Here is a 286094-nt window from a genome sequence, read left to right on the forward strand (position 1 = left end):
AGATCCGACATGCCGCAAAGCGCCCAGAGCCTGTGCTCTGCAACGGAAGAGGCCACAACAATGAGAAGCCCACGTACTGGAAAAAAAAAAAAAACTTGGGTGGACCAAAGACAAAATGAATAAAAATTTAGCAAATAAATAAAAACTCACGTACTTCCTGTTTTCCTTTTTTAAGTTCATATTGATTGTTGCAATTTTACATGCATCTATTAAATAGAGTTATCCTTTCTTTTAGTCAAATTATCTTGGTTTTGGTGAAGGATTTGAATACATCAGTACGTATCAGAGCCTAGCACAGTGCAGACACTCAGTAAATGTTTGTTGAATGTCTGATTATGGGATGAATACATCATGGTCTTCCAGGAAAGCACCATGGGATTCTGCAAAGAGTATCCTGTCTCCTGAAGAAGTTGGTGAAATCACCCACCAACCAAAGGCAAGACACTGTTCTAGGCCCCTGGAGAGACAAAGAAGAGCTAGATAGTTTCCACCCTTTGGAGAATTGTTAATCTTTGGCAAAGTTTGATTGGTAAAATATGGCAAGAATACAGATTACTGTACTACCATATAAAGAAAGATGGATGTCTTGGATGGACCTAGCGATTATCATACTAAATGAAGTAAGTCGGAAAGAGAAAGACAAATACCATATGATATCACTTATATGTGGAATCTAAAATATGGCACAGATGAATTTATCTATGAAACAGAAACAAACTCAGGGACATAGAGAACAGATTTGTAGTTGTCAAGGGGGGAGGGGCCGGGTAGGGAACCATTGGGAGTTTGGGATTAGCAGATGCAAACTACTGTATACAGGTAGGATAAACAACAAGGTCCTACTGTATAGCATGGAGAACCATGTTCAATATCCTGTGATAAAACATAATGGAAAAGAATATGAAAAAAGAAGATTTGTTTATACACCATAAAATTGAATCTAAAAGAGATATTTAAATGTTCCTATGCACTTGTCCGGACTATGAAAATTCCTTAACTGTGGAAAATTATTATAATAGTTCTCCTTCAAAAGGAAAAAAAAAAAGAAAGATGGGTGTCAGAAGAGAGGTATTTTTCAATGGCAGAGTGAATAATTATATCTGATTGGAGATGATCAGAATAGATTTCACGGTGGTTCTAGTACTTAAACTGCACCCTGAAGGACAAACTGGATGTTGCTGAGTGAACTTAAGATGTGTAGAATGAAATGCAGGGGCAAAAGCAAAAAGTGAAGAAGCATGAAGGGCAGATCCAGCAAACCTTGAGTTCTATTTGGTGCGTGTGAATTACAGTGAATTGGGACCCTTCTGTGTGGAAAGTCCTACAGGCCTGGGTTGGGGTTATGGTTAATTAGGAAAGCAATGGAAACCCAGGAAGGTTTTGAATGGGGAAGGTGATGTTACCAGAGCTGTTCTTTAGGAAGGTCAGTATGTATGGAATGGATTTGTTCCCCCCAGGAAGCAGGTATGATCGCACAACCATCCAGCGAAGAAATGATGATTAATAGCAATGCTATGTTCTTTTGAGTTCTTTTTTTTTTTTGCGGTACGCGGGCCTCTCACCGTTGCGGCCTCTCCCGTTGCGGAGCACAGGCTCCGGACGCGCAGGCTCAGCGGCCATGGCTCACGGGCCCAGCCACTCCGTGGCATGTGGGATCTTTCCGGACCAGGGCACGAACCTGTGTGCCCTGCATCGGCAGGCGGACTCTCAACCACTGCGCCACCAGGGAAGCCCTCTTTTGAATTCTTATCACACAGCCATACCAAGGTCAATAGGCAGTAAGTATTAATTCTTGACAATGATCTGTACTGTTACCCGCAAGGAGATAATAGCTAACAGACCTGTCTAACATCCCCACGACTTTGGATCCTTAGAAATGGCCTTTGTTTAAAAGTCTGGGTAAGTTGTGCTGGCCCAACTGCAAGGAGCGCCACGCACTTCAGGACACCACAAATTTATACGGTGATGACGACAAGAAGCTGTAAAATGTCCTTAAGCAGGGGACCCCTTTTCTAAATTGCAGTCTCCTGTATGCAAAAAGTGGGGTGGCGGGTACATGATCCTTCAGAGGAAAAGACGCTTACATTTCTTGGTATTTTTAGAGGGGCTGCTCCACGTTTGCTGAAAGCTAACTAGTGCCTTTCATTTCTAGTTTGCGAATATCCTATCATCCCAGAAACTCTTTACTAACCCTGGTAACTCAAACACCGGCTGAATCACTCCATTCTTAGTGAGCGTGTCCTGTCCTCTTCCTACCACCTTGAGACCAAGAATCTTTCTCAGTCAGTCCAAGAAAATCTTAATTTAGGCAATGGCTCTTCCAATCTCCCATGCTTTTTGTCCTCTTGCCAAAACTTATGTAGGTTATCTGCTTCTAGCAGTTAAATGCCAGTTACCCTAGAGAAGCAAAAGAAACAGATTCTGGCTCTACACTTCCCTACACTGTTGACATGCACAGTAATAGGACTGTATAAAACCCAAATGCTATTATTAGCTCTGACCCCCTGCCTCCCCTTCCCCCCAAAAATAAATAAATAAAACTCAAGTCAAGAGGCATTCCAGGGTAGACATAAAAAAGGAAGTGGATGTCTTCATTTTATTACTCCAACCATGATCCAGTCAGTTGGCTTGGCCATGTTGTTGGTCTTACTTGGGTATTTTCAGGTCAGGCCCCTAAAGGATCTCTCCTCTTAGGGATAAGATAATGTTGCAGCCCAGTCTGAGAGACAGGCTGGGCAGACAGCACTTGCCTGTTATGATTCAAAGGGTGAAGTCCTCCACCCTCAAAAAATATGTCTATTTATATAATAATATTGCTTTCTCCCTGTAAGTACAGTTACCCTTGAACAACACAAACAGTGAGGGGTGCCCACCCTCTGCTACAGTCGAAAAACCCACGTATAATTTATAGTTGGTCCTCCTATAGGCAGTTCCTCCATGTCTGTGGTTCCTCTGTATCCCTGGTTCTGAATCCTTGGATTCAACCAAGCATGGGTCTGGACCATGTAGTACTTTAGTATTTACTACTGAAAAAAATCCATGTATAAGTGACCCACGCAGTTCAAACACATGTTGTGCAAAGATTAACTGTATTCACCTTCTGAAACGTAGGCATTCCTGCTACAACCTGTTAAGGCTTTTCTGCCTGGGGCAATGAGGAAGGCCCAGCCCATCTGGTGAACAGAGGAGAGGAAGGAGCAAAAGAAGGGGGAGGATAAGACTGGACCTCACCTTGCCCTAATTTTGCCAAGGGCTTGCCCACTTATGCACGTGGATTAGCAGACTGGCAAAATGCCTGTAACTAGAAGAACAATTTTTCAATAAGCCTGTTTCTTGGGGTGGAGAAGCAGCTGAAAAGTTCTTAGTGGTTTTTTAAGATGCCTTTTCCAAATGACATTTGTTCATTACCCAAAGTTTATTTGTAAAACCAAAACTATGAACAGGACCGGCTACGTAATGTATGGGGCCCAATGCAAAATGAAAATGCAAGGCCTCTTGTTTGAAAATTTAAAATTTCCAGTGGTTGGTGAGAGCAGAGCATTAAACCAAGCATGAGAGCTTCTGAGGGGAGGCGGGGAGCCTGGGGTGCTGCCGAGGTTGTGTGCCCATGAAGAGGCTTTATTCACCAACTCTCCTTGGACCAGTTTTCTCCACTGCCGAAATCTAGTGTTCTCAGGGGTGAGGTCCCTAGAAAGTGGCATCAGTGACATCCAGGAACTTGTTGGACATGCCCATCTTGGGCTCCTGTCTGTGATTTTATCAACTTTCCAGGTGATTCTGTCTCATGTTCAAGTTTGAGAACCACTGCCACGTGATGGAATTCAATGTCTAAAATGATGGATCTCGGTAAGTCAGACGGAGAAGGACAAATACTGTATGATATCACTACTATGTGGAATCCAAAATATAAAACAAATTAATGAATATAACAGAAAAGAAACAGACTCACAGATACACAGAACAAACTAGTGGTTACCAGTGAGGAGAGGGAAGGGGGAAGGGTCAAGGTAGGGGGAAGGGATTGAAAGGTACGAACTATTATGTATAAAATAAATAAGCTATGAGGGTATATTGTACAACACAGGGAATATAGCCAATATTTTATAATAACTATAAGTGGAGCATAACCTTTAAAAATCATAAATCACTATGTTGTACACCTGTATAATATTGTACATCAACTATATTTCTATAAAAAAATTAAAATAATAAAATGAAATAAAATACAATACCATGTGAAAATAAAATAAAATGATGGATTTCGGAATGGAAGCAATCTTAGGGATCATGTGGCCTAACTATCTTGTATTGAGGAAATGAAGCAGAGCGAGGCCTAGAGTTCGTGGTTAACTCTTTTTTTTTTTTTTTTTGCGGTATGCGGGCCTCTCACTGTGTGGCCTCTCCCGTCGCGGAACACAGGCTCTGGACACGCAGGCTCTGCGGCCATGGCTCACGGGCCCAGCCGCTCTGCGGCATGTGGGATCTTCCCGGACCGGGGCACGAACCTGTGTCCCCTGCATCGGCAGGCGGACTCTCAACCACTGCGCCACCAGGGAAGCCCCCCGTGGTTAACTCTTTACTCATCCACTGAATAATTTTTAGAGCACCAAATGGTCTACGGTTCATCACTCATGGTCACCTTCCCGGTCAAGCCAGCTCATATCCCAATTTTAAAGATGAGGAAATCAAAATGCCAAAAGTGTTCAATGAGCCGACAAGTGGAGCTGGGATTAAAACCCTGAGTTCTTAAATCTCCTGCCCACTGTCCTCTGCTCGGCCTACAGGTAACATGATACAGGTGAGCTAAGCGGCTAGCCACTCTCCACCAGCATCAAAACCCAACACCAACCAACAGAGACCCATGGGCCCAGCAAATGTGCAGCTCAGAGTGGCTCTGTTCAGTGTCATGACAAGGACTGATGGGGGGCCTTGGCTGTTTTAAAGAAGCTGGTATTTGTGCTTCACGCTGTGTGTACTCGTGGATCTCAGCACTGGCACAGAAGTGAGTCTTGGAGTTTTCTACCCTAGTCTAAGCAGCCAGCAGGAGAGGGATGCAGCCTAAGTCCTCTGCACTCAAAGGTTCTTCAGGAGGCCTGTAATACCCTCCTCTGTATCCTCAGGTCTGCCCCTTGCATTCCTGGCATTCAGTCACTTTGAAAGCTTTGGCCCCAGCTTATCATTTGTTCCATTCTTAGGCCAAGGCTATTTGTAGTTTCTCCACCTGTCACCATGTGTGTTCGGCTGCAAAGGGCGAGTGCAGCTTCATGCAGCACACGATCCCAGCTCGAGCTCATTTAGAACACCATGCTTTCTTTGAATGTTCCATTTGAGGGACACTTTATGAACCTTCACAGCTTTTCAGCTGTGCCGTTTCACTTGGGTTGTGTGATACATATTGAGTTAGGTATATATGAAGTTAGTTTCATTTAGAGTCTGAATTATTTCCCATTTTTAAATGAGAAATCTTTGACTTACTAACTGCAAAATATGCTCATGATTAAAGAAGCTACTGTACAAGTCCAAACCATATAGACATTATAAAAGGATTATTGCAGAAGAAATACCAATGGAAAGAAAGCAGAAAAGCATAGTGGAATACAAAGTAAGAACACAATTTTCAAAGCGCAATTTATAGCGTGAATGGAAAATAGCCACCAATGCGATAATTAAAATAGGAAATTATGGAGAGTATTAATCAAAAAAGAAAATAGAATGTATCACAGATCTAAATGAAAAACTCCTGGAAGATAACACAGAAAAAATCAAGGTGACCTTGGTTTGGTGACGAATTTTAAGTACAACACCAAAAGTGCTATCTATGAAAGGAAGAAATGAGTTAACATAGAAAACAAACATGGTTACCAAAGGGGAAGGGGGAAAGGGATAAATTAGGAGTTTGGGATTAACATATACACATAACTATATATAAAACAGATAACCAGCAGGACCTACTGTAGAGCACAGGGAACTATACTCAATACTTTGTAATAACCTATAAGGGAAAAGAATCTGAAAAAGAATATATATATATATATATATATATATATATATATATATATATATATGAATCACTGTGCTGTACACCTGAAACTAACACAATATTGTAAATTAACTCTAGTTCAATAAAAAAATTTTTTTAAAGAAATAAGTTGGACTTCATTAACATTAAAAAAAAACCTTCTGGGGCTTCCCTGGTGGCGCAGTGGTTGAGAATCTGCCTGCCAATGCAGGGGACCCGGGTTTGAGCCCTGGTCCAGGAAGATCCCACATGCCACGGAGCAACTAACCTGTGCGCCACAACTACTGAAGCCCGCGTGCCTAGAGCCCGTGCTCTACAACAGAAGAAGCCACTGCAACGAGAAGCCCGCACACCGCAATGAAGAGTAGCCCCCGCTCGCCGTCAACTAGACGTCAAAGCCCGCGCATAGCAATGAAGACTCAACGCAGCCAAAAATAAAATAAATAAATAAAATAATTTAAAAAAAACCTTCTGTTTAAGTTACTATTAAAAGAATGAAAAGGCAAGCCACACACTGGGAGAAAATATTTGCAAAAGAGATCTCTCATAAAAGACCGTTATCCAAAATATACAAAGAACTCTTAAAACTTAACAATAAGATCTGAACAGATACCTTAAGAAACAAGATATACAGATGGCAAATAAGTGTATGAAAATATGTTTTATATCATATGGTCATTAGGGAATTGCAAATTAAAACAATAATGAGATACCACTACATACCTGTTAAAATGGCTAACATCTAAAGCACTGACAACACAAATGCTGGTGAGAACGTGGAGCAACAGGAACTCTCGTCTTTGCTGGTGGAAACGCAACATGGTGCAGCCACTTTGGAAGACAGAGTTTCTTACAAAACTAAACATACTCTTACCATATGATCCAGCAGTAGTGTTTACTATTTACCCAATAATTAAAAAACTTATGTCCATATGAAAACCTGCATATGAGTGTTTGTAGCAGTTTTATTCATAATTGCCAAAAGTTGGAAGCAACCAAGACATCCTTCAGAAGGTGAATGAATAAACAAATTATGGTACATTCAGATAGTGGAATATTATTCAGTGATAAAAAAGCAATGAGCTATCAAGGCATAAAAAGACATGGAGAAAGTATAAAAGCATGTTACTAAGTGAAAGAAGGCAGTCTGAAAAGGCTACATCCTACATGACTATTTATGACATTCTGGAAAAGGCAGAAGTATTGAGATAGTAAAAAGATCAGTGGTTGACAGGGATTTGGGGGGAGAAGGCAATAAATAGGTGGAGCACAGGGTATTTTTAGGTCAGTGAAACTATTCAGTATTATTCTGTAATGATGGACACAAGTCATTATACCATCTGTCAAGAGCCAAAGACCGCAGTACCAAGTATGAACCCTAATGTAAGTGATGTACTTTAGTTACTAATAGCATATTAATGTTGGTGCATCAATTGTAACAAATGTACCACGCCAATTGCAAGATGTTTGTATTAGGGGAAACTAGTATTAATAGGGGAAATAGGTGAGGGAGTAGATGGGAACACTCTGTACTTTCAGCTCAATTTTTCTGTAAACTTAAAACTGCTCAAAAAGTGTCTATTAATTAAAAGATTATATAAACTTACAATAGAATAAAGGATTAACCAAGCCTGAATTGCCTACCTCTGGATTTCTTGTTACGTGGGGCTATACATTTTCCTTGTTTAAGTGACTTCTAGTCAAATTTCTATTACTGGTAGCCAAAAGTGCCCCAACATAAAGTTTTTGTTTGTTTTCGGTGGTGTTTTAGAATTATGCCTTTTACACCACTCTGTATTGCTTTAACACATTCATTCTCAATGAAGGGGTGAAAAAATCTTACTCTTTTTATGTGTAAAGCACAGATATACATACAGTGTCTAAACATATTTACAGATTTTCTCTCATATTTTAATTTCACGGAGAAGGGACAGGTTTAGGGGGAAAAAGACCAAAGAAGACTCCTGGGGATATAATAATGAAAAAAGTGGTTGAGAAGCTCTGCTTTCACAGAAAAGATTGGAAATTTAGATAGCAGCATGATGTACTAAAAAGAACATTTAATTTGGTGTCAGAACACCAGCTATATGACCTCCATAAAGACACCTAAATCCTCTGGCCACATTTTCTCTGTCTAAAATATGGGATTGCACTGATGATCTCTAAAGGTGTATTCAAGTTCCAACAGTCTATAAGTTTTTTTAAATTTTTACAAATGTGACATTTTCTACCATTAGAATACAGTGTTATCGAAAGCAATCTCAGTGCTAACAGCACCATGTAACCTTAGAGTGAAGGAAACAATAGAAAAATAAAATCATGTTGTCTACACTGGAATTGATAACTCTTTTTAGTTTTCTGTCTACAGGAGCCTCTTCAAGATGAGCACTGACTAGAAAACTTAACTTTATCTCGCGGATGGAGATAGGGCTCTGAGAGCCAACTGCAATTGGTCCAAGGGTGATTGATGTGCGACAGGGCTGTTGCCAAGGTATGTGACAGCTCGCCTCTCTTCCCACTTCCACCCTCCCCCCACCCCCAAACACACAGACATAGACACAGTCACGCGCACATCCTTTTGCCTCAACCGATATGCAGCTGGAGACTGTGCTTTCTGATGAAGGTAGAAAAAAAGAGGGAGCAGAAATCAAAAAGAGAAGGGAAAGGATGGACCAGCTTCTGTTTATAAACTCAGGTGTGTGCAGGGGACTGGAAGTACTCTAGGTGGGAGAATGAATCCTGGAAGTTGAAAGAACTCTTCAAGAACAGAGCCTCTGCGTGCAAGCAGAGCTATGTGGTATTCCAGATGAGAAGGTTGGAAAGGAAGCCCATCCCCTGGCCTCTGCGCAGAACTCGACAATGCTCTGACATCCCAAGTCCTGGAAGCACTGGGGCTCGGAGGTTGGTGGTCAACGGATGGGCAATCAGTGAAAGTGTCTTTCAGGGCCATTCCACCAGCCAAGAGGCCAAGGAAAGGCAGGCCTGGCACTGGGAGGAAGTGAAGGTAACAAATTGCTTTATGAGCACTTGACAATTACTCTTTAAATTCTCCAAAAACAGCTGGGAGATGTTTTGAGGGGGGCTGAGACCCTGCTGTTATGCATATGAATGCTGTTGAGTCAGTCAGTACGTGGGTTAAGAATGATACCCTGAAATGGTACAGATGAACCTATTTGCAAAGCAGAAATAGAGACACAGATGTAGAGAACAAACGTATGGACACCAAGGGGATAAATGGGGGGGGGGTTGGAATGAATTGGGAGATTGGAATTGACATATATACACTACTATGTATAAAACAGTTAACTAATAAGTACCTGCTGTATAGCACAGGGAACTCTACTCAGTGTTCTGTGGTGACTAAATGGGAAGAAAATCCAAAAAAGAGGGGATATATGTACACATATAGCTGATTCACTTCACTGTACTGCAGAAACTAACACAACATTGTAAAGCAACTATACCCCAATTAAAAATAAATAAATAAAGGCAATGTAAGGAGAAAAAAAAAAAGAATGAAAGAATGATAACCTGTTTAATGGGTCCAGAGCTTTAATTTGGGAAGATGAAAACCTTCTAGAGGCGGATAGTAGCGATGGGTACGCAACAAAGTGAATGTAATTTGTGCCATTGAAATGTATACTTAAAAATAGTTAAAATAGTAAATTTTAAGTTTTAAAACAATAAAAAAAGACCTGCAGAAATGCTGTCAATCATCTTGTATTGCCAGAGTCTTCTTTTTAAATAAAATTAATAAAACAGATGTATGACAATCACTTTGCTGTAGACCTGAAACACTGTAAATCACCTATACGTCAATTAAATAATTAATAAAACAGAGGTCTGGGAAAGGAAAATTTGATTAATATTTCTGGGACTTTCTCCTCTGTAAAAATGATCTCCAATTTCCTCCAAGCTCGAAGATACCAAGCTTCATAGTTCTGTGACTTAATTTGACAGGGATGTTTGCAAAAGAGGAAGGTTGGATGGATAATGAAGCAAACATGAAATGGAAGCAAAAATGAAATGGATAAAGCATTTTCTGCTTTATCATTTCAAGGTGGGCTCAGCTCAGCTGTAGTTCTAAATGTCTCCACAGTCTATTGATAGAAGCAGACTTCCAAGAAACGAGACACAATTGTGAGGGGGCGAGTTTTTCTCTCTTGCCGTTTGTGGTACTTTCTGCCCTTTTTGGGCAGCACTGCTGAACTCTCTCATACCCCTCGACCCCCTCCCTCTCCCTCTCAGCAGATGTCCTTGCTTCCTCCACTTCATTGGTGACTCTAAAAAGCCATCAGACAGAAGCGCCTCATCTTCCGGGGACCATGCCCACAGCCACCCAGTATCTGTGCACGTCTTCACCATCCCCCCACCCTGGGAGCCCCTGCCTCATCCTCATGTGCTCCAATCCCATTCCCTTCCTTTTCACACACACCTTCCTCCCTATTTCTCATTTCTTCCTCGAATGCTTCCTCTCCTGCTCTCTTCTGGATTGTTTCCGTCCACATTCAAATTTGCTCTAATATGTTCTACTTTTCTGTTTTCCTTTCTTTTTTCTTGCCTTATAATGGATAAAATGTTTTCTTTTTTCCTCAATCCAATTTTTCCCCTTTACTACTTTGAAAGTTATAAACCATATTTCTATTCTGTTAGCAGTTAGATGGGAATTACAACATGATAAATGCTAACTTCTAAAGTTATACAACATCTTTAACTTCCTCCTGGACCATGCAAGGACTGTAGACCACTGTAATGTGGAGCACCTGTTCCTGATTTATATGCTATTGTCCTCGTGCCTTTAAATATACATGACAGGGATTTCCCTGGTTGCCCAGTGGTTAAGAATCCTCCTGCCAGTGCAGGGGACACGGGTTCGAGTCCTGGTCCGGGAAGATCCCACATGCCGTGGAGCAACTAAGCCTGTGCACCACAACTACTGAGCCTGCTCTCTAGAGCCTGCGAGCCACAACTACTGAGCCCACATGCCTAGAGCCTGTGCTCCGCAACAAGAGAAGCCACCGCAATGAGAATCCACCACAATGAGAAGACTGCGCACAGCAACGAAGAGTAGCCCCTGCTCACAGCAACTAGAGAAAGCCCACGCACAGAAACAAAGACCTAATGCAGCCAAAAATAAATAAATACATACATACATACATAAATACATAAATAAATAAAACAAAACAAAACAGAAACAGACTCACATAGAAAACAAAGTTTTGGTTACCAAAGGGGGAGGGAGGGAGGGATAAATTAGTAGTATGGGATTAACAGACACACACTACCATATATAAAACAGATAAGCAACAAAGATTTTCTGTATAACACAGCGAACAATATTCAATATCTTGTAATAACCTAGGGTGGAAAAAAATCTAAAAAAAATATATGTATATAACTGCATCACTTTGCTATAAACCTGACACTGAATTGTAAATCAATTACACTTCAATTAAAAAATTAATTAAGTTGAATTAAAGGCTTGTTACTGAACCGGGTTCATTTACCTGACGCACAGCAAGCTGAACGCCGAGATGCCAAGGTCTGCAGCAGAGAAAAGGTTTATTCACGAGGCAACCAAGCGAGGAGAAGAGAGAACAAATATCAAATTGTCCTCCGCCAAGGCACAGAGCTCAGGATATTGATGGGCTGAGGCGGCGGGGGCCCGTGGCAAGGTGAATGTAAATAAGAAAAAGGTGAGGTAATCATGGTTTTGCGCATGTGCAATTAAGCTACAGGCATCTTCACAGAACACGTATTCAGAAATTTGGGCATTAGCATGATCTGAGTGTGGAGCTTCCAGCCCTCTGTTGTCAAAAGGTCAAAAGGTCATGGAGCGGGGCTTCCCTGGTGGCGCAGTGGTTGAGAGTCCGCCTCCCAATGCAGGCGACGCGGGTTTGTGCCCCGGTCCAGGAAGATCCCACGTGCAGCGGAGCGGCTGGGCCCGTGAGCCATGGCCGCTGGGCCTGCGCGTTCGGAGCCTGTGCTCCGCAACGGGAGAGGCTGCGACACAGTGAGAGGCCCGCGTACCAAAAAAAAAAGGGTCATGGAGCGGACACTCGCGCATGCCCGGTTGGGAGGGGGGGGGGTCGGTGGTCCTAACCAGTTTTAACCGGCTCAAGCTCCAACTGGACACAGCTGACTCCAGGTTCCTAAAAATCAGCTCAGGCAAACATAGTTTCTGCCACGTGACGCTTGGAGGACAGGAAAGTCTTTTGTAGCAACAATTAAAGCGAGCTTGATCTGTGAAGGCAGGTCACAGGTGGAAGAGATCTCACTGATGATTGATGGCCGTCAGTTTCAAGCTCCCAGGATCCATAACCTTAATTACATCTGCAAATCCCTTTTGCCATGTAACATAACATTGTCACAGGTTCTAAGGACTGAGGTATAGACATTTGAGGGGAAGGATATTATTTGATTTACCAAAGTATATTTTCATCTGTGTTTAATCTGTTGTTAAATTCCTTTGGGTTTTGTTTTTTTGTGGGGGGGAGGGAGGTGTTTGGCATGTGGGATCTTATTTCCCCAACCAGGGATCAAACCTGCACCCCTTGCAGTGGAGGCAGGGAGTTTTTACCACTGGACCGCCAGGGAAGTTCCTCCTTTGGGTTTTAATTTTCCATTATTGTAGGCTTATTTTTTTTAACTTTTAATTTATTTCATTATTTTGCAGTATTTAAAATTATTTTACAGTCCTTTATATCTTCATGTTTTTAATTATCTTTTATTTCTTTAAACATAGGAAGCATATTTTATTTTATATTCTGATTTTGTTCATTCCAATATCTGAAATGTTAGTCTGATTTTGATACCTAATTTTTTTCCTGCAGATTTTTTTTTTTCTGCCTTCCTTCCTTTGGTGTTTGGGGAGTTTCGAACATGAGCTCAGAATCCTTTGAAGCTGATTGATGGGAATTTTTCAACCCCAGTGTTTAAGGTGTCTGGTCTTCCAGACAGCATTTGGATTTACTTCTACCAGGAGACTGTGGGCACTAGCGATTGATAGCCCTTTATATTTTGTTTTGTTTTGTTTTGCTTTGTTTAAAATAGATTAAGGCATCATTAACATATAATAATGTATACACATTTAAAATGTATAATTCAATGAAGCTGACATATGTATACACCTGTAAAACCATTACCACAGTCACGATAATGAACCCCTCCAAAAGTTTTCTCGTGCCCTTTGTAATGTCTCATTTCTGCCCCTCCTCACCCCCAGGCAAACACTGATCTGCTTTCTGTCTCCATAGTTTGCATTTTGTAGAATTTCACAGAATTTCATTGAAGTGGAATCATGCAACATGTACTCTTTTTTTTGGTCTGGCTTCTTTCACTTGGCATAATTACTTTGAAATTTAGCCATATTGTTATGTGGACGAAGTGTTCATTTCCTTTTATTACTGAATAGTATTCTCTTGTATGTATACTAGTTTCCTGGGGCTTCTGCAACAAATTACCACAAACCGGATGGCTTAAAACAACGGAAATGTATTCTTCCCATAGTTCTGGAGGCTAAAAGTCTGAAATCCAGGAAGACCACTCTATTTCCACGGGCTTTAGGAGAGAAACTATTCCTTGCCTTTTCCAGCTCCTGGGGAAAGTCTCCAGTCCTTTACTTGTGACTGCATCACAATCTCTGCCTCTGTGGTCACAGTGCCTTCGCCTCTTCTGTTTGTCTTCTCTTCCTCGTGTCACTCTTATCATGTCACTTACGGTGGTATTTAAGGCTCATCTGGATAATCCAGCATTATCTTTTCTTCACAAAATTCTTAACTGAATCATAAAAACAAAGACCCTTTTCCCAAATAAGGAAGCATTCAGAGGTTTCAGGCATTAGACTTGGGTGTCTTTGGGGGGCAATTTTTCAGCCTACTGCAGAATGGATAGACCACAATTCTTTTATCTGCTCACCTGTTGATGGATATTTAGTTTATTTTCAACTTTTTGGCTACTACAAATACTGTAAGGACATTCATGTATAAGTCTTTGTATGTACATATTCATATTTCTTGGGTAGATATCGAGGAGTGGATTGATTGGAAGATATGGTAGGCATATATTTAACTTTTAAAGAAACGTCCCAACCATTTTTCATCAGCAATGTCTGAGAGTTCTGTTTCTTCCACATCCTGGCCAACACTTGGTATAGTAAGTCTTTTTAATTCCAGCCATTCTAACACGCATGTGATGTTATCTCATTATGCTTCTGATGTGCATTTCCATAGTAACAACTGATGTCGTGCATATTTTATGGTGCTTAGTTGCCACCCCTATATTTTTATTGGTGAAGTGTCTGTTTAAATATTTTGCCCTTTTTTTTATGGGATTGCTGGTATACCTAAATATAGGTATTTTACCGATAGGATTTGTAAATATTTTCTCTCCTGTGTAATTTGTCTTTTCATTCTCTTACCAGTATCTTCTGAAAAACAGACTTTCGTAATTTTGAGGAAGCCCAATTTGTCAATTTTTTCCTTTCATGGATAATGCTTTTGGTGTCATATCTAATATAATAATGCCAGCTCATTAATGCATTTACAAAGATGTTTTAAAATAGTACGTCCAGTCTCTTAATTGATTTATTGTATTGAACTTCTTTCAATCCCAGGCTCCCATTAGAAAAATTCTGACATTTCCTGGATGAGAGAATGAAGAGGATGGAAGAAGCCTTCCCATCATTTCATAAACCTCACTGTGCAGGTAATTACCTCTCTCTATAAACAAAACCCAACCTATCAACTTCTCAAAGGTACTTTGTTCTACTATCAATAGAGTCAGGATTATCCCCTTTTTTTTTTTTTTTTTCCTGTACGCAGGCCTCTCACTGTTGTGGGCTCTCCCATTGCGGAGCACAGGCTCCGGACACGCAGGCTCAGCGGCCATGGCTCACGGGCCCAGCCACTCCGTGGCATGTGGGATCTTCCAGGACCAGGGCACGAACCCGTGTCCCCTGCATCGGCAGGCGGACTCTCAACCACTGCGCCACCAGGGAAGCCCTATCCCCTTTCTTAAAAGTTGCTTCTCTGTAATAAACGTTTACAAAGTTCTTTTGCATATATTATTTCATTTGCTCTTCATAATACCCCTGATGAAGTATGCAAGGCAGGAATTATTCACATTTTACAGCTGGGGAAGCTGGAGCTTGGGGGATAATTTGTCCAGCATCACACAAATAATAAGTAATAATTCTGGGCCTTGAATCTAAATTCTTAAGTCCTGATAATGTGATATGTGAATTTGATCCGAACAGTAAGTAATTTGTTTATATATGCTTCTAATTTATGTTTTTTAAGTGTAAACACATTAAATGTAATGTTAATATAAATATAATACATAAATAATATAACTATAAATAAATAAAAATAAATAATATACATATACATATAATGTTAATATAATTAGAGTGTTTGTGATCAACACTACAGCACAGAGTGTTTAAACACAGTGCTTCTCAAACTCTAAGCCAGTAGTGGATCTTGTTAAAATGCAGAGTCTGATTCACAAGGTCTAGTCTAGGGTTTGACCCACAAGCTCTGCTGTATAATAAGCCCCCAGGTGTAGCTGAAGGTCTGCAGACAGACCACTCTTTGAGTAGCAAGCGTTTCACAATTTTTGCAAACAAGAACTTATGGTGTGAGGGGCAGTAAAGTGTGGTTAAAATGTCCTGGACGAGCGACCAGGTAATTTTGGCTCTGATCTTAAAAAAGCCACTTGGGGACTTCCTTGGTGGTTCAGTTGTTAAGACTCTGCACTACCAATGCAGTGGGCACGGGTTCAATCCCTGGTCGGGACGACAAAAAAAAAAAAAAAGGCACTTGACTGCTCCCCATACCCTTCCCCAGTGTGCGCCTCCCCAGCCCCGAGACCTTGGTGGCCATTTGACTGAGGCAGTGGCTCGCACCCCCCCCCAAGTTCACATGGTGGCGCAGCACTGTGCATGCAGGCACAATTAAAATAAATAAAAAACAATGAAAAGCCCAACCAACCAACAACAACGAAAAGCCATTTTCAGGATGCTATCACTTGAAGTGATAGTAGAGATTTTATAACCCAGGTTTTTCTTTTTTACATGGATGGAAATCTAGCTCAGAGAGGTAACTAAAGCTGCCTGAGGTCTCAGAGCAGGACCAGAAAAGCTGGGTCAAACTGGCTCTAGTACCAGTTCTTTTTCTGCCACCACACATGGCCTCTCCAGACACCAGTGATGATTAGCCCTGGGGCAGGCCCCTAAATCCATCAGCCTCAGTAAGTATATCCTCACCTGTAAAATGAGACGGTTAGACATGATCACTATGACCCCACTACCTCTAATACTCTGAAAGTTGTATCTCCTTTACGTCTCATGTTGGAAAAGAATAGAAGGACAAGAGATGGGTCCCCCCTCCTACTGTAGCAATTTAGACCTAAGGCAATTAACTCAAGCACAAAGTGTTGTTTAAAATAAAATTTCAAGTGGGAATGTACTCTTTCCACTGTTAGGAGAAAGTCCCCTGATTCTCAGTCTCTGTCAAGTGAGAAAATTGTTTTGCCTTTTGCCTTGAAGCACTTGTGTTATTTTCAGCTCAGTTGCCTTAAGGACTAAATTATAGGGTGGGCTTGGAACTTGGCTTCTTTTTTGTGTCAAAGAGATAACAAAAACTCATCACCTATTCCTTTGTCATTGCCAGACCTCCCAGGAGGGAGCTTTACTAGCCCTTCAGTTGTGGTCTTCCTACATTTCCTGCACTGCTTGACTTTTTATTTTGTTTAAACTGTCAGGGTCCATTACTAGGGATTGGGAAAGACAGTGGAATTGGTCTTTAGAAGATGTATTTGAAGATTTCTTTTAGATGAAGGAAATAAAAATTCCTAATGATTTTATAACTTTCTAGAAAAAAAGCATATTTGTACGAACATTCAGAAAAAAGAAACTGTATTACTCAATCCCACATACAAAATAAAGAAAAAGGAGACTAAAATAGAATAGAAAGTTTTCTGGTTTTTTGCCAAAGAAAACCAGCTAGCCTTTTGGTATATTCGGTAGATCCATGCATCCTGATTAAATTCAAACCAACAATAGCTATTTTGAATCTCTACTAATGAAAGTAGGATGCCATTAAAAAAATGATTGTCAAATCAATGAGCAAATCTGCCCACAACTAGTTAATGCTGCAGTCAGGATTCAAACATAGATCTTTCTGATTTCAAACTCCTTAGCTATTGTGGCATACTGCTTTTCTCAAGGCAGTAATCTCAGTCTATCTCATTTTAACTGGTAGATTCTGATCCAAGCTAGGCAAATATCCTCTGATGCAATTTTTTTTAATTTTACTGTTTTTTAAAAAAGTATAGTTGATTTAAAAGTTGTGGCAATCTTTGCTGTGCAGCAAAGTGACTCAGTTACACGCATAGAGACATTCTTTTTTTTTGTACTCTTTTGCATTATGGTTTATCACAGGGTATTGAATATAGTTCCCTGTGCTATTCAGTAGGACCTTGTTGTTTATCCACCCTATATATAATAGTTTACACCTGCTCATCCCAATCTCCCAGCCCTTCCCTCCCGCTTCCCCTTGGCAAGCACAAGTCTGTTCTCTATGTCTGTGAGTGTGTTTCTGTTTTGCAGATAGGTTCATTTGTGCCATATTTTAGATTCCACATATAAATGATATATTACGGTATTTGTCTTTCTTTCTGACTTACTTCACTTAGTATGATAATCTCTAGTTGCAGTCTGATGCAATTTTGAATTTAGTGATTCTCCCCAAGAGAGCATAAGGAAACCCAAGGCAAAAGAATTTGCCAGACCTGTGCTTGGGGAAAAGTAGGTTCAACTCTTGTTCTTGAATGACCCACTTCCCTGGACCACTCCAATTTAGGAATACTCCCATACAAGTGAGAAACTTCCAGAAGTTCCTCTGTTCTCTGAATCAGCTCTGTTGTAGCCGAACAATCAGGACAAGGAAGGTCAAGAAGGTCACTCCTTTCCTCAGCAAATATTTTTTGAGCAGGTTCTAAGTACCAAGGACCTGGGTAGGTGCTGGGGATACGAAGAAGAAAGCAAATTGCTCTTACCTTCAAGGAGCTCACAGACTAAAGGGGAGAGCATCACAAATGAAGGGCTACACAGTAGAATCATTTAGTAGCTGTGATGGGAGTTTGTACAAATGCATGGGTGTAGAGGAAGATGGGACTCAGGTCTGATCAGATGAGACAAGGCAGACCTTACAGAGGAGGTGGGGTTTGAGCTGAGATGTGAAAGTTGAGCAGGAGTTTTCCAGGTACCTACGCTGGAGTCGGTATTTAGGAAGAAGGAAAAACACATGCAAAGGCATGGATGCCTGTTAGAGCCCTGAGGGTGAGAATCTAACGTGAGGTGGTGGGGTGGGGCAGAGCAGGAAGTAAGAGCAGACACATCACAGGAGGGCTGGGGCAGCCCTGAGGAGGGGCCTCGTGTACTGCACTGGACAGTGTAGACCTGGTCTATAAGACAGGGGGGAGCTACTGGAGAATTTACTAAGGGCTCATAATTGGATTATCATGTTAGAAAGATCCAAAATTCAGGCCCTGGCACCCTGTAGAACCATAAATCTGCCAATGGCATTAGAGAGCTTTTAAGGAATTATTCCAGCCATTACCCAAGTTCTATCAAAATTACAAAGTACGTAAAAGTCTTCGCCCACCTTTCTCACTTCCTTCTTCTCTTCCAGCACTGTGTTCTGTCCTTTACCATCTAACATCCTACATCCCACCCACCCAGGCATTCCCATTTTCCAAAAGTCCAAATTAAACCTTGCTACCTAGTACCTAAACTCAAATTCACAAGACCATCTCAGACATTGCCTCAATAAAACAGTTGGCACAAATGGATGTTTATGAACAGGTAGACTTAACACTGTGTCCTCCGGCCTTCTACCATCCCCCCACCAGGTGTGGGAGAATGCTGTCCTGGGGTGAACTTGGCTTGACTGAATCCAGAAGGGCAATTCTGGCAGGGAGAGGGTCTCTTCTCTGGAGATTACCTATCAAAAATTGTAAATGTGCTCTTTGACACAGAAATTCCATTTTTGTGAACCTACCCTACAGATACAGACAAATGTCCATGTGTAGGGGGTTGATTAAGGAAATTATGGAACATCTCTAAATGTTGATGTCTGTGATTTAGAAATGAAAAGCAAGTTGCAAAAGTGATTTCTTTTCTGGAAGAAAATTACATATGTCTATAAAATGTTTGTATTTAGAAGAAAATACTCCAAGCTCTTCATATCAGCAAACCATGGCAAATGGGCAGGGGGTGGAAAGATGCGGGGACTTCGACTATTTATTTCATGCCATTTTGTACTATTTGTATTTTTATAGGGAGTACGTCACATTTATAATAAATGATAGCCTTTATTACTCCAGCTGTGTTCTCGCCAGCTCAGAGAACAATGCATCATCTAGAACTGAATATCACATCTATTAATCCAGTTTAACTTTGCATTTGATTTTTTTGGTCCGCCTACAGTTGGCTTCTATTGAACTTGCTGTCAGTTAAGACACCTAGGTCTTTTTCACAGAAGTAGAAAGCAGTGTGGGTAAAAAAACAAGAGATAAAATTCAGTCCAATTATTATTACTTATTGTTAAGAACAGACTTAAAACAACATGAAATCCTTGGCATTTCCAACATTTATTCATGCATCAACCCACATTCTCTTTCCTATTGATGATGTTTACGGTTTCCTTGAGTTACCATGAGGTTCAGAGTCTCTTAAGAGAGTGAAAAAGGGCAGGTGGGTGGTGTGTGCAGGTAGAGCTATTTGACTGTGCTGGGGGTATTTCAATTTGTTTGTTTTTTTAATAAATGTACATTTTAAAATGTGATGCTTTTCCATAATTTTTTTTAATTTAAATAAGATTAAACTATATGAATGATTGTACAGCTTCCTTTTTTTAATGTAATACTATCTTGGATATGTTTCTATATCACTGCATGTAGATCATTCTTCCTAAAGGCAGCATTGTCTCAATAATGTTGATTTAACTTCTTGACAATCAATCTTTTTTTAACTGAAGTGTCGTTGGTTTACAATGTTTTGTTAGTTTCTGGTGTACAGCAAAGTGATTCAGTTATATATGTGTGTGTGTGTGTGTGTGTGTGTGTGTGTGTGTGTGTATTCTTTTTCAAATTCTTTGAAATACTGAACTATTGAATATACTTCCCTGTGCTATACAGTAGGTCCTTGTTATTTATTTTATATATATGGTGTGTGTTTGTGAATCCCAAGCTCCTAATTTGTCCCTCCCCACCTTTCCCCTTTGGTAACCATAAGTTTGTTTTCTATAACTATGAGTCTGTTGTATAAATAAGTTCATTTGTATCATATTTTAGATTCCACATATAAGTGATATCATATGATATTTGTCTTTCTCTTTCTGACTCACTTCACTTAGTATGATAATCTCTAGGTCCATCCATGTTGCTGCAAATGACATTATTTCATTCTTTTTTATGGCTGAGTAATATTCCATTATATATATATATATATATATATATATATATATATATACCACATCTTCTTTATCCATTCATCTGTCCTTGACCAATCTTTACATGTAGGTGGGAGGAGTTGGGGAGAAGGGGCCAAAGGAAGGGTAGAGATTTTATAAATTTTATTGTTTAAAAATGCTAACCATCATCTGAGCCTTCAGCAAGTTGTAATCTTTTTGCTGGTGGAGGGTCTTGCCTTGATGTTGATGGGTGGTGGTGGCCGAGCCTGGGGTGGCCGTGGCAATCTCTTACAATAAGACAACAAGGAAGTTTGCCATCAATTGACTCTTCCTTCCATGAACAATTTCTCTGCAATGCTGTTTGATAGCATTTTACCCACAGTAGAACTTCTTCCAAAATTGGAGACAGTTCTTTCAAACCCGCTGCTCTACCAACTAAATTTGTGTAATATTTAAATCCTTTGTTGTCATTTCAACCATTTTCATAGCATCTTCACCAGGAGTAGATTCCATCTCAAGAAACCACTTTCTTTGCTCATCCGTAAGAAGCAACTCCTCATCTGTTAAAGTTTTATTGTGAGATTGCAGCAATTCGGTCACATCTTCAGGCTTCGCTTCAAATTCTAGTTCTCTTCAATTACTTCCTCCACTGAAATCTTGAACCCCTCAGAGTCATCTATGAAGGTTGGAATCAACTTCTTCCAAAGTCCTGTTGTTGATATTTTGACCTCTTCCCATGAATCATGAATGATCTTAATGGCATCTAGAATGGTGAATCCTTCTCAGGTTTTCAATTGACTTTGTCCAGATCCATCAGAGGAATCACTATCTATGGCAGCTATAGCCTTAAAAAATATATTTCTTAAATAATAAGACTTGAAAGTTGAAATTACTCTTCGATCAATGGGATGCAGAATGGATGTTGTGTTAGCAGGCACTAAAACAACATTAATCTCATTGTACTTCTCCAGCAGAGCTCTTGCATGACCAGGTGCATTATCATTGAGCAGTAACGTTTTGAAAGGAATGTTTTTTTCCTGTGCAGTGCCTCAACAATGGGCTTAAAATATTCAGTAAACCATGTTGTCAACAGATGTGCTGTCATCCTGGCTTTACTGTTCCATTTATAGAGTCAGAGAAGATTTAGCATAATTCTTAAGGCCCCAGGATTTTTGGAATGGTAAATGAGCACTGGCTTCAGCTTAAAGTCATCAGCTGCATTAGCCTCTAACAAGAGAGTCAGACTCTCCTTTGAAAATTTGAAGTGAGGCATCGACTTCTCTCTTGCTATGAAAGTCCTAGGTGCTGTCTTCTTCCAATAGAAGGCTGTTTAATCTACATGGAAAACCTGTTGTTTAGTGTAGCCACCTTCTTTAATTCTCTTAGCTAGATATTCTGGATAACTTGCAGCAGCTTCTAGATCAGCCCTTGCTGCTTCACCCTTTACTTTCATGTTATGGAGATGGCATCTGAGAAGAAGCTTCCTCACTTCTCTCAGCCATAGAATTGAAGAGTTAGGGCTTTGCTCTGGATTAGGCTTTGGCTTAAGGGAATGTTGTGGCTGGTTTGTTCTTTTATCCAGACCACTACAACTTTCTCTGTCAATAAGGCTGTTTCACTTTCTCATCATTCGTGTGTTCACTGGGGCAGCACTTTTAATTTCCTCCGAGAACTTTTCCTTTGCGTTCACAACCTTTGCTCACTGCTTGGCACAAGATGCCTCGCTTTTAGCCTGTCTTGGCTTTTGACATGCCTCCCTCCCTAAGCTTAATCATTTCTAGCTTTTGATTTAAAAGAAGAGATGTGTAGCTCTTCCTTCCACTTGAACACACTTAGAGGCCACTGTTGGGTTTAAGTGGCCTGATTTCAATATTGTTGTGTCTCAGAGAATAGGAAGGCCCCAGGAGAGGGAGAGAGATGGGGAAATGGCCAGTCGGCAGAGTAGTCAGGAAACACACACAGCATTTACTGATTAAATTTGCCATCCTGGGCACAGTTCATGGCACCTCAACACAATGACAACACAATGACAACATCAAAGATCACTGATCACAGATCAGCATAACAAATATAATAATAATGAAAAAGTCTGAAATATTGAATTACCAAAATGTGACACAAAGACACGAAGTGAGCAAATGCTGTCAGAAAAAAATGGCACCAATAGACTTACTCAGTGCAGGGTTGCCACAAACCTTCAATTTGTTAAAAAAAAAAAATGCAGTCTCTGCAAAGAGCAACAAAGTGAAGCACAAGAAAACAAGGTAAGCTGGTAGTATATCCTCTCAGGTGAATTATCTGTTCAAGCCACTTGACCATCTTTTTACTGGGTTGATTGTTTTCTTAGTGTTGCATGAAGAGAGTTTTAAAAATATATTTTGGATATAAGCTCTTTGTTGGATATGTGATTTGCAAATGTCTTTATTCTTTTTATACATAACCAGTTCAGTTTGCTAATAATTCATTGAGGACTTTTGTACCTAAGTTCATGAGGGAAACTGGTCTAGTTGGAAGAGACCAATTGGAATAGACTAATTAGAATAGTTTTCTCTCTCTCCCTTTTTTTTTGCACTGTCTTTGTCTGGTTTGGGTACCAAGATAATGCTGGCTTCATAAAACGAGTTGGGAAGTGTTCCTGCCTCTTCTATTATCTGGAAGAGAATGTGTAGGATTAGAGGTATTTCTGTTTTAAATTCTGTTAAAATTTGCCAGTGAAGCCATTTGGATCAGGATATGTCTTAATACAGTTGATTTTTTGTATATTGATCTTGTATCCTGCAACTTTGATAAATTAACTTATTAGTTCTAGTAACTTTTTGATGATCCCATTGGATTTTTTACATAGATGATCATTGTCTGTGAATAAATACAGTTTTACGGGACTTCCCTGGTGGTGCAATGGTTAAGAATCTGCCTGCCAATGCAGGGGACATGGGTTTGATCCCTGGTCCAGGAAGATCCCACATGCTGCGGAGCAACTAAGCCCGTGCGCCACAACTACCGAGCCTGTGCTCTAGAGCCCGTGAGACACAATTACTGAGCCCTCGTGCCACAACTACTGAAGCCTGTGTGCCTAGAGCCCGCGTTCCGCAACAAGAGAAGCCCCTGCAATGAGAAGCCCGTGCACTGCAACTAGAGAGAGGCCGGGCACAGCAATGAAGACCCAACGCAGCCAAAAATAAATAAATAAATAAATTTTACTTCTTTTCCAATCTTGATGACTATTTCTTTTTTTTGCCTGATTGCCCTGGGTTAGAATCACCAGTACAATGTTGAATAGAAGTTGTGAGAGCAGACATTAACAGTTTTGTTCCTGATTAGTTCCTGATTTTAGGGAGAAAGCATTCAGTTTTTCAAAATTAAGTATGGTGTTAGCTATAGTGTTTTTTTTTTAAATAAATGCCCCTTTTCAGGTTCAGAAAGTTCCCTTCCATTCCAATTTGCTGAGGGTTTTATCAGTAATGAATGTTGGATTTTGTCAAATTTCTTTGTATCTATTGAGATGATCATATGGTTTTTCTTTTTAGTCTGCTTATATGATAAATTAAATTAATTGATTTTTGAATATTTAAATCAACCCTGAATTCCTGGAATAAATCCCACTTGATCATCAGGGATTGAATTGGTAAAATTTTGTTGAGGATTTTTTTTTTTTTTTTTTTTTTTGCGGTACGCAGGCCTCTCACTGTTGTGGCCTCTCCCATTGCGGAGCACAGGCTCCGGACGCGCAGGCTCAGCGGCCATGGCTCACGGGCCCAGCCGCTCCGCGGCATGTGGGATCTTCCAGGACCAGGGCACGAACACGTGTTCCCTGCATCAGCAGGCAGACTCTCAACCACTGCACCACCAGGGAAGCCCCTGTTGAGGATTTCTGCATCAATTTTCATGAGAGATATTGATCTGTAGTTTTCCTTTTTTTGTAACATCTTTACCTACCTTTGGTATCAGACCAATAGTGGTCTTATAGAATGAGTTGGGAAGTAGTCCCTTCTCTTCAGTTTCCTGGTTATGTATAACCAGGTCTTCCCTGGTGTTGCAGTGGTTAACAATACATCTGCCAACGCAGGGGACACGGGTCCGAGTCATGGTCTGGGAAGATCCCACATGCCGTGGAGCAACTAAGCCCGTGCACCACAACTACTGAGCCTGTGCTCTAGAGCCCACGAGCCACAAATACGGAAGCTTGTGTGACACAACTACTGAATCCCACGCGCCTAGAGCCTGTGCCCCACAACAAGAGAAGCCACTGCAATGAGAAGCCCGCGCACCGCAATGAAGAGTAGCCCCAGCTCGCCGTAACTAGAGAAAGCGCGTGCGTAGCAATGAAGACCCAACACAGCCAAAATAAACAAATAAATAAATAAAATTAAAAAAAATGTTTGATTGAATTCACTACAGAAGCCATCTGGGCCTTAAGAGTTTTTGTGTGCCTGTGATGGAGGAGAGGGGTGTTTTAAACTACAAATTGAGTTTCTTTAACAGATACAGGGCTATTCCAATTTTTTACTTCTTCTTGAGTGAGTTTAGTAGCTTGTGTCATTAAAGGAATTTGTCTATTTCATCTAAACTGTTGACTTTATTGGAATATAGTTGTTAATAGTATTAATAATAGTTGTTATTATATTTTAATGTATATAGAATTGGTAATGATGCGACCTCTTTCATTCCTGATACAGATAATTTGTGGTTTTTCCCTTTTTTTTTCCCTGATCAACAGTGTGGCCTGAAGTGGATCAATTTTATTGATCTTCTCAGAGGACCAGCTTTAAGTTTACTGGGTTTCTGTTTTATTTATTTTATTGATTTCTATATTGATCTTTATTATTTCCTTTCTTTTGCCTACTCTGCTCTTTTTTCTAGTTTTTAAGGTGGAAGTTGAGGTTACTAATGTAAGATCCTTCTTCTTTTTTAATATAGGCATTTAGTGCTATAAATTTCCCCCTAAGCACTGCTTTAATGGCACCCCACAACTTCTGATATAAAGTGTTTTCATTTTCATTCAGTTAAAAAATGCTTTCTAATATCCCTTTTGATTTTTCCTTTCATCCTTGGATTACCTAGAAATGTGTTATTGAATTTCCAAATATCTGGGGATCTTCTAGAGGTCTCTGTTTCTAATTTAATCCTATTGTGGTCTGAGACCATACTCTGTAAGACTTATATCCTTTTAAATTTATTGAGAGTTGTTTTATGGCCCTGAATATGGTCTATCTTGCTGCTCATGCTGGTTTTCCATAATTCCTAAGTCCTATTGGGGTGATTCAAAGACCCATAATGGAAGCCTGCACACACTGTGGGTTTCATTAGAGGAAGACTGAGCTTGGGGACTCATGACTTTCATTGCAAGCAGAAGCAAGAGTGTTCTTTGTTCAAAGGGGTGAACATTACCTCATCTGTCAAGATTGCTCATTGCAAATACAACCTGGTGAAATTGCCTGGATAAAGTGGCCAGGGTTCTGCAATTCTGGCATACCTGCAAGAATGTGCAGGCATACTCAGGACCCATGGTGGATTACCCCCCAACAAGGTCACTGAAGTTCTTTTGATTCTTCTGGATTATTTTTTTCTTTCTGTATTTCATTTTGGATAGCTTCTATTTTTTTTTAACTTATTTATTTTTGGCTGTGTTGGGTCTTTGTTGCTGCTGGCGGGCTTTCTCTAGTTGCGGCGAGTGGGGGCTACCTTTCGTTGACGGTGCGCGGGCTTCTCATTGTGGTGCCTTCTCTTGTTGTGGCACACGGGCTCAGTAGTTGTGGCTCACGAGCTCTAGAGTGCAGGCTCAGTAGTTGTCGCACACGGGCTTAGTTGCTCCGCGGCATGTGGGATCTTCCTGGACCAGGGCTCGAACCCATGTCCCCTGCATTGGCAGGCGGATTCTTAACCACTGCGCCACCAGGGAAGCCCCTTGGATAGCTTCTATTTCTATGCTTTCAAATTCACTGATCTTTTCTTCTGCAATCTCTAACCTGCCCTTAATCCCATTTGGTGTATTTTTCATCTCAGATATTATAGTTTTATTACTGAAGTTTCATTTGGATCTTTAAAAAAAAGAATCTTCCATATTTCTCTTTAACTTTTTGAACATATGGAATACAGCCGTAATAACTGTTTTAGCGTCCTCGTCTGTTATCTCTAACATCTATGTCAGCCCTTGATCAGTTTTGATTGATTTGCTATTTTCATTTTGGGTTGTGTTTTCCTGCTTCTTTGTATAGGTGGGAATCTTCGGTTGGGTGCCAGATATTTGTAATTTTTACCTTGTGGAGTGCTGGATATTTTTGTGTTCTTATAAATCTTGAGCTTTGTTCTGTGATGTAGTTCAGTTGCTTGGAAACCGTTAACTTAACTTGCAAACAAGTTACTTGGAAAACAGTTTTATCCTTTTGGGTCTTGCTTTTATGATTTCATGATTGTTTTATGATTTTTTAGGCCAGTTTAGAGCAGTGGTCATTCTAGGACTAGTCTACGAATAATTAATTCCATACCACTACCAATCTAGGAATAATTCATTCTACACTATTGAAGCAAGACCTTAAGTCCTCTACTCAATGCTCTGGGAATTAAACGTTTCTGCAGTCCTGTGGTTGAAGCAGGCACCCACCTGGCCCTGTGTGAATGCCATGCACTGCTCCCTCTAATCCTCTCAGATGGCTCTTTCCTCGGACTTGGGTGGCTTCTTCACAAGCATGCTCTGATCAGTACACGCTCAGGTGGGACACTCCGAAGATCTCCAGAGCTCTCTCTGTGTGTGGCCCTCTCCTCTCTGATACTTTATCCTATGAATACTAGCTGCCTTCTTCCCATACTCTCAGCTTCATGTCCTCAACTCAGGGAGTCCTCCGGACTCTACCTCAATGGTCTTGTCTACAAGCCAAGGCTGTAAACTGAGGCAGTTATAGGACTCTCCCCATTTGTTTCCCATCTCTCAGCACTCCTGTCCTTCATTACATGATTTCTGGTGTATTGGAAAACCATTGCGTCATATGCTTTGTCTTTTTTTTGCCCCCACAATTGTTTCAAGAGGAAAGGTGATTCCAGTCATTACTCCATCTTGGCCAGAAGTAGAAGTTGCTTTATTAATTTGACTTTAGCTGTTATGTCTTCAAGTTTGTTTGTTTGTTTGTTTCCTGTCCTCCCACTTCAGGGACTCCAATTACACAAATATTAGGCTGCTTAAAGTTTTCCCATCTCACTCATCCTCTGCTTATATTTTTAAGTCTTTTTTTTCCTCTCCATGTTTCATATTGCATTGTTTCTATTGCTAAGTCTTCGAGTTCATTCATCTTTTCTTGTCTACCCTGTAGTTAATCCCATTCAGGGTATTTTTAATCTCAGATGTTGTACTTTTCATCTCTAGATATTCAATTTGGGTCTTTTTTAAATCTTCCATGTCTCTACATAGCATGTTCAATCTTTCTTTTAGCTTCTTAAATACATGGAATACAGTAATAGCTGCTTTTAGTGTTCTTTTCTACTAACTCTATCAATCATGTGCCAATTTTGGATCAGTTTTTTTTTTTTTCTTGTTGTTTTTTGCCATGCCACGGGGCATGTGGGATCTTAGTTCCCTGACCAGGGATTGAACCTGTACCCCCTGCATTGGACGCATGGAGTCTTAACCACTGGACTGCCAGGGAAGTCCCTGGATCAGTTTTGATTGATTGTTCTCCTCATTAGAGATCATACTTTCCTGTTTCTTTGCACACTTGGTAATATTTGATAGATGCCAGAAACCGCAAAATTTACCTTAAGTGTTGAATGTTCATGTATTACTACGTGTTCAGCTTTGTTCTGGGACACAGTTACGTGACTCGGAAACAGTTTGACCCTTTCAGGTCTTGCTTTCGCGCTTTTTCAGGTAGCACCAGTACATCGTTTAGTTTAAGCCTAATGCCCCTTCCCCCACTCCCCCACTTCTGAACACTCTATCTAATTAATGCCCTGTGAATTGTGAATGGAAACAGGAACTATTCCCAGCCCTTTGGAAATTCTAAGAATCATTCCTTCTAATCTTTTTGGGTGCTTCCTTCCTTGGCCTCAGGTGTTTTTCTCCCACACATTCACTGATAAGACTCAAGGGAGACCCTCTGCAAATCTCCAGGGTTCTCTCTCTCTTTGCAGCTCTCTCCTCTTCTGCAACTGGCCTTGCAAACTCTACCTGCCTCTGTCTCTCTGAACTCACAGTTGAGGGAGACCATTGAGCTATGCCTGGATTCCCCTTATTCTGGTACATCTTGGAAACCTTCTCCAGGCAATAACCTGGGGCAGAGTGGTCAGGTCATTTGTTTTCTGCCTCTCAGGGATCATCATCTTTCATTGCCTGATGGTCAATGTCTTAAAAAGCTTTGCTTAATATATTTTCCTCCAGATTTTAGTTGTTTCAGGCAGCATTGTAAATCTGGTGTCTTTTAATACATCTCATCTGGAACCTGAAGTCCCCACAATTTTTGAAGCCTAACATTAACAGTTTTTGTAGTTGCTGGTCCAGTTTCTAATAATTAAATTTACTCATAAACTTGTTTAGAGATTATAATTTTAATCCTAATTTAAACTTTAAATTTTAATTTTAAATCCAAGCAAATAAGCTCAGTCACTGTTTCGAAGGATACTTATTTTGTCAACAAATACTTGAGCACCTAGTGGTTTCTGGGGATTACAGCTGTGAACAGGACAAGAGCCCTGGCCTCATGGAGTTCATATTCTAGTGGGCATGTTTTAAAAGAATGTTAGCATGATGTATTTGCTAATTTGTCAAAGTTTTTTTGCAGAAAGCTCAAAAAAATAAAACTAAGTGATGTAAAAATTCTAAGGAACAATGATGAATCCAGACATACTTTTGGCTTGAAATCTGTCAACAAAGTAGTAGACCTGAACCACAGTTGTGTAGCAGCGGTGGGCAACTTTTATTCAATTTGGACATAAGTTGCACGAGGCAAGTGCCCTGCCTGTCAGCTGGCCTCTGGATTCCCGGTGTCTAACACATATGTGATAAAAAAATTTCAACCTCCTCTTCAAGGGACCTCATCTTGGTTCCTATAGGGGCATAAGGCACAGGAAACAGCCAGCCAGGACGTTAGGGAGGAAAAGCCTTAAGTGCAACACATCAGGGGAGATGGAAATGTAACATGAAGCTGGCTGCTTGTCCTCAGTTGTCAGTTGTTTTAAGACTGGCAAGTGAGAGCAGACACTTCCTGCCTTTGGTTTGGTTCCTGACTTTTTAACATGGCTGGGCCAACTCCCTTGCCTCGGTTTCCGCAGGTGAGGGCAGGGAGGAGAGGAGGAAGAAAGGGGATGCCGTAGCTTCTAAACTTTACTTTTTAGGGGTGTATGTGTGTGGTATCTATGAATATGTGGGAATATATGGAAAACGTGAATACACTGGACAACTTGGATGTGCTGGGGGTGGTCAGGAGCCCAGGCCGTGTGTCCCTCCTCTGATCCGCGAACATCCACTCACCCGGGTAACCCACCTGGGCGCCCGCATCCACTCACCCGGGTAACCCACCTGGGCGCCCGCAAGTCCAGCCGCGCAGCGAGGCAGAGGGTGGGTGGGAGGCGTGGGCTGGTGCCGGCGGCCTCAGCTCGCAGCGCCGGAGGTTTGGGGCAGCACCGGGAACGCTGACGCGAACCCCTGGCCCCGCTGCCCGCCAGCAAGTGCTCGGAGGGGCGGGGGCGGGGGCGGGGGCGGGGGCGGGGGCGGGCGGAGACCCGGGCGGGGCGGGGCGGGGCGGGGCGGGGCGGGGCGGGGGGTGGGGGCGCGGCCGGGCGGCCACGTGACGGGCGGCGCGGGTATTAAGCGGGGCGGCCGCTGCTCCGCAGCCCGAGCTGGTGCTTCGCCCGCGACCCAGCGCCCAGGCGTGCCGCCCCGAGAGGACCGCGCGAAGGTCACACCGCGCCCGCCAGCCCGTCCGCCGCCCGCGCCTCTGCCGAGCCCCGCGCGCCTCGCCGGCCCCGCCGCGTCTCCGCCCGCCCGTCCGACCGCCCGAGCCCCGCGCGCCCCGCCGCAGCCCCGGCCACCCGAGCGCCATGAACCAGATCGAGCCCGGCGTGCAGTACAACTACGTCTACGAAGATGACGAGTACATGATCCAGGAGGAGGAGTGGGACCGCGACCTGCTTCTCGACCCGGCCTGGGAGAAGCAGCAGAGGAAGGTCAGCCAGGGCCGCCTGCCCGCCGTCTGCGGGCTGGACCCGCGTGTCTGTGTGTCGCCTTCCCCGGGGGGCGACCGCCCGGGGGCGCCGCCGACCGTGTGGACTAGCGGGAGGGAGCTTGATGGAGGGTCGTGTTGTCCCATGTCCTCGTAGCCGGGAAAAGTCCAGGGACAGGCACGGACCTGGGCGTCGTGAGTGCGCGCGCGCACGATTGTGCGTGGGTGCGCGCGTGTGTCACATAAGAGTCACAAAACGAACAATGTTAGGGGAAGAACAGTGCAGCCGTTTCTGTTTTAACCTGCATTAGACCAGAATGTGAAAGTCTCAGGTCTGCTCCTGACCCCTTGAGTCTGTGACCTTGGCCACAGAGTTGTGTCTTCTGGTCCCGTTGTGTCCCATTTCCCCCTAACCCGTCTTTCTCCAAGTAAAAGAGGTCAAAAGAACATCGGCTTCGTTCCGATTTTCACAGAGCTGCCCCAGAGAGTAATTGAAAATCATTTATTACATGTTTTGGGGATCCCTGGAGAGAGATGCTGTAAGAACACTAGACATTCACCGATAAATTAATAGTTATTTCACACTCTGTTTACGGTTCATTGAGGTGAGCGCACAGGGACGTGGGAGTCAGCCAGCTCTAAAAGTTCCCTTCCCATCTTGGTTGGCGCTCTCTGGGGGCCCAGTGGAACATTCCACTATCTCAAGGTTTCTTCTTGATCCCCTTGGCTAGAATTCTAGGGACTGCTCACCAGGAGGCTAAATCTTGCCTCCTGTTTGGGCACAGAGCCTGGCCGGGTCAGGGATGCCAACCCAGACCTGCTCACCCAACCTTATGATGACAGTGTCCTGGCAAAAGCAAAGTGCCCTCTGCTTTTCCCCCCTATTTTTCTCGGGGTGGGGCAAAGTGGGTTTCCCTTCTAAGGGCCTGCCATTAAGTGGATAACGTCTGTTGACCATCTGTGTGCCTGGGATTGCTCTGTGTAGTTGCCACTGTGGGGGATTATCTGATAGTGCCTGGTGAATGTGTCTGACTATAGGAAACACATACTCCCAACAAACAGTGTTAGCTGAAGGAGAGAGGTCCCACATTTGGATAATTATCAGATAACCATTTTAGGGTTGGTTTTTTTTTTTGTTAAATAACCATGATATTTTCAAATCAAGATTTTTCTTTTGTTGTCTATTCTCTTTTAAAACCACTTACTATTATTGTTTTAAAGCTCTAATTTAGCTACATTTCATTCTCCCCCTTAGTTCCATCATCCCTGCCTTCTTGGAAACAGTAGAATGGGAGTGATAAGTAGAAGTTGAGTCTATAAAGGAGAATAAAATTTCAAACCTTCTACAATTTTTTAAACACCTGGCTTGAAGATTATTAATGTGTTGTTATTATTAGTTCGTCATCTGAGCTAATTGCTGCATCATCAATGAGAAAGAAGTTAAATAGTTGCTTTAATTTTTAACAGTGAGTGTTTCTTTTTAAAAATTTTCCCCACAATTTTGATTACTACATTTTTTCATGGATTTTTAAAAAAGTCTTAAGTCTTTGTTGCAGAGATTGCTTTTTTTTTTTTCCTCATGAGGAAGAGCAAAATAGCTAAGGAATTGGACAGGTAGTCTGCCCATCATTTTTGAAAGTAATAGTCTAATCACAGTGGTTTCTGTTGATTTTTTAAAATTACAGTACAGGATAGAGTTAATTTTAGTTTCCAAAGACAACATTGATATATGTCTTCTGTCATATACATATAATTTTAAAATTATTTTTAATATATGATATATAATTATATATATTTTTAAATTCACAGTATTTTTGGATATAATTTCATTGTGATTTTTTTAAAGTTTGGGGTTCCTGCGTGAATATATTATTATAATTGTATAGCACTTGTATATTATATATTAAAAAACAGACATATGTCATCTTTTTCTCAGGTAGGTTGAGTGCTGTGTTGTGACTTTAGTGACAAACAAAACAGAGCCAAACATTACGTTAGGACACAGACCTGAACAGATCCAGAAGATCCTCTGTTTCTACTTTTGGTAGAGAACCCACTCAAGTCAGTAAAGTAATACTGAACTGTGAGGTCCGGGCAGGCAGAGCAGTAGCCTCTATTTATGTCCTATGAGCCAAACTGCTGGAACAGGACAGGGATAAAATGCCATTGTTTCTATTGTGGGCTACCTTTTCCACACTTGCCATTTCAATGATATGCTGGGTATGAGATCTGTCAACAGATGCTGGTAACACATGATGACGTCTGTAGCGTTATAATGGATGAGGGACCTAATTATATCCACAGTTCACAGAGTCTCATGGGCTGTGGTAAACCTTGCTTTGGTATGGAATGCCTTGCTACAGAAGGACTTAGTAAAACTGTAGTGCTGTGTGTGTATGTGATGGGAGATCTTTTTTTTTTTTTTTACATAAAATTTACCATCTTAACCATTTTAAATTTTTTTTTTTTTTTTTTGCGTTACGCGGGCCTCTCACTGTTTTGGCCTCTCCCGTTGCGGAGCACGGGCTCCGGATGCGCAGGCTCAGCGGCCATGGCTCACGGGCCCAGCCACTCCGCGGCATGTGGGATCTTCCCGGACCGGGGCACGAACCCGTGTCCCCTGCATCGGCAGGCGGACTCTCAACCACTGTGCCACCAGGGAAGCCCAATCTTAACCATTTTAAAGCCTCCAGTTCAGGCGTGCTATGTACATTCACATTGTTGTGCAATCAATCTCCAAGACTCTTCATCTTGCAGAATTAAACTCTGTATAAAACAATAACTTTCTATCCTCCCCACCCCCCAGCCCCTGGCAACCACCCTTCTACCTTCTGTCTCCATGGATTTGACCCCTGGGGACCTCATATGGGTGGAATCACACACTATTTGTCCTTTTGCATCTGGCTTACTTCACTTAGCATAATGTCCTCAGGGTTCATCCACGTTGTGTCATGTGTCAGAATTTCCTTCCTTTTTAAGGCTGAGTAATATTTCACTGACTGTATGGACCACACTTTGTTTATCCATTCATTGATTGCTGCACACGTGGATTGCTTCTACCTTTTGGTTATTGTAAATAATGCTGCTGTGAACATGGGTGTACCAATCTCTTCATGTCCCCGCTTTCGGGTTTTTTTGGTTAGATACCTAGAAGTGGAATTTCTGGATCTTGTGGCAATGATTGGTTTTCAATTTTTTGAGCACATGCAGTGCTTTTTCCAAAAGAAAGGCAATTTAGAAGATGTTGAATTTAGCCTGAGTATGTACAGGCATTTCGAAGCGCTCTCCTCTTGCAGGGGTGTTTAAGAATATTCGTAGGCACTTAAGTGAAGCTCTCTTTAGTGGACTTCTGAAACTTCTAGAGCTTTGGTGTTTAGAAGTAAGCTTCTCCTGGAAGCGAAGAGCACATTCAGCCTTTAATTCAACTGCGGCCTAATCGGGAGGTGACTTGTCAGAACAGCAATGCTGAATATGTGTGCTATCTCCGTGGGCACAGGGCGCTGTCCTTCACCACTCTGGGAGGCTAGAACAGACCTTTTAAGGAAATGACTGTGTGTTTCGATACATAAAGGGCCCTTACATCCTTCATCTGTATAGGGCTAGGTGATCGATACTCTTTTTCACCAGCTGTGGAGAGCATAAGAGAGTCGTTCATTTATTCCACATTCAGAATTCTGATTAGTTTTCATTGTTCCTAAAGAAATCCAAGTTCTTCCGCAGAGTCACAGTTTAGATGGAGCAGCTCACTGTTCTCCTCAGCACACCTGCTGCCTGTCCTGTCATCAGGCTGAAATGTTGCCACGTGGGGTCAGGCAGTGGGGAAGGACGCTTGTGTGGGAGCAGCTGCGCACAGGTTGGATTAAATAGAGGATCCAGAACCTGCCAGTTGCCCCTTTCCGTGTCTCAAGGAGCAACTGCTGGTTAAGGGTGCAGGTCAAGGCTCTTCTCCCCTGCACAGTGGAGTACGCTCTTGCGGGAATTTTCCCTGGGGAAAGAAAGGCACGAATTGTTCCAACCAGGTGAACGATTAACGAGGGGCCTGGGAAGTGTCTCAGATTCATGAGACCCAGATAAATCTCAGCTCTGCCTGGTACCCTCTGTTTGGCCGTAATCAAGTCACTAAGCCTTCCGAGTTCCATCTAGAAAATAAAGATAAGGGATTCCTGTCTTTCTTGCCTCACAGAGTTTTTCAGAATCAAATGGTCAAACTAGTTTACGTCGAAGGGGCTTTGTACGCTGTACAGGGATCTGTAAATGTTCAAATATTATTACTGTCCTAGTGCAGCCTAATAATTAATTTCATCAGGTGGTGTCGTAGTAATTAGCGCTGTGATTGAATTTGTGAGGTTGAAGAAGCACGTGATTTGTTCTTTAGTGACTTGGATGTACTTTTCAAAAAAATTGTGGTAAAATCGACATAACATAAAATTTACCATTTTAACCATTTTTAGGTGTACAATTCAGTGACATTAATACATTCACATTGTTGTGCAAGCATCACCACCATCCATCTCCAGAACTTTTCCATCTCACCCCCAAGTTAAACTCTGTGTCTATTAAACAGTAACTTCCTAGTACCTCCTCCCCCCATGTACCTTTAAAGGTAGGGTTTACACGCTTCCACACTTAGAACAAGAAATTGTTTAATAACAAGTGCCAGGTGCTTGTTGTATAAACAGCAAAAAATTTAGGAGATCAAGTAAGGAAAACCATTGTGGGTGAGGATAATGGGGAAACAGCTTTACAAGGGAGTAGAACTTGGGGTGGGCCTTAATTTGAGGAGTAACTAAATACTAGCTGGGTGGCGAGGAGAGAGAAACAGAACATTGCTGGCTAGAGAAATAGAGTGAACAGTCTAGGCTTAACTGAAGCTAAAGATACAGATTCAGATTTAGAGAGAAAATTGCATAGGTAATCCGGGGCCAGTTTACAGAGGACCTAGGATGCCAGGGTGAACGTGGACTTCGTTCTTCAAGCAATGCAGAGCTCTGGGAATATTTGAGCCAGGAAGAGCCATGCTTCAAGTAGAATATTGTTTGCAGAATAAATTGCAGTGGGTGAAGGGCTGAGGTGGGGGACCCAGGTAGAAGCCCATTACGGGAATGATACGTTTAAAGTGGTGAGGATTAGAAGCAGTGGTGAGGAAGCCATCAATTTGAGAGTGATCAGGAGGGATTATAAAAAGTATTAAATAACCCCATGTTGTTGCATGGCAGGCTGTTGTATAAATCCAATTAAGCAGACATGATCTCATCATTAGAGCTCCTGGGCTTAAAACTCAAGATAGTGATATTGACAAGTAACAAACAAACTAATGAGGAGTGTCTGCTTATCTAACCAGGAGAGGTGTCTGGGTGGAAGGCTGACCATTTACAGGATGTATCATTCAGTGCAGGGGCTGAGTGCTGAGGGGCAAGTTGTGTGTCCAGGTGGCCATTGCCTAAATGCAGGGCTGGAGTTTCAGGCAGCCTTTGATGTCCAGAGAGAGTTGCTGATGGGCAGGCTTGCAAAGGCAGAATCTTGTATGAGCCCTAAAAAATCTCTGCCCCCAGAAGGGCTGTTGTTCTCAAGATGCCCTTGGTTTGCTATGGAGAACCACAGGTGCAGGAGTTGTAAGGTGGGGAAATCACTCTTTGTGATTTCTGCATCTTCTCTTAGGCACTGCGGTGTGTCCTGGGGTCTGCCCTACCCCTTCAGCCACATTCACCAAGGAAGAAACTTGAGCCCAAGATACAATTTTCCGGGAGCGTGGGAGGAGGAATAGAACTCTTAGCTGGGAAGCCTAAAGAACAGCAGCTTCAGAAAACTGTCAGAAAGCCCTACAGTCGGTTGCTGCAGCTGGGCTACAGAAAAGGTGCAGCTCTGGGGTGGGTGGAGGCACTCCCGTGACGAGCAGAGGAGTTGGTACGGAATACGTTGGAGGACAGTCAGAACTGTACCGCTGTTTCCGTGGGAACGGTACTAGTTCTTCCAGAAAGAACAGAAAGCAGAGATGAGGGGGAAAACGCTTGCTAACTACTGTGCTAGACTTGGTTCAAAGGAAGGAAAACCTTGAGTGCCAGAAATGTGTTTTTCTAAAGAAGCTGAGGAACATGTTTTACACAAGCACGTATCCGTCTGAGCACTTGCGCACTGGCCTCTGAGCCCACACCACACCTGTACCCCTCCCCACGATTTTCTTGATCAGAAACTGGATGTTTTCTCCTGTAGCCGTACTGAAGGGCAGAATAGAAGTGGAGCACAAGCATGGCTGTTTATCCTTTTCATTCCTTTGGCAGACGTTTATTACGGTCCTGCTAGAGGCCGGGGTTAGGGAATGGAGTTGACACCACCCCAGGCTTTAAGGAGCTTGCAGCTAAGTTCAAGAGACAGAAAGGGCAGTGAGAAGTACAGAGGAGGGACACCCAGTTCACCCTGGCTGGTGGAAGGGAGTGGAGAGCATTTCCAAAGCCCCTCCTGCATGGTCCCCTTTCCCGGTGCCTGGAAGCATCTTCCTCCCTGGCGCCCATGCAGGGAAGCTGGGAGTTACCCTTGAGGCTTCCCTCTCTCTCAACTCCTGTGAGCCCACCTCCTAAAGTCCTCCGGACCCTGCCCCTTCCTACCATCATGTGCTTTAAGGCCTTCAGGGCCTCTGCACTTCCTGCCTGGATGGGGGTGGTGGCCCCTGCTTTTGTCACCCTTCCACATACCGTACTTGCCTTCAGGCTTTTTTCTGCCTGACACTGCAGGAGGGATCTGTATAAAACACAAGCCTGGTCATGGTATTTCTGCTTAAAGCCCCTGTGTGGTTCTTTATTGCCTTCAGGAGGGTGTTGGGAGCCAGGCCTGAGCCAGCCTCTGTCTGCTGCGCCTCTCCCCCTAGGGCTCCTGGAGCCCACGTGTTTGATTCTCCTCTTGGCTTATACCCGAGACTACCTCCTCTACCCGCCCTGGGAGTTCTTCTTCCTCGGGCCCCTCCTCTAGAACATGGGTCCCTGGGTGCTGTCCTGGTCTCCCCTATGAGCAGACACTGTCCTGTGGCCCCCTGGCCCTGCAATGGTCCTGCTTAGAGTCTGCACTCACATTTGTGAAATGCAGGAATTATAAGTCATATTTCTGAAAAGAATTTAGTACAATTAAATTTTTTTTTTGCAATCTTTGCAACTCCTTGAGCTACAAATGTATTAACTCCAGCTCATACTTGTTTAATGCTCCTTAAAGAGCAAGTTCCCCAAACGATGGACTTCTTCGACTTAGCTCTTATTCTCAGACTGAGCCTACGAAGATAAGATGTTTAATTAAAAAAATAACAATAATTTGTAATTTAGAGATTTGGGGAATAAAATAAAATCATACATGTAGATTTATTTAAATGATACTAAAATGTGTCACCATATTAATGAACAAAGCTCTGGGAGCCCAAATTGGATTGGAAATGACTGTTTTGTCCAGATTGAAAACCTTTACCCACATCATAGAGAAAATTCCAAATTCATTTAGATTCAGAGAAGTATACATTTAAATTTGTTCTTCTCAATGTAAAACCTGGTAAGACAAAAAACTTTTGGAAGACATGGTAGGCTTCACAGTAGCGGAAATGGAAAACAGAGAAGAGATGCAGATGATTCTGCAGAGTATGTGGACCCTGGAAAAGAATTGGCCTGGGTGGCATTGATACAAGCCGAACCCAAGACTACAGAGTTAGCATGGCTTTGAGTTGTCTTGCTGTGTTTGTTCGTTTTTGCTAGGGGATAAATGTATTAGTCATCATTCCTAGAAATTACTGTATAATGAAAATAGATTCTCATTAGCCTCTGTTACAACCTTTTCATTAAAAGGCATGCTATCACGGGAAAAACTCTTATTTTTTAGTGATTGTGAGGCTCCAGTGGGCAAGTAAGTGAATATGAGGTTGAGGGGAAATGAGAACAGTATTTGATATTGAAAGTATGACTGAGTCTTATACAGACAATTATAATTGAGATTGGCAACTCAAGAAATGCTCGGGAATTCCCTGGCTGTCCAGTGGTTAGGGCTCCACGCTGCCACTGCAGGAGACACGGGTTGGATCCCTGGTCAAGGAACTAAGATGCTGCATGCCACGCAGCACGGCCAAAAAAAAAAAAAAAAAAAAAAAAAATCCTGTCTTTTAGAGTCATGAGGAGTCTTTAAGTTTCTTCATTATAGTCCAACAGGATGGGAAGATAATAATTATTTAGAAGGTAGGTAATCTAATCTCATTGTTTTTTATTAGGATTTTAAGATATTTTGTATGCATTAGGTTGAACCGTAGGAAATTTTTGACACTGACCATTTTGACCTCCAAAAATTGCAGTTTCTTATGGCTCAACCCAATAAAACCACTTTACCACTATTGTCCCACTATATTCAAGTTACTTGACCAAGACCACATCACAGCCAAGCCATAAAACTGAGTTCAGCTTGTTTCTAGTCTTACCTCTAATGCCTTTGGTATTCATTTGGGAAAATAAGGGGTGGTTAGGTTTTGTAGAAGTTAAAAATGTGAGGTTTGGATTGAGGGCTTGACAGCCCATGGAAATATCGACAAGGAAGGTCAAGCCTAGAGATTTAGGTGTGGGAGTTATCTGCTCAGAGGCCATGGTTGAAACTGTAAGGAGGGGATAGTGGAAGATCTACCTGCCAGGTGCTGAGGTGAGCTTAATATCGAGGGCTCCCAGAGGAAGCAGTGATTACTGGAACGTGGAAGCATTGCTTCTCTGGATGAAAACATGCATTTACTGGATGACTTAAAACTAGATGAACTGTCAAAATGTCTGATTTTCTTCCGGGAGAAATCTCACCTTGGTATTTCTCTGGAACTTCGCCAGTCCGTCTGAATCTGACATTTGAATCCGTTTAGTTGCTGGAACAGAAACCCAGGGCTTTGGCACCGTGGAATGGGAGATCTTTTAGCTCATGAGATAAGTTATGCTTGCAAAGGAAGTGAAAAGCTGTAAGAAACTATTTATGGCGGTGTGCTCAAGTCTGTGACATAAAATCCTTCTGCAGCTGGAATGGCCAAGGCTGGGCTTTATTGAGGAAGACTTTATTGAAAATTTGTAAGGATTACTGAAGAAAGTAGTTTCATTACTGAAAAGAATTGGTTTCATCTTAACATACCAAGTGTAGCATTCAACCACAAGGTGGGTTTCCCTTTTCTGTTTTATCATTTATAAAATTAAGAAAATAGGATGAGTGGTGGTCCTCATTTAGGGGTTTTGTTTTAAGGTTTAAAAAATATTATTGATATTTTGCGTGTATCAGTCATGAAAATAGTAAAAGACATAACAGAATTGCAATCAGTTTCGAGATTACCCATAGAGGGTAATATTTTCCTATTTTAAAACAAATCCATGTTGGAGGGGCGGCAAGGGTAAAGATCAGGTTGGGCTGGGACGTGAGGAGGGGATATTCGTTGGAAAAATGCAAACCATGTGTTTTACATTTTGTAAACCGTACAATTTCTATTCTGTTACTGCAGTTTATGAAATAGGAAGTATCTGAATATTTCATTGCATACCTTTCCTGTTAAATTTTGGGACAAAATGATGTTTATTTTCATTTTTTCAGTATAACAGCAAAACAAAAATACTCCAGTAAGACAGTAAAAGTGATATTTTAAGATATGGATTTTTTTCCAGTGGATTAAAAAAAGAATGGGAGGGGATTTGGCATATGGTTCCCAGTATCCCCAACTATTCAGTATATAGGGCAGAGCAGCTATTTATTGAGAATTTGCAGGCACTGTTTAGACCATACATATTATTTTATTCGAACGTCACAACAGTCTTAGGAGATGAGTATTGTGATTCTCATTTTTCAACCAGGGAGGTTAAGTAACTTACCTAAGGGTGGTTGAGGGTGGGGAAGTGGTAGCTGGAACATGCACACAGAATTTTGTCTAAATTACAAAGACATTCTCTCTCACGATCGAAATTTTATAACACATGGAGATGCTAATTATTTTATTGCACATTTTGGTCTGCAAGTGCCAGAGCTGAAGTTTGGATCCAGGATGCTTAACTCCAGAGGCAGTGCTTTTATTTTTATATTTTTAAAATTTATTTTGTTGAATTTTAGTTGATTTATAATGTTGTGTTAATTTCTGCTATACAGCAAAGTGATTCAGTTAGACATATATATCCTTTTCCATATTCTTTTCCACTATGGTTTATCACAGGATATTGAATATAGTTCCCTATGCTTATACAGTAAGACCTTGTGGTTTATCCATTATATATATATAATAGTTTGCTTCTGCTAACCCCAGACTCTCAATCTGTCTCCTTCCCCCTTGGCAGCCACGGGTCTGTTCTCTATGTCTGTGAGTCTGTTTCTGTTTTACAGATAAGTTCATTTGTGTCTTGTTTTACACTTCACATACAAGTGATACAATATGGTATTTGTCTTTCTCCATCTGACTTATTTCACTTAGTATGATAATCTCTAGGCACATCCATGTTGCTGCAAATGGCATTATTTCATTCTTTTTAATGGCTGAGTAGTATTCCATTGTATATATGTACCACATCTTCTTTATCCATTCCTCTGTTGATGGACATCTAGGCTGTTTATTGGCTATTGTGAGTAGTCAAAGGTGGTGCTTTTTAACCACTAAATTTTTCTGTTTTCGTTGCTTTTTTGCTCAGAGTTTTAACCAACAACCCAGAGAAAACACCTGGAATTCAGTATTCCTAAGTTTTCACTTATCCAAAACCTACTGCCCATGCATAAGGGTGTGTGTGTCTGAATTTTTAATTTCTAAATGGGTCCAGGGGGAGCATCTGATGAGAATGAGAAGACTAAATTTTGAGTTATGGAAAATACTGTCCTTCCAAGGTAACCCCAAGTGAGGGCCTAGCAATCACTCTGTCCCACAAAAGTGCCAGAGGAGGAGGAAACGGACCACAGGAAAAGCCAACTACACCTCTCAAATGGAGGCTTACAGGACATGCCATTAAGGGCACATCTTTGGAATTACCTGCTGGTCTGTCTGACACAGTTCCAAAAAGAAGCCGGAGTTCAGGATGCCTAAGCATTTGAGTCAGTTCCCGTTTGGAACTAGAAAAGGAGACTTCCAGTGGCAAGAGCATAGATTAGAGCCGTCTTCCTGCAGACGTGATGTCTTAGTGGACAGGGATGTTCTCCAAGATTTGGGCTCCACAGAGATTCGGCCAAAGGCAGTGCCAAGGACTCCCTTCACTTTACATTGAAAAAAATCCTGCCTTTCTTTTATTTATTTTTAACTTCTTATTATGGAAAATTTCAAACATATATAAAAACAGGACATATAGCGAATCCCTCTGAATCCCACTGGACAAGGAAAACCAAAGTTTCATGAATAGGGGATGCCTGGTTCTTTTTTCCCCCAGCTTTATTGAGCTGTCATTGACAAATAAAACATTTTATATATTTAAAGTGTGCCACATGTTTTGATAAATGTATACATTGTGAAATAATTACCAGGGATGTCAAATACTAAAAGGAAAAAAAAAGTTTTTATGTTCAATAGATGCTTTATTCTCTAAACGAAATTTTGAATCAAAACTGCCAATTAAGCCTACAGTTGCCTTCCCTGTTTTGAAACATCAGTCTCCTCCCCCCCAGATCCCACGCTTCCTGCTACCCCTTTTGGCTGTCCAGGCCTCCTCCCTGCTCTGCTGGGATACCTCTCCTAACCCCCAGTTCTCCTAGTAATTTCTCATGCTGTTAATGTTACAACTGGCTATTTCTAAAAACCAAATATTGCCAAGACCTGCTTTTCCAGAGATCATCAATATTTTAAAGGTGACCTTTCTAAGACAATAACACTGTTATCTAATTCCAATGGTGAATTTCAGGCTCTGTAGGAGAAAAGGACAGAATTGTGCAAAGAAAGCACTGTTGGCAGAGGTAAAGCCTTTTAACATCCTGTAAACGGGGATGGTTAACTGCTGTTTGTGGCCCCTTGTAAAGTCAGTACTGATAGGGTATTTCTCTTCTCCTGCTGCAGACTGATCTGATAAACTGACCCCATAACCTCCTTCGGGTTTATTGGTCTAGCGCCCGCGACCACTGCTTTTACTTCTTTGAGTGGGGAGCCTGAATTTGAGACAGGAGGTGGGCACCGTGTCTGAAGAGGCTGAATTTGATACCTCTGCATCTTTGTTTCCTCCACCACCCCAGAGTGCAGGGAGGAAGGAGCAGAACACACGTGTTAAGTGTTCTTGGGGAAAGGTTATTTTTAGGGGCAGTTTTGCCAAGACTGCTTCTGCAGCTTTTCTTTAGGTACAGATCACATCCTCACCTGCTTAGGTGTGTGAATTTCTAGGGGAGCCCTGGGAGGGATGGGGGCTGCTGCCTGCACGTAGCAGTTCCAGGCCACCTCCTTCCTTACAAAGATTCATTTTAGTTTGTTTCCCAGCTTTATTGAGATGTAATTGACATGTAATATTGTGTAAGTTGAAGGGTTACAACATCTTGCCCATCTCTCAGGTTCTCTATTTTTTTTTTTAAGAAGATGTTGGGGGTAGGAGTTTATTAATTAACTTATTTATTTTTGCTGTGTTGCGTCTTCGTTTCTGTACGAGGGCTTTCTCTAGTTGTGGCAGGCGGGGGCCACTCGTCGTCGCGACGTGCGGGCCTCTCACTATCGTGAGTCTCTTGTTGCGGAGCACAGGCTCCAGACGCGTAGGCTCAGTAGTTGTGGCTCACGGGCCTAGTTGCTCCGCCGCATGTGGGATCCTCCCAGACCAGCGCTCGAACCCGTGTCCCCTGCATTAGCGGGCAGATTCTCAACCGCTGCGCCACCAGGGAAGCCCGGGTTCTCTATTCTTTATGAAAGGAAATGAGGAAGGAGGGTGGACTGATTCCAGAGGTAGGGTGACCCCTCATCCAGGTTTGCCCAGGACAATCCCAGTTGTGGCTCTTGTCCCAGAGTAACTATAAATAGCATCACCTTTGACTCTCAGAAGTGGTCCAGTTTAGACTTCGAATTCTGTGGTCACTGTTCAGAGGAGATACACAAGGCCACCTCAGAGAAGGTTACCATAATATTGAGACCCAAATAATTTGTATATTGGACAGTAATGCCTTTTCTCAAAGTACTGGCCTATTTCTGAACTTGAAAAAATGCAAATATTGGTGAAATGAGAGTTCTAAAACTTCGACAGTTTTAAATATCACTGTCTAGTAATTTCTGAATCTTCTAACTCACGAATCCTTTAGAAGACCAAGCCTTGTAGCCAGCGGTGGGAGTGAGCCCTGCGTCTGGAGGGTGTGGGACCACGGACCCCGCTGGATGCCTACTGTGGGCCAGGTTTCCCTCTGAAATGCACATTGTCGTCGTCCTTATGGTAGTTTGTATGCTGTCCGTGTGGTTTTATAAATAGTATATATACTCATACTGCAGATAGCTTGCTATTAATATGTGCTAGGCTTTAAGGATGCTTATTTTGCACATCTAAAAAACTAAGGGTTAAACTTTATTGAGCTATCTGGACCAATTTCCAAGGTTGGATCTCTAGGTTTGTCCTTATGACAGCTTAAGTCTTTTTCTAATAAAATTGTATATATCTTTAGACACTTGAAAGTCTGGAAGTGAAGTGGTGATAAATATATTTACTGTGGGACAAAATCGTGTTTCATGTAAAATTGTCCCTTCTGTCATGAGACACAGGTGGGGCTGTCACCATTCGAGTCCATTAAGGACTTGGTCGGGAAGCAGGGTGAATGTTGTCAGAAATACTTGGGGAGTGACAGTGGGTTCTATTGCTGTCTGTCACTGGTGTCTGGGTAACTGGATACTGAGGATTTCTCTGCTGCGGTCCTTGGACTTGGACAGTGTGTACCTTCTCCATGGGCATTTTAAAACTTCACATTGAAATAGGGATTTTAGTGTCAAACTTAAAAAAAGTCCTGAAGTAGCACCTCACCGACTGATTAACTTAAGAAATGTAAGCTTGCTGGAATGTATCCAATTTAAGTAGTTTTTCTTTTACAGGTAAAAAGATGGAGGCTGAGTGAAAGAAAGCTAGCTAACATAATTACAGATAACCAGGGAAGGGAGAAGAATCTAGCCTAACAAATTATATAGACTTTCCCAAACTACCTTTTTAAGATACATTTTCAAATAATCACATCACCCAAGTCATGTCTTCACTACAGAAAATATGGAGAAGAAATTTAAAAAGTCATACTGTAGGGAAAACTAGTGTTAACATTTTGCCATATTGCCTGCTAGATGACTTGACGCTGTACTAGAAAAGCATATATTTCTGTCTTTTATACTATAATATATAACTGTCTGAAATGGCTCAGGATACGAAGACTTTATTATCTATTTTTATGAACACTTTTTAGTCAGCATGAGCCCTAGGGAAGAACCTCTCGATGGAGGAAATCCCAGCCTGGTTCCCCCAGGGCGGAGTGGGCAGGAACTTTGGAAGTGACCGGCTTTCCTGGTTTTTAGCCCTTCTGTTTTCCAGAGCTTTCCGCGTATGTAGAGCAAAGCTGTAGACGGACCTAATTGGAGGCTGTTCCTCACTTAGAACTGTGCTCTGTCCAAACTGCCAACGCAGAGACTGGCGTATTATAGAGAGCTGTTCCCTTTGAAATGAACACTTGAATTTCTCTGTGCAGACAGCCATTTGTTTGGGTCCCTGAAAATAGTAACAGTATGGTGAACCTGAATTAAAGAATATTTATTTTGGTGTCTGGGTAGTACAAGCTGCTTCCCCGGTTGCTGGGATGGACCGGGGTTGGGGAGGGGGCCATCAGTGTGCTTTTCTTTAAACTTGAATTCATCCTCAAGAAGAGAATCGTGAAAGTACAATTAATGTTGCTTTTGCCTATAACCGAGCAACAGTTGGGTCTGCCCTGTCCCAGAGCCATGTCTTACACGTAATTACCCAGGCTCCAAGGGAACAAGTTATTTTGGAAAGCATAACTTAGGATCAATCGTATGTGAGGCTGTTGGGAGCCTTAAATGCTTGCTTACCAGAAAGTCGTCAAAGGAATTCTCCACGGAGGTCATGCCAGCTTGGGGGAGGCAGGTGTGACCCCACAAAACTCCCAGCCAGCGGCTAAGTCAGGCTCTTGACCTCAGGAAATCTTTAAGCTCAGGTGACCAGGCACCAATAGCTTTCATGTGGTTCTTTGAGCTTACCGCTTTTTGTTTTTAATACTTTAGAGCAAAAATGACCAAAACTTTGATTCTGTAGAGATTTGATTTGGTTAGCGTATGCCTCCAATTGTTTAGGAAGTATCTGCATATTTCTAATCTTAACTTTTTTTTTTCCAATTTAACAGTTAAAATGGGGGAGTTTCATCAAGATCATTTAACTGTCCTTTAGAAGACAGAAGGCTGTAACTTTTTTTTTATAATTAAGATTTTGTTTCAAGCATTGCAAAACATGCCTTGGAATTAAAGGAGAGGTAGTTTGGATTGCAAACTAGTATTGGGAGTCAGTGGCTCACAGAAGTGTTTGATGTCCTTGCTTAGGTTGCTTCCCTCTACCTTGAGGACTACAGAGATGCAGAGATGAGTAATTGCCCCCGAAAAATAAGAATTAGGAGAATGAGTAATAAGGACTCCTGTAAGTGGTAATAAAATGTTTGTAGGAAATTTCATGAGCTGGGAGGAAATTAACAGATGGAGGTACTTCAGCTTCCAGAGAAATGTAAGATTTTTTTATGAAACAGAGAAAAGTGCTAAATAATTCAACCCAAATCCAATATTATTTCTGGTGATCTGTATAAGAGGGAACACGGGGACGCACATTGGGTTTTAAATGAAAAAGGAATGCAGTAAGCTGAGACTTCAGACAGTTGTCATTTTCACAGGACAAGCAAAGCGTACTGTTATTAACATCAGCAAGTGATAGACCTCAGTTATTTTAGTGTATCATTCTTTTTGTAAAATTTTTGCTCATGTCCTTTTTTATTTTTTATTGAAGTATAGTTGATTTACAATGTTGTGTTGATTTCTGGTGTACAGCAAAGTGATTCAGTTATATGTATATAACTTATAACTATATACTTCCCTTATAGTTTATTACAAGATATTGAATATAGTTCCCTGTGCTATATAGTAGGACCTTGTCGTTTATCTATTTTATATATATTAGTTTGTATCTGCTAATCCCAAACTCTTAATTTATCTCTCCCCCACCCTCTTTCCCCTTTGGTAACCATAAATTTGTTTTCTGTGTATCATTCTTGTGCATTAATTACTATTTGTCTTCATCAAAATCAGTAAAATTTAGACCAGAATAGTGAATATTTTAGCACATGTGAATGTTGATCTCTTTTTAGAAGAAAGACTAAAACTATTAAAAGATAGTTCTTAAATAAAGGTAAAACCACGACTCTCATACAAGAAGAAAAATAAACACGTTAAAGATGTTATTTAACTTACTAATGAGAAAACTGGAGAGGTGTTCCAGCCAGTTCAAAAGAGACTCTGAAGAACAGTAACATTTATAGATCGGTAATATTGAAATTAGTGTCCAAATGGTGGCAGATACTTTTCTGTGGGTGGAAGGAGGGTTGTCCCTGAACTGGACAGAATGCATTCCTTGTCTGTAGACAAGAATGACTTTGCATTGCTCTTGATCATCTTTGGCTTAGATAGATGAGCTGTAGAAGAGCATAGAAGTGATGCCGTAGACAATGCACAACTTTCCCTTTGGAGCTCAGATGCTTCCCAACATAAAGTACCTCATTTAGCTATTTCCTCTTTCCAAATTTCATAACTTTCTGTTACATCCTTTCTGGAAGTTACAGAAGAGACTCCACATAGTAGGCAGGTCATTCCTTTTTTATTTATTTACTTATTTATTTTTAATTTGGTTGAGACTGGGTCTTAGTTGCGGCAGGCAGACTCCTTAGTTGCAGCACATGGGATCCTTAGTTGTGGCATGCGGGATCTTTAGTTGCGGCATGTGAACTCTTAGTTGCACCATGTGGGATCTAGTTCCCTGACCAGGGATTGGACCCAGGCCCTCTGCATTGAGAGTGTGGAGTCTTATCCACTGCTCCATCAGGGAAGTCCCAGACAGGTCATTCCTTAAACCGGAATTAGTCCGGGCTAGACTTGGCTTTGTTAAAAAAACTGAAAAGCATTTTTGTCCTGTTAGGCAGCCTCAAGGGTTTTTATCACATTTCTTCATCTATTCTGAACATCCAGGGACTAAATGGAAGTCAGTCTTATGAGCCTGGTGATTGAAGCCTAAAATTCACGATGAAAACCAGACCTGGTTAAGACTGTCTTTTCAGAGGCTGGGAGAGCCATCTTTAACCTCCCCACTTCAGTCATCCATTAGCCTGATTCTATTTTTAGGTCCCCTCAGCAGTAAGGTTGCCTTTTACTTTTTATGAGGTGTTTTTTGGGAAACAAGATTACAGACTCCTTTTTTTTTTAACGTTTAAGGATTCTCTAGTTAAGTTTGACACGATAATAATAATTTTCAAAAGCCTGGAACTTGAGCAAATAGAGATTTTTAGCTCCGCGCTGTTTTTTATTTTTTCAGTTTAAAAAATCTGATTGCTATCTCCTTTGATCTATTCCAGAAGGTCAAATAAGATGTTATTCAGCAAATAGTTACTGAGTGCCACTAGGTCCCGGGCACTGTCTAGAACACAAAACAAAAATCCCAGCTTCTCTGTGTGGCACTTTCACAGATATTTTTAGAATGTTCCAGGTGGTGGTGTCACCCACCAGGTATTTCTGAGAGGATTATTCCTGCTTCCCTACCAAGTCCTTAAAGAATTCTAAATGGTGACAGCCCTACTTGAGTTGTTTGTAGGCTTTGATATTCCTTAATTAGAAATTGTTAGATATTCTCACATTGCCTACAAAGAGATCCTGAATCCTGCTTGAAGGCAGTATTTGTTGGGGATGAATAAGTGGGAAAAGGCTGCCTCTGTTTTTTTCTCTTTCTTTGTCTTTGAGTAATCAAATTTGTATTGATGAGTATTCCTGTTACTCAAGTTAAAAGCAGTATGTTGTTACTGTTGAGGCTCCAATTCATTTATGACTGAAATTGTCAAGTTTAAGCTTGAGGTATTAAAAATTTGAATGAGTGCTAGCTCTGTGTGCGTGAATACAGGTGTCCCTGCTTGGTGCTGATACAAAGGTGAATAAGGGAAGACGAGGGGCTTCTGTGTTCATTTTGTGGTTCTCTGATTCATAATATGTATGCCTGCGGGCATATAAAAGCCTGGGAAACCAGTTGTGGGCCTTCCATTTGCAATGGAATGCAGTGATATTTGTCTTTTAAAATTTTTTTAATTTATTTTATTATTTTACTTTATTTAAAAATATTTTTTGGCTGAGTTGGGTCTTCGTTGCGGTGCGCGGGCTGCTTCTTGTGGTGGCTTCTCTTGTTGTGGAGCACGGGCTTCAGTAGTTGTGGCATGCAGGCTGAGTAGTTGTGGCTCACGGGCTCTAGAGCGCAGGTTTAGTAGTTGTGGTGCACGGCCCTAGTTGCTCCATGGCATGTGGGATCTCCCCGGACCAGGGCTCAAGCCCGTGTTCCCTGCATTGGCAGGCAGATTCTTAACCACTGTGCCACCAGGGAAGCCTGGAATTTGTCTTTTTACACGAGTTAATTTTAAAGTTCATGGGAAAAATATTTTTACCCTCTATGAGCAAAAACTAGTGTTCTAAGCACCTTGTACCTTCAGGAAATTAAGATATGCCAGTGGGTGTCCTTGTTTCTTTTAATGGTGGGGTGAGTACTTGTGATAAACCAGCAAAGATGGAGACCTGGCATGGTTCTGGGTTCTTGGATCACAGACCTCCTTGTATCCTTCTCTGTGTACAGCAGTAGGCTATGAAATGTGCTGAGTGACAGCATGTTTATGTTCAGTTATCAGAGGTGGAATATCTCCTCTGTTCAAGTAGACATAAATTGTGACCATGGGCTGTCTTCATTTTTCTATGCGATGACTTACTTCCATTTCCATTGTAAGCACTTCAGGTTTCTTTGCATTGCCATCACCGACTGCTGGTATTTCTGTGTGTGTTCCTGTAGCATTTATATTTGCAAAATATTTTCCAGTCGCTTACAATTCATCACACTTCCCAGCCAACTCATCGAATTAGGTCCATGGTGCATTGCTTAGGGGAAGAAATAAGCCACATGATTAGCAGAGGCAAACTATTATATATAGGATGGATAAACAACAAGGTCCTACTGTATAGAACAGGGAACTATATTTAATATCCTGTAATAAACCATAATGGAAAAGAATATGAAAAAACATATATGTATAACTGAGTCACTTTGCTGTACAGCAGAAATTAACACAACATTGTAAATCAACTGTACTTCAATAAAATGAAAAGAATACAGGATAAATCCAAGGAGAAACACGCTAAGACACATATTAATCACACTATCAAAAATTAAATACACAGAAAAAATACTAAAAGCAGCAAGGGAAAAGCAACAAATAACATACAAGGCAATCTCCATAAGGTTAACAGCTGATCTTTCAGCAGAAACTCTGCAAGCCAGAAGGGAATGGCAGGACAGATTTAAAGTGATGAAAGGGAAAAACCTACAACAAAGATTACTCTACTCAGCAAAGATCTCATTCAGATTCGATGGAGAAATTAAAACCTTTACAGACAAGCAGAAGCTAAGAGAATTCAGCACCACCAAACCAACTTTACAACAAATGCTAAAGGAACTTCCCTAGGCAGGAAACACAAGAGAAGGAAAAGACCTACAATAACAAACCCAAAACAATTAACAAAATGGGAATAGGAACATACATATTGATAATTACTTTAAATGTAAATGGATTAAATGTTCCCACCAAAAGACACGGACTGGCTGAATGGATACAAAAACAAGACCCGTATATATGCTGTCTATAAGAGACCCACTTCAGACCTAGGGACACATACAGACTGAAAGAAAGGGGATTGGAAAAAGATAGTCCATGCAAATGGAAATCAGAAGAAAGCTGGAGTAGCAATTCTCATATCAGACAAAATAGACTTTAAAATAAAGACTATTACAAGAGACAAAGAAGGACACTACATAATGATCAAGGAATCAATCCAAGAAGAAGATATAAGAATTGTAAATATTTATGCACCCAATATAGGAGCACCTCAATACATAAGGCAAATGCTAACAGCCACAAAAGGGGAAATTGACAGTAACACAATGATAGTAGGAGATTTAGCACCCCACTTTCACCAATGGACGATCATCCAAACTGAAAATAAATAAGGAAACACAAGCTTTAACTGATACATTAAACAACATGGACTTAATTGATATTTATAGGACATTCCATCCGAAAACAACAGAATCCACTTTCTTCTGAAGTGCTCATGGAACATTCTCCAAGATGGATCATATCTTGGGTCACAAATCAAGCCTTGGTAAATTTAAGAAAATTGAAATCATATCAAGGGATTTCCCTGGTGGCGCAGAGGTTAAGAATCTGCCTGCCAATGTAGGGGATACGGGTTCGAGCCCTGGTCTGGGAAGATCTCACATGCTACAGAGGAACTAAGCCCATGCGCCACAACTACTGAGCCTGTGCTCTATCTAGAGCCTATGAGCCACAACTACTGAGCCCGCTTGCCTAGAGCCCATGCTCTGCAACAAGAGAAGCCCATATACCGCAACGAAGAGTAGCCCCTGCTCACTGCAACTAAATAAAGCCCGCATGCAGCAACAGAGAGCCAAGACAGCCAAAAATAAATAATAAATAAATTAAAAAAATATAAGACATCATATCAAGTATCTTTTCCGACCACAATGCTATGAGACTAGATATCAGTTACAGGAAGAAAACTGTAAAAAATACAAACACATGGAGGCTAAACAATACTAAATAACCAAGAGATCACTGAAGAAATCAAAGAGGAAATAAAAAAGTACCTAGAAACAAATGACAATGAAAGCACAACAACGCAAAACCTATGGGATGCAGCAAAAGCAGTTCTAAGAGAGGAGTTTATAGCAATACAATCATACCTCAAAAAACAAGAAAAATCTCAACAACCTAACCTTACACCTAAAGCAATTAGAGAAAGAAGAACAAAAACCCCCCAAAGTTAGCAGAAGGAAAGTAATCATAAATATCAGATCAGAAATAAATGAAAAAGAAATGAAGGACACAATAGCAAAGATCAATAAAACTAAAAGCTGGTTTTTTGAGAAGATGAAATTGATAAACCATTAGCCAGACTCAGAGAAGAAGAAAAGGGAAAAGACTCAAATCAACAGAATTAGAAATGAAAAAGGAGAAGTAACAACTGACACTGAAGAAATACAAAGGATCATGAGAGATTACTACAAGCAACTCTATGCCAATAAAATGGACAACCTGGAAGAAATGGACAAATTCTTAGAAAAGCACAACCTTCTGAGAGTGAACCAGGAAGAAATAGGAAATATAAACAGACCAGTCACAAGCACGGAAATTGAAACTGTGATTAAAAATCTTCTAACAAACAAAAGTCCAGGATCAGATGGCTTCACAGGTAAATTCTCTCAACATTTAGAGGGGAGCTAACACCTATCCTTCTCAAACTCTTTCAAAATATAGCAGAGGGAGGAACACTCCCAAACTCATTCTACGAGGCCACCATCACCGTGATACCAAAACCAGACAGGGCTTCCCTGGTGGCACAGTGGTTGAGGGTCGGCCTGCCAATGCAGAGGACACGGGTTCGTGCCTCAGTCTGGGAAGATCCCACATGCCGCGGAGTGGCTGGGCCCGTGAGCCATGGCTGCTGGGCCTGTGTGTCCGGAGCCTGTGCTCTGCAACGGGAGAGGCCACAACAGTGAGAGGCCCGCGTACGGCTAAAAAAAAACCAGACAAGAATGTCACAAAAAAAGAAAACTACAGGCTAATATCACTGATGAACATAGATGCAAAAATCCTTAACAAAATACTAGCAAACAGAATCCGACAGCACATTAAAGGATCATACACCATGATCAACTGGGGTTTATCCCAGGAATGCAAGGATTCTTCAATATACGCAAATCAATCAATGTGATACACCATATTAACAAATTGAAGGATAAAAACCATATGATCCTCTCAGTAGATGCAGAAAAAGCTTTTGAAAAAATTCAACACCCATTTATGATAAAAACCCTTCAGAAAGTAGGCATAGAGGGAAGTTACCTCAACATAATAAAGGCCACATATGACAAACCCACAGCCAATATCATTCCCAGTGGTGAAAAACTGAGAACATTTCCACTAAGATCAGGAACAAGACAAGGTTGCCCACTCGCACCACTGTTATTCAACGTAGTTTCAGAAGTTTTAGCCGCAGCAATCAGAGAAGAAAAAGAAATCAAAGGAATCCAAATTGGAAAAGAAGAAATAAAACTGTCACTGTTTGCAGATGACATGATACTATACATAGAGAATCCTAAAGATGCTACCAGAAGACTACTAGAGCTAATCAATGAATTTGGTAAAGTAGCAGGGTACAAAATTAAGGCACAGAAACCTCTTGCATTCCTATACACAAATGATGAAAAATCTGAAAGAGAAATTAAGGAAACACTCCCATTTACCACTGCAACAAAAAGAATAAAATACCTAGGAATAAACCTACCTAAGGAGACAAAAGACCTGTATGCAGAAATCTATAAGACACTGATGAAAGAAATTAAAAATGATACAAACAGATGGAGAGATATACCGTGTTCTTGGGTTGGAAGAATCAGCATTGTGAAAATGACTATACTACCCAAAGCAATCTGCAGATTCAACGCAATCCCTATCAAACTACCACTGGCATTTTTCACAGAACTAGAACAAAAAATTTCACAATTTGTATGGAAACACCAGAGACCCTGAATAACCCAAGCAATGTTGAGAAAGAAAAATGGAGCTGGAGGAATCAGGCTCCCTGACTTCAGACTATACTACAAAGCTACAGTAATCAAGACAGTATGGTACTGGCACAAAAATAGACATATAGATCAATGGAACAGGATAGAAAGCCCAGAAATAAACCCACGCACATATGGTCGCCTTATCTTTGATAAAGGAGGCAAGAGTATACAATGGAGAAATCACAGCCTCTTCAATAAGTGGTGCTGGGAAAACTGGACAGCTACATGTAAAAGAATGAACTCCCTAACACCATACACAAAAATAAACTCAGAATGGATTAAAGACTTAAATGTAAGGCAGACATTATCAAACTCTTAGAGGAAAACACAGGCAGAACACTCTATGACATAAATCACAGCAAGATCCTTTTTGACCCACCTCCTAGAGAAATGGAAATAAAAACAAAAATAAATAAATGGGACCTAATGAAACTTCAAAGCTTTTGCACAGCAAAGGAAACCATAAACAAGACCAAAATACAGCCCTCAGAATGGGAGAAAATATTTGCAAATGAAGCAACTGACAAAGGATTAATCTCCAAAATATACAAGCAACTCATGCAGCTCATTATCAAAAAAACAAACAGCCCAATCCGAAAATGGGCAGAAGACCTAAATAGACATTTCTCCAAAGAAGACATACAGATTGCCAACAAACACATGAAAGGATGCTCAACATCACTAATCATTAGAGAAATGCAAATCAAAACTACAATGAGATATCACCTCACACCGGTCAGAATGGCCATCATCAACAAATCTACAAACAATAAATGCTGGAGAGGGTGTGGAGGAAAGGGAACCCTCTGCACTGTTTGTGGGAATGTAAATTGATACAGCCTCTATGGAGAACAGTATGGAGGTTCCTTAAAAAACTAAAAATGGAACTACCATATGACCCAGCAATCCCACTACTGGGTATATATCCTGAGTAAACTGTAATTCAAAAAGAGTCATGTACCCCAGTGTTCATTGCAGCACTATTTACGATAGCTAGGACATGGAAGCAACCTAAGTGTCCATCGACAGATGAATGGATAAAGAAGAAGTGGCACATACATAGAATGGAACATTACTCAGCCATAAAAAGAAACGAAATTGAGTTATTTGTAGTGAGGTGGATGGACCTAGAGTCTGTCATACAGAGTGAAGTAAGTCAGAAAGAGAAAAACAAATACCATATGCTAACACATATATATAGAATCAAAAAAAAATAGGTTATGAAGAACCTAGGGGCAGGACAGGAATAAAGACACAGACGTAGAGAATGGACTTGAGGACACAGGGAGGGTAAGGTTAAGCTGTGACAAAGTGAGAGAGTGGCATGGACATATATACACTACCAAATGTAAAATAGATAGCTAGTGGGAAGCAGCCGCATAGCACAGGGAGATCAGCTCCGTGCTTTGTGACCACCTAGAGGGGTGGGATAGGGAGGGTGGGAGGGAGACAGAAGAAGGAGGAGATATGGGGATATGTGTATACGTATAGCTGATTCACTTTGTTATACGGCAGAAACTAACACAACATTGTAAAGCAATTATACTGCAATAAAGATGTTAAAAAAATTAAAAATAAAATGAAAAGAAAAGAAAAGGAAAGTTATAAGCCACAGGAGAGATGAGCTGACTTACCCACACCAGATGCTGAGCTGGTCACAGAGCCAGGCTTTGGATTTTAGGGTCGCTGTTTTTTAGGGACTGCTAAACTGAGCTGTTGCATGCCATGTTATGCAGCAGGATCTTGGAGACTAAGCAGAGATTTGTGGGTGGAGAAGAAAGGGCTGCCCACCGTGTCGTTAGCTGCCTGGTTATGCCAGTTATGAGAACAGGAGGGCCCCAAATGGGCTTCCGAGATATCTGGTAATTGCTTGTAGCACATGCAGCATCCTTAGAAGGAACACTCTTCTACTTACGTATTTCTTGCTTTGATTCAATTTTTTAAATGTCTGTAGTTGAGAAGTGTACTTGGGTGCTTGGTAACCTTGAAGGTTTGGAATGTTTTCAACATCAGATGATTATTCAGCGTTCACTGTGCTGAACAGTCGGTGACAACTGTTGAGTGACTGCTGGGTCCAGAGAACTATCCTAATGTTAGTATAAACTCCAGCAGAAACACCATTTTTTTTTTTTGGCAATTTACATTAAAAAAATTTTTTGGGTGTTTTTTTGTTTTGTTTTGTTTTGGCGGTACGTGGGCCTCTCACTGTTGTGGCCTCTCCTGTTGCGGAGCACAGGCTCTGGACGCGCAGGCTCAGCGGCCATGGCTCACGGGCCCAGCCGCTCCGCGGCATGTGGGATCCCCCCGGACTGGGGCACGAACCCGCGTCCCCTGAATCGGCAGGTGGACTCCCAACCACTGCGCCACCAGGGAAGCCCCTGGTGTTTTTTTTTTTTTAATTGAAGTATAGTTGATTTACAGTGTTGTGCTAATTACTGCTGAACAGCAAAGTGGTTCAGTTATACATATATATTCTTTTCCATTATGGTTTCTCATAGAATGTTGAATATAATTCCCTGTGCTCTACAGTAGGACCTTGTTGTTTATCCATTCTATGTATAATAGCTTACGTCTGCTAATCCCAACCTCCCACTCCATCCCTCCTCCAACCCCCTCTCCCTTGGCAACCACCGGTCTGTTCTCTATGTCTGTGATCCTGAGAAACACCTTGTATTTAAAGATGGTTGAGTGTCTGAATCTTTCAATTTAAGGTCATTCTGCTGATTTTTCTGATGTGATGCTGGAGTGGCCCATTTTTCTGGGCGTTGTGGCATTGTTCAGGCTCACCCAGTGCTATTCCCCCTGTGATTTGTGGGTCAGGGTCTTTCTGGCTGAGGGGTGGTGAAGCTTTGTGGTGAACCAGCACATCTGCTTCTGCCAGCCACATGGTTTGCAGGAATTTCTGCCCTCTCAAAGGAGCGGCTCCCTGCCCTTCAGGAGGGCAGTGTGTCCTTTCTTAAACGCTGGAGCTGCCCCCCTTCTCCCTTACAAAATGTGTGCATCTTTCTAGATACCTGCACCCCTACCTTACTTTTTGAATATTTAAAAAGAACAAGGAAAGCGATTAGGAGGGATCCTGGCAAATTGAGAATTTGTGAAGTGGAAAAGAAGACACTGTTCTAATGATTATTGTAAATAGAAAAACAAATGGAGCATTTTTAGAAAATCAACTTAACAGAGCTGTGGTTTTCAACAGTTTTTCATGGGAGGCTGTTCAGAACCACTGTGATAATAGGTCGTGTGGCCCGGCTGGCCTTTGTATTTCTTCTCCTCCTGATAACCTTTTGAATTGTTTCATTAAGTTGATCATGGCAATTTTTTGGTAGCTGGGAAGGTGTCAGGACGTGAAGGACAAATAATTGCATGGTGTCAGAGTCAGAAATAGAATCCGAGTTTGAGCCACGACTGTGGGCGGGACTGGGCTCCACCTGCCCTCCCTGCTCCCTCTCAGGGACCACTGCCCCTGCTCACCTGGGGCTCAGTTGTCCCACCCCTAGGATGCAGGCCAGGAATTCCCATGCTAGCCACTCGATGTCTTTACTCTCTGAGAACAGTAAGTGATAAGCAAACTCAAAATTGTAGAACACTCTGATGGTGCCCCAAACCTGTTTAGACCTGGTAGACAATGCTGTTTTTCTTTTTTTTTGGATGTATAGTTGATTTACAGTGTTGTGTTTCAGGTGTACAGCAAAGTGATTCAGTTATACGTATACATGTATCCATTCTTTTTCAGATTCTTTCTCATATAGGTTATTACAGAATACTGAGTAGAGTTCCCTGTGCAATACAGTAGGTCCTTGTTGATCATCTATTTTATATATAGTAGTGTGTCTATGTTAATCCCAAACTCCTAATTTACCCCTCCCCCCAATCTTTCCTCTTTGGTAACCAGAAGTCTGTTCTCTATGTCTGTGAGTCTGTTTCTGTTTTGTAGATAAGTTCATTTGTATCATATTTTAGATTCCAGATGTAAGTGATACGATATTTGTCTTTCTCTTTCTGACTTACTTCACTTATTATGATCATCTCTAGGTCCACCCATGTTGCTACAGATGGCATTATTTCATTCTCTTTTATGGCTGAGTAATATTCCATTGTATATATGTACCACATCTTCTTTATCCTTTATTCTGTTGATGGACATTTAGGCTGCTTCCGTGTGTTGGTTATTCCAACTGACATTTTTCTCAACCACCATGTTTCAGGGGTTGAAGAGCATTTTCTGGATCTCTTAGATTATGTTCAGGAAGATAACGGGGCAGCGACCGCTGATTGTTTGAGTATCCTTCAGACTTATCCCAGGAAAACAGAATACTATAAGTCACAGGCACATGGCCTTAACCCCCAGGCCCTCTTCTTCTGCTCCCTGTGTTTGGAGAGTTTCAGTACCATGACCAGAGAGGGTCCTGTATGAGCAGGGAGACCAGTCTGCACCCACAGGACTGTCCATCCTGGCCAGTGACTCATGGGTTATGATTCTGTATGTTTCAGGAAGAAATGCTACTATTTGCTCCCATTGCCTAAGGAATATACAAAGTGAGACAGTGACTCCCATGCCCTTCCGTCTTTTCCTCTGTGACTTGAACACTTGTTCCCTTAGCTTTTTTTTTAATATATACATATATATTTATTTATTTTTATTGAAGTATAATTGATTTACAATGTTGTGTTAATTTCAGGTGTACAGCAGAGTGATTCAGTGATACATATATATCTATTTTTCAGATTCTTTTCCCTTAGAGGTTATTACAAAATATTGAGTATAGTTCCCTGTGCTATATAATAGGTCCTTGTCGGTTACCTATTTTATATATAGTAGTGTGTATTTGTTAATCCCAAACTCCTAATTTATCCCTCCCCCCACCGTTTCCCCTTTGGTAACTGTAAGTTTGTTTTCTATGTCTGTTAGTCTACTTCTGTTTGGGATATAAATTCATTTGTATCACTTTTTATTTTTAGATTTTACATGTAAGCAATATCATGATATTTGTCTTTCTCTGTCTGGCTTACTTCACTTAGTATGATCATCTCTAGGTCCATCATTCCCTTTGTCGTGCACGTCTTTGAAGGGTGAGAAGGACTGGAAGCATCAGTCTTTCCTGTCTGCGGGTAGGCGGTTCATGCTTTCCCATCCTGGTTCTCTTTGTGTGGCTCTGAGAGGTTTTTTTCTTTTTTTTGTTTGTTTTTTTGCGGTACGCGGGCCTCTCACTGTTGTGGCCTCTCCTGTTGCGGAGCACAGGCTCCGGACGTGCAGGCTCAGCGGCCATGCTCATGGGCTCAGCCGCTCCGTGGCATGTGGGATCTTCCCGGACCGGGGCACGAACCCGCATCCCCTGCATCGGCAGGCGGACTCTCAACCACTGCGCCACCAGGGAAGCCCCTGAGAGGTTTTTTTATGTGCTTGTTTTCAAGATGCAAAAAGTGTATGTATTTATCACTAGGTGAACAGGGGCAGGAAAGAAACTCTTCTCTAGGAGAGAGGTAGAGGAAGATTTGAGTTGGAAGCAAGGGAGGAGGTTGGAGGACCTCAGATGTGATGAGGCAGCTTCTGAGGTGAGCTTTGGGCTGGGGAGACGTTGGCCTCTTTCCTTGAGGGTCTCTGTCTGGTTTGTAACACCATGTCTTTTTTTTTTTTTTTTTTTTTTCCGGTACGCGGGCCTCTCACTGCTGCGGCCTCTCCCGTTGTGGAGCACAGGCTCTGGACGCGCAGGCTCAGCGGCCATGGCTCATAGGCCCAGCTGCTCCACGGCATGTGGGATCTTCCCGGACCGGGGCATGAACCCGTGTCCCCTGCATCGGCAGGCGGACTCTCAACCACTGCACCACCAGGGAAGCCCAACACCATATCTTTTAAGAAAGGACACCTGCCTTCCTAATCTGGTTTGAACCAAGGAGCCTCCCTCCAAAACCACGTGGACCTACATTGGTTCCATTTGATTTCTCCCAGATTTAGTTCACAGGGAACTTGAAGGTGCATGTTGCCATCAAAGAGCAAGAAAATCCACAAAGAAATCTTTTTTTAAAAAAAATTAATTTATTTTATTTTTGTCTGCACTGGGTCTTCTTTGCTGTGTGCGGGCTTTCTCTAGTTGTGGCGAGCAGGGCCTACTTTTTGTTGTGGTGCGAGGGCTTCTCATTGCAGTAGCTTCTCTTGTTGTGGAGCATGGGCTCTAGGCGCGTGGGCTTCAGTAGTTGTGGCACACGGGCTCTAGAGCACAGGCTCAGTAGTTGTGGAGCACGGGCTTAGTTGCTCCGTGGCATGTGGGATCTTCCTGAACCAGGGCTCGAACCCATGTCCCCTGCATTGGCAGGCGGATTCCCAACCACTGCGCCACCAGGGAAGTCCCCACAAAGAAGTCTTTTAGGTACAATATGTGGGATTTTGTTGCTGCTGTGATGGCTTTTGTTTTTATCTCCTCCACGATTAGCGGGATTTTCACAGAAGCTGAGGACAATGGGGAAGGCATAGGAACAGTCTCTGTAGGCCGTGGTAATAGAAACTGTAAATAGAATGAAAATTAAAGTCTAATAAAGCTTAAAATTCCTTTTCAGAGTGCACTGGCTTCTTTGCAAGCTATTATCACAGAGCCTTGGGGTCCTTTTTCGCATTTGAGTTGGTTAGTCAACCACCTTTATTGGCTCTTTGGAATACTCATTAAAGAAAGCGAAACTTCATTAGGCTTAACTGACAAAATTGAACTGGTAGATTCAGTTCATTCTCTGGATTTGCACAGCTAAATAATTACCTGTGGTAAGTTACCTTCATCACATGCATACCTATAAAAAGGTGGTATCCAGGGGCTTCCCTGGTGGCGCTGTGGTTGAGAGTCTGCCTGCCGATGCAGGGGACACGGGTTCGTGCTCCTGTCCGGGAAGATCCCACATGCCGTGGAGCGGCTGGGCCCGTGAGCCATGGCCGCTGAGCCTGTGCATCTGGAGCCTGTGCTCCGCAACGGGAGAGGCCACAACAGTGAGAGGCCCGCGTACGGCAAAAAAAAAAAAAGGTGGTATCCAGCAGATATTCACAGTGTTCTATAGTGGGGGTCAGGAAACCTGCATTGATTTCATGAAAAGCTTTGGGGTTCTATCCAGAAGTGCTTCTGATACTTATATTATGAAGGGGCTTAAATAACATGGTAATAAGGTAATTTATACCAGCAATATTTGCCTTTTTTTTTTTTTTTTTTTTTTTTGCGGTACGCGGGCCTCTCACTGTTGTGGCCTCTCCCGCTGTGGAGCACAGGCTCTGGACGCGCAGGCTCAGCGGCCATGGCTCACGGGCCCAGCCGCTCTGCGGCATGCGGGATCCTCCCGGACCGGGGCACAAACCCTCGTCCCCTTCATCGGCAGGCGGGCTCCCAACCACTGAGGCACCAGGGAAGCCCTGCCCATTTTTAATTAGAGTATAGATAAAGATAATTCAATAAATATTTTATATCATTATATTTTTTTCTCTGTCAGTTCCATAACCCACTGTTCTCTTGTGCCTTCCCCAAAAGGTTATGTATATGGTTAGTCTCGGTATTGTGAAAAAAAAAGAAAAACAAACAGAAAACCTTTAAAGTAGTTTTGCTTGCTGAAAATGGGGCCTGGGAAGTTTTTCACTGTATGAACTTAGTTATCTGGAAGCAACCTAAATGTCCATCCAAGGAGCTAGTTAGAAAATAAATGTGGTATAGTCACGAGAGTGGAATACTATGCAGCCACAAAGAGGAATGCTCTTTGCTGATATTGAATGACCCTAGGTTATAGTTTTCTTAGAAAATATAAAAAAGCCAGGTGCAGAACAATGTGTATATTATGATTTGTGTTAAAGGGATAGAAAAAAGATGTGTGTGCCTTTGTGTTTACGTATGTATACAATATTGTTGAAGAGATGCACAAGACACTGAATCTCTTTGTTGTTCCCTCTGGGGAAGGGAACTCAGTGGCTGGAAACAGGAGTGAGAGGGAGGCTTTCCACTTTATACCTTTTTGTACCACTTGAATTTTGAACCCAGGTAATAATAGACTCTTGTTAATAATCTTAGCTTCAAAAAACAAAATTTGATTATGTATAGTAGCACTGTCCAATAGAACTCTCTGTGATGCTGGAAGTGTTCCGTACACATCTGCACCATCCAGTACAGATGTGCTTGTACACATGTGGCTTTTGAACACTCGAAAGATGGCTTGTACAGCTGGAAAACTAAAATTTTAATTTCCTTTCATTTTAATTAATTACATTTAAATAGCCAAGTATGGTTACTGGCTACCATATTGATTGGGTGCAGACCTAGAGTATATGACTTAGAGTATCTCTTCTGTTTAGACCTGACTAAAGTTTAGATGTGTTTTAGGAGAAATAACTATTAGTTTTGGCTCTCACAATAACATTTATTATTGGAAATCCAAGAAAATACCTATATTTTCTTTTTGTCCTAGAATTTAATGCCATCACATATTTCTTTTTCTTAAATTTATTTTATTGAAGTACAGTTGATTTACAGTGTTGTGTTTATTTCTGCTGTACAGCAAAGTGATTCAGTTATACATCTATATTCATTCTTTTTCATGTTCTTTTCCATTATGGTGTATCACAGGATATTGAATATAGTTCCCTGTGCTATACAGTAGGACCTTTTTTTTTTAACATCTTTATTGGAGTATAATCGCTTTACAATGGTGTATTAGTTTCTGCTTTATAACAAATTGAATCAGCTATACGTACACATATATCCCCATATCCCCTCCCTTTTGCATCTCCCTCCCACCCTCCCTATCCCACCCCTCTAGGTGGTCACAAAGCACTGAGCTGATCTCCCTGTGCTATGCGGCTGCTTCCCACTAGCTATTTTACATTTGGTAGTGTATATATGTCCATGCTACTCTCTCACTTCATCCCAGAGTAGGACCTTGCTCTTTATCCATTCTCTATATAATAGTTTGCAACTGCTAACCCCAAACTCCCAATCCATCCCTCCCCCAGCTCCCTTCCCCCTTGACAACCAGAAGTCTGTTATCTGTATCTGTGAGTCTCTTTCTGTTTTGTAGATCAGTTCATTTGTGTCCTATTTTAGATTCCACATATAAGTGATATCATATGGTATTTGTCTTTCTCTTTCTGACTTACTTCACTTAGTATGATCATCTCCAGGTCCATCCATGTTGCTGCAAATAACATCACATATTTCTTGAAATAAGTGCCCATCAGTCAGATTTGAAAATCCTTTTTATTACCCAGAAAAATCATTTTTATGGAAAACTGTGTCTTTTTGTAGTCTTACTTGCAAAAACTCTATTTTTGAGAGGTTCATCTTCTCATCTATAACACAAACCCTGTTTGTCTGTCTCGCTGCAGCGTAATGTGCGGGCACTTTGTTCCGGAGCCCAGCAGCTGTTGTGTGACAAGGGCACAGTTTGCATTCTTAGCCAGCAGCTGCCAGAAGCATTTCTAATCTGGTTTTGGCAGGAAATAGTGCACAAGTGGAAACCAAGTTAAAAGAAGTTTGAAAAATAAACAGAATGACTTTGGATGCCACTTAGTATAGAGTTCATCTTTCTGCTTAATATTGCCCTAGTTATTTGTTAACATGACTAGCCTCTGAGCCCTTCCAGGGCAGGGCTGTATCTAATTGTCTTTGAAATCCGGGGTCTAGCCCGGGACCTGGAATATGCCAGTAGGAGTTCATTATTATTGCTACTACTACTATTATTATTATTAAGGATTGACTATACTGCAAATTTGTTTAATTGATTCAGTTACTAGCTTAAAACTGTTGTTCATCCAGGATAAACTAGTTGTAGATAATTAGTGGTTACGGGTCCCTCTTCTCTTCCCCTTTCTACTGCACAATGCCGCCCACCCTCTGCTCTAAAGTACGACATTTTGAACATTCTTTAAGCATAATTTATTCATCCATTCTGCAAGCACGCTGATTTCTGTTGTATGCAGGGACTAAGCACATCCTAATTTCCTACAGAATAAGAGGTTTTCAGAAGGCAAAGGCATAGGTGTAAACATGGTATCTTTTAAAAAAATTTTTATTAGTTTTTTAATTGAAGTATAGTTGATTTACAATGTTGTGTTAGTTTCAGGTATACAGCACAGTGATTCAGTTATATATATATATAATATATATAGTTATATATATAATATATATATATAATATATATATATATATTCTTTTCCCTTATAGGTTATTATAAAATATTGAGTGTAGTTCCCTGTGCTATATAGTAGGTCCTTGTTGGTTATCTATTTTATATATAATAGTGTGTATATGTTAATCCCAAATGTGTTACCTTTCTAAACTGAAGGCAAAAATTCCTCAGGTGGTTAGACCCAAAAAATGATTTTTTTTTGTCTCTAAAGAAGAAAGTTTATTAAAATCTTACCTTCAGGGCTCAAATCATGCTTTCCATCCAATTCGGTCTGCTCTCTCTCAAAGGTCCAGGATGCCCCAGCCTCCTGTTCTCCCCACGATGTGTAAGATGTCAGGCATGGTCCATGTGGAGGGGCTCTGAGTGCTGATGGGGCTGTGCTCAGCACTGTTTGCTTCTTGTTGCAGACCTTCACTGCCTGGTGTAACTCCCACCTCAGGAAAGCTGGCACTCAGATCGAGAACATCGAGGAAGACTTCCGGAATGGCCTTAAGCTCATGCTGCTTTTGGAAGTCATCTCAGGTGAGTCTTAAACATTTTTCATACATGTTATACCCAATCTTACATGTACTTCTGTGTCTGAGCAGTAGATACGCATCTGTTTTTTTTTTTTGTTTGTTTGTTTGTTTTAAAAAAATCTCCCTTTGAACCTGGCTGGGGGAGATGGTATTATTGGCAAAGCAAACCTTTCCAAAGAGTGGTCTGCCTGGAGTTATTTTTCTGTCCTAAAAAAGGAGTGAATTCTGTTTAAAATTGACTTATTAAAATCATGTTTCTACCACCCACTTCAAAACAGAATAAGAGAAGAGAAAATGACATTTATATGACTGCCCACCAGGCTGCCCTCTCCACTAAGTCCAGCTAGTGTGTTTTCCAGAAATTGTCTTTCATGCCGAAGGCCAGTGTACATGTTGGCTTAACTCTGAACACAGGAGTTCAAGTCTCAGAGGGGTTATCCTTTGCCCTAAATGTCAGCTGGCTGGTTTAGACTGTGGACTGGAGAGTGGATCGGGCTTAATTAAAGAGGTGTGAGTGGGAAGGATGAGGGCAGGGTGGCCCTGATCCAGGTATCTCCGTAACTCCACATCTGAGATGAACCCTGTGATTTGAACGAAGCTCCCTGACTCTCTCCCACAGCTGGTCAGCACCTCTGAATGCTGCAGGGGCACCAGCCAGCTTCTTTCTTACTCATTCGTACTTTGGCTCAAAGACCAAACCGGGCTCTCCCAGCAAATCTGAAAAGCATATGGCCTTAATAGCACAGCTCCCCTCTGGTCCATTTGACCTTGAAAGTACTGTGATTTACAGAAACCGAGAACACATAAGGAACAGTCAAATAATGATTCCCATTTAAGGAGGGCACGGACTCTGAATTTTGGCATCTTGATTCTGCATCAAGGGTCTCCTTTCTCTGTGTCTACATGATTCTTTCTTCATCCAACAGGGGAAAGGCTGCCCAAACCTGACCGAGGAAAAATGCGATTCCACAAAATCGCTAACGTCAACAAAGCCTTGGATTACATAGCCAGCAAAGGCGTGAAGCTGGTGTCCATCGGGGCGGAAGGTAAATGGGGTGTGATGCGAATGACCTGACCGCGCACAGACCTCCCCGTGGGGCAGTGGGCCTGCAGCTGGATGCCTGCTTCCCTCCCCCCCTTCCTTCCCCCCATCTCCTGTGTCAGCCTCTCTTGACAGGCTCTCCGCAGGCACCATGAACGGGAGACAAGGCTCTAGGATCATTTGTACATAATAGAGTCAAGGGAGTTCCCTGGTGGTCCAGCGGTTAAGACTCTGAGCTTCCACTGCAGGGGCCGCAGGTTCGATCCCTGGTTGGGGAACTAAGATCACACATGCTGCATGGTGTGGCCAAAAAAAAGGAGTCAAATATGATGCTGTCTTTTTCAAACTGATCATCCAAATGAGAAAGAACTTGTACATCCCAGTGACTCTTAATAAGAACTAGTAGGAAGGATCTCCATTCTCTGTGGGAGATTGGGAGTCCGGGTGAGTCTGGCAGGAGCTGAGACTGCCCTGCCTCTCAATCTTTACAACTGAGCTCGGGAAGAGGGATCAGGGTAAAGATGACCCAGTGTTCTCTCTGTTTGATTATTTAGAACCTTGGCTCATCTAGTCTGTAAACCTTGGAAACCCCTGGGTTGTTTTCAGTGACTTTGCATATGCAAGCTTTGTGTTCATCATTAACTCATAACTCATTTAAACTGTAGACATTTGGTTATGAATACCACATTTATAACTAGACACGCTGCGACACTTACACAAACAGAAACTGGTCTTTGCATATGTATATCTTCCAGTAGCTCTGAAGTCAAAACTTTACAGGAGACTCATAACTTATAGGAAAACTTTATGTGCTGATTATGTTATCTTTACCCTCATTTGTTGCTGTTTCTTCTTACCTAAAGAAATTGTCGATGGCAACGTGAAGATGACGCTGGGTATGATCTGGACCATCATCCTGCGCTTTGCTATTCAGGATATTTCCGTTGAAGGTAAAGGACAGGGTTAAAAACCTGATCGTATTAAGATACTTAGCGTAATTTGTAAATTGAGCTGATGAAGTTGAGTTTGGATAGGCTTTTGTAGAATTGAACAATCACTGACAGGATTGAATGAAAGATACGCGACTTGGGTTTTCACAAATTTTCTATTTGTATGAAAAAAAGACCCCAGCAATGCTGTTTCATTCATGGGGTTGGAATCATTTTGGAAAAGATGAGTACATGTTCAGAACAGAAGTCGCTTTTTAAAATGAGCATTTTTTGAGCTTCTTTATTGCTTATTATACTAGTAGGTTCACGACTATAACAGTTCTTTAGACTTAGACCTTGAAACACTTGAAACGCTTTCCTTCAAGTGCTGAAAGATAATCGATTGAAATCTGAGTTTGTTCATTTGTTCTTTCTTTTTTTCTCTCTCTCCCCTCCCTCTCTTCCCCCCTTTTTTTAAACAAAATATCTATTGTCATTGTGTCATTGGCCCAATAACTGTTCCATCATTGTAACATAACCCTAATCCTCAGCACTGCCACTGAAGATGCAGCTCTTTAGTCTTTTACGCCCACTGCACTCCAAAATATTTTGATGAATTCAGCACTGTCAAAAGTGTCAAATTGACATTCTTAAAATTAGAACTTGACCTATTTAGCACTCAAATCACAAAAGGTATAGCTGCAGAACATAGTTAGGACTTCCCTGGTGGCACAGTGGTTAAGACTCTGTGCTCCCAATGCAGGGGGCCTGGGTTCGTTCCCTGGTCAGGGAACTAGATCCTACATGCATGCTGCAACTAAGAGTTCGCATGCCACAACTAAGACCCAGCACAGCCAAATAAATAAATAAATATGAAAAAAAGAAAAAAAGAATGTACTTAAGGGTGGTCTGACTTATCCAACCAGGCAGTCTCCTCTAACTTCGTCACCTAGAAGGCAACCACGCACCCGAATGGTCAGGGCTGGGAGCGTGGTTCATAATTCTGTCCAGGAATTTACTTATGCCCTCTAAAAATCAAACTAAGATATAATGATATTGAAACCTCAAGAATTCAGGCTCAGAAATAACAGCCAGCTCGAATTTATGAAGAGTCTGAATTTGAAAACTTTCATACAATGTACTCTTATTAAAGTACATTTCTTTCATGCTAGTGAAAATAATAATCTGCTTTTTAAAAGTTCCTGCTTTATTAAAAAAGAATAGTTTGTAATCATTTAATCAGTTTTATATACTTCGGCATTTAAATATTTAAGCAGTTGAGCCCACTTGATAGAACAAATATTTTTTAAAAATCTTGTTCATACCACTGCATTTGCTACACTAGCAAATCCTTTTCCCACAAATATTACAGAGGTGAGCTTGACCTCAGGTTTTCTTCTGATTGGTTACAGATTTCAAATTGTGATAATACTAATTGAAAACTTAATTCTATTTCAAATGTAACTATGAATGGTGTGATCCATTAGAGGTTCCCCAATTTATTATTTATGTGCCCAAGATAAGATAATTAAAGCATAGTATTTCATAAAACATTATGATAGAAAGATATACTAATCTGCTTTTCAAAAGACTAAGAAATAAACATTCAAAAGTGTGATATCACTGACAAGGTGCTTAAATCTCTTCAAGCAGAAGTCTTCCAGTGTCCCACACAGCAGATGAAGTTAGTTTGCTAACTTATATTTTTATTTGTTTTATTTCTGTGGGGTCATTTCTTAACAACCTCACTTAATTTCTGTAAATCTACAGAAAAATTGTCTAATTTATTTTGATGATGTATATTATGTAGGAAAATGACATTGTTATTAAACTGAATTCTTTGAGGAGCCAGTCTCCGTCAACAGAACGATGGACCTCTTCGAAGAAGGGAAATGAGAGATTGACATACCTGTTGGTGAGGGCAGTGCAGAGATGCCCAAGTAGATGGGGCTTCTTGGTGCATCCTATGGTTTTTCATGATGGAATAACCAATGACATTACCTATTTATGACATGCTTTTTATACCCACCATCAGGGTTCTGTGTGTGGACTTCTCAGGTTTAACCTACACCTGCGGGGGCAGGGCGGAGGTACCACAGTCATGTACTATTTGGCACAGGCTTGTAACCTTTTGCTGAATGCCTCAGAATGGACTTGGGGTGGGAGAGAGTCAGCTTTGTTAGAGTAGCCAATTCAATAAGGAAAAAACTTTGTTCAACATTCATAGCATAAGAGCGTTCAGACGTATTCAGAAAGAAATTAAGTGAAACTCAATGACTTATAAATCTAAGCTTAAGTGGCAGTTGTAAGCTTGTATTGATCTACTTTACCTCTGTTTACTTTTCTAATCTAAGTGCCATTTAAACTTTATAAAAAAGTTTGGATTATTTCCTCCTGTTATACTTTTTCTTACTAATTCCATTCGTCAGGACCCCAAAGGCAGGCAGTTGTGTGTATAGCAGAACAGCTGGGTATGGAGTTCCATATTTCGATATCTATACCAGTTAATATTTTAATAAAGTCTTAGAACTTTCAGTCATTTTCCTTAACAGGAATTTGGTAGATAAGAGACATGATCAGGAATCATTCAAATTATTCTTAGAGCATGTGGAAGTTTGCGAGGGGCAGGGGGGGTATTTCATATGGGTTATGGGTCAAAGAAAAATCTGAACTAGAAATGGAGAATTTAGATAAATAATTACAGAATACTTACTTTGATTTGAAAAAATCAACTTAAGCTCTTACTGAAATGGAAGGCCAGGTCCCAATGTTGGTTAGGAGTCCACATGTTCATAGGAGCTTTCTAAATTGTTAAGATGTAAATACAAGCAGAGTCCCAGTTATGTAAGTGGCTTTGAGGAGCTGTTTGGCTGTATAAAACTTTGGGTCCTCTAACAAGCAAGTGCCAAGATGATGTTAGAAGTTGTCTTAGTCTGTTCAGGCTGCCATACAAAATACCATAGACTGGGTAGCTTAAACAACAGAAATTAATTTTCTCACAGTTCTGGAGCCTGGAAGATCAAGATCAGGGTGCCAGCATAGTTAGTCTCTGGTGAGGGCTCTCTTCTTGGCTTGTAGATGGCTGCCTTTTCTCTGTGTCCTCACACGGCAGAGAAAGAAAGGGAAGGGAGAAGGAGAGTGGAGGGAAGAGAGAGAGAGAGGGAGAGGGAGAGGGAGAGAGAGAGAGATTGAGCAAGCACTCTGCTGTCTCTTCTTAAAAAGGGCACTAATTCCATCATGAGGGCCCCACCCTCACAACCTCATCTAACCCTAATTACCTCCCAAAGGCTCCATATCTAAATATCATCACATTGGGGGTTAGGGCTTCAGTCTATGAATTTTCGGGGGACACAGACATTCCATCCATAGCAGAAATGCAAGAGATTTGTTGGGGGAAATGCCTGTGGAGGATAAGGGTGGGGAGAAGCAGGAGATGGCAGAGCCCCTTCAGGCATAGCGCCTGGCTGACACCCGTGCTGGGGAAGGAAGAGCTTGAGAAAGAAGAATCTCATTCTGCAAAGTGGTCCTCAGGCAGGGTCAGCGGGCCAATGGGGAGCCTCAGTTGCTCTCAGAGGAGTCCCATGTGTGGCAGGAATGGCCCAGCTCTGGTGCCCCTCCCTCACTCAGTCTGTGGCTGGAGTAGCCCTGAAGAAGTGTGGCCTCTGGGGAATGCAGGGGAGGATTCAGAGTGTGGTAGCTGGGACATCAGTTCTGTCCTGTGTTCCCTGCAGCAGGACATCTGAGCAGCACGTCTTCATGGCTGCCACAGGGGTGGTTGCTTTCTTAACTTGGTCAGAACCCAAGTGGCCAAACTTGGAATTTGCCAATAAAAGCCTTCAAGTATTTTAAAATCAGTGGGTAAGGAAATACATTTCAGACACAGTGGCCTCTGTGAATTCCAGTTACCTAAGAATATAAATTATAATTGAGATAAATGCCAGGATAGTTAGGTCATAAATTATGCACATTAAAACAAATTTTCATCCAAAAGGTACGTTAGCAGTAACCCTGAAGTCCAGTTTTGTATTCATCGTGTCATAACTTGCTGTAGCTCCTGCACTGTCCTTTTCAAGTCCCTTCAAGTGGCCTCAGAAGTCAGTCCCTGGGAGCAGGGTTCCAGCTCCATCCTCTTGCAGAGACTGGAGAAGAGAGGTTGCCTTTGGTGTTGGCCCCCTGGGAGGTCTCTTTAGCAAGTGACTAGAAGTTGGGTGAGTGAGCAGTGAGGGTGAGTGTTTCCCTGTGGACACTTTTTCTTGGCTGTCATTACAGAAACCTCTGCCAAAGAAGGTCTGCTGCTTTGGTGTCAAAGGAAGACTGCTCCTTATAGAAATGTGAACATTCAGAACTTCCACACCAGGTGCGCAACCAGGGCCCTGGGGTCCTGGTATTCTCTTTGGAATCCGGGTTGGCAGGGAGAACAATGTTTATTTACTCCTGTGTCTCCTCCTGTCTGACACGCGTTTTCTGTATGTAGTAGAGCTCAGGCTCTAGAATGATTGATGTTTAGGGTCTCTCAGAGGAAAACGTTGGATTAAGGTTTGGGAGGCTGGCACTGTTTATAAGTGAGTATCATGCAGGGATGCGGCAGGGATGGATTCTCAGTGACAAGGAGACACCGTAGCAGGGTCTGCGTATCCTACATACGAGCTCCACCCCGTCCCTCCTCTCTGTCGTGCCCAAAAGATGCTTCATCAGTCAGCTTTGTAGGCTGGGATTGGAGAGAAGTAGGCAAATCATGTTTGAAAAACTGTAGGGAACTGGATGAAGGAAATCCAGATATAACCTCAGAGCATGATATTGTCCCTTGCTTCAGTCTTTTTCTCGCGCAGATCTTTTGTCAGGTGTTTATATTTTCTCCCTCTGTGTGGTGGGTTACCAGTGAATATAAATGGGTCCCTGGCCCCCATAGATCAGAGAAAAGAAATGAAGGATATGGGGCTTCCCTGGTGGCGCAGTGGTTGAGAGTCCGCCTGCCGATGCAGGGGACGCGGGTTCGTGCCCCGGTCCGGGAGGATCCCACATGCCGCGGAGCGGCTGGGCCCGTGAGCCATGGCCGCTTCGCCTGCGCGTCCGGAGCCTGTGCTCCTCAACGGGAGAGGCCACGACAGCGAGAGGCCCGCGTACTGCAAAAAAAAAAAAAAGAAATGAAGGATATGGACGAGCTACCAGGACAGACTGGGGAGGTAATCTAGGTAGATAAGTATTATTAGGCCCTGAGCCACTCCCTGAGTGCACACAGGTGAGGAGGAGGCTTCCTGTTCGTACATCACATGCCATCGGGGTGTGGGACCTGCTGGGTAGAATGTCTCAGGGCCCAGCCTGGCCTCCCACTCACCTTCTTGCTTTTCTTCTTCTGGCCCAAGATGGGCCCGAGCCCTTCGACAGTGTGGCCCCAGGGACCTCCTTCTTCCCTGACCCTTGGAGGCACAGGCTCCTGGCCTTCAGTGAACCCGCCGCTCATCACTTGGGAGCTCGTAGCCTGGGGGTGTCTGGGAACAGTGAGTGCTGGTGTCTCTGGGCAGACAGACTGGAAATCCAAACCCTCCCTGCTAAGTCCCTCAGCTGCTTACACATCTTTGCCTTTAAAAGAAGAAATCCAAAACAAAAAGGAACCTTATGAAGAAAGATAGAGGAGAACCGAGGAGTACTGAGTATACTAAGGAGTGTGCTCTTGGAGGAAAGTGTGTCCTGGGCATTTCTGGGTGGATGTCCTTGTGTCTGTCTGTTGGGCAGACTCTGGGGGTCAGGTCTAGAATGGAGACTTGGAGAAGAGAGGAGAAAGCCGGGCCTGCTGGGCACTGAGGGAGGTGGGGGACAGTAGGGGGCATCTTCCCTCCAGTCCCTGCCAGTTCTCCCAGCACAGCAGGGACCGGGGCAGGACACGGCGGGGGTGCGGGGAGGTTAGGGGGAGTCCCCAGCAAGGCTGGGCCTGAAGCTGTAGAAGGAAAGGAGACTGGTAGGGGGGTGGCAGACCCTGGGAGGGAGGCGAGGGTCCAGGGAAGGGGCCAGGGTGTCACTGGGTGGGGGAGGGAGGGAGGTACCTGGGGCCCCAGGTCCAAGATTTCAGGTCAACGTCTGACCAAGGTCAGCCCCTTGCTGCTGCCTGTCCATTAACCCGTGTTCCTGTTCCTCCCGACCGTGACCGTCGTGCAGCTGGAAAGACGGCCTTGGACTCTGTGCACTCATCCACAGACACCGGCCCGACCTCATTGACTACTCAAAGCTGAACAAGGTCATTTGCGGGGCCCGGCATGCTGTGTCTGCCCTGCCCCCAGCATGTCGTCCTGGAAGTGAGCCCATTGGCATTGAACTCACACCAACACCTAGGCTGCTGCCAGCATGCCCTCCCAGCTAGCCTGGCACGGGATGAAAACAGGAAGGGTGGCGGGAAAGTCCTCACCTGTTATAATTAGGGCGGGACAAGACCCAGAGCCAAGTCACCTTTCTGCCCACATTACCATACGTTTGTTGATTCGGCCTGATTTCCTACGACAGCTTTTACACATGTTTCTCAGAGACTTTACCTTCCCAGGTTGTAAATATGAGAAGTGAAGTGTCTGTTTTGCTGCAGGGCGGGCTGGCTGGGGGGAGAAAGGTTCAAATACCCCAAAGCTTCTTTTTAAATTCCTTTTTCTGAAGGATTTAGTTGCTGACATATTTACTCAGAGTTGATTAACTTGTTTCTCACACAAGGGATGCTTATCTTGCTATTGATACAAGGTGTGAGTTGCACCCTTAGAAAAGAAGTTTGGGGGATTTTTTTTTTTCTCTCTCTTTTCAGAAAATTCAACTTAGGGAACTTATGTTTTCAGCTGAGGAAACTTTCATTCTCCCTTTAAGCTTAAGCTGTATTGTGCTTAAGTTTCAAATAGTCTGCACATTCTTTCTTTAAAAGTAGTTTGCACATGGGATCTGTGATGGAGAAAAGAAATCCTGGCCCCTTCTAAATCTTGTGGTGGACAGTCCATCTGTCCTAGAAATAATGCCGTGTAAAGACTTAAGATGGAAAGTGTTGCCCGCCCCATGACCATTCCTGCCAGGAGTAGTGGGGCACATTTCCTCTGGTTGCTGGTGTGCTTCCTTGGCCGTGCACCTCGTGTCGCTGTGTTTGGTGTGGAATCCGGTCCTGCTGCATGCTGCCCTCCCCGTGTGGCACAGGGGGTAGTAGGAAGAGTGTCCTGGCTTTTGCCACCTTTGCAGTTGTCACGTGCTCACCACCCTTCCCCTGGCCTCTCTCCACTGATGACAGGATAGCACATGAAAAATGTACTTGTATCCTGAAGATGAGAGCTGCCGTACACGAATGGAAGGTTGCCTAAGGGAATGGGGCAGCCAGAGTTGCTCGACTTCCCCAAGCATATATTCTCATCCCTGAGTTATTTTGAAACGTTTCAAACATAGAGACGGTGTATATTTTTTTCAGTTACTCTTTATCTCATTTGCAGAATGAAGGGATTATACTAGATAGACCTCATATTATTAGCAGTTTATAACGGTCAGTTTCTATTACAAAAGGTCAACAGATGGGGTAATTGGCTACCTATGATGGGTGGAAAAATGATAATAATTAACCATAGCAGTGAATACTTCTGTAGCTCTAGATTAGACACTGTTAATAAATAAGTATATATGTTTATTATATATATGTATTAATATGTGTTACATATGTGGATATTACATATATTAACGTTTTATATACATATATATGTTAATATTAATATATATATTTTATGTATGTTATACATACACAGTCATTCAATCTTCAGAATGTACAGTAAACTATATAATATCATGCATCTAGAAAGGAGGTACTAATTATCCCAGTTTTACAGATGAAGAAGGGAGGAATTCTTTAATCTTCCCAGGGTCACATACCAGTAGCTGAGCCAAGAAAACACTTAATTGCTACATTTTATCTAAGTTACAGTGTAAGTGAGATAGCTTTCACAAAGACTCAGAATCATTACTCTGTTTTTAATGCTGAAAATTTTCTTATATATTAAGAACAAAAAGAAACTTGTACTCAGCTATTTGGTTTTCTAAACATTTGCTAAAATATGCAGGTAAGACTCACCTTATTATATGGCTGCTTTTAGTGAAATGATTATATGCTTTGTTAAAATAACATGGAGTTGAAGAAACATTTTGCCTGAAATGATAGTAAACTCTGAGAGGCCAGGAAGCTTGCTTTGGTTTCTTCCTTGAGCACCGAATGTTTTTGAAGCCTCTATGTTTTAGATGTTTCACTGTATTAAAATGATTGTGCTTATTGCAAATCATTGCAGTTTCTGAAATGTTTAAATGGCTTTGATGTTAAAATTCATTACAGTCATCCCTGTACTAACACTACTTTTCATTTTGATTTTTCTGTCTTACATACCCCCATCCCATTTCAGATTCACAATACTTAATCTCTTTAGAAGATTAAAACAGGAAATGTTAAATACCTCTTTTAATTTTTCAGTATTTCATTTACACACCTCTGGTTCAATGTATTTTGTTACGTTACGTATATATTTAACCAGCTTTACCGTGGAAGACAAACGCAATCGGACGAACAAAAATTTCTTCACAATTTTCTTTTATAATGTTAAGTTTCTTTCATTTCTTGTGGTCTTTAACATCCTAGAAACCTAACTTTTGCTCTTTGTAGCCATCTTGTAATATTCTTTAGTGACCTAAAAGTTTCACCTAAACATGCTGAAAGCAGCATGTTTTCTTATATTTAAAACAAAAATAAACAAAGTTAGTGTGGTACTAAATATTCTCCATGATCACCTTCCAGATGTGGAAAATGTATGTTTCATGCTTCCTTTTGGAATCATCTAGATTTTTGTTACCCAGAGTTGAAGCTCAGCGCTGAGGTATCCAGGTGTTTTTCCATCCATGAGAAAATACCTCACAACTTTCCTTCTAGCTGCACAGTATCTGTTCTCTTCAACCTTTTGCTCACGTTTTATGAAGTTGGAGTGTGCATGGATTGGGTGATTCTCATGTCATTTTTGATATTTCTCTAAATGTTTGAAATGTTTGGGAAAATATAAGAAGGAAGATCTTATCCTATTATGGTTATGTGTGGATGGGAAAGTTTCCTCCCCAGAATGAGGTATATAAAAAAAACAGTCATAAGTCCTGTTCAAAAAAATATGCTAAAAAGCTGGTTGTGCTGTTTTCCATGCAGGATGACCCAATAGGAAATATCAACTTGGCCATGGAAATTGCAGAGAAGCACCTGGATATTCCCAAAATGTTGGATGCTGAAGGTGAGATGAAAATTGTGTTTTTTGGCTTACAGAAAATCTGTTGCCTCCCTATGTGACGACCACACATAAAGACCTGTAAACGTTATAGCCAGGTTACATCTGAAGGACTTAGGATTCCTAAGAAGTTTCTGTCATTGGCCTCGTGAATATTAGAGAATTTCGTATGTAGCTTTTGCTCAAAATTATTTTCTAGAATCCTGCTCAAAACCAAGCCAGCAAAACTACAATGAAAGGGTTGGGTAAAAGGTTCAGCTTTGGCAAAGAAACAGAATGCTTTGGTTTGTGATTTTCAATGGAAAGCTTCCTGTTTTTATTTTAACAACATTTTTTCTTTTTAAACCACACAGAAATTTAACAAATAAATCTCCTTGTTCTTTAAGACTCCACAAGGAAAAACATGCTTCCTTCCAACTGGAAGTCATAGAATCTCAATCTAGACTGTGGAGCGGTCATTCATCACGTGCCTCTCAAACTGTCACGTTTCATTTTTAATTTGTCCAAATTAAATTTAGTTTTGTTAGAGCTAGAACCTCTCAATATTTTGCAGCTTTAGCGGCCCTCATGCTGGAGACTAGTTTCAGTACCTCTTGTGCCCTTTATCTGAGATGAGTTCATGGGAGTTTCGCCCTGGCACAGCATTTCAAGCACAGATACGTGGAGACCATTCCTTCGTTTCACTTATGCATGAGTCACCTCTCACTCAGCAGACGCTTACCGAGCACCTACCATGTATAAGACCCTGGAGATGCTGCAGGAGATAATGTGATGTATAAGGCAGGGCCCGGCCCTCAAGGACTTACATTACTGTGCTCGTTGTTAATCTTATTATTCTTTATCGGCTCCTTGCTTCTGCTAATTAGCATTGTTGGGGAAAAGCAAAGATCTTGATTCTAGTCAGTTGTCAGTCTTCTGTTCCTCCTTATTTTTGGTGACTGCATCATGGCTGCTGTACCAAGTCACCACAAAGTAGGTGGCTTTTGAAACAACAGAAGTTTATTCTCTTGTAGTTCTGTAAGCTGTAACTCTGAAATCAGGGTGTTGGCAGGGCCATGCTCCCTCCGAAGTCTGTAGAGAAGGACCTTTCCTTGCTTCTTCCAGCTTCTAGAAGCCCCAGGTGTTCTTTGGCTCGTGGTAGCATCACTCCAGTCTCTGACTCTGTCTTTACATGGTCATCTTCCCTCTGCGTCTGTCTCTGTGTCTTTTTCCCGCTACTTATGAGGACACCAGTCATCATGGATTAAGGCCACACCTCATTCCAGCACAACCTCATCTTAACTTGATCACGTCTGCAAAGACCTACTTCCGAATAAGGTCCCATTCACAGGTACCAGGAGGCAGGACTCCACCTATCATTTTGAGGGACACAGTGCACCTGAGACAGTAGTCTGTCAATTAGGATTCTAATTTTGCCCGTTTGTTAATTTAGCCATTTTATCAAACACCTGTATTATTGGGTGTTGACCACACTTGAATATGCTCTTCAGAATCTACTTTTTTCAGAAACTCTTTAGAGGGAGAAAGACAATAAAACAGTGAAGTTGCCACATAGGAAAATACCTTTTCCTTCTTGTCTGTCCTCTCTACGCTAAGTTTGCATTTGGGTGCTCTGCTCTGTCCTTTGACCTTTCCACTCGATAAATAACTACCCAGAGTTTACCACTTGAGTCAACAGCTAGGCTACTGAAGACAGGAGAAAACAGGCGACATTTAGTAAATTCATCTCTCCGTCCATTGATGCCTCCCTGATTTCCTACAGTTGAGGGTGAGCTCAGGATTACTGTCGTTATTACCCTGGGAGGCTCACCATCCTCTTGTTCCTGGGTTTCCCTTAGTCTCTGAGTCCTGGTCTGGGCGTGTGTTCTGCTTATCCTCTGAGTGGACGGGATGCGTTAGCACTCTATTCATTTCTTGCTCCCTTGTGACACATCCTAGTCTCTTATTACTTTTCTTTTTCTTTCCTTTTTAATGGCTCAGAAAAATGCTTGCATACAATATTATTTTCTTTGCAGAGCAATTTCTGTAAGAGTCTTCTGGTGAAAGAGTTATGAACTTGACTGACTTGGGTGAGGGGCGAGCTGTGGTATAACCAACTCCCCAGTAGATCAGCCCCCCATTTGTTAATTACCCTTTGCATCTTTGCCACCTGCACCCGGACTTACCTTCCCCACAGCTTCCTATGAATGTGTTCTTACTTCTCCTGCTCTTTTAATGTAACGTCTTATACTGATCTCCTCCCCTCAGATCACTTAATCCCTTTGGCGAATCCTTGCCTCTCCACCGCCTGCTGCGGTTGACCTTACTTCTTGGCATTTGTGATAGTCTCTGAATCCTAAATGGGGATTTTGAAGTGGCTAATTGGGCTGCTCACCCATAAACCTGTAGTGAAAACTGGTGAAACTCTTCCTCATCTTAACTACCTTGCATGCTTTTTTTTTTCTTTTTCTTTTTTTTTTTGTGGTATGCGGGGCCTCTCACTGCTGTGGCCTCTCCCGTTGCGGAGCACAGGCTCCGGACACGCAGGCTCAGCAGCCATGGCTCACGGGCCCAGCCACTCCGCGGCATGTGGGATCTTCCCGGACCGGGGCACGAACCCGTGTCCCCTGCATCGGCAGGCGGACTCTCAACCACTGCGCCACCAGGGAAGCCCCCTTGCATGCTTTTTAAAAGGTTATGAAAACTGTTTCTCTATTTTCCTCCCTCCGCTGAGTACTGGTTGTAGATTTGTGGGTGCCCGTGTTCTGTGTGGACTTGCAGGAAGGACCTTTGCTGACCCCTGGGCCCTCCATCTGTCCAGAGAGCGAAAGTGCTGTTGTGTGCACTCTGCGGAATTCTGGAGGTCCAGCTCGGCCATGGATGTGACTTCCTTGCTAGTTTAGGGCTCTTCTGAGCTGGCTGTGCCCTTCTCTTTGGTGGTTCTTAGAAGTGCACACAGAGTAATGACTTTGCAAATGTGACTTCTTTGATTTGAGCCAAAGTTTGAGCAACACAAGTGTGTGGGGCTGCCGGGGGAAGATTCATGACCTTGGCCTCTCTGAGGCAGCCCTTAGCAGGAGCCTGCTGCTCTCGGAACATACGAGCAGTTAACCTTTTTTCCACACAGATTTAGTATACACTGCCAGACCCGAAGAGTCGTAATGACTTATGTCTCCTGTTACTATCATGCTTTTGCTGGTGCACAGAAGGTGAGGAGGTAAAACGCAAGTCATCACTCATCCTTTACCTCTGTGTCTTGATTTCTCTTCAATTGTTTTTCTCTTTTCCCCCCACCGAGTCCTCTGAGTAAGGAGACCCCATCTGGTTCTGAGGAGGCAGTCGTTTGTCTTTTTCAGTCCAGTTTTCTTTGAAACTTACTTCCTGTCCATGCAGTAGTATGCCATTCATCTTTGGTTTCCAGAAGATTCCATGCTGTTCCACATCCCCACATCCTTTCTATCAATATCCTCTGGAAACCCAACGACTGGGTGTCACCTTAGGGAATTACGAGGCACCTTTTTAACTGCATTCTGTCCAGTGACTGAACTGAATCTGAAGTTAGAACGTAATTCAGCCAAAACTGGGGTGAGGCCAAGGTAAGGAAGGAAGGGTATGTGTTCCCGTGGTTCTGTTTTCTCTCTTCCTGGTAGCTGTCTCAGCAGCTCATACAAATAGTGGCAAGAGTCATAGTTAAAAAGTACAAGCCGTGTAGACCCTCCTCTTTAGGTGCTTTGTTCCTCTGGGTAGCTTCTAGCAATGGCATGGCAAGTACGTATAGAAGAATTAGGAAACATGCCATCTTCAATGAACTTCATCCCCACACAAGCCAGGGCCGTGCACAGAGCAGAAAGCCAAGGATTATGAGGGTGGGGGCGGGGAGTGGCATCCGAGATGGGGCCAGAGAGGTCTGCGTGTGTCCCCGCATCTTGCAGAGGGACACGCCTTGCTCACAGCCAGAGTGGCAGATGACCTGATCCAGTCAAAAGACAGGAAGACGGGGCCGCCCAGTCCTTAGGAAGTGGTCACCAGCTCTGATAGGCAGCCCACGGGTTCCCATAGGAATGCCTCGCCTACACTTTAAAAAAAAAGCCATCCAGGGTAGGGGAGGAGGGAAGCCCTTGGTTTGATGATGTGAAAACAAAAAAACGTGCTGGTTGAAAGCATTCTGTTCACGAGTGTGTCAGTTCTGTACAGGCTTCCTGCGGGTCAGGGTTGTGGGCCCAAGGAACATAGAAAGTCAAGTGTAAACCAGTTCGTTCTTCCCTTTGTTCACCCTGGTTTCTGCTCTTCATCTGTGCGTGTGTCTGTTTTCTGTGTTATTTTTCCCTCCCTCAGACATTGTGAACACTCCCAAACCCGATGAAAGAGCTATCATGACATACGTTTCCTGCTTCTACCATGCTTTCGCGGGCGCGGAGCAGGTATTTAACCCTCGTCCGTCCGGTTGCCGTGCTGCCCTTGTGCATCGGTTTTAGTTGTGTGGGCGTGCGTGTGCGTACCTGGGTGTGTGTGCGTGCACTTCATGTCTTACCTTGGACTCTTTCTAAGTGGCTTGTGATGACCTAATATGGCAAGTTCCAAACTGCGAATGCTTTTTTAGTTAACAGCTTTACCCTTAGACGGTTCTGAAGTGTTCTTAGCTGTCTTTCTAAGATATTGCTCTTATCTCATTAATCAATGGTGGGAAACATTTGTGCTTCAGGAAAAAACAAGGGCCATGAAAATTGAGCCACACTGATTGAGCGGTGAAGGGGGACTTGGACGAGGAGAAGTGAACGCCTTTCCAGGGCCCCTGTCCCGTTCTCCGCCTGGAGATTGCCTTCACTGTTCAGTGACGTGTTCAAGCATCTTGCGAGATGAATCTTAATTTAACTGAAATAGTGAAAGTCTAACAGTGTTAAAACCTCAAAAAAATTTATACTCCTTAAGATAAACAGCCTGAGGGACATCATGGGTGGATGTCCCTCTGCTTTCCCGCGTTCCCCTGTTTCTGCTTCCTGTCCCTCCCCCTATCTCTACTTGCAGAGTCCTGAGAGATGGGGTTGGACAGAGTATGTGTCATTTCTGTGATCTCTTTAAGACCATCACTGGGGGACTTCCCTGGAGGTCCAGTGGTTAGGACTCCACGCTTCCTCTGCAGGGGTTGCGGGTTCGACCCCTGGTCGGGGAACTAAGATTCCACAAGCCGCCTGGCGGGGCCAAAAAAAAAAAAAGAAAAGACCATCACCAGCAAACAATGAAAACTGGAAATCGGCCCCTACTAGGGCTTCAGAGGCAAGGCTGGGGGCCAGGCTGCAGGCCCGGAAGCCGGACGAATCTCATGGTCACGGTTTAAGGCACTTGGCCCTTCCCGGCCTCAAGCTCCCCACAAAACAATGATCGGGAATTATTGATATACCTCAACAGCTACTCACATGGGTTAAACAAAGTATTAAAGCAGGTTCTGCCCCGTGGAAGGATCCCATCTAGCACATTCGATGTATTCATTTCAGGAATGAATACGTAGAGGCCCTCGTGAACTCAGTGCCATGACAGATATACATTCAGGATCCAGTCCTGTCTGCTTTGATTTCCAAAGGCTAATGTAACTCAGAGAGTTCTCTCCCTGTAGTTGTGAGGTTGGCAGGGGGCTCAGGTGGACGCCCAGGGACCATTGTTTCCTCAGCCCATCAGTTTCTGTTACTAACTTGCTTGATGTTTCACAAAGCTCGTGTTTGCGACTAATGCTATTTCCCTGTTACTCCCTACAGTATATTCAGCCTGCCATGTAAGTCTGTGTGAAAACGGTCCCAAAGGTGTGAAATGACCCATAGTGTGAACGAGCTGTGCCCTCAGGCTGACCCCACCCGAACCCAGAACCCGCACCACTTACAGCACATGCTGCCTCCCTGGTCACCCCCTGCCCTGCCACCTTCCACCTCGTGTATGCACGTCCCTGTCGACAGAGCCGTCCTGTTTACCTATTGTGTTTTACAGGCCGAGACAGCGGCTAACAGGATATGTAAGGTTCTTGCTGTGAATCAAGAGAATGAGAGGCTGATGGAAGAATATGAGAGGCTAGCAAGTGAGGTAAAGGAAACGGGTCCCCGCAGTCCTGTCCATCCCCACCCTGAGGGTGAGGCACAGAGGGTGAACACGCATTGTCAGTGTTGGGGTGTTTTTTTTTTTGCATTTTTCATCTCAGACAGAATAAAAGTAGGAAAGTACACTCGCTTTCAGGGGTTGTTCATCTTGCTTAATTACGGGCACAAAGGTAGTGCTGCTGGTCTTTCCAGGCATTGCAAGGCACAGAGGTAGTTTGCATGTTACAAAACGTAGAATGTGATTCCATCCTCAGCTCTGCACCTCCGGGGTCGGGCTCCCCTAGATGACATTGTGTTCCTTGTTTTTTTCCTGCTCCATGGGCTACTGACATCACGTAGGGTGAGCTCTGTATTCAGAATCCCAGCTCCACGCGGTGACTCAGCATCTAAGGAACATGCCAGTGAGACGAGGCTCAGCCTTGTGTGTGTATTTAAATACCTAGAGGGAACCTCGGGAGAGGCAGAGCCCTCCGTCCAAGACATTTGAGCATGAGTTTCCAGGATGCCTTTCTACAGCTCTTCAGCTAGATTTCTCAGTTAGAATAGCACTTTCCATGTTGCTTTTCTTTTTGTTCTTATTATAGTATAAATCTTAACTAAGCAGGATCTGAGTGAGGTCCATAGCCACCTTCTCTCTGGATTGAACTCAATCACAGTGACAATGTCAGAGACCAAATAATGTTTGCTCTGACTTACTTTGGCTGATACTTGGTCTGTACTGTGCAAAGCATCAGGACACTGGGAATCAGTCTTCCCCAGTAGTGGTGTATATTAGTCCAAGCTAATGATACTGTTTATGTTTCCTGCTGCTATGGGAGAATTCCATTTGGCAACATTGTTTAATGCCAGCGATCGACATCAGGGTTGAAGTATGACCAGGACCGAAGGACAGATGCTCCTCAGTGATGATAGCCTTTCTTTTCTTACTTGGTCCTTCATTTATACCCCTCAAACAGACTATGCAGGGCCTTTGTAAGGCCTTGGTAGTAATTCAAAAGAAGGGGGCGTACTTCATCCTTGGAGTCACTGCCATTTTCACTTTCATCCTGTGGATTTCCTTGAAAGCTAGCTATTAAAATAAAATATACTTTGGCATTGAGTCAGTCTCAGATTTACGATACTTTCATCTCGTAAGTAGACCCGTTAGATTTGAGCTGATTTAAACTAGAAATGCATTTTGAGTTAAACCCAGTTCTTTCCTGATTTTATTCCACCATGTGAGGTTTTTGTTTTCTCATTTGAAAGCTCCATCCAGCATTTGTCTGCTAATGTCTGGTCCCGGAGTTTCCTGTAAATGTCCCATTTTTGTAAAACATGACTCGTGCTGACTCTGAATTTTCGACCTGTGCGTGGTGTCATTGGGGCGATGGTGAGTGGCCCTGGGAGGGCACAGAAGTTTGTATTTATGCCCTCCTTCCAGTCAGACTTCTGTAATCTCAGGAGCATTCAGTCAATCCATTCCCAATCGTTCGGTGCCTCTGTTTTTTAACCGGGGGCGGGGGGCAGTTTGCTGGTGTTGTCAGCAGTTTTTTTGTGTGCGTGTGTTTTGGGAACAGCTTTTGGAATGGATTCAGCGCACGATCCCCTGGCTAGAGAACCGGACCCCTGAGAAGACCATGCAGGCCATGCAGAAGAAGCTGGAGGACTTTCGGGATTACCGCCGGAAGCACAAGCCTCCCAAGGTTCAGGAGAAGTGCCAGCTGGAGATCAACTTCAACACCCTGCAGACCAAGCTGCGCATCAGCAACCGGCCGGCCTTCATGCCCTCCGAGGGCAAGATGGTGTCGGTGAGTAGCCCCCTGGCCCCGGGGGCAGCCCCCCCTTTTCTTTTTTCTTTTCCCAAAGTCCTTCCTCTGATGGGCCACTGAGAAGAGGCACTGACTGTAATTCTGGCCCTGTGACCACTTCCTTCTGGATACTTTTCCCCCTGCCGTCATGCAGTTCTTGACCCTCACTGCTCTTGGTGCCTCACGCAGAACAGGCCTCTGACAAACACCTAATGATGACGGTCCCCTTCCTCTCCTCCCCGCCTCTAGGTGGACCAGCATCTAGATCACAGGCCCTCTGTTCCCTCCTGTTACCATCTCCCCGATTCACCTTCTCCAGGCCTCAGTCCCATATTTACATCCCTCTTTGCATCATCAGTTTCTCCCGCTCTGCTGAAGCTTTCACATCCGCATAGGAAGCGCTCTAGCATCTGCCAGACGAAAATGAAAACCTCCTGTGACTCCACACCTCCCTGCAGCACCTGTCCTGTTTCTCGTCTCCCCTTTGTAGCAGGACATCTAGAGAGAGTTCTTTATGGTACTGGTTTTTGGTCACTTCCCGTTCCTTTATGTCTTTTACTCTTCAACCTGCAGTAAGTAATCCGGCTTCCGTCCACCCTAAGACAGACTGTTCTGTTCAAAGTCAACGGCGTTCGTGTTGACAACCTAGTGGTCACTTTTTTTTTTTTTTGCGGTACGCGGGCCTCTCACTGTTGGGGCCTCTCCCGTTGCGGAGCACAGGCTCCGGACGCGCAGGCTCAGTGGCCATGGCTCACGGGCCCAGCCGCTCTTTCAGCATGTGGAATATTCCCGGACCGGGGCACGAACCCGTGTCCCCTGTATTGGCAGGCGGACTCTCAACCACTGCGCCACCAGGGAAGCCCCCTATTTTCATATTCGCCGTAGCTGTAACCATGGCCTTATTCATAACCATGGCCTTATTCATATTCGCCGTAGCTGTAACCATGGCCTTCTTGAAACTCCTTCCACCCTTGAACTTAGCTGAGTTCCTGCCACCTGACCACCGAGTCCTTCCCGTCGCTGTTCACAGCTTTGCCTCCTCCTCTCCCTGGACTGTATGTAGGTGGATGGTTTGTGGGTTCAGGGATGCTGACCTTCTTCTCTGTCTTGATACCTGCAGGTGACCTCATCCAGGCCCGTGGCTTTAACTACCAGCTGTAATGGCAACACCTCCCAAATTTTACATCTTCAGCTCTGATTTCTCCCCCAGTTCCAGGTTCATAGAGCCGCTTGGATGTCTCAAAACCTAACATCCAAGAGTCCTCCCGCAGTGATCTCTGTCTTAGTAAATAGCATCACCATCCCCTAAGTTACTAAAGCCCCAACCCCAGGTGTCATCACTGATCCTCCTAGTCTGTCCCTTTCTTGTACCTGGTTCCTCAGCCAGTGCCACTGGCTCTGCGTCCAGATTATATCTTAAGTCTGAGCAGCCCTTCAGCTGCTGTCGCCTATGCTAAGCCACCAGTGTCTCTCCTTCAACCTTGCAGTAACCCTCTCACTTGCTTTTCTTGTTCTTTTTCCCCTAAAATGCATTCTCTACGTAGCAGCTGCCGTCATCTTTTTAAAATATAAATCAAAGCGTGTCTCCTTTCTTCTCAGAACCCTCCAGTGACTTCCCGAAATACTTAGAATAAGATCCAGATTCCTTATCTGGGATCCGATGTGGTCTGACCCCACGGCCACCCTGCTGACCATGTCTCTGGCTGCTCTACCCCTCACCCACTGTGCGGCCGCCGTGCCTGCTGTGGTCCTTCCCCTGCGTGGAGTGCACCCCGTCCTCGGGCCTTTAGCTTGTCCCCCACTTCATCACATACCTGGCTTTTCATGAGTGAGGTCTGGGCTCCAATGCCACCGCCTCAGAAGGGTCTCCTCTCAGTAACCCGCCTAAAGGAACTGCCCCGACCGTGCTCTCACCAGCATCACTTGACCGTGATTTGTTTTTCCTTCAGAGTGTATCGCTATCGGAAATAGGAATTACACTTGTTGTTGAACGCTTTATTTAATGTCTTTCTCCCCCAACAATCATGAAAGCTGCACAGGGGCCCAGGGAACTTTACAGGTGCTGTTGTTCACTCTTATATCCAAGGCTCTCACTGTGCCTGGCACGTGCGTGATGCCGGGGAGACAGTTAATGGCTGACTGAACCCAGTCGCTGAGTCAGAGTCGTTTTGGGCTGAGTCACTGTGAGGCTTCGTCTTCTCGTAGCCAGAAAATTAAAGCCCCGTTAGCCTTTGTCCACATCCGGAGAAGCATCAGGTTAAATGTTCGCCGATGAGAACCGTGATCTTAGTCCTAAAAGGGTGCAGTGGTAATGAAGATGTTTAGAAGCCAAAACATTTGAATGGCTATTTGGGGTGGGTGTGGAGGCACAGGGGTGAGGGAAAGACAAGAAGACATAAAGGAAAACACTGTTGGACGTGGTGGAGGGGATTCGTAGAGAGGCCCAGGAGGCCAGGGCGTAACGGACGCGCCTTCGCCGGTCCCCACCCATCCCAGGACATCGCGGGCGCCTGGCAGCGGCTGGAGCAGGCGGAGAAGGGCTACGAGGAATGGCTGCTGAATGAGATCCGGAGGCTGGAGCGCGTGGAGCACCTGGCAGAGAAGTTCCGGCAGAAGGCGTCCACGCACGAAACCTGGGCCTACGGTGAGTCCACAGGATGCGGTGGGGCTCCTGGAGAATCGGGCCTGAGCTATGGACAGAGCCCCATGTGCAGTGACCACTGTCCCTGGCGCCTGTGACCCTGTGGGCAGCTGCCCTCGCCCCTCTCTCGTCTGCTGTCCCAGGTACTGCGGTTCTTCAGGAGGTGGGTGTGGGGAATTCCCTGGTGGTCCAGTGGTTAGCACTCGGTGCTTTCACTGCCGTGGCCCGGGTTCAATCCCTGGTTGGGGAACTAAGATCCCGCAAGCAGCGTGGCATGGCCAAAAAAAAAAAAAAAAAGAAAGAAAAAAAATGGAGGTGAGTATGAAGATGGATGTTTTTATAAAACAGGACTCACAATGCGTTCTTCCCACACTTACCTGCATAGGTATCCGCCTCCTCCTGACTCCCCCACTTTCTTCTATCTGATTCCACAAGCATCTGTTTATTCCCTAACTGCGGGTCAGACAGCCCTGGCCCAGACACTAGCTTCTGCTGATAGAAGGTTTATTAAGTGCCGCAAAGCAACATAATTGCCCACTTAGAAAATCTGCTTGGAAAGGAAGAACACGAGGTGTGATTTTCTATAGTCTTAACTCCTTTGTTTCACTGAGATTCATCTACTCCTTTCAGGCCTTGCAGACATACCTGTTTCCATGGCCGTGATACTATGGTCATGATTTTTTTGGCTCTGCTGTTTGCTGAGGTTAAAGAACAAAACATTCACCTCACTGCATGGTAATCTATTTCGAGAGAGGGCAGGGAGGTTCCTCTCATCCCTTGGGTCCCTTTTGCTTTCTTGCTGCTTGATTGTTGGCGTTGCTCAGCGAGACGGTCACAGGCACAGACATGCAGTTGATACTTCCCAGCTGTGGGCCTTGGATGCATTCTCACCTCTCAGGGCCTCAGCGTCCTCTCCAAAGTGGAATAACAATCATACCTCCCTCACAGGGTTGTGATGAAGACTTAATGAGTTTGTATTTATAAAGTAGTAAAATTGGTATCTGGCAGATGGTAAGTGCTGTGTTGTCATTAAACATGTGAACATTTGCTTTCCATGTCTAGCTTTGTGGAATTAAATTCTTAAAGGTCATCACCCAGGGAATAAAAATGGGTCCAGTTATATAACCACAGCAGTTGCTTAACTTAGGAAGTATTTGTGGGGAAATAGGTGGAGTTTCGGAGAGAAATTTTTCTAATGTTATTACATAAAAAATCACAAGCTGGGGGCTTCCGTGGTGGCACACTGGTTGAGAGTCCGCCTGCCGATGCAGGGGACACGGGTTCGTGCCCCGGTCCGGGAAGATCCCGCATGCCGTGGAGCGGCTGGGCCCGTGAGCCATGGCTGCTGAGCCTGCGCGTCCGGGGCCTGTGCTCCGCAACGGGAGAGGCCACAGCAGTGAGAGGCCCGCGTACCGCAAAAAGAGAAAAAAAAAAAATCACAAGCTGCACTTAACCACATTAAAAGAATAAAGCTTTCAAACAAAAAGAATTGGAGTAAAGGTTGAGCCCATGGGCAGGCAAATAGAGTACAAGTGTTTTACCTAATAATTCCAGGTAATTTCTGTGAGCTAATAATTACTAACTTAACTGAGCATCTCACAGGAAAGTCAGATACTTGTTTCTTAGGTTTATCACAGACTTGTTATTTAGAAAGTGCTCAGCCTGCTTTCCGCCCTGTATTTGTAGACACGAGCTTTCAGAACACAGAGGGACTCGGGGCCTTAGCAGAGTGACAGCCTGAATTCCAGTTGAAATGTGGCCTCTGCCTCTCGGGGCTGTCCTTTCCTCCTTTTGGTTCTATGGAATCACCCAGTACTTTGCATAGAGGCTGAAGTGTGACAGCACTCACATTCCCTTGCTACAACCATTGCAGGCAAAGAGCAGATCTTGCTGCAGAAGGATTACGAGTCGGCGTCTCTGACCGAAGTCCGGGCTCTGCTGCGGAAGCACGAGGCATTCGAGAGCGACCTGGCGGCACACCAGGACCGCGTGGAGCAGATCGCGGCCATCGCGCAGGAGCTCAAGTACGTGCTCTGTGTGGGTAACAGTGCTGACATTGAGCCCTGGGTCCAAGCGAGGACTCGGTGGAGAGCTTCCCCAGGCATTCCCAGAGAGGGGCAGGGGAGCTTGCCTTTCCTGTCCTGTCTTAGATGTATCCGTAGAACCAAGCCAGAGGATCCTGTGATGGGATTGGTCCTGTTTTTTGTTTTAATTGAAATATAGTTGATTTACAGTGTTGTGTTTGATAGTTTCAGATGTACAGCAAAGTGATTCAGTTATACATATATATATCTATTCTTTTTCAGATTCTTTTCCCTTCTAGGTCATTACAAAATACTGAGTATAGTTCTCTGTGCTATACAGTAGGTCCTTGTTGACAACCCAATCAAAAAATGGGCAGAAGATCTAAATAGACATTTCTCCAAAGAAGACATACAGATGGCCAACAGGCACATGAAAAGATGCTCAACATTGCTAATTATTAAAGAATGCAAATCAAAACTACAATGAGGTACTAACTCATACTAGTCAAAATGGCCATCATCAAAACGTCTACAAATAATAAATGCTGGAGAGGGTGTGGAGAAAAGGGAACCCTCCTACACTGTTGGTGGGAATGTAAATTGGTGCAGCCACTATGGAAAACAGTACGGAGGTTCCTTAAAAAACTAAAAATAGAGTTGCCATATGATCCTGCAATCCCTGGGCATATTTCTGGAGAAAACTAAAATTCAAAAAGATACATGTACCCCTGTGTTCATAGCAGCACTATTTACAGTAGCCAAGACATGGAAGCAACCTAAATGTCCATTGACAGATGTCCATTGACAGACGAATGGATAAAGAAGATGTGGTACATATATACAATGGAATACTACAGCCATAAAAAAGAGTGAAATAATGCCATTTGCAGGAACATGGGTGGACCTAGATATTATCATACTAAGTGAAGAAGTGAAGTAAGCCAGACAGAGAAAGACAGATATCATATGATATCACTTATATGTGGAGTCTAAAAAAAAAAAGGTCCTTTTTTTAAAATAAATTTATTTATTTTATTTATTTTTGGCTGCGTTGGGCCTTTGTTCTGCGCGCGGGCGTGGGTTTTCTCTAGTTGCAGCAAGTGGGGGCTACTCTTGGTTGCAGTGTGTAGGCTTCTCATTGCAGTGGTTTCTCTTGTTGCAGAGCATGGGCTGTAGGCATGTGGACTTCAGTAGTTATGGCGCATGGGCTCAGTAGTTGTGGCTCACGGGCTCTAGAGCGTGGGCTCAGTAGTTGTGGCGCACGGGCTTAGGTGCTCTGCAGCATGTGGGATCTTCCCTGACCAGGGCTCGAACCCATGTCCCCTGCATTGGCAGGCAGGTTCTTAACCACTGCGCCACCAGGGAAGCCCTTTTTTTTTATATATAAAGAGATGCACTGACTTCCTCTCTGGTGCTTTGATTGTGGTAGCATCCCTGTGTCCTCCCATTGGGCAGCACCCCCAGCCCCAGCACAGGCAGCTTCGTATCCAAGAGAATGAGAAACAAGTAACAGGACAGAGCACGGCTCGCAAAGGTGGCCTCACCCAGGCCTGGGTGCAGGAGACGGGACCACATTGCCCGCCCAGAAACCAAAAACAAGACACCTCTGAAAGAAGAAACATTAAGGCCCCACTTTTCTTTGTTGTCAAATAAGTGCCATTTCTTTTTCATGCTTTTTATTTTATGGGAGGAGCTAGCATGAGGTTGAGCCCAGGCTGGTTTACCCAGTGGGAGTTGTAGGTCCTGCTGGTCCAGGTGGTGCTGCCTCTGGCTGTGGCCACCCTCTGGGAGAGGGGCCTCCCTGCAGTGTTCCTAAGCTTTTTTTTTTCTTTTTTTTTTTTTTAAGACCCTTGCTTCTTTTTGATAAATACAGAATTTCATTCCCTACTTCTCTCTCATTATAACCACGGATATATTTGCACAATTTTTAGAGCCTGTCACATAATGATAACTTTAAACAACCAATAATAAATGTTTATTATGATATATTACATTTTAAGACCCCCATGTTGCTCATTCTTAACCAGAGCAAATGCCTTAATTAACAGAGATGGCCTCTTTTAAGAGTATCTTCCTATTTGTCCTTGCCTAAATATATTCTTAATTATTTGTGGTCTTCGTATCTAATTTGTTCGCTGTGTTTGTGGCCTTACTCTTATTTCTCATGCTTCTTGCATGTTGGCTGTTTGGCTGCTTGTTAACAATTACAATAAAATAAGGGGGAGAAACTCAAGCAATTGAATGCTCTATCATAGCTCCCGTAAGTAATTTGGAATGGTTTTAAGTGTTGCCCTTAAAATTTAAGTAATAATTTTATATTATTATTATTCTCGGTTATCTTCAATGCGTATTTCTTTACACAGTCGAGAGAGGAACCACAGAATTTAAAGATGTGCTCATCTTACTGTTATTAGTCTCCCTTTCCTTTTTACCTTTTCTAAAATAACGAACATGTTTGTGCAGTTCTTAAAGTACAAAAAATAAAAATAGGGCTTCCCTGGTAGCGCAGTGGTTAAAAATCCGCCTCCCAATGCAGGGGACACGGGTTTGAGCCCTGGTCAGGGAAGATCCCACATGCCGCAGAGCAACTAAGCCTGTGCACCACAGCTACTGAGCCTGCACTCTAGAGCCCGTGAGCCACAACTACTGAGCCTGCGTGCCGCAACTACTGAAGCCTGCGCGCCTAGGGCCCGTGCTTTGCAATAAGAGGAACCACCGTAATGAGAAGCCTGCTCACCACAACGAAGAGGAGCCTCCGCTCACTGCAACTATAGAAAGCCCACGTGCAGCAACGAAGACCCAACACAGCAAAAAATAAATAAATAAAATAAATAAATTTATTTAAAAAAAATAAAAAAAATAAAAATAGTATGCACAGTTATGCAAACCCTAAGTTCTTGAAAGCAAGTAGGTATAGAGCTAGTACGTATGAATTAGAGAAGAGGGAAAAATGTACACCCTAAAGATAACCACGGAGAGATTAGTGTTGATGTCTCCATTGTGGATCAGTAGACGGTTCCTAGGTTTTTGTTTTTGAAATCCTTCTGTTCTTTAATAGTTGCATTTTGAAGGGCCATGGCCTCTTCACTTTGTATTCAAGGCTGTGCACATTGCTGGTGTATTTTGGTTGGTTTTGGTTACCTGGTTATAATAATAAGCACAGAATCTCAATCCATCTCAATTAGTGAAGTGTGTGTATGTAGAAAGCTGCTCTTAAGAGCTGGATAGGCTTTCATTAGGTGATAGGGAGCTTCTTACCCACTGAAATGACACTCATCACAACTGTATGCGTCTTCTTTATTCAGTAAAAGAAACAGTAACATTCAATAAGGACAAGCTAATATCACTTAAGAGAAAAAAACAAGTAATAAACAACCATTGCCTTCATTTAGAGTTGGAAGAAGAAATAAACTTAAGCTTCAGGGAAATGGATTTGGATGGATAGGAGGGAGTTTCCTAAAAGCCTCACCTTGGACCATTTTTGAAGGAGAAGTCTCCTGAAGATGTCTTTAAACCTCCCTGAGTCTTGCTTTCATCTTAACTAAAAGGGTGATTACATTTTGTCCAGGATTCAAACTTTTACCCCCAGAGATAATAGGTTAACCATCTAGTCGAGAATCTGCTTGAATGGTAAGTTCAAGTTACTTCACGTCACCAAGATCCCGTTAGGATGTACAGACGGGGCTGGAGAGGAAGAGGGACTACGGAGTGAGAAATCATTTTGTTCTGCTGTCACACGATAGGCATAAGACGAGTTGGAATCTTTGTCAGAAGAGGAAGGACTCTGTCCTGCCAGGCTCAGCGGCCCAGTGCCCCTCCTGGACGTGGTGCCCCATCCAGCCCCGTGCCCTTTGAGGGCAGCCAAGGACACGAAGGGGTGCAAGCTGATCCCTCCCTCCCTCCCTCCCTCCCGCATGACTCATTTGATGTTCCCATCCCTGTGGCTTCAGCACAGCGCCTGGGACTGTCCTCCAGGTCAGATACTTGGCTTCATTTACAGGTACATCACCACTTAAAAATAATGCACTCCGGAGGCCTGGCCAAGAAAACAAAGGGAGAATAGAGTTAGCCTACTCTGTCGAAAAGACAACGTTTCTCTCTGTTTAGAAATCTGCTGACCACCAAGAGTTTTACTAATTCTTCTCATGATGTAAGGGAATAGTGATCATGTTTGCGATGGTGATGATGAACAAAACCCTGAAATAGCCTGCCAGTTCCCCATCAGATCTTTTTTTTTTTTTTTTAAATTATCATCTGTTTATTTTGAGCCCATGTCCACTTTTCTTCACGTCATCTGGGAAAGTCAATCTTTATTTTCCCTTCTGATAGTGAACTGGACTATCACGATGCTGTGAACATCAATGATCGGTGCCAGAAAATCTGTGACCAGTGGGACAGGCTGGGAACGCTCACTCAGAAGAGGAGAGAGGCCCTGGAGGTGAGTCTCCAAGCCACCTGTTGGCACGAAATCTTTCAATAGGGGCTCTTTCAGTAAGTCACTGTTACTTTGTTTTTCTGTGGTATGGTGTGTATAAATCGAAACAGATTATCTAGGGAAGGGAGCTTCTACAGAGAACATGAAAAGTAGGAGAAAGAGGGAAATGGAAAGTTGGTAGTTTTGTACTGTAATTTATCCATACGGCAGTGACGCATCCTTTTGAATTAAAGAAACAAAAGTCCAGTAGTAGTAATGAGATAACGGTATAAACTCATTTTGTGTGAAGTAGTAATGGCAGATAATTCCCCCAGAGTCCTTATCTGAGAGTAAATTGAGCCATGAATGAGTCAGGAAATCAGGAGGAACGGAAGTTGAGATGTGCAAAGGGAAAATGGCAACACATGTTGAAGTAAGGAAAAATGGATATGAAACAGAATCAGGATGAATTTGGCCTTGTTCAAGTATAAGGCTTGGAGAAACAGCTGTTTTTTAGCTGAACCTCATCGTCTCTCACCACGGAAGACTCAGACGACGTGACAGAAAGAAACAGTTAGCAGTTTTCTGAGTCTTTTCACCCTGACTCTGATGAAACTTTTAACACATGTGATACCAAGCTTCCTGGATGCCAGCCAGCGGTTAACATATCCACCTAAAGAAAAAGGCTGAGAGAAAGGAAGGACCAGGCATATAACAGAGACAGCTCAAATATTTTAGAACAGGAGGAAAAATGAATCTAATTATGGAAGACTTGAAGATACCAGACGCTTCCGTGCCAGCTCCCCGCCCTGTCTGCCATAGGAAACGCGTAGTGCCATTCTCGGTGGCTTAAAGACTTGTGCTTTCATATGCTCAGAAAGGCAAAGAGGGTCTCTGTGTGAAATCCTGAATGAGGATTTAAGAATATGGAACTGTAGTTCCTTCCGTCTTCTCTAGGTGACTTTTGGGAAAGGCACACTGGGGAATCAGGTCCTATAACTTACAAAGTACTGCTTTAGCTGAAATCAAGTGCCTATATACCCTATGTGGAGTCTCAATTTTCAAAAGAGTAGCATGTGGAGGAGTATTTTAAATACTCTCAGAACAGTGTGACTCTGGATGTTGTTAAATCCATCTCTGATGCACAAGGCACTTCGGAGACCTGCAGGGCTCAGCCTCATCATTTGAACATCAGTTCATCTTTTGTATACACAAGCTAATGATGAGAGGATTGTGACCATCAAAACGTCAGATAGGGTTTCCCTGGTGGCGCAGTGGTTCGGAATCTGCCTGCTAATGCAGGGGACACAGGTTCGAGCCCTGGTCTGGGAAGATCCCACATGCCGCAGAGCAACTGGGCCCGTGAGCCACAATTACTGAGCCTGCGCGTCTGGAGCCTGTGCTCCGCAACAAGAGAGGCCGCGATAGTGAGAGGCCTGCGTACCGCGATGAAGAGTGGCCCACGCTCGCCACAACTAGAGAAAGCCCTCGCACAGAAACGAAGACCCAACACAGCCAAAAATAGATAAATAAATACATTTAAAAAAAAAATGTCAGATAATAGTTTACTGCTCTGGAGTGCATCTTTACATGTTCAGAGAATTTTTATGATTTAACCTATGATAACACTGGTTTCTATTTGATCTCCAGAGAACTGAGAAATTGCTGGAAACCATCGATCAGCTTCACCTGGAGTTTGCCAAGAGAGCTGCTCCTTTCAACAACTGGATGGAAGGCGCCATGGAGGATCTGCAAGACATGTTTATTGTCCACAGCATTGAGGAAATCCAGGTAACTGAAGCCAGCTCTGTGCTCTCACTGTACCAGAAATGAATCGTAATTTTAAAAACTTAGAGTTCTCTTTTTGGTTTTGTTTCATTTTTTAACTTAAAAAAAAATGTGGTTAGAAAACCCATATTACCCTTTGGCCTTTAGCTTAAAAATGTGTATACCACTCTTTAATGCAACTAAATTAACATCAGCCAGATAGTGGTGGCTACATCTAAAAGGGTCTGTTCTTTAAAATGGAATGTGGAATCATACGAGCAAGACAGACATATGCTCTTGGGGTTAGTCACAGCAGGTTATGAGTTTACTGGCTGCTGAGTTAACTACTTTGCAGATGTTTGCATATTACCCCTCATTAAGATCTATAGGGTTTTGCCGTATCATAAAGCATAAGAAGCCACCAATCAGTACCCTCTGCTTCCCACCATCCGAAATGTTCTGCTTTTGATTTTTGCTGGAGCTTCAGATTGTAAATAAGACCTCTAAGTGATCGAGTTAGGGAGGAGCGTTCCTCTCCAATAGCCAGGACCCAATATATTAGAGACCATTGTATACTGAATTTGACGTATAATGGAATATAGAGAAAATACTTTTAGATTCTCTTTTTTCTGTAAAATAGATAGGTCATCGAAAAGAATCCAGATGTAAAGGAAATACTGAAGGTTGGGATTTGAACCCATATCTCCCTGCCAAGGGCCATTCTAGAAGGCTTTGCAGCGGGGCGTAAGAGGCAAGAAATTTGTTGAACATTGCCTTTGTCTTCTGAAAGAAGCTGTGATGGTTTTTCTTGCATAGACTCTTAAGCAGAGGTTGGCAACCTAAAACCATTTATTTTTGGAAAAAGTGAGATGTCTAAGTATGCCTTGGAAGCCATACCTGATGCATGAAGTAGTTTCTCTGTTTAGTGAAAGGTGTGCTAGCAGCTGATCTGTTGTAGCATCTGAACTGAGTGTTAGCTTCGCCCTGGAAGGTGGTCCACGTGGCACCTTCCTGCAGCTGAGTATAAAGGGCTGCTGTCTTATACTTTAGGGTCCAAGGGTATAGGGTTGTTAAGTGGAGGTTTTATAAAGCCTGAGGGGAAGGAGTTGGTTTCTGTGGCCTTTTCTTTTGGAGAAAGGGATGTACTTCCTGGTGATCTTTAGGTATAAAGGCAGCAAATGTGAAAAGGTTCTTTTCTTGGGCTATAGGTAAACTTGGTCATTAGAAAGGGCAGCTAATTTAAATTCTTTTTTTTAAGTGTTACTGGGACACAGCCACACATTTATTTTTTTTTTATTTTTATTTTTGGCTGCGTTGGGTCTTCGTTGCTGTGCGCGGGCTTTCTCTAGTTGCAGCAAGCGGGGGCTGTTCTTTGTTGTGGTGCACGGGCATCTCATTGCGGTGGCTTCTCTTGTTGCGGAGCACAGCCTCTAGGTGTACAGGCTTCAGTAGTTGTGGCACGCAGGCTCAGTAGTTGTGGCTCACGGGCTCTAGAGCACAGGCTCAGTAGTTGTGGCGCACGGGCTTAGTTGCTCTGCAGCATGTAGGATCTTCCCGGACCAGGGCTCGAACCCGTATCCCCTGCACTGGCAGGCAGATTCTTAACCACTGCCCCACCAGGGAAGCCCTGATTTAAGTTCTGTATGTCAGTGGCGAGTAAGACCTAAACAATAGCTGGGGATCATATAAGATGAAATCAAACATAGTTTTTTAAAAAGAAAACAATTACTTTTTGAAGACTTTGGATTAATAGCCACCAAGGAGTCATCAGGAGATCTTTTTTACCCCTTTCGAGGAACTTGACTTTTGTGCACCAGGTAGCTTTTCTAAAGACATCCAGAATTTGTCTTCCACTGGAGATTCCCGCAGTTATGAAGTCATTTATACGCGTGCTGAAGGGAACAGCAAGCCTGTAAAATTCACACTGAAGTAAGTCGGGTTTTCTCCGCTCTGTCTCTGGCTTAGAGCTTGATCACCGCCCACGAGCAGTTCAAGGCCACACTGCCCGAGGCCGACGGCGAGCGGCAGTCCATCCTGGCCATCCAGAACGAGGTGGAGAAGGTGATCCAGAGCTACAGCATCAGGATCAGCTCGAGCAACCCCTATAGCACTGTCACCGTGGACGAGATCCGGTCCAAGTGGGACAAGGTGGGCGACTGAGGGGGGAGGGGGCGAGGCTAACGTTCTCGAAGCCGAGGTGGAGGGAAGAGGTGAAGCCCTGGGGGAGTTAGAGTGACTGCGTGACATTGCCTCACGATCAGGGTTGTCTTCACAGACATGTTAAAAGGGAAACTGAGGCATAGTAACAATTTTAAGTGTTTGAGCAAAAATCTATTCGAATTGGGCAGCATCCAGTCTAGCTGGCAGAAAGGGACTCCAAGGAGCTGAACAAAATGAAAGGCTTTTATAGGCAGAAGGGAGTAGGAACAGGGAAGTTATCTGGCCAAAAAAAGGCAGATTGGTTATTGCAGAGTTACTTTCCTTTAGGGGAGGGACGGGGTCCACCCAGATGACTGATTGACTAAGATTCCGTTTCTGGGAGAGTGGAAACTGTAATTAAGTTAAATCTTGGTCTGGTGGAGTGGGATTTAGCACTCGACTCTATTTTGGGCTTGTTTTTAACAGGTGAAATATGTTATACTCTTAAATCCATTCAGCAGCTTCTGTGATTTGTAAGGAAAGAAAGTAGAAATGATTGTCCTTAAGGAAAACCTTATCAATGTTGGCAAACTCAGTACAGGTTATGATGCTAATACCATAAAGGAAACTATTTTTAAAACCCCAACTGAAAATTTGATGGTATCCGCTTGCCGCTAGTACTTCGTTAAAGAATTTTTAGAATATGGGATAGACATGTCCCAAGTGTGTGTGAATTTTAAATGCGGGAAAATTACTTAGAAAACTGTATCTGGGGAACCAAAGGACTTCCTGCTAATTTGCTGCCTCTTATATTTGGGGAAACCGTACAGACTTAATTATAGTCCAATGGGATCATTTGAGCCTTTTTGTCTCATTCTTAAAAAAGATTTATTTTCTTGTTTAAATTGAGGCACGATCATCTTAGTATGCTACTACATAGTCTTTAAGAAATCCACCACGTGCATTTGAGGTGGCTTGCTATAAAAACACACATTCAGCAATCGTTTAGTTATAAACGATGCAAAGAGGAAAAAAAAATACAGGTATGGGAAAGAGTGTTCATCTGAGAGACCATAATTAGTTATTGTGTTTGACCTTAAAATTAGCTCTGTTCGTCTGACAGCCGGAGTGAAGAGGGAAACATGTTGAGCTAAGTAGTTTCCTTGAAAAAAATAGGGAAATGTGTCATTTCTTAAAGTGAGACAAACTTTTCTCTTGTCACGAAGTTATAAATTTGCCAGAGGGAGTTTTGTAAAAGGTACATTGAATAATAATGTCTTTAGCAGCAGTTTTGCCAACACACAGAAAAGCCTTCTTGAAGTAGCTCTTTTGTCTGCGGATTCAAAAAGAACTGAGACATAGCATTAAAGTGTAAATCACAGGGTACAAATGGAATGGAAAAGATGTAGGCAGGGTAGGATACTTTCCTGTGGTCCAACATCATATAGGACTGAGCTCCTGAAACTGGCAGGGGTTCTCAACTTTTTTTGTGTCTTGGATCACTTGGTAGTCAGGGAAGCCCGTGGATCCCTTCTGATAATAACATGTGTAAATTCATAAAAAACATTTAAGGTTACAAAGGAAATAAATTACATTAAAAATAGTTATTAAAGGGCTTCCCTGGTGGCGCAGTGGTTGAGAGTCTGCCTGCCGATGCAGGGGACACGGGTTCGTGCCCCAGTCCGGGAAGATCCCACATGCCGTGGAACGGCTGGGCCCGTGAGCCATGGCCACTGAGCCTGTGCGTCCGGAGCCTGTGCTCCGCAACGGGAGAGGCCACAACAGTGAGAGGCCTGTGTACTGCAAAAAAAAAAAAAGTTAGTAAAATATTTTTTACATATATTTGTGTAACTGAATCACTTTGCTGTACACCTGAAATTAACACAACACTGTAAATCAATGGTACTTGGATAAAAAATAAATTTTAATGAAGGCTATATACTACCACATTTTAAACCGTGATCTAATAGCAGGTCTAATAATTGTGAGTAGTGATGAGTGTATATGATATTTTGAGAGGCAGGCAGTAACTAATATATATGAGAATGTCTGTGATTTCTATTGTGGTAAAGTCACAGTGGATTTGGTGCCCGCATTCATAATCAAAGGAAATGCTCATTTTCCATTAGGGGTGGTGAAAATAAGGATGCCACTTTTCCTTCATTCAAGTTCACAGATTCTCTGCACCCTGGACCCAGCTCCCCGTAGGGTTAGTACTGCAGGCCAAGAGCCCCTGGCTAGAGGAACGGTCAGTGTCCCTCTTGCAGACTTAGCCAGTCTTTCAGCAGGCAGTGGAGGCACTGGGTGGCAGTCGAGGCTAGACTGAGCTCTTCCTTTAGTCCCTAAAGTAGGGACCCCACTCCCCTTCCCCTCCCTACCTCTCCTCCCCTCCCCACCACTCTCCCTCCCTCTCTCTCTGCTCCCACCCCTGCCCTCCAGCCACCACCACCGATCTTGGTCCCTCCTCCTAGACCACAGCTGGCCTCTAACCCCTGTTGCCCTTGAACCCTGGCAGGTGAAGCAGCTCGTGCCCATCCGGGACCAGTCGCTGCAGGAGGAGCTGGCCCGCCAGCATGCCAACGAGCGTCTGCGGCGCCAGTTCGCTGCACAGGCCAATGCCATTGGGCCCTGGATCCAGAACAAGATGGAGGTGGGTTAGTGACCTTCAGAGGGAGCCTGTCACAGCCTCCAAATCGGTCCCTGAGCTGACACGACGACCTGTCTCCACTCAGTGCCGTGAGAGCACCATCCAGGTCTCCGTGGGCCTTACTCTTGATGGCCCCTGAGCTCTTGCAGCCTGGGCGCCCATGAGCATCAGTGCGGGGCGGGGGGCAGGGAGGGCACCTGTGCACCAAAGTTGAGGCTGTTCTTGCTGCCATCCATTCATCCTGTCCTTAAGGATGGTGACGGGGCTCTTCCTCAGTTTTCAGCCTCTGCAGGACCTAGAGTTTTAAACCGTCCGTCCCTAATGAGTCACAAATACTTGGCATTTTCAGAACATTCAGGGAAAAGTAATCTTTGAATGACACTGATTGCTGGGTTCATTTTATCACCAAGAACAGCCAAGAGACATTTATTGGCCTATTTATTCTTCTCCCAGCCTCCCTTTTGGTGATAAAATGTTAACTTTTTTCTTAAGAGGAGGACATCTAAAAATCTAGGAAATTCTTTTGACCGGTGATGAAGCAAGCATCCAGTGGTCTGAAATCTCCCTGGCAGCTGCATTCGTGCAGACCATCCCCTGGCCTCCTGCAGAAGAGGCAGCTCCAGCCTGGGAGGCTTCTTTGTTCACTGGAAGAGGCCTAAATGGCTCCTTTCTTACCCGTCTTGCTTTGCTTTTATGGATCTTGGTGGGTTTGTTTTGTTTTTTCCCCATTCTCTAGACAGACTAGAAATAGAGCTTGCTTCATGCTGCAGTACTATCCTGTTTCCCACTTTATCTGAAAAAGCAAGTGTCTCTAGCTGCCGCCTGATGCCGGCATGGCATTGGAAGCAGAAGCAGGAAGGCCCCCGTAGTAACCTGAAAGGCCGGCTCACCTTGTTTTCTTCTCCTGTTCATGCCTCCACCAGGAGATTGCCCGGAGCTCCATCCAGATCACGGGAGCCCTGGAGGACCAGATGAATCAGCTGAAGCAGTACGAGCACAACATCATCAACTACAAGAACAACATCGACAAGCTGGAAGGTGACCATCAGCTCATCCAGGAGGCCCTGGTCTTCGACAACAAGCACACTAATTACACCATGGAGGTACAGCCACTGCACAGGCCTGCGGTGCTCTGGTTTCTGGTTGTGACCACTTCACCTTCTCAGGGTGTTTTCCTCCCACATTGGTCTCCATCTGTTCCTGTTTTGTTCTATAAGTATGAAAGGGATCATTAAACCTTTCCTGTTACTGTACGTGAAAAAGCTTTGTGAACTAGATCAAGCGCTACATAGTTGTTAATTATCATCACCGTCCTCAACAACTTTATCATCATCATTATCACAACAATGAACCGAAATTGGACTATTACGTTTTGGCCAGTTTGACCCAATTTGATCTTGCAAATTGGCCAGTGGGTATAATCCAGGGCCCGTCCTGCTATTTGGTAAACGCTAACGACAGATAATACACTGTACATTGTATATTTTATCTTCACAGTGCCAGTTGTCACTGCTAGAACCCTGGTCTCACTTCTGAGTATTTCCCACTATAGAATCTCGAAAAAAGTGGAAAAGTAGAATTTAAAAAAAAAAAAAGCATAGGGAAGCCCTACTTATCTCCCTTTGGGTTGACTCAGCTCGGTGCTTTGTGACCGCCTGGAGGGGTGGGATAGGGAGGGTGGGAGGGAGGGAGACGCAAGAGGGAAGAGATATGGGAACATAGGTATATGTATAACTGATTCACTTTGTTATAAAGCAGAAACTAACACACCATTGTAAAGCAATTATACTCTAATAAAGGTGTAAAAAAAAAAGAATGAAAATGAGGAGGCAAGATTGACCTGCTGGGAGGACCTGGAGCTGATCGTTTGATGTTTCCCTCGGTAGCACATTCGTGTGGGCTGGGAGCTGCTGCTGACGACCATTGCCAGAACCATCAACGAAGTGGAGACCCAGATCCTGATGAGAGATGCGAAGGGCATCACCCAGGAGCAGATGAATGAGTTCAGAGCCTCCTTCAACCACTTCGACAGGGTACCTCACTCCCTCTAGTTATTTGAAAGGCACCACTGGGGACATCAAAAGATGTATTTGAAATAGTATTCATGCTATTATTTTAAGTTTTAATGTCCTTAAAGGTTATGGGGAAACAGGACGATTAAGGCCAAAGGAAAAGAGCCTCTGAAATGAAGTGTGCTAAGCTCTGATGTCGCTGAAGGTGACACAAAGTCTGGGTTTGTGGGCTGTTTTATACAGAGCACTTAATGAATGCCTTTGCAGTTGGGATCAACACTAGATTTGTTCTAAGTGAAAGTGTATCCTTACCAAAATGTGGTTTGGGGATTTAGGACATTTTCTAAATACTTAAATACAAAGCTGTAATGAACTTTTCCTAATTAACTATTTAGGTGAAGCACCTGATGAAAATTAGCCTACTCTTTTGCCATAAAATTTAAGTTTCTTTTTTAATTAACAAAATTGATTCATGGAATGTTGAAGGAAAATGCACCAACAAAATGGGGAGCATATAAAAAGTTAAGTGCAGCTCTTAAAATATTATCTAGTGTTTTGATTTGAATACAATTGAGTAAAACCAGTTCTTCACAAGAAAATGCCCAGTTTGCTTATCATCTAGTTAAAAGTGACTCCTAAGGCCACATTCCATTCCTTAAAAGATCCGTAACAAAGTAAGTATATTTCATTACTTTGCTTGGGACCCTGTTTATGGTTTACAGATATCAGTTAAATGGTTCTTAAAATGCCTCTGCTCTAGACCAGCCATATTCAGGCCTATCAAAGAGTTCAGAAAGTAGACTTCTGATCAGGGAGCTGAGGCATAAATAAAGAATTATACACAGAATTGGACATTAAAGTTAGCTTGGCTTCAGCACAACTGTACTGTACAAAACATGCTGTAACACTGACCTGACTTCCTTCAGGTTGAGTCATTTTCCTCCTGTGGAGGGAAATAATTGATCATCGTCCCTACACACATCCACCCGGGCTTATGTGAAGACAGCCCTCAATCGTTTGGGCCATCTCATAGGAAAAAAACCCAAATTTATTTGAATCTAGGATAACGAGACTGTCTTTTGCAACAAAAGTTCAAAGGCAGACAATGCAGAACCTGCCAAGTTTAATAGTTTAAATTAAGGATTTTTGTGTCTTGGAGGGACATGGGCCTGAGAGTAGCTGCGGGGTAACTTTCCAGTGTGAGTCCTAGCCATGCTTTAATCTTTGGGGGAATTTTACAAGTGAGGACTGCCTGGGGCCACGAGAGCGTGAGGATTTCTCAGAACACTTAGAGTGTGTTCAGCCATCGGTGGGTGGCAGTGGGCAGCTCCTGACGAGGTCATTTTCACTGGCACTGGGTAGTCCCTCCTGCTTTCTTGAATGTGTGGTCTCCTTTCATTCTTGACTGCTGTTTACCCTCCTTTCCTCCTTTCTCCTTTCTAAGAAATTATTTTCTAACATCCCTGTGTCGGGTCTGTCCTTCCTCTAAGTCAGTGATGACATTTACAAATTATTTGGCAAATCTCAAAGTGTCCCTTCTTGTATTGGATTTTGTTCCCTGGTCAAGTAGAGTTTTTTATTTTGCCTCTAACTCTCAACTTCTTTTTATTTATTTATTTATTTATATAATTTATTTATTTGGCTGCTTTGGGTCTTTGTTGCTGCGTGCGGGCTTTCTCTAGTTCTGGCGAGCGGGGTCTACTCTTCATTGCAGTGCGCAAGCTTCTCACTGCGGTGGCTTCTCTTGTTGCGGATCACGGGCTCTGGGCACGTGGGCTTCAGTAGTTGTGGCTCGTGGGCTCTGGAGCGCAGGGTCAGTAGTTGTGGCGCACGGGCTTAGTTGCTCCGCGGCATGTGGGATCTTCCCTGCCCAGGGCTCGAACCTGTGTCCCCTGCATTGGCAGGCGGATTCTTAACCACTGCTCCACCAGGGAAGCCCTCAGCTTCTTTGTTCTTTGTATTTGTCGGCAGAGGAAGAATGGCCTGATGGATCATGAGGATTTCAGAGCCTGCCTGATCTCCATGGGTTATGACTTGGTAAGACAGAAGTTGAAAATTTTACTACCATGTGATATTCTATTGAGCTTAGATTTGTATTATAGGAGACAACTGCCTTAAACTATGGCAGCTTATTTGGGGTTCGTTGACTTACATTGTCTAGGGTAACATTTTTGAAGGTTTGCCTGGTACCATATAAAAATAACTTCACAGAGCCAGAACATATATTTTCATTCAGTCATCGGTCAGCTGGTTTTTTCCTAGTGAAGGACGAGAACATAAACTTTCCTGATGATTTTTAAACAGCTTTAAGTGAGAGATAATTCACATACCATACAATTCACCCATTGAGAGTATACACTTCAGTGTCTTTCCTTGCTGATTTTAAAGTATTTTTCCTCTAGTATTTTAGAAGATAAAAAGTTTTTAGTAAAAATCAGCTAAGAAGTCTTACATTTCCCTGTGGGCTGTGAGTGTGCCCTTATACCCTCACTTCTCTATTACCTGCTGATGTGTAATGTTGAACATGAGCTGCTTTGATTCCTCTCAGAACTGTCAAATAAGCATCATGAGAACCCTTTTCTGACCTGCCTTGTCTTTTGCAGTCTTATTCTTCTCAACTGTAGTCTGAGAAAAGGCCTAACCCTCTTTGAATTCCTCTTCCATAACTATATTAAGTCCCAACGGCAACATGGGTTAGAGAGAGGAAGGAATTCTGACATTCAGGAGCTTCTGGGTTGATGCTACAGCAACGTTTAAAAATCATTTGACGGCAGTAAACTTAAGTCACCCATAAGGGGAATCTGTTCCAAAAGTGGAAGGGAAGTGCAGGGACTATGTAAGTTTTCAAGCAGAAAGGAACTTTCATGCCAACAGGTAAAAGCAGGAGAACGGCACTGCTGAGAGTTGTCGGTTGAAGTAAATGTTTCTTTGCAACCTTGCCTCAGGGTGAAGCTGAGTTTGCCCGCATCATGACCCTGGTGGATCCCAACGGGCAGGGCACCGTCACCTTCCAATCCTTCATTGACTTCATGACCAGAGAGACGGCCGACACCGACACCGCCGAGCAGGTCATCGCCTCCTTCCGAATCCTGGCTTCCGACAAGGTCTGCATGGACATGTTTTCTTCTGCTTTTGTGACAGCCCACTGCTTCATTCTAATCAAAAAGGAAACAGCATTGCAAATAATAACCATTTTGATGTATTGCATTTTGTATCACAACAGCACTGAATTCAGAAATCACGTAAATATAACAGTGATGCCCCCAGAACAGGTTAAACACAGACATTCTGTCCTGGCATTTGTGCTTGTCCTTACGGGGAGTTTTACAGAAGGAACCGAGAGTATGTATTTTGCAGTTTTTTTGTGTGTTTTTCTGGTTCGACCCTACTTCACATTCTGGGTTGGTAGATATGACTCTGAAAGAAGGAATAATGCAATTCAGATGTTATAAAACTGAGAACCTTCTCTCAAGGATCAATGACCCTGACACTGTGCCCCGCCCCTGGAGCAAAGTTAAATAGAAGAGCCATTCATTCATTTAAAAAATTGGCTACTTTTTCATTATCTGAAGCCTAGAAATTAAGTAGGAGTTTAATTGCAAATACAGAATTTTCAAATCTCTTTCCCAAAACAATATAAAAACATCTCAGTATGTATAAACTCAATTTGGGCTATGATTCCTTTACCCTGTGTTCTAGCTGAGAGGGAAAGGAAGTTAGGATTCTAAAACACATCAGCATGGGACTTGCCCTGCAGTCTACTGGTTAAGACTCCACCTTCCAATGCATGGGGCGTGGGTTTGATCCCTGGTTAGGGAACTAAGATCCTACATGCTGTGCAGCACAGCCAAAAAAAAAAAGAAACACATCAACATGGCCATGTTTATTACCTTAAAAAACCCTTATCAGACAAGATAAACTATGTTTAAAATAATTACGTTTGTTTTAAAATGAATCCTTTATCATGGGGATAGGGGTGGAGGGGAGGAAGTCCAACTGATGTAGGAGATAATAAACCAAGGCTTATTTAACCCCCCAAAAAACCCTACTATAAATTACAATATGATATTTGCTATTTATCTTGACCAGCCAATCTTTTTTTTTTTAAATAAATTTACTTATTTATTTACTTTTGGCTGTGTTGGGTCTTCGTTGCTGTGTGTGGGCTTTCTCTAGCTGCAGTGAGTGGGGGCTACTCTTGTTTTCTCTTGTTGTGGACCACGGGCTCTAGGCGGGCAGGCTTCAGTATTTGTCATACGCGAGCTCAGTAGTTGTGGCTCATGGGCTCTAGAGCGCAGGCTCAGTAGTTGTGGTGCACGGCTTAGTTGCTCCACAGCATGCGGGATCTTCCCAGACCAGGGCTAGAACCTGTGTTCCCTTCGTTGGCAGGCGGATTTTTTTTTTTTTTTTGCAGTACGCGGGCCTCTCACTGTTGTGGCCTCTCCCTTTGCGGAGCACAGGCTCCGGACGCGCAGGCAAAGCGGCCATGGCTCACGGGACCAGCCGCTCCGCGGCATGTGGGATCCTCCCGGACCGGGGCACGAACCCGTGTCCCCTGTATTGGCAGGCGGACTCTCAACCACTGCACCACCAGGGAAGCCCAGCCGATCTGTTTTATGAGAATTACCCTATTTCCTCTTGGACATTTGACATGAAAAAGAAAAAAAAAAAAAAGACTCCATTGTTCAATGTCAGTTTTGTTTTGTTTTAGAAAGAGCTTTTCTCCAGTGGTAACATGCTGCTAGCTTTTAATAAACTGTGTAGGAAAGTGACTCCATTTTCTAAAAGCGCACATCACATTATTTAAAAAAAAAAAACCACATTGATAATTTCAAATTAAATAATCCTGCGTTTTCATCAGCATATGATGTAAACCAGCCTACCCTTAATCTTTCTGGTATGAAATTTACCTCATAGTATTTTTCACTTGCATTATGGCTCAGTTCAAGGAGTACTGATGGTACTGCTCCCTTTGCCTTCATGGAGACTATTAAATTTCCTGCTGGCTAGATGATGAATTACAAGTAAAACTCAGCCTTTTGTTGGTTGTCCAGTACTGTGTACATTAGACACCCTGCCTTTAGTCCTTTTTATTTTTAATTTATTTCCTTTAATTTTTATTTCATATTGGAGTATAGTTGATTAACAATGTTGTATTAATTTCAGGTGTACAGCAAAGTGATTCAGTTAGTCCTTTTTTAAAATTACACAAATGCAAGCAGTGTATTTAAACCATTTATGTTCCTGTGTTTTCTGCAGTTGATTTTGCAAACACACGTGTATTTTTTTTCCAGCCGTACATCCTGGCGGAGGAGCTGCGCCGAGAACTGCCTCCTGACCAGGCCCAGTACTGCATCAAGAGGATGCCCGCCTACTCGGGCCCAGGAAGTGTGCCTGGCGCCCTGGATTACGCCGCCTTCTCCTCCGCGCTGTACGGGGAGAGCGATCTGTGAGGCCGGGGTTCTGTAATCGCTGGTCCCAGCAGGACGCAATAAAAGCTCGTTATAGTTTGTTTCTTGGAAACTTTGACAAGCTTTATTCAGTTAAGAGAGAGAAAACTTTTTTTGCAGCTCAGTTATTGCCAGCAATGTAATATGGCTGAGGTTTTTCCAGTAGATGACATAGCGTACTTAACAAATAAGTTTATTTCTGAGATTCTAGCCAAATGCAATGAAATATCAGGGGTTTTGTTGGTTTCTTTGATAAAGCAAAGCAAATTACTTGAGTAGTGTGAAATTAGGAAGACCCAGGGACAGAAGAAATGTACAAAATGGGAAAATTCCAAAATACCCAAGATTCAAGAGCAGAAAAATAATAGTAAATGTTTGATACTTTAAAAAATATTCTTCATATATATAATATGCTTATATGGTTATCCCTAGGGGAAAATATTTGGGATACCGGTGTTTTACTTTCTTGCTTATCCAAAGATTAGCTATGTTTAAGATAAATGGTACTGTCATCTCTTTAGCTGAATTTAATATTGTGAGATGGAACTTCCAGGGAATAGAAACAGACTACCCAAAAGATCTTTAGTACTTAAAACATTTTAGATAGAAATTATAGTCAGCTCTTCATTATTTAGGACTGTGTAGTCTAATTAGTGGGTTTCAATGCCTTACTCATCCTCCAAAGTAGGGACCTCAGGAAACATGGAAGTCAGTTTAATTGCTGGGGAAGAAGATGGAATCACTAGGTAAAATGAGTTTTTTAGGATTATTTATTGATTCCAGGTTTCTGTACTTTGTCTAGAGCTTGTTAGTATGTTAGGTTCTCAAGAGATGACCGTACATAAGTGCTCTGTTTTTAAACAAACAGGTGTTGATAGTAGTTCATAATGGGGACAAGTCAAAAACTGGTACCTTTATAAGCTCTCCAGGCAGAACTTCTCCTTTATACCTTGAGTTTTATGATATGGTGAAGAGAAGGCATTGGAAGGGAAGAGTTAGTACGAAAGGACTAGTTCTCAACAACAGTAGAGGTAAATTCTTTCACTGTAGAACCTTTACATACTTCAGGTGAATTCATTTCGTGTAGTAGGAGTTCCTAGATGTTTCTGCCAGCACTCAGAGCATGTTCCCGCTGTGATTGGATGATGCATCCTAACACATCCTGAGTCTGGCTCTGTCCGCGTGGAAGCCCCATGCAGAAGATGCCAGTGGCTCCCACCATCAGCTAGATCTGTCAGTGTTCGTTCATTTTCCTGCTTGTGCTACCGTATGCTGTACCTCCCCTGTTTTTCCATCTTGTTGACAGCTTGTAGAGAATAAAGCAGGCATTCTTTTTATATCTGAGTCCTTAATGATCAGGACATGAATTATAAACAAAAACAGTTGTAAACAGCAATTAAAGTATCACTAGAAAAGCAGTAATGTGTTACCTACAGTTTGTTTCCTCAGATTTTTGTAGATTTCCACCAGTAGTTGGAAATGTGATATTTTCCATTCATGACTGTCTGGTAACTTAATACCTTTACACAGTTGGCCCTCTTAGAACCTTCAACCTTTATAAATTTCATTTAATTTGCTTCATTTTATTAAGTAGTTGATAGTTTACAAATTCCTGAAATATCTAAGTCCTTGAGTTCAGTGCCAAACAGTTTTGGGGTGTCATTTAGATGAACTGTGACTCCTTATTTTACTTCAAGCAGGTGCTATATTCCAGCCATAAACATTAAGGAAAAAATGGGAAGTTGTTCTGCCTTTGAGGCTACTAGGGGGATTTGTGGTGTTTTAGAATGGGTATAGGTAGTTCATCTACCTAAAACTTTAATTTCTTTACAACATTCAGGCAAGAGAATGGATCAATACTGTCTGCTAATAAATGAAAAAAGGAAATAAACTCTGAAAACACTTAACATGTTTATACTCTCATTTTAGAAGTTATTTTTATTTCTGAAGCTGAATTATTAAACTTAATTTGTAAAAGAAAAGGAATCCCTGTTTTTTATTATATCAAAGAATAACCAGCTTCTTTGGTTAACCACAGACTTTTCTCATGTAAAATTTCCATCATCATTAAAAACTCTCATTTGGTTTAGTATTTGCCTTCCTTAAATTATTAGAGACTGGCTTGTTGGGTAAAGGGTAAATTTGAGATGAGGAATTAAGGTTTGACTCAGTTAGAGGTGAGTGATAAATGGATTAGGAAACTAAATGGATTAGGAAGACATTTTTACCCAGGAGATCACTTCAGAGTCCCCAGTAGGTATTTTGATTAGGACCAGAAAACCCATCTGAGGTGTCTCTGTTCTTCTGCCTCTGCCTTAGGCCACGCCCTTATCTCCTATTTGGACTATTATTGCAACAGCCTCCTTAAAATCATGTCTTCGTTTTCTTCCGTGGATCTTGGAATGCTTGTTATTACCATGCACGAAAGAATATTCTGTCGTAAAACCACCTCAGCTCTCTATGGGGGTGGAAGGTGGGTGTTGGTCTTTGCCTCTCTCCTGGGCACTCCACCTGCACACCGCTCACTGTCAGACCAGTCCTCCTATCAAACATTTTCATCAAGCACCTCCTTCATGTACCAACCAGCCCTCCTCTTATCTGGCCGAGATCAACCTTCAGAAAGCTGACAGCAAGCTCAGGAGTATCCATCATGTCTATTCTGCCAGTGAGCTGCCCTGCAGACAGCCCTCACCCAGGGGCCACGGTCCCTGGGAAATTTCTGGGGACCTAAGCCCTGGGGCAGAAAAAGACAGACAAGCTTTGGCCAGTGGTGGGCACTGGCGTAAAGCAGGTGCAAGCACTGACTGAGGCCATATGTCCCTTGCTAAAAAAAAAAAAAAGAAGCTTAAGAGTTGAGACATTATCATTTATTCAACAAAGATTTATTGAGCTCCTGCTGTATGCAGGCACTGTGATAAAGAGTGGGGATCCAAAGATAAATAAGGCATGGTCCCTGTCTTTAAAGAACTTGCAGTCTGGGCTTCCCTGGTGGCGCAGTGGTTAAGAATCCGCCTGCCAATGCAGGGGACACGGGTTAGATCCCTGGGCCAGGAAGATCCCACATGCCGTGGAGCAACTAAGCCCGTGCACCACAACTACTGAGCCTGTGCTCTGGAGCCCATGAGCCACAACTACTTAGCCCACGTGCCACAACGACTGAAGCCCGCACGCCTAGAGCCCGTGCTCCGCAACAAAAGAAGCCACCGCAAGGAGAAGCCTGTGAACCACAATGAAGAGTAGCCCCCGCTTGCTGCAACTAGAGAAAGCCGGCGCACAGCAACGAAGACCCAACGCAGCCAAAGATAAATAAAATAAATTAAAAAAAAAAGAACTTGCAGTCTACTGGGGATAAAGAACTTCAATTCTATAATCTCATTGGACACCGGACTTTTAAGGAAAGACTTCCCAGCAAGGAGGGGATTTAAAGAAACAGGATCTATTTTTCCCCTTGTGGGAGCCAGACATTTAAGGAAATCTTTGTAAGGTCAAAGACTGACTGCAGAAACAATGGAAGAGAAACTTCAGTGATCGTATCTAATAAGGAATACAAACTTTGCAAAATTAGTTTGGAAAATTCACATGGCTCTAGACCTCAACAAGCAAAAACTAGCAATCCCTGTGGAGTTGGAGAATTAGATTTCCAGAATTACCAAAACATTATACTCAGAATGTTCAGTTCTCAACAAAAAAATTACAAAACATACTAAGAAACAGGAAAGTATGATCCATTCATTGGAAGTAAAGAATTGGACAGCAATCATCCCTGAGTAACTCAGATATTAGAATTATTAATCAAAGACATTTAATCAATTATCTTAAATATGTTCAAAGAGATAAAGGAAACCATGGACAGAGGAACTAAAGGAAATCAGGAAAATGGTGTATGAATAAAAGGAGGGTATCAATAAAGATATAGAACTGATTGAAAAGAACCACACTGAAATTCTAGTGTTGAAAAGCACAATAACTGAATTGAAAAACTCACTAGAGGGATTTAATAGAAGATTTGAGCCGACAGAGGAAAGGATCAGCAAACTTGAAGATAAGACATTTGAAATTACCCAGAAAAAGAATATGATAATATGCAACACCTCTGCATGATAAAAACATTCAATAAACTAGGAATAGAAGGAAACTTCCTTAATGTGATAAAGGCCGTATGAAACGAAAAACACATAGCTAATATTATACTCAACATTGAAAGACTGAGGGCTTCCCTGGTGGCGCAGTGGTTGAGAGTCCACCTGCCGATGCAGGGGACATGGGTTCGTACCCTGGTCCGGGAAGATCCCACATGCTGCGGAGCGGCTGGGCCCATGAGCCATGGCCGCTGAGCCTGCACGTCTGGAGCCTGTGCTCCACAATGGGAGAGGCCACAACAGTGAGAGGCCCACACACTGCAAAAAAAAAAAAAAAAAAGAAAAGAAAAAAGACTGAAAGCTTTTCCTTTAAGATCAAGAACAAGACAAGGGTTCCTTCTTTCACCACTTCTATTAAACAAAGAATTGGAAGTTGTAGCCAGAAAAATTAGGCAAGAAAAAGAAATAAAAGACATTCAAATTGGAAAGAAAGTGAAATTATCTCTGTGCTACAGATGATATGATTTTGGATATAGAAAATCCTAATGAATCCACAAAAACATTGTTAGAGCAAATAAATGAATTCAGCAAGGTTGCAGATACAACTGATTTTGAGGTGTTGATGTTGTATTTCTACACACTTGCAATTAACAATCTGAAATGGAATTTATGAAGTAATTCCATTTACAACTTCATTAAAAAGAATAAAATACTTTGGAATAGATTTAACCAAGGAGGTGAAAGACTTGCACACTGAAAACTATAAAACATTGCTAAAAGAAATTAAGGAAGACCAAATAAATCTCGTGCTCATGTCCTGGAATATTGTGTGATGTCAATATTACCCAAGGCAATCTATGGATTCAATGCAATCCACATCAAAATTCGAATGGCATTTTTTTTTTTACAGAAACAGTCACCCTAAAATTTATATGAACTCTCAAAGAACCCCAAATAGCCAAAACTATCTTAAAAGAGAAAAAAAAAGCACAAAGTTGAAGGACACACACTTTCTGATTTCAAAACTTACTACAAAGCTAAACAGTGTGGTACTGGCACAAGAACAGACATATAGGCCAATGGAATAGAGAACTGAGGAATAATTCAATGTGGAAAAGATAGTCCTTTCAACAAATAGTGCTGGGAAAATTTGGATTCCACATGCAAAAGAATAAATTTGGACTTTTATGTTACACCCTGCACAAAAATTAACGAAAAATGGATCAAAGACCTAAACTTAGTAGCTAAAACTCTAAAAATCTTAGAAGAAAACACAGGGGAAAATTTTCATCACACTGGATTTAGCAGTGACTTAGATATGACACCAAAAGCACAAGTAATAAAAAAAATAGATAAACTGGACTTCAACAAAATTAAAAGCTTTTATGCATTAAAGGACACTATCAAGACAGTGAGAAGATAACCCACAGAATGGGAGAAAATATTCACAAATCATGTATCTGATAAGGGATTAATATCCAGAATACACAAATAATTTCCACAATACAACAACAAAAAATAAACAACCCAATTCAAAAGTGGGCAAAGAATTTAAGTAGATATTTTTCCAAAGAAGATATACAAATGGCCAATAAACACATGAAAAGTTGTTTAACGTCACTAATCATTAGGGAAATGCAAATCAAACCCACAATGAGATACCATTTTACTCCTATTAGGATGGCTATTAACAATAAAATGAAAAATAACAAGTGTTGGCAAGGATACAGAGAAATTAGAACCCTTGTATATTGCTGGTAGAAACGTAAAATGCTGCAGCCACTATGGAAAACAGTCTGTTCCTCAAAAAGCTATACCAATACCACCAAAATCCACTTAATTATATGCCTTAAATAGGTGAACTGCATGATATGTGAATTATATTTCAATAAAGCTGTTAAAAAAAAAGAAGACAATGCAGCAATCAGCTTCAAGGGGAAAAGGTTGTGTATCAAGAATTTCATAGGCAGCCAGTTAGTTGTGCATGTAAATGAACAGTAGAAAGACATTTTACATATGGCAGAGTTTAGAACGTCTGTTATCTATGTGCCCTTCAAAAAATTACTTGCAGCCAAGTAATAGCCTTTTCCTTCCTACCCATTTGTCTTAGTCCGTTTGGGCTGCTCTAACAAAATACCATGGGCTAGGTAGCTTATTAACAACAGGTATTTCTCACAGTTCTGGAGGCTGAGAAGTTCAAGATCATGGTGTCAGCATGGTCAGGTGAGAACCCTGTTGTTGGTTGCAGACTTCCCTTTATATCCTCACACGGCAGAAGGGACAAGGGAGCCCTGCTGGGCCTCTCCTATAAGACCCCAAATTCCATTCCTGAGGGTTCCACCCTCATGACCTAGCCACTTCCCAAAGCCCCATCTGCTAATACCATCACATTGGGCATTAGGATTTCAACATATGAATTTGAACACAAACATTCAGCCCATAGCACCATTTTTTATAGTCCAAACTCACCTCCTTCCATGAATCTTTCTCAGTTCTTCATATTTTGAATGAACTTTACTTCCTTTTCCCGAGTCAGTAGCTTTTCATTTGTATTTCCGTTATTCCATTTATTATGATCTGCTTTGTCTTATTCATTCATAATTTGTCTTGAAGTGTCTTTGGGGAAGGAATCTTATCTTGAACATCTTTATATTCCCCAAGGCACCTGACCTGGTTCTTATGCACTTCAGGTATTTAATTGGCACTTGTTTTATTGAATTTTCTGAAGTTCTGCTGTCAGTATTAATTATACATTTTGATAATCTGAACAAGGCCATAGGCTTCAGTTTCTTTGAAGTTAATTTAATTCCTAATAACAAAAATTCCAAGATGGAACACACTGCAGAACTAATCCTGCAATATACCTTAATGATTGACAAATAGAATGAAAGAATAATTGGTGATTAAATATTTACTTGAAGAAAAATACATTATTTAATTTTAATGTTTTCAGGCCATAGCTCATTTCTGTGCAACATCCAAATTGACAGTTTTATAATAACGTTTATATTAAGGTTCTTAACACCAACTGGCTAGCCAAGTGTGAAAGCTACCTCACATCGTTTTATAAGTACATGATACTTATACGTGGCTATTCTTTTTTTTTTTTTTTAACGTAGCTATTCTTAATCATACACCAGGTATAGTATTTTTCCACTTTAAATGTGAAGAGCAATACCAACATGGTTGTCTGTCACCAGAGAGAGACTAGCTTTGTAAAAAGACCCAGGCAACAGTTGAATGGCTTTGAAGACTAGCGCTATCAAACCAGGACAACCTGAGGTATGCAATCTCCATTACAGATACCAGCTGCACTTTCATCTCAGGAACAGGGTTAAAGATCCCAGCAACCAGGTGAGCATTCCCGAGTTCCCTAGTCTATGCCTCCAATCCTAACCAGTACTCGGCCCCAAACCCCACATTTGCTGACAGACAGGTGTTTCTTCACTAGGATTAATACCTTTAACCAAATTACACTTGACCTGGGGATTATTTTGCTTTATTTAATGTTAACCTTAGTGAGATTTATCTTACCATCGGCTAAATATGGAATCATATTTCCAATCTTAGAGAATGATTATAGCTTTCAAATTACATCCTGGTGAAGACAAAATAAAACAAAAATCTCTCTTTCTGCCAGTAAAGCGTCTGCTATGAAAGCTGAGCTAGCGGTGTTCATTTAATAATGTCCAGAAAATGATGACTGCAATATTTCTCCAGTAATTTATTCTTGCAAACATTATTTCCTCACATGCCACCATGTGCCAGGTATTAAATGTTTCTGTAGCTATAGCTAGGACCAAACCAGAAAAAGTCTGTACTAAAATAAGACTTTCTTAAACTGAATCAAAGACTTAAGTAAGCAAGGCAAAAGATCAGGCAAGGCACCTGGCCTACCAGAGCTCAGGAATGTCTTGTACTAACACTCTGGGGATGATGTTTGGTGACCTTTAAACATGAACCCTTTAAACATTAAAGTTTTATCTGTTCCCAAAAGCCAAGTAGGAATATCTCCCATTGAAAATGTAGTATATTTAAAATTCCATGGTTTCATGAATGAAGATAGCATTTGTTTAATTCTAACGACGTGGCAACATTTTATAAACTCGTGTTATTCTGTAAATTAAGGCCAGGGAATCTGAGTAACAATGGAAATTGCAAGCAATTCCATGTGTCCACTTTTCTGCAGAGAGGGCTCTTTCATCAGCTATTCAAGGGCAAGTACTGGCTTACAGATAAAGAAGAGGAATGCTGAAACGAGTTTTCCTGGGATTGAGGCCCAACTGTACCACCTCTTAGAAGTGTGACCTTGGGCAAGTTGTTTAACTTCTCTCTCCTTTTTTTTCCTTTTTCTTCTTGATTAGTTAAGTGAAGCAGTGGGGGTGGGGAAGGAACAAAGAAATCTGTACCTGGCTGTGATCAATGAATTGTAAACACTGTTACACTCTTGCACTCTGGCCAGCCAACGTCTCTTTACTTTGGTTTTCTCATCAGTAAACAAGGATGATAACAGAAACTAGCTTATAAAGATCCTCCTCCGTGGCACTAATCTTGTTTTATAATGATATATTTGATTATCATTTGTCATACCCTCTAGGCTGCAGGACCTGGATCTGTTTTGTCTCATTATTTTAGCTTCAATGCCTGGCACATAGCATTGTCAATAAATATTTGTGAAATAAATAAATGCCCCAACAATTCATAGGATTTCAACAATTAGATCTTTAAAAGCCAGTATAACAAGAACTCTTATCTTTTAATGAGTTTGATAATGTCCCCCAAACCACAGAATTTCTAGCTTTCAACTTGATTATCTTTTTTTTTTTTTTTTTTTTTTCCACGCCACGCAACTTGCAGGACCTTAGTTCCCTGGTCAGGGACTGAACCCCAGCCAAGGCAGTGAAAGCACCAAGTCTTAACCACTGGACTGCCAGGGAATTCCCCAAAACTTGATTATCTTAATTGCACTTCACCTTCCAGTCTGAGCCAGAAAACAATACTGGCTAGTTCACTTAATTCTTTTAAATCACCTGTATATTGAAATTTTAAAAGAAAACCAAAGCAAAATACTAACTGGTTTAGGTTGCTGAACTTGAGATTAGTTTAGATCGCATTGAACTTTAACCAGTTTCCTTTTTGGTTATGAGAAAAGAATTCGTTCTTCATGTACTCTTTTCAATTTAAAAATTATTTCTGGGACTTCCCTCGTGGTGCAGTGGTTAAGAATCCGCCTGCCAATGCAGGGGACATGGGTTTGAGCCCTGGTCCGGGAAGATCCCACATGCTGTGGAGCAACTAAGCCCGTGCACCACAACTACTGAAGCCCGCACGCCTAGAGCCCGTGCTCCACAACAGAAGCCACCACAGTGAGAAGCCTGGGCACCGCAACGAAGAGTACCCCTGCTCACCACAGCTAGAGAGAGCCCACGCACAGGAACGAAGACCAAATGCAGCAAAAATAAATAAATATAAAACAATAAAATAGCACCCATATTAAATGAAGTGTAGGTTAAAAAAAATAAAAAAATAAAAATTATTTCTGATTTCCCTCCATGTTTAGGACACAAATTTCCAGGATTCAAAGACAGAACTTTAAAAAGTGTTTGTCAGAGCACTTTCCCCTCCTTATACCTCATTTATAAGTCAGATAGATTAGCAATTATCAATTTAGCTCTCAATTCAACATCTTAAGTACCAGATTCCTGTCTATTAAACAAAAATACTTGACTACTCTTAGGCAAAACCAAAAGAAAAAAAAATAGAAAAAAACCAAAACAAATTAAAAAACCAACCCCTCACAAACAATAAGAACAACCCCCCCCCGAAACCAAAAAATCCAAGTCAAAGAAGAAAAAAACAAAAAACAGAACACATTGCATTTTCTGAGAAAGTTTTAAAATAATTCTTAAAATTACCTACAGGGGAGAATCCTTCCTTGTCTCTTCCAGCTTCTGATGTTTGCTGGCAATCCTCAGCATTCCTTGGTTTTCTCGACGAAAAATTGATTAGTCGATCTAAGAAAGAAACAGAAATTTTTATTTGAGCCAAATTTGAGGATTATAACCGGGGAAAAGCATCTCGGAAAGCTCTGAGAACTGTACCGCCCGTTAGAAGTAAAGGCACTGTTACCTAAGTTGTTTGAGACAGAGGGCTGTACATCAAATGACCTATTATTGACAGTTTACATAATCCAGATCTGCAAGTACAAGGTGGTGGGTCATGTGACCCCTTACAAGCTCAGGAAGGAATGTTATCTTTTAAGGAGTTGTCTTGGTGCTGGGAGAATGTTGCTCTTTATGGTTGAGCAGCATCCTGCTGATGTGGAAGGTTTGGTCCATGCATAATGTAGACACAATGCACAGTGACGGGAGAGAGGAGGCCAAAGGGCAGAGAAGAATTTTGTATGTTTAAATTTTTCTTGTCTGGCCATAAACTATGAATTTTACTTCACAGTTTGTAGCTGCATCACACCAACATCTGCCTTCACTGTCACATGACTGTTTTCGTCTTGTGCATCTCTCTCCTTTTCCTATAAGGATGCCACTCTGCTCCTGTATGATTTCATGTTAATTACATCAACCACCACCCTATATCCAAATTTATTCACATTCTAAAGTACCGGAGTTTAGGACTAACCTCAACATATCTTCCTGGGAGGACACAATTCAACCCACACGAGTATTCTTGGAACTTTTAAGTTGTGTGAGTTTTTGTAGTAGGAATTCACTGCCGCATTAGGCATCATGTATCCCTTAAATCTTGTTCCCCTTTTACAACTAAGAAAATAGTGAATTTGGTCAGTTTTATCTGAGAAAGTAAACTTCTGATGACTTGCTAACAACAGAGACTGATATACAATACCTGGAATTTTTACTAGGATAGGGGATAGTAAATGACTAGGTGCTTTTAAGATTACTTTTCAAGAGAGACATCAACAAACTTGGAGAGAGAGGTGAAAAATTTTAAACTAGCCCTTACAATCTTAACAAGACCTTCAGCTATTCAGGGATATCCCCTCCCTCTCACACTCTTGTTTCATTCTCTCCCCACTCACTCCATTTTCCCCCCTCCAGGTATTACCGTCCTTGGTAAGGATGCTATACACATTACTATAATTTTGTAGATTTAAACAATTGAGGTACAATTACATACAGGAAAATGAGAAGGGCAAGCAAACTTGTGCTCTTTCTGAAAGTTAGTAGGCTTCATTATTTTGTCTCTATTTTATTTTATTTATTTATTTTTTGCGGTACGCGGGCCTCTCACTGTTGTGGCCTCTCCCGTTGCGGAGCACAGGCTCCGGACGCGCAGGCGAAGCGGCCATGGCTCACGGGCCCAGCCGCTCCGCGGCATGTGGGATCTTCCCAGACAGGGGCACGAACCCGTGTCCCCTGCATCGGCAGGTGGACTCTCAACCACTGCGCCACCAGGGAAGCCCTATTTTATTTTTTCTAGATTCATTTGCTTTTCCTCCTAGCATGCTTAGCCGTACACAGCTGTCTTTTATTTTCAAATTCTCTCAAGTGCTGTGTTCTACCTGGGAGTTTCTCCCAACTGGAATGGCCTTAGCTGGCACACACCTTTCCTTCAGAACTCAGCGTCTTCTTTGAAACCTTCCCTTGGGTTTCTGAGTTCCTTTGGCACAATGTATGTGATTCTTTTTATTTTTCCCTGTTCAATTACTAGTCTTAACCAGACTGAGTTCTTCCTCTTAAGACAAAGGTGGGGGGTGTGATGTACCTGTCTGTCTTTGCATTCCAAGTGTGTAGCCCAAAGCCTGACACATAGTGCGCGCTCAATAAAAGTTTATTGTCAGTGACAATTAACACGCATATATGTACTTCATAGTTTTCCCTGCGCGTTCACACGATCTTATTTGATCCCTACTACAACCTTATAAAATAGTAATTATCACCACCCTATCATTTCCTATTTTATTAAGTGTAGAGTAGAGACGAAGAAGTTAAGTATCTTGCCCCGCGCCAGTCAACAGTAAAGCGTGACTCGCACCTGGTTTTCCAAGACTCCCAAGTACCGGGCTCTTGACATCATACAACATGTTGAGGTCAGCGCCAACTTCACACCAGGATTTAAACTTGGGGAGACCCGCTGCGGCCGCACTTTCGGACGCAGGGCTGAGATGCGCAAAGCCTCAGAGGGGCACCTGGGACCCTGGACTACATCTCCCAGAAACCCCTGGGGGCAAAGCCTCAGGTGAGTGGTTGAGATCTAGCAGCCCATAGAGCCGCGACGAGCTCCTACAGACCAATCACGGGCCTGAAGGGCGGGTCCTCCCACGCTGAGGCTGGATTGCGCGCAGAAACTAACAGTATTCTGAGTTTCCCCAAACCCTGAGGGGACTCAGAGTCTCGGCCGGCGCCTCGGCCGCCACGTCGTCTTCGTCTTCGGGTCTATCCCGCGCCCTCCCGGCGACCCGGCCTCCGGTCGCGCGGGTCTAGCCGCCAGGCCCTTGCCGAAGACAGGCCAGGTGGCCGAGAAGAAAGCACGTGCTTGAGCAGTGGTCTGGGCCAGGGGTCCGCCTGTCGTCGCCGCGCCGCGCCAGGGTCCTGAGGGGAGGCCCCTCCCTCAGTGTCCCCCGGACTCCGGCCTTCTGTGAACCACTGGCCCCGCGCTGGCTGGCGTGGCTCTGGGCCGTCACGTGTGGAGGGAGGGTGCGTCTTCCCCGCCGCGTCCCCGGCCCGAGGAGGAGAGGACTCCGCAGCATGTCCCCCGCGCTCCACGACCTGACGCCATCCGGTAACGCTACGACCCGCTCTCCGCCCTTCGGTGGTTTATTGCCTCCTAATCCCTGGGGTGATTCAGTCACCACCGGAGACACCTGGTTAGGTTTCCCCGTGGGCGGGCGGCGCCTTTGAACTTGCGGAGGAGCCCTGAGGTACCACGTTTTCTTGCTGCGTTCCTTCCCTCCACCCACTTCCCCCTTCCTCCCCAGGCAAACAAACCATCAAATCCGTAGAGCACACCCCCTACCCGCAATGCCCCCGAAACACATTCTGAACGTCAAGGTAACTACACTTTGCAGTTTGACGTAGCGTATTCCTGCAGGGCCCTATAGAAGTTTTGCATGATTGAACATTCTCATTCAGCATATGTTTACTGAGCACCTAAGCCAAAGAAGGTTCAGGCGCTGAGAGGTAAGGAAGCCCAGAGAACTATTTAAAACTGCGTTGAAGTTTTATTTTACACTTCGGGGTTAGAGCAGTAGTGCTGCAAACTCCAGTGTGCATAGAATCACTATGTTAAAATAGATTAGCAGGTACACAGTAGGTCGGGATGTGGAGTAATAATCCTGAGTGATTTTGATGTTGGTGGCTCCGGCATCAACAATGAGGGGAAAAAAACGAACAAACTAGTTTAGCACAAGAACAGAATATATTTTCAGCTTTAAAATGAGCTCTGGGCCTTTAATGCCGTCCCTGATTATAATTTGTGGACAAATACACCCATAAAAACATGTGAGGTATGAAGTAGAAAATGAAGAAACAAGAGAATCAGTAATAAGGACGGAACAGTAGCAATGCTATGACAGATGATGCTGTTCAGCTCAGGGAGGAGCGTGAAGACTGAATTCATAACTCAGAAATTTTTCAGAGGTGAGCTAGTGACCCTTTAGATTGTAAGGTCCTGATAAATGGGACCGTTAGAATTGTTCATGAAACAAGTGGAACTATGACTGAGAAACATTTGATCACTGTTGCTATAAAGTAAGACCTGTATCTCTCACAGGGGTGTCATTTATTTATTTGAACAATATCTCTTACCGATGACTTCTGGCACTCCCCTCCCCGTTTAATTAAAATAGGAGGTAAGTGATTTCCCTTATCCAGCAGCAAAATGCCTCTAAAGATTTAGAATAGTTTGAATACTGAGTGATCTTTGTACAGCAGATGAAAGGAAAATTGTTGAGTATTTGAATCTAGCTCAGCTCCCTGACCCCAAGGCTCACTTCTGCAGCTTCTCTCTGTGTGGGCAGCCTGTATGTTGGGGTGAGAATCAGGTTTTAACTTCCCAAAAACCCTTACTTAGTTATTGGTGTCCAGTCTTAGTGAAGCTCTTTAATGAAGAACTGGGAATTCTTGAATCTCGAGGTCAGGCCTTAAGCCTAAATGTCCATGACCTCAGACCATGGTTGTACCCGCTTAGGAAAGAGGCTGGTGGGCTAGCAAATACTTCTTGTGAGAAAAGTTTAACTACAGCTTCTAAACATTTCTTAGTTTCATCCTTGCTATCTATGTTATCTGGAACTCAGTTGTTAAGTGATTAATGAAAGAATGACTAAATGAGCCAGGGAATTGATATCAACCAGTTACCTGATTCTAATTCTTCCCTGTCTTATTAAAATCAAAGCGGAAATAGTATATTTCAGAAATGGAACATTGCACAAGCAGAGAGATGTCTACAAAGTGTAGCAAGTTGGTGCAACCTAGAAGTTAGAGATTCAAAAATGAAGTATCTTGCAAGGGACTTATAGGGCAGCAGTAAGATAGTCTTTAATATAGTAAAGTCAGGAAACTGCTGAGAATGTGTTGGGATCATTTGTTTACAATGCAGAAAATGAAAACTTCTTTTCCTTGCTCTGTGTGTTCCCCAGTTAGTGCAGTGGATATGGGAGTCCTAAATAAATCAGCTACATGGGATCATTCTGTCCCCAGAGGAAATGTGTTCCTGACACTAATTTATTACCTAAAATCCTGTGTATTAGGGGTTTATTTGTTTATGCCTTCATCTTGTCATTCTTCAGGATGGTTCTTAAAGGTGATAGTATCTGACTTACCCACCTCAACATCTAATTGGTGTTTTAACCAGTTAACCCATGTTTGTTTATTCTTTGGAACACTTATTATGAATCACAGTATTATTACTGGGAAATAAAACGTTAGTGGTAGAAAAAAAATCACCCAAATAAAATACATTGGCTAGGTCCTCTCAAACTGGGAAAAATACTGTGATCTCTTAGGCTTGTTAGACAAGGACTCTCTCTTCTGGACTGCATATCTATATAATACATATATATGTTAAACTTAAAGGTATTTCTGAGACACTGTTGTAACTAGTCAGTTAAATGAAGGACCTGCAAAACTTCTACTGTGAAAGATGTTAGGGAGAATCTGCTCTGTTTAGAACCTGACTGGTCAGGAGTAAAATGTACAGAATGTACAGAATGTTCTAGGGCTTCCCTGGTGGCGCACTGGTTGAGAGTCTGCCTGCCGATGCAGGGGACACGGGTTCGTGTCCCGGTCTGGGAAGATCCCACATGCCGCGGAGCGGCTGGGCCCGTGAGCCATGGCTGCTGGACCTGTGCATCCGGAGCCTGTGCTCCACACGGGAGAGGCCACAACAGTGAGAAGCCCGTGTACCACAAAAAAAAAAAAAAGTACAGAATGTTCTAGACCTAATGAACTGAATACAGATAAATACCAGAGGTTTGATTTGTTGTTTTTGTTGTTTATGGGAGAGCAGCATTTCAACAAATGCTCACCCTGCCAAGGGAAAGGAGAATTGTTAAGGTGACTTACTCTTATGAGAAGGTTCTGGAGGAGCAATGGTGATTAGAAGCCAGTGAAAGATAATCCCCTACTGGAAAGTCTTGCGGAACACATAAAGATTAGAACAGTGAACACTTATGCTAACAAATATGGGAGGAGGATCTTTTAGTTTCTCTTATGGTAAATCTTACGTTATCCCCCAAAGGATAAATAAACATGTGGAAAATGTAGATGCATTGGATTTTTAAGGACCTCAGTTGCAGAGGAGTTTTGTGTTCAATCCTTACAATTTCCACTCATATTTTTTTTATTATGTGTTCCCGTTTGCCTCTATTTTCTGTTCACAATTCTCTTGCTCCTGTTTCACATATTTCCACGTATTTGTACATTTCCTTGTAGACTCTAGTCTGTGTATGTATTTTTAATTCATATAAATATAAACCTGGTAGTTAGTCATTTCTAACTTTCTCCCTCAATATTCTGTCCATACAGTAGAGCAACACAGAGGTAGATCCGGCTACCACCCAGTAGTATTCTGCATGAGCATCCTGCACATTTGACTTTGCCATTTCCCAAGGTTGTCTGCAACTTGCCACTTCTATAAACATCCTCTGATTTGTTCTCTGTGGATCGATGGAGACTTTGTTTGGGAAATACCAGGAGTAAGATTGTTGGGTTTTCCTCATGCTTAATTTTACTGACTCCTGCTAGGCTGCTCTCCACAATGGCTGTATCTGTCTATGTTCCAAAAAGCAAGAGTTCAGATTTTCTTTGGCATTATCCAGTCTTCTAATTATTGCCCATCCATTGTGTATATATTGGTTTTGTCTTGTTTTAATTCCGGTCTCTTTGATAGTTAATGAGTTGGAGCATCTCTTCATATACTTGTTGATTATTCAATTTTTCCTTCTCTTGGTTTGCTTATTCACATCTTTTGCCCATTTTTCTATTTGATTTCTTATTGATTTGTAGGAGCTCCTGGTACATAATAGATGTTAGTCCCTTTCACTTACACCTTTTTTTTTTTTTTAAATTTTTTTTTCTTTGGCCGTGCTGTGCTGCTTGTGGAATCTTAGTTCCCTGAGGCGGAATCTTAGTTCCTGCTTAGTTCCCTGAGCAGGAATCGAACCTGGGCCCCCAGCAGTGGAAACGCGGAGTCCTAACCACTGGACTGCCAGGGAATTCCCAGTCCCTTTCAGTTATAGACATTGCAGAATCTTCCTCCAATTCATAATCTGGTTATTACTTTTGTCTGTGGTGACTTTCATTTAACAGAAATTCTTAGTTTTTATGTAATCAAATTCACCTTTTTTTTTTTTTTAACATTATAGGTTGAGCTTTTTGAGTCTTTGGAAGTCTTTCCCTATGCTAAGTAATAAAGATATTCTATATTTTACTTTCCTTATTTTATGATATTGTTTTGTAGTATATCATAGTATTTGGTAGACCAAATAATCTCTTCCTACTTTTTAAAAGTTAACTTAGCTCTTTCTGGACTTTTAGTCTTCCACATAAGTTACAGAGTAAGTTTATCAAGTTTCTCATAAAAATTCACATGTTTTGTCTAGAGTTTACAAAAAACCTTTGATCTCTTACATATGTGATGACTCTTAACAAGATATCACAGTTTGTATGTGTGGGGATGGGGTTGTTTTATGGTAAATAGTGAACTATCTTTTTTTTTTCTGGCTTTGCCACGCGGCATGCGGGATCTTAGTTCCCTGATCAGGGATCGAATCTGTGCCCCCTGCAGTGGAAGCCCAGAGTCCTAACCACTGGACGGCCAAGGAAGTCCCTATAGTGAACTGTCTTACAGATTGAAAACAATCTATATTTCTGATTTGAGAAGTGAATACAGTGGAGGCCTCATGAAAAAATGCTTAGACTTCTTATGAAAATGGGAGAAGTGAGGTGCACTCCATTGTCAGATTTGCAGTGAGTAGAGAAAAGCCAAACCAACACTGATGAGCTAGACCAGGGTGGGAGGAGGTGGGGCATTTCTTATGTTGTTAAGTTAATTTCTCCTTTCTTCTTCCTGTCTCCTTAAGCATCTGTGCACGTGGTCAGTGGAGGAGATAGAAGGACAAAGACATGTAAATAATATGATACTGATTGACTATTTTGCTGATGCGAAAGGCATATTTCATTGTGGAAAAGACTGGGGTTTTTTTCGTAGAAGGTTTGAATACTTTTTAAATTTCAGATGCATCACTTACTCCCCCCCCCCCACCATGTCCACACCCTGTGCGCCCACAGTTGGGTGATTCAGTCACACCTACTTAAGCTCACATGCTCTTATTTCAGGGTGGATTGCAGCTGCATTCTTTTAAGAAAAAAGGAACTCAGTTGAGCATATAGGTTAAAGTTTTTAATCTTCTCTCTTCTTATTCCCCATCTGAAAGGATCTCCATTTAAAAGTTTTCACCGAGTATTGTCTTCCCTCTGCCACATTCATGTTCATTTCCAAACCTGTAAACATGCCATCCCTGCTTCCTGCCCCAAGATGAACAGAGCTGATAGCTTCAGGCTTATGTGATGCTTTTTCATGGTCTGCTGGACACTGTAGTATATAGAAAGCAACCTTTAGAGTTTCAAGCCCAGCTCCACTTTTTATCAGCTATGCAATAATAATGACATAGTAAGAGTCATTAACATTTACGGGCTGTTTATGTGAAGGATATATGTCTCATTTCATGACTTGTGTGATTTGAGAGTCCCAGCTGTTAACATCTGAAATTTGCTTTCGAACACATTGTTTCATTCTCTTATCACACTTTCTGTGATAAAGGCGGGGCATATCTTGTCCAAAACCCCATAGCTACTTATGAGAGTGAGGACTAAAACCCCAATTTCTTGGCTTTTTTTGTCGTCACCATTAACTTAATCATGTCAAATTCTGGGTGCTTATTAGCTGATAGGACAACCACATCATGGGGTGTCCAAATTAATGCCACACCTGAATTGCCTTTTTTGACTTTAGCTGGAAATGACTGGACCACTGCCGGATTGCCTACCAATCTTTCTATTATACATGTCTCAATAAGCCCTGCTTTTCTTCACATTCCCAGGAAGTGATTTTTTTCCTTTAGTACTTGAAGTACTACTGGTCAGATCATTGGATCTTAACTTTGTTCCTTTTTCAGGAAGAGTTTTCTTTCACCTGTCAGTTCAATAAACAGAATTAGCCAGTGAGTTGGTTTTGGAAAGGAATAGTAAACCCTGAAATAAGCATAATGTCCTTTGGGAAAGAAACCAGATATTGGCAAATTTGCCTTGCGGGTTGCTAGAGCAAACCTTTCTGAAGCCTATTAGGAGTAGATCAGTCAAAATAGCTCTGTAGCCATCATTTAGCTCCTGTTTCTGTATTGAGTACCTAAGACTCTGGACAGTAAGACAGCGCTGGCTTGTAAATTTGCACCCAATGCCAGCTTACAAATCTTCATACATTACTAGTTTGGGTTTTAGATGACCTTCTCTTCTTTCTCATCTTTCCTCACTTTTTTGCTGTCTCAATTAAGGAAAGAGTTACTGAACACTTAGGTGCCAGGTACTGTCCTTGGTATTGCTAGGGACAGCGATCAGTTGGTGTAGTCACAGTCTTCTCCTCCAAGAGGCTCAAATAGCTTAGAGCCAGCTGCATTTTATTCCAGCTTTGTTCCTCTTTTAGGGAGCACAGAAGGCCATGTTGACAGCAGAGGTGGGTGTCATTGTGATTTGTGGTGAATAACTTGTAACTTTGGTGGGCAGTAAGGGATTTTTTTTTTTTTTTTTTTTGCGGTACGCGGGCCTCTCACTGTTGTGACCTCTCCGGTTGTGGAGCACAGGCTCCGGACGCGCAGGCTCAGTGGTCAGGGCTCACGGGCCCAGCCGCTCTGCGGCATGTGGGATCTTCCCGGACCGGGGCACGAACCCGTGTCCCCTGCATTGGCAGGTGGACTCTCAACCACTGTGCCACCAGGGAAGCCCGGCAGTAAGGGATTGGTGAAGGTTTTTGAGCAAGGGAAGCAGCTGGTTTAAACTTGTACTTTAGGAAGATGAATCTGGTCGTGGTGCATAGGATGGGTTGGAATGTAGGGTGACCAGGTATAGTCACCCCGGTGGTCGTAATCTCTTACCTTTGTAGGACACTTGATTTTTTACAAAGCATCTGCATATCTGATCCCATTTAACCTGTAAGACAACTCCATGAGGTAGGATGAGCAGGTATTGTTATTCTCAGTTTTCATGGATGCAAACTGAAGCTCAGAGAGGATCTGTGATGGCTGGGATGTGTAGTAAGGGCTTGAAGAAAGGGTGGCACTGGGGCTGGAAGGTGGGCCCAATGTGAATGCTTTTTTGGTTTTTGGGGGTTCTTTTGGCCATGCCACTTGGCATGTGGAATCTTAGTTCCCCAACCAGGGATCAAACCCATGCCCCCTTTCTGTAGTGGAAGTGTGGAGTCTTAACCACTGGACCACCAGGGAAGTCCATGAATGGCATTTTGGATGCCAGATCTATAGGGCTTGAGATCTGAGTAGATGCTGGTTATCAGGGCAAGTGAGGAGTCAGTTGACACTGAGGTTGTCGGGTCAGGCTTCTGGGAAGGGTGGTGCCATTCACAGAAACAGGGAGAGCAGACAGGAAATTTGGCAGGTTTGGATTTGGATAATAGATTGAGGGGCAGGTGGGTATTCTAGGGGGCCGTCACAGGTGGACACCTTGAAATCTGGGTCTAAGATTGGAGCCAGTGTTTGAGAATTCGAAGGTCGTGGGTGCCTTTGGAGAGTAATTGTGGTAGAGAGGCAGAGGAGGAAGCCACAGCGAGAAGACAGGTTGAGCTAGAGCTGCCCGGGGTTGGTGGGGGTGGGGGGGTGGGGGGCGGAGTTGGAAGGGAGGAGCAGTGGGAGGTGTGGGTGGAGCTGGTCAAGTGCTCTTCTTTAGGTGCAGAGGGAGCCGAGCTGCAAGAGGATTTTGAGGTGGAGGGGGGTGAATTTGAGGAGCTCCCCAAAGAAGACTCTTTTGTACAGGATTAGGTGAAATCACCTGTGAGTGAAAAGGATGAGAAGGATTTGGTGCCAAAAGCAAGCAGAGGTTTGGGACAGCAGGTGTGGGAAGTGTTGAGAGCGCCGAGAAAAGGTGAACCAAACGAGAGGCTCCATGTTAGGAATTTTCAGTGACTCCAAACAGCATGGTTTTGTGGCTTTCCAGTAGTTCTTGGAGACCATAAAGTAGGATTGGAAGGAGTAGGCCTTGGGGCTTTTGAGGACCGGGAATTAGGAGAAGTCAAGGGCACAGGGAGAGTTGAGAATCTCCAGGGTGTTAAGCAGCCATCGGTCCGGAGGTGGAGCAGGGGTGAGGAAAACCCTGTGTGTAGGCTACGTGAGTTCTGGCAGTAGGTGGGAGAGACCGTCAAAGTTAACAGTCTAAATGGCAGTTTGGAATTATTGATGGCTTTCAATTATCAAGCTAAATCTCCTTATTGAGGGGACACATGCACAGAACCAACAGAGAGCCCTAGAGATGTTCTCCGGCAGGTGGCCTGGCCTTGTTAACACTGGGCTCTTTGCTGCCTGTTTTGCTCATCTTCGAAACAGGAACAACTAGAGCCTACTTTAACCTTGGTGTGGTGCTTTACCAGTGATTCTGTGCTGTGTACAGTGTCCTATTTCATTAAGCATTGTTATTTAAACATTCTGGGGCAGCATTTTTCAAATGCCTCAAGGTTACAAGCACATGTTTTATGAGCCCCATTTACTCCCTGTTGTGAATTAGTATAATTTAGTCTACACTCCCTCTCCACACACGTTTTCCCCCTTTCATTTTGTAAAGTCCGATTTTCACTTTCTTTAAAGCAGGAATGAAGAAGACCCTGCAGGATGAGATTGACGCCATCCTGCGGGAGAGGATTATGGTGCTCGATGGAGGGATGGGGACCATGATCCAGCGGCACAAGCTGAGTGAAGACGACTTCCGAGGACAAGAATTTAAAGATCACGCCAGGCCCTTGAAAGGCAACAATGATATTTTAAGTATAACTCAGCCCGATGTCATTTACCAAATCCATAAGGTAAAGCATCCCCAGGTTCTTATATTTTCATCCTGTCATTCCGAAAGGCCTTTGGTGTCCTGAGGGCAGACCACTGGGCCAAGTGCTCTGGGGGAGAGGGAAGAAAGGGGTGATTTGTTCAGACAGAGGTGGCTTATTCAGAAAGCAGGTTTTGGGCACCATATAAAAGTCGTATTGAGCATTCAAGATAAGGAAATGAGGAGGGCAGGTTTTCTGCCTTTGAGGCATTTCAACGACAGTGAAAAACCATAAAATCCTGGACAAATTAGGGTTTTTACCTACACTAACTTATTTAAGTCACCACAACAGCCCTGATGAAGTAAAACTGAAAGGTAGTTGTTATTCTCATTTTGTAGATTTGGAAACTGAGCACCTCAGAGTTTAAATAACTTGCCTGACGTTACAGAGGATAACTGACTTGAAAACCCGTGTTCTTTCATGCCATTTTCCTGTCTTTAATAAAAATGACTAGCCTTGGTCAGGGAACTAAGATCCTGCAAGCTGTGTGGCATGACCAAAAAATAAATAAATTAATAAAAATGGCTAGCCAACATAAAGAAATCAGAAGCAAGTAACTGGGTATTGCTAGACTTTTAAAATTTAAAAATAAGTGTAGGACTAAATTGTTTCATAGGTTATCATGGGAATTTCATAGGATTATGACTAGAAGAGATAATAAGGTGATTTAATCTGTTTTTCTGGTCTGCATTCAATTTGAAGGACAAACATATTTACCAGGGAAGTGAGAAAGTCTTATCTTTTGGAGAAGGGCATTGTTATAGGTGTTTCAGACTTTTTTTTAAAAAAATTGAGGCATAATTGACAAAGAACATAACATTGGTTTCAGGTGTACAATGTCATGATTTGAAATTTGTATATATTGTGAAACGGTCACCATAGTAAGTCTAGCTAACATCCGTTACCCTACACAGTTGCAATTTTTTTTTCCTTGTGATGAGGATTTTTAAGATCTACTTTCTTAGCAACTTTCAAATATACAATACAGTAGTATTAAACATAGTCACCATGTTGTACATTACATCCCCATGACTTATTTATTTTATAACTGGAAGTTTGTACCTTTTGACCCCTTCCATCCATTTCCCCTCCCCTCCACCCTCCACCTCTGGCAACCACCTTCCTTCTTTTTCATAGCTCAGTTGTATTCCATTGCATATACATATAACATTTCCTTTATTCAGCCATCAGTGGACACATAGATTGTCTCCATATGTTGGCAACTGTAAATAATGCTGCAGTGAACGTGGGGGTGCATCTGTCTTTTTGAGTTAGTGTTTTTGTTTTCTTTGGATATTACCCAGAAATAGAACTGCTGGATCATGTAGTAGTTCTATTTTTAATTTTTTGAGGAACGTGCATTCTGTTTCCCATAGTGGCTGCACAAATTTACATTCCTGCCAACAGTGCAAGAGGATTCCCTTTTCTCCACCTCCCCACCAACACTTGTTATTTCTTATCTTTTTGATAATAGGCATTCTGATAGGTGAGAGGTGATATCGTGTGGTTTTAATTTGCATTTTCCCTGATGATTAGTGATGTTGAGCATCTTTTCATGTACCTGTTGGCCATCTGTATGTCTTCTTTGGAAAAATGTCTATTCAGATCTGCCCATTTTGTTTTTTTGGCCGTGCTGCAAGGAATGTAGGATCTTAGTTCCCTGCGCAGGGATCGAACCTGCACCCCCTGCAGTGGAAGTGTGGTGTCTTAACCACTGGACCGCCAGGGAAGTCCTGTCTTCTGCCCATTTTTGAATTGGATTGTTTGGATTGTTTTTTGCTACTGTGTTGTATGAGTTCTTTGTCTATTTTGGATATCCTTATCAGACACATGATTTGCAAATATTTTCTCCCATTCAGTAGGTTGCCTTTTCATTTTGTTGATGGTTTCCTTTGCTATGCAGATGCTTTTTAGTTTGATATAGTCCCACTTATTTATTTTTTGCTTTTGTTGCCTTTCAGACTCTTCTTAGAGAAAAAAAAACTCAAAAGAATCAGTGATTAAATGATTCATTGAGGGTGGAAAGGACCCTTCTCTTGGGTGGTCAAGACTTTGTTCTAGATAAGATGCAGAACAGTTTTCATTTGAAGAAGAAGTAGGAATGCCTTTCCTTTGGTCATGATGGAAATTGTAGTTGCTGGAAGATTTTAAATTGGTCCTTGAAGAGTTTTGGTTCTACGAGTTTTTCTGCGAGGCCTGAGACTATGTAGTCAAATTGCATTATAAAATTCCAGTATATTGTGGATTGGGAATGCCATCGTGGGTATGAATTGCTTGGCGTGGTTACAAACATCAGTTCTTATTATGCAGTTGGTAAAATCACCACCCTCCCCCAACCCCCCGACACCCAGGCCAGCCCATGATGTGTGGCTTTGTCCTTATTCAAGTGGATTATCACTAGAGTATGAGCTTCCTGAGGGCAGGAATTTGGGCCTGCTTTTCACTACTGAATCCCTACTGCCTAAAACAGTATCTTGCACATAGTAAGTCAGTAAATTTTTTTAAAAATAAATTTTATTTATTTATTTATTTTTGGCTGCGTTGGGTCTTTGTTGCTGCACGGAGGCTTTCACTAGTTGCAGCAAGCAGGGGCTACTCTTCGTTGCGATGCACGGGCTTCTCATTGCGGTGGCTTCTCTGGCTGTGGAGCACGGGCTCTAGGAGCGCAGGCTTCAGTAGTTGTGGCTCGGGCTCAGTAGTTGTGGCTCGCAGGCTCTAGAGCGCAGGCTCCGTAGCTGTGGCACACGGGCTTAGTTGCTCCGCGGCATGTGGGATCTTCCGGACCAGGGCTCAAACCTTTGTCCCCTGCATTGGCAGGTGGATTCTTAACCACTGCGCCACCAGGGAAGTCCCAGTAAATGTTTTTTGAGGGAACGAATCTTTGTCCTGTGAGTTAGATAGGCATGTAGATAGAACAGCAAGTTTCCCAAGATAGGGACATGAAGCAAAAATGACTGTAAATACCATAAGGTGTAACCTAGCCGTCCCATTCGTGGGGGAATATTGACTAGCTGGAATTCTCTGGATGTAGAGACCGTGTCGTGTTCATGGATGAGGAAGGGAAAAAGACTGGGTTATTTTCACACTTAGTTATTTCTAGTGGAGTTACTGACCATAGAGCTGATCCCCTGATACTGAATTTTAATGGAATGGCCAGGTCCTATTTGAAGTGCAAGTGTCTGACACTAAGCTTTTTTGATTGTAATGCAAGTGCCTGACATTAAGCTTTTGGTTGCGGAGGCATCGTTTCAGAGGCATCCATGTCAATTAACACCCTGCCAGTTGTGTGACACATCTGCTAGCTAAACAGCCAGACCAGGAACCAGGCTTCTTCCAGCCATGAAATTCCCTTTTTAGAAAGGGAATTTTCATAACCTCGATGAATTACGCTGCTTTTTCCTTCCTAAGCCCTAATTTCTGCTCTTAGGTTTTAAGTTCTCCAATAAAGAGTGAACCCACAAAACCCTAGGCACCCCTGCATTGACCCCAATAAAGGCAGAACCCCCGGTTTTCTCGGTCATTCCTGCCCAACCCCCACCTTCCCCCAGCTACCTCACTGTATGGCCCGGGCATGCCTGTGAGTAATAAACCTTGTTTTTTTCCAAAAGTTCCCTGATGGTTGTTGCTGAGGTGAGTCTTGCAATCATAATAAGAACCAGTAGCGCCAGTGTAGCTGTGGCATTGGCTCGGTCCTGGCTCAGCACAGGCGGTAAGGGCCTATGTGAGTGCATCAGGCATTCCTAGCCCATCACTGTTGATAGGCTGAGACCAACAGGAACCAATATTTAAAACACCTGTTGGTAGCCTGTGGCCTTCTTGTCATTAATGACCTCCTTTAATCTTGACAGCTTTCTATTGATTCATGGGAAAACTGAGGAGAAATTAAGTAGCTTGCCCTTATCACATGTGTTTTAAATTGGTGAGAATAGGCTTGGAATCTCAGGGGTGTCATATCCGGGGCTCATGAGTGGGATGTTGTTCTGGGAAAAAAGGTGGAGAGAAAGGGTGAAGAGCTAGAAGAAACACCTTTTAAACTTTATATTATTTAAAATTTTAAATCTACACACAATTGGAGAAAATAATAACTAGGAATTTAGAAATATTTTTTCCCTAATTATAAAGACAATATGTGTTCATCGTTACAAAAATAAAATGTCTAGCTAGATGCTATAGAAAGCATAAAGGAGAAAATTAAAACCACCTGTGATATCGATACCAAGACATAATTGCCATTCACATATTTTAATTTATATTTCAGTCTAGTTTTCTGTGTTTGGATTTTTAAAATTAAATTGGGATTATTATTGCTTCATACTATTTTATAATTTGCATTTTTTACTTAATACCATGAGCCTTAAATATCCTGAGACATGGTTTTAATAACTTCATAATAATCTATTCTACATATATACCATCATTTACTTAACTAACCTTATTCTTAGGCATTAAGGTTGTTTTCAGTTTTTCTTGCTCTTTGTTGAAAAACTGAATTTTAATTTGTTCTTATAAAACAGAACCCATAGATAAGAATAAATTCCCTTTTTACCACTACTCCAAATTTCTGTTTTTTCCCCAGAGATAACCACTTACACTAGTTGATGTATGTCTTTCCAGATCATTTGTTATGCATTTATGTATATGTATATATTATGTATGTACATGTATACATATAGATGTCTGTAGAAAACTCAGTACTATTTGTGTGTATGTATGTTTTAAACAATGGTGTCATGGTTTACATATCAGTCAATTTTGTTTTTCTTCTCAATACTTTTGGAGATTTTCTGTGTTAGTGTATGTACATATATGTGCACACTGTTTTTTAGCTGCCACATAGCATGTAATAAAACGGAAATATTATAGTTTATTTAGTCATTTCCCTAGTGATAGATAGTTGGGATGTTTGTGACTTATTATAAATGTGTGAATCTTGGTTTTCATTTCCCAGCTCTTCTGCAAACAATGTCCATCTGCTTAGGTGGGGTTGGGCTTACTCACTATTGGAAAATCAAGAGATTCCAGAATTTTCATCGGATTGAGGTTGAGATGTGTCCAAAGAGTGAAACAAGGCAGAAATGTTTCAAACAGGGAGAACCGGAGGGCACCGAGGTCCTCAGGGTTTCGTAAGGGTGCAGATGTGGCTCAGAGGGACCAGGAGCTGTGCACTGAAACAACGGTGGTCAGAATCAAGACTGCAGAGATAGTGCCCTTCTCAGCGGGGTTCTCACTGTGCTGAAGCAGAGAGCTGGCAAAGGAACAGAAGGAATGTTCCTTGGCCATCGTGTGCCAGAAGCTTGGTGTGTGATCTGTACCATCATCTGGCCACCCGGTGAAGTAGGGTTAGGGTTATACTATTTTCAAATGAGGAAACTGAAACTCAGAGTTTAATGAACTTGACTCAATTCACACCACAAGTGAACTTTGTCTGAATTCAAGTTCTGTGTTTATTTGTTCATATCACAGGCCTTTCTGTGAAATCCTTAGGTCTTTTTGCATCCCCAGCCTCTATCTAGTACAGTGCCTTGCACTTAGTAAGTGGTCAAAAGATGTTTGGTGGCCTTGGTGAGGAAAAGACTAGTTTATTGTTGGGGGACAGGGATTCTAAAATTCATAGCATTGACATTACTTTCTCTTGTGGCAGGATTACTTGCTGGCTGGGGCAGATATCATTGAAACAAATACTTTTAGCAGCACTGCTATTGCCCAAGCTGACTATGGCCTCGAACACTTGGTAAGGCTTTCATTTTTCCTTGTATCTAAGATATTCATGAGCGTTTGCTGCATTGGTAATTGCTAGTGAGAAAACCAGCCAAAGCTGCAGAGTCAAGCTAATGCCTAGTTATCTATTATTTGTGGTCAGATGCGGAAAATGGTTAGAATCGCTTCTGCTTATACACACAACAGCCCATTCATTTTCCAGCTGCTTTCTTTATGGGCAAGTAATAATCAAATAAAAACGATACTCATTATGCAGTGACTTGAATAAAAGCATAATGATTGGCCATGTGCACAGTTCTGTGAAGCCTTTTTAAGTTGGGGGCCAGATTTGGTTTCCTTTCTTTAAAAAATTGTGGAAAAATACATGTAACATAAAATTTACTATTTTAACCAATTTTAAGTGTACAGCTCAGTGTCATTAAGTACATTCACATTGTTGTGCTACCATTACCACCATCTGTCCGTGGAACTCTTTTCACCTTGTAGAACTTAGACTCTGTACCCATTAAACAATAATTCCCAATTTTCCCTTCCACCTCAGCCCTTAGAAACCACCATTCTACTTTCTGTCTCTATGAATTTAACTCCCCTAGCTACCTTATCTGAGTGGATCATACAGTTTTTGTCCTTTTGTGACTTATCTTGTTTCACTTAGTTTAATGTCCCTAAGGTTCACTGATGTAGCATGTATCAGAATATCGTACTCTTTCGAGGTTGAATAATATTCCACCGTATGGATATGCCACATTTTGTTTATTCATTCATCCGCTGAGGGACATGGGCTGATTCCACCTTTTGGCTCCTGTGAACAATGTTACTATGAGCATGGTGTACAGATAATCTGTTCTTCATCCCTGCTTTCATTTCCTTTGAGTATCTATACATAACCAGAAGTAGAGTTGCCGAATTATACACTAATTCAATGTTTAATTTTTGGCGAAACCACCATACTGTTTTCCACAGTGGCTGTATCATTTTGTATACCCACCAATAGTGTACAAGGTTTCCAGTTTTTACACATCTTTGCCAGCATTTGTTTTGTTTTTGTTTTTGTTTTTTCCTGATAGTAAGCATCCTAGTGGGTGTGGGGTAAAGGATTTCATTTCTTTTTAGTCAACAGGATGCTTCCATATTCAAGTTTTGTAAATGGTTAATGATGAAAATATATGGTAGATGCTGAGGTCCCCATTTCTGGGTGGGATTTTTCCAGAACTTGCCTCTGTGTTCATGCACATAGTTCTGAGTTCTCTGACACTGTTTTCCCTTATGGTGATGGGGCTTTGTGAAATCACTTGCCTTGTGGGTTATCAAGGGAATTATTTGAGGGCAGGAGTTGGCAAACATTTTCCGTTAAGGGCCAGACAGTAAATATTTTAAGCTTTGTTGGCTAGTACTGTCTCTTTTGCAACTACTCAACGCTAGCATTATAGTGCAAAAGCAGCAACAGACAATACGTAAATGAATGGGCTTGAGTGTTTTTCGGTAAAACTTGCTGGCACTACTTTGTATGTTTCTGCATGCTTGCTTTATTTCCTAGTGAGAGGGTTCGTGGCCCTTCTCCAAATTCTCAAGAGTTTCATAATCTACAAAAACTTGAGACCCACTGATTCCCACCATTGTACGGTGTAGGAAGCCAGGACCTGGAGGAGTTCCTAAGGGAACCACCCTGGCAGGTAGTGACAGAGCTGGTTTTAGAACCCAGGTCTTCTGTCTCTGAAGCCCCTGCTTTTTCCATTACTATGCTTTTTTCTAACTCAGAATATTTCACTACATCAGCTTATTCTGACATGCCAGACGTCCGGAGATTGCCCTTTTTGCCAGCTGGCTCATGGTTCTGTGGAAGACCGTAAAAGCAGTTCCCAAAGACTCTTGCCTTTCCTGTTGCCCTCAAGGCTGGGGCCGCTGGTAGGCCTTTTTGACTAAGATTTCATTCAGACCTCAAACTAATTCACTCCACCTTTCCTTACTGAATAAAACTGTGTTTTAGAAGGTCATGAATTCCTTATTTTATGGAGGGAAAGAAGGACAAACTAACATTTGCAGTTGATGTGTTAGGCCTACAGGATGAACAAGTGCTCTGTGGGAGTGGCCAGAAAAGCAGCTGAGGAGATAACTCTCCAGACAGGTAAGGAACAGTTTTCTCCTTTTTTTTTTTTTTTTTTTTTTTACAAAGATGTTTCCTTTGACATCCTCAGCTATAATATACTGTCCTTACTGCCCCTTTTCCTTTCGCGACAGTTGGCCTACAGCAGCACTGCAGACACCATCACGTACTTGTTTGTAGGTTACTTCTCTGCAGTTTCATAGTCAAGCATTCAGTGTCACTCTGAATTGACTCTGTTTCCTTGGGCCTTGGGCTCAGGGTTTACGCTGTGTTTACTCTACTGGGTGTTTTATCCTAACTTTGTAGGTAGAACTGTGACTTCCTTGTACATTTACAGCTAAAATGATTTGTCTCCCTTTGGAAGTACGTCTTTTGGTTATTGAGGCACAGCTGTTTTGGTTACATTGGTGATCATTAAGATATTTGATCTTCTCGCTTGAAAGCTTCCCTCACCCCTGTGATTTTGCCTTATTTAGGTAAAGAAAGATTGTCTTTTGAGCATCTTCTACTTCATACCACTAGTGTCTTTGAAGGCGCTGTGTACCACACAAAGAGGGTGGCATGAGAATCAGTCTTACTGGGATTTGAAAAGTGCCTCCCTGAAGTAACTAGCCTCCTGGCTGGCTGCCATAAGAACACTTGGGCACCAGCTGCAGGGGAGGCTTTGAGGGTGGGAAAGGAATGGAAGAAATACCTGCCCCTTAAGATTTGGAAACGTGAAATTATTGCCAACAGGGAAGATGTAAAGCAAAATTGTTGGGAAGTTAGACACAGCATACTGATGAAGACTGAAGCAATTTATAGGAGCTCCGTTTCTGAGAGATAATGTTGAAATCAGAAGGGCATAGACTGTTGCCCCAACAAAGTCACAGGTCAGAGGCTATCAAACCAGCTAAAGCAGGGAAAGACAAGGACGTTTTTCTTACACCCATGTTATTGTTCAGCTTTGGGGAAGATAAAGAATATCGGGGCTTGTAAGCTGTTCAAAGGCCGGGCTATCAGCTAGTGGGTAGTTTGCTCCAGTTAGATGGTAAAGCATAACCACCTGGTTAAAACCACCAAAGGTGATGAGCACTGCGGCCCTGCCCTGTGTTCCCATATGTAAGAAACACAATATCTCCGGCTCCTTTAGAAGCACCTAGACTCTAGCCTAGAGGAAAGCTTATTAAAACATTCATGAAAGAGTTTTAATGTGAGATTTGATCTGCTTCATACTTGAATTTCAGGCTTCATAATTGTTAATCGTGATTTAATATTTTCCCCCAGCAAAGGCCCTGTAGTACAGCAGTGGAGAGCATTTCAAGATCAATGCTACTGTGAAGAACTTTTGCAAAACCTATGTTCACGACCTTCAGGGTTTCTTAAGATTAGGGAGAGAGAGCATTTGTTCAAGCATAGCTATGGTGATAGGAAAGGATTGCTAACTGAAATTCTTTGAAGCCACATGTGTGAGAATTCAGAGTTTTTGGCTTGGCGGTAACATGTGCACATACTTTATATTTCATAATTTCCTCAGTGGGATCCAGGACAGCCTCATAATCAAACATCTGTTTGCAGTAAAATCTATGAATCGTCCACTAAGTGAGGTAAAGACTATAAATAGCCTCTTGTAGTTTAGGAGAGGTCAAGTTTTGTTGTCAAATGAATTAAGGAAAAAAGTGGGGCTTTTGTGCTTTTTGGATTTCAGAGTTACGGACAAAGGATTGTATACCTGTGTTCTAGGGGAAATCTGATAGCGTATTAACTTATGAGCTGTTTAGAGATTTCACACTTGTTTTTCTTTTCCTAAAGGAATTAAGAGGTATGTGGCAGGAGCTCTGGGTCCAACTAACAAGACACTCTCTGTGTCCCCATCTGTGGAAAGACCAGATTACAGGAACATCAGTGAGTATGAGATATAATCATTGACCTTGGGCAAGTACCTCTGTGTTTCAGTAATCTATAAATCTGTAAAATGGGGCCAATACCAGCATCTACTTAAGGATTATTGTGACTTAAGGGCTTACAGCAGTCCCTGGAATGTAGTAGACATTAAGATAAAAAGTGAGCTAGTATTAGTCATAGTATTAGTATTACTCATTTTGAGCCTGCTTTCAAAGGTGCATGTTGTTGTGTTTGGGCTTCTTTATGAGCTGCGGAAATGAAACCAATCAAAATAAAACTTTAAACTGAGAAGTTGAGCAAATATAGATACCAGGCCTTGGTCAGTTATAGGATAACCCACTAGACTCCCACTTTATTTATCAGAAAACAGTCTAAGCTATATATGCATGCTAGCATTGTAAACGTTGTAAACCACCATCTGTAAGCATACTTGCATTGAGAGTGTATGAAAAGTCTAGAAATCTAGGGCAATTTCTTAAGCATCAGACTACAAAAAAACAAAAAGTATTGAATGATTAGAGCAGAATAGTAATGATGCTACGCGTGGTAATGAGTTCTGTGTAGAAGGCAAGTTCAGGCAAGTGTGGATTGTAGGTTTTGGTGACAGATACCACACTTTCCACCGGGGGTTGCTCATTCTGGGCTGACGTGTGGCAGTGAGGAGCTAACGTTTCCTGTCTCTTGTGCTGAATAGGATGAAGTAGGCTTCTCTATTGAATATATGAGCATCTTTTCTCTCTTGGGTGAGAGATCAAATGGGGAGAGGGGTGACCTCTCAGATGGAAGTAGACATTTCTAACAAAAATTTTATCTAGGAGTGATTAGACACTTTTGTGTTTGAGAGTGAAATTGCCCCCCAGGCAGGTTTCTTCTCTGACAGAGTTGGTGTCAGAGGGCAGGAGCAAAATCTACAGGACCGCAGACTTTTACCTTAGAGGGTGTGAGAGAATGTGATGCAACCGGTGTTGTATCCAGATCAGTGTGACACGTTTCTCCTGTTGTTCCTCACACTCATCCCTGAATTGATTAACACCATCCCTGGAAAGATCTATATTAAAGATCTTAAAAGTAAGAGCCAGGGCTCAAGAAATCAAACACCTTTCCACCCAGCCACTCATTCTCGGCTCACACATGGGAAGTGAGCCCGTGTGCTAAGTGCTTAGGAGCATCTGTGTTCAATTTGCTGGTTTAACTTGCATCACTGCCATGTTTCTTACAAAAGATGGTGTTGCCCTTAAATTATGTATTATAAACCAGCAGTGGTCAGTTCACCTGGCACCAGGCCTGAACTCAGCGTGTCCTGGGCTTTCAGAGGATGTCCATGACTAATGTCCTGGGTGTGGTTTGTTTTTTGCAGCATTTGATGAACTCGTTGAAGCATACAAAGAGCAGGCCAAAGGGCTTCTGGATGGTGGGGTTGATATCTTACTCATTGAAACTATTTTTGATACTGCCAATGCCAAGGTGAGTTAAAGGAGAAAAAAGGGGCTGGGCTGGGCTGGGGGCTGGGGTGCATCCCCTAATGTAGTGAGGAGATTGTAATAGCCATTATTAAAGTTAAAGCAAATTCCTTGATTCCATTTTCTTCTTTTTTTTTTACATCTTTATTGGAGTATAATTGTTTTACAACAAAGTGAATCAGTTATACCTATACATATGTTCCCATTATCTCTTCCCTCTCTCTCCCTCCCACCCACCCTCCCTATCCCACCCTTCTGTGTGGTCACAAAGCACCGAGCTGATCTCCCTTTGCTATGCGGCTGCTTCCCACTAGCTATCTGTTTTACGTTTGGTAGTGTATATATGTCCATGTCACTCTCTCACTTTGTCACAGCTTACCCTTCCCCCTCCCCATGTCCTCAAGTCCATTCTCTAGTAGGTCTGTGTCTTTATTCCTGTATTACGCCTAAGTTCTTCATGACATTTTTTTTTTCTTAAATTCCATATATATGTGTTAGCATACGGTATTTGCCTTTCTCTTTCTGACTTCACTCTGTATGACAGACTCTAGGTCCATCCATCTCATTACAAATAGCTCAATTTCATTTCGTTTTATGGCTGAGTAATATTCCATTATATATATGTGCCACATCTTCTTTATCCATTCATCCAATGAGGGACACTTAGGTTGTTTCCATCTCCTGGCTATTGTAAATAGAGCTGCAATGAACATTTTGATACATGACTCTTTTTTTTTTTATTTTTGCCGTACACGGGCCTCTCACTGTTGTGGCCTCTCCGGTTGCGGAGCACAGGCTCCGGACGCGCAGGCTCAGCGGCCATGGCTCACGGGCCCAGCCGCTCTGCGGCCTGTGGGATCTTCCCGGACCGGGGCATGAACCCGTATTCCCTGCATCAGCAGGCGGACTCTCAACCACTGCGCCACCAGGGAAGCCCACATGACTCTTTTTGAGTTATGGTTTTCTCAGGGTATATGCCCAGTAGTGGGATTGCTGGGTCGTATGGTAGTTCTATTTTTAGTTTTTTAAGGAACCTCCATACTGTTCTCCACAGTGGCTGTACCAATTCACATTCCCACCAGCAGTGCAAGAGTGTTCCCTTTTCTTCACACCCTCTCCAACATTTATTGTTTGTAGATTTTTTGATGATGGCCATTCTGACAGGTGTGAGATGATATCTCATTGTAGTTTTGATTTGCATTTCTCTAATGATTAATGATGTTGAGCATTCTTTCATGTGTTTGTTGGCAGTCTGTATATCTTCTTTGGAGAAATGTCTATTTAGGTCTTCTGCCCATTTTTGGATTGGGTTGTTTGTTTTTTTGTTATTGAGCTGCATGAGCTGCTTGTAAATTTTGGAGATTAATCCTTTGTCAGTTGTTTCATTTGCAAATATTTCCTCCCATTCTGAGGGTTGTCTTTTGGTCTTGTTTATGGTTTCCTTTGCTGTGCAAAAGCTTTGAAGTTTCATTAGGTCCCATTTGTTTCTTTTTGTTTTTATTTCCATTTCTCTAGGAGGTGGGTCAAAAAGGCTCTTGCTGTGATTTATGTCATAGAGTGTTCTGCCTATGTTTTCCTCTAAGAGTTTGATAGTTTCTGGCCTTACATTTAGGTCTTTAATCCATTTGGAGCTTATTTTTGTGTATGGTGTTAGGGAGTGATCTAATCTCATACTTTTACATGTACCTGACCAGTTTTCCCAGCACCACTTATTGAAGAGGCTGTCCTTTCTCCACTGTACATTCCTGCCTCCTTTATCAAAGATAAGGTGACCATATGTGCGTGGGTTTATCTCTGGGCTTTCTATCCTGTTCCATTGATCTATATTTCTGTTTTTGTGCCAGTACCATACTGTCTTGATTACTGTAGCTTTGTAGTATAGTCTGAATTCAGGGAGCCTGATTCCTCCAGCTCCGTTTTTCATTCTCAAGATTGCTTTGGTTATTTGGGATCTTTTGTGTTTCCATACAAATTGTGAAATTTTTTGTTCCAGTTCTGTGAAAAATGCCAGTGGTAGTTTGATAGGTATTGCATTGAATCTGTAGATTGCTTTGGGTACTAGAGTCATTTTCACAATGTTGATTCTTCGTATCCAACAACATGGTATAACTCTCCATCTATTTGTATCATCCTTAATTTCTTTCATCAGTGTCTTATAATTTTCTGCATACAGGTCTCTTGTCTCCTTAGGTAGGTTTATTCCTAGATATTTTATTCTTTTTGTTGCAATGGGAAATGGGAGTGTTTTCTTGATTTCACTTTCAGATTTTTCATCATTAGTGTATAGGAATGCCAGAGATTTATGTGCATTAATTTTGTATCCTGCTACTTTACCAAATTCATTGATTAGCTCTAGTAGTTTTCTGGTAGCATCTTTAGGATTCTCCATGTATAGTATCATGTCATCTGCAAACAGTGACAGCTTTACTTCTTCTTTTCCGATTTGGATTCCTTTTATTTCCTTTTCTTCTTTCATTGCTGTGGCTAAAACTTCCGAAACTATGTTGAATAAGAGTGGTGAGAGTGGGCAACCTTGTCTTGTTCCTAATCTCAGTGGAAATGGTTTCAGTTTTTCACCATTGAGGATGATGTTGGCTGTGGGTTTGTCATATATGGCCTTTATTATGTTGAGGAAAGTTCCCTCTATGCCTATTTTCTGGAGGTTTTTTAATCATAAATGGGTGTTGAATTTTGTTGAAAGCTTTCTCTGCATCTATTGAGATGACCATATGGTTTTTCTCCTTCAATTTGTTAATATGGTGTATCACATTGATTGATTTGCGTATATTGAAGAATCCTTGCATTCCTGGAATAAACCGCACTTGATCATGGTATATGATCCTTTTAATGTGCTGTTGGATTCTGTTTGCTAATACTTTGTTGAGGATTTTTGCATCTGCGTTCATCAGTGTTATTGGCCTGTAGTTTTCTTTCTTTGTGACATCCTTGTCTGGTTTTGGTATCAGGGTGATGGTGGCCTCATAGAATGAGTTTGGGAGTGTTCCTCCCTCTGCTATATTTTGGAAGAGTTTGAGAAGGATAGGTGTTAGCTCTTCTCTAAGTGTTTGATAGAATTCGCCTGTGAAGCCATCTGGTCCTGGGCTTTTCTTTGCTGGAAGATTTTTAATCACAGTTTCAATTTCAGTGCTTGTGATTGGTCTGTTCATATTTTCTGTTTCTTCCTGATTCAGTCTTGGCAGGTTGTGCTTTTCTAAGAAGTTGTCCATTTCTTCCAGGTTGTCCATTTTATTGGCATAGAGTTGCTTGTAGTAATGTCTCATGATCTTTTGTATTTCTGCAGTGTCAGTTGTTACTTCTCCTTTTTCATTTCTAATTCTATTGATTTGAGTCTTCTCCCTTTTTTCTTTTTTTTTTTTTTTTTTGTGGTACGCGGGCCTCTTTCTGCTTTGGCCTCTCCCGTTGTGGAGCACAGGCTCTGGATGCACAGGCTCAGCGGCCACGGCTCACGGGCCCAGCCACTCCGTGGCATGTGGGATCATCCCGGACTGGGGCATGAACCCATGTCCCCTGCATCAGCAGGCGGACTCTCAACCACTGCGCCACCAGGGAAGCCCCCAGTCTGTGTCTTTTGGTGGGAGCATTTAATCCATTTACATTTAAGGTAATTATCGATATGTATGTTCCTATTCCCATTTTCTTAATTGTTTTGGGTTTGTTATTATAGGTCTTTTCCTTCTCTTGTCTTACTTGCCTAGGGAAGATCCTTTAACATTTGTTGTAAAGCTGGTTTGGTGGTGCTGAACCCTCTCAGCTTTTGCTTGTCTGTAAAGATTTTAATTTCTCCATCAAATCTGAATGAGATCCTTGCTGGGTAGAGTAATCTTGGTTGTAGGTTTTTCTCCTTCATCACTTTAAATATGTCCTGCCAGTCCCTTCTGGCTTGCAGAGTTTCTGCTGAAAGATCAGCTGTTAACCTTATGGGGATTCCCTTGTGTGTTATTTGTTGTTTTTCCCTTGCTGCTTTTAATATGTTTTCTTTGTATTTAATTTTTGTCCGTTTGATTAATATGTGTCTTGGCGTGTTTCTCCTTGGATTTATCCTGTATGGGACTTTCTGTGCTTCCTGGACTTGATTAACTATTTCCTTTCCCGTATTAAGGAAGTTTTCAACTATAATCTCTTCAAATATTTTCTCAGTCCCTTTCTTTTTCTCTTCTTCTTCTGGAACCCGTATAATTTGAATGTTGGTGCGTTTAATGTTGTCCCAGAGGTCTCTGAGACTGTCCTCAGTTCTTTTCATTCTTTTTTCTTTATTCTGCTCTGCAGTAGTTATTTCCACTATTTTATCTTCCAGGTCACTTATCCGTTCTTCTGCCTCAGTTATTCTGCTATTGATCCCTTCTAGAGTATTTTTAATTTCGTTGATTGTGTTGTTCATCGTTGCTTGTTTCATCTTTAGTTCTTCTAGGTCCTTGTTAAATGTTTCTTGTATTTGGCTATTCTATTTCCAAGATTTTGGATCATCTTTACTATCATTATTCTGAATTCTTTTTCAGGTAGACTGCCTATTTCCTCTTCATTTGTTAGGTCTGGTGGGTTTTTATCTTGCTCCTTCACCTGCTGTGTGTTTTTCTGTCTTCTCATTTTGCTTATCTTACTGTGTTTGGGGTCTCCTTTTTGCAGGCTGCAGGTTCGTAGTTCCCGTTGTTTTTGGTGTCTGTCCCCAGTGGCTAAGGTTGGTTCAGTGGGTTGTGTAGGCTTCCTGTTGGAGGGGACTAGTGCCTGTGTTCTGGTGGATGAGGCTGGATCTTGTCTTTCTGGTGGGTAGGTCTATGTCTGGTGGTGTGTTTTGGGGTGTCTGTGGCCTTATTATGATTTTAGGCAGCCTCTCTGCTAATGGGTGGGGTTGTGTTTCTGTCTTGCTAGTTGTTTGGCATAGGGTGTCCAGCACTGTAGCTTGCTGGTCGTGGAGTGAAGCTGGGTGTTGGTGTTGAGATGGAGACCTCTGGGAGATTTTCACCGTTTGATATTAACGTGGAGCTGGGAGGTCTCTTGTGGACCAGTGTCCTGAAGTTGGTTCTCCCAGCTCATAGGCACAGCACTGACTCCTGGCTGCAGCACCAAGAGCCTTTCATCCACACGGCTCAGAATAAAAGGGAGAAAAAGTAGAAAGAAAGAAAGAAAGGAAGAGGGTAAAAGAAAATAAAATAAAGTAAGGTAAAATAAAATAAAGTTATAAAAAATAATTATTAAGAAAAAAAATTTTTTTAATGTAAAAAAACCACAAAAACGGATGGAGAGAACCGTAGGACAAGTGGTGAAAGCAAAGCTATACAAAATCTCACACAGAAGCATACACACTCACAAAAAGAGGAAAAGGGGAAAAAATAATACATCTTGTTCTCAAAGTCCACCTCCTCAACTTAGGATGATTTGTTGTCTATTCAGGTATTCCACAGGTGCAGGGCACATCAAGTTGATTGTGGAGCTCTAGTCTGCTGCTTCTGAGGCTTCTGGGAGAGATTTCCCTTTCTCTTTGTTCGCACAGCTCCGAGGTTTCAGCTTTGGATTTGGCCCCGCCTCTGCGTGTAGGTCACTGGAGGGCGTCTGTTCTTCGCTCAGACAGGATGGGGTTAAAGGAGACGCTGGTTCGGGGGCTCCGGCTCACTCAGGCCTGGGGGAGGGAGGGGCACGGATGCGGGGCGAGCCTGCGGCGGCAGAGGCTGGCGTGACCAGCCTGAGGCGTGGTGCGTTCTCCCGGGGAAGTTGTCCCTGGATCCCGGGACCCTGGCAGTGGCGGGCTGTACAGGCTCCCCGGAAGGGAGGTGTGGAGAGTGACCTGTGCTCGCACACAGGCTTTTTGTTGGCGGCAGCAGCAGCCTTAGCATCTCATGCCTGTCTGTGGGGTCTGCGCTTTTAGCCGCGGCTTGTGCCCGTCTCTGGAGCTCCTTTAAGCAGCGCTCTTAATCCCCTCTCCTCGCGCACCAGGAAACAAAGAGGGAAGAAAAAGTCTCTTGCCTCTTCGGCAGCTCCAGACTTTTCCTGGACTCCCTCCTGGCTAGCCGTGGTGCACTAACCCCTTCAGGCTGTGTTCACGCCGCCAGTCCTCTCCCTGCGCTCTGACCGAAGCCCGAGCCTCAGCTCCCAGCCCTGCCTGCCCTGGCGGGTGAGCAGACAAGCCTCTCGGTCTGGTGAGTGCTGGTCGGCACCGATCCTCTGTGCGGAAATCTCTCTGCTTTGCCCTCCACACCCCTGTGGCTGCGCTCTCCTCCGTGGCTCCGAAGCTCCCCTCCTCCGCCACCCGCAGTCTCTGCCCACGAAGGGGCTTCTAGTGTGTGGAAACCTTTCCTGCTTCACGGCTCCCTCCCACTGGTGCAGGTCCCGTCCCTATTCTTTATTTTATTTATTTTTGCTGTGTTGGGTCTTTGTTTCTGTGCGAGGGCTTTCTCTAGTTGCGGCAAGCAGGGGCCACTCTTCATCACCGTGCGCGGGCCTCTCACTGTCACGGCCTCTCTTGTTGTGGAGCACAGGCTCCAGACGCGCAAGCTCAGTAGTTGTGGCTCACGGGCCTAGTTGCTCCACGGCATGTGGGATCCTCCCAGACCAGGGCTCGAACCCGTTAGCAGGCAGACTCTCAACCACTGCGCCACCAGGCAAGCCCCCATCCCTATTCTTTTGTCTCTGTTTATTCTTTTTTCTTTTGCCCTACCCAGGTACGTGGGGAGTTTCTTGCCTTTTGGGAGGTCTGAGGTCTTCTGCCAGCATTCAGTAGGTGTTCTGTAGGAGTTGTTCCACGTGTAGATGTATTTCTGGTGTATCTGTGGGGAGGAAGGTGATCTCCGCGTCTTACTCTTCCGCCATCTTCTTCGCCAAGCCCATTTTATTCTTGAATATTTTTAACTGAGTCCAGTAGAATGAAGGAAACTTCAAAAGGTTATGTTTCTAACTTTTAAAAAATGGTTTTTTTATTATGAAAGTAAATATTTTCATATATAGCTACTATATGTACATAGATGCATAGGTAATAAATATATACGCATGGTTCTAAAATTCAGAAGACACAGAAATGGGAATTCCCTGGCGGTCCAGTGGTTAGGACTTGGCGCTTTCACTGCCAAGGGTCCGGGTCCTATCCCTGGTTGGGGAACTAAGATCCCGCTAGCCATGCTGCTCGGCCAGAAAAGAAAAAAAAAAGACACATAAATGTATGGAGTAAAAAGTAAATATCCTTCTGTTTCCTATTCCCTGGGTATTCGGCCGTCTTCCCCATGGACCACTGCTCTCACTGGTGTGAGGGTCCTGACAGGGATTCCATGCAGATAAAAGTGTGCGTGACGCGTGTACATATGTGTATGTGATTATATTCTTTGTATATGTACAAAGGTACATAAGTGTGTAGAATAAAAAGTAGATATCCTCATACATAACGTTTTTGCACAGTGTCTCTGAAGATAAATTTCTACAAGTGAAATTGCAAGGTTTAAAGGGTCTGGGCACTGTTAATTTTGAGTTTTAGTGTCAAATTCCCTCTAAGATTGTACTCATTTATCCACCAGTCAGCAAGCAGTGCACAGTAGTGCTGCTTTCACCACACCCTCTCTGTTGAACTTTTTTTTTTTCGGTACGCGGGCCTATCACTGTTGCGGCCTCTCCGGTTGCGGAGCACAGGCTCCGGACGCACAGGCCCAGCGGCCATGGCTCATGGGCCCAGCCGTTCCACGGCATGTGGGATCTTCCCGGACCGGGACACGAACCCGTGTCCCCTGCATCAGCAGGCGGACTCTCAACCACTGCGCCACCAGGGAAGCCCTCTGTTGAACTTTTTGATCTTTTACAATCTGATAGCTGAAAAATACTACCTCACTATAGTTTTAATTTGTGCTGTCGGCCCTCTGTGTCAGTGAGTTCCGATGTGGAACGGCCTTGAGCATTGGAGGACCTTGGTGTCTGGTCCCGGAACTTAATAAAACATGGACGGTACAGATTGACATAGGATTTGTGCCTTTACAACCCATTCTAGCTCATACTCTTTTTTGCAATGACATACACTGTTGGTTCATGTACCTACCATGTATATATGAGGCTGTGGAAAGCAGAGGCTTCTTATTTATCTATTTTTAATTTTGACTGAGCAAAAGAAGAAAGAGTAGCTCTTCAGCCCTTCCTCAGAGGAAGTATTAGTTCATGGAGGGACTTTCAGTCAGCATTTGTTTTGTTGTAACATGTACAGTGTTACCCTTGAGAAAGGGGCCCTGGGGTTGTGCGTTATCAGGAGGACGTGTTTCTCCTTCTCCTCCCCAGAGAACGTGATGTGTATCTTATCTGAAGAGGTCTGGGTAAGGGAGCATTCTGATCAGCCATTTAGGCTGACCTGTGTCACAGTCTTTCAGAAACAAAGGTGTCCTTTTTCTCCCTGACAGGCAGCCTTGTTTGCAGTCCACAAACTTTTTGAAGAGGAGTATGCTCCCCGGCCTATCCTTGTAAGTTCTCCTATTTGCATGATGAATTTTGGTTTTTATTAATACTGTCATTTTGAGCGTGGGGTTTTTGTTTTCCTGCCATGGAACTATTGATAGTATCTTTTAGGAACCAGCTTCTTGCTTGGTTCACCTCCCTTCTTCCACCACCTCTAGATCAATAGCAGTCTTATTCGTGGAAATGTACAGAAAGTGAATGTAGCAGTGGTTTGTGGAAGGCAGGCTATTCCAAAGAAGCCTGGCTGAACTTGTCCCCCAAAGCCAAAGGCTCACTCTCATTAGGGCCCGAGGGCAGATGGACTGGTGTGCTGACCGTGAAGCATCCAACACCAGAGACAGCATGCTGCCAATTCATTAATGCAACAGGCAGGCCCCCATTGCTTGGTGAGAATAGAATAGAGTCAAACAGGGGTGTTAGATGAATCAGATGTTGAACAGCAGGAGACCAGGATAACCTGAGGTATCTGTGGGGAAGTCTTCTCCAGTGGGACTGGAGGTGTGAATCCTAAAGCTTTTCTGGACACTGCTTTTGTCTCTGTGACTTTCCCTTTTCTCTGTTTCTGTGGCTTTCCAACCCCTCCCCTGGGCACTTTGCATTCATCTGTTCTGACCGTTAAAGAAAACAGTGCTGCTTTGGAGTTTGAGTGCCACAGTTCTCTTCCTTGTAAAAAAACAAAGAAAGTCAGCTTACTCATTTTATTTTGTTTCTGTGACTGTATTCATAACTCAAGTCTATGCTGTTGACAGTTTACTTTGTTCAATTCAGATTTCAGGGACAATTGTTGATAAAAGTGGGCGGACTCTCTCTGGCCAGACCGGGGAGGCGTTTGTCATCAGCGTGTCTCATGCAGACCCACTCTGGTGAGTGATCATTCTTTTCTGACTCCATTCCTTTTGGGGGGATCTCTTCTGATGACTACAGACTGTGACCCAGGAGGGGATTGCTTCTCTATATTTCTATGGTACCACTTGTATGAGATGTTGTCTTTCCTTGAAGTACATTCTGACTGCCCTGAGGACGTCAGAAGACACTGCCTAAATGGGTCGATTTGAGGGAGGGGGAGAGTTCTCATATGCCCTGGGCCCACCAGAAAGTTGCCTTTTTGTCTGTAAGTGTCCCCCTTATAGTTTAAGACTGGCTTGGCCTGCTAACAACACTTTAAATCTATTATCAGCACTTAAAAATTTTGCAAGGTGTTTTCACTCCCTGCTTGTGGAACAACCAGAAGTAGTGTAGTTTGAAATAAGGTGGGAATTCTAAAGCTCAGATATTTATCTTTAAAATTAACATGGCTTTTACATTCTAGTTTGTAACATCTCTCTATTTTTCTGATCAAAATGGTTTAACTTCTGTACCATGAGTGAGATGGAAGCTCCAAGAGTCTATACAGTTTCCTCCTGTGCCTTTTCCGTGCACGTTCTACTCCTGCCTGGAGGCCATGCCTGCCCTGCAGGGTCACCCCGCCACGTGAGCCTTTCAGACCCATCTCTAGGGTCCTCTCTGGGGACCCTTCCCTCTCTTACCAGCCCAGGTCGATGTTCTTCTCAGAGCACTCTATTCACTGTTATTATAGCCTTGGCCATAAAAATAAGAGTCATAGATATTTATTGAGAGTTTGCTGTGTGCCAGGCTTGGTTCTAAGTGCTTTATGAGAGTTCTTTCTTTTAATTTTGGCAACAACACCTTGAGGTAGCTTCTCCTCTTCAGATCTTTTGCTTATTGTTTTAGTTGGGTGGTTTTCTTATTGTTGAGTTTGAAAAATTAAAGAAAATATTTTGGATACTGCATATGTGTTTTGCAAATATTTGTTCCTAGTCCGTGGCTTGTCTTCTCATGCTCCTAACCATATCTTTTGCGGAGCAGAAGTTTGTAATTTTAGTGAAGTCCAGCTTATCATTTTTTTTTCTTTCTTTCTTTCATGGATCCTACTTCTGGTGTTGTATCTAAAAACTCATCTCCAAACCCATGGACACCTAGATTTTTCTCCTATGTAATTGTTATATATATATTTATATCTTTAATAGTTTTGCAACTTGCAATTAGGTCTGTGATCCATTTTGCGTTAATTTTTATGAAAGATGTAAGATCTTTGTCTAGATTAATGTATTTAGATGTGAATGTCCAGTTGTTCCAGTACTGTTTGTTGAAAATACAATCCTTTCTCCATTGGATTGCCTTTGCTCGTTTGTCAAAGATTAGTTGACTGTATTTGTGTGATTCTGTTCCTGGACTCTGTTCAGCACCATTGATCTGTTTGTCTGTGCTCTCTCATCAATACCAGAGATTCCTTTAGCTTTTCAGTGAGTGTTGAAGTCAAGTAGTACCAGTGCTTTGACTTTATTCTTCTACAGTAGCTAATTGTATTAGCTATTCTGGGTTGTTTGCTTCATCATGTAAACTTTAGAATCAGTTTGTTGATATCCACAAAATAACTTGCTGGAATTTTTACTGGCATTTTGTAAATGTATATAAAATTGGGAAGAATCGACATCTTAACTATATTAAGTCTTCCTGTTGATGAACATCGGATAGATCTCCATTTATTTAGATCTGCCTTGATTTCTTTCATCAGAGTTTTGTAGTTATACACAAGTATTTCATTTATTTTGGTGCCATTGTAAATAATGTGTTTCGTATTTCAAATTTCAATTGCTCATTGCTGGTATATAGGTCAACAGTTGACTTTTGTATATGAAGCTTGTGCTTTACAAACTTGGTTCTAAGAATTTTTTAGATGATTCTTTAGAACAGATAGTCTTATCTGTGAACAAAGACAAATTTATTTCTTCCTTTCCAATCTGTATACCTTTTATTTTCCATCTTCTCTTATTGCCTCACCTAGGACTCCCAGCATGATGTTTAGCAAGAGGTGAAAGCGGGCATCCTTGTCTTGTTCCTGATCTTGTGGGGAAAGCATCTAGTTCTGTATCATTAAGTATGATGTTAGCTATAGGTTTTTTATAGACCTTCTTTATCAAGCGGAGGAAGTTCCCCTCTATTCCTAGTTTACTAAGAGTTTTTATCAGGAATGGGAGTTGGGTATTTGTTAAATAAACTTTTTATTTTGGAATAATTTCAGATTTACAGAAAAGTTGCAAAGATAGTACAGAGAATTCCCATATGCTCTTCATCTAGTTTTTTCTAATGAGACATCTTGCATTAACTGTGGTACTTTCGTCAAAACTAAAAGTATATTACTATTAACTAACTCCTGACTTTATTCTGGTTTCAGGTTTTTCCACTAATGTCCTTTCTCTGTTTCAGGATCTAATCTAGTATATCACATTGCACTTAGAAATCATAGTCAAAGAAAAAAAGTAAAATGTGAAAAAATAAAAGATGACATAGTCCTGTCACTTCATAGTTAATTCTTGAATTCCTGAAGGCTTCAGCAGCTCCCACTGAGTGTGATTTTGGAGGGGTTTTAGCAGCTCTGCTTTGATCTATTTTATTTTAGTCTGCAGTAAGTTTTATTTGCAAAACAGAGAGCCCCTTGGTTACAAATTAATTTATAAGAGGACAAATTCTAAGTGCAAGGTCACGTTGCAATTCAGTTGGAGCAAGGACTGAGTCTTGGTCTTCAAGACCCCCGAAGTGGCTTCCATGTGCCATTAATGTTCCTTCTACCTCCAAGATTTTCCTTTTTCTTTCTCTTAAGTATTGCTTTCCAGTGTTTATTAGCAGTGGTAGTTCGCAGACATTTCTGTTTCATGGTATACCATTAACTAAACGGTGAACTTATTTAAGGAGTCACATCCGTAGGCAGCATCTAATGTTGGAGACATGGGCAGAAATATTTAGTGTTGCAGGGAACTTCAGTGAGGTGGCTTTGACTGGAGCTGAATAAACTTGCTTTGAATCAGGAGACTTACTATCTGCTTGGTTTTAAATGTACTCCTTTCTTTATCATAACTTTTTATATGTATAAATATTTAGAATAGAAGAGGGTACTTCTAATACCTTCTTTTTGTTTTTCCAGCATTGGATTAAATTGTGCTCTGGGTGCAGCTGAAATGAGACCTTTTATTGAAACAATTGGAAAATGTACAACAGCCTATGTCCTCTGTTATCCCAACGCAGGTGTGTGTTTCAAGGGAGTCACACATAGGAAATGCAAATACACAAGACCTGGGTAGATAGGATAACAGATTTGGATTAAAAGAGTTTGTTTTGCAGGTCTTGGTATATAGTTGACTTTCAATAGGAATTTTCTAAATGAAGAGTATTCGGGTCTAGACCACTGTTTCCCTCTAGACTTGAAGGAACAGTTTGGCTCAGCCTGAAAGGGTCACAAGTGGACAGAACTTGGGGGCATGAAGCCTAGTCATAACTTATCTGGCCAGAGCCTTGGAATTGGTGACAGTCCTTGCCATGTGGGCGTGGCCAAAGAGATGAGTGCAAAGAACGTGAGAGAGAGAGCCCTCTTCTTTGTTCCACTGTATCGACAAAAGAGCCTGTTACTTTTCTCCTTTTTAAAAGTTAGGACTTAATGGTATATAAAAATTCCTAAGATAAATGTAGACAATTTTCAGACTATCCATTTAATATTGGTAATCCATTCTGGGTTAACCAGATTTCCTGGTGAATGTTTCTGAGCACCAGTTAACTACTTGGGGCTAAAAATCATTTTCCAGCCTTCTTTCTCCAAATATGTACATTTTAATGTGCAGTAAATTTTATTTCCCACCAGGAGTAAGATAACTGGAAGGGGATAATAAATAAAACAGGAAATTGCAAAATTAGATGCTAAAGTCTTACTTGGGAAAACTTACTTGAGAGGAGATGGGTTGTGTTTTGCTTGTTTTTAATTGCATGTCTGGTGCTCATTAGTTCAAAGCATGTGTGGTACTCTTCCAACCCCTACCCCTAGGCGTCTAGGAGACAAGAATGAATTTCCTATACAGAAAAGGGAGGGATAGGGGTAGGGAAATTCTGTCTCATGTAGCAGTGATGCTTTTCTTTCAAATAGAAAAGAAATAATGGATGTTTATTTTCCTCTGTGATTTTATTGTTGTTGTCTGGTATGGAGTCTCTGTACTTATTATGTTTAATGTTAAGAATTCTTACTTGTTTTTGCAAGTAATCACGATTTAATTATAAATATTTTTGTAACATTTTAACCTAAAGCCTTTACAAATACTATGTCATTTGTTAAAGTAATTTCCAGTAATGGCTGAAATATACTTTCTTAGGTCTTCCCAATACCTTCGGTGAATATGATGAAACTCCGCACGTGATGGCCATGCACTTAAAGGTCAAGAATCCTCTTTCACTTCGTTTTTAAGAGATAGAGAAATGGAATTTTTGATTTAGAATATCTAGAAGTAGACTTTTCCCCTAAAGAAATCCCAGTGTATATATAAAAAATAAAAGCTTAAGATGAATTAAAATGATGGAGGTAGAGGGAGGGGCTCACTGTCAGCATCCTTCTCCACAGTGGGTACTAGTGGCTATTGGGAAATTCTCAGAGAGGTCTAGCCCAAACTAACTGAAACTCGGCTCTCCTCTGCAGCCCTCCCAGGTGGTCCCCTCCACCCCGCAGACTGCTGGGTGGAGTCTATGTCTCCTAGCTCCCCACTGTCACCTCCCCCATTCTCCTTCTCTCACATACACCTCCCATCTTTGAATCCCAGGTCACGAAACCATACTACCCATGACCCCTCCTTATCACTAACCCCTGGATCTCTTTTCCCTCATTCCTTGAATTTTTAGCTTCTGGCTTACCGACATTCTCTCCTAAACTATTTCTCATTTAATTCTTATGTTTTCAGTACCTTATGTAGATGCTCTTTTCAATACTCTGACTTCTCACTTCCTTGACTTCCTCTCTCTCGGTTATCTTGTGCTTCTTTCAAACCAGCTGTGGTTAAACTCCAGCTTTCAAACCAACTGTGGTTGAACTCCAGACCTGCACTGTGCAATATATGTAGCCACATGTGTAGCCTCTACCACATGTGGTCATTGGAGCACTTGAAATGTGGCTGTTGTGACTGAGGAACTGAATTTTTAAGTCTTTAAACATTTGAATTTAAATTTAAAAACTGAATACGTATTATTGGAAAATGAATTACTTAGCTCCCATTCATTCTGCTCAGCATATGGGTAAAAAAAAACTTTATCGTGATCAGATAGGCAAATATCTCATTGCATTTCATAGTATCTGAACTGGTCTCTGCTTTTAACCTTATGTCTAAGGCTTATCAAAGCTTGATATCTAGAGTTAAGTATGTTTAGCTCTCTTTTAAATGGAAAATTAGTTATTCAGGAAATGCAGATTTTCTGCTGAATTGGTAGTGGTGAGCTTAGAATTCAGATGAACTCTCTGAAACTTTTTCTTTTCCTAAATGCAGGATTTTGCTATGGACGGCTTGGTCAATATAGTTGGCGGGTGCTGTGGTACGACACCAGATCATATCAGGTGATAATCCTTTCTAAGTATTTTACCTTTTGTTATGGGATGAATTGTGTCCCCAAAATTCATAGGTTGAAGCCCTAATCCCCAATTCCTCTGAATGTACCTGTATTTAGAGGTAGGGCCTTTAAGGAGGTAATTAAGGTAAAATGAGGTCATATGAATGGATCCTGATCCAATGTGACTGGTGAGGACACAGGCACACACAGGAAGGGGCCATGTGAAGACCCAGGGAGAAGATAGCCAGCTACAAACCAAAGAGAGGTCTAAGAGGAAACCGGTCCTACTGACACCTTGACCTGAGACTTCTAGCCTCCAGAACTTGAAGAAATAAATTTTGCTGTTTAAACTACCTAGTCTGTGGTATTTCGTTATGGCAGCCCTAGCAAACTAAGATACTTTATATTATGAAAAATTCCAAAAATTAAAGTAGAAAAATAATAAAATGAACCCCCATGCACCTATTGCATAGTTTCCATAATTTTCAGCATTTTGCTATTCTTATTTATTCTCCAACTTTTTTTTCCCTTAGACTATTGTAAAGCAAATCCTACATATCTTTTTTTTTAAATTAATTTTTGTTGGAGTATAGTTGCTTTACAATGTTGTGTTAGTTTCTGCTGTACAGCAAAGTAGATCAGCTATACGTATACATATATCCCCTCTTTTTTGGATTTCTTTCCCATTTAGGTCACCACTGAGCATTGAGTAGAGTTCCCTGTGCTATATAATATGTTCACATCAGTTATCTGTTTTATACATAGTATCAATAGTGCATATATGTAAATCCCAATCTCCCAATTCATCCCACCTCCCCTTCCCCCTTGGTATCCGTACGTTTGTTCTCTATGTTTGTGTCTCTATTTCTGCTTTGCAAATAAGATCATCTGTACCATTTTTCTAAATTCCACATATATGCATTAATATACGGTATTTGTTTTTCTCTTTCTGACTTACTTCACTCTGTATGACAGTCCCTTGGTCCATCCGTGTCTCTGCAAGTGACCCAATTTCGTTTCTTTTTATGGCTGAGTAATATTCCATTGTATATATGTACCACATCTTCTTTGTCCATTCTTCTGTTGTTGGACATTTAGTTGCTTCCATGTCCTGACTATTGTAAATAGAGCTGCAATGAACATTGTGGTACATGACTCTTTTTGAATTATGGTTTTCTCAGGGTATATGCCTAGTAGTGGGATTGCTGGGTTTTGTGGTAATTCCATTTTTAGTTTTTTAAGGAGCTTCTGTACTTTTTTCCATAGTGGCTGTATGAATTTACATTCCCACCAACAGTGTAAGAGAGTCCCCTTTTCTCCACACCCTCTCCAGCATTTGTTGTTTGTAGATTTTTTGATGATGGCCATTCTGACTGGTGTGAGGTGATACCTCATTGTAGTTTTGAAGCAAATCCTAGATATCTTAACACTCTACCTTTAAATACCTGAATAATATTCCAGTGCTCAAAGAGGGACAGCCGATATTTCTTGTGGGCAAATACCTGCCTCCACTAGATTCTCTCATGAAAGGAAGAGACAATAAGCAACAAGCACCTTGAGGTCAACAGGAGCGTCTTCACCTCGCCTGACACAGTCACTGCTTAACCCACGTTGTAGAGTGAGGGCATGAAGGAAGGGGGTGGGAGACAAGGGCATGGCGAAGGGTGTGTTTAAGTCCCTGCAGTTTCGTGGTTTATAAGAAGATTGGAAAGATTGGAATTGAGTGGAATAAAACACAGTTGAGGACTGTTTGTATTTGTTTTTTTTCCCTAGAGTGACTGATGATCATATTTTGAGCCAGTCTGCTTGCATGCCTATAATATGTTCACTGTACTGAACTGCCTAATGTTGCACTGAGTTTGTTGACTTCCATGATAGACTCTGTGAAGAGTCTCTATAATTTTTTAAACATAACATCTTTTAAATAATATCTGAAAGTTATCAGTAGTTGAGGATAGCTTATCCTTGGATCTCTTTTTGTTTTTAAGATTATCTCCTTCTTTATAAAAAGAGTTGTGTTTTTTGTTTCTTAACATTTTTATTGGAATATAATTGCTTTACAATGGTATGTTAGTTTCTGCTTTATAACAAAGTGAATCAGTTATATATATATACATATGTTCCCATATCTCTTCCCTCTTGCATCTCCCTCCCTCCCACCTTCCCTATCCCACCCCTCTAGGTGGTCACAAAGCACCGAGCTGATCTCCCTGTGCTATGCGGCTGCTTCCTACTATCTATTTTACATTTGGTAGTGTATATATATCCATACCACTCTCTCACTTTGTCACAGCTCACCCATGCCACTCTCTCACTTTGCCACAGCTTACCCTTCCCTCTCCCCATATCCTCAAGTCCATTCTCTAGTAGGTCTGTGTCTTTATTCCCATCTTACCCCTAGGTTCTGTTTTTTTTTGCCGTACGCGGGCCTCTCACTGCTGTGGCCTCCCCTGTTGTGGAGCACAGGCTCCGGACGCGCAGGCCTAGCAGCCATGACTCACGGGCCCAGCTGCTCCACAGCATGTGGGATCCTCCCGGACCGGGGCACGAACCCACATACCCTGCGTTGGCAGGCAGACTCTCAACCACTGCGCCACCAGGGAAGCTCTCTTAGATTCCATATATATGTGTTAAGCATACGGTATTTGTTTTTCTCTTTCTGACTTACTTCACTCTGTATGACAGACTCTAGGTCCATCCACCTCACTACAAATGCTCAACATCATTAATCATTAGAGAAATGCCAATCAAAACTACAATGAGGGGCTTCCCTGGTGGCGCAGTGGTTGAGAGTCCGCCTGCCAATGCAGGGGACACGGGTTCGTGCCCCGGTCCGGGAAGATCCCACATGCCGCGGAGCGGCTGGGCCCGTGAGCCATGGCCGCTGAGCCTGCGCGTCCGGAGCCTGTGCTCCACAACGGGAGAGGCCACAACAGTGAGAGGCCTGCGTACTGCAAAAAAAAAAAAAAAAAAAAAAACTACAATGAGATATCATCTCACACTGGTCAGAATGGCCATCATCAAAAAATCTAGAAACAATAAATGCTGGAGAGGGTGTGGAGAAAAGGGAACACTCTTGCACGGTTGGTGGGAATGTAAATTGATACAGCCACTATGGAGAACAGTATGGAATTTCCTTAAAAAACTACAACTAGAACTACCATACGACCCAGCAATCCCACTACTGGGCATATACCCTGAGAAAACCATAATTCAAAAAGAGTCATGTACCAAAGTGTTCATTGCAGCTCTATTTACAATAGCCAGGACATGGAAGCAACCTAAGTGTCCATCATCAGATGAATGGATAAAGAAGATGTGGCACATATATACAATGGAATATTACTCAGCCATAAAAAGAAATGAAATTGAGATATTTGTAAAAGAGTTGTTTTAAAAATACCTGTGTGTGTGGGTTTGTGTGTGTATGTCTATCTATCTCTGCATATATATTTGCTGCTTTTACTTTGCCATTCACATACTCATTTGGGGGGCAGTAGAGTGAGCAGTTCATTCTGGTCCTGATAAATTTAGTAGAGCAGCCAGATTTTTCCAGGCTGATCAGAAGACATATTTCATCGAAGCTGATAAGGTTCAAAAGAGTATGAATAATTAAAACAAATTTTTAGGAGTAATAATTTTGGAGTTTCAGTGATGTATTACTCTTTACCCTCCTTACCATATATGTGTGCTTGAAAAAAACAGACCTAAAGGATTTAATTTCCTTCACTCCTGGCACCTCCTCTCCTATTTGCTTTCCTTCTCAACAATGAAGCCTTTTTTTCTTTTAAATTACCATGTGGATTTGATGGAGTTAAGGATATCTTCAGGTTTGGGAAGGGGTGGAGGAGATTTGCTATTAGCGTTTGTGCAAACCATCACGTCTGTAGGTTCACATCTGTGAGCACAGAACTTGGTACAATCAGTGCACAGCAACGGGGCAGATACAGAAATGTTAAAGATTATAGATTCATTTTCTGCATTACTGAGAAAACTGAAAAGCACAGTTGCTGCTTTACATTTGGAACTAGGTATATAATTATATTAAACAGACTTAATTTCATAGGTGGAAATTAGTTTAATTGAATTTTGTTTGGATTTAATGGATATTGTGTTTTCTCTTTTAACTCAGAGAAATTGCTGAAGCTGTGAAAAACTATAAGCCTAGAGTTCCACCTGCCACTGTTTTCGAAGGGCATATGCTACTGTCTGGTAAGTCATAAAGACATGATTTTTTATGATTTCAGAAATCGTTTGTAGATTGTTAGTATGTTTAGTCTACGTGGTAGTGATATTTCTGCCACAGAACTTGTTTATTAGGTCAAAGAAGTGTACATATTTTTCTTGGTACTTAAATGAATTCTAGTAAAGGACGCTTTGGTTTTTTTTAGGGGTGAGAGCGGGAAGATACTGACTTCAGGGAAATGTGAATGAAAGCACAGGTAGTGGCCTTGGTCAAACGTATTGTGCACTGCTTTGAAAATGTACATAGGCCACAGCCTAACACTTTTAATCATCAGATTTGCTGCTAGTTCCTAAAAAATCTAGCCCAGGCTTAAGGTTTTTTAATGATGGTAGCCTCTTCCTAGAAAATTTTGTTTGCTTCTATAACATTATTGTCATGCTCTTATGTTGGCTGTGTGTTCAGGTTTTACAAAGAGTTGTGATATTTATTATTCTGTTTTGTTCTCAACAGCCCTGTGGAGTAGGCAGCTTCCCTTTTTCAGAATGAGCTCTGATATTCACAAAAGGAACATTAGTAAAATAGATTATCATGCCAACTATTAGAAAAATAACTTTAAATTTTATATTTTTCCCATAATACTTTAATGATGTATTCTTAGATAGTATCTTTAAGCAAAAAAAAAAAAAGTGTATACAGATTTTGAGAGAACCTGCAAATAGCACACATATGGAATTATGCACCCTAATAATGGAGAATTTAATGTTTCTCTAAATTGATGTATTTTTGTTCCATATGCTCTCCTAAGAAAAATGAAATAAAATGACAGTGAAATAAAATAAAAGTGACAGCAAAAGTAATACCCACTTTTCTCACTCAGAACATATTGTATAGAATTACTCCCAGTGAGTGAAAATAAAGTTGGGTTAGAAATATGCCTCTTCAGGCTACCCTTTTTTTCCTTTTATACTCTAGAAGCCGGGATGAGATTAGAAGAAGAGGGATTTGTGATTTATGACACACTCCCTACCCTGAAAAAGTGGCTTTTGTCAGAGAAAGGTGTGGTAGGATAGTTTCTTTTAACCTTAGATCTTAAAGCTATTAATTGACTTCAGCCAAGGACTAAGTTGAAATTGTTAGCCTTTGCCAAAATGGAAACATGAAAGAACCATTTAGTTATGATTTTTAAAGAGTTTATGTGTAAGAATGAAAGAATTCTTTCTTCTGATTTGAATTTCATGTGCTATTTCTAAATTGTTTTAAAAATCACCTTCAATCAGATTTTAAAAGAATGGCACCAAATATACTCTTTTTAATTGTTCTTTTATAAATTGCAGACTTGAGAACAATGTAAATTTTTTTTAACTTATTTATTTATTTTTTAATTTTTGGCTGCGCTGGGTCTTCGTTGCTGTGCGCAGGCTTTCTCTAGTTGCAGAGAGCGGGGACTACTTTTCGTTGCAGTGCAGTGGCTTCTCTTGCTGTGGAGCACGGGCTCTAGGTGCTCGGGCTTCAGTAGTTGCAGCACGTGGGCTCAGTAGTTGTGGCTCGTGGGCTCCAGAGCGCAGGCTCAGTAGTTGTGGTGCACGGGCTTAATTGCTCTGCAGCATGTGGGATCTTCCTGGACCAGGGCTTGAACCCGTGTCCCTGCATTGGCAGGCGGATTCTTAACCACTGCACCACCAGGGAAGTCTGAGAACAATGCAGTTTTTGTGTCAGATACTTCACATTCATAATAGATCAGAAATGCTTTGTGTGAAATGCTTTTAGGGCAACACCACAGGTTCTCTTCGCCATTTAAATGCTGGCAGCCCTGCTTGTCTTCCCTGGGAACCCCAGGGTCTGACTAAGGGTCGACATGGAGGGGAGGGGCTGTGAGGATGTTACCAATGGGAAAGGAAATCACAGCCCAAACTGGAAAGTGATAGTCTTCCCAGTTGGGGAACAGAAGACCTGGAATAGTTTTGTAATTATCTATCTTCATTATTTTCCTCTCCCTCATGTCTGTTTCTTCCTCAACCAATGCTTTGGGAAAGGACTCAAAAGCCATTTCCTTTTATTAACAAGAACAGCTGGTGCTAATTTTATAAGCTTGATAACACTTATCAATGTTACCTAGTCTCATTTTTACAGTAACATTGTGAGGCAGATACTTCTGCTGTCTCTACTTTATAAGCTTAGAGGCTCTGCGAGAAGTGCCCCAGAGTGTTCACTGAGTCGGCTGTGCAGGGCTCAGACCCTAAGGCTGGCTTCCCGAGAGCCTGCTTGTAACCATCTAGCAAGACTTCTGCTCCTAATACTGTAGATACAATGAGTAGAACAAAACCAGTTAAAGGCCTTTTCCTGTAGCGGTACTGTATGCTGCATGTTGCTTTTTTACCTCAGTGTAATGTGTCCACATTAATTATCTGATATTTGCCCCTAAATCAGCCTGTAATAGTGGAGATGATATTGTTCCTTTGCAAATAAGGAAGGAGGAGCAGAAAGCCCAGGTGGCTTGCCCAGAGTCAGCCATCTCCCATGGCTCAGCCCAGGTCCTTCCTCGTGACCCTGTTCGGCCTTGCTGGTTACTCGTTCTTGGCTTCTGGATCAAAGAGACGAGATAAAGCTCTAAACACACTGTTGGTGGGATTAAGAACGCTTGCTCCATCAGGCTTCAAGCCGATGTCTGAATGGACAGCTGTAGAGCAGTCCTTAGATTCTAACTTCATGGTTTTTGCCCCAGGCTCTTGGTTACATAAGAATATGATGATAATTTTTCCTTGTTTCTCAGAGCTGATATGATTCAGCTCTTGAGAGAAATTTGCAATTTAAAACCCTGAAACATTTCTTCTTTTGAGAGTTCTGGTTATAAACATAGAGCCTTTTGTTGTGTTTAAATATCCCTAGGGGGGATGGCCATGACCCTTTTTACACGTTGGGTCTCCTTAGCTAGTCAGACGGGCTGTGGCACAGAAACTTCTTTTCTTTTTCATGAAAACATTTATTTTCTGTCTGTCTCATGTCGTTACATGCATTTTCAGAAAATTTTCAAAATGCTTCTCCTTTCAAGGTCTAGAGCCCTTCAGGATCGGCCCTCACACCAACTTTGTTAACATTGGAGAGCGCTGTAACGTTGCAGGATCCAGGAAGTTTGCTAAACTCATCATGACAGGAAATTATGAAGTGAGTATCTAAATAAGACCCTCGAGGCATCTGCCAGGCTTTTGGCTAAGACAGCACGCAAGTGAAACAGCTCTGCCTTTGATAATCATTAGCAGAGCTGCTGGGAAGTGTGAGAAGAACGGTAGAGTGTGTTTGTAGCTGGCAGAGCTGGTGGGAGGATGAGGCTTCGAAAAGTCATAGCTGCCCTTGTCAATATTTTTCAAAAAAATTCATCCAGGGTATGAAGTGGGATGAGATGGGAGGCACCCGGGTTCTAGCTATTTCTGTTAATAGTGAAATACATTTAAAAATTTGAGGATACTCTTCATTTTGGCTTCTCACAAATCTTTCCAAGAAAAGGGAAAGCCAAGACAATTCCTATTCATTTCCTCATGACCACATCAGACACTGACTAATGTGGTATTATTGATTCTGTTCACTGTAAAATAAGCTAAACACAAAGCTTGCAAGGTAGTTTCACCATAGGATTCTTAAACTCGGTCACTGTAAGGATGAGCAAAATTTAATCCAAATAGAGCCCACTCTAAAAATCTGGACAAATTTGTTTTTCTTATGCAAATACAAAGTTAAAAATGGAGGAACCTGATCTAAGCTTTAATGATAGCCTTTGCAACCTTTAGGAAATAGATCTTCCAGCAACCAGTATCGAAGCAGACTTAGTTCTAATCACAAAGAAAGGGCTCATTTATCGTCCTTTATGGACTTGTTAATGACTGCTTTGTGGCCTCCCTCAGCGATCTCCTCTGCAGGTAAGTCAGTAGGGCCTGGTTACCTGGTTCCTGACAGTTCCTGTCAGTCCTATTCTCTTCGTTCCCACTGCTGCCTAGCCAGCACGTGCTGCTGCCATGGTCCTCCCCAGTTTAGAAGCTTTCACGGGGTGGCTTTTTTTGCACATGGGATAAAACCCAAACTCCTTTAGACCATCATCCACATAGACACCAAACTGCCTTCCATCCTGATCTGTCATCTGAACATTCCAGGAGGCTTGCTTCTGCCTCCAGGCCTTTGTTCCTGTTTGTTCCCTTCTGCAGTCCTGATGACCCTTCATGGTTGTTTAGGGTTCTTCAGTTGGCAGTATTTCTATTTCTGTTTTGATTCTTAAGACCATTCTGTGGTGTCCCTTTCAGCTCTCAGATTTGATACATTTGCTACTGAGAGCAGACGGCATTTTAGGAAGAAGCAAACAAGTCGGAGTGATATCTGTCGTCTTATAAGGTCTTACTATTGAATATATGCCAGTCACTGTGCTGAGCACTATACAGCATTGCTCATGTAATCTTTACAGACCTGTGAGATAGGTGATGCTATTATCCCCATTTTACAGGTGTGCAGCTGGAGGCTTGGGGGAGGTTAAACCACTCGCCTACTGTTTGAGAGCAAGTGGATGAGAGACCCTAAGTCCTCAAAGCCCGTACCCTTCACCGCTCTGCTGTCTTGGCTTGGAGGACATGGGAAGGAGGCCGGGAAGTAGGAGGGGGTTGGGGAGGAATGGCTCCTCACTGGATTCCAGTTCCCCATAGTTAGTGACCCCTCAAGGCTCTGTGGTTAAGGGAATGACCTGAGAGAAGGTCCATTCCTGTCTTTGTGCCCAACTTGTACACCTTTAAACAAATCACTTCATCTCTTGGAGCCTATTTGGGAAGGTTGGACCGCTGAGCTGTGATTCTGTGGCTCTTCTGATGTAGAAAGGTCAGGCATTGGCATCTATGTTGCGTGTCTTTTGACCCCTGGTCTAACCAGGTCGCTTGCTATCCCCCCTGTGCTCCCTCCAGTCCATTTCCCAGGGGCAGCTGAAGCTGCTCCCTCTCAGGTAGCTTTCTCCACTTCAGTCTTCAGAGATCTTGCCCTTCCTGGTGTTTAGGCAGGACATTTGACTCGTACGTTGTATGGCAGTGCCCGTAGCTTTTCATGTGCTACATCATATACCCCCAACTGGATGAAAGCCCTTCAAGAACAGGGACTGTGACTTATACTTCTTTTTATTCTTTATGGTATTAATATTTAACATACTGCTGATACCGAAAACATTTTTTGCTGAATTTTATTGTGATCCTTTTTCTCTGTGTAACCTCGTGTCATTATGAGTGGTCTTTCCTTGCGGCCTATGCCAAAGTGTCTCATGCCTATTCTTTTACAGTGATTGCTAAAACTTTCTATTTGGTTTCTTTGGCTAAGAAAAAATTAGGACAACATCAGAATCTACAGTTGATTTTACCCCTGCTTATTTTATGACACTATGAAGTGTGCAACAAAGACTTAAAGTCTCTGCTGTACCAGTCAGTTAGAAAGCCTTATTGAACATGTCTCTTTTGCCCAGTATTGTTCAAATGAGAGTGGGAGATACCTAAGACCTTTCTAGATTTCCAAACGCTTAAAATCTATTTCAGAGAATAAGCTAATACTCGTGAAATTGTGAGGAAATGATAATGTAATACACCATGTGATAATGTTTATAATAGTTACAGATGTTTAGAGGCAGCCGGTCATTGCGGAATAAGCAGTGTTTCCCAAAGTATGTTCTCTGGAACACTGATCCTACAAGATATTCCTTAAATGACCGTAAGTGGGAAATGCTGTGTATTGTATCTTGTCCTTGGAGATTTACAGTGTATAATAGTGTATCAAAGGATTTGAAAATCCTTTTAGCACAGAAGAAGTTTATTTATACGCATATTTCATGTAACTTCTATCAACAGCCTACAATGACTGCTTTGCATGTTTTGGCAAACACTGAAGAGTTAGATAAGTTTCGGACTGTTTCTCTAAGGACTTTTTTTGGAGGAGATGGGACTTGAGCTGGATCTTAAACAGTACAGGAAGGAAGGGGATTGTGTTGGAAGCAGAGGGAACATCATGTGTGACACAGAGGTGGAAACAGATTTGGCTGGGTGGAGGGTGCCGGGAGTGGGCGATGGGTGAGAAGTTCAGTTGCATGAGAAGATGGGGCAGGTCCCAGAGGGCCCGGAACACCAGGCTGAGGGCTAGAGGCTCTTTGCAGGAAGAGTCGAGCTTCGCTGGGTTCTGAGGAGCGACCCGCTGTGATGGAAGCGATGTGTAAGAAAGCTTCATCTGGGATGGTTGAGAGCAGGCTCAGGGTCGGGGGTGCTGGCCAGGCAGTCTAGTGGGATCTAAAAGGACTGCCTGCTGGGGGTGGTGAAGGACTACTTTTGTCAGCCTTCTCTTAGTCACCCTCTCCCAATGCTCGTTCCCCTTGAATTCCATCCTCAGGAAGCTCTGAGTGTTGCCAAAATGCAGGTGGAAATGGGAGCCCAGGTGTTGGATATCAACATGGATGATGGCATGTTGGATGGACCAAGTGCAATGACCAGATTCTGCAACTTCGTCGCTTCCGAGCCTGACATTGCCAAGGTCGTACAAAACCTTGATTCTTCAAGGGAGTTTACATGTGCTGCTCTGTCGCTCATTTAACTTTGTCACTTGTCCCTTTGTCTGTCATGTCATACACTGGTTTTCTGTTGTCCTGTGTTGAAAGCCCAGTGGTTTCTGATTGTCAGTTTTCTCACTTAATGGCAGCCTTTCGATAGAAACCAGACTTTAGAGAGAGATGTGACTTCAGGGTGGCTGTTTCCAAGGCTTCTGGAGTTGGTCACAAGGATTGACTGAGTTTCCTCTGATGTCTGGCTAGGCTAAGAACCAACTTTTCATGTCTCTGAAGGATATACTTACTGTTCTTACCGAATCATTAGTTCTCTTCCTATCACAGACAAGGGAACTCTGTTAATCCTTCCTTATTGCAGGAAGAAGAGACCTTTTTAGGTTTATCAGAGTGAGACAGACTTATAAAACAAGATTAAATCAAGGTGTTAATGTCAGCTTTTACATTTGTTCTTTAAAAGATGAAAGTTAATTTTTGTGTCCATCTTTTCAAAAATTTTAGATCGATTCTAAAAACTTTCAAAAGTCTCACTTCACTTCTCTACCATTGAATTTGTGATGAGGAGTGATTTTTGAAGCTGGTTTTATTGTTGGTGGTGTTGTTTGAAAGACACCTACTATAATGCTTTAAGAGATAGGGCTGTCATTTTTTTGTTAAGCTTCATTCAGCAAATGTGTAAGTTAGAAGTCTTGTGGTAAGCAGTGAATTACATTAACCTGTCCTTCATTTGTCTTCAACTCCTCACTTAAAAGCCTCCACGGTCCTCTGGGAGTAAATATTTTGCGAATTTAAGGTGCAGAGAAGCTAAATGACTTGTTCAAAGTCTGAATCAGACGGGGAGCCCGTGAAATGACTTCAGTGCTTTCATTCTGATGTTTAGCTGTGATCTTTTGAGTTATCAGTTTCTGGCCCATGCATGGGGTCTCTTGTGAGACTGGAATTACTCCAAGTCTTTTGGGATTTAGGAACAAGGGCTTAAAATCAGATTAAAATCGTATCTCTGTCACACTACTGTTATTTGTTTCTTGTTTCCCTAAGGAAGAAAGAGGGAATATCTGGGGGTCCTTGGAAGGGGATTTGTGGTAACTTACAGTCTTTCTGTGATCACCTTACCCTTCTGACCTCAGGTGCCCTTGTGCATCGACTCTTCCAATTTTGCTGTGATTGAAGCTGGGTTAAAGTGCTGCCAGGGGAAGTGCATTGTTAACAGCATCAGCCTGAAGGAGGGAGAGGATGACTTCTTGGAGAAGGCCAGAAAGATTAAAAAGTTTGGAGCTGCTGTGGTCGTTATGGCTTTTGATGAAGAAGGACAGGTGAGTGATTTCTTTTGCTCTCGCTCCATTGTGTTACACAGGCTTAGAGCAGTGGAGGAGAACTGAGTCCAGAACAAATGTGTTTACCATATATATCATATGTGTGTGTATACACACACACAGAGGCATACCTCAGAGATACCACGGATCCCGTTCCAGGCCACTCTAATAAAGCAGATATCACAATAAAGTGAGTCGCATGAATTTTTTGGTTTTCCAGTGCATGTAAAAATTATGTTTACACTATACTGTAGTCCATTAAGTGTGCAATAGCATTATGTCTAGGAAAACAATGTACATACCTTAATTAAAAATACTTTATTGCTAAAAAATGCTGACCATCATCTGAGCCTTCAGGGAATTGTAGTAGTAACATCAAAGATCACTGACCACAGATCACCATAACAAGTAGAACAATAATGAAAAAGCTTGAATTATTGCGAGAATTACTAATACGTGACACAGAGACATGAAGTGAGCAATGCTGTTGGAAAAATGGTGTCGATAGATTGCTCGAGGCAGGGTTGCCTCAAAGCTTCAATTTGTAAAAATGCAGTATCTGTGAAGTGCAATAAAGGCCAGTAAAACGAGGTATGCCTGTAGATATACATGTGTGTATGTGTGTATACACAAGTACATACACACATGTGCATACATACTTATATATATATGTATACATATATATGTATGTGTGTGTATGTGTGTGTGTGTGTGTGTGTATATATATATATATATATATATGAAAATTACATAAGACACAATAAGGTTTTTACATCAGTTGAGAAAGGAATTATTCAGTAAACGCTATTGGAATAACTGACTCTGCATTTGGAAGGAAAAGAGCCCCATTTCCCACCATATCCCAATATAAAATATACGTCAATTAAAGATCTAAATGTAAAAAAAATCTAAAGAATATATGAGAAAATATTCACTGAAACTTGGGAAGCCAGAAAGAAAACTGATAGACTTATTTACCTAAAAATGTAAAACTTTGTATGACAAAAGATACGGTATTATTTGCAGCATGAGTAATAGCAGTGGGTTAATATCTCTACTCTGCAAAGAGTTTCTATAAATCAGAAAGTAAAATGCCCTAATCAAGTCAGTAGAAGAATGAACAAAGGAAAAGAACAAGTGATTTTTAGAAAAAGAAACACAAATAGCCAATAAACCTATGAGAAGTTACTATACTTACTAATAATTATATTATATTTCTATAAATAAAAAATGAAGCAATAATGAGATATTAGTTTCCTTTATCAAATAGAGGAAAAAAGGGGAAAAATTGAGAAATGGCAACTCCAATGTTTTCTGTGCCACAGAATCAGGGAGAGGCGATGGGAGGCTTCAAACACAGTGATTGTTTAACCTGGGTGATGGGTGTGTGGTGATTACTGTATTGTTGTTTTATAATGTTATAAATACTTTCATATCTCTTCCGTATTTAATTTGATTAAATATTAATTTAAAAAAATCCATACCTTATAATTCAGCCTTCTTCTGGGAATCTTTATTAGGTTGAGTATGTGTTCATATTCATTGTAGCACTGTAGTAGCAAAACATTGAGAAGGCTCTAAATGTCCATTAATAGGGGAATACTTAAATCTGCCTACATGTCATATAGAATACTGTGTAGCAGTTAGAAAGAATGAGGTGATGGAACCATGTCTAGAATATATGTATGTACATATACATATGTTTGTATATATGTGTGTGTGTGTCTCTCTCTCTATGTATATGTATATATATATATATTTTGGCCACGCCATGTGGCATGCAGGATCTTAGTTCGCCAACCAGGGATCAAACCTGTGCTCCCTGCAGGGGAAGCACAGTGTCTTAACTACTGGACCACCAGGGAAGTCCCTAAAATATATTGTAAAGTAAAAAAACAAACAAACAAACAAAAAAACAAGTGGCACGATCCTGGTTTTATTTAATAAAAAAGGATTTATATGAATATATGTGTGTCTGTAAACAGAGAAAAAAATTTGGTTGTTAACTGGAGGGTAGAGCTGAATTGACTTCTTATTTATATAATTGATAAGTGGTGGGGTTATATGTTATTTTTCTTTTCTTTGTTTTCCGTGTTTTTGAAGTAAAACTTTTTTAACAGAAGTGTCTTGTTTTTGTGCAAAAGATGTATTTTCTCCATGAAAAAAATTCACATAGTCCAGAAGAGGACAAAAGAGAGTTAATTTTGATAACAAACATGTATTGAACCTTTAGTTGCACCAAGCAAGCACACTCACATGTTAAATCAGTTTTTCTTCCCAACATATAAATGTTGGGTATATGTTATTATTTTTGTATTTCATGTGAGTAAGCCAAAGCACAAAGACTTTACCTGACTGTTGTCGTGCTCAGATTCAAACCCAGGAGACCTGGGTCTGTGCTAAATGGTTGGGTGAAAGAATCCAGGGTGAGGCTGTCAGGGCAGAGTTGGCTATTTTAGAGAAGGTGGTCTTGAAAAGCCCCTCTGACGGGGAGATGTTTGAAAACCTGCATAAGATGAGAAAGCCACGTGGCCATTTAGGGGACGAGAAGAGGTTCTAGAAAATTGAAGATTTTGTATGAACTGCTGTTCTTTAACTCTTGCCCTGACTCAACAAAATGTTGACGTCTTCCCGTCTTAGTAAATATGGATTATAACTCCATCTTTTATGGTTGCATTATATTCCAGTATGTATGGTTTACTTAGTCTATTATTGCATAAAATTTTAGTAGGATGAACAGTGGCCAGTGAATATACTAATTCCTGCAGCCGTTTTCCTCTCGTAGAGTGATTTTCTTAGTTCATAGAAGTGGTCAAAGGCTGGGTCAAAGGGTGTGCACATTTGACATTTTAACACACATCGTTAAATTGTCCTTCTGAAAAGTTGTATCTAGTCATCTTCCGCTACTAGTTCAGTGTGGTAAGACCATTTGACATAATTTTTATTTTTACCAAAGGTGTATATGCAGATAGTGAAAGAGACAAATAGTTCTTTTTATGAAAAACAGAAGCCTTAAGCCTCCAGGTCCCCAGAGGCAACCACTTACAAGTTAGCTGATTCTTGTATCATTTACCTCCTTAACTTCAAATTACAGTTTTAGTTATTATTTGTTGTCTTTCTGTACTGGCTAAGGATTTAACTTTTTCTTCATCTTCTACTCCCCACTCCACACATCTTTACTTTTAATCCCCCCGTCCTTCCAATATAGTTAATTTCAGTTGTAACTGTTTTTGGCACTTACATTAAGCTGTGTAAAAGCTGAGCCATGTAGTATACCATGATTCCTTTTCCTTTCCTGCACCCTCTTTCTTTTCTATGAAGTTAATACCTATCTTTGCATTTGCTTTGCTTCTTATGTATTTTCAGACTGTTCCCTAGTTGTGTAAATGTCCAATATCCAGTGTATCCAAAGACACTAAGTAGACTGTTGTTTTAATTTCTTGAAGAATTATCTCTCCAAGTCTCCTGACATAATCTGGAAAGGTTGCTCAGTGGGCCAGCCGCACAGCTGTCACTGCAAGATATCCCTCCCCATCATGTGGACAGTTCTTCTCACCTCTCTCTTAGGTGTTTAGATCTCATAATTTCCTCATTCTTGGTTTAATCTCTCATTTAGTGAACTGTATCCTCTGGTTAGCTTCTTATGAAAGAAGACATGGCAGTAAACATTTTTGAAACCTTTCATGTCTGAAAACGGCTTTATTCTACTTTTATACTTAATTAACAATTGTGTGGGTATAGGAGTACAAGCTTGAAATTATTTTCTCTATGTTTTGAACTCATTGATCCATTGTCTTCTAGTTTCCATTGGTATTGGTAAGAAGTCCAGTGCTATTCTAACCCTTGATTCTTTTTGTGGAACCTATTTATTGTCTCATTTTCTAGATGCTTCTTTGATCTTCTGTGTCCATGGTATTCTGAAATCTAGTGATTATGAGCCATTCCTTGTGCTGGGCACTCAGTAGGCCTTGTCAGTCAGGAAACTTAGAGCCGCAGTTGCAGGAAGTTTCCTTGAATTGTTTAGCCTCTCTTGGCCTGTGTATTATTCAGAAACTGGATGTTTTAGAAAGATTGCCTAATTTTCTTATCTTTTCCCTCCTGTTTTTCAGTGCTGACATTTTGTTCTACTCTATGTGAGATTTCTGCATCTGTGTTTATGTCTGCTTTTTCCAGGAGCTCTTTTTTGTTACCTAAATGTTCTTTTTCAAATTTCTATAGCAGCCTGTTATTGTTTAATGGAGGCAGATGTCTTCTCAAATTCCTTCAAATATATCTTGAGCACCTAGTATGTGCCAGGCCCTGAGGAGATAGCAGGGAACAAACCTAGTCCCTGCCCTTGTGCAGTTTATGTTCTTAGGGGGCAAAGGGAATAAGAAATGAAAAAACATAAAGATACACACACACACACACAAACCCCTGGATGGTACTGAATACACTGAAGGGATATGGAAGGGATAAGCGTGATAGAAGTACCAGGATGAGGGTGGGGGATGCTCTTTTATATAGGATGGTTTGGGACGGAACAGAGGGGAGAAGAGGAGATTGAGAAGTTCTGAGGTTAAAAAGGCAGCTGCGGGCTTCCCTGGTGGCGCAGTGGTTAAGAATCTGCCTGCCAGTGCAGGGGACACAGGTTCAATCCCTGGTCCGGGAAGATCCCACATGCCACAGAGCAACTTAGCCCGTGTGCCGCAACTACTGAGCCTGTGCTCTAGAGCCCGCGAGCCACAACTACTGAGCCCACATGCCACAACTACTGAAGCCTGCGTGCCTAGAGCCTGTGCTCTGCAACAAGAGAAGCCACCGCAGTGAGAAGCCTGCGCACCGCAATGAAGAGTAGTCCCCGCTCGCTGCAACTAGAGAAAGCCCGCGCAGCAACAAAGACCCAACGCAGCCAAAAAAAAAAAAAAAAAAAGGCAGCCACCAAATCTCGTGAAGGGCCTTGGAGACCACTGTTAACACTTTGGCTCTTCCTGTGAGTGAGCTGGGAAGCCGCTGAAGGGTTTTGAGCAGAGGAGCGACCATGGTCCGATTTATGTTTCAAAACCACTCTTGTTCTTCGGGGAGAATGGTCTGCGGGGCCAAGCAGAGCCACTGGAGGTTGTTGCTGTAGCGCAGATGAGGGATGATGGTGGCCGGGACCAAGGCGGGAGCAACAGAAAACGTGAGGAGTCATCCATTTCTAGATGTGTCTTTAAGGTAGAGCCAGTAGAATTTGCCTTCGCGTTGGTTGTGAGCCGTGAAAGGAGGAGGAGTCACAGATAATATTCAGCTTTTCAGCCTGGGCGTTGAGGTAGGAGGGCAGTGAGCAGCCGATCTGGGACGGGCTGAGGAGAAGTTCCTGTTGGGACGGGCCGAGGAGAAGTTCCGCTTTGGCTGTGTGTTTCCAGTGGTGTGCTCAGGATGTGGTTGTGGAGATGAGTGTGGGCTTCATGGGCAAAGTCTGGCTTGAAGATAGGATTGCCTTACTTGGGAATTATTTCTTCCTAGATGATATTTAAAGCAGTGAGACTGACTTCACCAAAGGAATGACAGGAGAGAAGAGGCCCTAGGACTAAGCGAGTCTTGGAGCCACAGTGCTTCGTGGTCAGGGAGAAGAGGAGACGCCATCAGAAGAACTTGGGAAGGAGCGGCCTGTTTGGTAGGAGAGGAACCAGAGGGGAGAGTTCACCTGGAAGCCATGTGAAAAGAAAACTTCTGGAAGGCCATGACGAGCTATTTTAAAGAGCTGTGGGTAGATCAGGGAGGAGGAGATCAAGAATTTACCCTTGGATTTAGAAATGGGGTAGTTTATGATCTTGCTGTGCTGTTTCCAAGGAGATGAAAGCTTAATCGCAGTGGGTTCAAGAGAGAAGAAGAGAATTGGGGGCAGCAGGTATAAACCATTTTGGGGGAGTTTTGCCAGAAAGGGGAACAGAAATAGGGTGGAAACCAGAGATGGATATGAGGTTAAGAAAGGGTGTGTGTGTGTGTGTGTGTGTGTGTGTGTGTGTGTGTGTGTGTGAAGACAGATGATGTGACAGTATGTGTTTGTAAGCTGGTGGGAGTGACCTGGTAGAGAGAAGGGGAGGAATTGGTGCGCAGGAGAAAGGGAGCACTTGCTCAGTCCATGACCTTGTGGGTCGAGGGGCTGGCAGCCAGTGTGCAGGGGGTGGGGCAGCGTGCTCACAGTGCAGCAGCAGCAGCAGGCAGGGCTGGGAGTGCTGGGGGTGTGTGTGGTTTGACTGCTTCTATTTTCTCAGCGAAGCAGGAGGCAAGGTCAGCCCTGAGAATGAGAATGGCATGTTGTTTGCTTCGTGTACTGGTGCTTTACCAGAAGTGTGAAACAGAAGCACTCCCATGGGGAAGGGTGGTCACTGCCTGTGCTGTTAAAACACATACACACCCCTGGGCTCCACCCGTGAGTTTCTGACTTATGTGGTCTGGGGTGAGACCTGGCTTCGGTAATTTTAAAGCCTTAGACGTGATTCTCCTGTATACTCTGGCTGAAAACCACCAGGAGAGTTTATCTCATTTAGTCCTCGTAGTAACCATGTGGGGTAGCTGTTGCCCCATTTTACAGTGAGCCAAGGTCAAATGGCTAGGATGTCATGGAGCCCTGGTCTGCCTAGTTTGAAGACTGATGCATGCTTCCAAATCCTGTGTTATCTCCCCTGCAGAGTGCTTGATCTTGGCTGAGAACAAGCTTTCCCAATTTAGATTTGAATGAGTCTACAAATAAAAAGCAAATGTAGGGGAAATTTTTTAACTTGCTAGTTATGAGAGAAACACACATTAGAGCAATATTAAAGTGACATTTTGTGCTTATTAAGTTAGCAAAAGCAAAATTTAAAATGATCAAGATCTGTGCTGGTACAGCAGTGGTAAACAGAAGGCCTCATTCATTGTAAAGTATAGTAAAAACTGAGACAGTCCTTTTGAAAGACCCCATAATGCCTATCGAGAGTCATGAAAATGTTCATACCCTTTGAGGTAATGATCTCATTTCTGGGAAAGTATCCCAATAAAAACATTCAGCAGCATAAGAATTCTATATATGCCAAGGTTTTTCACCAGCTTTTTATTGAAGATAAAACAACCTAAATGCCCAACTGGAGAGAAAGTGATAACTTAGGTTATCATTCTGTTGTAATATTATCCAGAGTATTTCAATATTAATTATGAAGATTATGGAGCAGCATGACAGTGCTTACAAGATATAAATAAAAAATTAAAAACCAATAGTTATATAGACACTGTATATGCAACTACATAAAAACCACATTTGATAAAGATTGGAGGATAATGCTATTAAGGAGAATAGCTGTTAGAGTAAAGGTGGTGGGATTAAAGGTCCCTTTTCAAAAACTGCTTTTCCTGATTAAAAGTAATTTTTCTATATAATTATAGACCTACATATGCTCGTTGAAGGATTGTAGTATTGAAAATTATAAAGAACAAAGTAAAAAACTCATATACTTGAATAGTTCAGAAATCAGCAATACAGATATTTTGATGCAAAGGCATTTCTTCTATTAATTGAGTTCGTAACACCTTTGAGTGTAACCATCAGGTAAGAACCAAGATTTGCTTTGCTTGGATGACACCACTGGTTATAAGGAGAAAACAGCTCTCTTAAATGGAAGACCACTGTTGCAACTAAACAAAGCAGAGGAACATACAACGTGCTTATGTTCCAGTACATGGCGACTGTCTTTGCTTTATGTTTGTGATCCATAGTGCAATGAAAACTGCAAGGTCAAGGCCAGATATGACAGGGAGGACTGGCCCCGAGCCTGGATTAGAAGGCATATAAGGAAGCACTTCTGTGTTTTTTGTTGATGTTAGTAGTTTTGATCAGCTGTTACTTTTAACTCTAAATAACAACAACAACAAAATATATATATATATAATATATATAATAATATATAAAATACGAAGAACACTTTCATTATTGAAATTTCTATGGGAAGAATTATTACTACTCACCTCCAGATTTAATTCTCCTTTTCTAATTGAAGTGATTATTTTTATGGCAATTTTTGCTAATGTAAGTTTTCTTAGAAATATAGTTATCACATAGTAGAATAGACTATATTATTTTTGTTTGCATGTGTGTAAACTATGTAAAAGAATAATCAATATCATCCTATAAAAGATCCATTATATTCAGCACATTTTCCTATGTTAAAATGATTTGAACATAATATTCTAATTTATGGAGAAATAAAACTCCATTAGGATATTGATTAAAATGTAATAAATCCTAACCTAGAAAATAATGAGGAATTGGTATCTGGGAGACATTCAGGAACATGATATATCTTTCCGGTTACTATTCAATCAAGTTTTATACTTTTTCTTAAATAGGAAACCTCAAAAACATTCCTAGGTATTTGTGTTGTTTTGTTGTTGTGATTTTGGCTTTTTTTTCCTTGGTAGTAATTTTTTAGAGTTTTATTACATAACATCTTCTTTTTAAAATTTAGATAAATTGACACTGTTTTCGAGTTGAATATCTTATATTTTCCAGTAGGTTATGCACCATAGTATGATAAACACATAGTTGTAGGAAACCAAAATCAATAGTTTGCCCTTTATTTTTTTCCTTGGTGAAGGTAGTTGACCCACGCCTAGGAGTTGATTCTCAGAGTTTCCGCTCTAACGCTCTCCCAGCTTTGTTAAAATCTGACATATATTTCTGCATTTCAGGGGCCTCCTTTTTAGTGACTATAGAGAGGTCACCCCTCTCTGGTTAAGATGCCATGATTGAGTATTTATCTCCTTGGACCTTTCTTTATAAGGTAGTTATATTTTAAATTCTCACTTTGTAAGAAGGAGACTTGTCCAGATTGCCTTCAGAGGTAGGAGTTTGTGGTACGGATATGAGGAACATAGGCTCTGAGCCACGCCTGGTCTCAAGACGTCCATGCCTGAGGTGTTCATTTTTCCTACAGGAATAACAGCACAGCATACAGTAGGCATACCTCCTACGCTGAGGGTCCCCGCTCCCTGGCATGTGCCTGGCCCCCCTCGCTGTGAGAGAGAAGATTTGAGTGGGTTCATTTGCCCCTGCTGGGATGTGGCGTTGCTTCATCCGGGCCTTGCAGAGTAGGATTTTCCAGCAAACAGCCTCTCTCTGCAGGTTGTAGAGAAAAGCCATGAGCACCTGCTGGCTCATGATAATGACCTTGCAGATGAGTCTGGTTTCTGGTCTCCTCACCTGCTGTATCCCCTGTGGTTCCTCTAAACCAGTAGTTCTCAAGTGTGGGGGGGTGATTTTGCCACCCCAGGGGACATTTGGCGATGTCTAGACAGATTTTTTATTGTCATGACTGGGTTGTTGGGAGGGGATGTGCTCTGTCATCTAGTGGGAGCGGGCAGCGATGCTGCTGAAAGCTCTCCAATGCATAGGGCGGCCCCCGCAGCAAAGAATGCTCTGGTCCAGATTGTCAACAGTATCAAGGTTGAGTAACCCAATTCTTAACCCAGGGCAGCTTCTTTTCTGCTACCCGTTTTTCTCTCTGATGTTGTCTGGCTGATGGGGAAAGGACAAATATGGTTTTCGTATTTTAATCCTCTGTGCCAAGCCTTGGGCTCTGGGCACTGAGGATAAATAATGGTTAGCAGAACGCCCAGCTCCTTGCAAGATTCAGTGCCTTTCAGAGGTTTTGGTGAAAGTGGAAGAAAGACCTGATGAAGCAGGGAAAATCTAGCATGGTGGGATTCCAGAAAGATCTGAAGGGCAGGGAAAGAGTTCATAGTTAAAGCTCGATTGTTAAAAGGAAGGCAAAACTAGATAGGTTATGGGTCTTTTCTAAATATTTTTGGGTATTGGTTTTAAATACATCTCTGGATAGTAGGTCAGTCTTTTTCTTTGCTCTTCCTATGAGCTGTCTCTTTCTACTGTATCCCCTTCCTAGCTCTCCCTTTGAATGTACTAAAGCCGACCAATCCTCCACTCTCTCCAGGGATCGATAAACATATTAAGAATTTCCTTCTCTTTCCTCCCTTTCACCCCGCACAGAATTTGCATCCTCTCCTAGAAGGTGACATTTAAAACAACTTGACTTCTTTAAAGAGTTCAGAAGTTTTCAGTGTGGTGGCACCTGCAGTTTCTAGTTTGCAACTGACACCCCTTTTTCCTCACCAGATCGCCTCTCGGTGTCGATTCCACGTCTGAAATCCTATCCATTTCCTCTATAATCCTGAGTTCCTGGCATCCACATTCTGCCTTAAATGTGAGTTCTTACAGGGGCACAGCCTCCGTTCTTTCAGGAGAAGGGTGAGCCAGGAGGTGTTCCAAGGTGACCTTGCATCTCCTGCAACCCCACTCAGTGCTCTGCCCTGTCCTTCATCCCATGCCTCACTTCTGTCTGCAGGCCTGCGGCTTCTGCCGGCCTCTGGGTGTCCTAACCTTCAGCTGCTTACGCCCACACATTTACCCCAGTAGGGAAGTCACTCCAAGGATTTCTGAACCAATCCCTTGCCCTGAGTGATTTTAAGCCAACGGGTCTCTTGTCCTGTGTTTTCCCTTGGAAACTTCCCTTCTTCAGCTTTTTTCTTTCTGACTTTTCGGTGCCTTTCTGATGGTGGCACCCACGTCCCTTTCTGTCACTTCCGTTTTGAACTCTGCTGTGTTCCGTGGCCCACTTTAAGCTGGTTCAGTCAAGTTTGAAACCTTTAACTTGCCTCTGAAGTTGGTCCCGTTCCTTCTCTGTTCTTGTCAGGGTGCATTTTCACAGAACCTAGGTGTCTTTGATCCTTTTTCTTTCTTTCTCATAGTATCAGCCTTGATAACTAAATCAAAAATTGTTTTATGCTTATCTCATTTTTCCCTAAGTGATAATCTAGCAAAACCTGAGCAATGGATTTCTTAACTGAAGCCTCCTACCTACTGATGGCTGTCTAGCTTTACTACAGCTTAAGAATAAACCTGATAAATCATAAAATCATAAAAGATTTGCAGTATTTTCACTGAGCTTTCTTCTACCTCAGGCTGAGAAGGTGCATCTCGCTCTTTAGTGGTTCTCACCTGGGCTGTATGTTAGTATCGCTAAGGGGCCCTTTAAAAGTACTGTTGCTTAGGTCTCATCTCAGGATTCTGATTGAACTGGTCTTGAGTGAGGTTCAGGTATTAGTATTAGAAAACGAAAATCCCTCCGGGTTATTAAAACATGCCACCAGAGTTGAGAGCTTCTGCATCTTTGAAATCCTCAAGCCTTGAAGCTTATTAGTATGTTTATCTCACAGCCCTGGCTGAGGAACAGGACAAAGAGAACCTTGGAGAATCTAACATGATATGCTCCTGGCAAAGGCCTGTCCATTGAAACTCTGTGCATTCTGAGATTTGCTTTTTATTCAACAGACAGTAGCTGCTTGTCTATTAATGTGGCAGGTAGTGTACTAGGTGCTGGGAGAACAATTTGACAGGGGCCTCATCCTTGCAGAGCTGATAGTTGATGATTCAGTTCTGACCTAGAAATGAATTCCTGTCCTGTGAGATGTCATTCATGGCTCAGAGAAAGAAAGGACCAGGACCTACCAACCAAACTAGGTGATGAAGAAATGCTAACAGCACTGGTAGCCCCAAACCCCCGTGCCTTTTCTCTTAGTGAGCTTAGCTGGGCCATGAACCTAGAACCTAGAACTCTGGCTCTCTGTGAAGGGGGAAATAAAGTCCAAGACTAAAGGTGACCCTGGGTGACCTGCTCTTGACCACTTTCTTCTGGGCCCACATCTTGATCTTAACCTTATCACTAACTGAAGGAAGAAGTAAGAAGTTTGTTGAAGACATTCAGTTAAGGAAGATGAGAGCCTGCCACCTTCCCTGAAGCCTGGAGCAGTGGGGCTGCAGAGCCTGCTCCTTGTGGTCCTTTCCCTGGGTCCCTTGGTCTGCTAAGTCGTGGGAGCACATCCCCAGCAGGAGGTAAACTCTAACCCCAGCAGCTGCAGGAAGCAGGGATAGATTAGACATCACGGAGAACAGTTGAAAAAGAACACCAAAGTAGGTGAGCAATCAGAAGCCTAGATCTGAGTGAGTTCTTTTTATAATTCCCCCGCCACGCCTTTCTCTGGAGGCTGGGGCCTCACTGAATGTCCTTGAACTACAGCAGTATCTGCACCCCTCATCCCTGCGGTCGCCTGAGAGTTCCCTCTAGAGGTCAGGATGTGTGTGATCAGCAGCTTATTTAACATACTTCATGTTCACATCTGGTCAAGGGTATCCTCCCTCCCAAGTAGTCAGCCTGGAAGATTCAACACTTAATTCAGTGGTGTTGGACAATTTTCAAGAACATTTTGCACATTTATTCCGAACTGTATGTGACTTATTTTATTGGAACCACTGTAGTGATAGCAAGTATTCATTTTTTCTTCAGAGCAGATTTGTTTTTTTTCTACAAACAGAAATTATTCAGCATGAAATTTGTTGAATAAGCCTCGCGTTGAGGTTGTAAATTTGACCTGAAGACAGTTTCCATGACCAAGTTCAGAAATGCCTTGAGTCAGGGCTTCCCTGGGGGCGCAGTGGGTAAGAATCCACCTGCCGATGCAGGGGACACGGGTTGGATCCCTGGTCCGGGAAGATCCCACATGCTGCGGAGCAACTAAGCCTGTGTGCCACAACTACTGAGCCTGTGCTCTAGAGCCCACAAGCCACAACTACTGAGCCCACGAGCCACAACTGCTGAGCCCGCATGCCACAACTACTGAAGCCTGCATGCCACAACTACTGAAGCCCGCACACCTAGAGCCCATGCTCTGCAACAAGAGAAGCCACCACAATAAGAAGCCCGTACACTGCAAGGAAGAGTAGCTCCTGCTTGCCACAACTAGAGAAAGCCCGTGCACAGCAACGAAGACCCAACGCAGCCAAAAATAAATAAATAAATAAATAAATAATAATAAAAAGAAATGCCCTGAGATAAAGCCTCATTCATTCATTCATTCAACAGTAATATTGAGCACATCCTCTGGCAGGCACTGCCCTAGGCTTTGGGGATACAGCAAGACTGATTCTAGCTCACGATGACGAATTAATAATAAATAATAAAACAAAAAATAATAAACAAGTTGCCAAATAAATATATTTTCTAGAAGGAGAGATACCATGAAAAAGAGTGGAGGATGCAAGAGGGGTGGCAGGGGCCTGGTTTAGAGATGGAGATTAAGGAAGGCTTCTCTGAAAAGGGGACATTTGGGTGGAGACCTGAGTGATGCAAAGCACAAAGCCATGTCACAGTGTGTCCCGGGCAGTGGCAGCAATGAATAGAAAGGTTCTGAGGGAGGACAAGCTTGGTGGGTTTCAGGAACATCAAGGGAGCAGTGTGGGGAGAGTGGAGTAGATGAAGGGGCAATGATAGGAAACAGAATTGGAGGCATGGGACCTGATTCTAAGGATACTGGGAAGCAACAGGAGGACTGGGATTTGCTGGAGTCAGTGCTTGGCTTTCTAGGGTCACTGTTTTGAAAAGTAATATTAATTTATATTTATGACTTGAGGCACAAGTTAGTTAGCTAATGTTATGGTGGGTGGGGTTGGAGGTGGGGAATAAATAAACATCTTTGAATCTGTGTAGACTGTTACTGCAGGAAGGTCCAAGAAAGCCTGGGTGATGGGTTAGGACACTGCAGGCAGGTCCAGGAGAGAAAGGGCACGTATTTTTAAATTTATTCTTTAGTAGTATTTGAATTTTTATCATATGTGTTTTTTATTTTTTTTTGTTTTTTTGCGGTATACGGGCCTCTCACTGTTGTGGCCTCTCCCGTTGCGGAGCACAGGCTCCGGATGCGCAGGCTCAGCAGCCATGGCTTATGGGCCTAGCCGCTCCGTGGCATGTGGGATCTTCCCGGACGGGGGCACGAACCCGTGTCCCCTGCATCGGCAGGCAGACCCTCAACCACTGTGCCACCAGGGAAGCCCCCCATATGTGTGTATTTTTAAGAAGCCTGTTTATTAGCATACCATACGTGTATGTAAGATTTGATCTTTACAGAAGTAGTGTAGCTGTTGTGTCCACGAAAACACAAAGGGACTTTAAACCAATTCCTCCTTGGAGATAATTTGATAAACATTGAGAGGCTGCTTGGCATTTGGATTTCTATGAAATCCAAGCATTGATACTTCAGCGCTTTCAACAAGTGAATTGTCCTTCTGTTTTCATAGATAACACCTCATTTTTCTATTTCAAATTACATCTTTTACTCCTTTCCCCAGGCAACAGAAACAGACACCAAAATCAGAGTGTGCACCCGGGCCTACCATCTCCTTTTGAAAAAACTGGCCTTCAATCCAAATGACATCATCTTTGACCCTAATATCCTCACCATTGGTACTGGGATGGAAGAACACAACTTGTATGCTGTTAATTTTATCAATGCAACAAAAGTCATTAAAGTGAGTATGAGTATTTTTCTCCTTTCTACCCAAGACATTGCTTAGATTTATCACATGGCTCCAGTGAATAGTTTGAGCTAACATATATTTATTGGCAAGGAATATTGACATTCTTATTCTTAGGTAGTAAATTGGTTTTCTGAAATTTAGGGACTTTTATTGTTTTTCTTTTATATGTTATTTTATACTGTGAAGTAAAACACACATACCAGGAAATATAGAAAAAATAATAGAGTATGATAAATAATTAATTATGAAGCATATAATAGCTTTCACTTTCACTTGCGTCCTGAAATGGAGCATGGGTAGTGCCCCCATGGCTCTCCCTTTCTCATTACACCCTCATTCTGAATTTTATGCATGTTTCAACAGGCTGAGTTTTATGATTCTACTTTGTTGCTTTTCTTTAAAATTTTATCATTTCTGTATACACAATCTGAATTATCCATGGATTTTGTATCTGCAAATTCACCTACTCACTAAAATCTATTTGTGACCCCCAAATCAATGCTGATGGTGCTTCTGCATCGTTCACAGGCATATGCATGTGCAGAGTGGTGAGAGAGCTGAGTGCCTGACCTACGTGTTCAGATGAGTCAACAGGGTTGAACCTCTGGGTTCAGCCCTCATTCCGTAAACAAGTGGCCTTTTCATGGTCTGTTTAGTGCCATGTTTTTCACATTTTTGAGCTTTTTCTTGGTGATTGATTTCTGTATTTAAATGGCTCCCACGCATTGTGCTGAAGTGTTATTTAGTGTTCCTATGTGCAAGAAGGCTGTTATGTGCCTTATGGAGAAAATATGTGTGTTAGATGAATTTTGTTTAGACACGAGTTGTGGTGCTGTTGGCTGTGAGCTCAGTGGTAGGCAATCAACAATATATACTAAACAAGATGTCTTTAAATGGAAACACATATAAAACAGGGTTGTATGTTGATCAGTGATGATAATTTTGGGACCAGAGGTTCACGAAACTAACCCTGCATTTCCCATTGGAGCAGTGGTTTTTTTCCCCAATTTGCAGGGTTCGCAGTGACTTCATAGAACATAACTATCACAAATAATGAGAATTAACTATATAAACAGTATAGTTTTGCCTGTTTTTGAGCTTTAAGATTCTAATGCCTTTTTTCCTCACCCAGTCTCATTTTAACGATTCACCTGTGTTGTTGTAGCTGTACTTTGTCATTTTAATTAATGTATAATATTCCATCATATACCTGTTTCATAATTAACTGTTCTGCTGTTGGTAGACATTTGGTTTTCTTTTTTTTTTTAAATGTTTTATTTTTGGCTGCGTTGGGTCTTCGTTGCTGCCTGCGGGTTTTTCTCTAGTTGCGGAGAGCAGGGGCTACTCTTCCTTGCAAGTGTGCGGGCTTCTCATTGTGGTGGCTTCTCTTGTTGCAGAGCATGGGCTCTAGGCACGCAGGCTTCAGTAGTTGCAGTGCATGGGCTCGTAGTTGTGGCTCACAGGCTCTAGAGTGCAGGCTCAGTAGTTGTGGCGCACGGGCTTAGTTGCTCCGTGGCACGTGGGATTTTCCTGGACCAGGGCTCGAACCCATGGCCTCTGCATTGGCAGGTGGGTTCTTAACCACTTCCCCATCAGGGAAGTCCCTAGATGTTTGGTTTGTTTCCAATTTGGGTATGTTATGAGCAAGGCTGCTGTGAGCGTTCTTGTATATATCTCTTGTATATATCTCTTGCATGAGCTTCCCTATAAAATATACCCAGAAGTGGAAGGGTTGGGTCACAGTAGCAGACAGTGACCAGCTCTCTCCCAAAATGCTTGAGCAAGTTTGTACTTTAACCAACAGTAAGTAAGAGTTCCTGTTGTTCCACACGCATACTAATGCTTGATTATGTCATAAGGTGTGGTGGGAACCTCAATTTCCTTTTGCCCTTTTAAACTTAGTCAAGTTTATAGTGAACCTGCGAGTTTGTTCATTTAGGCAGTGGAAGCCTTCTAGTAGCTTGTGCCTTCTGTGAATGACCAACTACTCTCTGTTTGTTCTCTCTGTCTGTCTCTCTCTCTCTGTTATCTGTCTCTGTTTCTTTCTTTTTCTGTTATTTATCCAGCAAAGTTTTTTTCTTTTTAGCTGTGCGGTGCGGCATGCAGGATCTTAGTTCCCCAACCAGGGATTGAACCCATGCCCCCTGCAGTGGAAGCGCAAGAGTCTTAACCACTGGACTGCCAGGGAAGTCCCTCTCCAGCAAATATTTTATGACATACTCACCATGTATTGTGGCCCTATCATGGTCCCTGTAGAAGTATACAGAGATAAAGCAGAATTTTTTATTTTCCCTTAGGGAGATTAGAATCTAGTAGGAAAAACTATGAAGCACTGCCTTTGTGATGTCCTGATATGCAAGGTGTGGTCTACGTCTAGCTAAAAGAAGCTCTGAATTACTTTGAACTCTATATGTTTGGGTTTTTTTAACTTTCCACTGTTATAAATAAAGCTTAAGGGATGTGATGGCTGCTTTTGGCAAAGTAGGGAAATATTTTCACATTTAAAAATTTTTTCCAGGAAACGTTACCTGGAGCCAAAGTAAGTGGAGGTCTTTCCAACTTGTCCTTTTCATTCCGAGGAATGGAAGCCATTCGAGAAGCAATGCATGGGGTTTTCCTTTACCATGCAATCAAGGTATAGTGGAACACCTGTTTACCTTTTGACACCAACTTGTACTTAGGGCAGGGGTTTACAGACTTCGGCCCACAAACTAACTCTGCTCTGCTTTATTCACAGAGTTCTGTGAATACAGTTTTATTAGAACAAAGTCACACACTCTCACTCGTATCCTGTCTATGGATGCTTTTTTGCTACAGCAGCAGAGCTGAGTGGTTGCGACAGAAGCTATGACCTACAGTATTTTCTATCTGGTTCTTCACAGAAAGAGTCGCTGACTCCGATTTAGAGTATCCCTAGAAATCCTCATTTTTCTTTTTATTGCCCTTAGTTTGGTATGGACATGGGGATAGTGAATGCTGGAAACCTTCCTGTGTATGATGACATCCACAAGGAACTTCTACAGCTCTGTGAGGACCTCATCTGGAACAGAGACCCTGAGGCCACCGAGAAGCTCTTACACTACGCCCAGGTAGGGAGAGGTGTTCCGATGGATGGCTTTTCCTATCTTTGAATCTTTCATTCACTTAGTGTTATTAGACCTTCATTGTAGCATAGAAGCAAGGATCCAGCCATGTCTTTGAATCATTGAAGGTTTCTACAGAGAGTTCTAGAGAAGGTGTTTTCATTAGGGCAAGGAAGGAGAAGCAGGCCTTACCTATCTGCTTCAGTATTCTTAATTTATATTTCTTTAAGTTTATTTTAAAATGTAAAATTAATTTTTCTCATACCAAAGTAATACATATTAACTCTAGAAAATGTACAAAATACTGGTAAGCAAAAGAAGAAAATAAAAATTACTCATAATCCTACTACCCATTTTTAACCACTGTTGAGATTTTGTTACAACCTTCTAGTCATGGTTTTGGTTTTTTTCAATACGAATATGTGCTAATAGGTGTGTCCACACACACACACACACACACACACGTACACGCACACTCACACACATTTTTTATAAAAATGTTAACTATATTCTCAGTGCTTTTTTGATAACCTGTTTGTTTAGCAGTATACTGGGAACATCTTTCCATTTTATTGGGTATTTTTCTACCTCATAATGTAAATTGGCTACTTTGGACATTTCCTTGTGTGGCTGTGTGATTACCTGGTTCCCATTGTTACAGCTTTATATTTGTATTTATACCTGTTTATATTAGGATCTAGTCCAATTGTGGCACAGTTCTACAGTTCAGGGCTTGAGGTCTGTACACATTTGATCTATAGACATGAGAATAATTTTAGTTAATCCAAAAATCAGTTCCTTGTTTCCGTTTATTATGTGTTCGGCAGTCCTAGGTGTATTAAGTATCTATTATGGGTGCTGCTTCCTAGAACTCAGTTTAAGGAAAGATGAGATCTTTACCTCAAGAAAACTTACTTTTTAATTTATTTCAGAAAGTGATAGCAAGGGAAGACATTTTTCTCACAAAGCACGTTGGGAAAGTGGTAGAATGCTTTTGTGTGTGTTGCCACCTGTGTTAATGTTTTCCATGTTAAAATCTGAATTCATCTCTGGCAGAACTGCTAACTTTTCCTCTCCCTTCGAAGAGTACTGAAATGTTCTGGAAGAAGGATAGGACAATTTAGGATTAACTGCATCCTTGATTTATCAGCCTCACGGGAGACAAGATTTAGATTTATGAAACCGCTCATGTTAGCCTTAGGTTCATTCAGGAAAGCTGAGTGGAGTTCAGACTCAGTGCCAGTGAGCACATGACCCTCCGCTCAGTTCCTTGGGACATTTCTGATTTCTCATGTGGACCCAGGACAGAATGTCTTGACGGTTGCAAACATAATCAAGTTCTGCTTCACAGCTCATTACATAAGAAACAGTGCCTAGCTTTCCTTCACTATTTCCATGATTATTTCTACTCAGGTAGACAAAGTGCTTAGCCCAAGACGTGAGTGTGAAACACTATTCAGTTTTTGTCTTAGTCTGCCTTCAACTTAGTGGGGGATCCTTCATGAATCACTGACTAAAACAGGGTTCTGCTGAAGGCCAGAAGGGCAGCATAGCTTCTATATCAGGAAGTTATACTAGAGCGTTCTTAATTAACCCATAAAGTGATGTGCTATTTCATCTTCTCCACTGTTCAGATAAGACAGCTCTCGCTTAGGAAAGGTAGGGCTCCATAAGCCTATTCTTATATATGGTTTTGCTGGTTTTGTATTTTATATCAGTCATTCTTTTCGGTCTTTGTTCACTTTTAGTATTTGCTTACAAGTTTTTGTTTCTGTATATCTTGCTGAGCTGCCGAGGGGTTTTGCCCCTGGGGCACAGCTGAAGGTTAACGGGGAAATCTTCATCACAATTGCAAGGGTTCAGGCTTCGCTGGTGGTGGTGGTGAAGAATCCACCTGCCAAGGCAGGGGACACAGGTTCGAGCCCTGGTCCGGGAAGACCCCACACGCCGCGGAGCACCTAAGCCTGTGCGCCACAACTACTGAGCCCGCGTGCCGCAACTACTGGATCCCGCATGCCACAACTACTGAAGCCCGTGCACCTAGATCCCATGCTCCGCAACAAGAGAAGCCACTGCAATGAGAAGCCCATGCACCGCAACGAAGAGAACCCCCGCTTGCCACAACTAGAGAAAGCCCACGCGCAGCAATGAAGACCCAATGCAGCCAAAAATAAATTAAGAAAAAAAAATTACAAGGGTTCAACAATCCATCTTATAAACAAGTGCCTCCCTCTTCATGTAAGCATGAGGACTTATCACAAGCCATTGACCCCTCTGTCAAGTAGGCTGTCTGCATTCAAGGTGACTTCTGTCACCAGTAAGGAATTAATAACCAAAACAGGTATGCTTTCATCACTGCCAGGAGTCGTCAGCTCTGTAGCCATTCCTCAGGATACACCGAGTGCAAAGGGAGCGTGAAAAGCAGGAATATTATGAGACAAATAAGGGTTGAGGAATTATTTTCTATATAAGAGAATGATTATTTCTTTTTGTTATGAAATGATGAACTCTGCACCCAAGTTTCATCTGATAGATTATTCAATATTATTATTAAAGAGGGTGGAAAGAGTCCTGTCTCTGATCTTCCTAAGCTCTGTAATGGACTTTATTGAAAAATAATTCCCCTGATTTGGTGCAGGCTGACCTGTGGCGAGTAAGTTCCAGGTGTCATGAGACCATGCAATTCCCGTGGCGTTTGTTTATTAGGCAGTACTCTTTGGGCATGAACGGGGAGGATCTCTGCTCTGGGTGGGATGGCTCTTGAATGGCCTCAGATTGTGAGAATACACAGGTCCCCAACTTACGATGGTGCAAAAGCAGTAAGCACTCAGTAGAAACCGTACTTTGAATTTTTGAATTTTGGTCTTTTCCCAGGCGAGCGATATTCAGTACCATCCTCTCTCCTGATGCTGGGCAGCGGCGACGAATCACAGCTCCCCGTCAGCCCGCCATCACGAGGGGAACAACCACTACACTTACAACCACTCTGGACCCACACAGCTGTTCTGTTTTTCACTTCTAGGACAGTATTTTTTTTTTTTTTTTTAGATTCCAAATATCAGTGAGATCATACAGTGTTTGTCTTTCTCTGTCTGACTTATTTCACTTAGCATGATGCCCTCAAGGTCCATCCATGCTGTTTCAAATGGCGGGATTTCCTCTTTTTTATGTCCGAATAATATTCCATTGTATATATATATACACCACACTTTCTATAGCCATTCATTCACTGATGAACACTTAGGTTGTTTTCACATCTTGGCTATTGTAAATAATGCTGATGTGTATATATATATATATATATATATATATATTTTTTTTTTTTTTTAATTGCCATCTTCTTTAAGGTTTTTCAGCATGCGAGAGAGACATTGGTCTCTTGACATGTGACAAAGCCCTGCGTCATTCAGTTACCCCAGACCTCAACCCTGGAGCTCCCCCCAGGCCCTTCCTTCTTTCCTACCACACTGTCCATTACTTGATGCCTTTATGTTTGTGCTTTCCTCCTCTTCCTGTTCCTACCGCTGTAGTTCAGGCCTTCAGCATGGACTGTTAAAATATTCTCCCCCTTCTAGGGTTCTCTTAAAGATACTACTTTGATGGGAATTCCCTGGCGGTCCAGTTGTTAGGACTCGGTGCTTTCACTGCCAAGGGCCTGGGTTCAATCCCTGGGTGGGGAACTAAGATTCCACAAACCATGTGGCCAAAAGAAAAAAAATTACTACTTTGAATGTTACTCTGCAGCTTCAGAACTTTGTATTGTGTCATTCCCCCACCTCCACCCCTACCTACCACCACTGCCTGGAAGGTTAAGTCCAAACTCCAGAGCATGGATTTCTCGCACTCTGTGACTTGGCCTCTACTATCCTGCCCAAACATTGCTCTGGAAAATCCGTTCTTGTTCAGGATTAAATCATTCAGCTAATATTTACTCATTTTTGTTTTGTGCTTTCTGTACTTAGAGGATCTAAGTAGTAAGAGAGACATACCCCTACAGAGCCTGCAGCTTAGTGAGACATGCAGAAGTGTGTAGAGGCAGTTGTCATTGAGTGTGGTGGGTAGGTGCTGTGACAGGGCATGTATAGGATGCTCTAGACTGCTTAGGAAGGGCACTGAACCCAAAGGTAGAGGTGGTCAGGGAAGGCCTCCCAGAAATGCTGGGTCAGGTGAGACCTGAAAGCTCAACAGGAGTTAGGCAGGCTAATGTTTGGGGTTGGATTGTACTGGTATTCCCTGCCAGAGGAGGAGGATTTGCATCCAGCTGGGGCCTGGCATCTGGTAGGTGCTGAATAAATGTCAGGTGAACGGAAGTGAAGGCCCGGGGGTGAAAGAGCTGATGGAGGGTGTAAGGAATTGAAACGTTCAAGACAGCTGAGCTCCTCAGGAGTGGCAGAAGATGAAGCTGGGAGGAAGTCAGGTCAGGGCATTGTATGGCGTGGAGAGGAGTCGGTCCCGTATCTGGAGAGAAATAGGGAACTTACAGTGAATTTTTTCCCATGGGCACAGTTTGATCAGGTTTGCATTTTGGAAAGGCCCCTCTGGCTACAGGGTGGAATATGCATTGGAGACCAGGGTGATCCTGGGCTGTGGAGACCAGTTAGCTGCTTGCACTAGGAAAGTGGAAGCGGGGTAGAGAGAAAAATTGAGACGATGTAATCATTAGGACTAGGCGATTGAATGAATGTGAGGAATGGATGGAGAGTCAAGAGTGATACTGAGGTTTATGGTTTGGGCAACTAGTGCCATCAGTCGAGATGGAGGAAACAGATAATGCCATTCACCTTCCATACCATGATCATTGTGCTTTTGTCCCTTTGCTGAATCTGTCAGCTTCTTCGAAGTCTCTCTTCACCACTCCAGTTTGCGATGATATGCAAAATTCCTAGCCTCGTCTGTGTCATCTCCTCATTCAGCCCTTGGCACGTGCTTTCTCTTTAGCTTACCTTTCTTTGTGTATTTCCACCTCCCTTATGATACGGCAAAGTCCCCGAGAGCACAGTCTTGCACCTCGCAGTGTGCCCACCTCCGGGATGATTTCTGACTTAGCTTCATTACAGCCTCTCTGTACATATCTGTGGGTAGTGATGGTCCTTGTTGAGAACTTTAAAAGCTCATCAGATGAGGTTTAGCTAGCTTCTCTTACTGTCCTGGAAATCTTTGGTCCTAAGATGCTATCTTTTAGGAAAAAAGGAAAGAAAAAAAATGGAGCCTCACTCTATCTCTCTACTAAGCATTCAAATCGTAGTGGTGATCATTTTGTGATTATAGAAATATTGAAGCACTATGCTGTGCACCAGGAACTAACATAGTGTTGTAGATCGATTATGCTTTAAAAACAAACAAACTCGTAGAAAAAGAGATCAGATTTGTGAATACTAGAGGCAGGGATGGTGGGAGGGAAAATAGGGTGAAAGCAGTCAAAAGGTACAGACTTCCTTGTAAGATAAGTAAGTACTAGGGGTGTAATGTACAACATGATAAATATAATTAATGCTTCTGTATATTATATATGAAAGTTGTTAAGAAAATAACTCCTGAGAGTTCTCATCACAAGAAAAAATGTCTTTTTCTTTTATTTTGTATCTATATGAGATGATGGATGTTCACTAAACTTATTGTGGTAAACATTTCATGATGTATGTAAGTCAACTCATTATGCTGTATACCTTAAACTTACACAGTGCTGTATGTCAATTCTATTTTAATAAAACTGGAAGGAAAAAATTTTTTTAAAAATAAAAGTTCAAATCCTAAAAGACTTCTCTCTTTCCATCTCTCCTTACCTCAAACATTTACCAAGATCTTAATTCATGCTGGGTACTCTACTAGGGCCTTGAAATGTAAAAGAAGAATAAGGCATAGTTTGTTTCTGCCCATTAGCTGAGTAAGTGACCTGTTGTATTATCTCTCTGTCCAAATTTCAATCCAGACTCAGGGCACGGGAGGGAAGAAAGTCATCCAGACTGATGAGTGGAGGAATGGCCCCATCGAAGAACGCCTTGCATATGCTCTAGTGAAGGTGAGTGTGGGCTGGAGGCTGGGGCTCGTCCTGAGGGCTGATGATGTGGCTGGAGGGGAGGTACTGGCAGCAGCTGACAAAGGAGGTCCCCTGGACCACCCTGGGTGATTTTGCCCTCCACGCCCCCCGCCTCCAGCACTTTTGGTAGTATCTAGACATACTTTTGGTTGTCCCACCTGGGGGTGGAAGCTTTTACTGGCATCCAGTGGCCAGGGGTGCTGCTGAACTGACCATCCTACATGCACAGGATAGGCCTGCACCACAGAGAATTATTCAGTCCAAACTGTCAGTTATGCCGAGGTTGAGAAATGCTGTCCGAGACCAAGTTGCTGTCGTTTGGTCAACAAGCGAATCCTGGCTCTTCAGCTGTAATTGGAATTTTAGGCCAAATAAATAATCTCTTGGCTTCAATTTCCTCATTTGTGAGTCTGGAAAATTTCAGAGTTTTTTTTTTTATTTTAATTAATTAATTTATTTTGGCTGTGTTGGGTCTTTTGTTGCTGCACATGGGTTTTCTCTAGTTGTGGTGAGCGGGGCCTACTCTTGGTTCGGTGCGCGGGCTTCTCATTGCAGTGGCTTCTCATTGTGGAGCACGGGCTCTAGGCATGCAGGCTTCAGTAGTTGTGGCTCACGGGCTTAGTTGCTCTGCGGCATGTGGGATCTTCCCAGACCAGGGGTCGAACCCGTGTCCCCTGCATTGGCAGGTGGATTCTTAACCACTGCACCACCAGGGAAGCCCCAGAGTTCTTTTTTTGCCTCTAGAATTTAATTTTTAATTTCTTGGACTTTTGAGATTCGCCTACTTCAGGTTGTGGAACTAGTCAGCCACCTCTAAGGATCCTTGAACTGGGGATGCTGGAGGATTAGGGCCTGACCAGTGAAGGCAGGGCAGGTCAGTAGAAGCTTCATGGACTGAACTTCGTCTAAGTGTCCTGCCCATTGTTATTCCTCCCCCCACCCAGCCCTGTAACATTACAGTGAGAAAACATACTGTTTTCACAGGAGATATTTGTTAATATATAACCTGTTAAACCACTAGGAAAAAAAAGTGTATTTTATTATGAATTTGAACTTATTAGTACTCCTTCTGTCACTAATTTTTCACTTTTACTCAATATTTACTTTATATCGATAAAGCCAGCTAAGCACTTTACACAGGTTATCTCATTTAATCCTCAGAATAACCACATGAGGTTGGTACTGTGTGATATATTAATCGAGGAAACTGAGGTTTAATGAATTGTCTAAATTAGTGATAGGAGCCAGGGTTTGAACAGTCTGATTCCAAAACTCATAATCTTAAGTATTTCCATGATTTATTCTTTGTTGGCTATTTGAACTTAAGCCAATTTTTTCTGTGATATTTTTCCTATTTTTTTTTTTGTGTGTGTAGGGCATTGAAAAATACATTATTGAGGATACTGAGGAAGCCAGATTAAACCAGGAAAAATATCCCCGACCTCTGAATATCATTGAAGGGCCACTGATGAGTGGCATGAAAATTGTTGGTGATCTTTTTGGAGCTGGAAAAATGTTTCTACCTCAGGTTGGCAAATGATGGGGGGAAATTTTCACAATTGAAAGAAAAAGCCTTTATCTTTTAAGTTTGGGTAAGTTTGGGTATATTTCTCAGGTTTTAATTTTGACAAGAGCTCAGGGGAATTGAGATGTGATTCTGGTCATTCTTTCTCTAAATTCATTTTTAGGAGTAGTCTGGAAAAGTCCATCTAGGCTGGTGTGGAGGTTAGAGGTCATCTGGATATTCCCAGCATTCTAGTCTTCATGTTCTGGGCTTCTGTATCACTTCTTACCCTAACACATGTCTCTCCTCCACCCCCAAATTGAAATAAAACCCAAGTTATACAGAGTGCATTAAGTCAGATAGAGAAAAACAAATACCGTATATTAACGCATATATGTGGAACCTAGAAAAATGGCACAGATGAACCGGTTTGCAAGGCAGAAATAGACACAGATGTAGAGAACAAACGTATGGACACCAAGGGGGGAAAGTGGCGGGGGGGTGGTGGGGGTGGTGGGATGAATTGGGAGATTGGGATTGACATGTATACACTAATATGTATAAAATGGATAACTAATGAGAACGTGCTGTATAAAAATAAATTAAATTAAAAAAATAAAACCCAAGATTAATGTAAAATTATCATATTAAGATTTGATTTGACCAGCCAGTGCTCATCCTTAAGGATGAATATTTTGAAAAGGTCATTACCATTTTAAATAGTGATATACATTAAATGATATATTTCAAGTAAAACCAGTACTCTTACTCTTATTTTGACTTACAGCAGCTACTGACCACATCAGTTAATAAATCATGTTGAGCCTTCTGGTCTGTGAGGCATACAAAAAATAAGTCCCTGTTCTTTTTTTTTTTTCTTATTTAACTTTTTTAAAAAATTATAGTTGATTTTTTAAAAACTCATTCTACATTTAATTATTCATTGCCCATTTCCCCCGTTTCCTTCATAGCATTCATCTTTTCTTATAGCTTTATTGTTTTATAATTAATATACAATAAACTGCACGTATTTAAAGGATGCAGTTTGATAAGCTTTAACATGTCTGCACCTGTGAAACCATAATCACACTCAAAATAAAGGACGTTCAGTTGTCCTGTCTTAGTCTCCCCCTGTCTGGGGCAGTTCCTCAGTCTTTATTTTTCATGATGTTGACTTATTATTTTAACTTTTTATTTTTGAGTTAACTTTAGACTTACAGACAAGTTGCAGATGTAGTTTAAAGTGTCCATGTATCCCTCACTCAACTTCTTCCCCTAATGTTAACATTTTCACTTGATCATAGTACAGTTATCAGAACCAGGAAGTTAGCATTGGTATAATACTGTTAACGAAAGACCTTATTCAGATTTCACCAGTGTTTTCGCTGCTGTTCTCTTTGTGTTCCACAACCCCACATTGCTTTTATCCTGCCTTTCTAACAGTTCCTGAGTCCTTCCTTGTGACCTTGACTTTTGAAGAGTATAGTACAGTTTGATAACGGTAGCCTGTCCCTCAGTTTGAATTTGTCTGATGTTTTTTCATTTTTGGCAAGAATAACACAGTATAATGCTGTGCCCTTCTCGGTGGATCATATCAGGAGGCCCATCATGTTGCTGTGTCTCATTACTGGTGAGGTTAACTTTGATCATTTGGTTAATGGTGCCTGCTGTGTTTCTCCACTGTAAATTTACTTGTGGGGAGAAACTTTGAGACTATGCAAATATCCTGTTTCTCATCCTACTTCTACTCATGAATTTTAGCATACGCTGATGAATTTTATAAAAGGCCCTGTTCTTTTTTGTCTGTTTAATAAATTTGACATGTTTTGTTTTGTAAATTTAAAGTGCACAGTGATACATTTACATATTGTAATATGATTGCCACTGAAGCAATTTTTATCACACTGTATCATTATAGTACAATATTATTGTCTATATTCATTATACTGTGTGTTAGATCTCTATGGCTTATTTACTTGTTACAAGTTTGTACCCTTAAATACCATCAGTCTTATCTTCCCATCCCCTATCGTTTGGTAACCACCATTTTACTCTCTGTTTTATTTTGTTTTTTCTTTCCTGTTTGCCTTTTTCAGGTTCCGCATGTAAGTGATATCATACAGTACTTATCTATCTCTACCTGATTTATCTTGCTTAGTATAATGTACTCAAGGTCCATCTGTGTTTTTTGCACATGGCAGGATATCCTCTTTTATCATGGCTGAATAATATTCCATTGTATATATATGTACCACATCTTTTTTATCCATTCATCTGTTGATGGGCGTTTGGGTTGTTTCCATATCTTGGCTACTATAAATAATGCTGTGATAAACATGGATGTGCAAATATCTTATCAAAATCCTGTTTTCATATCCTTTGGGTTTATACCCAGAAGTGGAATTGCTGGATCGTGTGGTAGACCTATTTTTAATTTTTTAAAGAACCTCCATATCGTTTTCCATATAGTTGGACTAATTTACATTCCCACTAGCAGTGCATATCCTCACCAGCACCTGTTGTTTCTTATCTTGATGATGGCCATTCTAACAGGTGTGAGGTGATAGCTCAGTGTGGTTTTGATTAGCATTTCCCTGATGATTAGTGGTGTTGAGCATCTTTTCATATGCCTACTGGCCATTTTGATATCCTCTTTGGAAAAATGTCTTTTTAGTTCTTCTGCCCACTTTTTAATCGGAATATTTGTTTTTTTGTTATGAAGTTGTGTTAGTTCTTTATATATTTTGGAAATTAATCGCTTATCCAATATATGTTTGCAAAATTCTTCTCCAATTCTGTAAGCTTTAAAAGGTCCTTTTTTGCATAAGCCTTAATTGTAAGTGAATTGTAACAGTGGGGACTGAGAAGAAAAGGCTGACAAGGGGCTCTTGGAGGAGAAGCTTGACACCTGAAGGATGTATAGAACTTGGAGATGTGATGGAGGGCCTTCTAGGCAGAGAAAAAATAACGTGCAGAAGTTCAGAGGACAGAAACTGCAACATTTGGCTTGTAGCCTTATTTTCCTTCTGCTCTACCTCATTCATTGACTTTCCTCACGGGGGTCTCCTTCCTTACCCCACCCACTGTCATAAGTGGACTCCAGGGTGGCTGACCTGAGGACAAAGCATGCATAATAATTTGTGCTAAAATTTCACAAGTGGCCAGTAGCAATCATCCAGGTGTTCTGGTAAAGATGCCTGACTCTGTGTATTTACCCCAGGTTATAAAGTCAGCTCGGGTCATGAAGAAAGCCGTGGGTCACCTTATTCCCTTCATGGAAAAAGAGAGAGAAGAAACCAAAGTGCTTCCTGGCACGATAGAAGACAAGGTGAGTCATTTTGTCCGAGCCCGTGGGCCCTGTGGGGATCGGCTCTGCACACTCTTACTGGGGTGTGGGTAGGGACCTAAGCCATCAGGCTTGGCTGTGTTTGTCATTGAAGATGAAAGGGAGGAATGATCCAGCTCTTTTACCAAATATCAGAATACCCTGGGATTTTTCCCATAAATATGGCTTCATGAAATTTTTAATAGGAACATAATTTTTCAAACAAAGCCCATGATTTCAAGACAAAAGCAGTTTGTTCATTCGTCTACTGACTATTTACAAAGCTCCTACTACGTGCCAGACACTACGCTCGACACTGTAGCTAAAAAAGATTGGTCCCTACCCTTGAGATGCTGTTTAGTTTTGGATAACCTCTTAACCTCTTAACTGAGTATTTCCTGTGTGCTGGTCATGTTCTTGTCACCACTTCTGGATTCAGATCCATTCTTGTTGGCTGTACCACCACAGTAAATCATTAAGCTTTTGACCTTGTTTAGCCCCCTGTGAAGTTCAGGCAGCTTTGGCCCCTAGGATTCTGAATTCTAAAATTGATCTGAGTTTGTGAATGGCTCTTGCATAGTGTTTATAAAAATCCCGTTTGCCTTGCATGCCTTTTTCTTTTCTTTTTCTCTTTTCTCCCTTCCTTCCTTCCTTCCTTCCTTCCTTCCTTCCTTCCTTCCTTCCTTCCTCCCTCCCTCCCTCCCTCCCTCCCTTTTTCCGAGGGAGGGAGTGCTGCCAGTCTGGAGCAACAGTGTTGAAGCCCCCCTGCACTGGTCTGTTGTGGTCCTTCCCATTCTGACAGGACACGTGCGATTCACCGGCTCCTTCCTCTCCCTTTACTGCTAATAGTGAATGCTTATCAGACAGGTTTTGGGGGTTAAGGATATGATCTTCAGCGATGGGACTGTTTTGTATTTGAACTTAAACTGTCCTTTGAGGTGATGGAATGCATGATCTTGGTTGAAGCCCCCTGAGCTAACCAGCTGGGCGGGCTTCCTTCGAGCTGCTGGGGCTTACAGCCGCCTTCTCACAGAGCATGGGACCTGGCTTCTGGGTCCATCTTCTTTTTTTTTTTTTTTTTTTTTTGGCCATGCCACGCAGCATGTGGGATCCTAGTTCCCCAACCAGGGATCAAACCCACACCCCCTGCATTGGAAGCCTGGAGTCCTAACCACTGGACCACCAGGGAAGTACCCCAGGTCCATCTTTGAGGTTGCCTTGGTTGTATTGAATTGCTTTCTGTGCTGATACCTGTCTGGCTTTGGAGAACTGGGTGATCTGCTCTGAAGTGACCACAGTGATGCTTAGCTGCTTGGCTTCCTCTCCAGGACCCTTACCAAGGTACCATTGTGCTGGCTACCGTGAAAGGCGATGTGCACGACATTGGCAAGAACATAGTTGGAGTAGTCCTTGGCTGCAATAATTTCAGGTGAGTTAAGACCTGTTGTTTTCACCCCCTTTCTTATTTAAAGTAAAAGCATTAACAGGGTAATTCTTTACTGCGTGCGAAGGGCAGGGTAGGGCAGTAGATGTTAGAGGTTATTTTTAATTTCTTTTTCTTCACTGTGTTTTCAAATTTTCTACATTGAACATACCTTTTCAAATGAAGGAAGTTAGTAATTATTTAATGTTGTATGTTCAGTAAGGACAAAAAGAATAGAAAAAACTATTCAAGCAGTGTCAAAACAACAAGAGGCCTCTGGGGATTTGACCTCCGGCCAGAGGCTGGAACATTGGGTCCCACCCCATGGCCCATGACATTGAGCATATTTCCGTTTTCCTCTCGATGAACTGCCAGATTTTTAGAGCCAAGATCTTATTAAGACCTTGGCTAAATAGAGTTTTATAAGAAGGCTTTGACTGTACAGTTCTTTTTGCTTTGCTTAGAACAGAACCAGGCATGCATCCTGGTGTTGATGAAGCTAGTTTTTGAATGTTGTATACAAGTAAAATCCCTTTCTTATATCTTTCATTATAGTTGAATGATTATTCAGCGCAAATTTATTTCTATGTGAGAGCTCATGACCCACAGTAAGAGCATGTTTTGCTCAGATTTCAACATATTCTTTGTAATGAAAAGCCTAATATAACTAATGTCTTCTCTGGCCCATGTCCAACCAACAGTTTCTGAGTCATGGACTTCTTTCCAATGTGCGTTTTTCTCTGTAGAGAAGAGAGACTTGACTGCAGCTACAGCCGGGCTCCCTTGGAGTTGTCTTTGCCCACTGTCGGATAATAATTACCCTCTAAGCGCCCCGCCTACTCTCAAAATATTTATCCATGTCTGCGTTCAAGGCTAATTAAATGCAGCTAAGAACCACTCAGAAAGGCTGGAGATGGAGGAGCAGTGTGAGGGCGGCACCTTCTTCCCTCTGACTGTCTTCACAGGCACTTCCGTTTGGCTGCCTGTTCACTGTCAAAGACTTAGCATTCTCTCCTGGTCCTGGAAATGAGGAATATTGTTCTTGGAATATATTAATTTTTTTAAGATAAAAATACTGGAGATACAGTGGAGGTTGTTATAATGAGATTTTACCTATAGGATAAGTATTTGGACGAGAAATAAGTATTTGGATGAGGTATTTGCTTCCTAAAATCTCTGACATTTCTTCTGTTGTCTCATCTTTTCAAACCCTATGTTGTTGGTTTCTATTTGCATTCATCATAATTAGTTCAAGTTCAGTTACGCTGATAAATGTTTATAGATCATCTACTACATACCATGCATTGTATCAGAGACACCAAAGTGATTGAGTTGACTTTTCTCCATTCAAGAACTTTACTGTTTATCAGGCTAAAAAGCAGGAACATGTTCAGTGGTGATAGTGGGACAAGAACTATTGAAAAGGCAATTTGTAGACAAACTCTCTACAGCAATTCTTGAGATATCATTGTCATGTGTTTATCATTTTTTATTATGAAAAATGGACAAGTAGTTGAGAGAATCATACCAGGAATGTATTTTCCTCCAGTTAAAACATTTTAAGGGACTTCCCTGGTGGCGCAGTGGTTAAGAATCCGCCTGCCAATGCAGGGGACATGGGTTTGATCCCTGGTCCGGGAAGATCCCACATGCCGCGGAGCAACTAAGCCCATGCGCCACAACTACTGAACCTGTGCTCTAGAGCCAGCGAGCCACAACTGCTGAAACCCACGCGCCTAGAGCCCGTGCTCTGCAACGAGAGAAGCCACCGCAATGAGAACCCTGCTCACCGCAACGAAGAGTAGCCCCTGCTCGCCGCATCTAGAGAAAGCCCGCATGCAGCAACGAAGACCCAAAGCAGTCAAAAAAAAAAAAGAGGCCAGGGAAAACTGTGACCAGCATACCCAGTTCCTCTGGCTTGTGCACTGGGGGCCACTTATCTGGAGTAACTGGAGAAACATCTTCTGATGAAATTCTATTCTTTTTGCAAAAAAAAAAAAGTTAATGTGCAAACTTTTTCTATCAGGTCAAACACTCCTTTGGGTCTTATGTCTTATAACACATAGACTCTTGGCACTGGTGGGTTTAATGTTATGACATCAGCTAGTAGACAGGTGCCCCTGATAGCTGCTTTATATAGTTAAATGTATGCTTTTGCTGGGTATCCATGTTCCAGCTGATGCCTGGGTGAATCACCCAGCTAGTGAGTGAGTCTAGCAAACCATCCAGTACCAGATATTAATGCAACTTTCTCATTCCTGGTTCTTTGTCGTTGACGCAGTAAATCTCATGAAGAGACATGTTCTTTGTGGGGGAAAAAAGAAGTAAAGAGGACTGAAAGTGATAGTTCTGTCTAGACAGAAAACACATTTTTTATGGGGATGATGCAATAGAATTTGCAGATTTGAGAATTTAAATGGATCTGGGGATGTGTCCACCAAGAGTTTATTAATACCTAATATTTGTTTTCTGCTTCACAATTTATATAGTGCTTTTATATAACTGATTTTTCTTTTTCTTTGTTTTTTGGTATTCTTTTCCTGATCCTTCCTTCCTTCCTCCCTCCCTCCCTCCCTCTTTCTTTCTTTCTTTTTGTTCATTCTTTTTATGGTTTTGATCCTGCTTTGCCTGCCTCAATTATTGTATTTCTCATTTTACACAGCTAGCAAGTGGCAGGCTGTACTCAGGGCTTCTGAATCCAAAAGTCGGGATTCTATGTTATGTCAGTTTAGCTTCCAGTATTTATTCCAGTTATAAACAACTTTAACTGTAATGTATAATATTAATATGCTAGTTAAATTCCTCTGAAGAAATAATTTAGAATACTTAAAAACATTTTTGATCAGATATTTGATTACATGAAAGTTGATTTTAGATATACTCTTTAATAATAATTATATAAAGAGACAAATGTGGACTTTCCCCATGTAACAGATAATGCACACTGTTTGGGTAAGAAAAAGTAGGATATATTAACAGAAATGTTAAAATTAGATATACATCTAGTACTTTAAAAAATATGGATCTGATGAAACAGATAATGAGGTATATTTTCATTTTAACCAGTGGTTCTTAATATAATTGTCTAGTATGGGTAAATAATACGCAATATATGGCTAAGAAGGGGACGCTTTGAAACTGTATAATGTTAGAGCTTTCAGCTGAGTGAGGAAAACAACTGTATCTAAGTCAAGGGCGCACTAGAGACTTCTCCTAGCACCTCAACATGCTCTCTTTATAATTATTCGGAGGCTTTCAACTGTGTGTGTGTGTGTCTGTCTGTGTCTGTCTGTCGTTTTCTAGCTTAATTGAGATATAATTGACATATAACATTGTTTAAGGTGTAAAACGTTGATTTGATACACTTATATATTGCAGTATGATCACCACCATAGTGTTAGCTAACACCTCCATCACATCACATAATTACCATTTCTTGTTTGTGGTGAGCACATTAAGATCTACTTTCTTAACACTCTCAAGTATATCATACAGTATTGTTAACTCCATTCATAGTGCTGTGTATTATATCCCTAGAACTTATTCATCTTCCAACTGGAAGTTTGTACCCTTGACCAGCATCTCCCCATTTCCCCACCCCTCAGCCCCTGGTAACAGCTGTCCTACTCTCTGTTTCTAAGAGTTCAGCTGTTTTAGATTTCCTGTGTAAGCATATCCTACAGTATTTGTCTCTCTCTGTCTGACTTATTTCACTTAGCATAATGCCCTCATAGTCCATCCATGTCATAATGGCAGGGTTTCCTTCTTTCTTATGGCTTCTTATGGTTCCATCGTATGCATGTATCACTCCTGCTTTATCCATTTATCTGTTCTTAACCACAGCTTGGAAACCTTATAGGGGCTGCAGACTGGTACGGTACTCCCATCTAGTGGTGGTACCTGTGAATTGCAGGATCAGAAGAAGCTGCCACCTTTAACTTCATTTCACATGACAGTAAATATGAGGCACCCTAAGTGGATGCAGATGCAAAGCTAGCTTTATATTCCATTTTAATTCCTTCTGGAGAGTAAAAGGGGCTTTATATATTACAATATTTATTTTCTAAATTGTATGAATTCTTAAATAGTATTGGATGCCTTTGCTAAGGCATTTAGTGCAGCTTACTTTTTTTCTGTATTAGAAACTCAAATTAAATGCCTGCATTTACAGCTCTGTTATAAGCACTTTAGAAAGATGATTATAAAATACAAAATTTTCCATAACATCATTTTTATTTTCTTTAATCTCTCATGTGGCAAAATATAAGAATGTGTATAAGAGGGCTACAGACACTGGGTATAGCTCAGAGTGCAGAAGGGAAACCAAGGGAAAGCCAAGGGAGGTGGAGAGTTATATGGGGGATGCAGGGAGTTGTAGTAAAGGGGAAAGAAAATGGGAAGAGATGGTGGGAAGAATGGCAGCTGCCACGGAAGGCAGGGATGGGATTGACCCAGGCTTCAGATCCTTTCCTTCAGCCAGGGTTCCCCAGGGCCAGTTGTTTGTGATTCTGGACCTTCGTAGTACTAGTTTCTGCCTGGGTGGCCCTCTTTTTTCCTTCATCCAGCTAATACCTACGTATTTTTTCAAAATGCAGCTGGAATCACCCTCCTGGGATGCTTCTAGTTGTTACCGAGATTAGATGGTCTCCCACAGCACACTGTAAATGCCTCCTCTGTGGCACTTGTCACACCATATTCTAATTCAGAATATGAATTAGAATTCATATTCTAATGAACTCACATGTGCTCAGAAACTGATTTCTCAACTCACACATGCTCAGGAACTGATCCCCTTCTTCTGGGGTGGGGCTGGGGACAACCCGAGGCCTAGATTGGTTGTCCCTGGTGGTGAGCAGCCTCCTTCCTGTATCCCAGTGCCATAAATACTACTTTCTATGCATGGAAAACTTTGGGAAGTGCTCCTCTAAACAGTGATATATTTGACTGTCTCCCAGCAAGACCTCTTAAGACAGCCTAATACGCTGGAAGTTGAACTTGTACCCCAGACCCCTGGCTCACTGTTTCCAGACCTCTTCTTACCTGCCTGACTGCCGGTTGTCACTCTCTTGCTGATTTCTCCTTCTCTGTGTGACCCCTGAACAGGGGAGTGCTCCGAGGCTCAGCCCTGGGACCTCTTCTCTGTCTGTCCTCACTACCTAGGTTAGTGCTTCTCGGACTGTAATGTGCCTTCTGACCACCTGGGATCTTGATAAAGGTCAGATCAGGTTAAAGTAGGTCTGGTCAGATAGTCTTAGATCATCTCATTCAGTCTCATGACTTTTTTTTCTTGCTCCTCTCCCCTTTCATCTCCCCTCCCCTTCCCCTCCTCTCTCCCCACCTTCCCTCCCCCCTTTCTCCCCACCCTCCACCCGCTTTTGGCAATTTATTTTTCTACATCTTTTACACACGGTCTGAGGACTTTTTAACACCATCTAATATGCTGTCAAGTCCCAGGTTTTATCCCCAGCATGGATCTGTCACCTGGACTCTAGGCTTACCTATCCAGATGACTACCTAAGGGCTCCATTTGGATAGCTAAAGAAACAATATTTTGAAGAACTAATCGCTGCCATTAAGATGCCCTCTACAGGGCTTCCCTGGTGGTGCAGTGGTTAAGAATCTGTCTGCCCATGCAGGGGACACAGGTTTGAGCCCTGGTCCAGGAAGGTCACATTTGCTGTGGAGCAACTAAGCCTGTGGGCCACAACTACTGAGCCTGTGCTCTAGAGCCCGCGAACCACAACTACTGAGCCCACTTGCCACAACTACTGAAGCCCGTGCACCTAGAGCCCGTGCTCCGCAACAAGAGAAGCCACTGCAATGTGAAGCCCACACGCTGCAACGAAGAGTAGCCCCTGCTCGCCGCACCTAGAGAAAGCCCGCACGCAGCAACGAAGACTCAACGTGGCCAAAAATAAATAAATAATAAAAATTTAAAAAAGAAAAAATGATGCCCTCTTCTCCCCCTCTGACCTTACTCCCTACAGCTTTCTCCTTCCTCCATTTCTGTCCGGCCACGAGGTTTCCTTAGTTTTCCTCAAACAAAAGCAAGCATCACACGATGTTCCTAAAACAAGAAAAAGAATTGAGAGCAAGATGATTCTTGCCATCATACTGATGATTTTTAATTGAATTTTTAAAATATATGCAATGCTGAAAGCAGTCAGCTTTGAAATACATGCCTCTTTATCTTGATATAAAAGCAATATGCTATTTTGCTTAGTTTTATAAGCTGTATTTAGTCACAGTTTAACAAATCTAGTTGCCAGACTGAGTGCAATGTGCTAAAAAAAAAAAAAAAAAAAGGGTTCCACCTTGCCCCTGTTATAACCTGCAGGCCCCATCATCAACACTTACAGCATTTGTTCTCTACTGGCTTAGTGCTAACAGACCTGAATAGAGTTAGCATTGATTTGAAATTGTGTACTTAACTGAGGATTCCATATACGCTAGTTTATTTTTTTTTTAATTTAAGTAATATGGCAACAAACTAAAAAATCTAACCGTATGAGAAGGTATATAGTGAGAAGCAAGGCCCCTTCCTGCCCCTGGTGTCCAACTACACCCACCTGTTAGCAGCTGACATGATGTCAGGTAGTAGTTCTTAAGCATTGATTTTTTTTTTATTTAAAATTATTTTGCCTATTTAGTTTTAAGAATTGTTGACATTAGGAAGCAAGTGAAAATGCATACTGTAATTTTTTAAACATCTTTATAACAAATACTTATGATCAAATTAAATTGTCAAAATGACTGACATTCCGTGTACTCTCTAAATCTAGAAGAGTAGTTTATAGAACATTTTCAAGGGCAAAAGTCCCATTTTCTCCGAGTTCCAGAAAGCTGTCTCCTCCCTGAGTTACAGTTCCTTGGTGTTACTCTGTCCTCTGAGCTTAACAGGCTCCAGGCTTCCTTTGCCCATTTGCGTCCCCCTTCTCATGTGCCCGCCCAGGGTCAGCTCTTCCTTTGAGTCTCACTCCATCTCTCGTGGTTACCTGCTCTCTGATTCAGTCTCCCTCTCCCTCAACTTAAGTCACCAGATTCCTTCTCGTCAGCTTTTCATGTGCAGGAACTGACCTCTTCTTGCTTATCCTCCTAGTTGGCTTCCATGTAGGGTATACTGTTCAGTTGATATTTATTGAGTCAACTTACCCAGCATCTTTATTGGCCTACATGGCTAAGAAGATGGATTTTGGTGTCAGATCCTGGTTCAAACCTCAGCTCTGCTACTGATTAGTTGTTTGACTGGACAAGATGCTTAACTTCTGGGCCCACACTTCTCTGGGCCCTTCCTCATTAAAATGTAAAAATCATGTTTTCAAGAATTTTAAAAATAGAGAGTATTAATTGGTAAAACCTGCCTCAAAATCGAGTTTAAAATATGAATCAAGCATCGTAAAAATATTTATATTCTTTAATGCAATAATGCCATTTGTATTAACCATCCAGTGTATATATTTGGATAAATGCATGAAGTAAAATATGAAAACAAACCACAGAAAATGGGCCCCATGGTAGTGCTTCCATGCAGAGTTCCTGTGAGGGTTAAACAAGATTGTTTATGCAGAAGGCTTAGCATAGTGGAAACAACCCAGGTGTCCATTGACAGGTGGATGAATAAACACCATGTGGCACATTCATACAATGGAATATTATTCAGCCTTAAAAAGGAATGAAGTTCTGACACAGGCTACAACGTGGAGCATCCCTGAAGTCATTATGCTAAGTGATATAAACCACACACAAAAGGACAAATAATGTATGATTCCACTTATATAAATACCCAGACTAGGCAAATTCATAGAGACAGAAAGTAGAGTAGAGGTTACCAGGGGCTGGGACGGGCCGATCAGGGATTGTTGCTGAGGGATTGCAGAGTTTCTTTTGGGGCGATGAAAGAGTTTTGAAAATAAATGCTGGTGATGGTTGCACAACATTGCAACTGACTGATTAGTGATGCTGAATTGTACTTAGGTTAAAATGGCAAATTATGTGTTATATATATTTTACCAGAGCTTAGGAAATAATAGTGTCCTCTATCAAAAATTATTGAATTGTCTACTTTAAATAGGTGGATTAGATGCTCTGTGGATTAAGTCGGCAAAGGTGTTTAAAAAAGCTCAGCATAGTCCCTGACCCATGGTCAGTTCCTAATAAATGACAGTCGTCGATGAGTTGGTGGTTGATATTTAGTGAGCTTTTCAGTGTGATTCCAGTTTACGTTAGAGTAATATTTAATGGCTAAATAAAAATGTTCGTCTAGCTTTTTCCTAATGGGTTCTCATTAATTTTCTCACATCTCATTTCTGTGCCCCAGAGTTATTGACTTAGGAGTCATGACTCCATGTGACAAGATACTGAAAGCTGCTCTCGACCACAAAGCAGGTACTGTGCAGCCGTGCTCCTGGGCATTTCAGTAAATACCATTTCCTCCCATTGTCTGTCTATCGGTGAATAGCCATGCCCCAGCCCATGTGGGATGGTGGGACATTCAGACATTCAAGTGCTAGCTCTGCCTGGGGGTGCTGTCATTGCCGTTTATAATGGAGGTAGAAGGGGTGAGCAGGTAACCGTGAAACTCCTCTCTAGCTATGAGGAAGGGGAATGGGGACAGGCTTCTTAAAAGAGAACAGTTTTATTAGACTTTTTTCCTCTGTGTGTAGTTGCTTTTATGTTTCTTCTGACACTGTGACACATTGAGTCTGGGAAATCATGAACTAACAATTGTGCGGCTTCCCGAAACTGTGGCAAGCATTTTATTGCAACTTGAAGTTGCAAATCATATTTACTCCTGAAAGCAAAAAATAAATTGAAAACCCCAGTCAGAAGAGAAGCCTCAGAATTAGAAATTGGGAATTTATCTTCTGTCTTGTGGTCTTTATTACAAAGTTTTGAAAATGAGTCTTCATACTTTTCCTCTCATCCTCCTTCTCACTGTCCTTTTTTCTCTTTTTTTAAATAATAGATATAATTGGCCTGTCAGGACTAATCACTCCTTCCCTGGATGAAATGATTTTCGTTGCTAAGGAAATGGAGAGATTAGCTATAAAGATTCCGTTGTTGATTGGAGGAGCTACCACTTCGAGGTAAGTCATGCTACTGAGCTTTGTGCTTCCCTTAAATTCTCTTAAATGCCAGCATTTAAAAACAGTGATAAAACCTGACTTTTTTTCTTATGCATAGTGCATTGGCTTCTTGTTATATAAATACATGAACTTTCCAGCCTTCACACCACGAGAGCCAGAATCATTTGGGGGCCTGCTGCAGGAAACTCCTCTGTCATCTACCCCCTCTCCCTGTTTTTGGATTCCTTTGGCCTGCAGTCCTCTTTTCCTTCATCTTCTCACCTCCCATTCAGTTCCTGAGACTTCTAACGAACACTTATCCTCTTGAAATCAAACTGAGTGGAGAAGCTGTGTTTTTTGGTACAAAAACACTGCTTGAACTTTTGCCCACTCTCTGTCTTGAAGCAGGTATCTGACTGAATAATTACAGGTTCTCTTGAAGAAACTCCGACCTTGTAATAGTTGAGATAGAAAGCTGACCTAGAGAGAATGAATCAGAGGATCACTTTGGGAAGTTGTTTCTGGAAGAGAGACCTTTGGGGAACCTTTGGGTCAAATAATTTAAAGAGAAAGTTCAAATTCGGTCACGTGATTATTATTCAGTTTGTCGGATTTCTCCTGGGGTCACGATCATAATGATATTTGGTGAGAGGTATGTTAATTATGGGTATTAGACTTTAAAAAAAAATTTATTTTATATTGGAGTGTAGTTGATTAACAATGTTGTGTTAGTTTTAGGTGTACAGCAGAGTGATTTAGTTGTACATACACATAGATCCATTCTTTTTCAAATTCTTTTCCCATTTAGGTTGTTAGGTAATGTTGAGCAGAGTTCCATGGATATTAGATTTCTCATGACACATTCCTTATGCCCCATGTAGTTCACTTTAGCAGGGAGCAGTGCCCAGGAGGAGCATTGACCTTGATGGTCACACAAGCATGCAGTTTACTTTTCTGATACAATATACAGTAGATGTGGGACAAAGCTATTCCAGGGTTCCTTTCACTCTGGAAACAACTGTATGTTAAGCCGTTTGTATTAGGGATCTCCACAGAAACAGGATCAGTAAGGGGTGTGTGCGTGTGTGTGTGTGTGCGCGCGCGTGCGTGTGTGTGTGTGTGTGTGTGTATCTATACAGGGGGTGTGGGGGAAGGGAGGGAGAGTGATTGATTTTAAGGAACTGGCTTATGCGATATGGGGGCAGGTATGTCTGAAATCTACAGGGAACGTGGGCAGACTGGAGGCCAGGCAAGAGTTGCTGTTGTATCTTGAGTCCCCAGGCAGTCTGGAGGCAGAAGGCCTTCTTCCTCTGGCGACTGCAGCCTTTTCTCTTAAGGTCTTTGATTGGATGAGGCCCACCCACACGGAGGACAATCTGCTTTACTCAGAGCCTACTGATTTAAATGTTAATCATATCTAAAAAATACCTTCACAGAAACATCTAGATTGTTGTTTGACCAAAAACTGGGTACCATGGCCTACCCAAATTGGCACATAAAATTGACCATCCTTCCATTTATAACCTGAATGGACCATGTTCATGAATAGTCAGGGTTCTATGTCATGTATCCACTAATTACTTTTCATACTTGAAGGACTCAGTAGTGTGGCTATCGTTGCTCACATTAGAAAACTAGGTTTGTTTTTCCACGAAGGACTTACCCACTAGGATACTGGCAGATCGTTCTCCAGGGATATGACCTCATCGATACCTGAGGTTTCAGTGAGCATGGTTGTGGGTAATTGATGATTATAGTATGAATATTCATTAGCTTAGCAAAGAGAATGGTAAGGGAATCTACAGATTATTGTCAAAATGAAAGACCTTTTAAAATCATGGTTGTAAAAGAGGATAAATAAATACTTAAATGAACAGATGTAATGAAATGCATTATGAGTTATGTAAATGTGATGCTGGTTTCCAAATGAGAACCACTTTATGTGGACACTGCACTCGGGAATTCAATACCAGGAAACCACATATTGCTACTTGTGCAAGTTGGAATGTTACCAATAGTTAATTCTACTGTATCTCTTACCAAGTAAGAGCCACCAGATTAAAGAGGTTTCTTAAAAAATAACCGGAAGTAACATGACTAACCTCTCAGGATACATCATTGGCAAACTTAGCCATAAAGGACTCTTATGGCTATGACTCTATACCAGTTATAACCTGGTATATCAAGTTAAAATTAATCAGATCAGAAATCACCCACAGTCTTAGTGCTATTGTAGAATATCTATTCTCATCATCTGGGAAACTAAATGTGTTCCTCCAAGGAGAGAGAAATCTGGATCCCATGACCTCCCAAGGTCTCTTTAACTCTCTGATGTTTTGTTTCTCGATGAGCTTTTCTGGTTCTATTCTCTTCCATGCCTGTTGCAGTTTCTGAAAAATTATTTAGAAAATAAAAGCCAGTAGTGGTGCTTCCAGGTAACCATCCCCTTCTCCATTGTGGTGCAAGGGGCAGCCTTTGAAAAAGAGATTCTCGTGCAGCCTCCAGGAATGTCAGTGTAAAATTCCCCCTTCTGCCTTCATTTTAAAGTGGTGACAGTGGGTGAGGTCTCAGACCTGGAGGCTTGCTTCGTCAAGCCCTCTTATTTAAGTAAGCACTTTTGCTAAGTATAGCACTCATGTAGAAAAGTACACAAGTCACAGGTAAGCAACTTGATGAATTTTTTAAAAAATGAAACCACCCATGTAATAACCCCCAGATCAAGAAATAGAACATTAATGACACTCTGGGAACTTCACTGGATCCCCGACCTAGTCATTCTATCTTCTATCACCACAGTTTGGTTTTGTCTGCATTTCAACTTTGTGTAAGTGGAATCCTACTGTACGTATTCATTCTTCTGTGTCTCGCTCAACATTATGTCTTTAAGGCCTAAACTCGTTATTACAGTAGTGTTTTTGTTTTTTTTCCCATTGTGGTATAATATGGCATTGTATTATGCCCTCTGGCTTATTTATCCATGCTAGTGTTGGTGGACATTTGGGTTTTTCCAGTTTGGGGCTATTACACAGAATGCTGCTATGTATGTGTTTCTGCCCTGAAGCAGACTTGCTGGGTCACAGAATATGCATATGGTCATCGGCATTAGATATTTTTTCTAAAGTGATTGTATTAATTTATACTCCCACCGGCAATTATGAGATTTCCAATTATTCCACATCCTTTTCAGTTTTATCCATTTTAGTGTGTGTGTAACAATATCTTGCTAAGGTCTTCATTTGTATTTCTCTACTGACTAATGATGTTGAGTACCTTTTCATGTGTATATTGACCACTTGGATATGCTTTTTAAATCTTTTTTTTTTAATTAGGTATTCTGCCCTTTTTTTTCTTTTACTGATTTGTATGCATTCTTTATATTGGAAACAAGACTCTTTATCAGAAATATGTATTGCAAATAGAGTTTTCCAATATGGCTTACCTTTTGCTGTCTTAGTGGTATTTTGGGTAACAGAAGTTCTTCATTTTCATGAAGTCTGATTTATCGATCTCTTTATGGTTAGTGCTTTTCACATCTGTGTAAGAAGGCTTCTACCCTAGGAGAGTCAGCTTTGCTAGAAAGCATTCGGGAGTTTGATTGTCTCAGAAGTCATCTGAGAACGCTTATCATCACCTCCTACAGACCTGTGGAGGGCTCAGCAGAGGCCCAGTTCTTTCCTTTGCTGTTTTTGAGCAAATGGAGGCTCAGGACTTCCAAATTCTCATGAAAGCAGATCTTGAGGGGAATAGCAGCATGGCTTTTCCAAACCTCAGGGGCCTGAGGTAGGTAGCGTGAGAGAATTAGAACTGTACCCCCAAGACACGAAATGAGGCTTGAGGATGGATCCTTGGAGAGGCTGAAAGGGTTATACAGATTTGGGGTCATATGTGGGTAGAAATCTGTTTGGAATGGCCCTTTTTAACCTGTAGCTATAAGAGACTAGAAAACTGAATTTTCTCCTGTCTGTAATACAGATGGTTTTGTATCACAAACTAGAAATGACTTTAATGGAAATCTGGCCCTTTTAGCTACAGAACTTCTCAAGGGCACAAGTCTGGCAGTTAGCTCTCAATTTTTAACTGGTTTAAAGCCAATAACTGCAAAGTGTCTTTTTCAATTATCTTTTGTGTAGTTTAAACTTGGAGAATTCAACAGGAAGTCACATTGCTCAAAGCTGGAGGTAATTTTCTGAGTTTTCTGTTGTTTTTTTTTTTAACTGCTATGAGGTGAGGTGCTGAATTACATAACTGATAATATTTTCCTCTGTATAGGATTTCAAAGAATGAATTTTACATGCTAATCTCACTCCTGATTCCATCTTTTTTAAAAATAAATTTATTTATTCAATTTATTTATTATTTTTGGCTGCGTTGGATCTTTGTTGCTGCGTGCGGGCTTTTACTAGTTGCAGCGAGCGGGGCCTACTCTTCGTTGCGGTGCGTGGGCTTCTCATTGCAGTGGCTTCTCTTGTTGCGGAGCACAGGCTCTAGGCGTGCGGGCTTTAGTAGTTGTGGCTCCCGGGCTTCAGTACTTGTGGCTTGAGGGCTCTAGAGCTCAGGCTCAGTAGTTGTGGCGCAAGGGCTTAGTTGTTCTGTGGCATGTGGGATCTTCCTGGACCAGGGCTCGAACCCGTGTCCCCTGCATTGGCAGGCGGATTCTTTTTTTTTTTTTTTTTTTTTTAAATCCATTTTGAGTTTATTTATTTATTTATTTATTTTTTAACATCTTTATTGGGGTATAATTTCTTTACAATGGTGTGTTAGTTTCTGCTTTATAACAAAGTGAATCAGTCATACATAAACATATGTTCCCATATGTCTTCCCTGTTGCGTCTCCCTCCCTCCCACCCTCCCCATCCCACCACTCCAGGCTGTCACAAAGCACCGAGCCAATATCCCTGTGCCATGCGGCTGCTTCCCACTAGCTATCTACCTTACTGCGTTTGTTAGTGTGTATATGCCCATGACTCTCTCTCGCCCTGTCACAGCTCACCCTTCCCCCTCCCCATGACCTCAAGTCCGTTCTCTAAGAGGTCTGCGTCTTGCAGGCGGATTCTTAACCACAGCGCCACCAGGGAAGCCCTCCTGATTCCATCTTAATTTTCCCATCCTTATTTCCCATTTTCTCTCATCTTTTCTCATCAAATTTTAAGTTTTGGTTATGCTGCATTTATGTAAAACACTAGTTCTGAGATAGGGTATGACATGAAATAAGTACTTGTTCTTTTTTTTTTTTTTTATTGCGGTACCACGGGCCTCTCACTGTTGTGGCCTCTCCCGTTGCGGAGCACAGGCTCCGGACGCGCAGGCTCAGCGGCCATGGCTCACGGGCGCAGCCGCTCTGCGGCATGTGGGATCTTCCCGGACCGGGGCACGAACCCGTGTGCCCTGCATCGGCAGGCGGACTCTCAACCACTGCGCCACCAGGGAAGCCCTGATGTGGTATTTTGTTTGTTTGTTTACTTTGGCTGCACTGCGCGGCATGGTGGATATTAGTTCCCCGACCAGGGATGGAACCTTCACCCTCTGCAGTGGAAGCGCAGAGTCTTAACCACTGGACTGCCAGGGAAGTCCCCGGAAGCACTCTGATAGCTGGGCAAGCTCAAATTTCATACCTGTGCTCATCCAGCTTGGACAGTGTTTGCGCTGGAAAGGAGCACTTTGATTTGTTTTGTTTTGTCTTTTTAAATCATGAAATCCATCCATTTCTTCTCAGTTCCCTTTCCCAGAAGATCATCAAAGAGAGAATGGCCAGAATTACACTGAGAACCCTTGGATACTTACTAAATATCAATTATATTGATTTAAACATTGTAAATTTTACTGGCTGTCCTTAAAAGATATGTCACTGAAGTTACGTCAGGCTTAAAACATTGTTTCCTGGGGGAACTTCATGCAGAAGAAAGACTGAGGTATATTTGTGTGTCTCAAGTTACTAAGGAAGCATCTGAGGAAGAGGACGCATACAGAGTCTAACTTGTGTTTTGAAACTGGAAGCAACATCTTCTTTATAACTTTTCCTACTGTTTGAAATCTTCACCCCCTCATAGACTACCCAAGATATTTTCAGAATCTTCGGTCCCCAAACACACAATAGGCACAAAACGGGTCCTGAGGAGGCAGTGGTGTTTGTTAGGCTGCTCCAGGGCCGAGATGCAGCTCCCCCTGCTGGTGGGCCTCCCAGTCCAGAAGGCATCTCCTGTGCTAACTGGCCTAGGCCTCAACTTCCATCTCACAGCCCAGTTCTGGTGGATTATGGCTTTAGACCTTTGCTTCCTATTTATGCACAGAAATATGCTTAGAAAGGGGACAGGTGAAATGTTAGAGGCCTTGTCTGTCTCATTATGAATAAGTCTTTAGAGCCTTCCCTTAGAAGCCTCTTAAAAACACACTCACACAAATAATGCACCTTTAATATTCTCTTGGTTTTTAAAAATTACCTCAGTAATCCACACTTATTAGAACATGTCCAACAATTCAGAGGAATGGAAAGTAAAATTTAGTCTCTCCCTTCCCACTTTCAGTCCCAGTTCTAACCTCCGTATAACCAGTGCTGACTCTTTGATGTCTGTTTCTCTGTGTTTTCTAAATATACAGACACTTACATACAAGTTGATTGGTTGGGGCAGGTTGAGGGTGGTAGTGTTTTGTTTATTTTTGGCTGCATTGGGTCTTCATTGCTGCGTGCAGGATTTCTCTACTTGTGGCGAGCGGGGACTACTCTTCGTTATGGTGCACGGGCTTCTCACTGTGGTGGCTTCTCTTGTTGCGGAGCATGGGCTCTTGGCGTGCGGGCTTCAGTATTTGTGGCACGTGGGCTCAGTAGTTGTGGTGCACGGGCTTAGTTGTTCCGCAGCATGTGGGATCTTCCCGGACCGGGGCTCGAATCCGTGTCCCCTGCATTGGCAGGCAGATTCTTAACCACTGTGCCACCAGGGAAGCCCTGTTTTGTTTCTTTTTTTAAATAAAATTGTATTAAACATACTGTTTTGCTACTTTAGTTTTTCCTTATAAAGTAGCATATTCTGGACATCTTTCCAAATGAAAATACATTTTAGTTGAGGGGAAAGAATATGAAAGTATCTGACTTGGGGAAAGTTGCTGCTACATTAAGGGGGAAGGAAGGAGAAGAAAAGACTGGGAACACTGTCCATCTTGTGGAAACTACTGTTGTCACCCTTTTTTTTTTTTTTTTTTTTTTGCTGTACGCGGGCCTCTCACTGTTGTGGCCTCTCCTGTTGCGGAGCACAGGCTCCGGACGCACAGGCTCAGCGGCCACGGCTCGCGGGCCCAGCCGCTCCGCGGCATGTGGGATCTTCCCGGACCGGGGCACGAACCCACGTCCCCTGCATCGGCAGGCGGACTCTCAACAACTGCGCCACCAGGGAAGCCCTGTTGTCACCCTTTTATGTGGAATTGTGGCAAAGTTCACACTTCTGTCCCAGCTTCAGGGTCCTGGTTTAACTACAGTAGCGGAGGGTGTATACATTTTCAGTTCTCACTTTAATATGTTATGTTTCGTAATGAAATAGCAGATGTGTAGCCTATGCTATTGCTATAAACATTCAGCAATCAGAGGGCAATTTTGTGGTAAAATTAGGTAATTTTAAGGATTAAAGGGTGTTTCTTCCTCAGAACTGACATTTTCAAGTTTGGCAAAAGGGATTTGGGGCTGAGCTAGTGTTAGGATAAGATATTGTTGCTTTGGCCTCTCTATGTTACTTTGTGTTGAATTTATTTACGGTCCAAGACTCCTTTGTACAAGTACAAGGCGGGCTTGAGGTGGAGAGGTGTTATTGTCTCCCGGGGGCAGGGAGCAGCAGCTGGGGAGTGGTGACCCGTGGCCCCTGCCAGTGTCTGGTTCTCCAGGGCTCCTGGCTGGAGGCCTAGCTTATCTGCAGGAAGAAACGCCACTTGACCTTTATGACAGCAAAGTGCTGTGCCTGGGCCGGTCCGTTCCCTTACTTCAGACAGGCTGCTAGTACAGAGAGCTGAGGACACCATCCTTATCATTTTCTCCTAGGTTTCTTTGTAGTCTGGGCCAAAAATCCATGCCTTTTTCCCCTTGGCTTCCCCCTCTTAGGGTGGGGAGAAAGTCATTCTCATTTTCCAAGGGAAATTTGGAGTTCAATATTTATAAGTACCTTGAAATCTTTCTCTGGAAGGCACTGTAGAATCACACTATCTCTAATGGTTCTGAACAAGACTTGTGTAGGAACTGTCAGCCCTGACGGATGTGTTTTTCTCCCTGACGCCTCTTTTCAGAACCCACACAGCAGTTAAAATAGCCCCAAGATACAGCGCGCCTGTGATCCACGTCCTGGACGCATCTAAGAGCGTGGTGGTGGTAAGTGTGGGCCTCGCGTTGTTTCAGAGCTCCTGTGAAGGCAAAACAGAGAGCGCTGAGAGTTAGAGCTGCTATGAAGGGGCAATAGAGAGCGCTGAGATTTAGTCGGAGCTGCTGTGAAGGGGCAACAGAGAGCGCCGAGAGTTAGACCTGATCTGAAGGGTCAACAGAAAGCGCTGAGAGTTAGAGCTGATCTGAAGGGGCAACACAGAGCGCTGAGATTTAGTCAGAGCTGCTATGAAGCGGCAACAGAGAGGGCTGAGAGTTATAGCTGTTGTGAAGGGGCAACAGAGAGCGCTGAGATTTAGTCAGAGCTGCACTGAAGGGGCAACAGCGAGCGCTGAGAGTTAGAGCTGCGTTGAAGGGGCAAGAGAGAGTATTGAGAGTTAGAGCTGCTGTGAAGGGGAAGCCGAGTGGCGAGATTTAGACCTCCTGTGAAGGGGCAACAGAGAGCGGTGAGAGTTATTCAGAGCTGCTCTGAAGAGGCAACAGACAGGGCTCAGAGTTAGAGATGCTGTGAAGGCGCAACACAGAGCGCTGCGACATAGAGCTGGTGTGAAGGTGCAACAGTGAGTGCTGCGATTTAGTCAGAGCTGCTGTGAAGGGGCACTTGAGAGTTCTTAGAGTTAGAGCTGCTATGAATGGGCAACAGTGGGCGCTGAGTTAGAGCTGCAGGGAAGGGGCAAAATAGAGCGCTGAGATTTAGTCAGTGCTGCACTGAAGGGGCAACAGCGAGCGCTGAGAGTTAGAGCTGCGTTGATGGGGCAACAGAGCTCGCTGAGGTTAACAGCTGCTGTGAAGGGGCAACTGAGAGCGCTTAGAATTAGAGCTGCTCTCAATTAGCAAACAGCGGTGAGAGTTAGAGCTCCTGTGAAGGGGCAATAGAGAGCGCTGAGAGTTAAAGCTGCCTTGTGGAATCAGAGAGCACTGAGATTTAGTCAGAGCTGCTCTGAAGGGCAACAGAGAGCGGTGAGAGTTAGAGCTGCGTTAAAGTGGGAACAGAGAGTGCTGTGAGTTATAGAGCTGCACTGAAGGGGCAACTGAGAGCGCTTAGAGTTAGAGCTGCTGTGAAGGGGAAACAGAGAGAGCTGTGAGAGTGAGAGCTGCGTTGAAGGGGCAACACGGTGTGCTGAGAGATAGAGCTGGTGTGAAGGGGCAACAGAGAGCGCTGAGATTTAGTCAGAGCTGCTATGCAGGGGCAACAGAGCGCTGAGAGTTATAGCTGCTATGAATTGGCAACAGTGAGCGCTGAGTTACAGCTGCGTTGAAGGAGCAACCCAGAGGGTTGAGAGTCAGGGCTGCTGTGAAGCGGAAACAGAGTGGTGAGAGTTAGAGCTGCTGCGAAGGGGAAACAGAGTGGTGAGAGTTGCAGCTGTTGTGAAGGGGCAACACACAGCGCTGAGAGATAGAGCTGTTGTGAAGGGGCTACACAGAGCGCTGAGATTTAGTCAGAGCTGCACTGAAGGCGCAATAGCGAGCGCTGAGGTTTAGAGCTGCGTCGAAGGGGCAACAAAGGGCGCTTAGAATTAGAGCTGCTCTGAAGGAGCAAACAGAGCGGTGAGAGTTAGAGCTCCTGTGAAGGGGCAGTAGAGAGCTCTGAGAGATACAGCTGCTGTGGAGGGGCCACAGAGAGTGCTGAGATTTCATCAGAGCTGCTCTGAAGTGGCAACTGAGAGCGCTTACAGTTATAGGTGCTGTGAAGGGGCAACAGAGAGCGCTGCGATTTAGTCAGAGCTGCTGTGAAGGGGCAACAGAAAGTGCTGAGAGTTAGAGCTGATGTGAAGGGGAAACTTAGAGCGCTTAGCGTTAGAGCTGCTATGAATGGGCAACAGGGAGAGGTGAGATTAATTCAGAGCTGTTCTGAAGGGGCAAAAGAGAGCGCTGAGAGTTAGAGCTGCAGATAAGTGGCAACAGGGAGCGGTGAGAGTTATTCGAAGATGTTGTGAAGGGGCAACACAGAGCGCTGAGTTAGAGCTGTTGTGAAGGGGCAACCGGGAGCGCTGAAAGTTGGTCAGAGCTGCTCTGAAGGGCAACAGAGCGCTCTGAGAGTTAGCGCTGCTGTGCAGGGGCAACAGAGAGCGCTTAGAGAGCTGCTGTGAAGGGGAAACACAGAGCGCTGAGATTTAGTGAGAGCTGCACTGAAGGGGCAACCCAGAGCGCTGTGAGTTAGAGCTGCTGAGAAGGGGCAACTGAGTGCACTTAGAGTTACAGCTGCTGTGTAGGGGCAGCAGACAACGCTTGAGAGTCAGTCAGCGCTCCTGTGAAGGGGCACCAGGGATCGCTGAGAATTAGAGCTGCGTTGAAGGGGCAACACGGAGTGGTGAGATTTAGCGTTGCTGAGAAGGGGCAACACATAGCGCTGAGAGAGCTCCTGTGAAGGGGCAACAGATAGCGGTGAGAGGTAGTTAGAGCTGCTGTGACTGTGCAAGAGACAGAGGTGAGAGTTGGGACAGCGTTGAAGGGGCAGCACAGAGCGCTGAGAGATAGAGCTGGTGTGAAGGGGCAACAGAGAGGGCTGAGATTTATTCAGAGCTGCTCTGAAGGGGCAACGGTCAGGGCTGAGAGTTATATCTGCTATGAATGGGCAACAGTGAGCTCTGAGTTACAGCTGCGTTGAAGGGGCCACACAGAGCGTTGAGAGTCAGGGCTGCTGTGAAGCGGAAACAGAGTGGTGAGAGTTAGAGCTGCCGTGAAGGGGAAACAGAGAGTGGTGAGAGTTACAGCTGTTGTGAAGGGGCAACACACAGCGCTGAGATTTAGAGCTGCTGTGAAGGGGCAACACAGATCGCTGAGATTTAGTCAGAGCTCCTCTGAAGGGGCAACAGAGCGCTCTGAGAGTTAGAGCTGCTGTGAAGGGGCAACAGAGCGTGCTGAGAGAGTTTCTGTGAAGGGGCAACACAGCGCGCTGAGATTTAGTCAGAGCTGCACTGAAGGGGCAACAGCGAGCGCTGAGAGTTAGAGCTGCGTTGAAGGGGCAACAGAGCTCGCTGAGCTTTACAGCTGCTGTGAAGGGGCAAGTGAGAGCGCTTAGAATTAGAGCTGCTGTCAATTAGCAAACAGAGCGGTGAGAGTTAGAGCTCCTGTGAAGGGGCAATAGAGAGCGCTGAGAGTTAAAGCTGCCTTGGGGAATCAGAGAGCACTGAGATTTAGTCAGAGCTGCTCTGAAGGGCAACAGAGAGCGGTGAGAGTTAGAGCTGCGTTAAAGTGGGAACAGAGAGTGCTGTGAGTTATAGAGCTGCACTGAAGGGGCAACTGAGAGCGCTTAGAGTTAGAGCTGCTGTGAAGGGGAAACAGAGAGAGCTCTGAGAGTTAGAGCTGCGTTGAAGGGGCAACACGGTGTGCTGAGAGATAGAGCTGGTGTGAAGGGGCAACAGAGAGCGCTGAGATTTAGTCAGAGCTGCTATGCAGGGGCAACAGAGCGCTGAGAGTTATAGCTGCTATGAATGGGCAACAGTGAGCGCTGAGTTACAGCTGCGTTGAAGGAGCAACCCAGAGCGTTGAGAGTGAGGGCTGCTGTGAAGCGGAAACAGAGTGGTGAGAGTTAGAGCTGCTGTGAAAGGGAAACAGAGAGTGGAGAGAGTTAGAGCTGTTGTGAAGGGGCAACACACGGCGCTGAGATTTAGAGCTGCTGTGTAGGGGCTACACAGAGCGCTGAGAAAGCTTCTGTGAAGGGGAAACACAGAGCGCTGAGATTTAGTCAGAGCTGCACTGAAGGGGCAACCCAGAGTGCTGTGCGTTAGAGCTGCATTGAAGGGGTAAATGAGAGCTTTTAGAGTTAGAGCTGCTGTGAAAGGGCAACAGAGATCCGTGAGAGTTACAGCTGCGTTGAAGGGGCAACACAGAGCGCTGTGAGTTAGAGCTGCATTGAAGGGGCAACTGAGAGAGCTCAGCGTTAGAGCTGCTGTGAAGGGGCAACACAGAGCACTGGAAGTTAGAGCTGCTGAGAAGGGGCAACTGAGTGCACTTAGAGTTACAGCTGCTGTGTAGGGGCAGCAGACAACGCTTGAGAGTCAGTCAGCGCTCCTGTGAAGGGGCACCAGGGATGGCTGAGAATTAGAGCTGCGTTGAAGAGGCAACACGGAGTGCTGAGATTTAGCGTTGCTGAGAAGGGGCAACACATAGCGCTGAGAGTTAGAGCTCCTGTGAAGGGGCAACAGATAGCGGTGAGAGGTAGTTAGAGCTGCTGTGACTGTGCAAGAGAGAGAGGTGAGAGTTAGAACTGCGTTGAAGGGGCAGCACAGAGCGCTGAGAGGTAGAGCTGGTGTGAAGGGGCAACAGAGAGCGCTGAGATTTATTCAGAGCTGCTCTGAAGGGGCAACAGTCAGGGCTGAGAGTTATATCTGCTATGAATGGGCAACAGAGAGCGCTGAGATTTAGTCAGAGCTCCTCTGAAGGGGCAACAGAGCGCTCTGAGAGTTAGAGCTGCTGTGAAGGGGCAACAGAAAGCGCTGAGATTTAGTCAGTGCTACTCTGAAGGGCAACAGAGCGCGCTGAGAGTTAGAGCTGCTGTGAAGGGGCAACAGAGAGCGCTGAGAGACAGAGCTGTTGTGAAGGCGAAACAGAGAGCGCTGAGATTTACTCAGAGCTGCTGTGAAGGGGCAACAGAGCGCTGAGAGTTATAGCTGCTATGAATGTGCAACAGAGAGCGCTGAGATTTAGTCAGAGCTCCTCTGAAGGGGCAACAGAGCGCTCTGAGAGTTAGAGCTGCTGTGAAGGGGCAACTGAGAGCACTTAGAGTTAAAGCCGCTGTGAAGGGGCAACAGAGAGCGTAGAGAGTCAGGGCTGCTGTGAAGCAGAAACAGAGATTGGTGAGAGTTAGAGCTGCCGTGAAGGGGAAACAGAGAGTGGTGAGAGTTACAGCTGTTGTGAAGGGGCAACACACAGCGCTGAGATTTAGAGCTGCTGTGAAGGGGCAACACAGATCGCTGAGATTTAGTCAGAGCTCCTCTGAAGGGGCAACAGAGCGCTCTGAGAGTTAGAGCTGCTGTGAAGGGGCAACAGAGCGTGCTGAGAGAGTTTCTGTGAAGGGGCAACACAGCGCGCTGAGATTTAGTCAGAGCTGCACTGAAGGGGCAACAACGAGCGCTGAGAGTTAGATCTGCGTTGAAGGGGCAACAGAGCTCGCTGAGGTTTACAGCTGCTGTGAAGGGGCAAGTGAGAGCGCTTAGAATTAGAGCTGCTGTCAATTAGCAAACAGAGCGGTGAGAGTTAGAGCTCCTGTGAAGGGGCAATAGAGAGCGCTGAGAGTTAAAGCTGCCTTGGGGAATCAGAGAGCACTGAGATTTAGTCAGAGCTGCTCTGAAGGGCAACAGAGAGCGGTGAGAGTTAGAGCTGCGTTAAAGTGGGAACAGAGAGTGCTGTGAGTTATAGAGCTGCACTGAAGGGGCAACTGAGAGCGCTTAGAGTTAGAGCTGCTGTGAAGGGGAAACAGAGAGAGCTCTGAGAGTTAGAGCTGCGTTGAAGGGGCAACACGGTGTGCTGAGAGATAGAGCTGGTGTGAAGGGGCAACAGAGAGCGCTGAGATTTAGTCAGAGCTGCTATGCAGGGGCAACAGAGCGCTGAGAGTTATAGCTGCTATGAATGGGCAACAGTGAGCGCTGAGTTACAGCTGCGTTGAAGGAGCAACCCAGAGGGTTGAGAGTCAGGGCTGCTGTGAAGCGGAAACAGAGAGTGGTGAGAGTTAGAGCTGCTGCGAAGGGGAAACAGAGTGGTGAGAGTTGCAGCTGTTGTGAAGGGGCAACACACAGCGCTGAGAGTTAGAGCTGTTGTGAAGGGGCTACACAGAGCGCTGAGATTTAGTCAGAGCTGCACTGAAGGCGCAACAGCGAGCGCTGAGGTTTAGAGCTGCGTCGAAGGGGCAACAAAGGGCGCTTAGAATTAGAGCTGCTCTGAAGGAGCAAACAGAGCGGTGAGAGTTAGAGCTCCTGTGAAGGGGCAGTAGAGAGCTCTGAGAGATACAGCTGCTGTGGAGGGGCCGCAGAGAGTGCTGAGATTTCATCAGAGCTCCTCTGAAGTGGCAACTGAGAGCGCTTACAGTTATAGGTGCTGTGAAGGGGCAACAGAGAGCGCCGCGATTTAGTCAGAGCTGCTGTGAAGGGGCAACAGAAAGCGCTGAGATTTAGTCAGTGCTACTCTGAAGGGCAACAGAGCGCGCTGAGAGTTAGAGCTGCTGTGAAGGGGCAACAGAGAGCGCTGAGAGACAGAGCTGTTGTGAAGGCGAAACAGAGAGCGCTGAGATTTACTCAGAGCTGCTGTGAAGGGGCAACAGAGCGCTGAGAGTTATAGCTGCTATGAATGTGCAACAGAGAGCGCTGAGATTTAGTCAGAGCTCCTCTGAAGGGGCAACAGAGCGCTCTGAGAGTTAGAGCTGCTGTGAAGGGGCAACTGAGAGCACTTAGAGTTAAAGCCGCTGTGAAGGGGCAACAGAGAGCGTAGAGAGTCAGGGCTGCTGTGAAGCAGAAACAGAGATTGGTGAGAGTTAGAGCTGCCGTGAAGGGGAAGCAGAGAGTGGTGAGAGTTACAGCTGTTGTGAAGGGGCAACACACAGCGCTGAGATTTAGAGCTGCTGTGAAGGGGCAACACAGATCGCTGAGATTTAGTCAGAGCTCCTCTGAAGGGGCAACAGAGCGCTCTGAGAGTTAGAGCTGCTGTGAAGGGGCAACAGAGCGTGCTGAGAGAGTTTCTGTGAAGGGGCAACACAGCGCGCTGAGATTTAGTCAGAGCTGCACTGAAGGGGCAACAACGAGCGCTGAGAGTTAGATCTGCGTTGAAGGGGCAACAGAGCTCGCTGAGGTTTACAGCTGCTGTGAAGGGGCAACTGAGAGCGCTTAGAATTAGAGCTGCTGTCAATTAGCAAACAGAGCGGTGAGAGTTAGAGCTCCTGTGAAGGGGCAATAGAGAGCGCTGAGAGTTAAAGCTGCCTTGGGGAATCAGAGAGCACTGAGATTTAGTCAGAGCTGCTCTGAAGGGCAACAGAGAGCGGTGAGAGTTAGAGCTGCGTTAAAGTGGGAACAGAGAGTGCTGTGAGTTATAGAGCTGCACTGAAGGGGCAACTGAGAGCGCTTAGAGTTAGAGCTGCTGTGAAGGGGAAACAGAGAGAGCTCTGAGAGTTAGAGCTGCGTTGAAGGGGCAACACGGTGTGCTGAGAGATAGAGCTGGTGTGAAGGGGCAACAGAGAGCGCTGAGATTTAGTCAGAGCTGCTATGCAGGGGCAACAGAGCGCTGAGAGTTATAGCTGCTATGAATTGGCAACAGTGAGCGCTGAGTTACAGCTGCGTTGAAGGAGCAACCCAGAGGGTTGAGAGTCAGGGCTGCTGTGAAGCGGAAACAGAGAGTGGTGAGAGTTAGAGCTGCTGCGAAGGGGAAACAGAGTGGTGAGAGTTGCAGCTGTTGTGAAGGGGCAACACACAGCGCTGAGAGTTAGAGCTGTTGTGAAGGGGCTACACAGAGCGCTGAGATTTAGTCAGAGCTGCACTGAAGGCGCAACAGCGAGCGCTGAGGTTTAGAGCTGCGTCGAAGGGGCAACAAAGGGCGCTTAGAATTAGAGCTGCTCTGAAGGAGCAAACAGAGCGGTGAGAGTTAGAGCTCCTGTGAAGGGGCAGTAGAGAGCTCTGAGAGATACAGCTGCTGTGGAGGGGCCACAGAGAGTGCTGAGATTTCATCAGAGCTCCTCTGAAGTGGCAACTGAGAGCGCTTACAGTTATAGGTGCTGTGAAGGGGCAACAGAGAGCGCCGCGATTTAGTCAGAGCTGCTGTGAAGGGGCAACAGAAAGTGCTGAGAGTTAGAGCTGATGTGAAGGGGAAACTTAGAGCGCTTAGCGTTAGAGCTGCTATGAATGGGCAACAGGGAGAGGTGAGATTAATTCAGAGCTGTTCTGAAGGGGCAAAAGAGAGCGCTGAGAGTTAGAGCTGCAGATAAGTGGCAACAGGGAGCGGTGAGAGTTATTCGAAGATGTTGTGAAGGGGCAACACAGAGCGCTGAGTTAGAGCTGTTGTGAAGGGGCAACCGGGAGCGCTGAAAGTTAGTCAGAGCTGCTCTGAAGGGCAACAGAGCGCTCTGAGAGTTAGCGCTGCTGTGCAGGGGCAACAGAGAGCGCTTAGAGAGCTGCTGTGAAGGGGAAACACAGAGCGCTGAGATTTAGTGAGAGCTGCACTGAAGGGGCAACCCAGAGCGCTGTGAGTTAGAGCTGCTGAGAAGGGGCAACTGAGTGCACTTAGAGTAACAGCTGCTGTGAAGGGGCAGCAGACAACGCTTGAGAATCTGTCAGCGCTCCTGTGAAGGGGCACCAGGGATCGCTGAGAATTAGAGCTGCGTTGAAGGGGCAACACGGAGTGGTGAGATTTAGCGTTGCTGAGAAGGGGCAACACATAGCGCTGAGAGAGCTCCTGTGAAGGGGCAACAGATAGCGGTGAGAGGTAGTTAGAGCTGCTGTGACTGTGCAAGAGACAGAGGTGAGAGTTGGGACAGCGTTGAAGGGGCAGCACAGAGCGCTGAGAGATAGAGCTGGTGTGAAGGGGCAACAGAGAGGGCTGAGATTTATTCAGAGCTGCTCTGAAGGGGCAACGGTCAGGGCTGAGAGTTATATCTGCTATGAATGGGCAACAGTGAGCTCTGAGTTACAGCTGCGTTGAAGGGGCCACACAGAGCGTTGAGAGTCAGGGCTGCTGTGAAGCGGAAACAGAGTGGTGAGAGTTAGAGCTGCCGTGAAGGGGAAACAGAGAGTGGTGAGAGTTACAGCTGTTGTGAAGGGGCAACACACAGCGCTGAGATTTAGAGCTGCTGTGAAGGGGCAACACAGATCGCTGAGATTTAGTCAGAGCTCCTCTGAAGGGGCAACAGAGCGCTCTGAGAGTTAGAGCTGCTGTGAAGGGGCAACAGAGCGTGCTGAGAGAGTTTCTGTGAAGGGGCAACACAGCGCGCTGAGATTTAGTCAGAGCTGCACTGAAGGGGCAACAGCGAGCGCTGAGAGTTAGAGCTGCGTTGAAGGGGCAACAGAGCTCGCTGAGCTTTACAGCTGCTGTGAAGGGGCAAGTGAGAGCGCTTAGAATTAGAGCTGCTGTCAATTAGCAAACAGAGCGGTGAGAGTTAGAGCTCCTGTGAAGGGGCAATAGAGAGCGCTGAGAGTTAAAGCTGCCTTGGGGAATCAGAGAGCACTGAGATTTAGTCAGAGCTGCTCTGAAGGGCAACAGAGAGCGGTGAGAGTTAGAGCTGCGTTAAAGTGGGAACAGAGAGTGCTGTGAGTTATAGAGCTGCACTGAAGGGGCAACTGAGAGCGCTTAGAGTTAGAGCTGCTGTGAAGGGGAAACAGAGAGAGCTCTGAGAGTTAGAGCTGCGTTGAAGGGGCAACACGGTGTGCTGAGAGATAGAGCTGGTGTGAAGGGGCAACAGAGAGCGCTGAGATTTAGTCAGAGCTGCTATGCAGGGGCAACAGAGCGCTGAGAGTTATAGCTGCTATGAATGGGCAACAGTGAGCGCTGAGTTACAGCTGCGTTGAAGGAGCAACCCAGAGGGTTGAGAGTCAGGGCTGCTGTGAAGCGGAAACAGAGAGTGGTGAGAGTTAGAGCTGCTGCGAAGGGGAAACAGAGTGGTGAGAGTTGCAGCTGTTGTGAAGGGGCAACACACAGCGCTGAGAGTTAGAGCTGTTGTGAAGGGGCTACACAGAGCGCTGAGATTTAGTCAGAGCTGCACTGAAGGCGCAACAGCGAGCGCTGAGGTTTAGAGCTGCGTCGAAGGGGCAACAAAGGGCGCTTAGAATTAGAGCTGCTCTGAAGGAGCAAACAGAGCGGTGAGAGTTAGAGCTCCTGTGAAGGGGCAGTAGAGAGCTCTGAGAGATACAGCTGCTGTGGAGGGGCCACAGAGAGTGCTGAGATTTCATCAGAGCTCCTCTGAAGTGGCAACTGAGAGCGCTTACAGTTATAGGTGCTGTGAAGGGGCAACAGAGAGCGCCGCGATTTAGTCAGAGCTGCTGTGAAGGGGCAACAGAAAGTGCTGAGAGTTAGAGCTGATGTGAAGGGGAAACTTAGAGCGCTTAGCGTTAGAGCTGCTATGAATGGGCAACAGGGAGAGGTGAGATTAATTCAGAGCTGTTCTGAAGGGGCAAAAGAGAGCGCTGAGAGTTAGAGCTGCAGATAAGTGGCAACAGGGAGCGGTGAGAGTTATTCGAAGATGTTGTGAAGGGGCAACACAGAGCGCTGAGTTAGAGCTGTTGTGAAGGGGCAACCGGGAGCGCTGAAAGTTAGTCAGAGCTGCTCTGAAGGGCAACAGAGCGCTCTGAGAGTTAGCGCTGCTGTGCAGGGGCAACAGAGAGCGCTTAGAGAGCTGCTGTGAAGGGGAAACACAGAGCGCTGAGATTTAGTGAGAGCTGCACTGAAGGGGCAACCCAGAGCGCTGTGAGTTAGAGCTGCTGAGAAGGGGCAACTGAGTGCACTTAGAGTAACAGCTGCTGTGAAGGGGCAGCAGACAACGCTTGAGAATCTGTCAGCGCTCCTGTGAAGGGGCACCAGGGATCGCTGAGAATTAGAGCTGCGTTGAAGGGGCAACACGGAGTGGTGAGATTTAGCGTTGCTGAGAAGGGGCAACACATAGCGCTGAGAGAGCTCCTGTGAAGGGGCAACAGATAGCGGTGAGAGGTAGTTAGAGCTGCTGTGACTGTGCAAGAGAGAGAGGTGAGAGTTGGGACTGCGTTGAAGGGGCAGCACAGAGCGCTGAGAGATAGAGCTGGTGTGAAGGGGCAACAGAGAGGGCTGAGATTTATTCAGAGCTGCTCTGAAGGGGCAACGGTCAGGGCTGAGAGTTATATCTGCTATGAATGGGCAACAGTGAGCTCTGAGTTACAGCTGCGTTGAAGGGGCCACACAGAGCGTTGAGAGTCAGGGCTGCTGTGAAGCGGAAACAGAGTGGTGAGAGTTAGAGCTGCCGTGAAGGGGAAACAGAGAGTGGTGAGAGTTACAGCTGTTGTGAAGGGGCAACACACAGCGCTGAGATTTAGAGCTGCTGTGAAGGGGCAACACAGATCGCTGAGATTTAGTCAGAGCTCCTCTGAAGGGGCAACAGAGCGCTCTGAGAGTTAGAGCTGCTGTGAAGGGGCAACAGAGCGTGCTGAGAGAGTTTCTGTGAAGGGGCAACACAGCGCGCTGAGATTTAGTCAGAGCTGCACTGAAGGGGCAACAGCGAGCGCTGAGAGTTAGAGCTGCGTTGAAGGGGCAACAGAGCTCGCTGAGCTTTACAGCTGCTGTGAAGGGGCAAGTGAGAGCGCTTAGAATTAGAGCTGCTGTCAATTAGCAAACAGAGCGGTGAGAGTTAGAGCTCCTGTGAAGGGGCAATAGAGAGCGCTGAGAGTTAAAGCTGCCTTGGGGAATCAGAGAGCACTGAGATTTAGTCAGAGCTGCTCTGAAGGGCAACAGAGAGCGGTGAGAGTTAGAGCTGCGTTAAAGTGGGAACAGAGAGTGCTGTGAGTTATAGAGCTGCACTGAAGGGGCAACTGAGAGCGCTTAGAGTTAGAGCTGCTGTGAAGGGGAAACAGAGAGAGCTCTGAGAGTTAGAGCTGCGTTGAAGGGGCAACACGGTGTGCTGAGAGATAGAGCTGGTGTGAAGGGGCAACAGAGAGCGCTGAGATTTAGTCAGAGCTGCTATGCAGGGGCAACAGAGCGCTGAGAGTTATAGCTGCTATGAATGGGCAACAGTGAGCGCTGAGTTACAGCTGCGTTGAAGGAGCAACCCAGAGGGTTGAGAGTCAGGGCTGCTGTGAAGCGGAAACAGAGAGTGGTGAGAGTTAGAGCTGCTGCGAAGGGGAAACAGAGTGGTGAGAGTTGCAGCTGTTGTGAAGGGGCAACACACAGCGCTGAGAGTTAGAGCTGTTGTGAAGGGGCTACACAGAGCGCTGAGATTTAGTCAGAGCTGCACTGAAGGCGCAACAGCGAGCGCTGAGGTTTAGAGCTGCGTCGAAGGGGCAACAAAGGGCGCTTAGAATTAGAGCTGCTCTGAAGGAGCAAACAGAGCGGTGAGAGTTAGAGCTCCTGTGAAGGGGCAGTAGAGAGCTCTGAGAGATACAGCTGCTGTGGAGGGGCCACAGAGAGTGCTGAGATTTCATCAGAGCTCCTCTGAAGTGGCAACTGAGAGCGCTTACAGTTATAGGTGCTGTGAAGGGGCAACAGAGAGCGCCGCGATTTAGTCAGAGCTGCTGTGAAGGGGCAACAGAAAGTGCTGAGAGTTAGAGCTGATGTGAAGGGGAAACTTAGAGCGCTTAGCGTTAGAGCTGCTATGAATGGGCAACAGGGAGAGGTGAGATTAATTCAGAGCTGTTCTGAAGGGGCAAAAGAGAGCGCTGAGAGTTAGAGCTGCAGATAAGTGGCAACAGGGAGCGGTGAGAGTTATTCGAAGATGTTGTGAAGGGGCAACACAGAGCGCTGAGTTAGAGCTGTTGTGAAGGGGCAACCGGGAGCGCTGAAAGTTAGTCAGAGCTGCTCTGAAGGGCAACAGAGCGCTCTGAGAGTTAGCGCTGCTGTGCAGGGGCAACAGAGAGCGCTTAGAGAGCTGCTGTGAAGGGGAAACACAGAGCGCTGAGATTTAGTGAGAGCTGCACTGAAGGGGCAACCCAGAGCGCTGTGAGTTAGAGCTGCTGAGAAGGGGCAACTGAGTGCACTTAGAGTAACAGCTGCTGTGAAGGGGCAGCAGACAACGCTTGAGAATCTGTCAGCGCTCCTGTGAAGGGGCACCAGGGATCGCTGAGAATTAGAGCTGCGTTGAAGGGGCAACACGGAGTGGTGAGATTTAGCGTTGCTGAGAAGGGGCAACACATAGCGCTGAGAGAGCTCCTGTGAAGGGGCAACAGATAGCGGTGAGAGGTAGTTAGAGCTGCTGTGACTGTGCAAGAGACAGAGGTGAGAGTTGGGACTGCGTTGAAGGGGCAGCACAGAGCGCTGAGAGATAGAGCTGGTGTGAAGGGGCAACAGAGAGGGCTGAGATTTATTCAGAGCTGCTCTGAAGGGGCAACGGTCAGGGCTGAGAGTTATATCTGCTATGAATGGGCAACAGTGAGCTCTGAGTTACAGCTGCGTTGAAGGGGCCACACAGAGCGTTGAGAGTCAGGGCTGCTGTGAAGCGGAAACAGAGTGGTGAGAGTTAGAGCTGCCGTGAAGGGGAAACAGAGAGTGGTGAGAGTTACAGCTGTTGTGAAGGGGCAACACACAGCGCTGAGATTTAGAGCTGCTGTGAAGGGGCAACACAGATCGCTGAGATTTAGTCAGAGCTCCTCTGAAGGGGCAACAGAGCGCTCTGAGAGTTAGAGCTGCTGTGAAGGGGCAACAGAGCGTGCTGAGAGAGTTTCTGTGAAGGGGCAACACAGCGCGCTGAGATTTAGTCAGAGCTGCACTGAAGGGGCAACAACGAGCGCTGAGAGTTAGATCTGCGTTGAAGGGGCAACAGAGCTCGCTGAGGTTTACAGCTGCTGTGAAGGGGCAAGTGAGAGCGCTTAGAATTAGAGCTGCTGTCAATTAGCAAACAGAGCGGTGAGAGTTAGAGCTCCTGTGAAGGGGCAATAGAGAGCGCTGAGAGTTAAAGCTGCCTTGGGGAATCAGAGAGCACTGAGATTTAGTCAGAGCTGCTCTGAAGGGCAACAGAGAGCGGTGAGAGTTAGAGCTGCGTTAAAGTGGGAACAGAGAGTGCTGTGAGTTATAGAGCTGCACTGAAGGGGCAACTGAGAGCGCTTAGAGTTAGAGCTGCTGTGAAGGGGAAACAGAGAGAGCTCTGAGAGTTAGAGCTGCGTTGAAGGGGCAACACGGTGTGCTGAGAGATAGAGCTGGTGTGAAGGGGCAACAGAGAGCGCTGAGATTTAGTCAGAGCTACGATGAAGGGTCAACAGATGGCTGAGAGTTATAGCTGCTATGAATGGGCAACAGTGAGCGCTGAGTTACAGCTGTGTTGATGGGCAACCCAGAGCGTTGAGAGTGAGGGCTGCTGTGAAGCGGAAACAGAGTGGTGAGAGTTAGAGCTGCTGTGAAAGGGAAACAGAGAGTGGAGAGAGTTAGAGCTGTTGTGAAGGGGCAACACACGGCGCTGAGATTTAGAGCTGCTGTGTAGGGGCTACACAGAGCGCTGAGAAAGCTTCTGTGAAGGGGAAACACAGAGCGCTGAGATTTAGTCAGAGCTGCACTGAAGGGGCAACCCAGAGTGCTGTGCGTTAGAGCTGCATTGAAGGGGTAAATGAGAGCTTTTAGAGTTAGAGCTGCTGTGAAAGGGCAACAGAGATCCGTGAGAGTTACAGCTGCGTTGAAGGGGCAACACAGAGCGCTGTGAGTTAGAGCTGCATTGAAGGGGCAACTGAGAGAGCTCAGCGTTAGAGCTGCTGTGAAGGGGCAACACAGAGCACTGGAAGTTAGAGCTGCTGAGAAGGGGCAACTGAGTGCACTTAGAGTTACAGCTGCTGTGTAGGGGCAGCAGACAACGCTTGAGAGTCAGTCAGCGCTCCTGTGAAGGGGCACCAGGGATGGCTGAGAATTAGAGCTGCGTTGAAGAGGCAACACGGAGTGCTGAGATTTAGCGTTGCTGAGAAGGGGCAACACATAGCGCTGAGAGTTAGAGCTCCTGTGAAGGGGCAACAGATAGCGGTGAGAGGTAGTTAGAGCTGCTGTGACTGTGCAAGAGAGAGAGGTGAGAGTTAGAACTGCGTTGAAGGGGCAGCACAGAGCGCTGAGAGGTAGAGCTGGTGTGAAGGGGCAACAGAGAGCGCTGAGATTTATTCAGAGCTGCTCTGAAGGGGCAACAGTCAGGGCTGAGAGTTATATCTGCTATGAATGGGCAACAGAGAGCGCTGAGATTTAGTCAGAGCTCCTCTGAAGGGGCAACAGAGCGCTCTGAGAGTTAGAGCTGCTGTGAAGGGGCAACAGAAAGCGCTGAGATTTAGTCAGTGCTACTCTGAAGGGCAACAGAGCGCGCTGAGAGTTAGAGCTGCTGTGAAGGGGCAACAGAGAGCGCTGAGAGACAGAGCTGTTGTGAAGGCGAAACAGAGAGCGCTGAGATTTACTCAGAGCTGCTGTGAAGGGGCAACAGAGCGCTGAGAGTTATAGCTGCTATGAATGTGCAACAGAGAGCGCTGAGATTTAGTCAGAGCTCCTCTGAAGGGGCAACAGAGCGCTCTGAGAGTTAGAGCTGCTGTGAAGGGGCAACTGAGAGCACTTAGAGTTAAAGCCGCTGTGAAGGGGCAACAGAGAGCGTAGAGAGTCAGGGCTGCTGTGAAGCAGAAACAGAGATTGGTGAGAGTTAGAGCTGCCGTGAAGGGGAAGCAGAGAGTGGTGAGAGTTACAGCTGTTGTGAAGGGGCAACACACAGCGCTGAGATTTAGAGCTGCTGTGAAGGGGCAACACAGATCGCTGAGATTTAGTCAGAGCTCCTCTGAAGGGGCAACAGAGCGCTCTGAGAGTTAGAGCTGCTGTGAAGGGGCAACAGAGCGTGCTGAGAGAGTTTCTGTGAAGGGGCAACACAGCGCGCTGAGATTTAGTCAGAGCTGCACTGAAGGGGCAACAACGAGCGCTGAGAGTTAGATCTGCGTTGAAGGGGCAACAGAGCTCGCTGAGGTTTACAGCTGCTGTGAAGGGGCAACTGAGAGCGCTTAGAATTAGAGCTGCTGTCAATTAGCAAACAGAGCGGTGAGAGTTAGAGCTCCTGTGAAGGGGCAATAGAGAGCGCTGAGAGTTAAAGCTGCCTTGGGGAATCAGAGAGCACTGAGATTTAGTCAGAGCTGCTCTGAAGGGCAACAGAGAGCGGTGAGAGTTAGAGCTGCGTTAAAGTGGGAACAGAGAGTGCTGTGAGTTATAGAGCTGCACTGAAGGGGCAACTGAGAGCGCTTAGAGTTAGAGCTGCTGTGAAGGGGAAACAGAGAGAGCTCTGAGAGTTAGAGCTGCGTTGAAGGGGCAACACGGTGTGCTGAGAGATAGAGCTGGTGTGAAGGGGCAACAGAGAGCGCTGAGATTTAGTCAGAGCTGCTATGCAGGGGCAACAGAGCGCTGAGAGTTATAGCTGCTATGAATTGGCAACAGTGAGCGCTGAGTTACAGCTGCGTTGAAGGAGCAACCCAGAGGGTTGAGAGTCAGGGCTGCTGTGAAGCGGAAACAGAGAGTGGTGAGAGTTAGAGCTGCTGCGAAGGGGAAACAGAGTGGTGAGAGTTGCAGCTGTTGTGAAGGGGCAACACACAGCGCTGAGAGTTAGAGCTGTTGTGAAGGGGCTACACAGAGCGCTGAGATTTAGTCAGAGCTGCACTGAAGGCGCAACAGCGAGCGCTGAGGTTTAGAGCTGCGTCGAAGGGGCAACAAAGGGCGCTTAGAATTAGAGCTGCTCTGAAGGAGCAAACAGAGCGGTGAGAGTTAGAGCTCCTGTGAAGGGGCAGTAGAGAGCTCTGAGAGATACAGCTGCTGTGGAGGGGCCACAGAGAGTGCTGAGATTTCATCAGAGCTCCTCTGAAGTGGCAACTGAGAGCGCTTACAGTTATAGGTGCTGTGAAGGGGCAACAGAGAGCGCCGCGATTTAGTCAGAGCTGCTGTGAAGGGGCAACAGAGAGCGCCGCGATTTAGTCAGAGCTGCTGTGAAGGGGCAACAGAAAGTGCTGAGAGTTAGAGCTGATGTGAAGGGGAAACTTAGAGCGCTTAGCGTTAGAGCTGCTATGAATGGGCAACAGGGAGAGGTGAGATTAATTCAGAGCTGTTCTGAAGGGGCAAAAGAGAGCGCTGAGAGTTAGAGCTGCAGATAAGTGGCAACAGGGAGCGGTGAGAGTTATTCGAAGATGTTGTGAAGGGGCAACACAGAGCGCTGAGTTAGAGCTGTTGTGAAGGGGCAACCGGGAGCGCTGAAAGTTAGTCAGAGCTGCTCTGAAGGGCAACAGAGCGCTCTGCGAGTTAGCGCTGCTGTGCAGGGGCAACAGAGAGCGCTTAGAGAGCTGCTGTGAAGGGGAAACACAGAGCGCTGAGATTTAGTGAGAGCTGCACTGAAGGGGCAACCCAGAGCGCTGTGAGTTAGAGCTGCTGAGAAGGGGCAACTGAGTGCACTTAGAGTAACAGCTGCTGTGAAGGGGCAGCAGACAACGCTTGAGAATCTGTCAGCGCTCCTGTGAAGGGGCACCAGGGATCGCTGAGAATTAGAGCTGCGTTGAAGGGGCAACACGGAGTGGTGAGATTTAGCGTTGCTGAGAAGGGGCAACACATAGCGCTGAGAGAGCTCCTGTGAAGGGGCAACAGATAGCGGTGAGAGGTAGTTAGAGCTGCTGTGACTGTGCAAGAGAGAGAGGTGAGAGTTGGGACTGCGTTGAAGGGGCAGCACAGAGCGCTGAGAGATAGAGCTGGTGTGAAGGGGCAACAGAGAGGGCTGAGATTTATTCAGAGCTGCTCTGAAGGGGCAACGGTCAGGGCTGAGAGTTATATCTGCTATGAATGGGCAACAGTGAGCTCTGAGTTACAGCTGCGTTGAAGGGGCCACACAGAGCGTTGAGAGTCAGGGCTGCTGTGAAGCGGAAACAGAGTGGTGAGAGTTAGAGCTGCCGTGAAGGGGAAACAGAGAGTGGTGAGAGTTACAGCTGTTGTGAAGGGGCAACACACAGCGCTGAGATTTAGAGCTGCTGTGAAGGGGCAACACAGATCGCTGAGATTTAGTCAGAGCTCCTCTGAAGGGGCAACAGAGCGCTCTGAGAGTTAGAGCTGCTGTGAAGGGGCAACAGAGCGTGCTGAGAGAGTTTCTGTGAAGGGGCAACACAGCGCGCTGAGATTTAGTCAGAGCTGCACTGAAGGGGCAACAGCGAGCGCTGAGAGTTAGAGCTGCGTTGAAGGGGCAACAGAGCTCGCTGAGCTTTACAGCTGCTGTGAAGGGGCAAGTGAGAGCGCTTAGAATTAGAGCTGCTGTCAATTAGCAAACAGAGCGGTGAGAGTTAGAGCTCCTGTGAAGGGGCAATAGAGAGCGCTGAGAGTTAAAGCTGCCTTGGGGAATCAGAGAGCACTGAGATTTAGTCAGAGCTGCTCTGAAGGGCAACAGAGAGCGGTGAGAGTTAGAGCTGCGTTAAAGTGGGAACAGAGAGTGCTGTGAGTTATAGAGCTGCACTGAAGGGGCAACTGAGAGCGCTTAGAGTTAGAGCTGCTGTGAAGGGGAAACAGAGAGAGCTCTGAGAGTTAGAGCTGCGTTGAAGGGGCAACACGGTGTGCTGAGAGATAGAGCTGGTGTGAAGGGGCAACAGAGAGCGCTGAGATTTAGTCAGAGCTGCTATGCAGGGGCAACAGAGCGCTGAGAGTTATAGCTGCTATGAATGGGCAACAGTGAGCGCTGAGTTACAGCTGCGTTGAAGGAGCAACCCAGAGGGTTGAGAGTCAGGGCTGCTGTGAAGCGGAAACAGAGAGTGGTGAGAGTTAGAGCTGCTGCGAAGGGGAAACAGAGTGGTGAGAGTTGCAGCTGTTGTGAAGGGGCAACACACAGCGCTGAGAGTTAGAGCTGTTGTGAAGGGGCTACACAGAGCGCTGAGATTTAGTCAGAGCTGCACTGAAGGCGCAACAGCGAGCGCTGAGGTTTAGAGCTGCGTCGAAGGGGCAACAAAGGGCGCTTAGAATTAGAGCTGCTCTGAAGGAGCAAACAGAGCGGTGAGAGTTAGAGCTCCTGTGAAGGGGCAGTAGAGAGCTCTGAGAGATACAGCTGCTGTGGAGGGGCCACAGAGAGTGCTGAGATTTCATCAGAGCTCCTCTGAAGTGGCAACTGAGAGCGCTTACAGTTATAGGTGCTGTGAAGGGGCAACAGAGAGCGCCGCGATTTAGTCAGAGCTGCTGTGAAGGGGCAACAGAAAGTGCTGAGAGTTAGAGCTGATGTGAAGGGGAAACTTAGAGCGCTTAGCGTTAGAGCTGCTATGAATGGGCAACAGGGAGAGGTGAGATTAATTCAGAGCTGTTCTGAAGGGGCAAAAGAGAGCGCTGAGAGTTAGAGCTGCAGATAAGTGGCAACAGGGAGCGGTGAGAGTTATTCGAAGATGTTGTGAAGGGGCAACACAGAGCGCTGAGTTAGAGCTGTTGTGAAGGGGCAACCGGGAGCGCTGAAAGTTAGTCAGAGCTGCTCTGAAGGGCAACAGAGCGCTCTGAGAGTTAGCGCTGCTGTGCAGGGGCAACAGAGAGCGCTTAGAGAGCTGCTGTGAAGGGGAAACACAGAGCGCTGAGATTTAGTGAGAGCTGCACTGAAGGGGCAACCCAGAGCGCTGTGAGTTAGAGCTGCTGAGAAGGGGCAACTGAGTGCACTTAGAGTAACAGCTGCTGTGAAGGGGCAGCAGACAACGCTTGAGAATCTGTCAGCGCTCCTGTGAAGGGGCACCAGGGATCGCTGAGAATTAGAGCTGCGTTGAAGGGGCAACACGGAGTGGTGAGATTTAGCGTTGCTGAGAAGGGGCAACACATAGCGCTGAGAGAGCTCCTGTGAAGGGGCAACAGATAGCGGTGAGAGGTAGTTAGAGCTGCTGTGACTGTGCAAGAGACAGAGGTGAGAGTTGGGACTGCGTTGAAGGGGCAGCACAGAGCGCTGAGAGATAGAGCTGGTGTGAAGGGGCAACAGAGAGGGCTGAGATTTATTCAGAGCTGCTCTGAAGGGGCAACGGTCAGGGCTGAGAGTTATATCTGCTATGAATGGGCAACAGTGAGCTCTGAGTTACAGCTGCGTTGAAGGGGCCACACAGAGCGTTGAGAGTCAGGGCTGCTGTGAAGCGGAAACAGAGTGGTGAGAGTTAGAGCTGCCGTGAAGGGGAAACAGAGAGTGGTGAGAGTTACAGCTGTTGTGAAGGGGCAACACACAGCGCTGAGATTTAGAGCTGCTGTGAAGGGGCAACACAGATCGCTGAGATTTAGTCAGAGCTCCTCTGAAGGGGCAACAGAGCGCTCTGAGAGTTAGAGCTGCTGTGAAGGGGCAACAGAGCGTGCTGAGAGAGTTTCTGTGAAGGGGCAACACAGCGCGCTGAGATTTAGTCAGAGCTGCACTGAAGGGGCAACAACGAGCGCTGAGAGTTAGATCTGCGTTGAAGGGGCAACAGAGCTCGCTGAGGTTTACAGCTGCTGTGAAGGGGCAAGTGAGAGCGCTTAGAATTAGAGCTGCTGTCAATTAGCAAACAGAGCGGTGAGAGTTAGAGCTCCTGTGAAGGGGCAATAGAGAGCGCTGAGAGTTAAAGCTGCCTTGGGGAATCAGAGAGCACTGAGATTTAGTCAGAGCTGCTCTGAAGGGCAACAGAGAGCGGTGAGAGTTAGAGCTGCGTTAAAGTGGGAACAGAGAGTGCTGTGAGTTATAGAGCTGCACTGAAGGGGCAACTGAGAGCGCTTAGAGTTAGAGCTGCTGTGAAGGGGAAACAGAGAGAGCTCTGAGAGTTAGAGCTGCGTTGAAGGGGCAACACGGTGTGCTGAGAGATAGAGCTGGTGTGAAGGGGCAACAGAGAGCGCTGAGATTTAGTCAGAGCTACGATGAAGGGTCAACAGATGGCTGAGAGTTATAGCTGCTATGAATGGGCAACAGTGAGCGCTGAGTTACAGCTGTGTTGATGGGCAACCCAGAGCGTTGAGAGTGAGGGCTGCTGTGAAGCGGAAACAGAGTGGTGAGAGTTAGAGCTGCTGTGAAAGGGAAACAGAGAGTGGAGAGAGTTAGAGCTGTTGTGAAGGGGCAACACACGGCGCTGAGATTTAGAGCTGCTGTGTAGGGGCTACACAGAGCGCTGAGAAAGCTTCTGTGAAGGGGAAACACAGAGCGCTGAGATTTAGTCAGAGCTGCACTGAAGGGGCAACCCAGAGTGCTGTGCGTTAGAGCTGCATTGAAGGGGTAAATGAGAGCTTTTAGAGTTAGAGCTGCTGTGAAAGGGCAACAGAGATCCGTGAGAGTTACAGCTGCGTTGAAGGGGCAACACAGAGCGCTGTGAGTTAGAGCTGCATTGAAGGGGCAACTGAGAGAGCTCAGCGTTAGAGCTGCTGTGAAGGGGCAACACAGAGCACTGGAAGTTAGAGCTGCTGAGAAGGGGCAACTGAGTGCACTTAGAGTTACAGCTGCTGTGTAGGGGCAGCAGACAACGCTTGAGAGTCAGTCAGCGCTCCTGTGAAGGGGCACCAGGGATGGCTGAGAATTAGAGCTGCGTTGAAGAGGCAACACGGAGTGCTGAGATTTAGCGTTGCTGAGAAGGGGCAACACATAGCGCTGAGAGTTAGAGCTCCTGTGAAGGGGCAACAGATAGCGGTGAGAGGTAGTTAGAGCTGCTGTGACTGTGCAAGAGAGAGAGGTGAGAGTTAGAACTGCGTTGAAGGGGCAGCACAGAGCGCTGAGAGGTAGAGCTGGTGTGAAGGGGCAACAGAGAGCGCTGAGATTTATTCAGAGCTGCTCTGAAGGGGCAACAGTCAGGGCTGAGAGTTATATCTGCTATGAATGGGCAACAGAGAGCGCTGAGATTTAGTCAGAGCTCCTCTGAAGGGGCAACAGAGCGCTCTGAGAGTTAGAGCTGCTGTGAAGGGGCAACAGAAAGCGCTGAGATTTAGTCAGTGCTACTCTGAAGGGCAACAGAGCGCGCTGAGAGTTAGAGCTGCTGTGAAGGGGCAACAGAGAGCGCTGAGAGACAGAGCTGTTGTGAAGGCGAAACAGAGAGCGCTGAGATTTACTCAGAGCTGCTGTGAAGGGGCAACAGAGCGCTGAGAGTTATAGCTGCTATGAATGTGCAACAGAGAGCGCTGAGATTTAGTCAGAGCTCCTCTGAAGGGGCAACAGAGCGCTCTGAGAGTTAGAGCTGCTGTGAAGGGGCAACTGAGAGCACTTAGAGTTAAAGCCGCTGTGAAGGGGCAACAGAGAGCGTAGAGAGTCAGGGCTGCTGTGAAGCAGAAACAGAGATTGGTGAGAGTTAGAGCTGCCGTGAAGGGGAAGCAGAGAGTGGTGAGAGTTACAGCTGTTGTGAAGGGGCAACACACAGCGCTGAGATTTAGAGCTGCTGTGAAGGGGCAACACAGATCGCTGAGATTTAGTCAGAGCTCCTCTGAAGGGGCAACAGAGCGCTCTGAGAGTTAGAGCTGCTGTGAAGGGGCAACAGAGCGTGCTGAGAGAGTTTCTGTGAAGGGGCAACACAGCGCGCTGAGATTTAGTCAGAGCTGCACTGAAGGGGCAACAACGAGCGCTGAGAGTTAGATCTGCGTTGAAGGGGCAACAGAGCTCGCTGAGGTTTACAGCTGCTGTGAAGGGGCAACTGAGAGCGCTTAGAATTAGAGCTGCTGTCAATTAGCAAACAGAGCGGTGAGAGTTAGAGCTCCTGTGAAGGGGCAATAGAGAGCGCTGAGAGTTAAAGCTGCCTTGGGGAATCAGAGAGCACTGAGATTTAGTCAGAGCTGCTCTGAAGGGCAACAGAGAGCGGTGAGAGTTAGAGCTGCGTTAAAGTGGGAACAGAGAGTGCTGTGAGTTATAGAGCTGCACTGAAGGGGCAACTGAGAGCGCTTAGAGTTAGAGCTGCTGTGAAGGGGAAACAGAGAGAGCTCTGAGAGTTAGAGCTGCGTTGAAGGGGCAACACGGTGTGCTGAGAGATAGAGCTGGTGTGAAGGGGCAACAGAGAGCGCTGAGATTTAGTCAGAGCTGCTATGCAGGGGCAACAGAGCGCTGAGAGTTATAGCTGCTATGAATTGGCAACAGTGAGCGCTGAGTTACAGCTGCGTTGAAGGAGCAACCCAGAGGGTTGAGAGTCAGGGCTGCTGTGAAGCGGAAACAGAGAGTGGTGAGAGTTAGAGCTGCTGCGAAGGGGAAACAGAGTGGTGAGAGTTGCAGCTGTTGTGAAGGGGCAACACACAGCGCTGAGAGTTAGAGCTGTTGTGAAGGGGCTACACAGAGCGCTGAGATTTAGTCAGAGCTGCACTGAAGGCGCAACAGCGAGCGCTGAGGTTTAGAGCTGCGTCGAAGGGGCAACAAAGGGCGCTTAGAATTAGAGCTGCTCTGAAGGAGCAAACAGAGCGGTGAGAGTTAGAGCTCCTGTGAAGGGGCAGTAGAGAGCTCTGAGAGATACAGCTGCTGTGGAGGGGCCACAGAGAGTGCTGAGATTTCATCAGAGCTCCTCTGAAGTGGCAACTGAGAGCGCTTACAGTTATAGGTGCTGTGAAGGGGCAACAGAGAGCGCCGCGATTTAGTCAGAGCTGCTGTGAAGGGGCAACAGAGAGCGCCGCGATTTAGTCAGAGCTGCTGTGAAGGGGCAACAGAAAGTGCTGAGAGTTAGAGCTGATGTGAAGGGGAAACTTAGAGCGCTTAGCGTTAGAGCTGCTATGAATGGGCAACAGGGAGAGGTGAGATTAATTCAGAGCTGTTCTGAAGGGGCAAAAGAGAGCGCTGAGAGTTAGAGCTGCAGATAAGTGGCAACAGGGAGCGGTGAGAGTTATTCGAAGATGTTGTGAAGGGGCAACACAGAGCGCTGAGTTAGAGCTGTTGTGAAGGGGCAACCGGGAGCGCTGAAAGTTAGTCAGAGCTGCTCTGAAGGGCAACAGAGCGCTCTGCGAGTTAGCGCTGCTGTGCAGGGGCAACAGAGAGCGCTTAGAGAGCTGCTGTGAAGGGGAAACACAGAGCGCTGAGATTTAGTGAGAGCTGCACTGAAGGGGCAACCCAGAGCGCTGTGAGTTAGAGCTGCTGAGAAGGGGCAACTGAGTGCACTTAGAGTAACAGCTGCTGTGAAGGGGCAGCAGACAACGCTTGAGAATCTGTCAGCGCTCCTGTGAAGGGGCACCAGGGATCGCTGAGAATTAGAGCTGCGTTGAAGGGGCAACACGGAGTGGTGAGATTTAGCGTTGCTGAGAAGGGGCAACACATAGCGCTGAGAGAGCTCCTGTGAAGGGGCAACAGATAGCGGTGAGAGGTAGTTAGAGCTGCTGTGACTGTGCAAGAGACAGAGGTGAGAGTTGGGACTGCGTTGAAGGGGCAGCACAGAGCGCTGAGAGATAGAGCTGGTGTGAAGGGGCAACAGAGAGGGCTGAGATTTATTCAGAGCTGCTCTGAAGGGGCAACGGTCAGGGCTGAGAGTTATATCTGCTATGAATGGGCAACAGTGAGCTCTGAGTTACAGCTGCGTTGAAGGGGCCACACAGAGCGTTGAGAGTCAGGGCTGCTGTGAAGCGGAAACAGAGTGGTGAGAGTTAGAGCTGCCGTGAAGGGGAAACAGAGAGTGGTGAGAGTTACAGCTGTTGTGAAGGGGCAACACACAGCTCTGAGAGTTAGAGCTGCTGTGAAGGGGCAACACAGATCGCTGAGATTTAGTCAGAGCTCCTCTGAAGGGGCAACAGAGCGCTCTGAGAGTTAGAGCTGCTGTGAAGGGGCAACAGAGCGTGCTGAGAGAGTTTCTGTGAAGGGGCAACACAGCGCGCTGAGATTTAGTCAGAGCTGCACTGAAGGGGCAACAGCGAGCGCTGAGAGTTAGAGCTGCGTTGAAGGGGCAACAGAGCTCGCTGAGCTTTACAGCTGCTGTGAAGGGGCAAGTGAGAGCGCTTAGAATTAGAGCTGCTGTCAATTAGCAAACAGAGCGGTGAGAGTTAGAGCTCCTGTGAAGGGGCAATAGAGAGCGCTGAGAGTTAAAGCTGCCTTGGGGAATCAGAGAGCACTGAGATTTAGTCAGAGCTGCTCTGAAGGGCAACAGAGAGCGGTGAGAGTTAGAGCTGCGTTAAAGTGGGAACAGAGAGTGCTGTGAGTTATAGAGCTGCACTGAAGGGGCAACTGAGAGCGCTTAGAGTTAGAGCTGCTGTGAAGGGGAAACAGAGAGAGCTCTGAGAGTTAGAGCTGCGTTGAAGGGGCAACACGGTGTGCTGAGAGATAGAGCTGGTGTGAAGGGGCAACAGAGAGCGCTGAGATTTAGTCAGAGCTGCTATGCAGGGGCAACAGAGCGCTGAGAGTTATAGCTGCTATGAATTGGCAACAGTGAGCGCTGAGTTACAGCTGCGTTGAAGGAGCAACCCAGAGGGTTGAGAGTCAGGGCTGCTGTGAAGCGGAAACAGAGAGTGGTGAGAGTTAGAGCTGCTGCGAAGGGGAAACAGAGTGGTGAGAGTTGCAGCTGTTGTGAAGGGGCAACACACAGCGCTGAGAGTTAGAGCTGTTGTGAAGGGGCTACACAGAGCGCTGAGATTTAGTCAGAGCTGCACTGAAGGCGCAACAGCGAGCGCTGAGGTTTAGAGCTGCGTCGAAGGGGCAACAAAGGGCGCTTAGAATTAGAGCTGCTCTGAAGGAGCAAACAGAGCGGTGAGAGTTAGAGCTCCTGTGAAGGGGCAGTAGAGAGCTCTGAGAGATACAGCTGCTGTGGAGGGGCCACAGAGAGTGCTGAGATTTCATCAGAGCTCCTCTGAAGTGGCAACTGAGAGCGCTTACAGTTATAGGTGCTGTGAAGGGGCAACAGAGAGCGCCGCGATTTAGTCAGAGCTGCTGTGAAGGGGCAACAGAAAGTGCTGAGAGTTAGAGCTGATGTGAAGGGGAAACTTAGAGCGCTTAGCGTTAGAGCTGCTATGAATGGGCAACAGGGAGAGGTGAGATTAATTCAGAGCTGTTCTGAAGGGGCAAAAGAGAGCGCTGAGAGTTAGAGCTGCAGATAAGTGGCAACAGGGAGCGGTGAGAGTTATTCGAAGATGTTGTGAAGGGGCAACACAGAGCGCTGAGTTAGAGCTGTTGTGAAGGGGCAACCGGGAGCGCTGAAAGTTAGTCAGAGCTGCTCTGAAGGGCAACAGAGCGCTCTGAGAGTTAGCGCTGCTGTGCAGGGGCAACAGAGAGCGCTTAGAGAGCTGCTGTGAAGGGGAAACACAGAGCGCTGAGATTTAGTGAGAGCTGCACTGAAGGGGCAACCCAGAGCGCTGTGAGTTAGAGCTGCTGAGAAGGGGCAACTGAGTGCACTTAGAGTTACAGCTGCTGTGAAGGGGCAGCAGACAACGCTGGAGAATCTGTCAGCGCTCCTGTGAAGGGGCACCAGGGATCGCTGAGAATTAGAGCTGCGTTGAAGGGGCAACACGGAGTGGTGAGATTTAGCGTTGCTGAGAAGGGGCAACACATAGCGCTGAGAGAGCTCCTGTGAAGGGGCAACAGATAGCGGTGAGAGGTAGTTAGAGCTGCTGTGACTGTGCAAGAGACAGAGGTGAGAGTTGGGACTGCGTTGAAGGGGCAGCACAGAGCGCTGAGAGATAGAGCTGGTGTGAAGGGGCAACAGAGAGGGCTGAGATTTATTCAGAGCTGCTCTGAAGGGGCAACGGTCAGGGCTGAGAGTTATATCTGCTATGAATGGGCAACAGTGAGCTCTGAGTTACAGCTGCGTTGAAGGGGCCACACAGAGCGTTGAGAGTCAGGGCTGCTGTGAAGCGGAAACAGAGTGGTGAGAGTTAGAGCTGCCGTGAAGGGGAAACAGAGTGGTGAGAGTTACAGCTGTTGTGAAGGGGCAACACACAGCGCTGAGATTTAGAGCTGCTGTGAAGGGGCAACACAGATCGCTGAGATTTAGTCAGAGCTCCTCTGAAGGGGCAACAGAGCGCTCTGAGAGTTAGAGCTGCTGTGAAGGGGCAACAGAGCGTGCTGAGAGAGTTTCTGTGAAGGGGCAACACAGCGCGCTGAGATTTAGTCAGAGCTGCACTGAAGGGGCAACAACGAGCGCTGAGAGTTAGATCTGCGTTGAAGGGGCAACAGAGCTCGCTGAGGTTTACAGCTGCTGTGAAGGGGCAAGTGAGAGCGCTTAGAATTAGAGCTGCTGTCAATTAGCAAACAGAGCGGTGAGAGTTAGAGCTCCTGTGAAGGGGCAATAGAGAGCGCTGAGAGTTAAAGCTGCCTTGGGGAATCAGAGAGCACTGAGATTTAGTCAGAGCTGCTCTGAAGGGCAACAGAGAGCGGTGAGAGTTAGAGCTGCGTTAAAGTGGGAACAGAGAGTGCTGTGAGTTATAGAGCTGCACTGAAGGGGCAACTGAGAGCGCTTAGAGTTAGAGCTGCTGTGAAGGGGAAACAGAGAGAGCTCTGAGAGTTAGAGCTGCGTTGAAGGGGCAACACGGTGTGCTGAGAGATAGAGCTGGTGTGAAGGGGCAACAGAGAGCGCTGAGATTTAGTCAGAGCTACGATGCAGGGTCAACAGAGCGCTGAGAGTTATAGCTGCTATGAATGGGCAACAGTGAGCGCTGAGTTACAGCTGTGTTGATGGGCAACCCAGAGCGTTGAGAGTGAGGGCTGCTGTGAAGCGGAAACAGAGTGGTGAGAGTTAGAGCTGCTGTGAAAGGGAAACAGAGAGTGGAGAGAGTTAGAGCTGTTGTGAAGGGGCAACACACGGCGCTGAGATTTAGAGCTGCTGTGTAGGGGCTACACAGAGCGCTGAGAAAGCTTCTGTGAAGGGGAAACACAGAGCGCTGAGATTTAGTCAGAGCTGCACTGAAGGGGCAACCCAGAGTGCTGTGCGTTAGAGCTGCATTGAAGGGGTAAATGAGAGCTTTTAGAGTTAGAGCTGCTGTGAAAGGGCAACAGAGATCCGTGAGAGTTACAGCTGCGTTGAAGGGGCAACACAGAGCGCTGTGAGTTAGAGCTGCATTGAAGGGGCAACTCAGCTCAGCGTTAGAGCTGCTGTGAAGGGGCAACACAGAGCACTGGAAGTTAGAGCTGCTGAGAAGGGGCAACTGAGTGCACTTAGAGTTACAGCTGCTGTGTAGGGGCAGCAGACAACGCTTGAGAGTCAGTCAGCGCTCCTGTGAAGGGGCACCAGGGATGGCTGAGAATTAGAGCTGCGTTGAAGAGGCAACACGGAGTGCTGAGATTTAGCGTTGCTGAGAAGGGGCAACACATAGCGCTGAGAGTTAGAGCTCCTGTGAAGGGGCAACAGATAGCGGTGAGAGGTAGTTAGAGCTGCTGTGACTGTGCAAGAGAGAGAGGTGAGAGTTAGAACTGCGTTGAAGGGGCAGCACAGAGCGCTGAGAGGTAGAGCTGGTGTGAAGGGGCAACAGAGAGCGCTGAGATTTATTCAGAGCTGCTCTGAAGGGGCAACAGTCAGGGCTGAGAGTTATATCTGCTATGAATGGGCAACAGAGAGCGCTGAGATTTAGTCAGAGCTCCTCTGAAGGGGCAACAGAGCGCTCTGAGAGTTAGAGCTGCTGTGAAGGGGCAACAGAAAGCGCTGAGATTTAGTCAGTGCTACTCTGAAGGGCAACAGAGCGCGCTGAGAGTTAGAGCTGCTGTGAAGGGGCAACAGAGAGCGCTGAGAGACAGAGCTGTTGTGAAGGCGAAACAGAGAGCGCTGAGATTTACTCAGAGCTGCTGTGAAGGGGCAACAGAGCGCTGAGAGTTATAGCTGCTATGAATGTGCAACAGAGAGCGCTGAGATTTAGTCAGAGCTCCTCTGAAGGGGCAACAGAGCGCTCTGAGAGTTAGAGCTGCTGTGAAGGGGCAACTGAGAGCACTTAGAGTTAAAGCCGCTGTGAAGGGGCAACAGAGAGCGTAGAGAGTCAGGGCTGCTGTGAAGCAGAAACAGAGATTGGTGAGAGTTAGAGCTGCCGTGAAGGGGAAACAGAGAGTGGTGAGAGTTACAGCTGTTGTGAAGGGGCAACACACAGCGCTGAGATTTAGAGCTGCTGTGAAGGGGCAACACAGATCGCTGAGATTTAGTCAGAGCTCCTCTGAAGGGGCAACAGAGCGCTCTGAGAGTTAGAGCTGCTGTGAAGGGGCAACAGAGCGTGCTGAGAGAGTTTCTGTGAAGGGGCAACACAGCGCGCTGAGATTTAGTCAGAGCTGCACTGAAGGGGCAACAGCGAGCGCTGAGAGTTAGAGCTGCGTTGAAGGGGCAACAGAGCTCGCTGAGCTTTACAGCTGCTGTGAAGGGGCAAGTGAGAGCGCTTAGAATTAGAGCTGCTGTCAATTAGCAAACAGAGCGGTGAGAGTTAGAGCTCCTGTGAAGGGGCAATAGAGAGCGCTGAGAGTTAAAGCTGCCTTGGGGAATCAGAGAGCACTGAGATTTAGTCAGAGCTGCTCTGAAGGGCAACAGAGAGCGGTGAGAGTTAGAGCTGCGTTAAAGTGGGAACAGAGAGTGCTGTGAGTTATAGAGCTGCACTGAAGGGGCAACTGAGAGCGCTTAGAGTTAGAGCTGCTGTGAAGGGGAAACAGAGAGAGCTCTGAGAGTTAGAGCTGCGTTGAAGGGGCAACACGGTGTGCTGAGAGATAGAGCTGGTGTGAAGGGGCAACAGAGAGCGCTGAGATTTAGTCAGAGCTGCTATGCAGGGGCAACAGAGCGCTGAGAGTTATAGCTGCTATGAATTGGCAACAGTGAGCGCTGAGTTACAGCTGCGTTGAAGGAGCAACCCAGAGGGTTGAGAGTCAGGGCTGCTGTGAAGCGGAAACAGAGAGTGGTGAGAGTTAGAGCTGCTGCGAAGGGGAAACAGAGTGGTGAGAGTTGCAGCTGTTGTGAAGGGGCAACACACAGCGCTGAGAGTTAGAGCTGTTGTGAAGGGGCTACACAGAGCGCTGAGATTTAGTCAGAGCTGCACTGAAGGCGCAACAGCGAGCGCTGAGGTTTAGAGCTGCGTCGAAGGGGCAACAAAGGGCGCTTAGAATTAGAGCTGCTCTGAAGGAGCAAACAGAGCGGTGAGAGTTAGAGCTCCTGTGAAGGGGCAGTAGAGAGCTCTGAGAGATACAGCTGCTGTGGAGGGGCCACAGAGAGTGCTGAGATTTCATCAGAGCTCCTCTGAAGTGGCAACTGAGAGCGCTTACAGTTATAGGTGCTGTGAAGGGGCAACAGAGAGCGCCGCGATTTAGTCAGAGCTGCTGTGAAGGGGCAACAGAAAGTGCTGAGAGTTAGAGCTGATGTGAAGGGGAAACTTAGAGCGCTTAGCGTTAGAGCTGCTATGAATGGGCAACAGGGAGAGGTGAGATTAATTCAGAGCTGTTCTGAAGGGGCAAAAGAGAGCGCTGAGAGTTAGAGCTGCAGATAAGTGGCAACAGGGAGCGGTGAGAGTTATTCGAAGATGTTGTGAAGGGGCAACACAGAGCGCTGAGTTAGAGCTGTTGTGAAGGGGCAACCGGGAGCGCTGAAAGTTAGTCAGAGCTGCTCTGAAGGGCAACAGAGCGCTCTGAGAGTTAGCGCTGCTGTGCAGGGGCAACAGAGAGCGCTTAGAGAGCTGCTGTGAAGGGGAAACACAGAGCGCTGAGATTTAGTGAGAGCTGCACTGAAGGGGCAACCCAGAGCGCTGTGAGTTAGAGCTGCTGAGAAGGGGCAACTGAGTGCACTTAGAGTTACAGCTGCTGTGAAGGGGCAGCAGACAACGCTGGAGAATCTGTCAGCGCTCCTGTGAAGGGGCACCAGGGATCGCTGAGAATTAGAGCTGCGTTGAAGGGGCAACACGGAGTGGTGAGATTTAGCGTTGCTGAGAAGGGGCAACACATAGCGCTGAGAGAGCTCCTGTGAAGGGGCAACAGATAGCGGTGAGAGGTAGTTAGAGCTGCTGTGACTGTGCAAGAGACAGAGGTGAGAGTTGGGACTGCGTTGAAGGGGCAGCACAGAGCGCTGAGAGATAGAGCTGGTGTGAAGGGGCAACAGAGAGGGCTGAGATTTATTCAGAGCTGCTCTGAAGGGGCAACGGTCAGGGCTGAGAGTTATATCTGCTATGAATGGGCAACAGTGAGCTCTGAGTTACAGCTGCGTTGAAGGGGCCACACAGAGCGTTGAGAGTCAGGGCTGCTGTGAAGCGGAAACAGAGTGGTGAGAGTTAGAGCTGCCGTGAAGGGGAAACAGAGTGGTGAGAGTTACAGCTGTTGTGAAGGGGCAACACACAGCGCTGAGATTTAGAGCTGCTGTGAAGGGGCAACACAGATCGCTGAGATTTAGTCAGAGCTCCTCTGAAGGGGCAACAGAGCGCTCTGAGAGTTAGAGCTGCTGTGAAGGGGCAACAGAGCGTGCTGAGAGAGTTTCTGTGAAGGGGCAACACAGCGCGCTGAGATTTAGTCAGAGCTGCACTGAAGGGGCAACAACGAGCGCTGAGAGTTAGATCTGCGTTGAAGGGGCAACAGAGCTCGCTGAGGTTTACAGCTGCTGTGAAGGGGCAAGTGAGAGCGCTTAGAATTAGAGCTGCTGTCAATTAGCAAACAGAGCGGTGAGAGTTAGAGCTCCTGTGAAGGGGCAATAGAGAGCGCTGAGAGTTAAAGCTGCCTTGGGGAATCAGAGAGCACTGAGATTTAGTCAGAGCTGCTCTGAAGGGCAACAGAGAGCGGTGAGAGTTAGAGCTGCGTTAAAGTGGGAACAGAGAGTGCTGTGAGTTATAGAGCTGCACTGAAGGGGCAACTGAGAGCGCTTAGAGTTAGAGCTGCTGTGAAGGGGAAACAGAGAGAGCTCTGAGAGTTAGAGCTGCGTTGAAGGGGCAACACGGTGTGCTGAGAGATAGAGCTGGTGTGAAGGGGCAACAGAGAGCGCTGAGATTTAGTCAGAGCTACGATGCAGGGTCAACAGAGCGCTGAGAGTTATAGCTGCTATGAATGGGCAACAGTGAGCGCTGAGTTACAGCTGTGTTGATGGGCAACCCAGAGCGTTGAGAGTGAGGGCTGCTGTGAAGCGGAAACAGAGTGGTGAGAGTTAGAGCTGCTGTGAAAGGGAAACAGAGAGTGGAGAGAGTTAGAGCTGTTGTGAAGGGGCAACACACGGCGCTGAGATTTAGAGCTGCTGTGTAGGGGCTACACAGAGCGCTGAGAAAGCTTCTGTGAAGGGGAAACACAGAGCGCTGAGATTTAGTCAGAGCTGCACTGAAGGGGCAACCCAGAGTGCTGTGCGTTAGAGCTGCATTGAAGGGGTAAATGAGAGCTTTTAGAGTTAGAGCTGCTGTGAAAGGGCAACAGAGATCCGTGAGAGTTACAGCTGCGTTGAAGGGGCAACACAGAGCGCTGTGAGTTAGAGCTGCATTGAAGGGGCAACTGAGAGAGCTCAGCGTTAGAGCTGCTGTGAAGGGGCAACACAGAGCACTGGAAGTTAGAGCTGCTGAGAAGGGGCAACTGAGTGCACTTAGAGTTACAGCTGCTGTGTAGGGGCAGCAGACAACGCTTGAGAGTCAGTCAGCGCTCCTGTGAAGGGGCACCAGGGATGGCTGAGAATTAGAGCTGCGTTGAAGAGGCAACACGGAGTGCTGAGATTTAGCGTTGCTGAGAAGGGGCAACACATAGCGCTGAGAGTTAGAGCTCCTGTGAAGGGGCAACAGATAGCGGTGAGAGGTAGTTAGAGCTGCTGTGACTGTGCAAGAGAGAGAGGTGAGAGTTAGAACTGCGTTGAAGGGGCAGCACAGAGCGCTGAGAGGTAGAGCTGGTGTGAAGGGGCAACAGAGAGCGCTGAGATTTATTCAGAGCTGCTCTGAAGGGGCAACAGTCAGGGCTGAGAGTTATATCTGCTATGAATGGGCAACAGAGAGCGCTGAGATTTAGTCAGAGCTCCTCTGAAGGGGCAACAGAGCGCTCTGAGAGTTAGAGCTGCTGTGAAGGGGCAACAGAAAGCGCTGAGATTTAGTCAGTGCTACTCTGAAGGGCAACAGAGCGCGCTGAGAGTTAGAGCTGCTGTGAAGGGGCAACAGAGAGCGCTGAGAGACAGAGCTGTTGTGAAGGCGAAACAGAGAGCGCTGAGATTTACTCAGAGCTGCTGTGAAGGGGCAACAGAGCGCTGAGAGTTATAGCTGCTATGAATGTGCAACAGAGAGCGCTGAGATTTAGTCAGAGCTCCTCTGAAGGGGCAACAGAGCGCTCTGAGAGTTAGAGCTGCTGTGAAGGGGCAACTGAGAGCACTTAGAGTTAAAGCCGCTGTGAAGGGGCAACAGAGAGCGTAGAGAGTCAGGGCTGCTGTGAAGCAGAAACAGAGATTGGTGAGAGTTAGAGCTGCCGTGAAGGGGAAACAGAGAGTGGTGAGAGTTACAGCTGTTGTGAAGGGGCAACACACAGCGCTGAGATTTAGAGCTGCTGTGAAGGGGCAACACAGATCGCTGAGATTTAGTCAGAGCTCCTCTGAAGGGGCAACAGAGCGCTCTGAGAGTTAGAGCTGCTGTGAAGGGGCAACAGAGCGTGCTGAGAGAGTTTCTGTGAAGGGGCAACACAGCGCGCTGAGATTTAGTCAGAGCTGCACTGAAGGGGCAACAGCGAGCGCTGAGAGTTAGAGCTGCGTTGAAGGGGCAACAGAGCTCGCTGAGCTTTACAGCTGCTGTGAAGGGGCAAGTGAGAGCGCTTAGAATTAGAGCTGCTGTCAATTAGCAAACAGAGCGGTGAGAGTTAGAGCTCCTGTGAAGGGGCAATAGAGAGCGCTGAGAGTTAAAGCTGCCTTGGGGAATCAGAGAGCACTGAGATTTAGTCAGAGCTGCTCTGAAGGGCAACAGAGAGCGGTGAGAGTTAGAGCTGCGTTAAAGTGGGAACAGAGAGTGCTGTGAGTTATAGAGCTGCACTGAAGGGGCAACTGAGAGCGCTTAGAGTTAGAGCTGCTGTGAAGGGGAAACAGAGAGAGCTCTGAGAGTTAGAGCTGCGTTGAAGGGGCAACACGGTGTGCTGAGAGATAGAGCTGGTGTGAAGGGGCAACAGAGAGCGCTGAGATTTAGTCAGAGCTGCTATGCAGGGGCAACAGAGCGCTGAGAGTTATAGCTGCTATGAATTGGCAACAGTGAGCGCTGAGTTACAGCTGCGTTGAAGGAGCAACCCAGAGGGTTGAGAGTGAGGGCTGCTGTGAAGCGGAAACAGAGAGTGGTGAGAGTTAGAGCTGCTGCGAAGGGGAAACAGAGTGGTGAGAGTTGCAGCTGTTGTGAAGGGGCAACACACAGCGCTGAGAGTTAGAGCTGTTGTGAAGGGGCTACACAGAGCGCTGAGATTTAGTCAGAGCTGCACTGAAGGCGCAACAGCGAGCGCTGAGGTTTAGAGCTGCGTCGAAGGGGCAACAAAGGGCGCTTAGAATTAGAGCTGCTCTGAAGGAGCAAACAGAGCGGTGAGAGTTAGAGCTCCTGTGAAGGGGCAGTAGAGAGCTCTGAGAGATACAGCTGCTGTGGAGGGGCCACAGAGAGTGCTGAGATTTCATCAGAGCTCCTCTGAAGTGGCAACTGAGAGCGCTTACAGTTATAGGTGCTGTGAAGGGGCAACAGAGAGCGCCGCGATTTAGTCAGAGCTGCTGTGAAGGGGCAACAGAAAGTGCTGAGAGTTAGAGCTGATGTGAAGGGGAAACTTAGAGCGCTTAGCGTTAGAGCTGCTATGAATGGGCAACAGGGAGAGGTGAGATTAATTCAGAGCTGTTCTGAAGGGGCAAAAGAGAGCGCTGAGAGTTAGAGCTGCAGATAAGTGGCAACAGGGAGCGGTGAGAGTTATTCGAAGATGTTGTGAAGGGGCAACACAGAGCGCTGAGTTAGAGCTGTTGTGAAGGGGCAACCGGGAGCGCTGAAAGTTAGTCAGAGCTGCTCTGAAGGGCAACAGAGCGCTCTGAGAGTTAGCGCTGCTGTGCAGGGGCAACAGAGAGCGCTTGGAGAGCTGCTGTGAAGGGGAAACACAGAGCGCTGAGATTTAGTGAGAGCTGCACTGAAGGGGCAACCCAGAGCGCTGTGAGTTAGAGCTGCTGAGAAGGGGCAACTGAGTGCACTTAGAGTTACAGCTGCTGTGAAGGGGCAGCAGACAACGCTGGAGAATCTGTCAGCGCTCCTGTGAAGGGGCACCAGGGATCGCTGAGAATTAGAGCTGCGTTGAAGGGGCAACACGGAGTGGTGAGATTTAGCGTTGCTGAGAAGGGGCAACACATAGCGCTGAGAGAGCTCCTGTGAAGGGGCAACAGATAGCGGTGAGAGGTAGTTAGAGCTGCTGTGACTGTGCAAGAGACAGAGGTGAGAGTTGGGACAGCGTTGAAGGGGCAGCACAGAGCGCTGAGAGATAGAGCTGGTGTGAAGGGGCAACAGAGAGGGCTGAGATTTATTCAGAGCTGCTCTGAAGGGGCAACGGTCAGGGCTGAGAGTTATATCTGCTATGAATGGGCAACAGTGAGCTCTGAGTTACAGCTGCGTTGAAGGGGCCACACAGAGCGTTGAGAGTCAGGGCTGCTGTGAAGCGGAAACAGAGTGGTGAGAGTTAGAGCTGCCGTGAAGGGGAAACAGAGAGTGGTGAGAGTTACAGCTGTTGTGAAGGGGCAACACACAGCGCTGAGATTTAGAGCTGCTGTGAAGGGGCAACACAGATCGCTGAGATTTAGTCAGAGCTCCTCTGAAGGGGCAACAGAGCGCTCTGAGAGTTAGAGCTGCTGTGAAGGGGCAACAGAGCGTGCTGAGAGAGTTTCTGTGAAGGGGCAACACAGCGCGCTGAGATTTAGTCAGAGCTGCACTGAAGGGGCAACAGCGAGCGCTGAGAGTTAGAGCTGCGTTGAAGGGGCAACAGAGCTCGCTGAGGTTTACAGCTGCTGTGAAGGGGCAAGTGAGAGCGCTTAGAATTAGAGCTGCTGTCAATTAGCAAACAGAGCGGTGAGAGTTAGAGCTCCTGTGAAGGGGCAATAGAGAGCGCTGAGAGTTAAAGCTGCCTTGGGGAATCAGAGAGCACTGAGATTTAGTCAGAGCTGCTCTGAAGGGCAACAGAGAGCGGTGAGAGTTAGAGCTGCGTTAAAGTGGGAACAGAGAGTGCTGTGAGTTATAGAGCTGCACTGAAGGGGCAACTGAGAGCGCTTAGAGTTAGAGCTGCTGTGAAGGGGAAACAGAGAGAGCTCTGAGAGTTAGAGCTGCGTTGAAGGGGCAACACGGTGTGCTGAGAGATAGAGCTGGTGTGAAGGGGCAACAGAGAGCGCTGAGATTTAGTCAGAGCTGCTATGCAGGGGCAACAGAGCGCTGAGAGTTATAGCTGCTATGAATTGGCAACAGTGAGCGCTGAGTTACAGCTGCGTTGAAGGAGCAACCCAGAGGGTTGAGAGTCAGGGCTGCTGTGAAGCGGAAACAGAGAGTGGTGAGAGTTAGAGCTGCTGCGAAGGGGAAACAGAGTGGTGAGAGTTGCAGCTGTTGTGAAGGGGCAACACACAGCGCTGAGAGTTAGAGCTGTTGTGAAGGGGCTACACAGAGCGCTGAGATTTAGTCAGAGCTGCACTGAAGGCGCAACAGCGAGCGCTGAGGTTTAGAGCTGCGTCGAAGGGGCAACAAAGGGCGCCTAGAATTAGAGCTGCTCTGAAGGAGCAAACAGAGCGGTGAGAGTTAGAGCTCCTGTGAAGGGGCAGTAGAGAGCTCTGAGAGATACAGCTGCTGTGGAGGGGCCACAGTGAGTGCTGAGAGTTAGAGCTGATGTGAAGGGGAAACTTAGAGCGCTTAGCGTTAGAGCTGCTATGAATGGGCAACAGGGAGAGGTGAGATTAATTCAGAGCTGTTCTGAAGGGGCAAAAGAGAGCGCTGAGAGTTAGAGCTGCAGATAAGTGGCAACAGGGAGCGGTGAGAGTTATTCGAAGATGTTGTGAAGGGGCAACACAGAGCGCTGAGTTAGAGCTGTTGTGAAGGGGCAACCGGGAGCGCTGAAAGTTAGTCAGAGCTGCTCTGAAGGGCAACAGAGCGCTCTGAGAGTTAGCGCTGCTGTGCAGGGGCAACAGAGAGCGCTTAGAGAGCTGCTGTGAAGGGGAAACACAGAGCGCTGAGATTTAGTGAGAGCTGCACTGAAGGGGCAACCCAGAGCGCTGTGAGTTAGAGCTGCTGAGAAGGGGCAACTGAGTGCACTTAGAGTTACAGCTGCTGTGAAGGGGCAGCAGACAACGCTTGAGAATCTGTCAGCGCTCCTGTGAAGGGGCACCAGGGATCGCTGAGAATTAGAGCTGCGTTGAAGGGGCAACACGGAGTGGTGAGATTTAGCGTTGCTGAGAAGGGGCAACACATAGCGCTGAGAGAGCTCCTGTGAAGGGGCAACAGATAGCGGTGAGAGGTAGTTAGAGCTGCTGTGTGTGCAAGAGACAGAGGTGAGAGTTGGGACTGCGTTGAAGGGGCAGCACAGAGCGCTGAGAGATAGAGCTGGTGTGAAGGGGCAACAGAGAGCGCTGAGATTTATTCAGAGCTGCTCTGAAGGGGCAACGGTCAGGGCTGAGAGTTATATCTGCTATGAATGGGCAACAGTGAGCTCTGAGTTACAGCTGCGTTGAAGGGGCCACACAGAGCGTTGAGAGTGAGGGCTGCTGTGAAGCGGAAACAGAGTGGTGAGAGTTAGAGCTGCTGTGAAAGGGAAACAGAGAGTGGAGAGAGTTAGAGCTGTTGTGAAGGGGCAACACACGGCGCTGAGATTTAGAGCTGCTGTGTAGGGGCTACACAGAGCGCTGAGAAAGCTTCTGTGAAGGGGAAACACAGAGCGCTGAGATTTAGTCAGAGCTGCACTGAAGGGGCAACCCAGAGTGCTGTGCGTTAGAGCTGCATTGAAGGGGCAAATGAGAGCTCTTAGAGTTAGAGCTGCTGTGAAAGGGCAACAGAGATCCGTGAGAGTTACAGCTGCGTTGAAGGGGCAACACAGAGCGCTGTGAGTTAGAGCTGCATTGAAGGGGCAACTGAGAGAGCTCAGCGTTAGAGCTGCTGTGAAGGGGCAACACAGAGCACTGGAAGTTAGAGCTGCTGAGAAGGGGCAACTGAGTGCACTTAAGAGTTACAGCTGCTGTGTAGGGGCAGCAGACAACGCTTGAGAGTCAGTCAGCGCTCCTGTGAAGGGGCACCAGGGATGGCTGAGAATTAGAGCTGCGTTGAAGAGGCAACACGGAGTGCTGAGATTTAGCGTTGCTGAGAAGGGGCAACACATAGCGCTGAGAGTTAGAGCTCCTGTGAAGGGGCAACAGATAGCGGTGAGAGGTAGTTAGAGCTGCTGTGACTGTGCAAGAGAGAGAGGTGAGAGTTAGAACTGCGTTGAAGGGGCAGCACAGAGCGCTGAGAGGTAGAGCTGGTGTGAAGGGGCAACAGAGAGCGCTGAGATTTATTCAGAGCTGCTCTGAAGGGGCAACAGTCAGGGCTGAGAGTTATATCTGCTATGAATGGGCAACAGAGAGCGGTGAGAGTTATTCGAAGATGTTGTGAAGGGGCAACCGGGAGCGCTGAAAGTTAGTCAGAGCTGCTCTGAAGGGCAACAGAGCGCTCTGAGAGTTAGCGCTGCTGTGAAGGGGCAACAGAGAGCGCTTAGAGAGCTACTGTGAAGGGGAAAGAAACACAGAGCGCTGAGATTTAGTGAGAGCTGCACTGAAGGGGCAACCCAGAGTGCTGTGACTTAGAGCTGCTGAGAAGGGGCAACTGAGTGCACTTAGAGTTACAGCTGCTCTGAAGGGGCAGCAGACAACGCTTGAGAATCTGTCAGCGCTCCTGTGAAGGGGGACCAGGGATCGCTGAGAATTAGAGCTGCGTTGAAGGGGCAACACGGAGTGGTGAGATTTAGCGTTGCTGAGAAGGGGCAACACATAGCGCTGAGAGAGCTCCTGTGAAGGGGCAACAGATAGCGGTGAGAGGTAGTTAGAGCTGCTGTGACTGTGCAAGAGAGAGAGGTGAGAGTTGGGACTGCGTTGAAGGGGCAGCACAGAGCGCTGAGAGATAGAGCTGGTGCGAAGGGGCAACAGAGAGCGCTGAGATTTAGTCAGAGCTGCTCTGAAGGGCAACAGAGAGCGCTGAGATTTAGTGAGAGCTGCACTGAAGGGGCAACAGCGAGCGCTGAGAGTTAGAGCTGCGTTGAAGGGGCAACACAGAGCATTGAGAGTCAGGGCTGCTGTGAAGCGGAAACAGAGTGGTGAGAGTTAGAGCTGCTGTGAAGGGGAAACAGAGAGTGGAGAGAGTTAGAGCTGTTGTGAAGGGGCAACACACAGCGCTGAGAGATAGAGCTGCTGTGGAGGGGAAACAGAGAGCGCTGAGATTCAGTCAGAGCTGCTCTGAAGGGCAACAGAGAGCGCTGATAGTTAGAGCTGCGTTAAAGGGGCAACAAAGAGTGCTGTGAGTTAGAGTTGCATTGAAGGGGCAAATAAGAGCGCTTAGATTTAGAGCTGCTCTGAAGGAGCAAACAGAGCGGTGAGAGTTAGTCAGAGCTCCTGTGAAGGGGCAATAGAGAGCACTGAGAGTTCAAGCTGCTTTGGAGGGGAAACAGAGAGCGCTGAGATTTAGTCAGAGCTGCTCTGAAGGGCAATAGAGAGCGGTTAGAGTTAGAGCTGCGTTAAATTGGGAACAGAGAGTGCTGTGAGTTAGAGCTGCATTGAAGGGGCATCTGAGATCGCTTAGAGTTAGAGCTGCTGTGAAAGGTAAACAGAGAGAGGTCTGAGAGTTAGGGCAGCGTTGAAGGGGCAACATGGAGTGCTGAGAGATAGAGCTGGTGTGAAGGGGCAACAGAGAGTGGAGAGAATTAGAGCTGTTGTGAAGGGGCAACACAGAGCACTGAGAGTTAGAGCTGCTGGGAAGGGGCAACACAGAGCGCTGAGATTTAGTCAGAGCTGCTCTGAAGAGGCAACAGCGAGCGCTGAGCGATAGAGCTGCGTTGAAGGGGCAAGAGAGAGCGATGAGGTCCAGCTGCTGTGAACGGGCAACTGAGAGCGCTTAGAATTAGAGCTGCTCTGAAGGAGCAAACAGAGCGGTGAGAGTTAGTCAGAGCTCCTGTGAAGGGGCAATAGAGAGCGCTGAGAGTTAGAGCTGCTGTGAAGGGGCAACACAGAGCACTGGAAGTTAGAGCTGCTGAGAAGGGGCAACTGACAGCGCTTAGAGTTACAGCTGCTGTGAAGGGGCAACACAGAGCGCTTGAGAGTCAGTCAGTGCTCCTGTGAAGGGGCACCAGAGATCGCTGAGGATTAGAGCTGCGTTGAAGGGCAACAGAGAGCGGTGAGAGTTAGAGCTGCGTTAAAGTGGGAACAGAGAGTGCTGTGAGTTATAGAGCTGCACTGAAGGGGCAACTGAGAGCGCTTAGAGTTAGAGCTGCTGTGAAGGGGAAACAGAGAGAGCTCTGAGAGTTAGAGCTGCGTTGAAGGGGCAACACGGAGTGGTGAGATTTAGCGTTGCTGAGAAAGGGCAACACATAGCGCTGAGAGAGCTCCTGTGAAGGGGCAGCAGATAGCGGTGAGAGGTAGTTAGAGCTGCTGTGACTGTGCAAGAGAGAGAGGTGAGAGTTGGGACTGCGTTGAAGGGGCAGCACAGAGCGCTGAGAGATAGAGCCGGTGTGAAGGGGCAACAGAGAGCGCTGAGATTTATTCAGAGCTGCTCTGAAGGGGCAACGGTCAGGGCTGAGAGTTATATCTGCTATGAATGGGCAACAGAGAGCGCTGAGATTTAGTCAGAGCTCCTCTGAAGGGGCAACAGAGCGCTCTGAGAGTTAGAGCTGCTGTGAAGGGGCAACCGAAAGCGCTGAGATTTAGTCAGTGCTACTCTGAAGGGCAACAGAGCGCGCTGAGATTTATTCAGAGCTGCTCTGAAGGGGCAACAGTCAGGGCTGAGAGTTATATCTGCTATGAATGGGCAACAGTTGAAGGGGCAACACAGAGCGCTGAGAGATAGAGCTGCTGTGAAGGGGCTACACAGAGCGCTGAGATTTAGTCAGAGCTGCACTGAAGGCGCAACAGCGAGCGCTGAGGTTTAGAGCTGCGTCGAAGGGGCAACAGAGAGCGCTTAGAATTAGAGCTGCTCTGAAGGAGCAAACAGGGCGGTGAGAGTTAGAGCTCCTGTGAAGGGGCAGTAGAGATCGCTGAGAGATACAGCTGCTGTGGAGGGGCCACAGAGAGTGTGAGATTTCATCAGAGCTCCTCTGAAGTGGCAACTGAGAGCGCTTACAGTTATAGGTGCTGTGAAGGGGCAACAGAGAGCGCTGCGATTTAGTCAGAGCTGCTGTGAAGGGGCAACAGAAAGTGCTGAGAGTTAGAGCTGATGTGAAGGGGAAACTTAGAGCGCTTAGCGTTAGAGCTGCTATGAATGGGCATCAGGGAGAGGTGAGATTAATTCAGAGCTGTTCTGAAGGGGCAAAAGAGAGCGCTGAGAGTTAGAGCTGCAGATAAGTGGCAACAGGGAGCGGTGAGAGTTATTCGAAGATGTTGTGAAGGGGCAACCGGGAGCGCTGAAAGTTAGTCAGAGCTGCTCTGAAGGGCAACAGAACGCTCTGAGAGTTAGCGCTGCTGTGAAGGGGCAACAGAGAGCGCTTAGAGAGCTACTGTGAAGGGGAAAGAAACACAGAGCGCTGAGATTTAGTGAGAGCTGCACTGAAGGGGCAACCCAGAGTGCTGTGACTTAGAGCTGCTGAGAAGGGGCAACTGAGTGCACTTAGAGTTACAGCTGCTCTGAAGGGGCAGCAGACAACGCTTGAGAATCTGTCAGCGCTCCTGTGAAGGGGGACCAGGGATCGCTGAGAATTAGAGCTGCGTTGAAGGGGCAACACGGAGTGGTGAGATTTAGCGTTGCTGAGAAGGGGCAACACATAGCGCTGAGAGAGCTCCTGTGAAGGGGCAACAGATAGCGGTGAGAGGTAGTTAGAGCTGCTGTGACTGTGCAAGAGAGAGAGGTGAGAGTTGGGACTGCGTTGAAGGGGCAGCACAGAGCGCTGAGAGATAGAGCTGGTGCGAAGGGGCAACAGAGAGCGCTGAGATTTAGTCAGAGCTGCTCTGAAGGGCAACAGAGAGCGCTGAGATTTAGTGAGAGCTGCACTGAAGGGGCAACAGCGAGCGCTGAGAGTTAGAGCTGCGTTGAAGGGGCAACACAGAGCATTGAGAGTCAGGGCTGCTGTGAAGCGGAAACAGAGTGGTGAGAGTTAGAGCTGCTGTGAAGGGGAAACAGAGAGTGGAGAGAGTTAGAGCTGTTGTGAAGGGGCAACACACAGCGCTGAGAGATAGAGCTGCTGTGGAGGGGAAACAGAGAGCGCTGAGATTCAGTCAGAGCTGCTCTGAAGGGCAACAGAGAGCGCTGATAGTTAGAGCTGCGTTAAAGGGGCAACAAAGAGTGCTGTGAGTTAGAGTTGCATTGAAGGGGCAAATAAGAGCGCTTAGATTTAGAGCTGCTCTGAAGGAGCAAACAGAGCGGTGAGAGTTAGTCAGAGCTCCTGTGAAGGGGCAATAGAGAGCACTGAGAGTTCAAGCTGCTTTGGAGGGGAAACAGAGAGCGCTGAGATTTAGTCAGAGCTGCTCTGAAGGGCAATAGAGAGCGGTTAGAGTTAGAGCTGCGTTAAATTGGGAACAGAGAGTGCTGTGAGTTAGAGCTGCATTGAAGGGGCATCTGAGATCGCTTAGAGTTAGAGCTGCTGTGAAAGGTAAACAGAGAGAGGTCTGAGAGTTAGGGCAGCGTTGAAGGGGCAACATGGAGTGCTGAGAGATAGAGCTGGTGTGAAGGGGCAACAGAGAGTGGAGAGAATTAGAGCTGTTGTGAAGGGGCAACACAGAGCACTGAGAGTTAGAGCTGCTGGGAAGGGGCAACACAGAGCGCTGAGATTTAGTCAGAGCTGCTCTGAAGAGGCAACAGCGAGCGCTGAGCGATAGAGCTGCGTTGAAGGGGCAAGAGAGAGCGATGAGGTCCAGCTGCTGTGAACGGGCAACTGAGAGCGCTTAGAATTAGAGCTGCTCTGAAGGAGCAAACAGAGCGGTGAGAGTTAGTCAGAGCTCCTGTGAAGGGGCAATAGAGAGCGCTGAGAGTTAGAGCTGCTGTGAAGGGGCAACACAGAGCACTGGAAGTTAGAGCTGCTGAGAAGGGGCAACTGACAGCGCTTAGAGTTACAGCTGCTGTGAAGGGGCAACACAGAGCGCTTGAGAGTCAGTCAGTGCTCCTGTGAAGGGGCACCAGAGATCGCTGAGGATTAGAGCTGCGTTGAAGGGCAACAGAGAGCGGTGAGAGTTAGAGCTGCGTTAAAGTGGGAACAGAGAGTGCTGTGAGTTATAGAGCTGCACTGAAGGGGCAACTGAGAGCGCTTAGAGTTAGAGCTGCTGTGAAGGGGAAACAGAGAGAGCTCTGAGAGTTAGAGCTGCGTTGAAGGGGCAACACGGAGTGGTGAGATTTAGCGTTGCTGAGAAAGGGCAACACATAGCGCTGAGAGAGCTCCTGTGAAGGGGCAGCAGATAGCGGTGAGAGGTAGTTAGAGCTGCTGTGACTGTGCAAGAGAGAGAGGTGAGAGTTGGGACTGCGTTGAAGGGGCAGCACAGAGCGCTGAGAGATAGAGCCGGTGTGAAGGGGCAACAGAGAGCGCTGAGATTTATTCAGAGCTGCTCTGAAGGGGCAACGGTCAGGGCTGAGAGTTATATCTGCTATGAATGGGCAACAGAGAGCGCTGAGATTTAGTCAGAGCTCCTCTGAAGGGGCAACAGAGCGCTCTGAGAGTTAGAGCTGCTGTGAAGGGGCAACCGAAAGCGCTGAGATTTAGTCAGTGCTACTCTGAAGGGCAACAGAGCGCGCTGAGATTTATTCAGAGCTGCTCTGAAGGGGCAACAGTCAGGGCTGAGAGTTATATCTGCTATGAATGGGCAACAGTTGAAGGGGCAACACAGAGCGCTGAGAGATAGAGCTGCTGTGAAGGGGCTACACAGAGCGCTGAGATTTAGTCAGAGCTGCACTGAAGGCGCAACAGCGAGCGCTGAGGTTTAGAGCTGCGTCGAAGGGGCAACAGAGAGCGCTTAGAATTAGAGCTGCTCTGAAGGAGCAAACAGGGCGGTGAGAGTTAGAGCTCCTGTGAAGGGGCAGTAGAGATCGCTGAGAGATACAGCTGCTGTGGAGGGGCCACAGAGAGTGTGAGATTTCATCAGAGCTCCTCTGAAGTGGCAACTGAGAGCGCTTACAGTTATAGGTGCTGTGAAGGGGCAACAGAGAGCGCTGCGATTTAGTCAGAGCTGCTGTGAAGGGGCAACAGAAAGTGCTGAGAGTTAGAGCTGATGTGAAGGGGAAACTGAGAGCGCTTAGCGTTAGAGCTGCTATGAATGGGCATCAGGGAGAGGTGAGATTAATTCAGAGCTGTTCTGAAGGGGCAAAAGAGAGCGCTGAGAGTTAGAGCTGCAGATAAGTGGCAACAGGGAGCGGTGAGAGTTATTCGAAGATGTTGTGAAGGGGCAACACAGAGCGCTGAGTTAGAGCTGTTGTGAAGGGGCAACCGGGAGCGCTGAAAGTTAGTCAGAGCTGCTCTGAAGGGCAACAGAGCGCTCTGCGAGTTAGCGCTGCTGTGAAGGGGCAACAGAGAGCGCTTAGAGAGCTGCTGTGAAGGGGAAACACAGAGCGCTGAGATTTAGTGAGAGCTGCACTGAAGGGGCAACCCAGAGTGCTGTGAGTTAGAGCTGCTGAGAAGGGGCAACTGAGTGCACTTAGAGTTACAGCTGCTGTGAAGGGGCAGCAGACAACGCTTGAGAATCTGTCAGCGCTCCTGTGAAGGGGCACCAGGGATGGCTGAGAATTAGAGCTGCGTTGAAGGGGCAACACGGAGTGGTGAGATTTAGCGTTGCTGAGAAGGGGCAACACATAGCGCTGAGAGAGCTCCTGTGAAGGGGCAACAGATAGCGGTGAGAGGTAGTTAGAGCTGCTGTGACTGTGCAAGAGAGAGAGGTGAGAGTTGGGACTGCGTTGAAGGGGCAGCACAGAGCGCTGAGAGATAGAGCTGGTGTGAAGGGGCAACAGAGAGCGCTGAGATTTAGTCAGAGCTGCTCTGAAGGGCAACAGAGAGCGCTGAGATTTAGTGAGAGCTGCACTGAAGGGGCAACAGCGAGCGCTGAGAGTTAGAGCTGCGTTGAAGGGGCAACACAGAGCATTGAGAGTCAGGGCTGCTGTGAAGCGGAAACAGAGTGGTGAGAGTTAGAGCTGCTGTGAAGGGGAAACAGAGAGTGGAGAGAGTTAGAGCTGTTGTGAAGGGGCAACACACAGCGCTGAGAGTTAGAGCTGCTGGGAAGGGGCAGCAGAGCTCGCTGAGGTTCAGAGCTGCTGTGAACGGGCAAGTGAGAGCGCTTAGAATTAGAGCTGCTCTGAAGAAGCAAACAGAGCGCTGAGAGATAGAGCTGCTGTGGAGGGGAAACAGAGAGCGCTGAGATTCAGTCAGAGCTGCTCTGAAGGGCAACAGAGAGCGCTGATAGTTAGAGCTGCGTTAAAGGGGCAACAAAGAGTGCTGTGAGTTAGAGTTGCATTGAAGGGGCAAATAAGAGCGCTTAGATTTAGAGCTGCTCTGAAGGAGCAAACAGAGCGGTGAGAGTTAGTCAGAGCTCCTGTGAAGGGGCAATAGAGAGCACTGAGAGTTCAAGCTGCTTTGGAGGGGAAACAGAGAGCGCTGAGATTTAGTCAGAGCTGCTCTGAAGGGCAATAGAGAGCGGTTAGAGTTAGAGCTGCGTTAAATTGGGAACAGAGAGTGCTGTGAGTTAGAGCTGCATTGAAGGGGCATCTGAGATCGCTTAGAGTTAGAGCTGCTGTGAAAGGTAAACAGAGAGAGGTCTGAGAGTTAGGGCAGCGTTGAAGGGGCAACATGGAGTGCTGAGAGATAGAGCTGGTGTGAAGGGGCAACAGAGAGTGGAGAGAATTAGAGCTGTTGTGAAGGGGCAACACAGAGCACTGAGAGTTAGAGCTGCTGGGAAGGGGCAACACAGAGCGCTGAGATTTAGTCAGAGCTGCTCTGAAGAGGCAACAGCGAGCGCTGAGCGATAGAGCTGCGTTGAAGGGGCAAGAGAGAGCGATGAGGTCCAGCTGCTGTGAACGGGCAACTGAGAGCGCTTAGAATTAGAGCTGCTCTGAAGGAGCAAACAGCGGTGAGAGTTAGTCAGAGCTCCTGTGAAGGGGCAATAGAGAGCGCTGAGAGTTAGAGCTGCTGTGAAGGGGCAACACAGAGCACTGGAAGTTAGAGCTGCTGAGAAGGGGCAACTGACAGCGCTTAGAGTTACAGCTGCTGTGAAGGGGCAACACAGAGCGCTTGAGAGTCAGTCAGTGCTCCTGTGAAGGGGCACCAGAGATCGCTGAGAATTAGAGCTGCGTTGAAGGGCAACAGAGAGCGGTGAGAGTTAGAGCTGCGTTAAAGTGGGAACAGAGAGTGCTGTGAGTTATAGAGCTGCACTGAAGGGGCAACTGAGAGCGCTTAGAGTTAGAGCTGCTGTGAAGGGGAAACAGAGAGAGCTCTGAGAGTTAGAGCTGCGTTGAAGGGGCAACACGGAGTGGTGAGATTTAGCGTTGCTGAGAAAGGGCAACACATAGCGCTGAGAGAGCTCCTGTGAAGGGGCAGCAGATAGCGGTGAGAGGTAGTTAGAGCTGCTGTGACTGTGCAAGAGAGAGAGGTGAGAGTTGGGACTGCGTTGAAGGGGCAGCACAGAGCGCTGAGAGATAGAGCCGGTGTGAAGGGGCAACAGAGAGCGCTGAGATTTATTCAGAGCTGCTCTGAAGGGGCAACGGTCAGGGCTGAGAGTTATATCTGCTATGAATGGGCAACAGAGCGCTGAGATTTAGTCAGAGCTCCTCTGAAGGGGCAACAGAGCGCTCTGAGAGTTAGAGCTGCTGTGAAGGGGCAACCGAAAGCGCTGAGATTTAGTCAGTGCTACTCTGAAGGGCAACAGAGCGCGCTGAGATTTATTCAGAGCTGCTCTGAAGGGGCAACAGTCAGGGCTGAGAGTTATATCTGCTATGAATGGGCAACAGTTGAAGGGGCAACACAGAGCGCTGAGAGATAGAGCTGCTGTGAAGGGGCTACACAGAGCGCTGAGATTTAGTCAGAGCTGCACTGAAGGCGCAACAGCGAGCGCTGAGGTTTAGAGCTGCGTCGAAGGGGCAACAGAGAGCGCTTAGAATTAGAGCTGCTCTGAAGGAGCAAACAGGGCGGTGAGAGTTAGAGCTCCTGTGAAGGGGCAGGAGAGATCGCTGAGAGATACAGCTGCTGTGGAGGGGCCACAGAGAGTGTGAGATTTCATCAGAGCTGCTCTGAAGGGGCAACTGAGAGCGCTTAAAGTTACAGGTGCTGTGAAGGGGCAACAGAGAGGGCTGCGATTTAGTCAGAGCTGCTGTGAAGGGGCAACAGAAAGTGCTGAGAGTTAGAGCTGATGTGAAGGGGAAACTGAGAGCGCTTAGCGTTAGAGCTGCTATGAATGGGCATCAGGGAGAGGTGAGATTAATTCAGAGCTGTTCTGAAGGGGCAAAAGAGAGCGCTGAGAGTTAGAGCTGATATGAAGGTGAAACTTAGAGCGCTTAGCGTTAGAGATGCTATGAATGGGCATCAGGGAGAGGTGAGATTAATTCAGAGCTGTTCTGAAGGGGCAAAAGAGAGCGCTGAGAGTTAGAGCTGCAGATAAGTGGCAACAGGGAGCGGTGAGAGTTATTCGAAGATGTTGTGAAGGGGCAACACAGAGCGCTGAGTTAGAGCTGTTGTGAAGGGGCAACCGGGAGCGCTGAAAGTTAGTCAGAGCTGCTCTGAAGGGCAACAGAGCGCTCTGAGAGTTAGCGCTGCTGTGAAGGGGCAACAGAGAGCGCTTAGAGAGCTGCTGTGAAGGGGAAACACAGAGCGCTGAGATTTAGTGAGAGCTGCACTGAAGGGGAACCCAGAGTGCTGTGCGTTAGAGCTGCTGAGAAGGGGCAACTGAGTGCACTTAGAGTTACAGCTGCTGTGAAGGGGCAGCAGACAACGCTTGAGAATCTGTCAGCGCTCCTGTGAAGGGGCACCAGGGATGGCTGAGAATTAGAACTGCGTTGAAGGGGCAACACGGAGTGGTGAGATTTAGCGTTGCTGAGAAGGGGCAACACATAGCGCTGAGAGAGCTCCTGTGAAGGGGCAACAGATAGCGGTGAGAGGTAGTTAGAGCTGCTGTGACTGTGCAAGAGAGAGAGGTGAGAGTTGGGACTGCGTTGAAGGGGCAGCACAGAGCGCTGAGAGATAGAGCTGGTGTGAAGGGGCAACAGAGAGCGCTGAGATTTAGTCAGAGCTGCTCTGAAGGGCAACAGAGAGCGCTGAGATTTAGTGAGAGCTGCACTGAAGGGGCAACAGCGAGCGCTGAGAGTTAGAGCTGCGTTGAAGGGGCAACACAGAGCATTGAGAGTCAGGGCTGCTGTGAAGCGGAAACAGAGTGGTGAGAGTTAGAGCTGCTGTGAAGGGGAAACAGAGAGTGGAGAGAGTTAGAGCTGTTGTGAAGGGGCAACACACAGCGCTGAGAGTTAGAGCTGCTGGGAAGGGGCAACAGAGCTCGCTGAGGTTCAGAGCTGCTGTGAACGGGCAAGTGAGAGCGCTTAGAATTAGAGCTGCTCTGAAGAAGCAAACAGAGCGCTGAGAGATAGAGCTGCTGTGGAGGGGAAACAGAGAGCGCTGAGATTCAGTCAGAGCTGCTCTGAAGGGCAACAGAGAGCGCTGATAGTTAGAGCTGCGTTAAAGGGGCAACAAAGAGTGCTGTGAGTTAGAGTTGCATTGAAGGGGCAAATAAGAGCGCTTAGATTTAGAGCTGCTCTGAAGGAGCAAACAGAGCGGTGAGAGTTAGTCAGAGCTCCTGTGAAGGGGCAATAGAGAGCACTGAGAGTTCAAGCTGCTTTGGAGGGGAAACAGAGAGCGCTGAGATTTAGTCAGAGCTGCTCTGAAGGGCAATAGAGAGCGGTTAGAGTTAGAGCTGCGTTAAATTGGGAACAGAGAGTGCTGTGAGTTAGAGCTGCATTGAAGGGGCATCTGAGATCGCTTAGAGTTAGAGCTGCTGTGAAAGGTAAACAGAGAGAGGTCTGAGAGTTAGGGCAGCGTTGAAGGGGCAACATGGAGTGCTGAGAGATAGAGCTGGTGTGAAGGGGCAACAGAGAGTGGAGAGAATTAGAGCTGTTGTGAAGGGGCAACACAGAGCACTGAGAGTTAGAGCTGCTGGGAAGGGGCAACACAGAGCGCTGAGATTTAGTCAGAGCTGCTCTGAAGAGGCAACAGCGAGCGCTGAGCGATAGAGCTGCGTTGAAGGGGCAAGAGAGAGCGATGAGGTCCAGCTGCTGTGAACGGGCAACTGAGAGCGCTTAGAATTAGAGCTGCTCTGAAGGAGCAAACAGAGCGGTGAGAGTTAGTCAGAGCTCCTGTGAAGGGGCAATAGAGAGCGCTGAGAGTTAGAGCTGCTGTGAAGGGGCAACACAGAGCACTGGAAGTTAGAGCTGCTGAGAAGGGGCAACTGACAGCGCTTAGAGTTACAGCTGCTGTGAAGGGGCAACACAGAGCGCTTGAGAGTCAGTCAGTGCTCCTGTGAAGGGGCACCAGAGATCGCTGAGAATTAGAGCTGCGTTGAAGGGCAACAGAGAGCGGTGAGAGTTAGAGCTGCGTTAAAGTGGGAACAGAGAGTGCTGTGAGTTATAGAGCTGCACTGAAGGGGCAACTGAGAGTGCTTAGAGTTAGAGCTGCTGTGAAGGGGAAACAGAGAGAGCTCTGAGAGTTAGAGCTGCGTTGAAGGGGCAACACGGAGTGGTGAGATTTAGCGTTGCTGAGAAAGGGCAACACATAGCGCTGAGAGAGCTCCTGTGAAGGGGCAGCAGATAGCGGTGAGAGGTAGTTAGAGCTGCTGTGACTGTGCAAGAGAGAGAGGTGAGAGTTGGGACTGCGTTGAAGGGGCAGCACAGAGCGCTGAGAGATAGAGCCGGTGTGAAGGGGCAACAGAGAGCGCTGAGATTTATTCAGAGCTGCTCTGAAGGGGCAACGGTCAGGGCTGAGAGTTATATCTGCTATGAATGGGCAACAGAGAGCGCTGAGATTTAGTCAGAGCTCCTCTGAAGGGGCAACAGAGCGCTCTGAGAGTTAGAGCTGCTGTGAAGGGGCAACCGAAAGCGCTGAGATTTAGTCAGTGCTACTCTGAAGGGCAACAGAGCGCGCTGAGATTTATTCAGAGCTGCTCTGAAGGGGCAACAGTCAGGGCTGAGAGTTATATCTGCTATGAATGGGCAACAGTTGAAGGGGCAACACAGAGCGCTGAGAGATAGAGCTGCTGTGAAGGGGCTACACAGAGCGCTGAGATTTAGTCAGAGCTGCACTGAAGGCGCAACAGCGAGCGCTGAGGTTTAGAGCTGCGTCGAAGGGGCAACAGAGAGCGCTTAGAATTAGAGCTGCTCTGAAGGAGCAAACAGGGCGGTGAGAGTTAGAGCTCCTGTGAAGGGGCAGTAGAGATCGCTGAGAGATACAGCTGCTGTGGAGGGGCCACAGAGAGTGTGAGATTTCATCAGAGCTCCTCTGAAGTGGCAACTGAGAGCGCTTACAGTTATAGGTGCTGTGAAGGGGCAACAGAGAGCGCTGCGATTTAGTCAGAGCTGCTGTGAAGGGGCAACAGAAAGTGCTGAGAGTTAGAGCTGATGTGAAGGGGAAACTTAGAGCGCTTAGCGTTAGAGCTGCTATGAATGGGCATCAGGGAGAGGTGAGATTAATTCAGAGCTGTTCTGAAGGGGCAAAAGAGAGCGCTGAGAGTTAGAGCTGCAGATAAGTGGCAACAGGGAGCGGTGAGAGTTATTCGAAGATGTTGTGAAGGGGCAACACAGAGCGCTGAGTTAGAGCTGTTGTGAAGGGGCAACCGGGAGCGCTGAAAGTTAGTCAGAGCTGCTCTGAAGGGCAACAGAGCGCTCTGCGAGTTAGCGCTGCTGTGAAGGGGCAACAGAGAGCGCTTAGAGAGCTGCTGTGAAGGGGAAACACAGAGCGCTGAGATTTAGTGAGAGCTGCACTGAAGGGGCAACCCAGAGTGCTGTGAGTTAGAGCTGCTGAGAAGGGGCAACTGAGTGCACTTAGAGTTACAGCTGCTGTGAAGGGGCAGCAGACAACGCTTGAGAATCTGTCAGCGCTCCTGTGAAGGGGCACCAGGGATGGCTGAGAATTAGAGCTGCGTTGAAGGGGCAACACGGAGTGGTGAGATTTAGCGTTGCTGAGAAGGGGCAACACATAGCGCTGAGAGAGCTCCTGTGAAGGGGCAACAGATAGCGGTGAGAGGTAGTTAGAGCTGCTGTGACTGTGCAAGAGAGAGAGGTGAGAGTTGGGACTGCGTTGAAGGGGCAGCACAGAGCGCTGAGAGATAGAGCTGGTGTGAAGGGGCAACAGAGAGCGCTGAGATTTAGTCAGAGCTGCTCTGAAGGGCAACAGAGAGCGCTGAGATTTAGTGAGAGCTGCACTGAAGGGGCAACAGCGAGCGCTGAGAGTTAGAGCTGCGTTGAAGGGGCAACACAGAGCATTGAGAGTCAGGGCTGCTGTGAAGCGGAAACAGAGTGGTGAGAGTTAGAGCTGCTGTGAAGGGGAAACAGAGAGTGGAGAGAGTTAGAGCTGTTGTGAAGGGGCAACACACAGCGCTGAGAGTTAGAGCTGCTGGGAAGGGGCAGCAGAGCTCGCTGAGGTTCAGAGCTGCTGTGAACGGGCAAGTGAGAGCGCTTAGAATTAGAGCTGCTCTGAAGAAGCAAACAGAGCGCTGAGAGATAGAGCTCCTGTGGAGGGGAAACAGAGAGCGCTGAGATTCAGTCAGAGCTGCTCTGAAGGGCAACAGAGAGCGCTGATAGTTAGAGCTGCGTTAAAGGGGCAACAAAGAGTGCTGTGAGTTAGAGTTGCATTGAAGGGGCAAATAAGAGCGCTTAGATTTAGAGCTGCTCTGAAGGAGCAAACAGAGCGGTGAGAGTTAGTCAGAGCTCCTGTGAAGGGGCAATAGAGAGCACTGAGAGTTCAAGCTGCTTTGGAGGGGAAACAGAGAGCGCTGAGATTTAGTCAGAGCTGCTCTGAAGGGCAATAGAGAGCGGTTAGAGTTAGAGCTGCGTTAAATTGGGAACAGAGAGTGCTGTGAGTTAGAGCTGCATTGAAGGGGCATCTGAGATCGCTTAGAGTTAGAGCTGCTGTGAAAGGTAAACAGAGAGAGGTCTGAGAGTTAGGGCAGCGTTGAAGGGGCAACATGGAGTGCTGAGAGATAGAGCTGGTGTGAAGGGGCAACAGAGAGTGGAGAGAATTAGAGCTGTTGTGAAGGGGCAACACAGAGCACTGAGAGTTAGAGCTGCTGGGAAGGGGCAACACAGAGCGCTGAGATTTAGTCAGAGCTGCTCTGAAGAGGCAACAGCGAGCGCTGAGCGATAGAGCTGCGTTGAAGGGGCAAGAGAGAGCGATGAGGTCCAGCTGCTGTGAACGGGCAACTGAGAGCGCTTAGAATTAGAGCTGCTCTGAAGGAGCAAACAGAGCGGTGAGAGTTAGTCAGAGCTCCTGTGAAGGGGCAATAGAGAGCGCTGAGAGTTAGAGCTGCTGTGAAGGGGCAACACAGAGCACTGGAAGTTAGAGCTGCTGAGAAGGGGCAACTGACAGCGCTTAGAGTTACAGCTGCTGTGAAGGGGCAACACAGAGCGCTTGAGAGTCAGTCAGTGCTCCTGTGAAGGGGCACCAGAGATCGCTGAGGATTAGAGCTGCGTTGAAGGGCAACAGAGAGCGGTGAGAGTTAGAGCTGCGTTAAAGTGGGAACAGAGAGTGCTGTGAGTTATAGAGCTGCACTGAAGGGGCAACTGAGAGCGCTTAGAGTTAGAGCTGCTGTGAAGGGGAAACAGAGAGAGCTCTGAGAGTTAGAGCTGCGTTGAAGGGGCAACACGGAGTGGTGAGATTTAGCGTTGCTGAGAAAGGGCAACACATAGCGCTGAGAGAGCTCCTGTGAAGGGGCAGCAGATAGCGGTGAGAGGTAGTTAGAGCTGCTGTGACTGTGCAAGAGAGAGAGGTGAGAGTTGGGACTGCGTTGAAGGGGCAGCACAGAGCGCTGAGAGATAGAGCCGGTGTGAAGGGGCAACAGAGAGCGCTGAGATTTATTCAGAGCTGCTCTGAAGGGGCAACGGTCAGGGCTGAGAGTTATATCTGCTATGAATGGGCAACAGAGAGCGCTGAGATTTAGTCAGAGCTCCTCTGAAGGGGCAACAGAGCGCTCTGAGAGTTAGAGCTGCTGTGAAGGGGCAACCGAAAGCGCTGAGATTTAGTCAGTGCTACTCTGAAGGGCAACAGAGCGCGCTGAGATTTATTCAGAGCTGCTCTGAAGGGGCAACAGTCAGGGCTGAGAGTTATATCTGCTATGAATGGGCAACAGTTGAAGGGGCAACACAGAGCGCTGAGAGATAGAGCTGCTGTGAAGGGGCTACACAGAGCGCTGAGATTTAGTCAGAGCTGCACTGAAGGCGCAACAGCGAGCGCTGAGGTTTAGAGCTGCGTCGAAGGGGCAACAGAGAGCGCTTAGAATTAGAGCTGCTCTGAAGGAGCAAACAGGGCGGTGAGAGTTAGAGCTCCTGTGAAGGGGCAGTAGAGATCGCTGAGAGATACAGCTGCTGTGGAGGGGCCACAGAGAGTGTGAGATTTCATCAGAGCTCCTCTGAAGTGGCAACTGAGAGCGCTTACAGTTATAGGTGCTGTGAAGGGGCAACAGAGAGCGCTGCGATTTAGTCAGAGCTGCTGTGAAGGGGCAACAGAAAGTGCTGAGAGTTAGAGCTGATGTGAAGGGGAAACTTAGAGCGCTTAGCGTTAGAGCTGCTATGAATGGGCATCAGGGAGAGGTGAGATTAATTCAGAGCTGTTCTGAAGGGGCAAAAGAGAGCGCTGAGAGTTAGAGCTGCAGATAAGTGGCAACAGGGAGCGGTGAGAGTTATTCGAAGATGTTGTGAAGGGGCAACCGGGAGCGCTGAAAGTTAGTCAGAGCTGCTCTGAAGGGCAACAGAACGCTCTGAGAGTTAGCGCTGCTGTGAAGGGGCAACAGAGAGCGCTTAGAGAGCTACTGTGAAGGGGAAAGAAACACAGAGCGCTGAGATTTAGTGAGAGCTGCACTGAAGGGGCAACCCAGAGTGCTGTGACTTAGAGCTGCTGAGAAGGGGCAACTGAGTGCACTTAGAGTTACAGCTGCTCTGAAGGGGCAGCAGACAACGCTTGAGAATCTGTCAGCGCTCCTGTGAAGGGGGACCAGGGATCGCTGAGAATTAGAGCTGCGTTGAAGGGGCAACACGGAGTGGTGAGATTTAGCGTTGCTGAGAAGGGGCAACACATAGCGCTGAGAGAGCTCCTGTGAAGGGGCAACAGATAGCGGTGAGAGGTAGTTAGAGCTGCTGTGACTGTGCAAGAGAGAGAGGTGAGAGTTGGGACTGCGTTGAAGGGGCAGCACAGAGCGCTGAGAGATAGAGCTGGTGCGAAGGGGCAACAGAGAGCGCTGAGATTTAGTCAGAGCTGCTCTGAAGGGCAACAGAGAGCGCTGAGATTTAGTGAGAGCTGCACTGAAGGGGCAACAGCGAGCGCTGAGAGTTAGAGCTGCGTTGAAGGGGCAACACAGAGCATTGAGAGTCAGGGCTGCTGTGAAGCGGAAACAGAGTGGTGAGAGTTAGAGCTGCTGTGAAGGGGAAACAGAGAGTGGAGAGAGTTAGAGCTGTTGTGAAGGGGCAACACACAGCGCTGAGAGATAGAGCTGCTGTGGAGGGGAAACAGAGAGCGCTGAGATTCAGTCAGAGCTGCTCTGAAGGGCAACAGAGAGCGCTGATAGTTAGAGCTGCGTTAAAGGGGCAACAAAGAGTGCTGTGAGTTAGAGTTGCATTGAAGGGGCAAATAAGAGCGCTTAGATTTAGAGCTGCTCTGAAGGAGCAAACAGAGCGGTGAGAGTTAGTCAGAGCTCCTGTGAAGGGGCAATAGAGAGCACTGAGAGTTCAAGCTGCTTTGGAGGGGAAACAGAGAGCGCTGAGATTTAGTCAGAGCTGCTCTGAAGGGCAATAGAGAGCGGTTAGAGTTAGAGCTGCGTTAAATTGGGAACAGAGAGTGCTGTGAGTTAGAGCTGCATTGAAGGGGCATCTGAGATCGCTTAGAGTTAGAGCTGCTGTGAAAGGTAAACAGAGAGAGGTCTGAGAGTTAGGGCAGCGTTGAAGGGGCAACATGGAGTGCTGAGAGATAGAGCTGGTGTGAAGGGGCAACAGAGAGTGGAGAGAATTAGAGCTGTTGTGAAGGGGCAACACAGAGCACTGAGAGTTAGAGCTGCTGGGAAGGGGCAACACAGAGCGCTGAGATTTAGTCAGAGCTGCTCTGAAGAGGCAACAGCGAGCGCTGAGCGATAGAGCTGCGTTGAAGGGGCAAGAGAGAGCGATGAGGTCCAGCTGCTGTGAACGGGCAACTGAGAGCGCTTAGAATTAGAGCTGCTCTGAAGGAGCAAACAGAGCGGTGAGAGTTAGTCAGAGCTCCTGTGAAGGGGCAATAGAGAGCGCTGAGAGTTAGAGCTGCTGTGAAGGGGCAACACAGAGCACTGGAAGTTAGAGCTGCTGAGAAGGGGCAACTGACAGCGCTTAGAGTTACAGCTGCTGTGAAGGGGCAACACAGAGCGCTTGAGAGTCAGTCAGTGCTCCTGTGAAGGGGCACCAGAGATCGCTGAGGATTAGAGCTGCGTTGAAGGGCAACAGAGAGCGGTGAGAGTTAGAGCTGCGTTAAAGTGGGAACAGAGAGTGCTGTGAGTTATAGAGCTGCACTGAAGGGGCAACTGAGAGCGCTTAGAGTTAGAGCTGCTGTGAAGGGGAAACAGAGAGAGCTCTGAGAGTTAGAGCTGCGTTGAAGGGGCAACACGGAGTGGTGAGATTTAGCGTTGCTGAGAAAGGGCAACACATAGCGCTGAGAGAGCTCCTGTGAAGGGGCAGCAGATAGCGGTGAGAGGTAGTTAGAGCTGCTGTGACTGTGCAAGAGAGAGAGGTGAGAGTTGGGACTGCGTTGAAGGGGCAGCACAGAGCGCTGAGAGATAGAGCCGGTGTGAAGGGGCAACAGAGAGCGCTGAGATTTATTCAGAGCTGCTCTGAAGGGGCAACGGTCAGGGCTGAGAGTTATATCTGCTATGAATGGGCAACAAAGAGCGCTGAGATTTAGTCAGAGCTCCTCTGAAGGGGCAACAGAGCGCTCTGAGAGTTAGAGCTGCTGTGAAGGGGCAACCGAAAGCGCTGAGATTTAGTCAGTGCTACTCTGAAGGGCAACAGAGCGCGCTGAGATTTATTCAGAGCTGCTCTGAAGGGGCAACAGTCAGGGCTGAGAGTTATATCTGCTATGAATGGGCAACAGTTGAAGGGGCAACACAGAGCGCTGAGAGATAGAGCTGCTGTGAAGGGGCTACACAGAGCGCTGAGATTTAGTCAGAGCTGCACTGAAGGCGCAACAGCGAGCGCTGAGGTTTAGAGCTGCGTCGAAGGGGCAACAGAGAGCGCTTAGAATTAGAGCTGCTCTGAAGGAGCAAACAGGGCGGTGAGAGTTAGAGCTCCTGTGAAGGGGCAGTAGAGATCGCTGAGAGATACAGCTGCTGTGGAGGGGCCACAGAGAGTGTGAGATTTCATCAGAGCTCCTCTGAAGTGGCAACTGAGAGCGCTTACAGTTATAGGTGCTGTGAAGGGGCAACAGAGAGCGCTGCGATTTAGTCAGAGCTGCTGTGAAGGGGCAACAGAAAGTGCTGAGAGTTAGAGCTGATGTGAAGGGGAAACTGAGAGCGCTTAGCGTTAGAGCTGCTATGAATGGGCATCAGGGAGAGGTGAGATTAATTCAGAGCTGTTCTGAAGGGGCAAAAGAGAGCGCTGAGAGTTAGAGCTGCAGATAAGTGGCAACAGGGAGCGGTGAGAGTTATTCGAAGATGTTGTGAAGGGGCAACACAGAGCGCTGAGTTAGAGCTGTTGTGAAGGGGCAACCGGGAGCGCTGAAAGTTAGTCAGAGCTGCTCTGAAGGGCAACAGAGCGCTCTGCGAGTTAGCGCTGCTGTGAAGGGGCAACAGAGAGCGCTTAGAGAGCTGCTGTGAAGGGGAAACACAGAGCGCTGAGATTTAGTGAGAGCTGCACTGAAGGGGCAACCCAGAGTGCTGTGAGTTAGAGCTGCTGAGAAGGGGCAACTGAGTGCACTTAGAGTTACAGCTGCTGTGAAGGGGCAGCAGACAACGCTTGAGAATCTGTCAGCGCTCCTGTGAAGGGGCACCAGGGATGGCTGAGAATTAGAGCTGCGTTGAAGGGGCAACACGGAGTGGTGAGATTTAGCGTTGCTGAGAAGGGGCAACACATAGCGCTGAGAGAGCTCCTGTGAAGGGGCAACAGATAGCGGTGAGAGGTAGTTAGAGCTGCTGTGACTGTGCAAGAGAGAGAGGTGAGAGTTGGGACTGCGTTGAAGGGGCAGCACAGAGCGCTGAGAGATAGAGCTGGTGTGAAGGGGCAACAGAGAGCGCTGAGATTTAGTCAGAGCTGCTCTGAAGGGCAACAGAGAGCGCTGAGATTTAGTGAGAGCTGCACTGAAGGGGCAACAGCGAGCGCTGAGAGTTAGAGCTGCGTTGAAGGGGCAACACAGAGCATTGAGAGTCAGGGCTGCTGTGAAGCGGAAACAGAGTGGTGAGAGTTAGAGCTGCTGTGAAGGGGAAACAGAGAGTGGAGAGAGTTAGAGCTGTTGTGAAGGGGCAACACACAGCGCTGAGAGTTAGAGCTGCTGGGAAGGGGCAGCAGAGCTCGCTGAGGTTCAGAGCTGCTGTGAACGGGCAAGTGAGAGCGCTTAGAATTAGAGCTGCTCTGAAGAAGCAAACAGAGCGCTGAGAGATAGAGCTGCTGTGGAGGGGAAACAGAGAGCGCTGAGATTCAGTCAGAGCTGCTCTGAAGGGCAACAGAGAGCGCTGATAGTTAGAGCTGCGTTAAAGGGGCAACAAAGAGTGCTGTGAGTTAGAGTTGCATTGAAGGGGCAAATAAGAGCGCTTAGATTTAGAGCTGCTCTGAAGGAGCAAACAGAGCGGTGAGAGTTAGTCAGAGCTCCTGTGAAGGGGCAATAGAGAGCACTGAGAGTTCAAGCTGCTTTGGAGGGGAAACAGAGAGCGCTGAGATTTAGTCAGAGCTGCTCTGAAGGGCAATAGAGAGCGGTTAGAGTTAGAGCTGCGTTAAATTGGGAACAGAGAGTGCTGTGAGTTAGAGCTGCATTGAAGGGGCATCTGAGATCGCTTAGAGTTAGAGCTGCTGTGAAAGGTAAACAGAGAGAGGTCTGAGAGTTAGGGCAGCGTTGAAGGGGCAACATGGAGTGCTGAGAGATAGAGCTGGTGTGAAGGGGCAACAGAGAGTGGAGAGAATTAGAGCTGTTGTGAAGGGGCAACACAGAGCACTGAGAGTTAGAGCTGCTGGGAAGGGGCAACACAGAGCGCTGAGATTTAGTCAGAGCTGCTCTGAAGAGGCAACAGCGAGCGCTGAGCGATAGAGCTGCGTTGAAGGGGCAAGAGAGAGCGATGAGGTCCAGCTGCTGTGAACGGGCAACTGAGAGCGCTTAGAATTAGAGCTGCTCTGAAGGAGCAAACAGCGGTGAGAGTTAGTCAGAGCTCCTGTGAAGGGGCAATAGAGAGCGCTGAGAGTTAGAGCTGCTGTGAAGGGGCAACACAGAGCACTGGAAGTTAGAGCTGCTGAGAAGGGGCAACTGACAGCGCTTAGAGTTACAGCTGCTGTGAAGGGGCAACACAGAGCGCTTGAGAGTCAGTCAGTGCTCCTGTGAAGGGGCACCAGAGATCGCTGAGAATTAGAGCTGCGTTGAAGGGCAACAGAGAGCGGTGAGAGTTAGAGCTGCGTTAAAGTGGGAACAGAGAGTGCTGTGAGTTATAGAGCTGCACTGAAGGGGCAACTGAGAGCGCTTAGAGTTAGAGCTGCTGTGAAGGGGAAACAGAGAGAGCTCTGAGAGTTAGAGCTGCGTTGAAGGGGCAACACGGAGTGGTGAGATTTAGCGTTGCTGAGAAAGGGCAACACATAGCGCTGAGAGAGCTCCTGTGAAGGGGCAGCAGATAGCGGTGAGAGGTAGTTAGAGCTGCTGTGACTGTGCAAGAGAGAGAGGTGAGAGTTGGGACTGCGTTGAAGGGGCAGCACAGAGCGCTGAGAGATAGAGCCGGTGTGAAGGGGCAACAGAGAGCGCTGAGATTTATTCAGAGCTGCTCTGAAGGGGCAACGGTCAGGGCTGAGAGTTATATCTGCTATGAATGGGCAACAGAGCGCTGAGATTTAGTCAGAGCTCCTCTGAAGGGGCAACAGAGCGCTCTGAGAGTTAGAGCTGCTGTGAAGGGGCAACCGAAAGCGCTGAGATTTAGTCAGTGCTACTCTGAAGGGCAACAGAGCGCGCTGAGATTTATTCAGAGCTGCTCTGAAGGGGCAACAGTCAGGGCTGAGAGTTATATCTGCTATGAATGGGCAACAGTTGAAGGGGCAACACAGAGCGCTGAGAGATAGAGCTGCTGTGAAGGGGCTACACAGAGCGCTGAGATTTAGTCAGAGCTGCACTGAAGGCGCAACAGCGAGCGCTGAGGTTTAGAGCTGCGTCGAAGGGGCAACAGAGAGCGCTTAGAATTAGAGCTGCTCTGAAGGAGCAAACAGGGCGGTGAGAGTTAGAGCTCCTGTGAAGGGGCAGGAGAGATCGCTGAGAGATACAGCTGCTGTGGAGGGGCCACAGAGAGTGTGAGATTTCATCAGAGCTGCTCTGAAGGGGCAACTGAGAGCGCTTAAAGTTACAGGTGCTGTGAAGGGGCAACAGAGAGGGCTGCGATTTAGTCAGAGCTGCTGTGAAGGGGCAACAGAAAGTGCTGAGAGTTAGAGCTGATGTGAAGGGGAAACTGAGAGCGCTTAGCGTTAGAGCTGCTATGAATGGGCATCAGGGAGAGGTGAGATTAATTCAGAGCTGTTCTGAAGGGGCAAAAGAGAGCGCTGAGAGTTAGAGCTGATATGAAGGTGAAACTTAGAGCGCTTAGCGTTAGAGATGCTATGAATGGGCATCAGGGAGAGGTGAGATTAATTCAGAGCTGTTCTGAAGGGGCAAAAGAGAGCGCTGAGAGTTAGAGCTGCAGATAAGTGGCAACAGGGAGCGGTGAGAGTTATTCGAAGATGTTGTGAAGGGGCAACACAGAGCGCTGAGTTAGAGCTGTTGTGAAGGGGCAACCGGGAGCGCTGAAAGTTAGTCAGAGCTGCTCTGAAGGGCAACAGAGCGCTCTGAGAGTTAGCGCTGCTGTGAAGGGGCAACAGAGAGCGCTTAGAGAGCTGCTGTGAAGGGGAAACACAGAGCGCTGAGATTTAGTGAGAGCTGCACTGAAGGGGAACCCAGAGTGCTGTGCGTTAGAGCTGCTGAGAAGGGGCAACTGAGTGCACTTAGAGTTACAGCTGCTGTGAAGGGGCAGCAGACAACGCTTGAGAATCTGTCAGCGCTCCTGTGAAGGGGCACCAGGGATGGCTGAGAATTAGAACTGCGTTGAAGGGGCAACACGGAGTGGTGAGATTTAGCGTTGCTGAGAAGGGGCAACACATAGCGCTGAGAGAGCTCCTGTGAAGGGGCAACAGATAGCGGTGAGAGGTAGTTAGAGCTGCTGTGACTGTGCAAGAGAGAGAGGTGAGAGTTGGGACTGCGTTGAAGGGGCAGCACAGAGCGCTGAGAGATAGAGCTGGTGTGAAGGGGCAACAGAGAGCGCTGAGATTTAGTCAGAGCTGCTCTGAAGGGCAACAGAGAGCGCTGAGATTTAGTGAGAGCTGCACTGAAGGGGCAACAGCGAGCGCTGAGAGTTAGAGCTGCGTTGAAGGGGCAACACAGAGCATTGAGAGTCAGGGCTGCTGTGAAGCGGAAACAGAGTGGTGAGAGTTAGAGCTGCTGTGAAGGGGAAACAGAGAGTGGAGAGAGTTAGAGCTGTTGTGAAGGGGCAACACACAGCGCTGAGAGTTAGAGCTGCTGGGAAGGGGCAGCAGAGCTCGCTGAGGTTCAGAGCTGCTGTGAACGGGCAAGTGAGAGCGCTTAGAATTAGAGCTGCTCTGAAGAAGCAAACAGAGCGCTGAGAGATAGAGCTGCTGTGGAGGGGAAACAGAGAGCGCTGAGATTCAGTCAGAGCTGCTCTGAAGGGCAACAGAGAGCGCTGATAGTTAGAGCTGCGTTAAAGGGGCAACAAAGAGTGCTGTGAGTTAGAGTTGCATTGAAGGGGCAAATAAGAGCGCTTAGATTTAGAGCTGCTCTGAAGGAGCAAACAGAGCGGTGAGAGTTAGTCAGAGCTCCTGTGAAGGGGCAATAGAGAGCACTGAGAGTTCAAGCTGCTTTGGAGGGGAAACAGAGAGCGCTGAGATTTAGTCAGAGCTGCTCTGAAGGGCAATAGAGAGCGGTTAGAGTTAGAGCTGCGTTAAATTGGGAACAGAGAGTGCTGTGAGTTAGAGCTGCATTGAAGGGGCATCTGAGATCGCTTAGAGTTAGAGCTGCTGTGAAAGGTAAACAGAGAGAGGTCTGAGAGTTAGGGCAGCGTTGAAGGGGCAACATGGAGTGCTGAGAGATAGAGCTGGTGTGAAGGGGCAACAGAGAGTGGAGAGAATTAGAGCTGTTGTGAAGGGGCAACACAGAGCACTGAGAGTTAGAGCTGCTGGGAAGGGGCAACACAGAGCGCTGAGATTTAGTCAGAGCTGCTCTGAAGAGGCAACAGCGAGCGCTGAGCGATAGAGCTGCGTTGAAGGGGCAAGAGAGAGCGATGAGGTCCAGCTGCTGTGAACGGGCAACTGAGAGCGCTTAGAATTAGAGCTGCTCTGAAGGAGCAAACAGAGCGGTGAGAGTTAGTCAGAGCTCCTGTGAAGGGGCAATAGAGAGCGCTGAGAGTTAGAGCTGCTGTGAAGGGGCAACACAGAGCACTGGAAGTTAGAGCTGCTGAGAAGGGGCAACTGACAGCGCTTAGAGTTACAGCTGCTGTGAAGGGGCAACACAGAGCGCTTGAGAGTCAGTCAGTGCTCCTGTGAAGGGGCACCAGAGATCGCTGAGAATTAGAGCTGCGTTGAAGGGCAACAGAGAGCGGTGAGAGTTAGAGCTGCGTTAAAGTGGGAACAGAGAGTGCTGTGAGTTATAGAGCTGCACTGAAGGGGCAACTGAGAGCGCTTAGAGTTAGAGCTGCTGTGAAGGGGAAACAGAGAGAGCTCTGAGAGTTAGAGCTGCGTTGAAGGGGCAACACGGAGTGGTGAGATTTAGCGTTGCTGAGAAAGGGCAACACATAGCGCTGAGAGAGCTCCTGTGAAGGGGCAGCAGATAGCGGTGAGAGGTAGTTAGAGCTGCTGTGACTGTGCAAGAGAGAGAGGTGAGAGTTGGGACTGCGTTGAAGGGGCAGCACAGAGCGCTGAGAGATAGAGCCGGTGTGAAGGGGCAACAGAGAGCGCTGAGATTTATTCAGAGCTGCTCTGAAGGGGCAACGGTCAGGGCTGAGAGTTATATCTGCTATGAATGGGCAACAGAGAGCGCTGAGATTTAGTCAGAGCTCCTCTGAAGGGGCAACAGAGCGCTCTGAGAGTTAGAGCTGCTGTGAAGGGGCAACCGAAAGCGCTGAGATTTAGTCAGTGCTACTCTGAAGGGCAACAGAGCGCGCTGAGATTTATTCAGAGCTGCTCTGAAGGGGCAACAGTCAGGGCTGAGAGTTATATCTGCTATGAATGGGCAACAGTTGAAGGGGCAACACAGAGCGCTGAGAGATAGAGCTGCTGTGAAGGGGCTACACAGAGCGCTGAGATTTAGTCAGAGCTGCACTGAAGGCGCAACAGCGAGCGCTGAGGTTTAGAGCTGCGTCGAAGGGGCAACAGAGAGCGCTTAGAATTAGAGCTGCTCTGAAGGAGCAAACAGGGCGGTGAGAGTTAGAGCTCCTGTGAAGGGGCAGTAGAGATCGCTGAGAGATACAGCTGCTGTGGAGGGGCCACAGAGAGTGTGAGATTTCATCAGAGCTCCTCTGAAGTGGCAACTGAGAGCGCTTACAGTTATAGGTGCTGTGAAGGGGCAACAGAGAGCGCTGCGATTTAGTCAGAGCTGCTGTGAAGGGGCAACAGAAAGTGCTGAGAGTTAGAGCTGATGTGAAGGGGAAACTTAGAGCGCTTAGCGTTAGAGCTGCTATGAATGGGCATCAGGGAGAGGTGAGATTAATTCAGAGCTGTTCTGAAGGGGCAAAAGAGAGCGCTGAGAGTTAGAGCTGCAGATAAGTGGCAACAGGGAGCGGTGAGAGTTATTCGAAGATGTTGTGAAGGGGCAACACAGAGCGCTGAGTTAGAGCTGTTGTGAAGGGGCAACCGGGAGCGCTGAAAGTTAGTCAGAGCTGCTCTGAAGGGCAACAGAGCGCTCTGCGAGTTAGCGCTGCTGTGAAGGGGCAACAGAGAGCGCTTAGAGAGCTGCTGTGAAGGGGAAACACAGAGCGCTGAGATTTAGTGAGAGCTGCACTGAAGGGGCAACCCAGAGTGCTGTGAGTTAGAGCTGCTGAGAAGGGGCAACTGAGTGCACTTAGAGTTACAGCTGCTGTGAAGGGGCAGCAGACAACGCTTGAGAATCTGTCAGCGCTCCTGTGAAGGGGCACCAGGGATGGCTGAGAATTAGAGCTGCGTTGAAGGGGCAACACGGAGTGGTGAGATTTAGCGTTGCTGAGAAGGGGCAACACATAGCGCTGAGAGAGCTCCTGTGAAGGGGCAACAGATAGCGGTGAGAGGTAGTTAGAGCTGCTGTGACTGTGCAAGAGAGAGAGGTGAGAGTTGGGACTGCGTTGAAGGGGCAGCACAGAGCGCTGAGAGATAGAGCTGGTGTGAAGGGGCAACAGAGAGCGCTGAGATTTAGTCAGAGCTGCTCTGAAGGGCAACAGAGAGCGCTGAGATTTAGTGAGAGCTGCACTGAAGGGGCAACAGCGAGCGCTGAGAGTTAGAGCTGCGTTGAAGGGGCAACACAGAGCATTGAGAGTCAGGGCTGCTGTGAAGCGGAAACAGAGTGGTGAGAGTTAGAGCTGCTGTGAAGGGGAAACAGAGAGTGGAGAGAGTTAGAGCTGTTGTGAAGGGGCAACACACAGCGCTGAGAGTTAGAGCTGCTGGGAAGGGGCAGCAGAGCTCGCTGAGGTTCAGAGCTGCTGTGAACGGGCAAGTGAGAGCGCTTAGAATTAGAGCTGCTCTGAAGAAGCAAACAGAGCGCTGAGAGATAGAGCTGCTGTGGAGGGGAAACAGAGAGCGCTGAGATTCAGTCAGAGCTGCTCTGAAGGGCAACAGAGAGCGCTGATAGTTAGAGCTGCGTTAAAGGGGCAACAAAGAGTGCTGTGAGTTAGAGTTGCATTGAAGGGGCAAATAAGAGCGCTTAGATTTAGAGCTGCTCTGAAGGAGCAAACAGAGCGGTGAGAGTTAGTCAGAGCTCCTGTGAAGGGGCAATAGAGAGCACTGAGAGTTCAAGCTGCTTTGGAGGGGAAACAGAGAGCGCTGAGATTTAGTCAGAGCTGCTCTGAAGGGCAATAGAGAGCGGTTAGAGTTAGAGCTGCGTTAAATTGGGAACAGAGAGTGCTGTGAGTTAGAGCTGCATTGAAGGGGCATCTGAGATCGCTTAGAGTTAGAGCTGCTGTGAAAGGTAAACAGAGAGAGGTCTGAGAGTTAGGGCAGCGTTGAAGGGGCAACATGGAGTGCTGAGAGATAGAGCTGGTGTGAAGGGGCAACAGAGAGTGGAGAGAATTAGAGCTGTTGTGAAGGGGCAACACAGAGCACTGAGAGTTAGAGCTGCTGGGAAGGGGCAACACAGAGCGCTGAGATTTAGTCAGAGCTGCTCTGAAGAGGCAACAGCGAGCGCTGAGCGATAGAGCTGCGTTGAAGGGGCAAGAGAGAGCGATGAGGTCCAGCTGCTGTGAACGGGCAACTGAGAGCGCTTAGAATTAGAGCTGCTCTGAAGGAGCAAACAGAGCGGTGAGAGTTAGTCAGAGCTCCTGTGAAGGGGCAATAGAGAGCGCTGAGAGTTAGAGCTGCTGTGAAGGGGCAACACAGAGCACTGGAAGTTAGAGCTGCTGAGAAGGGGCAACTGACAGCGCTTAGAGTTACAGCTGCTGTGAAGGGGCAACACAGAGCGCTTGAGAGTCAGTCAGTGCTCCTGTGAAGGGGCACCAGAGATCGCTGAGAATTAGAGCTGCGTTGAAGGGCAACAGAGAGCGGTGAGAGTTAGAGCTGCGTTAAAGTGGGAACAGAGAGTGCTGTGAGTTATAGAGCTGCACTGAAGGGGCAACTGAGAGCGCTTAGAGTTAGAGCTGCTGTGAAGGGGAAACAGAGAGAGCTCTGAGAGTTAGAGCTGCGTTGAAGGGGCAACACGGAGTGGTGAGATTTAGCGTTGCTGAGAAAGGGCAACACATAGCGCTGAGAGAGCTCCTGTGAAGGGGCAGCAGATAGCGGTGAGAGGTAGTTAGAGCTGCTGTGACTGTGCAAGAGAGAGAGGTGAGAGTTGGGACTGCGTTGAAGGGGCAGCACAGAGCGCTGAGAGATAGAGCCGGTGTGAAGGGGCAACAGAGAGCGCTGAGATTTATTCAGAGCTGCTCTGAAGGGGCAACGGTCAGGGCTGAGAGTTATATCTGCTATGAATGGGCAACAGAGAGCGCTGAGATTTAGTCAGAGCTCCTCTGAAGGGGCAACAGAGCGCTCTGAGAGTTAGAGCTGCTGTGAAGGGGCAACCGAAAGCGCTGAGATTTAGTCAGTGCTACTCTGAAGGGCAACAGAGCGCGCTGAGATTTATTCAGAGCTGCTCTGAAGGGGCAACAGTCAGGGCTGAGAGTTATATCTGCTATGAATGGGCAACAGTTGAAGGGGCAACACAGAGCGCTGAGAGATAGAGCTGCTGTGAAGGGGCTACACAGAGCGCTGAGATTTAGTCAGAGCTGCACTGAAGGCGCAACAGCGAGCGCTGAGGTTTAGAGCTGCGTCGAAGGGGCAACAGAGAGCGCTTAGAATTAGAGCTGCTCTGAAGGAGCAAACAGGGCGGTGAGAGTTAGAGCTCCTGTGAAGGGGCAGTAGAGATCGCTGAGAGATACAGCTGCTGTGGAGGGGCCACAGAGAGTGTGAGATTTCATCAGAGCTCCTCTGAAGTGGCAACTGAGAGCGCTTACAGTTATAGGTGCTGTGAAGGGGCAACAGAGAGCGCTGCGATTTAGTCAGAGCTGCTGTGAAGGGGCAACAGAAAGTGCTGAGAGTTAGAGCTGATGTGAAGGGGAAACTTAGAGCGCTTAGCGTTAGAGCTGCTATGAATGGGCATCAGGGAGAGGTGAGATTAATTCAGAGCTGTTCTGAAGGGGCAAAAGAGAGCGCTGAGAGTTAGAGCTGCAGATAAGTGGCAACAGGGAGCGGTGAGAGTTATTCGAAGATGTTGTGAAGGGGCAACACAGAGCGCTGAGTTAGAGCTGTTGTGAAGGGGCAACCGGGAGCGCTGAAAGTTAGTCAGAGCTGCTCTGAAGGGCAACAGAGCGCTCTGCGAGTTAGCGCTGCTGTGAAGGGGCAACAGAGAGCGCTTAGAGAGCTGCTGTGAAGGGGAAACACAGAGCGCTGAGATTTAGTGAGAGCTGCACTGAAGGGGCAACCCAGAGTGCTGTGAGTTAGAGCTGCTGAGAAGGGGCAACTGAGTGCACTTAGAGTTACAGCTGCTGTGAAGGGGCAGCAGACAACGCTTGAGAATCTGTCAGCGCTCCTGTGAAGGGGCACCAGGGATGGCTGAGAATTAGAGCTGCGTTGAAGGGGCAACACGGAGTGGTGAGATTTAGCGTTGCTGAGAAGGGGCAACACATAGCGCTGAGAGAGCTCCTGTGAAGGGGCAACAGATAGCGGTGAGAGGTAGTTAGAGCTGCTGTGACTGTGCAAGAGAGAGAGGTGAGAGTTGGGACTGCGTTGAAGGGGCAGCACAGAGCGCTGAGAGATAGAGCTGGTGTGAAGGGGCAACAGAGAGCGATGAGATTTAGTCAGAGCTGCTCTGAAGGGCAACAGAGAGCGCTGAGATTTAGTGAGAGCTGCACTGAAGGGGCAACAGCGAGCGCTGAGAGTTAGAGCTGCGTTGAAGGGGCAACACAGAGCATTGAGAGTCAGGGCTGCTGTGAAGCGGAAACAGAGTGGTGAGAGTTAGAGCTGCTGTGAAGGGGAAACAGAGAGTGGAGAGAGTTAGAGCTGTTGTGAAGGGGCAACACACAGCGCTGAGAGTTAGAGCTGCTGGGAAGGGGCAGCAGAGCTCGCTGAGGTTCAGAGCTGCTGTGAACGGGCAAGTGAGAGCGCTTAGAATTAGAGCTGCTCTGAAGAAGCAAACAGAGCGCTGAGAGATAGAGCTGCTGTGGAGGGGAAACAGAGAGCGCTGAGATTCAGTCAGAGCTGCTCTGAAGGGCAACAGAGAGCGCTGATAGTTAGAGCTGCGTTAAAGGGGCAACAAAGAGTGCTGTGAGTTAGAGTTGCATTGAAGGGGCAAATAAGAGCGCTTAGATTTAGAGCTGCTCTGAAGGAGCAAACAGAGCGGTGAGAGTTAGTCAGAGCTCCTGTGAAGGGGCAATAGAGAGCACTGAGAGTTCAAGCTGCTTTGGAGGGGAAACAGAGAGCGCTGAGATTTAGTCAGAGCTGCTCTGAAGGGCAATAGAGAGCGGTTAGAGTTAGAGCTGCGTTAAATTGGGAACAGAGAGTGCTGTGAGTTAGAGCTGCATTGAAGGGGCATCTGAGATCGCTTAGAGTTAGAGCTGCTGTGAAAGGTAAACAGAGAGAGGTCTGAGAGTTAGGGCAGCGTTGAAGGGGCAACATGGAGTGCTGAGAGATAGAGCTGGTGTGAAGGGGCAACAGAGAGTGGAGAGAATTAGAGCTGTTGTGAAGGGGCAACACAGAGCACTGAGAGTTAGAGCTGCTGGGAAGGGGCAACACAGAGCGCTGAGATTTAGTCAGAGCTGCTCTGAAGAGGCAACAGCGAGCGCTGAGCGATAGAGCTGCGTTGAAGGGGCAAGAGAGAGCGATGAGGTCCAGCTGCTGTGAACGGGCAACTGAGAGCGCTTAGAATTAGAGCTGCTCTGAAGGAGCAAACAGAGCGGTGAGAGTTAGTCAGAGCTCCTGTGAAGGGGCAATAGAGAGCGCTGAGAGTTAGAGCTGCTGTGAAGGGGCAACACAGAGCACTGGAAGTTAGAGCTGCTGAGAAGGGGCAACTGACAGCGCTTAGAGTTACAGCTGCTGTGAAGGGGCAACACAGAGCGCTTGAGAGTCAGTCAGTGCTCCTGTGAAGGGGCACCAGAGATCGCTGAGAATTAGAGCTGCGTTGAAGGGCAACAGAGAGCGGTGAGAGTTAGAGCTGCGTTAAAGTGGGAACAGAGAGTGCTGTGAGTTATAGAGCTGCACTGAAGGGGCAACTGAGAGCGCTTAGAGTTAGAGCTGCTGTGAAGGGGAAACAGAGAGAGCTCTGAGAGTTAGAGCTGCGTTGAAGGGGCAACACGGAGTGGTGAGATTTAGCGTTGCTGAGAAAGGGCAACACATAGCGCTGAGAGAGCTCCTGTGAAGGGGCAGCAGATAGCGGTGAGAGGTAGTTAGAGCTGCTGTGACTGTGCAAGAGAGAGAGGTGAGAGTTGGGACTGCGTTGAAGGGGCAGCACAGAGCGCTGAGAGATAGAGCCGGTGTGAAGGGGCAACAGAGAGCGCTGAGATTTATTCAGAGCTGCTCTGAAGGGGCAACGGTCAGGGCTGAGAGTTATATCTGCTATGAATGGGCAACAGAGAGCGCTGAGATTTAGTCAGAGCTCCTCTGAAGGGGCAACAGAGCGCTCTGAGAGTTAGAGCTGCTGTGAAGGGGCAACCGAAAGCGCTGAGATTTAGTCAGTGCTACTCTGAAGGGCAACAGAGCGCGCTGAGATTTATTCAGAGCTGCTCTGAAGGGGCAACAGTCAGGGCTGAGAGTTATATCTGCTATGAATGGGCAACAGTTGAAGGGGCAACACAGAGCGCTGAGAGATAGAGCTGCTGTGAAGGGGCTACACAGAGCGCTGAGATTTAGTCAGAGCTGCACTGAAGGCGCAACAGCGAGCGCTGAGGTTTAGAGCTGCGTCGAAGGGGCAACAGAGAGCGCTTAGAATTAGAGCTGCTCTGAAGGAGCAAACAGGGCGGTGAGAGTTAGAGCTCCTGTGAAGGGGCAGGAGAGATCGCTGAGAGATACAGCTGCTGTGGAGGGGCCACAGAGAGTGTGAGATTTCATCAGAGCTGCTCTGAAGGGGCAACTGAGAGCGCCTAAAGTTATAGGTGCTGTGAAGGGGCAACAGAGAGCGCTGCGATTTAGTCAGAGCTGCTGTGAAGGGGCAACAGAAAGTGCTGAGAGTTAGAGCTGATGTGAAGGGGAAACTGAGAGCGCTTAGCGTTAGAGCTGCTATGAATGGGCATCAGGGAGAGGTGAGATTAATTCAGAGCTGTTCTGAAGGGGCAAAAGAGAGCGCTGAGAGTTAGAGCTGCAGATAAGTGGCAACAGGGAGCGGTGAGAGTTATTCGAAGATGTTGTGAAGGGGCAACACAGAGCGCTGAGTTAGAGCTGTTGTGAAGGGGCAACCGGGAGCGCTGAAAGTTAGTCAGAGCTGCTCTGAAGGGCAACAGAGCGCTCTGCGAGTTAGCGCTGCTGTGAAGGGGCAACAGAGAGCGCTTAGAGAGCTGCTGTGAAGGGGAAACACAGAGCGCTGAGATTTAGTGAGAGCTGCACTGAAGGGGCAACCCAGAGTGCTGTGAGTTAGAGCTGCTGAGAAGGGGCAACTGAGTGCACTTAGAGTTACAGCTGCTGTGAAGGGGCAGCAGACAACGCTTGAGAATCTGTCAGCGCTCCTGTGAAGGGGCACCAGGGATCGCTGAGAATTAGAGCTGCGTTGAAGGGGCAACACGGAGTGGTGAGATTTAGCGTTGCTGAGAAGGGGCAACACATAGCGCTGAGAGAGCTCCTGTGAAGGGGCAACAGATAGCGGTGAGAGGTAGTTAGAGCTGCTGTGACTGTGCAAGAGAGAGAGGTGAGAGTTGGGACTGCGTTGAAGGGGCAGCACAGAGCGCTGAGAGATAGAGCTGGTGTGAAGGGGCAACAGAGAGCGCTGAGATTTAGTCAGAGCTGCTCTGAAGGGCAACAGAGAGCGCTGAGATTTAGTGAGAGCTGCACTGAAGGGGCAACAGCGAGCGCTGAGAGTTAGAGCTGCGTTGAAGGGGCAACACAGAGCATTGAGAGTCAGGGCTGCTGTGAAGCGGAAACAGAGTGGTGAGAGTTAGAGCTGCTGTGAAGGGGAAACAGAGAGTGGAGAGAGTTAGAGCTGTTGTGAAGGGGCAACACACAGCGCTGAGAGTTAGAGCTGCTGGGAAGGGGCAACAGAGCTCGCTGAGGTTCAGAGCTGCTGTGAACGGGCAAGTGAGAGCGCTTAGAATTAGAGCTGCTCTGAAGAAGCAAACAGAGCGCTGAGAGATAGAGCTGCTGTGGAGGGGAAACAGAGAGCGCTGAGATTCAGTCAGAGCTGCTCTGAAGGGCAACAGAGAGCGCTGATAGTTAGAGCTGCGTTAAAGGGGCAACAAAGAGTGCTGTGAGTTAGAGTTGCATTGAAGGGGCAAATAAGAGCGCTTAGATTTAGAGCTGCTCTGAAGGAGCAAACAGAGCGGTGAGAGTTAGTCAGAGCTCCTGTGAAGGGGCAATAGAGAGCACTGAGAGTTCAAGCTGCTTTGGAGGGGAAACAGAGAGCGCTGAGATTTAGTCAGAGCTGCTCTGAAGGGCAATAGAGAGCGGTTAGAGTTAGAGCTGCGTTAAATTGGGAACAGAGAGTGCTGTGAGTTAGAGCTGCATTGAAGGGGCATCTGAGATCGCTTAGAGTTAGAGCTGCTGTGAAAGGTAAACAGAGAGAGGTCTGAGAGTTAGGGCAGCGTTGAAGGGGCAACATGGAGTGCTGAGAGATAGAGCTGGTGTGAAGGGGCAACAGAGAGTGGAGAGAATTAGAGCTGTTGTGAAGGGGCAACACAGAGCACTGAGAGTTAGAGCTGCTGGGAAGGGGCAACACAGAGCGCTGAGATTTAGTCAGAGCTGCTCTGAAGAGGCAACAGCGAGCGCTGAGCGATAGAGCTGCGTTGAAGGGGCAAGAGAGAGCGATGAGGTCCAGCTGCTGTGAACGGGCAACTGAGAGCGCTTAGAATTAGAGCTGCTCTGAAGGAGCAAACAGAGCGGTGAGAGTTAGTCAGAGCTCCTGTGAAGGGGCAATAGAGAGCGCTGAGAGTTAGAGCTGCTGTGAAGGGGCAACACAGAGCACTGGAAGTTAGAGCTGCTGAGAAGGGGCAACTGACAGCGCTTAGAGTTACAGCTGCTGTGAAGGGGCAACACAGAGCGCTTGAGAGTCAGTCAGTGCTCCTGTGAAGGGGCACCAGAGATCGCTGAGAATTAGAGCTGCGTTGAAGGGCAACAGAGAGCGGTGAGAGTTAGAGCTGCGTTAAAGTGGGAACAGAGAGTGCTGTGAGTTATAGAGCTGCACTGAAGGGGCAACTGAGAGCGCTTAGAGTTAGAGCTGCTGTGAAGGGGAAACAGAGAGAGCTCTGAGAGTTAGAGCTGCGTTGAAGGGGCAACACGGAGTGGTGAGATTTAGCGTTGCTGAGAAAGGGCAACACATAGCGCTGAGAGAGCTCCTGTGAAGGGGCAGCAGATAGCGGTGAGAGGTAGTTAGAGCTGCTGTGACTGTGCAAGAGAGAGAGGTGAGAGTTGGGACTGCGTTGAAGGGGCAGCACAGAGCGCTGAGAGATAGAGCCGGTGTGAAGGGGCAACAGAGAGCGCTGAGATTTATTCAGAGCTGCTCTGAAGGGGCAACGGTCAGGGCTGAGAGTTATATCTGCTATGAATGGGCAACAGAGAGCGCTGAGATTTAGTCAGAGCTCCTCTGAAGGGGCAACAGAGCGCTCTGAGAGTTAGAGCTGCTGTGAAGGGGCAACCGAAAGCGCTGAGATTTAGTCAGTGCTACTCTGAAGGGCAACAGAGCGCGCTGAGATTTATTCAGAGCTGCTCTGAAGGGGCAACAGTCAGGGCTGAGAGTTATATCTGCTATGAATGGGCAACAGTTGAAGGGGCAACACAGAGCGCTGAGAGATAGAGCTGCTGTGAAGGGGCTACACAGAGCGCTGAGATTTAGTCAGAGCTGCACTGAAGGCGCAACAGCGAGCGCTGAGGTTTAGAGCTGCGTCGAAGGGGCAACAGAGAGCGCTTAGAATTAGAGCTGCTCTGAAGGAGCAAACAGGGCGGTGAGAGTTAGAGCTCCTGTGAAGGGGCAGTAGAGATCGCTGAGAGATACAGCTGCTGTGGAGGGGCCACAGAGAGTGTGAGATTTCATCAGAGCTCCTCTGAAGTGGCAACTGAGAGCGCTTACAGTTATAGGTGCTGTGAAGGGGCAACAGAGAGCGCTGCGATTTAGTCAGAGCTGCTGTGAAGGGGCAACAGAAAGTGCTGAGAGTTAGAGCTGATGTGAAGGGGAAACTTAGAGCGCTTAGCGTTAGAGCTGCTATGAATGGGCATCAGGGAGAGGTGAGATTAATTCAGAGCTGTTCTGAAGGGGCAAAAGAGAGCGCTGAGAGTTAGAGCTGCAGATAAGTGGCAACAGGGAGCGGTGAGAGTTATTCGAAGATGTTGTGAAGGGGCAACACAGAGCGCTGAGTTAGAGCTGTTGTGAAGGGGCAACCGGGAGCGCTGAAAGTTAGTCAGAGCTGCTCTGAAGGGCAACAGAGCGCTCTGCGAGTTAGCGCTGCTGTGAAGGGGCAACAGAGAGCGCTTAGAGAGCTGCTGTGAAGGGGAAACACAGAGCGCTGAGATTTAGTGAGAGCTGCACTGAAGGGGCAACCCAGAGTGCTGTGAGTTAGAGCTGCTGAGAAGGGGCAACTGAGTGCACTTAGAGTTACAGCTGCTGTGAAGGGGCAGCAGACAACGCTTGAGAATCTGTCAGCGCTCCTGTGAAGGGGCACCAGGGATGGCTGAGAATTAGAGCTGCGTTGAAGGGGCAACACGGAGTGGTGAGATTTAGCGTTGCTGAGAAGGGGCAACACATAGCGCTGAGAGAGCTCCTGTGAAGGGGCAACAGATAGCGGTGAGAGGTAGTTAGAGCTGCTGTGACTGTGCAAGAGAGAGAGGTGAGAGTTGGGACTGCGTTGAAGGGGCAGCACAGAGCGCTGAGAGATAGAGCTGGTGTGAAGGGGCAACAGAGAGCGCTGAGATTTAGTCAGAGCTGCTCTGAAGGGCAACAGAGAGCGCTGAGATTTAGTGAGAGCTGCACTGAAGGGGCAACAGCGAGCGCTGAGAGTTAGAGCTGCGTTGAAGGGGCAACACAGAGCATTGAGAGTCAGGGCTGCTGTGAAGCGGAAACAGAGTGGTGAGAGTTAGAGCT

At 45.0% G+C, this 286094-nt stretch overlaps 2 protein-coding genes and 1 long non-coding RNA gene across 5 annotated transcripts; all 3 read left to right on the plus strand.

Annotated features, from left to right (window-relative positions):
• Positions 1 to 30324: 30324 nt before the first annotated feature.
• ACTN2 (actinin alpha 2) lies at positions 30325 to 106420 on the plus strand. The gene is made up of 21 exons (XM_004271560.3): positions 30325 to 30648; positions 64066 to 64180; positions 65103 to 65222; positions 66082 to 66168; positions 70417 to 70504; positions 72301 to 72379; positions 75329 to 75410; positions 79719 to 79804; positions 81360 to 81452; positions 83023 to 83253; positions 85750 to 85897; positions 87768 to 87918; positions 92248 to 92356; positions 93983 to 94123; positions 96065 to 96247; positions 98754 to 98888; positions 99809 to 99988; positions 100772 to 100918; positions 102869 to 102934; positions 103843 to 104001; positions 106192 to 106420. Exons 1-21 carry the CDS (start codon positions 30523 to 30525, stop codon positions 106348 to 106350), a joined length of 2685 nt encoding a protein of 894 aa, XP_004271608.1. The 5' UTR covers positions 30325 to 30522; the 3' UTR covers positions 106351 to 106420.
• Positions 106421 to 118721: 12301 nt separating this feature from the next.
• MTR (5-methyltetrahydrofolate-homocysteine methyltransferase) lies at positions 118722 to 213636 on the plus strand. Of its 2 annotated transcripts, none has more exons than XM_033431310.2 (25): positions 118722 to 119183; positions 127765 to 127979; positions 133639 to 133728; positions 135771 to 135840; positions 137611 to 137703; positions 139061 to 139167; positions 147545 to 147604; positions 148368 to 148462; positions 151582 to 151682; positions 152795 to 152856; positions 153953 to 154020; positions 158146 to 158225; positions 161249 to 161361; positions 164590 to 164730; positions 165886 to 166071; positions 180266 to 180445; positions 182973 to 183089; positions 183403 to 183543; positions 189467 to 189556; positions 190950 to 191102; positions 194299 to 194406; positions 195732 to 195832; positions 204144 to 204211; positions 204792 to 204912; positions 213154 to 213636. In XM_033431310.2, the coding sequence occupies exons 1-25, from the start codon at positions 119150 to 119152 to the stop codon at positions 213299 to 213301; spliced, it is 2742 nt and encodes a 913-aa protein (XP_033287201.2). In that variant the 5' UTR covers positions 118722 to 119149; the 3' UTR covers positions 213302 to 213636. The 2 variants fall into 2 exon arrangements, with proteins under 2 accessions (XP_033287201.2, XP_033287200.2); XM_033431309.2 differs by having other exon boundaries at positions 127768 to 127979.
• A 265-nt stretch (positions 213637 to 213901) lies between these two features.
• LOC125961120 (uncharacterized) lies at positions 213902 to 233931 on the plus strand. Of its 2 annotated transcripts, none has more exons than XR_007471446.1 (3): positions 213902 to 214087; positions 216298 to 216769; positions 232954 to 233931. It is a non-coding gene; the product is annotated as an uncharacterized LOC125961120 (long non-coding RNA). The 2 variants fall into 2 exon arrangements; XR_007471445.1 differs by lacking the exon at positions 216298 to 216769 and adding an exon at positions 226740 to 227210.
• Positions 233932 to 286094: the final 52163 nt, after the last annotated feature.

Source organism: Orcinus orca, chromosome 14 (genome assembly GCF_937001465.1).
Source record: "Orcinus orca chromosome 14, mOrcOrc1.1, whole genome shotgun sequence".
NCBI lineage: Eukaryota > Metazoa > Chordata > Mammalia > Artiodactyla > Delphinidae > Orcinus > Orcinus orca.

What these genes read in the sequence shown, in the direction of transcription:
- MTR (XM_033431310.2), top strand. Translation starts at nt 119,150, where the DNA reads ATGTCCCCCGCGCTCCACGACCTGACGCCATCCG. An exon ending in ACCAGATTACAGGAACATCA is followed by an intron (nt 137,704 to 139,060) that starts GTGAGTATGAGA and finishes TGTTTTTTGCAG; the next exon opens with CATTTGATGAACTCGTTGAA. An exon ending in TGCTCTCGACCACAAAGCAG is followed by an intron (nt 204,212 to 204,791) that starts GTACTGTGCAGC and finishes TTTAAATAATAG; the next exon opens with ATATAATTGGCCTGTCAGGA.
- ACTN2 (XM_004271560.3), top strand. Translation starts at nt 30,523, where the DNA reads ATGAACCAGATCGAGCCCGGCGTGCAGTACAACTACGTCTACGAAGAT. An exon ending in GCACGAAACCTGGGCCTACG is followed by an intron (nt 85,898 to 87,767) that starts GTGAGTCCACAG and finishes CAACCATTGCAG; the next exon opens with GCAAAGAGCAGATCTTGCTG. An exon ending in GAATCCTGGCTTCCGACAAG is followed by an intron (nt 104,002 to 106,191) that starts GTCTGCATGGAC and finishes TTTTTTTTCCAG; the next exon opens with CCGTACATCCTGGCGGAGGA.